The sequence below is a fragment of the Ochlerotatus camptorhynchus genome, unplaced genomic scaffold (genome assembly GCF_037179485.1).
Source record: "Ochlerotatus camptorhynchus isolate MF236.1 unplaced genomic scaffold, CSIRO-AGI_Acam_v1.1 ptg000423l, whole genome shotgun sequence".
NCBI lineage: Eukaryota > Metazoa > Arthropoda > Insecta > Diptera > Culicidae > Ochlerotatus > Ochlerotatus camptorhynchus.
Window position 1 is genome coordinate 2748009 of NW_027040909.1, and position 242036 is coordinate 2990044.

The 242036-nt window shown below is 39.4% G+C and overlaps 7 protein-coding genes, 1 long non-coding RNA gene and 3 pseudogenes across 13 annotated transcripts; 5 read left to right on the top strand and 6 right to left on the bottom strand.

Annotated features, from left to right (window-relative positions):
• Positions 1-19139: 19139 nt before the first annotated feature.
• Positions 19140-20446, bottom strand: LOC135711149 (integumentary mucin C.1-like; the record flags this gene model as incomplete). The annotated part of the gene is given in 3 exon segments (XM_065233890.1): positions 19140-19238; positions 19282-20350; positions 20352-20446. Coding segments are annotated over 3 exon segments (1263 nt in total), but the record flags the coding sequence as incomplete, so codon positions are not given.
• Positions 20447-31444: 10998 nt separating this feature from the next.
• On the bottom strand, positions 31445-73185 carry LOC135711185 (uncharacterized). Its single transcript, XM_065233970.1, has 6 exons — positions 73035-73185; positions 72824-72961; positions 72582-72756; positions 32145-33747; positions 31995-32082; positions 31445-31926 (listed from the first exon to the last, which is right to left on the bottom strand). Exons 1-6 carry the CDS (start codon positions 73100-73102, stop codon positions 31602-31604), a joined length of 2397 nt encoding a protein of 798 aa, XP_065090042.1. The 5' UTR covers positions 73103-73185; the 3' UTR covers positions 31445-31601.
• On the top strand, positions 42639-44137 carry LOC135711133 (CLIP domain-containing serine protease B4-like). The gene is made up of 4 exons (XM_065233874.1): positions 42639-42734; positions 42797-43049; positions 43112-43413; positions 43472-44137. Exons 1-4 carry the CDS (start codon positions 42674-42676, stop codon positions 43870-43872), a joined length of 1017 nt encoding a protein of 338 aa, XP_065089946.1. The 5' UTR covers positions 42639-42673; the 3' UTR covers positions 43873-44137.
• LOC135711138 (CLIP domain-containing serine protease B4-like) lies at positions 53207-54259 on the top strand (annotated as a pseudogene).
• LOC135711134 (CLIP domain-containing serine protease B4-like) lies at positions 54426-56051 on the top strand. Of its 2 annotated transcripts, none has more exons than XM_065233875.1 (3): positions 54426-54634; positions 54684-54942; positions 55006-56051. In XM_065233875.1, exons 1-3 carry the CDS (start codon positions 54577-54579, stop codon positions 55610-55612), a joined length of 924 nt encoding a protein of 307 aa, XP_065089947.1. In that variant the 5' UTR covers positions 54426-54576; the 3' UTR covers positions 55613-56051. The 2 variants fall into 2 exon arrangements, with proteins under 2 accessions (XP_065089947.1, XP_065089948.1); XM_065233876.1 differs by having other exon boundaries at positions 54427-54634; positions 54693-54942; positions 55006-56049.
• On the top strand, positions 59716-61634 carry LOC135711135 (CLIP domain-containing serine protease HP8-like). Its single transcript, XM_065233877.1, has 4 exons — positions 59716-60038; positions 60104-60356; positions 60422-60723; positions 60793-61634. The coding sequence occupies exons 1-4, from the start codon at positions 59975-59977 to the stop codon at positions 61083-61085; spliced, it is 912 nt and encodes a 303-aa protein (XP_065089949.1). The 5' UTR covers positions 59716-59974; the 3' UTR covers positions 61086-61634.
• An 87-nt stretch (positions 73186-73272) lies between the features above and the next one.
• On the bottom strand, positions 73273-74723 carry LOC135711170 (CLIP domain-containing serine protease B4-like). Its single transcript, XM_065233942.1, has 3 exons — positions 74611-74723; positions 74297-74552; positions 73273-74230 (listed from the first exon to the last, which is right to left on the bottom strand). The coding sequence occupies exons 1-3, from the start codon at positions 74669-74671 to the stop codon at positions 73636-73638; spliced, it is 912 nt and encodes a 303-aa protein (XP_065090014.1). The 5' UTR covers positions 74672-74723; the 3' UTR covers positions 73273-73635.
• Positions 74724-88303: 13580 nt separating this feature from the next.
• Positions 88304-96384, top strand: LOC135711187 (uncharacterized). The gene is made up of 2 exons (XR_010518459.1): positions 88304-89594; positions 90045-96384. It is a non-coding gene; the product is annotated as an uncharacterized LOC135711187 (long non-coding RNA).
• Positions 96385-97509: 1125 nt separating this feature from the next.
• Positions 97510-220946, bottom strand: LOC135711164 (protein slit). Of its 5 annotated transcripts, none has more exons than XM_065233931.1 (10): positions 220706-220946; positions 220282-220389; positions 189884-190308; positions 142128-142705; positions 141553-141775; positions 122743-122879; positions 122479-122631; positions 122232-122412; positions 121826-121965; positions 97510-101185 (listed from the first exon to the last, which is right to left on the bottom strand). In XM_065233931.1, exons 4-10 carry the CDS (start codon positions 142633-142635, stop codon positions 100887-100889), a joined length of 1641 nt encoding a protein of 546 aa, XP_065090003.1. In that variant the 5' UTR covers positions 142636-142705; positions 189884-190308; positions 220282-220389; positions 220706-220946; the 3' UTR covers positions 97510-100886. The 5 variants fall into 5 exon arrangements, with proteins under 5 accessions (XP_065090003.1, XP_065090002.1, XP_065090001.1 ...); XM_065233930.1 differs by having other exon boundaries at positions 220282-220427; XM_065233929.1 differs by having other exon boundaries at positions 220599-220946.
• Positions 168403-168580, bottom strand: LOC135711189 (U4 spliceosomal RNA; annotated as a pseudogene).
• Positions 189428-189552, bottom strand: LOC135711188 (U4 spliceosomal RNA; annotated as a pseudogene).
• Positions 220947-242036: the final 21090 nt, after the last annotated feature.

The window sequence follows — 242036 nt, forward strand, 5'->3', positions numbered from 1 at the left end:
CCGCTTGCAGCAATTCCCAGCCTGCCGTTTCCCGTCCCTTCAAACCACTAAACATTGGTTCGCTTTTCAGAAAATCAATTTTCACATCAATCCTGCCAACAGAGAGAAAACATGGGGGGGCGTTTGGTATTCGTTTCCTGCAGAGATCATGTGCCAGAAAATGATGCTCGATTTAAGAAAAAAAAAACTGCATTTCTAGCGCTTCCATATAAGACTATTTGATTCTCTACTCACTGGAATGCTTAAACTTGCTTATGCCTAGGCACATCGGTGACCAAAATTATCCGAAATCTATTAGCACAAATTAGGTGCCTGGTAAAACATGTCAGGGACACACACACAAATCTGTTGATTAACAGGTTGTTGATTCTGATTTCATTCAACATCTTTATTTGCCTTTACCTACCCCAAGCTGCGTGATGTGAACCGAAAACTGCCAGCTATAAACACGTTTTATCCAGCAAGTGAACCGCGACCTAGCCTACGATAAGCGAATCATGTTTGAATCACCCCAGAAGGCCAACAGTCAGAGTGTTTGCATTGGAGGACTGAAAAACCTAATCAAATTCAGAACCAAAAAAAAAATCACCAGAAACCAAATATCCAACCGAGATGGAATATGTGAACTTTTAAACAAGTTGTTGCACTCTAGCGAACTAAGAATAACAAGGCGAGACGAGAGAGGTACCGAATCGAGAAACCGGTTCAATCAACTGAGTTACCAACGTTGTTGACTGGCTCGCTCGCTGCCATGACGGATTGCCTCGCCTTTGATACGAGTCGTTTAGGATATGAAATATTGATTTCGACGGCCGGTGCCAGAAATCGAGCATTTGTACATATTAATCTGCATATGGCGGTATACCGGTACGGAGAGTAAGGGGACTTGTTCTGGTAGCATAATCAAAAATCCAATACGTGGGTTGTGGTGGTTTTCGCAGCACTTTGGGAAGTACTTGTTATGTACTTTTTTTCGACGAGGTTAGATTTTCCAGTTTTTGATTGCAAGACATCCTGTCGGCAGTGGACTCAAAAGCTGGATTGTACGATACATAATATGAAAAATAGTTTCCTTATGGAAAGTGGTATGGGCATGGACTTGTGAAAGTAACGCATGCGAAGTTACTTAAAGAATTCTAAATGCACTATTAAATAATGAGATTAACGTTATGCAATGAATACCGGACGGTTTTTAAAAACTTTATTATTGAGAATTTTAACCAGTTAGCTAGTTCATCTCATAATACCCGACGGACATTGCATTTTTATTTAATCTTCCATCTACCTTGCCATACATAAAAATTAATGAAGGTATGTACCCGAACAAACTCTCCCTTAGCTAAGGCGGAGCTATAAAGCAAAACCATGCTGGAGGCAGCTGGCTGAGCTCAAATCCCAGCATGGTTCGAGGTCTGGTCTTGGAATTTTTCAAGATGTAAAATTTCTCGATTTCCCTGGGCATAGAGTATCGTAGTAGGGGAGAGCAGTTCAAAACGCGCCAGTGGGTTAAAATGACACAGACAATAAATTAGTCTAAATCTCGCGCAACACGAGAAAAGGGCCTATCATTGTTGATCGATTATCTTCATCGGTTTTATCTGTCGCGAATAACCCGACTGCAAATCGACAGTGAGCATGCATAAGGGCGTAAACGTGATGATAGATTCTCTTCGTCGATTTTCTCTTTTGTTTATAACTCGCTAGAATTAACGTTTCTCGGTGCGTTTGCTGTTGTTTTTGGTAGCCAATAGCCAACTCGGAATTACACAAATTCTAGAAAAAAAATTTCGCTTAGCTATAGCAATGCAAAGAGAAAATCGATGAAGAGAATCGATCATCGAATGTACGCTCTTATGCATGCTCACTGTCAAAATGAATTTTCCATTGAGTGTGTTGTTTCAGACACTAGCTCACATGATATTCTGTCAAACTGTGCAGCGAGCCTAGCGAGTAATTCGTTTTTGTATCCGTGGTAAACGAAAGAGAAAGTCGATGAAGAGAATCGATTAACGAGGATAGGACCTTTTCAACTGTTACGCGAGAAATCTTTGAAACTGTTTCATAAAATGACGAATACTTTATTAACTTGCACATAAATCAGAGTAATTCAAAGTTGTGTAATACAAAAATGCACCAAATAGAAATATAATATGATGAAAATTCAAGAAATGTTACTGTGCCACACATGCAATCAACCGTGGTATTTAAATAATCATTTACCATTCGCTTATAACCATTTTTTTGTGAAAAACATACTCAATTTCTTCCGAACACAATTGAACTTTTAGATAACATCCAAAATTTATAATTACTACATACATTATCCAAACATTTAGCCAAAACTGTTCAAAATCAACAGACGAACTGTGGAGCATGGCATCAAACAATATAATTTCTGGAAATTGATCTGATAAAGGCGTATCGTACAGACTTAAATCATTTTACAGGAAGCAGTATTTATTTACAGGATTTTGGAATTGCTGAAAAAGTCTGTGAATTCTATATGGGTGTACACTTTGCGAAAACCGAAAATGGGACGTGTAGCAAAATTATGAAAGATTTTGAACGTTAATAACACAGCAGTCCCTGGACCAATTTCAATAATTTTATCAGCAATGGATCGGATATACTTCTACGCATCTGTTATTAAATTGCAGACTTTATCATTTTTCAAAATGTTACTATTGAAAATTGCACGAATGTGCAACTGTTGCTTTGATAATTAAAATTATCACCGAAATTTGAATTCAATCCGGTCATACCAAACGATATTTATTCAATCAGCGTGTGGTGAGTGATGGTGTTCTCCAGTACACAACGAAAGGGTCCTTGCAAGCAGCTGACCTCAACCGCTGATCGGATTCAGTTCCAATCACCGTGTGTGGTGGTGTCCGGTGCTTTTGGCGCGTGGCGTTGAACATTGTTCTCCAGTACACAACGAAAGGCTTCCTATAAGCATTGAGCTACAGCTCACATGAGCATCCATAGAATGAGAAAGAAGCTGCACCGCTATTGATCGGAATCAGTAGCTCTTCATGAGACCCTGTGGGTCATCTATGCTAAGCACGTCACCCTCATTCCAAACAACATACAGCTCACCAGCCTCATCTGTGTTTAACACCCTAATAGCTCAGCATTACTCAACCATCACGAGAAAACGATTCTTTTCAGGACCACCATAAATTTGTTAAAGAGTATATTTTAGACATTTGTCAAGGTAATCAATAGGAAGTCAGCTCCCATATCAAGCTGGAAGCTGCTTTTGTAAACAATGACTTCTTTCGATGATGTCTTGAAAGTCAAGGTTCGCCCACACAAATCAACAACACCATCAGGTAGGGTGAGACTTTCCCTGGTAATGTTGGTTTGCGTGGGCGTGCCTTGAATTCCTAAAAATCATCGATAGAAGTCATTTTTTACAAAAGCTGTTACGCCGAATTCCAGCTCTATCTAGATATGTTTAAATCTAACATACCATGTACTTAAGGCAACATTGGGGGTGTGATTTCAAAAACCAAAGACAATCGCGGCATGAAGGTGGTCTGATTTCGATTCAGAGATGATGAATTTTAATTCTTAATACGCCAATCGATAGGATTTAAGGCGTTACATTTGATAACGGCACAAAAGCTTTTGTAAACAAATTTTGCAAGGTCCTTTGCACGCGAACCAAAGTACACCCAAGCAAGGTAAGATTTTGTGACAAGCAATGCATTAGTTATAGGAAAAAATTGACGATATGAGGGAGGGAATATTTTTTCCTCGATTTAGCGTGACATAATTAATGCATGTCCCCTTCTGGTGGTTTCAACAAACCGATGACGGTGCTTACGATTTACAGCCCGGTTAAGACAATCTTACTAGATTGAAATTTACTCGACTACCATGAGCATAGAGTGGAAGTGCTTGAAACTGCGGTACCTGCGAAAACCGATTTAAAAAAAATCAGGTCTCTGATAAAGAAACAATGTCCTTTTGTGTACTGTGGACCCCCGTTAGCACAAACAACACTTCGTGCATACTACCGGAGAACATTTTTAATAGGAAAATCTAGTAACCCTATTACCATCAGAAAAGGTAGTTTCTGGTACCCTTATTTGCTGTTTTGTTTTGATTCTACTTTCCTTTTCACATCGTTACATTTCACTTTTCTCCATTCTCTGCTAAATGTCGTTTGACCAATAATTTGCACGGAGTGCATATTAGTGCTCAGATTAAGAACGGTCAGATTATCGGGAGTCCAGTTAAAAGTATAAACAATATTACACTAACGGCGTATAAAAAATGATAACGGCAGCGTAACAAAAAACATCACGGTGGCGCGCCGATTCAAAATCGTCGTCGGCGGCGCACAGGACTAGTTCTTACTAGATAAAAATAATCGTTGAAATTATATTTTACCACATATAAGGCCAAAGCCGGCGCCGGTGGTGAAGTGGTAAGCATGACTGCTTTCTCACCCCAATAGGTCGGTGGGATTTTTCTGAGGCATAAAAATCTCTGGTTACGTCTTCCTCCGGAAGTGAAGTAAAGCCGTTGGTCCCGGCCCATATGTGTTGATGAATGGGTGCAATATTCTACGCAGGTGTAGAAGCTGCCTTCCTGCACATTCGATTGCCGTCAATGGATGGCAATCGATGTCCGTAGGTGATTGGCACTAGATTGCGGAACAGAGACCGACGTTATATAAAGGAAATAACACATATAAGGCCTTATTATCGATGTCACTTCATGGTGAAGTGACAACTAATCATTCACGGTGAAGTGATTCCCGTTTGAAATACATGGAAATCACTTCACCGTGATTGACAAGTGGTAAATTTATTGTTTTGAGCTGTAAAATAAACGTAGTTATAATAGGTTTTACCGAATTCAGTCATGGATGGACCGCTTTATGGATGTTTCGGATCTTCCAGAGGATGGTCCTATGGCCATCCAGGTTCAGGTGTATGTCATGATCCCAAATTCTTTCTTACATCACAGTTCCTAATGTTTTTGAAAAAAAACCGCAGAGCTCTAGGATCAGTTTCATGGATGGACCACCTTTAAGGATCTTTCGGATCTTCCGGAGAACGGTCTCATGGCTATCCGGGACCATGTTTATTTCACGACCCTAAATTATTTCTTATATCACAAAAAAATGGGGCCTCATAGCCTAGTCAGTAAAGGCACGGTATTACCAAGCTGGAAGCGGCGGGTTCGATTCCCGGTCCGTTCGAGGGAATCTTTCGGGTTGGAAATTTTCTCGACTTTTCTGGGCATAGAGTATCATTGTTCTTGCCACACAATATACAAATTCATGCATCGAAAGCTCTCAATTAATAACTGTGGAAGTGCATTTAGAACACTAAGTTGAGAGCACGCAATAAGCTAATATGCGCAAAGCAATAAGCTTGAAATGCGAATAAGAAGAAGAAGAAGAATATATCACAAAAAAACCGCGGAGCTCTAGAATCATTTTCATGGATGAATCACTTTTAAGGATGTTCCGGATCTTTCGGAGGATGATCCCATGGCCATCCGGGCCCATTTTTATGTCACGACTCAAAATTATTTCTTATATCACAGTTCCACGTATTTTCGAAAAAATCGCGGAGCTATAGGATCAGTTTCATGAATGGACTACTTTTACGGATGTTTTGGATTTTCCAGAGGACGGCCCCATAGCCATCTGGGACCATGTTTATGTCACGACCCCAAAATGTTTCTTATATCACAGTTCCAAGTGTTTTAGAAAAAAAAAACCGCGGAGCTCTAGGATCAGTTTCATGGATTGACCACTTTTAAAGATGTTTCGAATCTTCCTGAGCATGCTCCCATGGCCATCCGGGTCCGTGTTTATGTCATGAACCCAAGATCTTTCATATATCACAGTTCCTAACGTTTTCAAAAAAAAAAAAAAAAAACTGTGGAACTCTAGGATCAGTTTCGTGGATTGACCAATTTTACGGATGTTACGAATCTTCCGGAGGACCGTTTCGTTGTCTCCAGGATCCATATATAGGAATCATTACTGTATGCTGGCTAATTATGAACATTTGAGCCCATTAATCTAATTTATGGATCTTAGGCCACTTGCAAAACCCACAAACACTCCTTTAAAAAAACCTGTAACCATCAAAATAATCTACAGAACCTAGAAATTCTAGAAAACCAATTTTTTTTTAATTCATCAAGAAAATGGCCGCTGTGTTTTTGTTGTGAAATTTGATTCGAGTTCTTTTTCCAGAATTAGAATAAAATATAATAATAGTAAGAAAATATGTGCGGAAAACTAGATGGCAATCTAGTCGTTATAAATGCCGTCAAATTTGGCGTATGAATCACTGCTTCTGCAAAACTTTACTGCGTTCCTAAGAGAACCTTGCTTCGATATTTGGATAAGCAAGCAGAAAATGGCCGACTGGAGCTATGCCCGATGGGCAACTTCAAGACAGTTTCCACTACAAAACAAGAAGAAGATCTAGTGAAACACATCATCAGGGTGGTGAATTCCAGATTTGGACTTACACACAAGGATATTAGAGGACTAGCAGTTCAGCCGGCACATAAACTTAAAATCAAACACCTGTTCAAACGGGCGCATAGGTAAGCTGGAGCAGATTGGCTTCGATCATTTCTAGCAAGACATCAGGAGCTCACTCTGCGGAAGGCAGAAAATACATCGCTAGCTCTGATAAAAGGATTCAATAAGGAGGCTGTAAACTCTTTCTATCAACTCCTTCGAAGGATGTACACCGAATGCAATTATTTCCTGGGCAAATTTGGAATGTTGATGAAACAGGTTTCACTACAATACGGCTACTGTGATTGCTTCTGTGCTTGTGGTACTTGAGTTAGACTTTTTTAAAGGTTCAAAATAAGTCCTGGAATGTGTTTGTCAAAAGAGGTCAGCATCAGGTTGCTGCAAATTCATCAGGTGAGAGAGGTACAAACACGACAGTATTTATGGCTATGTCCGGTTCAGGCACCTTCATACCTCCTGCTTTTGTGTTTTCGCAAGCCAGAATCAACGATAACCTCAAAGTTGGTGCTTCAGAAAACTCTCTGCTTCTGTGTCATCCAAGTGGATGGAGAAACTCATACACCAGTTCATTATGGTTTGATCACTTCATGTGGCACGTAAAACCTTCTCATGAACGTCCGAAATTATTGATCCAGAATGGCCACACAAGCCATACCAAAAATATCTGGAGCGGGCAAGTGAGAATCATGTCAAAATTATGTTAATACCACCACTTTGCATAGGCTACGGCCGTTGGACATTGCAGAGATGGGTCCATTGAAGAAGTATTGTTCTCAAGCAATCGACAACTTTATGAAGCAAAACCCGGGAAAGGCTGTGAACGTTCAAAACATAGCAAGTATGGTGCAAGAAGATTTTGTAGCAGCTGCGACAGTGAAAAATGCATTGAGTGGATTCTGTGCTACTGGTATTTTCCCGTTGACAAAAATTTATTCCGAGGCAATGATTTTGCTCCTGCTCAGGGGCTCCTCAATGTGATAGAAAAACAAGACAAGATTGATCAATTTCAATATTCGTGATAATACTGGTGTGGAACAATGAAAAGATGAACGATCTAGCCATGAAAAACTGGTTGGAATGGAACATACTGAAGCCCAAGATAATAACGAACCGATAGAGGCTGAAATAGCTACTATTGGTTACTCTTTAATTCCATCTAACGAAAATTTGGGGATGGAGCAAGTTTATGAGCTGCACCATGATCCTAATGCTTCGTGTATCGTCATTGAAATAAATAGTAGTGTGGATAATCAGCAAGTCTTGTCCATAAATTCTACTAATAAAGAAAACGGAGGAAAAATTTCCCTCGTCTAAGAACACGGTGAATATTATTCTTGGTTTTTAATCAGGAAGAAGTGGTGTTGATTATTCCATTTAATTCCATCATAATTGCTTACCTTTTGACAGATAAGCAGACTTCATCAGTGTCAAGTACTGAACACCAACTGGAAGAATTCATCTTTTATCCACGACTTATATCTTAATTACTATAAATCAGCAGGTATACAACTGTCATGTCACCAAACTGGTTAGGTACATGTGATATGATCAACAAAACAATCAGTGTATTTCAATGCAAAGTCACAATTTTTTATATAATTTTATTTTTCCTCAAAAATATTTTTAACTATCTTTCATTTAATATTTTGATATCTGACTGCTTTTTTAGATTGTCCGCAATGGTAACGTAGGCCTACGTGGTATAATAAATCTTATTTGATAACTGCAGCAGGAGGAGCTTGTGTTTTGTGTAGGAATAAGAATTTGACCGAGGTTCTCTCTGTTTATACTCTTTAGTATGGCGCACTTGACATAGATGGCACACAGCAACTCACGAAGAGCTACTGATTCTGATCAATAGCGGTGCGGCTTCTTCTTCCTTCTATGGATGCTCATGTGGGCTTCAGCTTGCTGCTTGTAGCCAGCCTTTCGTTGTGTACTAGAGAACACCACCACTCACCACGCGGTGATTGAATAAACACCGTTTGGTGAAACCAGATGGAATTCAACTTTGAAATCTGTGTTAGAGAAATCGCTTTTCGCAGGCAATCAGTGATAATTTTAATTATCATAGCAACAGTTTTTTTAACTAGTTCGTTTATTTGGAAGGCTCAATCGCGTTAGCTCTACGGAGCCGATAGTTCATTGTTCTTTGTTTGTAACAAAATTCACTTAATTCTATGTCTAGTAGGAGTTGGGCCGAATACTCGCGGCTGACTCGAGGTTAGAGAGGTACATTGTCGAAGGATAGGATCAGGGGAAGGAGCTTGGGGGTAAGGTTTCGTTGTCTCATCAGAGCTTTGTCGCCAGTATGAACGGTAGTGCGGTTCTAGTTTCGTCTGGAGTATAGCAACAATTGCACATCCGTACAATTTTCAATGGTGACATTTTGAAAAATGATAAAGTCTTAATTTTAACAGATTCATAGAAAAAATCCTATCGATTGGCGTATTAAGAATTAAAATCCATCATCTCTGGATCAAAATCAGACCACCTTCATGCAGCGGCCGACTTTGATTTTTGAAATCACAAGCCCAATGTTGCCTTAAAGTATGGTATGTTAGATTTAAACATATCTAGATAGAGCTGGAATTAGGTGTAACAGATTTTGTAAACAATGACTTCTCTCGATGATTTTTAGGAATTCAAGGCACGCCAACGCAAACCAACATTACCTTCAGGTAGGGAAAGTCTCACCCTACCTGATGGTGATGTTGATTTGCGTGGGCGAGCCTTGACTTTCAAGACATCATCGAAGAAGTCATTGTTTACAAAAGCTGTTCCGCCCTAACGCCAACTCTATCTTGATATGGGAACTGACATCCGATTGATGAATTTGACAAATATTAAAAATATACTATTTTACAAATGTATGGTGGTCCTGAAATGGACCGTTTTGTCATGATGGTTGAGTAATGCTGAGCTATTAGGGTGTTAAACACAGATGAGGCTGGTGAGCTGTATGTTGTTTGGAATGAGGGTGACGTGCTTGGCATAGATGGCCCACAGCGACCCACGAAGAGCTACTGATTCCAATCAATAGCGGTGCGGCTTCTTCCTCCTTCTATGGATGCTCATGTAGGCAGTAGCTCAATGCTTATAGGAAGCCTTTCGTTGTGTACTGGAGAATAATGTTCAACGCCAAGCGCCGAAAGCACTGCTGCTGCTGCAGCTGATACCGATGACCGGACACCACCACACACGGTGATTGAAACTGAACCCGATCAGCGGTTGAGGCCAGCCTTGGTGGCTAGCTGCTTACGGGGAGCCTTCCCGGGCAGGAGAAAATAACTAATGAATACCTAATTCTGATCCGATACCAAAATTTGGTTTTGACCAGCATGACATAAGAGGTAAAATACCAAAGAATAATACCAAAAAATTACATGCAAAATTCTTTGTGAATACCAAAAATTGATATTTTGATACCAAAAAAATACCTGGGTGGTATTGTTTTGGTATTACATTATCATTATTTGGTATTGGAATGGTATTGTAGAAACATTTTATTGGTATTATTTTTTGGTATTTTACCTCTTATGTCAGGCTCATCCATACCAATTTAAGGTATCGAGATATTCGTTCCTGCTCGGGTTTCGTTGTGTACTGGAGAACACCACCACTCAGTGAGTGGTGATTGAACACCGTTTGGTGGGACCGGATGGAATTCAACCTTAACATCTGTGCTAGGGAAATCGCTTTTCACAGGCAATCGGGGATAATTTTTATGATAAAAGCAACAGTGGTGCATTCGTGCAATTTTCAATAGTGACATTTTGTAAAATGATAAAGTCTGCAATTTAACAGATGCATAGATATATATCTGATTGATTGGTGATAAAATTATTGAAATTGGTCCAGGGGCAGCTGAGTAATTAACGTTTAAAATCTTTCATAATTTTGTTACACGTTGCATTTTCAGTTTTCGCAAAGTGTACCGCCATATAGAAATCACAGACGTACTCCTACGTCAAAAAATCGAAGAAAACCGATTTTTTTGACCACCCTTAAATGAAAATGGTCACCCTACTGACAAAAAAAATACAGGTCTAATATTTTGCGATAAAGAACAAAACTACAATTTTTACGAAAATCTGAAAACCACTTCATCGTTTTGCTATGGAATGGCGGTATTTTTAAAATTTCTGTTGAATTTCTATTGGGATTCTTAAGAATCTTCCTTGAAGTTATTTGAAGTTCCTGTTTAATTGCGAATGACACTTGGGATACTCTAGAACTCCATTTGATTTTCTACAGAATTGCACTTGAGGTTCTTGGTTGGTGATTAGCCGAACACCTTTTGAGATTGATTGGTTGGTGATGGGTAGTGATATTCGGCAATCCCTCTTGGAATCATCATAATGGAGATTCATTTCTAGAATCCCTCTTAGAATTATATGGATTTACGATTGAGGTTAAGCAAAAACATGCTTTATCAAATGGTGCTGGTGACTTGCGTGGATGAATCTTAATTTTTAAAAAAAATCTGCGATCATACCGTTCCTCCTAATTCTCACGTTGATGAAGAACTATCACTTATATTATCAGGAAATTTAAACCATAAAACATACAGTACTGGACATACAACACTAGAACACCATGATAGTCGCTTTATTTAACGGGTGTTCAATAAAAAATGAGAATTTTTGCAATCATATAGCTAGTAAAATAAAAATTGTTTTCAAAGAATTCAGTATTTAAAACGTCAGTGAATATTGGAGAAAGGGCCCTGGTCAGCCGTACTTAGTCGCGATGCTCTCACAAGAGCGCTGGACGGCACTGACGACACATTCTCATTTTTTTATTGAACACCCGCCCTGCAGCCAAACAGATGCAGGTGATGTTTTTGTCGCTTGTGTGACGGCGTTGTCGGCACTGAAACATTGGAGAAAAGACATAATTTGTGTTTTTTAGTTCGACATCAAAATATCAAAAACCTAACATAAGATTTTTTTTTTAAATTCGCAAAATTACTAAAATGGCCGAGTTTGCAACAAAAAAATATTCTCAAATGCACGTAACAAATCGAAAAGTTGGAATATCCGAACAATCCTTTTTTTGATAATCAATTTTTACAGAAGTCAGTACAATCAGCAAAATTGATCGAAAAGGGTTCGAGATCCCTGCCACGTAAGGTAAAAAAATGTGGTTTCAAGAAAATCGCGTTTATATATTAGAGCTATATTTAAGTGCGTTTAACACAAAACTAACAGTGACTTACATTCATTCTGCATCGAAATGGCATTTTGATACAATATTCTTGAAAGTATAAGGATGCTGAAAATGAAAAAAAAATCGATTTTTAACCCACCAACAGGTGCCTCCTGTCTCCCTTAATAAGCTTAATTTTTGATCATTACAAATGATGAATTATAAACTTCTGGTAGAGCTAAACCTAATTTAATCCAACGTTACAGTTCTTGAAATTGTATGTAAATTCTGTATAATGATTGATTTACCTCCATAATTTGTCTAGTCTGATTGATTCAGAAAACATCGGGCCAGTTTAAATTGAAGATTTAAACACGATGCTTCAGAATTAAATAAATGGATGAAACGTGGACATCTCGTACCGGACGTTCAGTTTTGGGCAAGAATATGATTGGCTGGTCGTTGGTGGCATCTTAGCAATATAGAAAGGTTAATTGATGCTCTATTTTCTGCTGACGGTTGGGACATAGGCATTAATTTTTGTGCTAGCATTTTATGAATCATGACCATAGCGCCATTACTCGCATTTCGAAAAGAGAAGAGGGGAAGTAAAAGGGAAAAATATTATACATACTCTATAAACATAAATAATATTTTTGTGAAGAGCTTTGAGTGTGTTGGTTTATTTCCTTTTCAATTAATTGCTTATTTTTTAAAAGATACGCGTATTTCGTCTACTACTTGCAGACTTCATCAGTGCCAATTACTCAACACCACTGATTTTTTTATTTGAAATACACAATATAAAAATTCATAACCGAAGTGGTCACTATCCGTGTCTTGTCACTATTAACAAGGCATAAAAAGTGACAAGGACTAAAATGTGTTCCTTTGATTACTGGATAATCTTGTTCCCCTAGCTTGAAATTGGCAGGACTAGGGCCCGGTGACCTAACTACTCCTACGTTAGACTCTGGAGGACGCTCCGATCGAATAAAATTCGCCGCCGCACGAAGTTAACTATCTACAAGACGCTGATTAGACCGGTGACCCTCTACGGCAACGAGACCTGGACTATGCTCGCGGAGGACCAACGCGGTGTTTTCGAATGGAAGGTGTTGCGTACCATCTACGGTGGAGTGCAGATGGATGACGGAGCGTGGAGGAGGCGAATGAATCACGAATTGAACCAGCTGCTGGGAGAACCATCCATCGTCCACATTGCAAAAATTGGGCGACTACGGTGGGCTGGGCACGTCGTAAGAATTCCGGACGACAACCCAGTGAAAAAACGTACCCAAAAGGAAGATGAAGAAGAGACGCGTAGCGTGCTATGTGGATCGACCAAGTAGAAGGCAATCTGGAGACCCTTCGCAGACTACGAGACTGGTGACGTGTGGCCATGGATCGAGGTGAGTGGAGACGACGCAGAGGACAACAAAGCCTTAGCCTGATTGGTAAGGTAAGTAGGACACAGTGATAGTTATTATACCAGTAATGAACCAAGAGAAGGTGATCTAGCAACGTTACTGGTTTGAAAAGATAGAAATGGTCAAAAAGGAACGAACTCACCAAGTTTAGCCAATCGAACCTAAATGCAGCTTGGAATGCGTTGATGTAGAAGTCCAAATTGAAGACGGTTCGCTTGACGAAGACCAACATGTAGTAGTCCGGTTTGTGATAGAGCAGGGACGGAATGTCTTCTCTTGGTTTTAGATAAAAGATGTTCGGATGTAGTCGGTTTTTGAGGTGCACTGGCAAGCCTTTTCATGACCAATAGTCAGGTTCAGCGCTGCGACTCAACGATGAAACGAATCATGGGACGTTGGGGCCCATGTGGCTTTTACTTGGATTCGGTACAGCTTGTCAGCGGCAAATAAGAGGCACGTAGAACTAAATAGAATGAGATACAACTCTGGCAGGACTTTGTCTGTCTTAGTGAACTCACTGAGGATGTATAAATCGCATCCTGGGCCTGGTTTTGACCAGATCAGTAGATGATTATAGGAAAAAAAAACTCGGAAAAAAACTTCACGTTCAATCAGACGTCAACCTGGCCTTCTGGTAGAGCTAAATATTTTGATTTACTCCGGATGCTATTTTTGATGTCCTTCCTGAATTTTCTCCTGACTTCATCAGAATTTGTTTCCCAACTTTCCCCAATTGCTTGTGCTTCCCTCAGAGGGACATGTTTTGCAGTAGTACTCAATTTTGAAATCTGTGAGAGGGAAATCACAAACCGAGTATTATTAAAATACATGGCATGTTGAGATGATGAGTTCGTGAGAGGAAATTTTCTCTATCATATTAAAATTGTTTTACTCTCTGAAGATTGGTAGTAAAGCGGTTCAAAATGTATGGAAAAAAAAAAACATTTTTATTTAATTGTAGCTTGTTAAACAATCATTTCCAGGATAACGTCAAAGTCCGTGAATGATTTCTTTAGGATATCGTCATCTTTTTTTGACATGAATATGCATCAAAAGCGTATTATTTTCACTTTTCCAAATGTCTTTATGGGGATTTTCATTACTTACTACCAATGCAACAGCGTCATCTAAGTGAAACATAGCCTTGACTTAATGGTTCATTCAAGGGTTGATGATTGAAGATTGCTGTTGTAATACAAAATTTATGAATTTTCAAGATATTATTTTCAGTTATTTACTTAAATAAGTGATTGAAAACTTTGATAACTATTTCGCTATGTTATCGTTTTGCAGAATATATTACGATTACTGGAAGTACATAAATGATAACAATGCATCATTCAGATATGTTATATTGATAGTTCATTGATTAGCCCAAAGATCCCTCAAGTGGAAATGTCTTCCGACATTGATCCACAAATGAGACGTAGATTCCTTCTGACTGCATGATGAAAGTTATCCAAGTGCGAAATCAGGAAGCTCTAACAACAAAACACTGCACACCATCAATTCCTAATTAACCGTGGCCATGCGTCACGTCTAGAAATGCTTCTGCTCATTATCTTCCAAATACAACAAACAAGTTCTCCAACCACAACACGCCTCCCCCCACCCACCAACTAACGACGCACGTGGCCAGATGATCGAAAATAAACATGCCAAATTCACTCACTGGCCGGTTGGCTGCTTTACGTCCACCGACTGTCACAGCCACGGACCACGGATTGATTGGCCAGGTCGTCTGCGAAGCGACACTTTGCCACATTGCCGCAAGTCGTGCGTCTGTCAACACTGATGCGTTATTATAGCTTTACGCTGATGTCCTACTAAAATTAAAAACGAAGCAAAACAATGGACTGGCGTTATTCCGAGATATTTTTAAACCATTTTCTTTAGACCATTAAAACCCATCAATTATGTATAGTTCATTTCTGATGCTGAATCATGCACAAAATTAGCATCACTTAAGAAATTATTATTAAAGTCTCTCTTAATTTACGCATACTCCCACGTCGTTGTACAGGTATGCTTGAATTCTCGTCATTCAAGTAAAAATTCGTATCAACACAAATGCCTACAATATAAAAGATAAATAAAAATGCCATTTCACCAGTGGATTGCGCTGAAATGTTCGTACATTGCATGATGGGGGAAAATTCTATGAAAATCCGGACGGTGCGCGAGGAAACGAACGATGGTCGAACGAAAGCAGTAGACGGCAAGTTGAAAAACACGTTTCACACGTCAGACAGATACACATTAATACGGTGGAAACCGCCGCCGCCGGCAGCAGCAGTCTGATTATGGTAGGGTGCTAAAAATATTTGTGAGACAAGGCGGTTCATCCCTCTCACTTGGGAGAAAGATTTTCCTTTTGTTTTAAGAACGATCCACAATTACTTTATAACCGGTTTGCATGCTTTGGTTCTTTTTTCGTTTGCTTTCCTTCACCAGTCGACATTTGGCTGTAGTGGAAGCGGAAAATGATGTGGTTACGTCGCAGTGATGTCGGAAGTATTCTAATTGACTTTTATTTTTCTAAATTAGTATTAGCACACACAAAAAAAAGGTGTCCAAACAAAGTATATTTACCCCTTAACTGGTACGCAACAGTTTTTTGATTGGAAAACTATTACATCAGTTTGGGTCTACATTTAAATATGGTAATACCATGTTTTTATGCATGCATCGAACATTATATCATCATGATAAAGATATCTGAATTCTTATCGCTGAACCTGTTACTGCTTATCGATCAAAATCTTGATTATTCCAGTTAATTTCACTGAATTAATGTTGGAATTCAAAGACTTATCAAAATCTATCCCTCTTAAGCACTCATCCCCTAGGTAAACATGTTAAGATCATGGTATAAAAATTAATCTACAACTAATAACCCCAGATTTAAATAAAGAAGGAAAATCTAAGCACCTATAAGGAAACCCCCATGGTAGTAATCATAATGAAGTTATGGAATCGAATACTCAAAACAGCAAAAAGGTTATTTTCCATTTAATTCCACTTCACTATTGTTTGTATCCATGACAGATACGAATTTCGACTACAAATGCATGATGGCTACCAAGCCTTTGGGGATTTCCCTTATTAAATAATTCCCAATTAAGGGGAATTGAATTTGATTATATTTATTTATTCGTCAATTAAGAACGTAGTCTATGATTTTGCAGTGTTTGGAAATATTTTTTTTTTCAGTTTTAGGGGCGACATATTAAGGTCTATCATTTCACAGTGTAGATTATAAATAGACATCATCCGATTTATCGGTCCATATTTCGCGTAGTTAGTGCGATGACGATCTACCACAAATGTCGATTACGCAATTGACGAGAAGGTACATAAAAATTAAGTCTTGATAATAAATAAACTGAGTCAATGCGTTGCGAAGCAATATTGTTCACGGAAGAGACCTAGACGCATTTCGCGCCAAATCGTATTAGGAGCTGGCAGCACCCTCTCAGATTTCGATGAAACTTTCTGGATGTGTGGACCTTGACTAAATATGCCACTTTGCATACTACGTTTTTCCAAAATTTATCTAGACTAACATTTGAGAAGGGCCAAACTTTTTCTGCCGATTTTTTTTCAAAAAAATATTATGGAAAAATGACAACTCCTACAAAAATGTGTTGTATGGATGACTTTTAGGAAATTGCCCAAGTTATCGAAAAAAATACTGGCAAAAATTTTATTTGAGACCTACACTAAAAAAGTCGATTTTTAAAATTTAAAGTCGATTTAAAAAAAATGGCCGTGTTTGATTTGGATGAAACTTTGCTTCAAGATAGCTAATTACGTTTACTACCAACCTTCCATGCATCGCAAGATGGACACTTTTAAGGAAAAGAAGTTTTTCTTACAAAAACTTTTTCATGTCTGAAAAAAAAATCAGTTAAGACATGAAAAAGTTTTTGTAAGAAAAACTTTTCTAGTCTAGACTAGACTAGACTAGAAAAGTTTTTTTTACAAAAACTTTTTCATGTCTGAACTGATTTTTTTTTTATTTGCCATTTTCAAACAAAACTAAACCAGTTCAATGAAGCTCAATTTGCGATTAAATTTTGTCTTATCAACACTTAAGTTCACTTTGATTAATCAAGAATTTCATATGAAAAGGGCTCATGATGCATTTCTCGCCAAATCGTATTTGGAATTGGCAGCATCCTCGGCAGCATCCTCTCAGAGTTCAATAACACTATTTGGACATGTAGACCTTGTCAAAAAAAATATCATTCCCTTATTCTGTTGTCTACTACTGATGCAATATTTGATAATATGTGAGAGAAAAAAGACAAAAAATTTCATATATCATTTATTTATATATTTTCAATGTTTTAAACCTACTTTCATACATGCTATTTTTTTTTTCCTTTTTCTAATCAAGTTAAATATTTTTGGTTCATCTTCTGAATTAGAATACTTTTTTGCCGCTATTTTGCCACCAGTTATAAGCACAAAACTGTGGAATTTCTGTGTGCCAGATATTGTCTTTGTGCTGTTATATAGTTCTTCGAGTTCTTCTGACATTTCGATGTACTGTTCAGTGGATATGTACTCGAAACGTAGTTTTGTGATATTTTATCTGTTTGTTCAACTGCCCAGTTATATAATTCTCGTGGAGTTGTTATGGTGTTTCCATAATCTCGAGCAAGACTAGCTCTCTTTGCCATTCGCTTGAGAGTGCCACCAATGGCATCACAGGGACCTTTTCCATGAGACGTTGCAAAAAAATGCCATTCTGCTTCTAATCCATGCTTTGACTGAAATCTACACAGACTAGCAAAGTTTTTTTTTATTTTTGTATTGTGATGCTGCCCCATCTGACATAAAAGTAATTTTAGAAAAATCTATCGATTGTTTAATAAAATCTATCATTTTTGAGATGAACAACTGAACTGCAACTGTATCGTGAGTCATTACTTCTGATATGATAATGAAGCTAACATTTTCAAGTTTATTGTCTTTCTTATAATAAACTTCAAATGGATGAATTATTGCTTGAGAATTATTCCAGTGATATCTTTGAGCAGCGTTTTGGATAATGCATGAATAATTTTCAGTCAGCTATGAAATCAGCATTCCGTTGATTGAAATCGCCATAATTCAGGAGAAAATTGAGATGCTATTTTTTGGCTATTTGGAAAATTATTTCATAAAAAGTCTTACAAGCATAATCTGGTGGAAAGTACAATGTGGCGAAGATATGACTTTCACCAGCTATATTTGTTTTCACCCACACATGCTCAAATTCTTTAGATTTCAATGACACAATGACTTCCGAATTAAATTTTGATGAGATTGCGATAAGAACTCGACCACCTGACATTCTTTGAGTTTAAACTAAATCGCGGTCATCTCAGAAAAAATTATAATCACTGCCAAAAATTTCCTCACTTTTAATGGAATCATCAGTTCCCATTATAACCAAGAAATAAGAGCTCAATATATTTCTATAAATTTCATTCATTTTTGATGTGCTCTTCATGCGATTGAAATTATGACAATAAACCAGAATTTCAGTAAAATGTGTTTCTGAGAAAATTTTTGGAAGATTTTCAGTAAAATGTGTTTCTGAGAAAATTTTTGGAAGATCATCAGATTCGATAATACTATTTAAAAAAAAAACTATGGATTCATTACCAGCCGCATCCGGTTCGTCATGGTCTCCTTGATGTAGAGAAGTTGTCAAGTCTTGGATAGTATCGAGGTCTGCCGGATCATTGTCTTCCTCCCAGAGGTGCTTAAATTTCGTACAAAACACAAATTCCTGCATACACACGCCTCGCATGATGCAGATTGCAGCCATCCCGTTATGTAAGTGCACTGGCACGTGGGTATACATCGCACGCCGGGTAGAGGTTTAAGATTTCCCTTCGTTGGAATTGCATTGTGGGTCGATAGTTAGCATGCGGTGGCCTGGAAAACCGATCTTTTGCTGCCGCAAGAAGCTCTCGATCAGGTGGGGCAGTAGGTTGTTTCTATTCTGACTAACACTGCTGTGGAAACTATTACGGTTAGTGTTGTTGTTTCGATAATCGGTAGATATGTTGTTGTTGTTGTTGTTGTTGTTGTTGTTGTTGTTGTTGTTGTTGTTGTTGTTGTTGTTGTTGTTGTTGTTGTTGTTGTTGTTGTTGTTGTTGTTGTTGTTGTTGTTGTTGTTGTTGTTGTTGTTGTTGTTGTTGTTGTTGTTGTTGTTGTTGTTGTTGTTGTTGTTGTTGTTGTTGTTGTTGTTGTTGTTGTTGTTGTTGTTGTTGTTGTTGTTGTTGTTGTTGTTGTTGTTGTTGTTGTTGTTGTTGTTGTTGTTGTTGTTGTTGTTGTTGTTGTTGTTGTTGTTGTTGTTGTTGTTGTTGTTGTTGTTGTTGTTGTTGTTGTTGTTGTTGTTGTTGTTGTTGTTGTTGTTGTTGTTGTTGTTGTTGTTGTTGTTGTTGTTGTTGTTGTTGTTGTTGTTGTTGTTGTTGTTGTTGTTGTTGTTGTTGTTGTTGTTGTTGTTGTTGTTGTTGTTGTTGTTGTTGTTGTTGTTGTTGTTGTTGTTGTTGTTGTTGTTGTTGTTGTTGTTGTTGTTGTTGTTGTTGTTGTTGTTGTTGTTGTTGTTGTTGTTGTTGTTGTTGTTGTTGTTGTTGTTGTTGTTGTTGTTGTTGTTGTTGTTGTTGTTGTTGTTGTTGTTGTTGTTGTTGTTGTTGTTGTTGTTGTTGTTGTTGTTGTTGTTGTTGTTGTTGTTGTTGTTGTTGTTGTTGTTGTTGTTGTTGTTGTTGTTGTTGTTGTTGTTGTTGTTGTTGTTGTTGTTGTTGTTGTTGTTGTTGTTGTTGTTGTTGTTGTTGTTGTTGTTGTTGTTGTTGTTGTTGTTGTTGTTGTTGTTGTTGTTGTTGTTGTTGTTGTTGTTGTTGTTGTTGTTGTTGTTGTTGTTGTTGTTGTTGTTGTTGTTGTTGTTGTTGTTGTTGTTGTTGTTGTTGTTGTTGTTGTTGTTGTTGTTGTTGTTGTTGTTGTTGTTGTTGTTGTTGTTGTTGTTGTTGTTGTTGTTGTTGTTGTTGTTGTTGTTGTTGTTGTTGTTGTTGTTGTTGTTGTTGTTGTTGTTGTTGTTGTTGTTGTTGTTGTTGTTGTTGTTGTTGTTGTTGTTGTTGTTGTTGTTGTTGTTGTTGTTGTTGTTGTTGTTGTTGTTGTTGTTGTTGTTGTTGTTGTTGTTGTTGTTGTTGTTGTTGTTGTTGTTGTTGTTGTTGTTGTTGTTGTTGTTGTTGTTGTTGTTGTTGTTGTTGTTGTTGTTGTTGTTGTTGTTGTTGTTGTTGTTGTTGTTGTTGTTGTTGTTGTTGTTGTTGTTGTTGTTGTTGTTGTTGTTGTTGTTGTTGTTGTTGTTGTTGTTGTTGTTGTTGTTGTTGTTGTTGTTGTTGTTGTTGTTGTTGTTGTTGTTGTTGTTGTTGTTGTTGTTGTTGTTGTTGTTGTTGTTGTTGTTGTTGTTGTTGTTGTTGTTGTTGTTGTTGTTGTTGTTGTTGTTGTTGTTGTTGTTGTTGTTGTTGTTGTTGTTGTTGTTGTTGTTGTTGTTGTTGTTGTTGTTGTTGTTGTTGTTGTTGTTGTTGTTGTTGTTGTTGTTGTTGTTGTTGTTGTTGTTGTTGTTGTTGTTGTTGTTGTTGTTGTTGTTGTTGTTGTTGTTGTTGTTGTTGTTGTTGTTGTTGTTGTTGTTGTTGTTGTTGTTGTTGTTGTTGTTGTTGTTGTTGCCATTGGATTTGAAAATGGCGTCAGATATTGATTTCCGATCCCTACACGTCACCCTGATTCCAAAAATACCCATTTTGTGGGGTATATGACAGAATTTCCAAGTTTTTACGTAACTGGAAACCGCCATCTTGGATTTCAAGGTGGCGTCAGACATTGATTTCCGGTCCCTACACGTCACTCCGATTCCAAAAATACCCATATTGTGGGGTATTTGACAGAATTTCGAAGTTATTATTTTACCGGAAGCTGCCATCTTGGATTTCAAAATGGCGTCAGACATCGATTTCCGGTCTCTACACGTCACCCTGATTCCAAAAATACCCATATTTTGGGGTTTTTCGCAATATATCCCAGTTTCCCAAAATCACTAAAAAAAACTCCTTATTTGGGATTTACTTCGTAAAAAGAGGGACGTAAAAAAGGACTTCGTAAACGGAGGTTTCAGTGTACCAAGTAGACGCCACCCTGAGTCATCGTTGTTGTTATTTAATTCCACCTCCAAGCTGGGGCACGAGTCAGATGGCGATTACAAAGGTGCAGCGCTCCGTGTTGAGGCTATGTTTGCTGAAGATAAGGCTGAGGCTATATTTGCTGAAGATGAATTGAAGATTACCTTCTTTTGCTGTTGGGCCTCCCTTAGCTTAGTCGGTAAAGGTGCAGCTACAAGTTGCTGGGTTAGATTCCCGGTAGCAGGTATCGACAGCTCTCAATTAATTAACTGTGGAAGTGCATCTAGAACACCAAGTTGAGAGCACACAATAAGCTAATATACGATAAGCAATAAGCTTGAAACGCGAAAAAGAAGAAGAAGAAGTTCTTTTGCTGTTTTGAGTAATCCATTAACAACCCGATTTCATAACTTCATAGTTGTTTCCATTTTCAGCTATTTCCATGAGTCCATTACTCTCTTATCGTCTCTTTAAATTCAATTCTACCTGTTATCCATTCGACCTTTCGTCCCATTAAATTTAATTTGACCGTGTTTCATTCCTAATTTTTGTCCATTCGACCATTTTTATATTCGGCCTTTTGTCCCTTTGACCTTTTGTCCATTCTACCTTTTGTCCATTCGACCTTTTTTTCCATTTTGACCTTTTCTCCATTCGACATTTTTCCAGTTCTACCTTTTGTCTCATTAAATTTAATTCCACATTTTAACCATTCGATCGTTTGTCCAATCAAACCATTTAACTCTTTAACATTGTGTCCATTTGTCCTTTTGTCTTTGGACCTTTTGTTCATTTCAACCCTTTGAGGTGATACTCTAAGGAAACCTTAGCGTGAAACTTCAAAGGCACAAATATCAGCTTCCACAAAACATACAAATTTGAAATTGCTACTCTCTGTTTGTAGTAGCACAGCAAACAAGGAGTAGCAATTTCAAATTTGTATGTTTTGTGGAAGCTGACATTTGTGCCTTTAAAGTTTCACGCTAAGGCTTCCTTAGAGTATTACCTTAAGCATTCAAATTTTGTCCCTTTTAGTTTCATTGGACATTTTGTTCATTCTACGTTTTAATAATTCGATGTTTTTTTTTCATTTTTCGACCTTTACTTCATTTTAACTCTTTTACCATTGTGACCCATTAAATTTAATTTGACCTTTTATCCATTCGACCTTTTGTCCCACTAAATTTAATTCGATTGTGTTATCAATTTGACCTTTTGTCCATTCGACCGTTTGTTTATTTGACCTTTTGTTCCTTCAACCTTTTGTCCATTCGACTTTTTTTCCATTCGACCTTTTTTTCCATTTCGACCTTTTGTGTCATTAAATTGAATTCCACTTTTTATCCATTCGACCGTTTGTCCATGTAGACCATTTAACTCTTCGACATTTTGTTCATTCGACCTTTTTTCCTTGGATCTTTTGTTTATTTCAACCTTTTGAGCATTCGAATATTTGTCTCTTCTTATTTCATTCGACTTTTTGTCCATTCTTCGTTTTATTAATACGATTTTTTTTTCATTTTTCGACGTTTACTTCATTTCTACTTTTATTCCATTTTGACCTTATTTTCATTTCCACCTTTTGTCCCATTAAATTTAATTCAACCTTTTTTTCATTCGACCTTTTGTCCCGTTAAATTGAATTCGACCGTGTGTTCATTTAGACCTTTTGTCCATTCGGCCATTTGTCTATTCGACCTTTTGTCAATCCGACCTTTTGTCCTTGGAACTTTTGTCCTTGGAACTTTAATCCTTGAAACTTTTGTCCTTGGAACTTTTGTCCTTGGGCATTTTGACCTTCGACCTTTTGTCATTCAACCATTTATTTTTTAACCTTTTTTCGTACAACCAGAAGAAGAACATCAAATACTGGCGAGGATAAAGAAGATATTGAAGAAGTAAAGGAAAGTAAAAGTTCAAAATAGAAATTCAAGTGTTATTTATTATTATTGAGAGTTAAACATTTAAGGTCAGTCGTCTCATAAAACTTAATTAGATCTGATCATACCGTATGCGTGATAATGTTTGCACCATCGTACAAATAAGGTTCCCGTTTCACCTGTGCATACAATGCCTTGGTTTTCTTTGAATGCACGTAACCTATAGCTCATACCGTAGTAGGCTGTGTATACAATAATCATTTGAGTTACTTAGTTTGACAGTTGCTCCATGACGAGGTGGAAGCGTATTCATGACTTGTCCCACGCGCAAATATCGCAAAAAGACATTTCAATCGCTGTGGGAGTGTCCCGGTGGACCGTCAAAAGGGTTTTTAGACCGAGAAAAGAAAGGACAACTATCCGCGAAGGTGGCCACAGGTCGTCCGAGGTCAGCTCGGATTCCGAGGGTTATCGCTGCTATCAAAAGGAAGATTCGGGTGAATCCAGTGCGTTCAATAAGGAAAATGGCAAAGGAACACGGGATCAGTGACTTTACGGCACGGAAGATCGTAAAGGAAGATTGCGGGGCGAAGTCGAGGGCACGGAAAAAAACTCACATGATTACCAACCGCATCCGGGAGCTACGAGTCGAACGATGCAAGAAAATCTTGAACTTCCTTAAGCGAAAAAATCCGGTAATCCTTTTCACCGACGAGAGCATATTTACCGTCGATCCCTTATCAAATTCCAGAGCCGACCGGTATATTAGTTCTCTTTCGGTAAAAGACGTGGCCAACGAGCACAAGAACGTGTATCTGACCAAGCATCCTGTTAGCGTTATGGTGTTTGGATTGGTGGAAATTTCAACAAGATGGGGCTCCGTGCCATACCTCGAACCGCACTCAGAAGTGGTTGCAGGAACATCTTCCGTTCTGGGCGAAGGATATATGGCCGCCATCCAGCCCCGATCTTAATCCGCTGGATTACTCAATATGGCGCGTCATGAAGGCCAAGGCCTGTTCTAAACGCCACCCGAGTACAGCAAGCCTCAGACAAACATTGTCCCGTTCCTGGAGAGAAATTGATCCAGACTACATTATTAGAACCTGCCGTGTATTCCGGAAGCGTGTGGAGACCGTAATTGCAGCAAGTGGAAACTCGATCGATAATTAACATAGTTTAAGACTCTGAGAAACATCCCCCCTTTAAATAAATAAAAAAACTAGAAACGATATTTTTGAGAAGCTTTTTTAATTTTGACATTGCAAACATTATCACGCATACGGCAGGTTACCAGATTTTTAGAATTTGATCAAATTCTTTTCAGTCTTTTTGCTGTTGTTTAAGTTTGTAACCATGCTTGGCATACACAGTTTTGATCACGAACTGCTCATTTGCTAATAACTTCACACACAGTTGACGTAACATAGTTATTTCTGAAGCAGTAGATAGAATAGAGTTTAAGCTTGTTATAGATACGTAAAAAAAAAGTATACTTTAATTCTAGTAATAAACTATATTTGTTTGTGCGTTGTAAAAATGAAGTGAGAAATGCTCGCTGCACATCTCGAACTTTAAGTGTAAAAAATCATTGGCGTTGATTCAAATGTTACGATTTACCTACTCTTTGCATATTTATAGTAAACTATGATACTAATCTATCAATTACTTTAAAGACAAACAAATTTCAACAACTGAGTGAAAAGTTATTAACAAATGCTGGTGTGTACAACTGTGTATGCCAAGCATGTTTGTAACATCGGTTACATCCCATCATAGGTGGATAAATTCATGTTGAAAAATAAAACCAAAATTAAGAATCATTAAACATTTCAATAATCTTCTTTGTCACTCAAAGTAAAGTACGCACCTACTAAGGAATACGTCGCCTTCACGTCATATTAAAACAATATATCTTTCTTCCACCTCTATCTAGCAACAACTCAGCAAAGGTAGAAATGGTAAGAATAATAAAAGTACAGAGAAAAATGCGCATCAATGTGTTTATTTTAAGCGGCCTCCACTAACGGCGGGTAGACATTGACCGTCAAGCAAATTCTGAAGCGGTCAAAATGCGCGCGCGCGGGCGCGGGGGATCCCAAAATTGACCGTTGAGAATCGACTATACACTCGACGTATTATTAAACATTCATCTCAGGAATGTATATGTTCGATTGTTTGGCCACGAGGGCGAAAACAGCTACTAACTTAACTGGCGGCAGCTGTTTCCTACCAACACGAGATGAAGGAAATCGAGTATACACTGTTTCCACCGGGCGAACAGCAGGGGGTGAGGCGAATGGCAGCTTTCGGTCGGAAAATGGAGAGTGATTCCTTGCTGACACGGTAGGTTAATTGGATTTGAATGGATCGCTTTGCCCCCTGTCAGAGATCACCGAGGTTTTGGGATATTTATGAGTTAAATTAAAAAAAAAACCCTTGTCGTTTGATATGATATGACTGAGTGGCAGATTATGGGTCCAACCCTGAATTCAAAATGCTGACTGCTGAGCTAACGTGGAATAAACATATTAGGAAGACAGTGCCGAAATTGCAATTTTCTCGCATCAACCAAGGCGATAATTAGCATTTAGCTAAGGTAGAAGGAAACCGCTGGTTTGCAAAGAGGTATCGAAATTATGCTAATTTAATTGGAGTGCTCCGTTTGACGCTTGTACCGCACTCGAGCATAGAATAATTACAGGTAGGAATTGGTTTTCAAACGAGACGCATAATTAAAGCTACTGTAGGATGCTGCAGAGTCCACAGTACCGCCTATCTGGTGACACAAGAGCCAGCAAAGGAGGGAATCTCGACGAGCACAAACCGCAAAACGAGAAGTTCATACAAGTTGAAATGGAGTTACCTCCTGCTTGTATCTGGTCGAACCACAGCAAACCGACGGCAAATAATTGTCCCTCGCGCGTTAAACGACTTGTTTTGACAAGCAAAGGGAATCCATTCGGACGTTGCACCGCTGCACGGTGACTAACATTGCGCAACGATTCCCCGTGGGTTACAACCTTTTGGAAGGCGGTGACCTGATACGGTACCGTTATAGTACCATTTGCACACATTCAACATCACTAACAGTAATTGGAGCCATTTACTACCTGGTCAGCGAGTGGTTTGTTGGGTAATTTGTAAGCCATACCTGTCAAAGCCACAAGCCATGCCAGACCAATAATGACCCGCAAATTGACCTTTTGCGGGACGAATCGATGATTGGCTGTCCGTGTGTCTACTCCAGATACATAAAAATGGTGAAATGGTGTCACGAAGATGTGCTACTTTTTTATTGAGAATAAATTAATGTGGGTCAGTATTTATCGGCGTTGATGGATTCAAAGTACATGTCTATTTGTGTCACTTTTAGAGCGGACATCAGTTTTTGGCCCTACTTCCCCACTAAATATTTAAATAAGTTTTCATGGTTTCAGTTGCGTAGCAATATGGCAAAAATTATGTTCTAATTTTGCATCGAAATAAATTTAGTAAAGAATGATAAAAATTTCAATTTAAGATATGGCCAATAAGAGGATCATGAGGGCCAACATCTGATACACTTACCCTAATGCAATAAAAAAATATGTTCATCAAATTTCCTGAACCAAATTGTACCTATGTGTTGCAAGAGTTGTAATTAAATGCTATTACAGTCAAAATTAGGCCACCACCTTGACTCAACTAACGAATTAGGTTCGGATGGGTCAAGTCGCAGAGGGCAAACATTTTTGACGTAGGACTATGTCTTTGATTTATATTTGGGGATACACTTTGTGAAAACCGAAAATGGAACATGTAACAAATAAAGAAATATTTTGAACGTTAATAACTCAGCTGCCCCTGGTCCAATTTCAATAATTTTATCACCAATCGATCAGAAATATGGCTACGCATCGATAACAATGCTTCTGAATGTTGATTTTCAACAAGAAACTATTGAAAAACTGGTAAATGTCCAGCATTGTCCAAAAGCTTCGAATTAACTAACAAATCCACCAATTACCTACATGCATATGCTGCTTCCCCAGCACAGTCGTCAGAGAGTAGTAAGTAGAAGAAACAAGTCGAAGTGGCATTCGCCTCCGATCCTCGGGCGCGTGCGAATAGGGAGGATGGAATTGTGTAATATTTTGCACACTCATCGCCATATTCAGAACCAAACGCAAATTCTTCGAGATAACTACCATCCGTCGTCTGGTTTATGAGGTGTGCTGAAGGTGTTCCTGAAAAATGAGATCCGTGATGCTGTCACCTACACTAAACACGCCAAACGTAAGCGGCCATGGATGTCATCAACGTTTTGAAGTGACAGAAACGCACTCTATTTGGTTTCGGAGGTTAAATCATCACCAACTTTGGCAACAAAACGGTTCTTTTCAGGGCCACCAAGCTTATTACAGTAAAGAGTAGGAATAGAATTCATCTGCCTGTTTGTCCATATTCAGAGCCAACGATCACACAAAATGCTCATGTAATCAAACTGGAAGCAGGGATACAAATTATTTTGATCAACCTTGATCAACTTTGAATCGCCACGGCCGGATATTTTCGATGGAAGAAGCAACAATCTAGCATCTAATTCGACGAAGACGGCAGGAAACATTTGTGAAGCCGAGTTATTTACGAAAGAGAGTGACGATGAAGAGAATCGATCAATGTAGATAGGACCTATTGAAAAGTGACGCGAGATTTGTTTTCCATACTGAGCTCCAATGCTACCGACGCCAGGGAGGCAGCTCCCAGAGATGTTATGCCTTAGAACATGCCGGTGGCGCCGACTGAGATTGGACCCAGGCCTGCTGGGGTGAAAGGTAATCATGCTAACCACCGGTGCCGATATCTATCACGGCGAATGAGAACGACCCAAATTTAAGTTAAGTTATCTCAAAAATAAGAAATAAAGTACAGGAACTCAGCGATGAGTAAATTTGCCTCATGTTTTCCCAGGTTTTTCCAGGATTTTCCAAGGAAAAATTCCCGAATTCGAGAAAAGTAAAGATTGGATTCACTCAGTCTATTGGTACTTCTCCGAGACTGAATTTAAATTTTCGTTAATTTCCTCATTTTCTGGCAGATTTTTGAGGTTTTCCACTGGAAACCATGAGAAAAATTTACTCATCGCTGAGTTCTTACACTTTTGGCGATTATGAGTGAAGTAAACTCAAATTTGGGTCGTTCTCATTCGCCGTGTACGCAAAAAGAAAAGAGCCAGTGTCGTTACTTGTTAGCAAACTACTCATAATGGGAGGAGTCTTTGTAGCGTTTATATCACTTGGTTGCACATCATTCTGCTTTAACCTAAAAAGATATAAAGCAGCGCTGCTGTCTGGTATCAGCTCATTTTCGCTTCGGACGGCGTGGTCAGCAATAACAGCAGTAGGAAGGTGGTTAGTCCACTTTTCTATAACCCAACAAGCAACAATTGACTGGTCATGGTAAAGGAGGTGCCAATCGTCATCGCAAATTCTTCGAGATAACCACCATCCGTCGTCTGGCTCGCCGTGGTGGTGTCTGACGTATCTCCGGTCTGATCTACGAGGTGTGCTGAAGGTGTTCCTGGAAAATGAGGTCCGTGATGCTGTCACCTACACTAAACACGCCAAGCGTAAGTGGCCATTGATGTCCTCTTCAATAAAACGGCCCTTTTCAGGGCCATCAAGCTTACATCAGTAAAGAGTTGGAATAGAATTTATCTGTGCTTGTTTGTCCATATTCAGAACCACAAGCCCCCAACAACCACACAAACTTTCGCACCCACGCAGGGGTTCAAGTTATTTTGATTGATTCTCGTAATCAACTTAACTTTCTCTTTGAAAAAGCTTACTACAAATTTGGTACGCCTACAATTCAAAAACGGAAAGAAATGAGATAATAGATAATTGATCAATTAAAAGAACTTAATGCTCTTTACATTTATTCCGTCCACTAGCGGTCCTACGTCAAGCTTCCGTTTGTGCCCCTAGGCACAGACCCTTCTACTTTTTTAAGAGTGCGTGCATCGTTTTTTGTGGTTGAGTAAATTTCAAGAAAAGCGGATTCAACCACAGATCATTGAAGGATGTTAATTGAAACTGAAAGGATAAGGCTAAACATGATAAACTATGATGTTTGAACATTTTGATTTAGTTTTCTTTGCAAATTTCAAATAAAACTTAAAGATTTGATGTAGGTACATACCAAATTATTGCATTCATAACACTTGCATAACATGTGCAGTCTAAAACGCATTTGCTCATCCCTTGGAAGAATTTATGTTTGTTTGTCAGAGCCATCCTGACATAGGATTTGACATCCATTTGCTTATTATTTGGGTTATGACCCATCTAGCGGGGACCCAACTAAAAAGCAGCCCAAGCATTGATCTGTCCGCATCGTGCTCTCTTGCCGTGTGGATAAATTTACTTTTTGCTGAAGGAAGTGTTACTGCTACATAAAGTTACAAAATATTTAAACACAATTTCTACCTTGTTCGATTATTATTCCTCTTCGATCCTTGTTTGGACCCTACCCGAGGTTATCCTGCTTGGATATCGATTTGAAAAATACTTCTTCGATCCAACGGATTCTTTTAATAATTGTTGGAAGTCGATTTGAAGGAACCTGGTTCGCCGTCATGGCACCTAAGTGCAAAAGAAAAGGACAATCTCTTGATCTTCTTCTGATGAAATTTATTTGAGCAATCAATTTGATATGCTCACGGATAATGAGAATGATCCATCATCCAGGCAAAATTCTAATAAACTTTCCCATATTAATGCCAAGAAGGAAACTGTTCCTTTCGTGATAACCACTTCCGATTTCCATTCTCATTGCACGGAACTTTTGAACTTCGTTAAAATCTTGACTGAAACCTGCAATACTTGCCTAGCAAATTCAGTTGGTTCTGTGGAGAGAAGGTCTAGCATAAGAGAGGAGCGGATTCAAAACAAACTGCCTTGGCAACCTATGCCTAGGTGATTTATAGCAACACTGCCAATACAATCAAGGCGCTGCTCGATTGGCTCTGGCTTTGACAGTTCGTTTGGTTCAAAACCAGCCAGTCCGCTCCTCTCTTACATGGTTAGAAAAAAGTACCCAACGGCCAGTTCACTTTTACTTACTTTTGACTAGTTTGTCTCCTTTTCTCCTTCTAATGTTGTCAAAAACGGAGGAGCAAAACCACCCAACAGGGGTACTAAAGTGTGGGAACTCAACGTTGAGTAGAATCATATTTACCTACTGTTGGGTACAACTAACTTACTTTTGGTTAAAAAGCCAGTGGAAAATTCCATACGAACTGCACACAAGTAAATGAAAATTACTTTGACCCGCTTTACCTACTTTTGGGTTCCTGCACTATAGTGCCGAGATGAGTGAAAAGAACTTAATTTTCGGTACTTTTTTCTAACCGTGTACACTAGACCCTTCTCTTGTGTATTAGTAGCAAAATCAACAGGGACCCTTCACATTAGATTCGTTTGCGGTTGCGTTTACGTAAATTTGACAGTTGACGAAATTCACGCCAACTCGACTATGGTAATAGCAGCACCCTCTCAGATTTCAATGATACGTTGTGGGCGTTCAGACATCTTCTATTATTGTATATCTTCTGTTATTATCTGTCTTTTTCACCTTGATTTTTTTTTTCTGTCAATCCTGTTTCTCGTGCTGAGCTTCGGATGCCAGGGAGGCAGCTTCCAAACCTGGAGCCTACCTATCGACCCATCAACTCATAGACCGGAGACCAACGGCTTTACTTCCCTTCCGAAGGTAGACGTGATCAGAGATGTAATGCCTCAGAACATCCCGGCGGTGCCGACCTGCTGGAGTGAAAGGTAAGCACACTTACTACTACACCACCGGCGTCGCTGTTATCATCTGTCGCCAACACATCCTTTAGCACACAAAATGAATATTTAACAGTTTAACTTTTTTCAATCTGAAATCAATGTTTCGATGTAGGACTCTGACTCCTCAATCTGTGAAATTCCATTCGACTTAGACTCTGACCCCATAGCCCTGGGACTATTTTATACCTGCAGCTATTTGTGATACCACTGGTACTAATTTTCCAACCATTGACCAGGAAGCGATAACAGCATATGAGGCGTAATTTTATGAATTTTAGATGCACTCAAGGGAATAGAAAATAATATTTCGAAATTGATTTGATGTTGACTTTAGCAGTAACTTATAGCATTTATTGCAATATTTCACATTAACTCACTTTATTTATATACCGATTTAACTGTACCTTAATTTCACAACAAAACCATCAACCAACCAGAATTACAACATTAATTCCAGGAACTCGACTCATCCAGTTCAACCTGATTAGATATGTCAAATTCACACCTTACGATGGAGCCGTATCTTCATTACTAGAAGTCCCACACTAAATCGAATAACCAATCCACACGTGCTGCTTTGGCTGCCAGCAACACATCCCCTACGTTCAATGATGACATTTTTTCGGCATACCGGGCGAGTAGCTGCTGCTGTTGGTCGGTTCGTCGTAAATTTCATGGAAATTGATTTTAATTTCCGACTTTTGCTTCTTCAACCGTTTGGTGGGATGCGGGGGCAGCGGTGGCGGTGGCGGATCCTTGGGGTAGTACTCCATCGGCGACTGTTGTTGGGAATGGGGTGGCGCTGACGGACGGGATCGATTATCCATCTTCCAGGAAATGTATTGAAACTGGGTCGCCGGAACGACGGCGGACACGTAGCTGCGGCAGCTTTCGATACTGGTATCGGACACACTGCGCTTGTGACGCGGTCTGCGGGGGAAAGAGTGCGACGGTGGATTAGGGTAGTTGTGGAGGACGAATTTCAATCGAAATCATACCTTTCGGGCTGTTGGGCTACCGGTGTCATGTAGCATTGATTGGTGGTACTTCTTTCGATTCGCAAATCAGTTGTAACCTTCCGGCAAGCTAGAAGATATAATGTCGGTTAGCTAATATTCATAACACGGGATTGACAGTGTTCGACTCACACTTCTGGTAGGAATCGAAGCTCTTGATGAAGCAATAGGACATGACGACGCCACTCATGATGGCTACCAGAAGCGAAGCTATCAAAATACTGATCATGGTAATCTTCTGATCCTCAATCAACCACGTCCGCTGACCGTAGGCTGGAAGCAGCTTGTGCGGAAGGCAATCGAAGGGAGATATGGTGCTCTCATACCGATAGAGAACACAAAAGATGTAATTCTTGTCCGGTGTCAAATTGCTGATTCGAACGGTTCGGCCATAGATGTGGGCACAGCTGGCACTGTCTTCGATTTGCAGCGTGAAAATGGAGTTGGTGGACAAGGTATCGTAGAACCAGAGAATCACCGCCACGCTGTACGATTGATCCAGGATGAGCTCAACTGCCCCTTCCTGGGATTCCAGTAACGTAAAGGTTTTGCTTCGTTTCTTGAGGGACAACTCTGAGTCTTGGTAATTAGTTATGTTTGATTGCGTTGGGACAGCCGTTTGAATACACTGCATAGTGAATAAATTACCCGGGAACGAAGTGGCAGCAGTTGTTGTTGAAGTAGGCAAAGAAGAAGAAGAAGAAGAAGTGGTATCTAGAGTTGTCGTTGTTGTTGAAGACGGTTGAGTAGGAGTCACAGTGGTTGATAAATTCGGTTTGTCCGTTGGCTTATTGGTGGGCATTCCAGTAGGCTTAATGGACGGAAGCGTAGGGATGGTCGTAAATTCTGTTGTTGGATCTGTCGTAACTTCTGTCGTTTCTGTCGTTTCTGCCTCAGTTGTCGTCTCAGTGGTTGATGTCACAGTTGTGGAAGGTTCTGTCACAGCATTACACATCTCAACTTGAGAGATCAACATCCCAGCATACTCTTTCGGTTCAGCACATTTAACTTCATCAAACATCGACGGATTCGACACAATCAAATTTTTAAAATAACTCAAATTACAATCGCACACCAAAGGATTACTCTTCAGATAAATTTTCACCCTTCTGTCAACCAAGCTATCAAACACTCCTTCCTCGATCGAACTTAACTCATTCCCGTTCAAGTAAATCTGCTCCACCGACTTACTGATGCTCTCGATCATTCCCACCCGCAACGTTTTGATATGCGAATGTCTCAGGTACAAACTGGACAGACTCGGAACCTTTGCAAACGAATCATCAGTCATAACGTCATCGAGAATGTTATACTCAAACGACACAATTGCCAAATTGTCCATCGTCGTCGACCCAGTAAACTCCCGAGGATTAAGCAGATTCATGCAACCCTCCACCAGCAACCTCGTCAGGGTAAACTTCACCGGGGCCAAAACGAACGGCTGCACATTCTCCAATGGCAAATTCTTCAAGTTAAGCTCTTGAAGCAGTTGGAGCCCAAGGAATACGTTCGAATGCAGTTGGGTAACCTGAAGCGAATCAAGAGTTAGAATCGACATGCCGTAAAATTGCCGAGCGTCGAAGGATCCTGCAGGAATATCAGCAATGTCGGAATTTTTCAGCTCCAGTTGATTGATACGGATGGACTCGTTCAGATCAAGCCATCTGGGGAAGAGATTTCCATCTTCGATGTAGAGGTACTCGATGGTGAGGTTGATGCCGTCGCATGATTGACCCTGTTGCGGAGGATTGCAAGATAAAGGTGTGTTAGTTTAAAAGTTATAAACTGATCGAATAAAGCTGGGCTTGGACACGGTAAGTCAATTGATCAACTGAAATTTTGATAACGATACGAATCGGATGAGCTTTAAGTTTGTCAAGCTACCATTAGATCATACGAGCATGTGGTAGACTCGATGATTGGCATGGGAAAACTTCACCATAAGCAGGCATAGCAAATCATTTACATTCATTTCGTGCATTCATTTACATTCATTTGCCTCTAACTTTTTTCATTAACAGAATTCCATGAAATGATGTATGCAGCTTTTGTAGGTTTTGATATTAGCTACAACTTTTATCGTTAACTCAAATCTGTACCTCTTATGCATGATGAACTGGGGCGAACAGAACTTACCTATGTTTTTGAGTGAATGTAAATTACATTCACTGAAAAATAGTAACAAGTTAAGTTCTAGTTCGTAAAGCATAAGAGGTACAGATTTGAGTTGGTAAAGTTGTAGTTAATATCAAAACCTACAAAAGTTTCATACATCATGTAACGGAAATCTGTTGATGGAAAAAGTTAAAGGCAAATGAATGTAAATGAATGCACGAAATTAATGTAAATGATTTGCCATGCCTGACCATAAGTTAAAATGTAATGTTCAAAATGTGCCACCTTCGCTGCACACGGTGCGGTTCTGGTTTTCGAGTACCGGTTTTTGAGTTCACAAGGGTTATGTGCTGAATTCAAGAACAGAGCCGGTGCTGTTGTGCGTGATGCGCATTATTTAGGTTTTCCAGTAATGGCAGTTAATTAAAAAGAATTTTTATTTGATAAATACATTTATGTAGTGTCAAGTCGAAATGCCGGATTTTGAAAACCGAAATCCTTGCAATTCAAAAGAAGTTCAAATTGGAGTGACGCCATGTGAATCCAAGATGGCGGCTTCCGAATATAGAAAAACTGGGAAATACTGTCAATCGAGAGACCACAAATCAATGTCCGATGCCATCTTGAAATACAAGATAACGATTGCAATCGATTTCTGGTCTCTTTACGGCACCCTGATTCCTAAAATACCTATATTTAAGGGTATTTGACAGTATTTCCTAGTTTTCATATAACCAGAAGCCACCATCTTGAATGTCAAGATGGTGACAAACATTAATTTCTGGTCTCTAGTGGTCTTCCCGATTCATAAATAGCTCATATTGTAGGGTATTTGGCAGTATTTCCCAGTTTTTCTATAATCGGGAGCCACCATATTGGATTTCAAGATGGCATCGAGCATCGATTTCCGGATTCTAGAACTCGTCACCCTTATTCCAAAAATACCCATATTGAAGTGTATTTGTGAGACTTCAAAACGATCTCGCGTTCCTTCGCTACCAATATTGTCAATCAAAATATGTGACAATTGTTCAAAATGACGTCCGACATTGGTTGTGGGTATTTTGCAGTTTTTTAGAAAACCGATGGCTTTCATTGTGGATTCAACAATTTCAACAACAATGACTCTATCTACGATGCAGGAAAAATTGTGTTTTGCTGTGGTTAGCTGCGCACACGCTGAGTAGATAGAAAGAAGATTGATGACGATTCTGAGGATTTCATGCAAAAAGATGTTGCGCGATGCAAGTAGATGCGAGAAATGAAAAAAAATCGAAGATTGATTCGCTAGTGTGTGATTTTTCGAGTATCTAGAATTGAAATTTAGATGTGTCACCCCCCTCGTATATTGTAATGTATTTGACATAATGTTTAAAACCAACGGCTGTCAGCTTCGATTCAAAAATGACGGCCAACGTCGATTTTATCGTCCCCTTTTCGAAAATACCCATATTTTAGCATTTTTGACAGTTTTCCAAAAAACCGATGGCTGCCACCTTTGATTCCAAACTGATAGCGGACATCGAATTTTGATATCTACCAGTCGTCCTTGTTCCGAAAATACTCATACTGTAGGGTATTTGACAGTTTTTTAAAACCAATGGCCGCCATCTTGGATTTTAAAATGGCATCCAACATCAATGTTTGACCTCTACACGTCGTACCTGATCCAGAAACACCATATTGTAGGTTATTAGACAGTTTTTTTAGAAATACGATGGCCGTCATCTTGGATTTCAAAATTCCGGCTGACATCGAATTTTGACATCTACACGTCATTATCGTTCTGGAAATACCCATATTATAGGGTATTTGACAGAATTTAAAAATCCGATGGTCGCCATCTTGTGTTCCAAAATGGTGTCCAACATCAATTTTTGACCACTACTGGTCGTCCCCGTTCGGAAAATACCCATATTGTAGGGTATTTGACAATATTTCATAAACAGATGGCCGCCATCTTGGATTCCAAAATGACGTCTTGCTTCGAAAAAGGCCCTGTATACGGCCCCTCGTTCTGGAAATACTCACATTGCACAGCAATATCCTAAATGGACAAGCTTTCGAGGCATGGCATATTCAGGAAGTTCACATGTACACTAGCGCCTCGTAGTGAGAGAGTTCTGAGCTAATATGAAGATCATCCGGAAGACCGTGGTCATCTGCACAACTTTGCTGTAGACAGCAAGCTTCTATATGGTCACGATCTCGAGGTACAGGTTATACAGGAAGTTCATGCACACAATAGCGACGCGTAGTGAGTGAGTTCTGAACTAATATGACCACCATCCGAAAGGACTTGGTCATCTGACCAACTTTGCTTAAGACAGAAACCTCCTATATGACCATGATCTCGACATACAGCTTATACAGGAAGTTCATATGCACACTAACACCACGAAGTATGAGAATAACTTTCTATATGATCAGGATCTTGAGAGGATCTTGAACAGTAGAGAGTTTTTAAAGCGTAGTTGTCGGTGAACTCGGAAGCGTGACGACGGATGAATCCCAGCACAGAAAAAGCTTTGGCAGTGGTAATGCTCACGTGTTCGTTGAATCTAAGCCTCGAATCGATGGTAACGCCAAGGTCACAGATGGACGACACACGTTCCAATGATGCAGTTTCCATTCTGTATTGATGAAGAACGGGGTTATTGCAGCGACCGAAGGTAATAACTTTGCACTTTATGTTATTGACCCGCATGCCGTTATCGCCACACCATACCAGTATAGTATCAATATCTTCTTGTAGGGCAATACAATCCGGAAGAGAAGGTATGACACGATACATTTTTAGGTCATCAGCGAATGAAAGCTTAAACAAGGAAAGCAGCAGACACAGGTCATTTATAAAGATGTTGAATATTAATGGTCCCAGAACGCTTCCTTGGGGTACACCAGACGTGATTTTGAAAGTGCGGGATCGAGTCGAGTTGACCGCAACATATGCAGTACGTTCGCACAAGTACGAATATATCCACTCTGTAATCCAATCTATGTGCTTCAGTTTTTCCACAGCTAGAATATGCGGTACAGTGTCGAAGGCTTTCGCAAAGTCAACATACACCGCGTCAACTTGCCGCCTCTCTTCTACTTTGCGGGACAGTGCGGTGACGTAACATATGAGGTTCGTTGTTGTAGAACGATGCATCATAAAACCATGCTGACCATCAAAGATTATGGGAAACGCTACGTTGTATAGAACGTTGTGCACCAGTCTTTCAAACACTTTGCTGAGACAGCAAAGTATAGATACGCCGCGATAATTTGTCTCCTAATTACAGTTGCCAGATTTGTGAATAGGAACGATGCAAGCAGCTTACCAAGCTGTCGGAAAGGTTCTTTCGTGAAGTGATCGGTTGAATAAGCGAGCAATTGGGTTCTCTAGTTCTCTTGAACAGTTTCTCAGCAACAGGGGTGGTATTCCGTCCGTCCCAGGTCCTTTTTTGATGTCAAGCTCATCGATGACTTTTACTACTTCATTTGCGGGAAACTAAATAACGAGTAGGTTGATGTTATGCGAAGGAAGGTGAGCAAAACAATCGCGCCTTGGCACTTTACTAAAAACGCTCTCGAAGAACATGGCAAAAAGGTTTGCAGCATCCTCATTTGTATTAGCCTGGGCATCATTGAAGGTAACGTTGCATGGGATGCGAGAAGATGCTTGCTGCTTTTTCACGAAATCCCAGAAGCACGATGGGTTTTGTTTTACGCTGTCCTGGATCCTGAGTAAGTAGTTATCGTACGTGGATAATAGATTTGTTTTGTACTGCAGCTCTACTTCGCGAAGGTAATTACGGTCGCTCTCAGACATCGAAAGGAAGAAACGGTGACGTGCTTTCCTTAGGATGTTACGAAGATTCCGTAGTTCGGAGGTCCACCATGGCTTGCTGAAAACTGAATTGATCGATCGTCTTTTCCGAGGAAAATAGTCGTTAAGCACTGCATAAAGCTTGTCATAGAATGCTGATAATGTTCTATCCAATAGCCCGGTTAGTGGTAAGGAATCCCAGTCAATGGCAGCTAGAGCCGTTTTCAACTGGCCAAAATCACACGAGCGGAAATCGTAGTAAAGATTATCATCCGACTCGTTCTGTCCTACTAAATCGTCGATACTCTCATCGAACAGCAAAACAAAAGGCACGTGGTGATTGTCTACGGGCAACAGAGGCGTGGTCAGGCTTCCAAATAGTACAGCCTTCTCGGGACAGTTGGTTTATACCTGAATTGACTGTTGCTTTGTGTGCTTTACTACCACTTGCTACCGTACGTTCAGATCTGAATTCGAAGTGTATTGGCAAAAGCGCACGCACGAAAGAATGAAAGCTTTATTAGAACAGTCGCATCTATACCCGCTTTGCAAAAATCATCGTGCTTGGAACGTAGTGACCCGTATGGGCTGTATTAACACATTTATTTATGACTAGGTTTTCAATGTTTCTGTCGTCATGACAGCCTTCACAAAACGACGACATCCCTCAGCTTACCCAAGTGGCTGTCTCGAAAAGGCTGTCACGAGACATTAATTACAATTGATAGAAGTCAGGTTGGTGTCGGGTAGGCTTATATTTTTGGCTGGAATGTCGGAATGTCTGATCTGCTCAAGACCGCGCGTTTTCAAAAAAATATCGGATGCAAATTTTGCAATGGGCAGCACGAACTTGATAGCAACCGAACGAGCTTCGGCGTCACACTGGTAGTGTAGTAGCTGCGTTACGACATACAAACAAAATTTCAAAGACAGCAGCAATGAATCGGCAGTTTGACGGACTGCTTGTTGTATGTACGAGGAACGTTACGAAAGACCATCTGAGGCTGTCATAGCCGAACGAACAAAATACATGACTAAGAACGAGCTGTCGTGTACTGCACAAGACGGCAACGTTGCATGTCGTATAACAGCCTCACTGTGGGCTGTCGCTTATAGCTCAATCTCAAGGGTGTCGTAGGAAAAAGAAAGCGACAGCCGTTGAAATACTGTCATGAGGCGGTACTTTTGGTATGCCTGGGCGTGGTGGGTTAGGTGAGGTCTAGTCGCTCTGGAAGACTGACGAAAACAAGGTCGAGAAGCCTTCCGTTCGCATTCACATATCGGTCAACTTGCTGCAAACCAGTAGCAAACATAGTTTCAGTGAGTGCAGTAAATATACAGGAAATTCAGTTTCGATTGGACGTAACTCTGGACAATCTCGTGGATATGCGGTTTTTGGTACAATATTCCCTTGATTTGCTTCATACCACTCCGCATAATGGCATGATGCCAAATCGGGCCAGAACAATGGGTTTTCTTTGTGGCCTTTGATGAAGGGGAGCAATTGCTTCTGCAGGCACTCTTTCTGGTAAATCTCCTTGTTGATTGTGCCTGTAGTGACGAAAGATTTACTCTTTCGGTCGCACGTGTAAATTGCTTGCCAAATAAGGTATTTTCTTGGGAAATTTCGATGCCGTTTTCGTTTTGAAATACTCAGCTGTAGCATTTTTGGCTATAGCAGAATGGAAAGTCAGCCCTGAAAGCTACTTGAAATCCTCCAGGAAATAAGTTTGATCGTCCACAATAACACATGAAAACTTCATCAAATATTCGCAGCACAAACATCAAGTCCGTGATTTTGCTGTCAAATCTTGTTTGTCGTTGCGATTTGGAACTGTTTTTACTTTATACGACTTCAGTCTCAAACGTTGTTTTGATTTTTGGACAAAATCAGGTGACATTCCTATATCTACCGTTCGAACAGAGAGATTCGGGTTATCCTTCAATATCCTCTTCACCTTTCGATCCATGACAGGATCAGCACGTCCAATGTTTTTATCCCTTCTCGGTTTTCTCTCAACCTTCAAACGTCCCGGAAATGATTTGAACAGTGGATTTCCCTTCTTGGCAAGTCAGGTACAAAATTTGCTCGCGCACATGTGTTTAGTTCGTCGCCATCTTAAACACTACACATGGAATGTAAACACCAATCATAGTATTTTTCATCAATGACTCCCAGCTATACCGCAGTGAAATTTTTCACTCCTACGTGCAATATTTCAAAAGTTACAATGATTTGAAGGTGCCCGGATTAATGTGGATACAGACCATAATATGAAAGTGAAGCGCATCTAGAGGCGTAGTTCCCAATTAAATCTTAATCGAATCGCACAGGTTTATTGGTCTACTCCAGAACAAAAACTTTGAAACAAATTAGATAATCGACCACAGCTCCTATTAGTGAAAATCCCGTAAGCTGTGGGTATCCTTATTCGTGGATAGCCCGGCAATATGGATCTGGCAATAAGGATTCCTGACTGTATGTCCAGTTTTGGTTTCATAGAATTAAACCATGTGCCGTGAACCATAACCAAATTTATAGCACACTAATTGTCGGTTTTCAAGCTGCGGTTATGTGATGATGATGATAATTGTCTACCACTCATTGTAGCATGGAAACTAAGCCCGATAGCAGTGGGCGCTCCTCACTGTTTGATTTGATCAAGCTCAATAACCTCTGATTGTCCTCAACATGTTACCAACAATCAATACGAAACTAACGATTTTAAATTGGCTCACTACTTGACTAGCCTATTTGGTCCCAAGCAAATCGATTAACGTACCCCATTCTAGTCGAAATTCTAGTACTACACTATGTTTGTTTTGATTCGCTATGGAAATTTGACAGATAAAATGAGGGGTTCGTGGATTTGTCTATGTTTCGAGATGGGGGCGACCCCGGCGTAGTGGTTAACATCCATAGCTCTCACGCGAAAGTCACGAGTTCAAATCTCACCCCCGGACAAGTCACGAATGACCCAAGAGTGTTAAAGTGACTATAATAAAAAAAAAAAAAAATCTATGTCTATATATCTATGCATCGAATAGCTTGGGACCGCAGAGAGTGCCATAGCTGAGCCAAAAAGTTGAGCACGTTTCTTCGATACCCCAATGAGTGTGGAGAAGAAGACGCCCTTTTTCCACGAGATGATAACAACAGGGAGTTAACAATTTCACTCTCCCCATCCAAATCGCTTCAATTGGGCATCCCTTCCCTTCCCATCATTTATTGGTTCATATAATAATGTAATGCAATATGCAATCATTTTGTTAAAGTATATACGGTGACTTACCTTTGATGATGAAGTACCTTACCTAACTGATAACCATCTTCCTTCTTGTCTTTTGTTGGACCTCTTGTAGGTGGTTGGCCTAAGGTCTACTATCCCCTGATGGGACCACCATCTTAGGTGTAGCTTCCGGGGAAGAGCATTTCTTATTCAGCAGCTGGATGCCAGTCTGACGCTTTCTGAGCCACACCTCCGTGGTTGAAAGACGTTCGAACCACCGTGCTATGGTTACCGCGCCAGTGTTCGCTTCGCACCTCCTCACTTTGCTATTGTCGATTGCCCAGGCTGTGTCCATTTTTCAGCTGGTAGTCGCTTGTAATCATATGACTCATGGAAGCGTGAGGTAGGGATTTGTTAGGACCGGATCTAGGAATCACTCTCCTTCCACGGTGTCAACTCACCATCTTGTAGCCCGTCGGTTTTCAAGCTGAGGTTATGTACATCAACTCGAAAACAGTCGGTAGGATTTGATTTAGAACACCGGGTTCACGAAAACTCAACCGAACCTGGGTACACGCTTACATAAACCCAGAAGTATTTTTCAAACCCGATCCAGCACACGGTGCGCACCGGTTGGTTCAGTTGCATATCACAGCTCCTTTGGACAACTTTGTAATCGTTGACTTCAAGCAATAATTACGTACTAGTTTTCTTTATTTTTCTTTACCAGTTCTTCCTTAGTAAGATCTTACATCGAACATCAACATGTGCTGTATTCTTCATGTATACGTTAGGTATTCCAGAGACTCCCTCCCTTCCTTGTAAGAAAATGTAAGCAAATTTTCCTTGAAATTCTTACTTAATTAATCCATGGTCCTTAAAATCTTATAAAAAAATCTTAGTTAAAGATCTGCCATATTGATTTCTTAAATGACTCTGATTCCAGAATTAGCTACATCGGTGACTACAAGAGAAGAGCTCTTGCATCTGCATCAGGGATGGTGTGCGGAGCGTTGTTGTGTCTATCCCAGAATGCTGTTATTATCTTTACAGTAAATTGTAAATAGTCGACGGAAAAAATAAAGCTTATTATTTTGCAAGGTTGTTAACATTTCTCAAAATTGTCGGAAGGATTATCCAAAACGCACCTGGATTTTTTAGACAGCATATCGCGATGACAAGAATCAATGCGCTTTACGCCAGTTTTCGTTACTTCAAATCAGTGATTAGCATAAGAGAGAAAAGGAGCGATCCTTGAGGATTATGAACATCTACTTATTCGAAGCTTATATCGAAGTGAACAACAACATGAAAGGAACGTAAATTCCATATTGATACAAATAACCTTCGACATCTATCTTCTAGAGGTAAACATTGATAATCCTTCTAATACAAGGCATTGAAAATACGTCGTCAATACTGATAGCGATCATGCAGTATAAAACAAACTGCTTGACTACTCTAGCTTCAGTTGGAAGAAAACCGCTGGTTGGAAACTTACAATGGTTTCATCCACGTTATTCGTATTGCTGCTGTGCACTACAGTTGCACTTTCCAAACCCGGTAAGAAATCCCTAATCAGCAAAGATTTCTCGTAATTATCGAAAACAAATTTTCATCTTCAGCTGCCGATGAAGCGTCACCAAACGACGACGGTGCCTCACTGCCGAAGCCTGGTGTTTGCGGAGTAAGTCTGGCCGATCGCATCGTAGGAGGAAGGAGAACGGCCATTAACGCGTATCCCTGGGCTTCTTTGCTGATGGCGGAATCCAAACAAGGCGGCCGTACAGTTCCATTCTGTGGTGCATCGTTGATTTCCGATCGTTTTGTGCTCTCTGCTGCTCACTGTTTCCCAGGTGCTTCGGAAAATTACATTATGTAAGACGTTTCTTTTTGATTAGAAGATTGATTCACAGTCATGAATGTTTCCATTTTCTTAGATCAAACATTCGTCTTGGTGAGTGGGATATTTTGAGCAAGAATGACTGCGAGGATGAGCACTGTTCGGACAACCCGATTGATGCTCCGGTAGAAAGTATCGAGATTCACAAAGAATATTCCGGCGAACCGGATTTCCACAACGACATTGCCTTGGTCAAGTTGGCTACGCCCGTCACCTTCACAGAGTTCATCTCGCCGGTGTGTCTTCCTTCGGCTGAAAAGCTTCGAACTAAATCGGAAACTGGAAGGAAGTTTACTGCCGTTGGCTGGGGTGATATCAAGTATGATGCCAAAACCAGAGGTAATTGTGAGCAAACGAGTGCACTTCAAATGGAAATAAATATAAATTTTCGACACAGATGTTTCAATCGGTAACCGATACAAGTTTGAGGTGCAGCTTCCTGGAGTAGAACCGGCAACGTGCCGCGCATCGTATCCCAACCTTTGGGACTCGGAAATGTGTGCTGGGAAGACCGGAAAGGACACCTGTCAGGGTGACTCCGGCGGGCCCCTGTCGATTGCGGAGAATGACGGATACTGGTACCAGCATGGAGTGGTTAGCTACGGTTACGGTTGCGGTTTTAGAAATTATCCTGGAGTGTATACTCGCGTAACTCACTTCATACCGTGGATTAAGGAGCACATGAAAAAGATGAGCAGAACCAGCAGTGCTCCTGTTAGTACGACGACGCAAAGAACCACGTTCTCGTCACAGTATGAATATATTATCCATATATTGAATAACATTTATGTTGACTAGGTGAGCAAAGTAGAAACTCTGTGATAAATCTGTGTGACATAAAACGTTAGAGCACAATTTAATAAATTATCAACAATCGTGTTGCACATTCTGTTTAATTGTCTACGATACTGTGATATACGAATCAAGCGTCCAGTTTCCTTTGTAAAATGTCCTGAGATTAAGCCGGATGGATGATTACGGCCTTCAGAGAAAAATAAATCGGTTAAGGCTAACGGATCGCTAGTCGTCGGATTTTAGTCATTCCTTATTGTGCGTCAACTTAGTGTTTATATAGAGGAGTGCAGTTCGAGTATATTCATAGAAATTAGTTTACTCTTATGCTAGTACATTAGCTCCTAGAAAGAAAAAGTCCAAAAGATACCCCCTCCCACCCGTCCACAACTACATCAAACAAATGTATTTTAACAATTGATTTTTTTTTTTTAATTAATTTAATTGATAAGGCTCAACCAAATTAACTTTACAGAGCCGAGGATTCTTGTTCACTATACAATACATCTTAAAACTATAGTCAAAAGGTACAACACAACAAACTTAATCCGCAAGATCTTCTAACGTTGTACCGGACAACGATTTGATCGGTTTTAGAGTACGGTAGTTTTTGCTTCCAGTCGGCGGCTAAAACACATATCATCAAACTGGAACGTATCCAGTATCGTTGTCTTCGTTTCGCGTTAGGATGCATGCACTCGACTCATACGATGAGTCTTGAAGTGTTGGCGGGCATGTTGCCTCTCTGATCGGTTTTCGTAATTGTCCCTCAGGCTTCTCACCCGATGTGAAGTTATGAACCCACTGGTAATCGAAAACTTTGAGAAGCTTCTCGAGCTAAACCCTCAAACTCGTTTTATGTCATTGTACTACGTGTACATAACACATGATGTCAACCCTTCGGCGCATAATCCCTATCGTGTTTGCTTCTCCGACTTCGGCAATTCAGTTAGTTTTGATTTACAGGGCGGACTCGATTATCCGGAGTCTTGAAAAAAATTTCACTCCGGATAGTCAAGCCCTCCGGATAATCAAGCCCTCCGGATAATCGAGCCATAAAATAAATTTTTTTTTTTGGTCTTATGTGGTCTCATTTAATGTTTTTAGTGGTCCCATTGAACGCTATTGAAGGATTATGGAATCGGACCACTGGTTTTGTAGATATGGCCGGAACAAGTTCCGGCGTTTATGGGCCATGAGGCTAAATTTGACTTGAAAGGAACAAAACCCATTAAGCGACACATCAAATTAAATCAAAATTTGATATCAAGATCAATGGTGGCAAAAATTAAGTACCTTGGACCATATTGGCCATTTCCGGACAAGTTCCGGGTGCCTCCAGAAAGTGGCCAGAACCAGACTTGAATAATAACCTATCATGCGACACATCAGATTATATCAAAATTCGATAATCAGATCAATGGTGGAAAAAATTAAGTACCTTGGACCATATTGGCCACTTCTGGACAAGTTCCAAGTGCCCCGGGAAAGTGAACAGAATCGGACTTGGATAATAACCTATCATGAGGCACATTAAAATACATCAAAATTCGATAAGAAGATCAATGGAATTGAACCCATGGACCATCCGCTTGAGAAGCGAACGTGTAGCCAACCACGCCATGGGACCCCTTAACTTGAGAAAAATCGTAGTCTCGTAACTCTCACGAGTGTGTAGAGACAAAGTTGAGCTTGGCTAAAAATCACGGCTACCGTGAAGGCACCATATTTGACGCGGTTCCTAACTTGACGCACTCGATCAATTTCGACCATTTTTCATTAATATTTTTGAAATGTTAACATTCCAAATATTAGTTCCGGTGCTCTAGGGATGATAGTGTAACAATTCAACTGATGGTTGCTGATTAAGCGGCTGCAGGCGAAAATGAAGACGATGCTGTTCTTAACCATGATTCACATTTTTATGAAGGAGAAAGCGTGACGAACACCACTCTGGATGAAACTGCAAACATTTCTACAGCAGATGACAACCAAGATGAGGAGTACGAACCAGTTCCAGATCAATCAGCGCTGAATAGTATTGACACTATCATCACATGGGCTGAGGAAAACCAATTGCCGTTGGAACGGCAGTTTTTACTTCGTGAAATCAGGGGAAATATTCTTGATAAAATAGTCAATGTGATGTATGATCAAATTTGCAATTCTCTTTGTTTTTACTGAATCACTTTACTGATGAACTACTGTTTTTACTGAAATGATGAATAAATGAATTGAACTACAAAATAAGATAAAAAATTGATATAAATTTTCAGGTATGAAGCCACCAAAAGACCAATTCTCACGAAACCCCCCTTTAAAGGCTCTTTAGTACATTTTTTTTAACGGATCTTCAAAAAAAAATTTCGGTTGCCATTCCTCCCCCCCCTGAAACGTGACGTAATTAGTGACCGGACCATCATGGGATTCAGTTTTTGTATGTTGTTGTGGCACATGATATGTTTGATTCCTTTCAGGTCAAACTTAATCCAAAACCCCTTAACGCCGGATTTTGTAACAAAGGCACACAAACACTTACATATAGTAATTTCCCGATCTTGTCAGACTGAGTCGAAAGATGTATGTTACTCGTCCTCGGATCGAAAGTCGGTTTTCCAAGCGGTTTATGAAAAATAATTTGCAAGATAGGTAAAAAAATATGACTCCGGATAATCGAGTCCGGCCTGTATTTATGACGCAAGAGATTCGCAAAATCCCAGAACATCATCGTTCCATGATTGTTCCGTCATTATACACTGCAAATTTTGGCCAAGTTGATTCCGCAAGATCATTCTTCACAGATGGATCACAAGTGCTGTGTTCCTAAAATTTGAGCTAAGTAGTCGCACTCAATATTGACCAGCGCCCTTAAAATATAAATCTGCCTAAAATAACGATGCGACCACCCCCAATGTTGATGACGTTGTTTCAAATAGTGAATTATCTAGTTTATATGGTACGTTGTAAAAAATTTGCTCTTTATCAAGCAGCACCGTACTCTACAGGTGGCGAAGGTGGCATTTGCTACACAACAAAAACCCGAGGGGTGGAAAATCGCTTTAATATTCCATGAATATCTACAAAGTCCCTTTATCCTTTCTTCTTGAAATTATGATTGGTTTCCGAAAGATCCGTCAACATTTTCGAAGCACCATAATGTGTGTTTTCTTATTTATCTCATATCATATGTGACTTTCTCCTAATTTCAGGAGAAACCTTGAACAGTTTCTAGAATATTAATAAACATTTGTGGGCAAAACAAAGTTCCCAAAACTACCAGTATGTTATCAAATCAAAACCTCCGCAGTATAAAGCCCTTACTGCGCTAACCGAAGCAATGGCGCAACGGACTTTTGTTTCTCCGAAGCCCCCTTCTTAAGTCACAAGTACTAAGCTTAAGAGTGGGAAGATTATGGATATGATGATAGTTAAAATCGAAAAACAAAAAAAATATAGATACATATACCCAAGTAACCAAAAGTTCCGCATTCAACGATTTAAATCACTTCCAAGTTCCATAAAGTTCAAATAAAGTTCCAACAAAACTTTCAAGTTCCATAAAGTTCGAATAACGTTCTGACAGAACTTTCAAGTTCCATAAAGTTCAAATAAAGTTCCGACAGAACTTTCAAGTTCCATAAAGTTCGAATAAAGTCCCGACAGAACTTTCAAGTTCCATAAAGTTCAAATAAAGTTCCGACAGAACTTTCAAGTTCCATAAAGTTCAAATAAAGTTCTGACAGAACTTTCAAGCCACATGAAGCAATCCGCACAAGTCTTTATTGGTAACAAAATTTAATGTACGTAAATATTAAATGATCAGTGGCCAGAATAAACCAGAATTCTTATATTTATGCAGTGTATTCGGCATGCAATCTACGAACGCTAACCACTGCGCCAAATGTGTTGGAATACCATGCGGGCAAACACCAATTTAAAATTCATCAAGGTGTTGTGTTTCGTATTCAAGTCAGTCAGCTGGCACTGAAAACTCCAACAGTAGGCGGGACAAAAGCTCACTTTATTATATCTCAGATGACGCAGCGGTTCGTGCTAAGGCTCTCACGCAGAAGGACTGGGTTTAATTCTTCAAACACTATTATTGCTGATTAATCAATACACTTTTATTGCTGATTAATCAATACACATTAATACCTGCCTTTAGAAATAACTTTCATAAAAGTGCGAATAAAACATAGAATTTTAGTGTAGAGGACAAAAACCTTTTTTTAAATTTATTTTCTAAAAGTTCCATTCAAGTTCCACCAGAAGCTGCTTGGAATGCTCTTTAATTATGATACCGGAACTTTCTCCTCCTTATAACGACTTAAAAATGAGGCTGCTTAGAATTCTATAGACCACCACCAACCAAGCTGCTTAAGCCACAAATAGCCTTTTATCAGAACTTTTGGTTACTTGGGATATATGGATTTGCTTTATGCATTTTACTCAGAATACCTCTGGCGTTTTTTAAATCATTACCAATTTGGTTTCTACGATGCTGTTCAAATTATGCTGGAGGTGGTGGATTTGTGATATATTGAGTAGTTATAAATTATGACTGCTGTTAAGATAGCATGAATCAATCGCCAGCATAAAAGAACAGCAATCATAAAATATATGTAGAATAATTCAAGATGGCACATCCCATGTGACTCTCGTAAAAAACCTTACTTTCGAAAAGGAAACTTTTATCTAGGAAACCTCGTGAACCCAACCTTTGCTACTGTTAATCAAAAGTGGAATTCCAATCTCCTCGAGCATGTGTGCTTGTCAATAACGCAATCGTCACTACACAAATCTTTGAAATAGGAACAAAAAATGTTTGTGCTATTACAATTGATGTTACCTTTCGAAACCTGTATAGGCAATACGTTTACTGTTTCAGTGACAGGTTGTTACGTTTATATTAGGTTCTTGATTAAGACGTTCCCAAGAACTCGTGACATTACTGCCGAAAGTGTTAAATCAGACCAAAAAATAGAACACCTTCGGAAGTGAGTCTATCTTTGAGTTGATTCAACATTTTCCCTATTGAACTCAAACTTATTCTGCACGTGCTATTTTTTTCTGAAATGGTTCAGTACTTTCCAAAGTGATCCTAAGCTTTTCTCAAGTTATTCGGTACTTTCTGAAGTGATTCCAAACTTTCCTAATGTAATGTTATGTCAGTATAGGCAGATTTCGTTTTTGGAAACGGAACTACAGTGGTCATTATGGTTATATAACTCAATATCGAGTTAGTGGACATTGAGTTGCGGAGAGCTGACTGTACTCATGTTGCCAAAATCGAGACCTTTTTCGATGTGTCACAACTAAGTGGTTTAGCGATAAGAATCAATACTTCCTTATGTAAATTCTGTTGAAAAATTATTGGCAAAATTCGTGGAAGTGAGGAGGATATCTTGGTTTTTGACGGTCTAATTGACGTACATTTGGAAGCGGCCAGCGCTGTTATCGCCTGTCGTAAAATATGAGATCACCAGTTTTTACACATTGCAGATGCATGCTAGTCCAATACATCGTTTGTCGCTTCTCTGTCAGGTAGTTTGGTAATAACAGAGCAGCAACCGCGTGCGGTTAATCATATTCATGCTCAATTATGTTTGTACTATCTGAAGTGATTCAGTTCTTTTTGAAGTTTTTCTGCAGTAATTCAGTACTTTTTAAACTGATTCTGAGTTTTTTCTAAAGTGTTTCAGTATTTTCAGAAGAGATTTTTAACTTTTTTTTAATGATTCTGTGCTCGCCAAAGTGATTCCGATTTTCCTGAAATGGTTAAAAAAAATTCTGATTCCAAACTTTTCTGAAATGCTTAAGTTATTACAAAGTGATTCAACTCTTGACGAATTGATTGTAAACTTGAGAGAGTTGATACAGTACTTTCAGAAATGTTGTGAAGTTGTCCAGTTCTTTCCGCAATTATTTAGTTTTTACGGAAGCGATTACAAACTTTCTGGAAAGATTAAGTATTTTCCAAAGGGAGTTCTTCAATACTATCCAAAGAATTTCAAAGTTTTTCTGAAGTGATTCATTACTTTCAGAATTGATTTCAAACTGTTCAAAAGTGATTCTTGGGTTGATCAATGTTGAGTTATTTTGCTATGATCAATGTACACTAAGTTTGACATCGACATCGACTACAATAGGAACTGACACTATTTCGTCACACATTTTTTGTTGATTTGCACCTCAGTATAGTACACAGAAACGCCATGCATGTTGTGGGATAAAACAATTGCCAAAAAATACATTAATTTTTTCAGCAGCTCCATCATTAGTTTTAAGTACGGTTTCTGAAGCAGAGAAGAAAGTGAAGATTGCATTTTAAGACAACGCAACAGACTGTTACCCCGTATGATCGTTATACCCCTTCCTCCCCTACTTTGTTGACATACGAACCAACATTTTGTTCAATATTTAAAGTACCGTCTTCTGACAGGTAAAAGTCAGAAGACGGTACTTTTAATATTGAATAAAATGTTGGTTCATATGTCAATGAAGTAGGGGAGGAAGGGGTATAAAGATCATACGGGGTTTAAGCACCTCTTTGTTCTCCAATTTGGAGCACAACATAAAATTACCATGCATCATCATTATGTAATTTACAGCGTGTTCGTAGAATGATTGCAAAATGGAATACTGTGACTTTTCTCAAATTAAACGTTTGGTTTCCAATAAGTAGGTGCTTAGTACAACATTAATTGAAAATTAGGGAATTCAGCTATTGAATTTCAAAGTCAGAGCAAAAGCTTGTATACCCAAGTAACATTTCTGGTTTTATGAGGGCTCTGTAGACCCCGTTTTAGACTTGTAGAATGCTTTAAAACCTCGATAAAACATGCAATGTTGCTTAAGTACAGGTTCTCCACCTGTTTAATGTTTTGATAGTAAACATCATTGGAGGCAAACCAGCCTCAGGCTGAAAGCCTTCTAAATATAGATAAATCAATCAATTAGTAAACATCATAGTTAAGGTACACCGGTGCAAGTTGAAACAGTATGTATATCTCTTTGGAAGTAAATATTCACTGTAATTATTTTTGAGAGGCATTGTGTACTAAAATATATTAGAAATAATCTCAGTAATTATTCACTTGTGCTAAGAGCTACATCTACCGTTTCAACTTCCCCACACGTTTCTACTTGCCCGGTGTAGGATAATGGATTTTGGTTGGACCTATTCATGTCATTTTCGTACTGCGTCTAAATGTATGCCATGCAAAAGCAAACTATTAACTCCACTGTTTGACACTAAACTTACAAATTGACAGCTCGCTCCAATACAAAGGGGTCGTCCGTTAATTATGTCACACATTTAGGGGGAGGGGGGGTTTTGAAAACTGTGACGAGACAGACAAAAAAAATAAGGTTCATACAAAAAATGTGACAAAGGGGGGAGGGGGGGTTGAAAATGGGCCAAATTTGCGTGACATAATTAAAGGACCATCCCAAAGTCCTACTGAGGGGCGCTAAGATGGTGATATTGGTAATGTAATCGCACTTATTTAAAATAGTTCCAGGGCTCCAATTTTGATCAAATTTCGGATTTCGGTTTCATGTTTAATGTAGATTACGAATACCCTTAAAGAACCCAATTGGAAACAGTACACAGCAAAAAAATAATTTTGATATCACATCAAAGTGGATGCACTGCAATCATGTCGAAAATTTCATGTAATTTTTATGACCAAATAAATAAACAAATGCAGTAAAAGCAGCGTAATGTCAGTTCATGCATTGTATTAACGATAATTTTGTCCTTTTTAGCAAGTAATATTACACCATATTTTCGACATGATTGTAGTGCATCCACTTTGACGTGATATCAAAATTATTTTTTTGCTGTGTAGATAGAGCTTATTTCTCTATGATGCACGGTATATGCATTTGGGTTAACATCCGACGCCCCTCCTTCTTTACATATTCTGCACAAAAAATACTTTCTAAGCCCCGCCCCTGACAGGGTTTCCCACCGTTTTTTTTATGAATGGGGTGGGGCAGAAAGTATCTTTTGTGTAGAATATGTAAAAAATGATGGACTTTGGATGTTTATCTAATTGTATATATAGAGGTACCAGATATGTTTTACAGTCAGTTGGTGGTAAATCACCCACAGAATAACATCAAAATATTGTGACCAATTTTTTTTTCTCAAATTCGAAGCTCTCTGGGCAGTAGTTGGGTAAAAAAAATTAACGGAATTAAACTTTTTTTTACTACATTGTAGTATACAGTTATTTCCCGGAAAAAAGGGATCGTTAAAGTCCATGTTTTTCAGGTTATCGTTATAGGGAAGGGGAAGGGTGGTGAGTAAATAACTTTTCCGCATTTCGTATTAGGGGCTGTTCATTAACTACGTAGACAATTTTTTTGGGATTCTTGCCCCCTCCCTTCCCCCTCGTAGTTAATGAACAGCCCTTAGTTGAACGGAACCCAAGTCACCTTTAACCATTGACTTTCTCCTGCTTACTGCAGGATCAAGCGCCACGCCGTCCGAAGCGGTAATGAGCAGAAGCGCGACAGCAGTGCTGTTTTATATCTTTTCAGGACGATGTGCAACCAAGTGGTACTCGATTAAGATGATTGGGTTTAGGAAAAACGCTTAATTCATGAAAACTGTGATAAAATTATCATTTTGTGCATTTTTCAAAAGTTTTATTACAGAAAAATTGGAAAAATATTTATTTCATCAGGTTTGTAATGGCGTATTAAGATTTTAATTTCATCTATAAATGACAAAGTTACAAGCGTTCCAAACCTAACACTACTTCACCGCACATATTTTTTTTAATTTGCACCCCAGTATAGTCGGCAAAGACGTAGTTCTACGTCGAAAAACACAATAAATATTTTATCTTCCGCTATCCAATAGGCCTCCTCCACCAGAAAGGGAGCCATTTCCAGTGGTTTCATTGTATGGCAGATTCGTCAACGGGGGTCAGAGCGCTTCTATTGCAACAATGGATGCAAAACGTGGTCGGCACTCACACACTCATCACGAAACGGTTGCTTTCCAAAGTCGACGACGCAACGACTGAAAGAACTGCTGATGAAGAACAATGGTGTAGTGGAAAGCGTGATTGACTTTCACTCCAAAGGGCCTGGGTTTCATCCCAGTCGACACCGTCGGGATTTTCGAAGGTATAAAATCTGTTATCACGCCGAAGTAAAGCCGTTGGTCCCCGGTCCGGTTAAACAGAAAAGTTGTGAAAAACCATGCATTAATCTTCGATTACAATCAATAACATCGGACCTTTCACATGTAAATGAGCAATAGTGTATTTAAATTCAGCTCAATCAGGAATGACTGATAAGGATTGAAAGGTATAAAACAAACATGGTAAAACCATCTTCTTGCAATTGCAAACAGATAACGGCGTCGGTGGTGTTGTGGTAAGCGTGATTACCCCTCACTCCAGCAGGCCTGGGTTCAATCCCAGTCGGCGCCGCCGGGATGTTCTGAGGCATAACATCTCTGATCACGCCTTCCGGGAAGTAAAGCCGTTGGTCCCCGGTTCATGAGTTGATGGGTCGATAGGTAGGGTCCAGGTGTTGGAGCTGCCTCCTTGGCGTCGGTAGCATTGATACTCATTACGGAAGACAAGATCGACGGAAAACAAATTAAGGGAAAAAAAATGTAAACATTTATTAAATGCTTCACAAAATATCTTCCCTTTGGTGTGTTTCAGTGGTTCTATTTTTAACCAATTTACCAGCTTATATTGGTTTGTACCTTAGATTCGTCTTACATGTTTTTTTGTTTAATCTATGACATTTTAGCCACCAATAATGGCGAATCTTCTCAACGAAGCTTTTCCTTTCCGGAACCTGAAGTCTGGGGGTCAGTCTAGCCGAACGGATCAGAGGAGGTGAACAAACTGCCCTCAATGCGTTTCTTTGGACCACTTTGTTGGGCGTTCGGTTCAATGGAGATACCTCCGGGCGTATCCAGTTCATTTGTGGCGGATCGCTGATCTCGGATCGAGCTGTCCTGACAGCAGCGCACTTTTCAAAAGCATTGTTGCCGATCAGCACTGGTAAGAAAGTCAATGTATATTAGACTAATGGAAAAAATGATCCTAGACTCGTAATCCACCTGAATGGTGAATGGGATATCGAAAGTGAAGAGGATTGCTTAAACGGCCTCTGCTCCGATAAGCCAATTGATTTCAACATCAAAATCTACATGAAGCACGATAATTAAACATCGGATCCGACACACAATGACGTTGCTCTAATCAATCTTCCGAGTGCGGTAAACTTCAAAGAATTCATCTCTCCTGTGAGTCTTTCTCTGGACGACAACTTTCAGGGTCAAGCGGAAACTGAGAAAGTTTTTACCGACGTCGGTTGGGGTACTACGGAGAGAGGCTCCGATAAACCAGGTTAGGAGACCTTTGGTACATTCTCATTGAAGAGTTGACCTTGTAATGTTGGATAGTGTTGAAACCTCTCAAGCTGCTATTGAAGAATAGTAGAATCGCGGTTACCTCTCTTCTTAGGCTAAGCTTCATTGCAATAAATAAATCGATCGTACTAATCAGGTCGCTAAACAGGTTCATATAAACAACAACATCTACGTCGATTTTATTTCCATATTTCGCCTAGGGAATCCCAAACGATGATAATAACTCAACGCTATAAAACGTTCATCCAAGCTTGAAGACTATCAGTGCAGTACGGTTACTGATTGGATTTGCAACAACGATGATACGGAAATTGATTTCAATTCTAGCGTGCATTGCAGGAGCACTGTCTCTCCATGGTAAGAATCTCTGCCCTTATTGCCACAACTAACGATCACTTCAGTTCAGTCATTTCAGCTACCCGAAAAAATGCATCCATATGGAACGAATACTCCCTACCCATGCCTGGTATATGCGGAGTCAGCCTGTCGGATCGCATCCGAGGAGGAGAGAAGACGGCCATCAACGGCTATCCCTGGGCTGCCGTTCTGGGGGTCAAGTATAGAAACCGTGAGCCGAACTTTATGTGCGGAGGATCGCTGATTTCGGATCGCTTTGTCCTGACTGCGGGGCACTGTCTTAGACGGTTTCTAAGCGGAGAAAGAGAGTAGGTCGATTTGAGTAATCGGATTAGCTAATTTATCTCATTGACATGGCTCGTCATCCGTAGATTAATGGTACGCCTTGGTGAGTGGGACATTGCCAGCGAGAATGATTGCGTTGATGGTCATTGCTCGGACAAGCCGATCGATTACGACGTAGACACTTTTCTACAACACGAAGATTATACATCGAATCCGACTCACAACGACATTGCACTGGTAAAGCTGGCAAGGCAGGTCAAGTTTACGGAATTCGTATCTCCGGTTTGTCTTCCAGTTACCGAAGTACTGAAGAGCAAGTCCGAAGCCGGTAGAATGTTCACCATTGTTGGATGGGGTACAACGGAGGTCGGTATTGAAGAACCCGGCTACTACGCAAGTCGGTTCAAATTGGAGGTCGATATGCCCGGTGTTGATTGGGATACGTGTTATAAGAGAAATCCTAGACTGTGGGATTCGGAGCTTTGCGCTGGAAATGACACCGAAAAGCAGACCTGCGCCGGTGATTCCGGTGGTGGATTGACGATTACTGAGAAGGACGGATACTGGTACCAGTATGGAATCATCAGCTACGGATTCGGATGTGGTACGGTTGATTTCAAAGTATTTGTGCGGGTCGTCAGTTTTTTGCCGTGGATTAAGGATAATATTAAGAAACTGAGCGGCGATGGTTGATGGCGAAAGCACGCGTAGAAAGTAGTGCCATACAAATAAATCGGGTAATGCCTATTCCTAATATTTGAGTTTAATTTCACATTCTATCGTGCGTTTGACGTGTCTTTGTATAAATGGAATCCCATTTAGTCTATTTTCCAATTTTAAAATCATGTCCAGGTATAAGTGTATTCTCACTAAGTGTTCCGAAGGTAACTTAAGGAAACCAAAAATATTTTGAGTTGAGTATTTACAGGACTTCCATAATAAGTGATTCCTGTGAGTTATCAGAAGGCAACTTAAGGATATTAAAAAAATCTTGGGGAAAAATTCACAGGATTTCCATAATAAGTGACTCTTGGTGATGAACAGAAGGTACTTACCTTACCAATCAGGCTAAGGCCTTGTTGTCCTCTGCTGTCCGAAGAAGTCGTCTCAACTCTACTCGATCCATGGCCACACTTCGCCAGCCTCGTAGTCTGCGAAGGGTCCGCAGGTCGCCTTCTACTTGGTCGATCAATCTTACCTCTTCTTCTTGTTCCTATTGGGTCGCTTTCTAGAACCATTTTCACTGGGTCGTCGTGCGGCATTCTTACGACGTGCCCAAGCCACCGTAGACGCCAAAGTTTTGCGATGGATGGTTCTCCCAGCAGCTGGTGCAATTCGTGGTTCATTTGCCTCCTCCACGTTCCGTCTTCATTCTGCATTCCACCGTAGATGGTACGCAACACCTTCTATTCGAAAACATCAAAGGCGCGTTGGTCCTCCACGAGCATAGTCCAGGTCTCATAGCCGTAGAGGATCACCGGTCTAATCAGCGTCTTGTAGACAGTCAACTTCGTGCGGTGGCGAATTTTATTCGACCAGAGCGTCCTCCGGAGTCCAAAGAAGGCACGATTCCCTGACATAATGCGTCTTTGAATTTCTCTGCTGGTATCATTTTCGCCAGTCACCAGTGAGCCCAAATACACGAACTCATTGACCACCTCGATTTCTTCACCGTCAATCTGAACTCGGGGTGGGTGGCTTACATTGCCTTCCCTAGAACCTCTTCCTTTCATATATTTTGACTTTGATGCGTTGATGGCAAGTCCAATCCGCCTAGCTTCAACTTTCAGTCTGATGTAAGTTTCCCCATCGCCTCAAAGTTCAGTGCCACGATGTCGATGGACTGGCTGAATATCGTGCGACTCGTGTCCATTCCAGCTCTTCTGATCACACCTTCTAACGCGATGTTGAATAGCAGACACGAAAGTCCATCACCTTGTCGTAGCCCCCTTCGAGATTCAAAGGGACTCGAGAGTGTCCCCGATACTCGAACAACGCACTTCACTCGATCCATCGTCGCCTTGACCAATCGCGTCAGTTTATCCGGTAAACAGAAGGCCGCATAAGGAAACTTTGAATCTGTGGAGGTGAAAATTCACATGATTTCCATAATAAGTGATTTCTGAAGGCGACCAGTCTAAAAGTCTCTTAAGGTGAAAATTCACAGGATTTTCACAATAAATGCTTCTTGATGGTAAACAGGTATCGAAAGGACTTATGAACATTTATTCGACTTGTATAACAAGTGCTTTTCTATTTAAGTGATCCATGAGATCGTCCAAAAGCAGCAGGTTACCTATGGTCTTTTTGGGGTTCAAATTACAAGGAACAAGTGCTCTTTTATTGAGTGCACAGTGGCGAAAATTTCGACAATAATATGAATAAACTACTACTGCTGTAACTACTACTACTACTGTTACCGGTGCCACCACTGCTACTGCTACTGCTGCTCCTATCACTGCTACTGCCACTACCATTAATACTGCTGCTTCCACCGCTCTTGCTGCTTCCTCTGCTCTTATTGCTTCCACCGCTCCTGCTGTTTCTGCTCGTCCTGCTCCAGTCGCTTCAACATCTGGCCTCAACAACCGCCCTTCTCCAGCCAATCCGTCGGCTGATGACAACTCTCGCGTCACTTTTCAAATAGACCAATGTAACATATCCACCATTTTGAGAAAATCGAAGTTGAAGTTCGACAGATTATTAATTTAACTGTTTAAAAACAATACATTTTGCAATACTATTTTTAATGTAGCCAGTGTATAATAAAGTTGAAAATTCAGAAGAAACGGTAAAATCACAATTTTACTTTGAATTTCATGCTACAACATAGAAAAAACCACATAGGACGTTTTGACAAGTATAGTTGTACATCGGACATGTTACATTGGACGATTTTTCTCAATGACATAATCAATGAGTGTTACATTGGACGTTTTGTCTACATGATACTAGATTCCCTTTCACAGATTTCAGAGTATAGTACCTAACTTTAGATTGGCCCCGCCTTTGAAAAATGAGCACCAATCAAGTTAGGCAGTCCGAATGACCGAAGTAACAATCATATACCCATCATTTCAAACTGTACATTGGACAATTTTTTACCTATGATTATCTTAAATAAATGAAAGTGAATTTGGATGGATGTTTTTGTATGACATACAATGATAGAAGAGCAACAGTTTGTATCGCTTAACTCGGTTTGTTTACATTTGTTACATTGGTCGATTTGAAAAGTGACGCGAGAACTGTCGCTTGAAAGTGGTTTGGCTCTATCGTCGGTGACGCTTTCTACTGGCCAGAGGGAGTAAAAGAATTCCGTCCAAAAAACGACAAAGTCCAGACCTCCACCAAACCGACATGAAAGTAATGAATACCGATGTACCTATTAACACTTGCCATTTTCCTAGTTCTACAATTCCATTTCCTGTTGATTCAATTTTTGAACCGACCGTAAAACAACACCATTTGAACTATGGGGATATCAAAACTATAGTTTCAAAACATTCAATAAACTTTATGAAGCTTGCTTTGCATAATGCTCGCCGCCTCTGTAGTAACGTAGACAATTATCGACTACTGTTCGAACAGTCAGAATTGAATGTTCTGGGTTTAGTTGAAAAATGGCTCAAACCTTCTGTCACCAACAAATCCGTTGAATTGCAGGGTTATAGAATAATACGATCCGACCGGAAGTGTACAAAACGGAATCGTGGAGGAGGCGTTGCTTTCTACTTGAAGAAAAATATCCGGTTCTCAGTTCTTGCCAAGTCTTAAGCTAATAGTGAAATCGAATACTTATTTGTTAAGTTAACAAAGGCTAACTTAGTGTGTGGAATTGTTTATCGCGATTACAATAACATTAACCACGATTCCTTTATACGGGATTTACAAGAATTAAATATGGATGCTATATCTTCTTATTTTGATGTAAATGACAAATTGAATTACCTGAATAATGCACTATTGTCACACATAAACCGTTATGCGCCTTTAACCAGAAAACTGGTAAAAGACCCTTCAACTCCATGGCTTAACCAGCATGTCCACAGGATGTTCAAAAATCGTTCAGAAGCATATGACTGTTGGAAACGCGATAAAAATAATGCTAAAAAATGGCACACTTTTGTAAAGCTACGCAACAAAACTAACCATACGGTTAAAAACACTAAACGTGAATACTTTGCTGCCCAACTTAGTGCATTTTTTCCTGCTAAAGAATCTATTTGCTAAAGTTCTGTTTATTTGTCCTACATATACTTTATTACAATGGTTACAGCTTATTTTGTATACACCTGCTTTATCTAAAACATTAACTGGGTCTTTAGTGGATTCTAACACTGATTTTTACTGGTTATATCTACGTTAAAGAGTTCAGATCCTGCGGTGAGAGTTGAAAATATTCTCCTTTGTAGAATTTTCGCTTTTTTAATCGATGATTGCCTGAATTGTGGTCTTCTTGTATTCGTTGTTTCGAAAATGTACTGGAATTTCTTTACCTTTCCTATCTCGCTGAGCGGAAGAGTCTACATTCGATGAATCAGGTGGTGGAAGGTGGCCATTTTTTGCTGGAACGAATGGTTGGAAGCATAAGGGATAACTCTCTTGGTACTTGTTGGTTTACTGTAAACCCCGTATTCAAGGTATGTCGTTCCGCAAAATGGTTTAAAGGGAAAAAAGGTATTCTGCAAAATGTGAAAGTTCTAACCTTATTTATACTATAATCCATTTCATTTACCTACATAATACCGGCGCAGCTTTTTTTTCTATATTTTTTTTTCAACCAACAGCTAGGCCCGTCTAAATATCCTTCAATAGTCGATGGAAGTTAAGGCTAGTGCGATTTCTCGTTTTATTTATTACTTATGTAACTTGATACGAATCTAGGCCACAGTTAATCGCAACGCTTATTCCTAGGGCAAACAAGCAAAAATTGAACTTCTTATCAGGACCTTCGTTCTATGTTTAAGAATACATAATATATAAATATCAATCATACTAGTATAAAACAATTCAAAAGCGTTAGCCATCTTCAGTGTAAAACACTAGCTCAAAATGTTAACAGTCAATATATTCGCAGTGCTCTTGCTCGCTGCCCCTTCGTTTGGGTTCTTTTTTGGTAAGTAACTAGCCGCGAAGCATGGATTTAACAATCAAGAACACTGACTAAGCACTCGTTGCCAGATATCTTCCAGTCAGGTTCTACCGAAACCAATTATACCTTACCCGAACCGGGAATATGTGGTGTGAGCCTGTCGGATCGTATCCTAGGTGGATCCAAAACCGCACTGAATGCTTACCCCTGGGCAGCGCTGCTGATTGCCAAACCCATCATCGGTAAAAAGGTTATGTACGCCTGTGGAGGATCGCTGATTTCCGACCGTTTCGTGCTGACGGCTGCTCACTGCTTCCGTGAGATGCCCATTTGGATTCGAGTGTAATACAAATGGCAAATTTCAATGAAGTTCTCTAATCAAATCAAATCAAATTCTATTTCCAAAGAACAAAGGTCCGCCTTGGCGAGTGGAACATCGAGACCGAGGAGGATTGTGATGATAGTGACGTTTGTGCTGATAAGGCAATCGATGTTAAAATAGGGAGTCACGTCGTTCATGAGGATTACGATGCACAGGACATTCACAACGATGTTGCGCTAATTAAGTTGGCGCAGCAGGTCACTTTCACGGAATTTATTTCACCGGTGTGTCTTCCTTTGGTCGAGGAGTTGATCAGTAAACCCGATTCCAGCAGGAAGTTCACGGTCATCGGATGGGGAACAACGGAAACTGGTCAAGAGCAACCGGGTGAGTGGAGGAAAGATTATGATTATTATTTAAGCGACTGTTGGAGTTGATTGTTGATTCCGATCCAAGGTGTCTACGGTAGTCGATACAAGCTGGAGGTCGACCTTCCTGGTGTGGACTTGGAGGACTGCCGGGAAAATTATCCTTCGGCGCTGGATTCCGAGCTGTGTGCAGGAGGTGAAGCTGGAAAGGACTCGTGCCAAGGTGATTCAGGTGGGTGTTTGGTAGCTGCTGAGACCGATGGATACTGGTACCAGTACGGAGTTGTCAGTTGGGGCTACGGTTGTGGTACCAAAGGTGTTCCAGGTGTGTATGCTCGTGTGAGCAGTTTCACCGATTGGATCCAGCGAAATATGAAATGAATTTGACCGTAGTCAGTTATCAGCAATAGGTGCAGATCATTGGATTTGAAGGGTCTCTAATTTTCAGCAAATACAATAAAAAATATATTTTTCATAGTCATAGCTAATCTGAAAGAACCCAGGAATACATCATTGAATATTCATATATTTTTACAATGATTGTAAATGAAGCATGGATCATGAAGCTCTTTTTGAAAATTAAGAACAAAGTAAACATCAAGACCAGCGCTGTTAATCGATAACTGTCGTTAAAGTCTGCAATGCATACTCACCATTGCAGACGTTAACGCTGACCTTATCGATGGTTATCTATTAACAACCCCGATTGAGACCTAAGATTTTGTTTTAAAGCTTTATGTATCGTAAAAGAAAGCAATTCAATAGCTTTTAGTAGAAAAAGGACACACCATACATTTCATTGAATACTGGAACATTGTACCATAGTTTGGCTTCCTTGATCAACCACGCATGAACAACGATTGGTATCAATACAAAAGCAGCTCTTATCAACTTTAACTAATCATGTTTGTATTACTCTACATGTTTCACACTCCAGTCACCATGGCCAGTGGTGTTGAGTACTTGGCACTGATGAAGTCTGCAAGTAGTAGGCGAAATATACGTATCTGTTCAAAAGACAAGCAATTCCCAAGTAACATTGCAAGTTTTTTTGAGGTTTAAAGCACTGTACAAATCTAAATCGTGGTCTACAGAACCCTCATAAAACCCGAATTGTTACTTTGGTTTTAACGGAATTTAAAGGAAATAAACCAACCCACTCAAAGCTCTTCATATGGTGAGTTTTGTTAGCTTGATATTCCAAGCTGCGGTGCAAATCAAAGATATGTGTGGTGAAATAGTATTAGGTTTTGAACACTTGTAACTCTGTTATTTATAGATGAAATTAAAATCCAAGAGACGCCAATCGATAGGATATTACTTAATAAAATTGTTAGATAAATGCTTCCACTGGTTTTGGAGTATTCCACGATCTTCATAGCGCCTCATACAAGCTTCAAAAGCCGTGTTCGGTATACGTTGCTGAACTAGCAGCTATATCGTACACGTTAGAGCGTATTGCCTCACTTCCACCTGACCATTATTTCATTTTTACGGATAGCTAAGCTCCCTGGAGGCTATGCGTTCAATGAGGCCGATAAAGCACTCGGCGTATTTCCTCCAGGAAATACGATCGTCATTGAGTGCTTTATCAAACAGCTCGCATATCATCACCTTGGTATGGGTCCCTTCTCATTGCTCTATCCCGGGCAATGAGAAAGCGGGCTCGCTGGCCAAGGTGGGCGCTATGGAAGGCGATAATTACGAGCGACAAATCGCCTACCACGAATTTTTCACGATTTCTCGTCAGCAAGTTCTCGCCAACTGGCAACAAAAGTGGAATGATGGTGATCTGGGAAGATGGCTACATTCTATTGTCCCACAGGTGTCGATCAAACCCTGGTTCAAAGGGTTGGATATGAGTCGTGATTTTATTCGTGTAATGTCCAGGCTCATGTCCAATCACTGTTCGTTAAACGCCCACCTCTTCCGTATTACGCTTGCCGACAGCAACTTGTGCACCTGTAGAAACGGTTATCACGACATCGAGCATGTTATTTGGTCCTGCTCCTTGCATTATGAGGCGAGATCCGTTCTGTGTGATTCCCTTATGGTCCGAGGAAAACAACCTTTTAAGCCAATTAGAGACGGCTTGGCGTGCCGTGATATCGACTTTATGAAGCTTATTTACGACTTTCTTAAAGCTGTTGATGTATATGTTTAATGTTTTGTGTTTTAGTCATCCTTTACGTTTAAGTTTTAAATTAGTTCTAAATGCTTTCCCTTGTCCTCCCTCCAAATGATCAAAAAATGTAATCCCTAATCTCGAGTAAACCGCGAGTAATCGGCCCCCGTTCTACTAACTGTAAAAAATATTCGGCTCCACAAAGCTAATGCATTTGAGCCTTGACAAATAAATGGATCATTAAAAAAAAAACAAAATTGTTTAAATTATACTTGTCTAATTTTTAATGAAAAAACTATTGCAAAAATGGGAAAATGATAATTTTATCACAGTTTTAAGAAATAAACGTTTTCCCCAAACCCAGTCATCATAAACGAGTACCACTTGGTTGCAGATCATTCTACTTGAACTTGAAAAGATATCAACCAGCGCTGCTGTCGTGCCTCTGCCAGTGATGCCACATATACAGGTTTATCGGTAAAAATACATTTTTTTTTCAATTTTTAATATGCAGACATCACTACACTAGATTACATACAGATAACAGATTTTTGAAAAATATACAGATTTTTCAAATAAAGAGAAATATTATTTTTTATATTTATTTATTTATTTATTCTGTTAAATAATGTTAATGGATTTCTGATGATCATGTGTTCTGGTTTCTCGTTGGAAGGGATATTAGTTTCCCTTTCTTTTTGTTTAATCAACCATGTCACATAGTGACCGATACGATATTTAATCTAATCGGTAAACAAGCCATTTTAGCAAACCCAGGAAATTTCCAATCGGAAACAGATTTGTCTCTCACTACCACTGGAACTTAATGTTTTGTATTGTCAAACATGTAGAAAAGATACAAATAACTATAAAAAAAAATCAAGATTGTAGAATTTCTAGATTTGATAAGACAAAGAAAGCAATATTTAGTCATTTATCAAGATTCTAAACATTGAACAAACTCCTTCTGAACCACGAAGGAGACCATAATAAATAAATTATACAGATTTTTGACGTAGGACTACGTCTGCGATTTCTACATGGAGGTACACTATGCGAAATCTAAAAATGGAACATGGAACGAAATTATGAAAGATTTTGAACGTTAATAACTCAGCTGTCCCTGAACCCATTTCAGTAACTTTATCACCAATCGATCAGAAATATTTCTTCCACTGCTTCCGACTGTTGATTTTTAAAAATAAACTATTGAAAAAGTAGTAAATTATAAGCATTGTCCAAAAGCGTTCAAATGACTAACAAATCCACCAATTACGTACCTGCATATGCTGCTTCCTCAACACAGTGATCAGAGAGTCGTTAGTAGACGAAACAAGTCGAAGTGACATTTGCCACCAATCTTCGGGTGTGTGTGAATAGGAACGATGCAATTGCGTAACATTTTGCGTACTCATCGCCATATTCAGATTGTTGATTTTGCAAGCTGTGATATCGCAGCTCGGAATATCAAGCTAACAAAACTCACCAACTGCAAATCTCACCAAACTGTGGTGAGATTGAGTTTAATGATTTTTGCTTTCCACCCGAATGCAACCGAAACTTCCATAATGGCTTGCAGCAGTCCCTTTACGTCTGCCATCGGTGAAGATTAAAAAGAGATAGCAAACTATGCTTTCTCTTTCTAAGAAAACGATGTGCAATGGAATCATTTTGTGTCGAGTCAACTCTCAGCTTGGTTTTTGCACGTTGTGAATAGTCTCGCAATATCAAAGGAGCTTGTAAAATCAATATCAAGCATGATATTTTGTTCCAATATCATGCGTGATATTGCGAGCGCATGAGAGCGGAAAAATATCAATTGATTTCTGATTTTGCCAACACTGAAGTAGTCAAATATAAGTCTGTGATTGTTGGGCGGTGCAGTTCTCGGATCCAAATTGCAGGATGTAAATTTTCATGATCCAATATTTTTTATTTTCTACATGATGTGCCATTGATTTAGTTTATGAATTGCGAACATTAGTAAGAGTTGTTAAATTTCGCTTTTTCAACCCAATAGTGTTTACTACCGTCGGCAGGTGAAATGTTTTCTGTGAGATCCAGTCATGCGTCATAAAGTTTATTTTGATTAAAGAATTATTTCATGTGACTCGCTTAACATGTTTCAAGAATCTGCAACGTGCAGAAAATCCTCCGTCGGTTTCAATGTGTTCCTTTGTCTCCTTTTTTGAAAATTAAGTAAACTTCATGTGGAATAATTAAGAAACAATACATATTTTTAGTGATAATGGGACCATCTTCGAATGCACCGTTGACTGTTTTTCAGCATATAAAAGACGTCCCAAAAACGAATAAACACAGCTTTTCCAAAACACATTTAAAGAACACATATTAAACTTAATTTAAGAATTAATCAATTCTATATAATCAACCCTTTTTATTCAAGATTAATTCTGGACATACGCGCGAGAAATTCGCAACTCCATTTTCCATTAGGAAAATCTCAATATTGCACATGAGCATGAGCTAATAAACTGAAAATCAAATCTACTGTACTTCAAACTTTCATCCCATTACGAAATACATTTTTTTTTTCAGTAATCAAAGGAAAACATCTTAGCCTTGTTATTTGTTATGCCTTGTTGAAAGTGACAAAACTCAGCTTTGTCCACCGAGGATGTTCTTGAAACAAGGAAAAAATGAGATAGTTAGTCTTCATCTATGTGATTCCTAATCTTTTATTCGTTGTTCTCTAGTTTGAAGTCGTTAAGGCTAGGGTTCTGATGCATGGTCATAATTGGTATGATTCCCTTTTTTCTCTGTTCGAGACCTTACACCACTGCGACCAGTAATTTGACCTATTGTAGTATTTCCCGTGTGCTTAGTTTAGTGCATGTAGCATTACTCCATCACTATTGAGAAATGATGAAGTATTCGATTTTTTTACAGTTGTCATTCTTGCATTCATCGCAAGGATCCGACTCTAATTAAAAGGTCCCGCTATTTATACCCTTCGGAGTGCTGGAACATCCTCTAAAGGCGCACCCCTTTGTCAGTCAAAAACGCATTCCTTCGCAACAAAATTAAGAAATTACAGTGATAATGACCATGCATCAGAATCCTAGTCTTAGCCGCTTCAAACTAGAGGACAGCGAATAAAAGATTAGGAATCACGTAGATGAACAATAACTACCTAACTCACTTTTGCTTGTTTCAAGATTATCCTCGGGGACATGGCCAAGTCATGTCTATTTGTTTATTTGTATGATGAAAAATTCAACTGACAATTATTGTCTAAATGAATAAAACTTAAACAAAAAAGTTACGGCCAATGGTACGAAAAAGGCCAAGTAACCCATGACGAAACACGTCAGCTGATACATTGAGTTGGACATATAAAAGAAGTTGTTGAATTGCCAACAGTCCCAGAGACTAACAATTTTTTTGGATTTTCGTATCGTCTACATAGAAAACGCGAAGTCGAGACGAGACGCCAAGCATCTCCAGCTTGGCAAGCAAGATATTATGGTCCACCATGTCAAATTCAGCTTTTATATCCATATACGCAGCATCGACTTACCATCCTGAATCCATGCATCGCAAACAGTCAGAAGTAAACTGCACCAGGTTCATGTACACGGAGCGCTTCGGGTAAAAGCCGTGTTGTTCTGTATCGATATAATATTTCCAGCACGCGAGCAGAGCATCATTTATGATAATCTCGAACAGTTTTGCGCAGGCACACAGGGAGGTGATTCCACGATAATTTGCGACATTTCATTTATCTTCTTTTTGTAGACTGGGAACAGCTAAGAAAGTTTCCAGCGGCAGAAGAACTCACATTGCTGTGCCGAGAGATTGAATAGCCTCGCAAGTGGTAGGCAGAGATTGGCTACACAACGTTTGAGAACTGATGTCAGAATACCATCAGGTCCGGCGGCGAACAAAAATTGCGGCCATCGGTCTTTTGAAATGCGCGGTATATTGATACTAAACACATCACGTGGCATCCCAACAGTAACATCCAGCACTTGTGTCGGCGAAACGGAGAAATCGTGGAACACTTGCTTGAAATGACGAGCAAACAAGTCGCCCTTTTCTCTTTCGCTATCAACAAGGCATAAAAAGTAACAAAGATTAAGATGAACTACTGAAAAATCCTGTTCCCCTAGTTTGAAGTAGTCAGGACTAGGAATCGCTGGTAGATCTTACATCCCGTAACGTACCACAAAAAGGTGATCTACCCACGTTGCGGGACATACGTCATTCCTTATTTTTGTTGCAATGGAATCCAAGTTTAACTGACAAAGAGGCGTGCCTTTTGAGGGTGTTTTCACTCTTCGAATGGTATAAATAGTGAGAACTTGCAATTCGAATCAATTCCTTGCAATGAAGGCAAGAATGGCAACTGTATCAGAACAGAAAACTTCACCATTTCTCAATAGTGATGGAGTAATACGACATGAAAAAAATATCATTACTGATATGTTTTGTAAAATCATAACGAATTGACGAATTCAAGACCAACAATTGAAATGGCCTTAACTCCATTTTGTAAGCAAACCTTGTAAGGCCATTTTCTCGCGAACCGAAGTCCGCAAAGGCAAACCAACATAATGTACAGGTAGGGGAAATTCTCCTCAACCCGATTGTGGTTTAGGTTTGCGAATGAAGGTTTCGGTTCGCGAGAAAATGGCATTACAAGGTTTGTTTACAAAATGGAGTTAAGGCCATTTCAATTGTTGGTCTTGAATTGGCCACTTTCCCGAGGGCACCATAACATATCCAGGGGCACCACAATATGCTCCGGAGGGCTGATGTGACCGTGGATTGTCAGTAAGGCCATTACCCCTCAGGTTTTGTATAATCATGAAGTTTGGTATGTCGCACGACGGGTTTGATTCTTGTTGAGAATTGATGTGGCCGATTCTCAACAAGAATCAAACCCGTCGTGCACCGAAACTTTTCCGGGATACTCAATGTGATCATGGAGCATCGGTATAGCCGTAAATGGTTCAATTACATTATTTGAGTGAGAAAATATTATGTTCACCGTGTGTATAGTTATTACAGAACAGTAAAGCCGAGTGCCGACCCATAGTGACCCCAACAGAAACCGAAATATTTCCGGAACCATGTATTAATCCAATTTTTGTCCTGACGGATTCAAAAATTTGAATAGATTCTCCACAAAATGCAACTTGTTGTGCAGAAAAAGATTGAGAAATTATGTTTTTAGGGCTAATCGATTTTTTTTTTAATCCATGCTATTTTTGACGTTAGGTACGCAAAGGTTAAAAACTGTTTATTTTTTAGCAAAATGTATGCGTATAAGTTGAAAATTTATTTGGTTCGTTCTCCAAAAATTCAAACTCAGTTTTTTCAACGCATTTTAAGTATGAAGGAAAAAGCGCAAGTCGATGTAATTTATACCGACTTGAAGGCGGCGTTCGATAAAATTGATCATAACATACTGCTACACAAGTTTCCTTGGTTCATTTATTTATTTCTACTTGTCAACAGATAAAATAGTTACCCTAATGACAATTTTCTATATCTAAACATCAAAATTGCTTCAAACACAAAATTAACGCAAACATCTCTTAAAGCTACGCTTATTTTTCTCGCGGGACACATTAAAATCGAACACATGATAACAACTATTGAAAACGCGGCACATACTCAACATTGGTTCGTGTACGCCATAGTTGGTCTTCGAACGCCGGTTGTTGAAGAACGCATGCAGCCGGAGGTCCCGTCGTTGAGTGTTGATGTCAAGAAGACCGAGAAGTGTGGAGCAGTCGACGTTCCCTTGCAGAAGATCCGCAACGAAACAAGCCTTCGCCACATTACGCCTTCCTTCCAAGAGCTCCAGGTCGATGAGGTTACAGCGACTTTCATAGCTCGGCAAGTTACGCGGGTCGCGCCAACGAAGGTGTCGCAACGCAAAGCGAATAAATTTTCGCTGAACAGCTTCAATTCTATGGATGACATTCTGATAGAATGGCGACCAAACAACGGCAGAGTATTCCAGTATAGGTCGAACCAGGGAACAGTATAAAGCCTTCAGGCAATACACGTCCTTGAAGCTTTTGGCGAAACGGAATAAAAATCCTAGCTGCGATGAAGCTTTAGATACAACATAAGCAATGTGATCCTTGAACGTTAATTTGCAATCGAGCATGACTCCCAAGTCCTTGACAGTCGATTCGCGTTTCAAGCTTATTCCTCTTAAGGTGTAATCGTGGAAATGCATCGCCCGTTTACGGCCAAAGGAGATGACCGAGCACTTGGACACATTTAAAGACATCCTGTTTATCCGGCACCAATGATCAAAGACTTCAAGTTCTTGGTGGAGGAAATGAGCGTCTTGAGGCCCTTTTATTACGTAGTAGAGCTTCATGTCGTCGGCGTACGAGAGTTTAAGGCATTTGAGGATCAAGTTCACGTCGTTCATATACAACAGGAAAAACAATGGCCCCAGGTGGCTGCCTTGAGGAACACCAGATGTAACAATGAAGGGTGGAGAAGCGTAGTCACCGATCTTAACAGACATAGATCTGCCAGTCAGATAGGAGCGAAGCCAGGTAAGTAGACTCCCATGAACACCCATTTTGTCATATTTAGAGATGGTAATTTCATGGTTCACTCTATCGAAAGCTGCAGAGAGGTCGGTGTATATGGCGTCAACTTGATGGCCACGTTCAATCTCACGAATAATGAACGATGTAAAAACAGTTAGATTAGTCGTCGTCGAGCGCTTAGGCATGAAGCCGTGTTGATCCTGAGAAATACTGTACGAGCAGTCTTGAACCAACTTTTCCAGGACAATTAGCTCGAATAGTTTGGAGATAGCACTCAATGCAGCTATTCCGCGGTAATTGGCGACAGTCTGCTTGCATCCTTTTTTGTGAACAGGGAAAACAAACGAATCCTTCCAACATTCTGGAAAAACTCCGGAGGTCATTGACAAGTTGAAGACCTTAGCTAAGGGCTCTGAAAGAGTGTCTAAGCAACGTTTCAGTACTAATGAGGGAATGCCATCTGGACCAGATCCTGTTGATGTTTTCATCTGTTTCCCGGCTGAAATCACCATGTCGCTGTGGATGGTGAATGGTGAACCAAACACCGACGTACGAGCGACATTACTCGTGGCAGCAGCAATTTCCTGAGCATCAAGAACTTCGTCTGAAAAAACGCTGCTGAATTGTGTGCGAAACAAATTGGCGATATCTGCGACGGAGTTGGTATCAGTAACGCCATCAGTCATATTGGACGGCAATCCCGTTTCTTTCCGTTGCTCGTTCACATATCGCCAGAATTCCTTAGGATTAGCTTTGAGACGACTCTGCAAGTGAGACTGATGTGCGTTGTACAAGCTTGCATTGAGATCTCTGTACTCGTTGTTGGCGCGGACGTAATTAGCCTTCGTAGAATCTGTGTGATATTTACTGTGTTTCCTCAGTGCAGCCCTTTTCACCTTTTTCAGATGCTTAAGATCAGAGTTCGACCAGGCGGGTTTGGCAGGTTTACACCGTAGTTTTTTAGGCACAAACTGATCGATAGCGTAGAATATGATACCACACATGGTCGAGGCAGCCAGATTCGCATCCCCGGAGTCTAGTGTCGCATTCCAATCCACATTAGCGAGAAAGTTATTCATTCGCTCGAAGTCTCCTTTGTGAAAGTTGTAGAAGACGGTTTCGGCGTGGTCTTGGAAGCGTTTCTCAGGATCGATTGCAAGCGTCAACAGTAGAGGTGAATGATGTCTGCAGTTTTTGACGAACGGTGCCGGAGCATGGGTAACAGAGCAGCTTTGTCCCAAATCCTCCCCGACAAAGCACAGATCGAGCAAACGGTTGTTTGCATTCAGAACGCCATTCACTTGCTGAAGCCTTGCGGTTGAATACGCGTCAAGCAAGGAGAGAGAAGCCGGTCTGAACGATGAACGGGAATTGTCAGGAAAGAAGAAGCCGTGAGCATCGCTAAGCCACGATACAGTGCCAAGGTTGAAATCGCCCAAGATGACGATGCTGTCCCTGGCATCCATTTGAGAGACAATCCAATTCAGCGAAAGTACATGCTTCTCAATCAGGCTGTGGTCGTTAACGCGGTCGGGAGGAACGTATATCACGCAGATATAGATTGTACCACTTAGAGTTGAAATTGCAACCCACAGATGCTCAACCGTCGAATCTTCTTGGAGTTTCTATTCAATTGTTTTTTTGGTTGGAATCCTATCTTACAGAGCGTGTACTTTGAGTGAAGGTTGAGGGTTGTGTATCTTCGCCGTTTTCAAACAAGTCTGGAGTTCCGCAAGGTAGTAATCTCGGACCGTTGCTGTTTATTCTGTTCTTCAACGATGCTGCTTTGGTTTTGGGCGAAGGATTCAAACTGGTCTATGCAGATGATTTAAAACTGTACATTGTGGTGCGCATGCAAGAGGATTGTTGGCTTCTGCAAAACTCGCTGACTTTGTTTGCCGATTGGTGCCAGAGAAACAAACTGACTATTAGTGTGGAATAATGTCAGATAATTACGTTTCACCGCATGGTACATCCAATTTTGTTTGACTATCATATCGACGGCGATACTCTTACCATAGTTACCAGTGTGACTGATCTAGGGGTTCAACTAGACACAAAAATGACTTTTGATTTACACCGTTCAGCGCTCATATCGAAAGCAACGCGACAGTTGGGCTTTATTTCCAAAGTTGCGAAGGATTTTTCGGATCCACATTGTTGGAAGTCATTGTACTGTGCACTTGTCCGTTCAATTTTGGAAAATGTGTCCGTCGTTTGGCATCCTCACCATGTCACGTGGTGCCTAAGGATCGAACGGGTTCAGAAACGGTTCATTCACGGTTCACTGAGAAACTTGCCGTGAAGTGATCCTGACAATTTGCCGCCGTATCCTGATAGATGCCGACTGTTGGGCTTAGACACACTGGAACAACGACGGAAAGTACAGCAATCGTTGCTTGTTGCTAAGCTGTTGAATGGTGAAACTGATGCCCCCGACCTGCTTGCGATGTTGAACTTTCGTGTGCCGAGCAGATCTCTTCGGAATACAACGCTACTGCAACCAAGTTTTCACCGAACCATGTTTGGGAACAACGAACCAATCTCAGCGTGTATTCGTGCGTTTACGGCTGTCGAAGAGTTTTTCGAGTTCAATGAACCAACCGAACGTTTTGCAAATCGGATTAGGTCTGTGTAAAATTAGCTCTAATTTATTCATTAGGACTAAATTGTCAGATGAATTATTTTAAATACAAATACAAATACAAATAATTTTTCCATTATGTTGAAACAGTAGACTGTAGAATTTTTTGGCCCACAGAAGAATTGATTATTTTATAAAGATTTTATAAGATCTCTAGAATTGAATTACACCCAACCCAGGTGTAACATGAAACAACATTTTCCATTGCTACGAGAATTTTTGTCTTAAACAAAAAAATAGATGGGATTTTGACGAAGATTTGTGTGATAGTCAATTCATCCAGTGACGATAGGAAATATAATTTTGTTAATACCACATTTAATTTTTCCTATTGTTTCATGACTTCCAATTATTTAGAAACTAAACATAAGTACTCTTTCTGTTCAAGCGATATATGGCAGCCCTACCCGGTGGACATGAAACCAGGAGTCAGGAGTCAGGTATCCCTGGTTAGGTACCACTGCTCCATTGTATAATCAAGAAAGGCAATGGATGTAAACGAACTTCTCACGGTCTCCTCATTATAATCAGAAATATCGAAACTCGCTCCTGATGTTACTCACCTCCAATACGCTTCCTATTTCCGTCGATATATCATTTACATTCATGCCAGTACAGACGATCTTACACCCGCTCTTGAATGAACAGCAATGGTCAGATACTGGCAGGACAAGACTTTTTCCGTTGATTTCATCGATGGTGCCAAATTCCACCGCTTCTTCTGCTGTATCATTTTCACTATGAATGTAACAGCAAATATCAAACATACTTCCATCTCTACCCAATATCACAAGCCAAATCTTACCCAGTTTCATCCATCACAATTGAATGGTTGTGAAAAATATCCCTCAGGACCCATGCGATAAGCAAGGAAAAACAAATCACGCAAAACACGACCGGAAGCCAACGCCTCTTCCTGTTGTTCATGCTCCATTTCGATTGACTGTGAAAAAAATATGATCGATTCGTCAGCTTTATCCTTTCTCATCGTCAATCATCTCGTACAAAGCACACACCTTTTCTTCAATTCACAATCCTGTGGCTCACTGATGTTGAAAGACTTTACACCAATTATTCCACGCATTTGACTTCAGAATTGCCCACCGTTTCAAAAATAGACAAAAAATCACATCCGTAAACTTCAACTCCTTCCGAATCAAGATCAAACGAACAACTGAACCACTCAATGACATATCCTTTCGCCCATATCGATTTATGATAATTACCACCGCTTATCTTTGATACGGGAAAATAAAAGCTGCACAATCGAAACGAATTTATTCTAATCAATTGTACAAATAAACTTCGTCGTCGGTCACAGCCAGCGCCACTCGAACCAATCATCCAATGTCATCCTTCCGGTCATGCCTTTCTGCTTTTGCTGGTGGTCGATGTGGAAAGTCATAAATTCGCTCGAATGTGTTTACCCAACGTATGTAAATTGGGAACGATTCGCGATAGCATCGCGTTCGGTTTGATAAATGGACTGATAAGAACTCGGAGAGCCGGTGTGAGTTATCGGTATGATTTTTCCGATTGTGATGTATGATTGGGAAAATTCTTGACTTCACACATTGATTACAATTGGTGGATTGGATTGAATTGTTGCTTATGCATTCATTTCATATGCTTTTTGATCCAATCAACAAAGCTGCTAACGCGAGCGTAAACACCCGGAACGCCTTGATTTCCACAACCGAGGCCCCAGCTCACAACTCCGTACTGATACCAATAACCATCACTTTCCGGAGCTACCAGACATCCACCGGAGTCGCCTTGGCACGAGTCCTTCCCAGCTTCTCCTCCAGCACACAGTTCCGAGTCCTTCAGTTCAGGATAGACCGCATGACAAGTTTCCGAATCTGCTCCATGAACGTCAACTTCCAACTTGTATCGACTACCATAAACACCTGGTGCTTCTTGGCCCCGCTCTGTAGTACCCCATCCAATAACCGTGAAATGTTTCCCGTCGATAGTCTGATTCTGCAATTCCTCCGTCAGAGGCAAACATACCGGCGAAATAAACTCGGAGAAGGTGACCGGCTTTGCCAGCTTAATCAGCGCAACATCGTTATGAATATTCTTTGAATCATAGCCTTCATGAACGACGTAGCTTCCGACATCGACATCAACCGGCTTGTCAGTGCAAAGGTTATCATCGTTGCAATCTTCCTCGCTCTTAAGATCCCACTCACCGAGCCGCACACGTACTCTGTAAATTGAGAAGATTTGATTCACTCACCACAACAAACACCCATCCCATGTGATGATGTCTTACACGTGAACCCAATCGGGAAGCTCCCGGAAACAGTGAGCAGCAGTCAGAACGAACCGATCGGAGATTAACGATCCACCACACGCGAACGATTCGGAACCACCGGCACGAGGCTCCACCACCAGCAAAGCAGTCCACGGATAAGCATTGATTGCAGTTTTGGTTCCTCCCAGGATGCGATCCGCTAGGTTGACACCGCAGACACCGGGTTCGGGTAGGGTGTACTGCTCCGTTGCAGCCGGTTCAGCTTCGTCGGCAGCTGGGAAGAAATGTGGAATTTAGATGATTTCTCAACAATTTTAAGTTAGGTAATTTACTCGGGAATGCTGTCGAAGCAGTGGTCAGCAGCAGTGCCACTGCAACAACGATTACGACCATTGTTTGCTTTATGAAATTGAACGATTCTAAGTGACTGCTTTGAAGGAACTGATCACGCTGCAAATTAAAATGCCATTTTATAAGCAACAACCGGCTTCGATCGGAAGGTTTCGTTTGAATCATTATCAGTTTTATGAATGCTGCATAAGGACTATACCTCAGTGTTCCTGATGTTGATGGAATAGATTACTGTTTTTGTTTATAAACATATTGATGGCCAGATCATGCCCCTCTCGGAATAGAAGTTATATGCATTCATCGGATTTGCTCGATCAAAAGGTTAGCTGTTCGAGGTTTATAAATCAATACACTGAATAATTTGACGATATTGAACTTTCTTGAAGTTGCCTTGCGTTGCGTTTGTAACGGAGTAATTCGTAGATTGCATACTAGCAACTGACATGTATCTACTTGAACGCAATTCTTCTGATTGCTTAAGGACATCTATTTGGGAGTGAATAGCTCTCCAAACAGAGTTCAGAACATGAAAAGCATGACAATTACCATTGCCGGCCACGTCCATCTTCTCCGTTACGGGGAAATGAAGGATATTGTTGGTGTATCATCTACTTAGCTAGAGGCAAGCGACTCACCGACGCCACCCATATTTGGATGGTACGGAGTTGGATAGTTTGGTAGGAGATGGGTCAGCATTTGCTTGAGTAGGCACAAACTGGGGCAGATCAGTGAATTTCTCATCAGTCCGCATCGTGCTCTCTTGCCGTGCGGATCTATTTGCTTTTTGCTGAAGGAAGTGTTACTACTACCTAAAGCTACAACAAATTTAAACAGCACTTTTCAGTGCTCAACTTTTAAAAAATTTCTACCTTGTTCAACTCTTATTCCTCTTCGATCCTTGTTTGGACCCTACCCGAGGTAATCCTTCTTGGATATCGATTTGGAAAATTCCTCTTCGATCCTTCAGATTATTATAGTAATCAGCTTGGAAGTCGATTTGGATAAAAATTTACTGCCGCCATGGCGCCTAAACGCAAAAGAAAGGGGCAAACTCTTGATCCCCCTTCTGATGAAATTAATTTGAGTAATCAATTTGCTTTACTCACGGATGATGAGAATGATCCATCATCCAAGAAAAATTCTAGTAAACTTTCCCGGCTTAATGCCAAGAAGGAAAAGCTTCCCCCTATTGTGATAACCACTTCCGATTTCCATGCTCTTCGCATGGAACTTTTGAAGTTCGTGAAAGTAAAATGTTCACTACAAATTGGAGGACGAGGTGAATGTCTTCTCAAGTATCTTACTGAGAAGCAGCACACATTTTTTACTTACGACACCAAAACTGAACGTGTGTTCAAGGTTGTCACGAAAGGACTGCCCAGTGGTGAATCCCTGGATCAGGTCAAAGATGAACTGGCAAAATTACTTGGAGTTGTGCCACTCCAAGTAATCAAAATAAAAATAAAATACCGTCCCGGCAATTCGCGCAACGGGATTTCTAATGATTTTTGACGTAGAACTACGTCTTTGTTGACTATACCGGGGTGCAAATCAAAAAAATATGTGTGGTAAAATAGTGTTAGGTTTTGAACGCTTGTAATTTTGTCATTTATAGATGAAAATAAAATCCAAATACGCCAATCGATAGTTTATTACATTACAAATCTGCTGAAATAAATTTTTTTATTTTTATTTTTTTACAAAAAATGTTTGAAAAATGTACAAATGATAATTTTATCTCTGTTTTCATGTAATAAACGATTTTCCCTAACCCAGTCGTCATAATCGAGTACCATTTGGTTGTACATGGTTCTGCTTGAACCTGAAAAGAAAGATATAAAACAGCGCTGCTGTCATGCCTATGATCATTAACGTTTCGGACGGCGTGGTACTTGGTCCTGCAGCAAGCAGTAGCAAGTCAGCGGATTAAGGTGGATCATGGCGTGACCACCTATCACAATGAGGAAATGAGGAACTTGGAAAAGTTATACATGTAAAACACCCCCTCCCCGGTGCCTTAAACGACAACTCGAAAAATACATGGACTTATAACTTTATTCCGGGAAATAAATTATAAGTAAACTACAATTATAAGTAAAAGCAAAAGTTTAATTCCGCTATTTTTTTACCCGCTTACCATAGAGCCAAAACTTTCAAATTTGAGAAAAAAATGTTACTATCTACCTTTATATATGCAATTATATTAATATCCGAAGTCCAGCCTTTTTCACATATTCTGCACAAAAGATACTTTCTGCCCCGTCCCATTTATAAAAAACGGCGGGAAATCCTATCAGGTGCGGTTGCCCATCGTTTTGCTTGAACCTGAAAAGATATACGCTGCTGTCGTGCTTTTGCTCATTACCGCTTCAGACGGCATGGCACTTGGTCCTGTAACAAGCAGGATCAAGTCAGCGGCTAAAAGTGGACGGCGTGATCACCTTTCACAATTAGAAATGAGTCTTGGGACCCGTTTCACTAAACGCGGAAAAGTTATATGTGCCAAACCGGTTCATGAGTTGATGGGTCGTTAGATAGGGTCCAGGTGAGGGAGCTGCCTCCCTGGCGTCGGTAGCATTGGTGCTCGGCACGGAAAACAAATCAAGGAAAAATAAGTGAACCATAACCGAAATATTGAAATGCTAGAACAATTTAAGATAAAGTATAATAGTCAAAAATGCATAACATACATCAATTTTGCGTAGTTCTACGTCATACTGCGGTCGTGTATAGGATAATACCCTATTATTTTTATTTAGTTCACTTCAAGTCTAGTGAACTAAACTACCTTAAGGCCTTAAAAAAAGCTAGCCTTATGCTCCATGTCCGAGTGAAGTGGGAACACTTCAGGAAGGCTGGAGGAAATTTCCAAAACCTCACTCAGTGCCGTAAGTGCCAGGGATGGGGTCTCGGAACTAAAAATTGCTACATGCCAGCTAAATGCATGAATTGTGGCGATTCCTCTCACGCAAAGGACGACTGTCCTGTGAAGGAAGATCCTAAGAAATTTAAATGTTCAAATTGTGGTGAAAACCATAAATCCAATTTTTGGGAATGTAAGACTCGCAAAGCGATCCTACAATCTCGTTCTAACCGCCAGGTAGGAAACGCTCCACGTTTCCGACCAGGTACAAATTCCTCTGCTGTTAACAACGGTCAGCGAGGAACAAATTCTACATTCGTACCCGTAGGTACAAATACCACCCCTGCTTCAAATGTTTCATATGTACCTATGTTGCTATTGCAACGGGTAGAATCCAAAATACTAACCAACGTTCTAACGGAAATTTTGACAATTTTGACTTAGGAAGCATTACTGCCCCTAAAATGGAATTTTTACAGAAATCATTAATTTACATGCTTTCTGATATGCTTAAATCTAACTCCATGTTTGATGCTATTCAAACTGGAGTAAAATTTGTAAATAATATGGATAACGTGGATTTTAAAGCATTAAATATTTTAAATTGGAATGCTCGATCTCTTAAAGATAATGAAGACGAGCTATTTAACTTTTTGAGAGTTCATAACGTGCATATTGCCGTTATAACTGAAACGTTCCTTAAACCTGACCATAAGGTTAAAAAGGACGCAAATTATTTTATTTATAGAAATGATCGTCTTGATGGTCACTATGGTGACGTTGCCATCATTTTTCATAGACGAATCAAACATAAAATTCTTTCTTCAATTGAAACCAAAGTTTTTGAAACTTTAAGGATAAATATAAAGAAACAAGAGACAGCAATGAGCGATACAGGATTTTAACCACACTTCCCAAAAGTTGGTCTACATATAGAATTATGAAGGAGTTCAATGTTTCCCAACATATGGCCAACCAAGCAAAAGCACTGCAGCAAGAGAAAGGAATAATGTCGGTGCCTGTAAAGAGGTTAAGCAGAGCTTCATTAGGAGAACCAACGATAATGCTTGTTTGTGATTTTTACAATAGTGACGATATAAGTCGTGTTTGTCCGGGGAAAAGAGATTATTTAATATCTAAAAATGATGAAGGCGAAATCTACGTACAAAGAAGATTAGTTTTGTGTAACTTGCAGGAGGCGTACTCCATCTTTAAAAATACATATCCTGATATTAAAATAGGATTTTCCATGTTCGCCAGTAACCGTCCGAAACACTGCATTTTGGCAGGGACAAGTGGCACGCATACTGTATGCGTTTGTATATATCATCAGAAAGTTAAACTTATTTTTAAAACACTATAAAGCAGACAATCACTCCCAGATGGTGTTGATTCCTATCACGATTTGTTTAAAAAAATAATTTGTCAAAATCCAAGTGAACAATGCTGGCTGCAGTGTTGCAAAAATTGTTCAGGAACGCAAATTTTGGCCACAGAACTAATGACTATTCTTAGTAACGGACATGTTGAATCAATACAATTCAAACAATGGCGTCAAGTAGAGCGATGCATTATGGACTTAGTTGAAATGGACACACAGGAATTTATTGATACTTTTTTAGAAAAATTATTCAATTTATTGCCGCATAACTTTATAGCTGAGCAACAGGCAAATTACATGAAACACGTCAAAAGCAATTTGAAAGCTACAGAATGCATCATAATCTGTGATTTTTCGGAGAATTATTCTTTCGTTGTGCAGGATGCAGTTCAAAGCTTTCATTGGGCGAACGCCCAATGTACTATTCACCCTTGTGCTATTTATTTTAAAGACGAAGAATCTAACGATTTGAAATTTACTAGGTTTATTTCAATTGCTGATTTCACTAAACATAATCATGTCGCAGTTCGTTTATTTCTTACGCATTGTCTAGCGTTCATAAAATGTAAATTGCCAAGCTTACAACAGATTTACTTTTTCTCAGATGGATCAGGAAGCCAATATAAAAATAAGATGACCGCTTTTAATTTATGCAACATGCAAAAAGATTTTGGCATTGCTGCCGAGTGGAATTTTTTCGCAACTTGTCATGGAAAGGGCCCTTGTGATGCTTTGGGAGGAGTATCAAAACGAAACGCTGCGAAAGCGAGTTTGCAAGGCCACCATATAACAACGGCCCAAGAACTTTACTCATGGGCTATTTCTAAGCCAGATTCAAAAATACACTATCAGTTTTTTTCGGAATCCGATTACAATAAAATGGAAAGAAAATTGAAAAACCGTTATATACATGTGAACCAAATTTCGGGGACACAGTCATTCCATAGTTTTAAGCCTCAAAACGAAAAGTATATTATTGTCAAACGGTATTCATTTTCAACGGAAGAAAAATGTGTGAAATTGTTATTAAAGAAAATAAATGCTTCATGTTTTACTTATTTTTCTTCGACCTCGTCATTATTTGTAGCATTTAAGTACTTCTCCCAGAATTTTGATACCAAAATTAATAATGTCAAACTGGGGCCTGTTTTAAAGCCACGAAGACTTCAATGGGGGAGGGGAGTCCAGCCACAGTATACGCTCGGTAAAAATATTTTAAAATTTTAGTAAAGTATACGAGGGGGGAGGTAGGATCTGCAATGTTTAAAAATTTGTCTACGTGGTTTATGGACAGCCTCCAGGCTGAACTGAATGTTGCACCCAGCTTGTAAGTTACTCATAGATTTCATTAGTCACAGCTGCTGTGACTCGATGGAGACGCATTGTGAACTACCTTGCGTCTTCATCGTTTCCATGCACGTGTGGTGCATATATATTATATATATATTATATATTATATATTATATATATATTATATATATATGTATAAAGAAAAAGCTAGGGTCTATCAAAAGATTTAGTCTGCTCTTCAATGATCCTTACACTATCAAAACAATGAAAAAAACGAAGAGACTTCGCCATGCCATTTATAAATGATATTATAGTTCTCTGACGATTAGGAATTTGTTTTACATTGTCAAAGAACATACTATGCTAAAAATGGGCATTTGATAGAATTATGTTCTGCTACAACGCATATTCTCAATCAATTGATGTAAAAATGATTAAAATAACACTAAAAAAGCATTATTTTCAAGGTAAGCCTGGCAATAATATACAAGACATAGTTAACACTCCGAATACGATGCCTCCGAAAACCGTGTAACGGCAAGTTTGCAATGGCACAACTTAGCCATTTCTTAATGAATTTCAAAAATTGTGGTACTTTTAGAATTCCTAGGGTTTCTAGATGATTTTGATTGCAAAAACTTGAAAATAGAGTCGTCTACTTTTTTAAAAAGCGAAAAGAGTTGTTACACGTTTTTTTGAAAGGTGTATTTGTAGGGTTTTGCAAGTGGCGCAAGATCTGTAATTTAGATTAATGGGTACAAATGTTCACAATTAGCCAGAACACAGTCATGGTTCCTATATATGGATCCTGGAGACAACGGAACGGTCCTCGAAAAATCCGGAACATCCGTAAAAATGGTCAATCCATGATCCTGATCCTAGAGTTCTGCGGTTTTTTTGAAAACATTAGGAACTGTGATATAAACAAATATTTGGGGTCATGACATAAAATGTACCTGGATGGCCATAGGACCGTCCTCCGGAAGATCCGAAACATCCGTAAAAGTGGCAATCCATGAAACTGATCCTAGAGCTCCGTGTTTTTTTTAAACATTAGGATCTGTGATATACGAATGAATTTGGACCATGGACCCAGATGACCATGGGACCGTCCTCCGGAAGATCCGGAACATCCGTAAAAGTAGTAAATCCACGATCCTGATCCTAGAACTCCGCGTTTTTTTTTTTATAAACATTAGGAACTGTGATGATAGAAAGAATTTGGGCTTGAGACATAAACATGAACCTGGATGTCCATAGGACCGTCCTCCGAAAGATCCGGAACATTCGTGAAAGTGGAAAATTAACGAAACTGATACTAGAGCTCCGTGGTTTTCTTGAAAACGTTAGGAACTGTGACATTAGAATGATTTTGGGATTGTGACATAAACATGGACCCAGATGGCCATCGGATTTTTTTTTTTTTTTTTCTTCATTAAAGAGATTTTTAGCCTTAGGCTATTTCATCTCTAAAATGGCCATCGGAACGTCCTCCGGAAGATCCGAAAAATTTCGCAGTTTTTGAAAAAAACACTAAGAACTGAGATGATAGAATGAATTTGGGGTCGTGACCTAAACATGGATCTTGATGGCCATGAGACCGTCCTCTGGAAGATCCGGAACATCCGTGAAAGTGGAAAAGGTTCTGCAGAAATGCCACAAATACAACTTGCTTACACATCATTTGTTCATCGATTTCAAATCCGCATACGACACAATCGATCGAGATCAGCTATGGCAGATTATGCACGAGTACGGATTTCCAGATAAACTGATGCGATTGGTCAAGGCAACGATGGATCGAGTGATGTGCGTTGTTCGAGTATCGGGGACACTCTCGAGTCCCTTTGAATCTCGAAGGGGGTTACGGCAATGTGATGGACTTTCGTGTCTGCTATTCAACATCGCGTTAGAAGGTGTGATCAGAAGAGTTGGGATAGACACGAGTATCAAGACAGCTTTTTGGCTTCACCGATGACATCGACATCATGGCACGGAACTTTGAGACGAAGGCGGAAACGTACATCAGACTGAAGCCTGAAGCTAGATGGATTGGACTTGCCATCAACGCATTAAACACAAAATACATGAAAGGAAGAGGTTCTAGGGAAGACAATGGTAGCCTCCCACCCCGAGTTCAGATTGACGGTGACGAAATCGAGGTGGTCGATGAGTTCGTGTATTTGGGCTCACTGGTGACCGTCGAAAATGATACCAGCAGAGAATTTCAAAGACGCATTTTGGCAGGGAATCGTGCCTACTTTAGACTCCGGAGGACGCTCCGGTCGAATAAAATTCGCCACGAAGTTGACTATCTAAAAGACGCTGATTAGATCGGTGGTCGTCTACTGCCACGAGACCGTGACTATGCTCGTGTAGGTCAAACGCGCCCTTGGATGACGGAACGTGGAGGAAGCGAATGAACCAAGAATTGCACCAGCTGTTGGGAGAACCATCCATCGTTCACATTGCAAAAATTGGGCGACTACGGTAGGCTGGGCATGTCGTAAGAATGTCGCACGACGACGCAGTGAAAATGGTTCTCGAAGCGCCCGAACAGGAACAAGAAGAAGAGGCGCGCAGCGGGCAAGGTGGATCGACCAAGTAGAAGGTGACCTGCGGACCCTTCGCAGACTACGAGGCTGGCAAAGTCTGGCCATGGATGGAGTAGAGTGGAGACGACTTCTTCGGACAGCAGAGGACAACAAGGCCTTAGCCCGATTGCAAGCCATAAAATTTATCCAAGAACGAAAAGCCGTGGAACTGTGATATTAGAATGAATCTGGAGTCTTAACATAAACATGGAACCGAATGACCATGGGACAGTCCTCCGGAAGATCCGTAAAAATGAACCTGGATGGCCATTGGAACGTCCTCCAGAAGATCTTGATCATCCGTAAAAGTGGATCATCGATGAAACTGTGAAAAACCGTGGTTTTTTATTCAAAAACTCTTGGAACTGCGATTTAAGATAGAATTTAGGGTCGTGACATAAACATGGATCCGGATGGCGATGTGACTGTCCTCCAAAAGATCCGGAACATCCGTAAATTTATCATACCGTGAAACTAATCCTAGAGCTCTGCAGTTCTTTTTTAAACACTGTGATATAAGAAACCTCTGGATCACTTTTACGGATGTTCCGTATCTTCCGGAGGACGGTCCTATGGCCATCCAGGTTCGTGTTTTTTTATCTTCATTAAGGAGACTTTCAGCCCTGGGGTGGTTCGTCTCCGGTACGTGTTTATGCCATGACCCCGAATTCTTTCTTATATCGCAATTCCACATGCTTTCGAAAAAACCGTAGAACTCTAGGATCAGTTTCAAGGATTAACCATTTTTAAAGATGTACTAGATCTTGCGGAGGATGGTCCCATGGCCTTCTAGGTACATGTTTATGACACGAACGCAAATTAATTTATATATGACAGTTCCAAGTGATTTCGAAAAAACCGTGGAGCTCTAGGGTCAGTTTCATATAATGACCACTTTTACTGAATTTTCGGATCTTGCCGAGGACGGTCCGATGGCCATCTGGGTCCATGTTTATGTCACGATCCCAAATTAATTCTAATATCGCAGTTCCTAACGTTTTCACGAAAACCACGGAGCTCTCGGATCAGTTTCGTGAATTTTCCACTTTCACGGATGTTCCGGATCTTTCGGAGGACGGTCCCATACCCATCAAGGTCCATGTTTATGTCACGACCCCAAATTCATTCTATCATCTCAGTTCTTAGTGTTTTTTTTTCAAAAACTGCGGAGCTCTAGGATCAGTTTCATGGATTGATCACTTTTACGGATGTTCCGGATCTTCCGGAGGATGGTACTATAGAGATCCAGGTTCATGTTTATGTCACAAGCCCAAATTCTTTCTATCATCACAGTTCCTAATGTTTTCAAGAAAACAACGGAGCTCTAGGATCAGGATCGTGGATTTACTACTTTTACGGATGTTCCGAATCTTCCGGAGGACGGTCCCATGGCCCAAATTCATTCTTATATCACAGATCCTAATGTTAAAAAAAACACGGAGCTCTAGGATCAGTTTCATGGATTGTCCACTTTTACGGATGTTTCGGATCTTGCGGAGGACGGTCCCATGGCCATCCAGGTACATTTTATGTCACGACCCCAAATATTTGTTTATATCACAGTTCCTAATGTTTTCAAAAAAACCGCAGAACTCTAGGATCAGGACCATGGATTGACCATTTTTACGGATGTTCCGGATTTTTCGAGGACCGTTCCGTTGTCTCCAGGATCCATATATAGGAACCATGACTGTATTCTGGCTAATTGTGAACGTTTGTGCCCATTAATCTAAATTACAGATCTTGCGCCACTTTCAAAACCCTACAAACACACCTTTCAAAAAAACGTGTAACAACTCTTTTCGCTTTTTAAAAAAGTAGACGGCTCTATTTTCAAGTTTTTTGCAATCAAAATCATCTAGAAACCCTAGGAATTCTAAAGGCACCACAATTTTTGAAATTCATTAAGAAATGGCTAAGTTGTGCCATTGCAAACTTGCCGTTACACGTTTTTCGGAGGCTTCGTAGTCGGCGTAAAGTTTTTGACCCACCGTATTCGGAGTGTTAATAAGCATTCATTGTAATTGAATATAATAAATAAATTGCATCGACTGTAAAATTCTCACGATGTTTGCTTTTTTTTGCAATAGATTTTTTTTTATATAAGCGCATAGTAATCTGTATCGGCGTCCAAAAATTTCTTTATGCATTTCCCTGGTCAGCTTTTATCAGGGGAGAACATGTAGATTGCAATTTGTACGCCCACTAAGTTTTGATTAGAAAAAAAAATCAGTTTGGAGTAATTACGAGTAACCTGGTGCAAAGGGTAATTTTTAGTGGGTAACAAGTTCCAAAATTTGTATGTATGACATCACCGTTCCCGCTATACACGCTTTCGTTGTATTCAGGCCTTAAAATAACTAAGTAGCGTGTCACACACGAACGAGCATCGAATTCGCGTTTACTTACCCGATTAGGCCTTGGCAAACTAAACATCCGCCTAGCATAATAAAAGGCGCCATCCATCACTGCACCATATTCACGTACTCCCCCCACTCTTATTCACCAGCCAACAGTAGTGCTCGCGTGTCGCGTGTTGAAGTGTGATAGGCGCACTGGAGCAGTAAAACCACTTTCGTTGTTTGTTTTTGTGACATTCACCTCTCTCAATTTCAGTTTTTATTTCGCTTATCTCGTGTTTTACATTTCTTCCATCTGACAGGTTTTAATAGCTCGTTTTTTTCACGATGCACTTCTTGCCACTCCATATATTTGTTTTGTTCCATTTGTTTTCGTCTAATCTACTTTTAGCTTTTTGATCTGATCCTAGTAGGTTTACTTGAAGATGTTTTGGATTGATTATCGATCGATTTTGTTTTTTGTATTTTTTTTTTCCATGCTAAAGATTTTGGTTGCTGTTGTTTTCGCTTACTCTCGCCAGCACATTTACTACGCCAAAGCAACTTCAATATCACGCGTGCGATGCCTGCCTGCTAGCTGCTTGCTTTCTCCTTTCGCTTTAAATACAAATATAGCTTTATTCTTTCTTGCGAATATGCACCTTTGTTTGCCACTGTGGTTGCGATTTGTTTTTGTTTTTTTGTTTTGTTCGGATTTGTCAATGGGTATCGAAAGATAGTTTCACTATTATTATTTGTGGATTGTTCTATTCGGGTGCTACTTTCATTTTTTTTTATAGTATCGGCTGTAATATGGTGGATGCAGTTTGTGTTTTGTTTGTAGTTGCTTCTATATTTGTTTCGATTGTTCGATTTAGTTTTACTCTGTGTCTTGTTTCAATATCAACTGGAGAAAAAGTTATTTTGGTAGCTGAAAAAATTCAATGCAATAATTTGTAATTTAATTTCTTTAGCTCATATTAAGCTTTATAGTTTCACACAATGACAGTTTAATTTTTTTAATGTTTCATATGCAATATTTTCTGAATCATACGATAGGCAATTTCCACACCAAGAGTTGACATCGAAAAATACTAAGTTTTTGAGTACCTCGTAGCCTTGCAGTGTTTGTTTTCTTTATTCGCTGGCAGGGACTTTGTGAAACATTGTTGATTTGTTTTTTTCTTCTGAGAATAAATTGTGGAACACATATAGAATGAAACGTAGATCACCATTTTTGGTATGCTGTCGGTATTGTGAAGGGCAAGAATTTTCTTTGAAACGAGTATTTTCTTTATGTGTGTGTGTTTAGTCTTAACCTAGCATTTTTTCTGCTTTTGTTTTTAACATTAGGATAGTGTTCAATATTCGTAAATAGCATTTTCTGTCGTTTTTTTATACAATGAATACTTTGCTTAAGAGCTAAATATATAATTTGAATATGTCTTTCATCATCACTTGTTTAGCTTAGTAAATGTATTAATCGAACGTAAGGGAATGCTCAAAAAACGATTCTGTTATCTTTTCATATATATATTTTTTTTAATGGTTCTTACAACATCAATATACTTTTGTAAGGTGCTGATAAGATTTACATGGAAACAGTGAAGGCAAATTGTGTTATGAAGAGGAAATATCCCTCTCGCAGTTGAACAGCAATTGATATTTGGATATGTATCGTGGACCTGGTTTGAATCAGTTTTCTACCGCTTTACATCGAGATTTTCTATAGGTTTTCTCCTAATCTTGTTGGTTTTAGGTTTTTCCTTGATTGCAAGTGTACACACTGTATGGATGTGAATCTTACATGCTAATGATATGGATAATGATACGTTGAGTTACATACATCATACAGATGTGCGTGTATATAATTACTCACATACGTCGATAAGGTGCAGTACATCAATGGAATCCATGTTTGATATGTTTTCCGTTTCAACGATTCGACTCCATAATCCCAGGAAGTTGGCAAGATATCTTGCCACTGAACTTCATACAAAGTATCCGGAGATGAATGCTTCATAAGGGCCTCGAGCATCACCATCCTATTCGACTGAGAGTTCATTTAGGTTCCCGTTTCATTTAGGAAAGAGCTGTCTATAATCTGTACAGTGTACACTTTTTGCACCTATTTTGCATCTCACTCATGTACGTGAGATAAAATATACATGATATGCTTTTATCATCACTTGCCCGGCGATGGCTTCCGGGTAAAAATTTCAACAAAGTGCTCCTCTGATACGTATATCGATCCCGTCGAGCTTCACATATACGCCTGCCATCGGCAACCATTACTATCATTCTGAAAAAATGGAAACCGCATTTTGAATCGTTTCTGGAGAGATGGAATTTTCCCGTTCTCTTGCACGCTAGTTGTCGATTATAACAGTTAACCTTCACAGTCGGTTACGTGCGGGATTCGACTCACGGTGCCTTTGTTCTCACGTTCACGGAAGAAGCATCACAATCAAATGTCCAAGGATTTCAACCAAACACCCACCCACCCAAAGTTCCATTTCCTTGCAGAGCATATGGGCAAGTTGAAAAGATCACACTCAACAACCCACGCTCGGCACTTTCAACTGTATTGTATTTGCAACCGGCTTGTAGAAAGGGATAAGTTTGCGCAAAAAAGAGGAAGAAAAGCTTTCACCACAAATTTGTAGGCGAGCTTTATGCCTCGTTTCCAGCGCGATGATGATGGCATCAGATGGGCAGAATGTACGGAGTATTTTTTTTTCATATCTCGTTTCGTGCCACTTTGAGTAAAATCCATTCATTTTGGAATACGTTGGGCTCAGATTGAGTTTCCTGTACGATGGAGTTGGGATGAGAGATTTAATATGATTTCATTACTAGAATGTGATCTAGAAAAGCGCGGTATTATATTTGCCTATGTTGAAAGAGTTACGGTAAAGGAATCATTAAAATTCAGAACATTTTCTTCAAGCACACAATTTCGTGATAACCTCCATCTAGATTCAAACCCTCGGCTTTAGATTTCTGAAGGCCCCTGCTGTTATTTTTAAAGGGAAAAATTACAACAACTTGGAAGATGTTTTCATGCGGGTTGTAGTTATATCAGAGGGAGTAGATGTTACAATAAGTACATACTTAATCGCGCATTCCCTGTTCAGTATTTTTTACAGTTTAAAATTGCAAATCACATTATGTACCGGGAAATCAACTCTTCTACACGTCTCTGTTACTCTGAGTACAAAATTACCATAATTCAGTAGCATAAAAGTATCGATTTCTCAGTATGTATTTTTGTTAACTGAACTGGCATGAATATAAAATGAACAATCGTTGCCCATATCAGTAAATCGGAGTTCACCAGTTCCAGATTTGAATATTATTTTTCCATTCAACATGATTTGAATGGAAAATTGAATACAGTGCTCATATTTATTCTACAACTGATTAATAATTTCTGGCATAATTATTAAACAAAAACTCTACCATGAAGCTCTGGATTTTTGGGAAAAAAATTAGACTATACGAACAAAGGTTTTGAAAACGTACTTTTCATTTTCTTCATTTATCCTTTATGTAACGTCAGTATCTGATCTGCAATCAAGCTCCAATAAACAACGAGCGGCGATTGCCAATTTACGATTAATTAATTGGGGGCGACCCCGGCGTAGTGGTTAACATCCATACCTTTCACGCCAAAGTCACGAGTTCAAATCTCACCCCCGGACAAGTCACGAATGACCCAAGTAACACTCTTGGGCTGTAATTTAAACAAGATTAATTAAGGCTTAGACACCACACGTGACCAGAGATTTTTTTTCACATCATAAAAATCCCAACGAACTCGGCTGAGATTGAACCCAGACACACTGGGATGAGAAAGTAGTAATGCTTTCTACTCATTACTCGATTACTTTTTCGAAGAGACGTATCAGCTTTTGTGAACAATGCATTTGATCGTCGATTTGGCTCGCTTGGTAGCTCGCCCTTACATGCTAACACTACCATCAGATAAGTTAAATTTTCCCCTACCTGACAGGAGTGCTAGTATGCGTGGGTGAGCTACCAGCTACGCGAAATCGACGATCAAATGCATTGTTTACAAAAGCTTATACGTCCCTTTGAAAAAGTAATCGATATATAACATAAACTAATGTTTGGTCAAATTAATCCTATCGAAATCTTCTCAAAGCTGAACACGCGAAAGAAGTATAACAGCCATAGTAGTGTGCTCAATGTCAATCCTCTTAGTGGCATCGACGAACAAATCCAGGAAATCATTTAAATTTTCAAAAAGACTCACTACTGCAGTCTTTCGTTACATTGTTGCACTTCTATATAATTAGATTTGATATTTTTCAATGTTCCTATACTTTCTAACACCGTAAACCAATTCACGCGCACAGTCAGAGTACGGCTTCTGGGTTTGTAACATTGTAACACTCCAGAGCCCAATTGTGAAATTAAGAGTTCAAAATAAAGGTGCAAAATTTGTCAAAAGGTAATAATCAATCGTATCAAGGCATTTTCAACAGTGTTCACTCGGCTGTCGACAAAAGCAGGCCACTCTCGATGTGTGCTACGCGATCGTCTGTTTTCTCGGCAGCAACCATTGTGTGGTCCTCCTCATTGTTCTTCATCAGCAGTTCTTTCGGTCGATGCGTCGTCGACTTTGGAAAGCAACGTTTTCGTGATGAGTGTGTGAGTGCTGACCACGTTTTGCGTCCATTGCTGCAATGGACGCGCTCTGACCCTCGTTGGCGTACAACAATTTGCCATACAATGAAACCACTGGAAGCGGCTCCAGTTCTGAAGGAGGAGGCTTTTTGGATAGCGGAAGATAAAGTGTTTATTGTGTTGTACCTTTTGACTATAGTTTTAAGATGTATTGTATAGTGACCTAGAATCCTCGGCTCTGTAAAGTTAATTCGGTTGAGCCTTATCAAATAAATTAATGAACAAAAAAAAAAAGGCATTTTCAACAAAAATTGAAAATCCCCATTTTGGCGGTGCCAGTGATTCGACCCCAACCAATAAAAGTGAGAATCCTATACTTGACATGAGGGGAAATTTTCAAGATGACAGATCTGATGGAGCTGTTTCCTAAAAAAAAAAAAACATCAAGATTCCCGCATAGGAAAATTGCTCCTATTGTTCCGAGTTGATCTGTAAGTTGATCATCATGTTGAAAGTGACATGTCAAACAACCGATAAGCATTAGTTGGTGTTTCTTTATCTGCTTTTTAAAGAATGCTATTAGTTTCTAATTAACCAGCAATTTTCTCAAATTTACTGGTTTTGTCGTCGATTAATGCAAATCAATTATTTAAAACCTAGCTAACAAATTAATGTATTGAGAAAACTGGAACTTTCTTACAGTTCAGAGCATCATCCATCAATTATTGGAACACCCCAGCAAACAATTTTAGCTGAAGAACGGCTTATATAGACAACAATTAGCTGCATAAGCGTGTGTTTGCCACTTTAAGCTGCTCTGCAGCTAAAATTGAATGCTGATATATGATTAATTATAATCCTTATGTGTTAAATGATATCGCGGAGAGTTTATCGGCTTTGGCTGATGGGCAATATTTAATCGTTTAATTGCTTGATGACTGCAAGGCCGATAAACTCCCGATGATAAAGTTCCTCTTTTGGTAGCATCCAGTGAAATGGAAACTGAAAAAAAAGTTCACCTAAATCAAATGATTGATACTTTTTCAACGAACTTCCTCAGAAAATCTCGAATGAATTGAATCTCCAGCGGTGCACTGCAATTATTGATTGTTACCGCTGTGTGAGTTTAGCTTTCCTCAAGTTCCTGCAAATCAAAGTTGTGTTTGAGTTCCAATGTCTTTTTCAAAATAAGCAACAAGTAAACTAGTCCATACTTTTAAGAAATAGCCCTGAATGATCTACGTAACATACTGCACAATTTAAAAGATCTGTAAACATTCTCTAATCGAAGGCATGATCCGAGAACCATGCATAATTTAATGGTCCGATCAGTTTCCTCATCCCGCAGGGTTTGTGGATGTGGTGTGTATTTTAACACTAGAAGTACGCAATATTCCAAACCCCGAACCTAAATCATTCAACTTCATACACATCAGGTTCAAACGAGGCTCCACATTTGAAAGGCTGCTTCAAATAATCAACCCTGCATATATTAGCTTCGTATACGTCATGCACGGACGTTCTAATATATTATCAGACGATGTACAGAAAGAATGCCGTTTACAGAAAGAATGCAGCATTTTGACCAATTTCAAAGACACTAAAAGCAAATGCTAATAAATTTAATTAAAATTTTTCAGCAAGTCCCAATACTTATTCGAATTGAATATGATTTGTTTTGAGTGTTGCCAAGCTAGGATGCTCATGGTGTGAATTCACCAAAATGCATAACTATAGGCGAACTTGCTCCAAACCAACTGCGTTGCTATTCGAAGATAGGGCGTCTCCATGTGCACGGATGGATGAGGTGCTGGTGAAGAGTATCCCTGCGGTTAAGGTCGAAACGTTGTCTATAGTCGAAATGACTATGTGTGACCTGAAGAACACGAGCTGCATCGACGATGAGTATTGAGGATCTAGGGTTAAACGGCAGATCTGTCGTTGTTTGTCAAAGAAGTTTCATCACCACTGTCATGAGAGAAGGACCACATTCTATGTATTTATTCACATAAATTTTGAACACGACTTCGCCGAGGATTCGAATGCAAGATTCTACTGGTGCAAAAGTTGGTGCACATGACCGGAAACAGTATCATGTTGCTAGGCGCGTTTTACTACAATCAATGCTACTCGTGTTGATTCGAGAAATTCACATCATAGATTGATCACCTGCGTACTTGATTAATTTGGCAAGGCATTTTTGACCAGCACCTTCCGGTCGTATGAAACAAGTCCAAATTTGTCAAAATCCACCTGGATTTTTGTTTGCTTAAGCACTGTTTATGGCAAAAAAGTGATTTTTTCATGAGCATTAACTTCAAATAACTTACCAACACTAGTGGACCGTGAGTATTTGACCACCTATATATACCATCATCTTGGTCAAGCTGTATGATATGGTTTTACAGTTCTGTACAATTCATGTACAAAATTTTGTATTTTACACGCAGAGCTGCTAATGACGTTACAAGGTTTGTAATTGCCGAATGCCTCGGTAGATCAGTGAGAAGAACGTTGACATCAAACAAGCTCGTAAGCTGCAGGGTTTTTTGGACAACATTCATATGCTAGTTTCCTGGTGACTTCGGTTTATAAAATATTGCAGAATTTAATCAACAACGAAGGATTTCCGCAGGACAGTACGATACTTGGGACGATCAGCTTGGGTCATGAGTGGTTCAAAAGGATTTCATGGAGCCCAAGATGGATCATTTGGTAGGTGTTGGTAGTGCTAAAATAAATCTACCACTTAATATTTCAAAGTGAGATCCATGTAGCACAGTGGGGCAGCGAATCCAATAGCCAAAAACTCTAGAGTGCCTTAAAAATGCTTGATAGAGATTTGCGATTTTCGAAAAAGTAGCTCAATTAGTTCGCATTCCCGCTGTATCGGTGGCGCTTGATTTTTTGTTTTAATTTAAGTATCCTAGGAAGATGGTTTCTGCAAGTTGTGCATTTCATAAAACTGAGAAACAATGACGAGAACATTTAAAAAATGTCACTCACTGAATGCCTGACGCACCAAAACTTGCTGCAAAAAAGGTGATTTCACAAATTTTTACGTAGGGTAGATCCAAAATTTATACTGCAGTTACACTATTTTTTTTTCCCACCACAACACTTCGCTGATTGTATTTAAAATATTCCTTAGACTTTCAGCTTCAGTTAAGGTTTTTTTGGCTGAGCAAGCGCATTTTTACAGTTTTTTCTTGAAATGAAACACACACACTACAAAATGCTGCTAATTTCGAATTGCCAATAGAAAAACAGCAGATTAACAAACAGATCAAATGGAAAGGTTGCCGAAAAAAAGGAGGTTGAAGACAACAGTCATGCCCACCTAAGAATTTCGGAGCGTTGTTAAAGTGTTTTTAAACAGTGTTGGACAATTCTAACGACTGGAATGAATAAAGCAGTAGGCAGCAGCTGAATGTAAACAACCAAACACGGCAACTGTGCTGGTTACATGGAGAAAAAACTCATAGACTTCTATGGACGCTGCTTAGATTGCCGAGAATACGTAAAATCCCCTATATTGGTCAGAAATTTATGGTTTTTTCGAACACTGAAAAAAGTTTCTGTATAGTTTCTATTAGAAACGCACGTAATATTTTTCGAATACCAAAATTAATGATTTTTATATGAATATCACATAACATAAACATTCTATGTTAGTAATCATCTAGATTTCATTAGACACATAAGGTGGTGCAATTTCCAATGATGAAATTGCATGAAAGTTATGTGAAGTTCACATGGATACTTTACGCTGGTTGAACATGTAAGGAAAGTATGATTATTTATGGAGATCCCTGATCACCTGATGGTCTTTGGAATAATTTCTGAGCAACCTTGTAGTGTGGGTGAACATCTAAGAGGTGATTTAAATTGTTGACCAGTTGAAGATCTTCAGAATTATACTAAATCAACCTGAGGACATGAGAACATCCTGAGAAGATTTTTGAGATCTGTGATCACCTGAAGGTCTTTGGAATATTTTCTGAGTCAGTCTGAGGTATCATGAGGGAATATCTGAATATATGGTTTGAATTTTTGGATAGTTTGAGATTCTGAAAATCAACCTGAAGTCTTGAAAACGTAACCAGAGGTCTTTATAGACATCTTAAACACATGAAACAATCAAAATTGATTAATGAGGGTTTTAGTAGGATAATTGTATACCTTATAATATTGTTTTTCCTTTAAATTTTACTACTGTTGTATCACTTTCACTTTCACTAGTTCACTTTCACTATCACTTTGAAAAAATAGACTCAGCCTATAACTAGACACTGAAGAAGTTTTCAAGTAGTAAACGGGATACGTATATGTTATAGTCTTTTTTAAGTGATAGTGAAAGTGAATTAGTGAAAGTGAAAGTGATACAACAGTAGTAGAATTAAAAGAGAAAAACAACGTAATAAGGAATACATGGAAAAATTTCTGAGCTGCCTGGGAGGATATTTGAGAGATCTAAGAACTCCTGAAGATCTTTCGTATAATTTCTGAGCAGAATATCTTCTTGATGTAAAAGACGCAAGCGCTTTCCTTAAATTCTGTAAGGAACCATAGATTTCCATGAAGTTCTATAATATTCTATCAAATTATTTAAACTACGATGATGATCTTTTATGAAATACCTCTCACTGCTGCTCAATCTCATGATATGAATTCACCATGAAGCATAACTTTAGGCGCACTTGCACCAAACCGATGACGGTGCTGGTGGGAGATGGTGCGTCTCCATATTGGACCCAATAAAGGACGAATTGCTGCAAGATTAAAATAACCGTAAGCCGGGGCAAATCGATCACTGTTTAACGTAAATATCGATATAACTTTCAACCTGAAACCACTAGCTATGAGGACTTTATCGTTCTGCATAGTTACTTGGCTGTTGTGTTTATTTTTAGGAAAATGTTGACATCTCATATATGCATATGTCGATTTGGGATGAAATTGATCAACCCTTCAAATCGCTACCTGGTACATTTCTAGTTAATGCGGTTCATGAATTTGGGTTCCCTGATTCCGAATAAAACGTCAGAAGTGTATTGTAAGCAAAATCTTCCAAAATAGATTCCTTGAAATACACAGCAATTGCTTTCAAAATGTTAAGTAATTTGACGAAAATCCTCTTATTTCTTGGCTAATAAATCTTGTTCTATACCTCGATATCGCCATATCTCGATGGTCCCTTTAATATCAATATATGTAGAGTTGCTAAATCTGTTCGAAATATTGTTAAAAGTTGAGTTTGACCAAACTTATAACCGGCCAAATTAGTATTAATGTCAATCGAAATCTTTCAGAAAAAAATGTTTCTAGGTGAAAAATAGGAAAACCAGACACGACCGGTACATTCCAATACCTGCCCGTAGTTTATCCCTAAAACCTCACCTACAAAAAAAGGAGCGATTATGTCTGCTCATCATACCGGTTTGCTGCTAAAAAAACAGCATTCCGGAAGTCATCAATCAACCTTCCACCAGACAGCGTATGTTAATCGTCTTTCACAACCCAACTTTAAGCTACAGCTGAAGCCTTTCCATCTTAAAGGTCCGGGGAAGGAGCTCCACCCGCAGCTAATGGTTTTATGTGCATCACTTCTTCTTCTTTTTCTTCGCATTTCAAGCTTATTTGCTTATTGCGTGCTCTCAACTTAGTGTTCCAAATGCACTTCCACAGTTATTAATTGAGAGCCAATTACCAATGCATGAATTTGTATATTGTGTGGCAAGCACAATGATACTCTATGCCCAGGGAAGTCGAGAAAACTTCCAACCCGAAAGATTCCCTCGACCGGACCGGGAGTCGAACCCGCCGCCTCTGGTTTGGTAATACCGTACCTTTACTGACTAGGCTATGAGGCCCCGCATCCCAGCACCATCATTAATTTTCCGTCCTTTTTCCAACCCGATAAAAGGCACACTCAAATCAACCAAAGCGAAAACTTTCCACCAACTCATCATCATTCCGGCCTAGTTTGGTCATCTGACTTGGCGGCCTGCAGCACGTGCTGCGGTATGATATCATTTTACACCATTTCAATTTTCATCGCCAACAATATTGCAACTTTCGGTTCTCCCAGTCCATCCCATCGGAGCCCGGGATCATTTCTGAGAAATCCACCCTGAGACCGTGACATAGTTTAGTTCCTTTTTTTTTATTTTTTTCGGGGTGGATGTGACATTTTTGTGAGTGCTTTAAAATTGAACCATTTGATTGCTCTCGCTTCCACGTGATGTAATATTCCATCTCTCCCTCTATTTCGTTCTTTCTGTTGCTCTCTATTGATCGAATCAGAATGTGATATTATTTTGCTTGGTTATAGAAAATGCTCCTCTTCTTTTTTCTCTTACTCTCGTGAGGGTGCAGGATATGTGTAAATGTATATCAAAAATGTTGCGACTTGATTGTTATTCTCTGACAATTCTGTGTGCTTACCCAATATCTTATGAGAGACCACCTTAATCCTACGGTCAAAACTGAAGGGGTTTTTTTTTCTTTTTTAGTGATATCTATGTGACTTTTGTTTTTCTTCTTTTCAATAGACACTGATCGAGACAAAAATATGAAGATATGCTCACACCTTTCTTGGTTTTTTTGATATGTCTTGGTGGTTCCCACTTATGGTTGGGACAGTTCGGGTACAAGTGATATGTTTCTTCTGATTTTAGAGAAGGTGGGTTCCACGGTGCTCATGCAAAAGGATATGTTTCTTTTCGAATCAGTTTTTTTGTTTGCATTATTTATATTGGTAGGTGTATATATATAGAGATATGTATGTTTAATGTGTGAACGGTAAAATTACCTCACGGATTTAAATTGTATATATAGCAATATCATCTTAAACGGTAAACATCTGGTTAAATATTAATTTGCTTCAAACTAACGTGAAGAACTTCCTCAGTTTTATAATAACGTCTGTTTATGTGGCATTAATCGTCTATCTGAATTCCCAGCTGCAACCAGCTAGGACCCTGGTCCCTGACACTTAGACGAAGGGTCCACGCTGGTTTACCTGTTGGAATTCGTACGTGACGTGCTCATGTCTATAAATATGCTAATCCTTTCGGTTTCCCGAATTAGTTGCCTTAGTTTTTTTTTTCAAAGCTTATATTATAGGTTTTGTATTCTTTTTTTCATTCTCCGTTTAGTATGGAACATAAACAAGTCCACAGTTGTTGCAGTACACATATTAAAAGAACATAGTTTCTATAGGAATTCCATTTAATGTTTATCATCATTAATTTCATTAACTTGATTTCAGAAAGCTACACTAGCACAACATAGTTTTTTTTTAATGCACTCTGCTTTTGCGGTTGTAATCCTAGTCCTAGAGAGTTATACAATGCTTTCGAGTAGCAATTTTCAACTTTCACAACTTGAGTCTCAACTTTCTCCTAGCGTAATGGGTTTTGCTACAAGGGGGAAAGTGTTTTACTGAGTCGAAAAACATTGGTACATACTCTGATTTGCTCGGGTTCGGTTCGTCCACCTTTTGACGGATGGAGGGTGCGCAGTTTTGGTTGGTCTGCGTCGTTGGATGGGACCAATTAACTCGCTTGTTCGCCTTTTTGATATGCACGCTAATTGCCAATATACAGTTTTATAGCCTTATAACGCAAATCGTTGGGATCACTGGTGGTTACCTGGATAGGAGTTCTATTCCGCGTTTGTTTAGTTTTAAGTTCCAATCAGTGTTTGTGTGAAGAAATCATCAGAAGAACTCATCACGACTCTTTTATGGAACTGCTCGCAAACAGATTTTTTTATAGTTAATGTAGAATTGTTTTTAAAGGTAATCGGCTCCGTAAAGCTTCATTAAGAAAGTTAAGCATTTCCACATAAACGAATTGAAAAAAATACTCTGCACGGAGACTCGAAACTGATAGCAGTTGAACGAAGCAGGTGGGGAACTGATAGAATGTGAAAAACTATGCCTGCCGAGTGCAAACCCAATCGTTGATTCGCTGCGCCGTATTGGATTCTATCGTGGAGTTAGATTTAGTTTAGTTGTGTGGCACTTTTCAAGTTTATCAACTTCAAAGTAATACTTTTTTCAATACCAATATCAATGTGGAAAGTTATGCTTCGAACTAGAAAGCAAAGGATTAATTCTTTCTACAAGACACTCACTCAGCAGTTGGAAACAAGTGCACTCGAAAGCAACTCAACGTGCGAGCGTGTAAAATGAGGTGGTTTTTCACATGCTTGTTGTTTACTACAAATCAAATTAATACTAATGTGGTGAACTTTTGCACGACTTCTCTATTGAAATTTCAGCATACGTTAAGAATATTTAAATGTGATTAAAAGATCAAACGACTGTACTTGTTAAAATCACCTAGCGATACGACCTTCGTACCTCAGCGTACTTGACCGGAGCGGGATTGGCATAAGATAAGAAACTAGTACTTGCCTCTTTCTCTTTCCAATCAAAATCCCGCCCGCGCGTGTGACAATATCACTCAGGATATCTTTTATTGTCAAAACATCCGTTCCCATTAGGAAAATAATACCATTCTATAGCTGAGCATAGAAACGGCAACTCAATTGATCTACTCAGTTGATTTCAACTGGCTTGAAAAGTTGAGCCCGGTTCAACTTTTTTACAATTCAAGTCAATTGAACATCTCACTTGAACGGCATTTCACATTCAATACGCATTCAAGTCTCTTGCCTCATCTAAACTTAGCTTAAGAAGGACTGTATGACAATATTTTCGAACCGATCAGCTAGCAACCGATCATAGAAAACAAATGCAGCTCTTCGTTATTGATAACGCCGAACAGGCATTGAGTTGCAAAAATTGGCTTACAAATATCAAATTAGGATATCAGGTTGAAGTAATGCGGTTCATTTTCCAACATAAAAAAATTTCACTAGTAGTAATCAAATTTCTGGCCATTAAGATGTAATCACTGAGTTCCACTGGGTAAATGAAATAAAATGAATATTTTGTCATGGCCAGAAGTTTGAATGCTGACGAAAAAACTGCTTCTACGATTTTGACGAAAAATCAGCATATCCTTGCACTTTGAAAGCTTCTTAAACGCCTGAAAAGCGTCAAAATAGTCACAAAAGGCCGAAATGACCACCTTAATGATCAATTTACCTTTAATATAAAGTAAATATTCACAAAACCACTGTAAAATTTAGGAGCTTTTAGAGTTAGCTTGGGGTTTTTATTCTACAATTAATTCCCCAAACTATTTTAAACAAATGTGAATTGACTTTGAATGGATATAGTATCGTTAAAATGTTGATCGACAAAATATAACATAGAACAAAAAAATTATACACATTTTCGCCTTCCTTTTTCTCACTTACGAGAGAGTGAAGCTTTGCTAAAGGAAGATGCATAAATGACGTCAAATTTGAGAGTGACCAGTCAAGTGAAAAATACACTTCAAGGGAAGGGGGCCAAACGTTTGGGCTTCATGAAACGTAAACAAACGTTAACCTCCCCCTTGTAGCGTACGTTTCTAAATGGCTGGTCAGTCTAAAATGCTACGTCTGTTATAGATCTTCCCTAACAAGCAATACAAGCTGTCAACTCTCACGTTCTCCTGTTGATTTCTGTTGATTCTTCGGTGGTGCCCATGGAGGTTCAACACAGTGACAAACAGAGATTATCTATAGCGTTTGAGAATCATGAAGGCCTAACTGCGATGATCGATTCTCTTAATCGAATTTCTCTTTGAACTACTACAATTAAGTGGATAAATTTCACGAAATTTTTCCAGTACAGTGCTAGCAAATCAAACAGCAATCGCACTGAGACATTTAGATCCTGCCAAGTTATTAATATAATCGAAAACCGATTAGAATGCCCGATTGCTAATAGTTGCTACATTCTTGAGCTGCTGAAAGCGTTTTGATTTATTAGCATAGTGTCTAACACATAGCATGCCGCTTCAACCAAGCAACCACTAGCGCCTTATCCTTTTTATGGCTATAAACGGCTTATAATTGCCAACTGGGCCTGATTTGAAGTAAGATGGACCGAAAGCTATTGATAGATCTCAAGACTGAAGAGCCAATATATAATCTCAAATATACACGGCTTATTTACGGCTATACCAATGCTTGTAAGTTCTGATATAACAAATATTAGCCAGAAAGTGACACTTATTTGAATGATTGGTAGATCCGTCTGTTTTCTCTGGAAAAAAATCTACCATAAACAACCGCACAGTCGAGCAAGAAACTGTTGTTTGAACTAGCTGAACTAAACAGTCAAACCACTCGTGAAAATGACAAACAAATGTCGGACATATCCAATATAAATCTGTAACCTATTTTCGTTCTTGAAATTAAAAACCCGTCCAACGACATTGAACCACTGATAGGGATCATCAACTGGCCAAGGCTATTAACTGTCAATAGCAATTAACCTTCAGAGCGCCAACGGCAACCAATGAATGCTGCTTCATATCGAATTTCTACTGCAGAAATTAAACTCGTTCCAGAACAACACTCGACGCACCAGTCCCTGCAGAGTCACACCTCCACCTGTTCCAGTTTCAGCGCATGAACCGTACTTCCGAAATCTGAAAAGCACATTGTTTCAGTGCATTTTACTTCGTTGAAAGACTTTTTGGTAATGTGATGCTTCATCTTGCCTCTTGGGTAGTGTTGACTTATAATTTCAAACCTCTCTTGATCAACCTCGTTCGGAGAGTTCTCAGTCGTACGTGAGACTTGTTTTCCGACTTTGTCTTATTTCTGATTTAGCCCTGCTAATGCTAATACCTACATCTGTCCTTACATTATATTAATTAAACTAACTCTGCGTGCATTTCTGTAAAGTTCTGCCAAATACCGTTCACCCTCACTCTTTTCCTCGTTCCAGTCTCCAAACTCCCACAGAAACGCCCAGAAACGAAAACGCCAACACAAAACAAACAAAAAGTCATACGGAAAAAAATAAAGCAACATTTGTATTTTCCGCCTCGCTGTCGCCTTGTTGTTTTCGGTTTCTTTTGTCTCATTCAGCATCCTTCCTGCGCCTCCCTTCCATCCTCCACCTACTGCTCCACATCCATCAAGTAAATCACGTACACTTACCTCCTATGCGTCGAGAATCCGGATCCGGTTCTCCTCCTAGTAGTAGTAGTAGGTAGTAGTATTAGTAATAGCGATGGTAATCTCGACAAACCACCCACGCCAGCATCGGCAGCAGTCCGGTCGTGGTCACGGATGCCACCAACCCGGTAGCACCGCTACCACTCAGCAGCGACGTTTCGAACTTCTTCCCGACGCAGTTCATCCGCTCCAGTGGCATATTTTGCACGTAGTACTCCCGGTGCTCGTTGGCCATCGTGCACATGGGGCGTTTCTTCTGAGTCATTTCGTCGTCGCGGTTCTTTAAGTCTCTTAGCAGGTTCGGGAACCAGGCCAACTCGCAGGAACAGATCAGCGGATTGTCTGCGGGAAATGCAAGGGGAAAAAAAAGGAGTTTTAAATCAATCCATAGTTGATTTATCTTTCGTAAATGTGCGGTCTATCATAAATAACATGTATCGTTTAATTTTTGGGAGAATACTTTCGTTATCGACATCGAAGAGCATGGTCAGTGCGAACCTCAGCGGCTCAACCCGAGGCAAACGATTAAACTGAAGTTTATCAGAAATAAGCAGACTCAATCTTGGAACCTGATCCATGTTGGAACTGACTAATAAACGATTTCGCTGTAAGTTATCCCCTTAGAAAATCCTAAACATACTATAAAATTCACATTAGTAATAAGCGATTAAAAGTTTCTAGTTTAAATTCAGCAGGGCATCTAACGTTATTTTATAAAACTTGCCACAATCACAAAGCATTCATCATAATTTGCCACAAACAGTCGGGATCCGACAGCCATACCTAGTTCCTGAAAGTTATTTCACCTCCATTGCAAAACAAACTTGCTAACGCTGTTCGCTGGGTTGCCATTTTGTCTGCTCACTTAACCGGGGAAAGCATTCGTCTTACTCAAGCAATGGAAAAGTTTTGATTACGTGACATTCACCACACAATTCCACCGCCGCAATCGGGAAGGGCCAAGGGCAAGCAGAGACTTCCATTTTGTATCGTTACAACTTTGCCGGAACTTGTCTCTCCACCACCAGCAACCAGCGTGACGACTAGCGACCGTGAAGGTCGTCAATATTGTTATTCCCGCAATGCATACCAAACAGAATCCAGATCATCGCAAATAAGCATCCAAACGAGCTTAATGATTCGTCGGTCATAATTTTCGATTCGATTCGAAAAGTTACTTTATTTCCACCTACACAGCCGATGAATCTGACCCATATTTGAAATCCGTTTACGCAAATTTGCAGAAATTTTGAACACTCTGAGCAACTGTCACTCATATATAAGCAAATGATACTTATACCCCGTTCACATTACAGCCTATATCACGTAATATAGGCTGTCTTGCAATGAGCACTCATACATAGGATTTCCAGTGAAAAGACAGCGTATATCACGTGATATACGCTGTAATGTGAACGGGGTATTAAATGTGAGTGACATTTACTCATATTTGAGTAAAATTTTACTCAGTCCATGAGTGACCTACACACTAAAAACGAGTTACCTTATATTATAAAGAAAGTAACCGAGGTTGGGGAAAACCAATGCACATGGGGGCGACCCCGGCGTAGTGGTTAGCATCCATACCTCTCACGCCAAAGTCACGAGTTCATATCTCACCCCCGGACAAGCCACGAATGACCCAAGAGCGTTAAAGTGACTATAATAAAAAAAAAAACAATGCACATACACTGATGCTAAAGCTTAAATTTTCGCTCCACAGTGCTCAAACAGTTCCAAATGTGGTAGTGATTAGCCTTTCAAAATGTGTGCACATTTAGTAAGAAACTGACTTGGCACCAGAGATGCCAGATTTACAGACATGTCTGTGAATTTACAGACTTTAATTTTTTTCACTGACATTTTTTTCGTTACAGACATTTACAGACTTTTTAGTTTTTTCACAGATAGGGTAGAGAACTACTTCGGCATAATCACTCATTTTAGGCCTATAGGGCAGAAAACTTCAAATAAATCCATGATTTTAGAGTTAACAAGTCAATTATGCGTTTGGTACGATACTTTTGTTAATAAGCTACCGAACGAAGTCAATAAGAACGCGTGGTATGAAGGTTTGCACCCATTATTCCCAAAAACAAAAGAAGTGCTCCGACCGAATCAATTTTTATCTTCGTCCGATAGGCCGAAGTGAATTCATTGGCGTTTCAATGCGTTTCAATGCGTTAGGTCGAGTTTAGAATTCGTAGGCCGAGTTTGGCGTCAAGAAGCAGTGTTAGACTTTTGACAATATCTCAACGATTGGTTTCTTTTTATCAAATCTTACGGTAAAGGGTGAACACGAAATTATTGCGACACCGAAAATGTCATGCCAATTTTCTTATAATGTTTAGAATCAAACCAAAATTTTAGGGTAGTTTTATACATATATTTACTTCAAAAATCAAAAGAAAAGTTAATCGATGGAGCCTTGAGTGTAAAATTGAACGCATTTTCGCTTGATGCCCTCCATCAAAGTCTTTACAGTGTCATCCGGTACCAGTTTCTCAGTTTTTTTTTTTTTCATTTTCTTAACATGTCCTTCTCGTCTTTGACTGTCTTCTTGCTCTTCCGAAGTTCCCGCTTCATTATTGCCCAGTACTGCTCCACCGGGCGCAGCTCCGGACAGTTTGGTGGATTCATGTCCTTTGGAACAAAATGGACAGAATTGGCCTCATACCACTCCAGGACACTTTTAGAATAGTGGCATGATGCCAAATCTGGCCAAAGTAGCGGAGCTTCGTCGTGCTGCTGCAAGAACGGCAAAAGGCGCTTCTCGAGGCACTCAGATTTGTAGATCTCGCCATTTACTGTGCCCTTTGTCACGAAAGGCTCACTCCTCAGTCCGCAAGAGCAGATGGCCTGCCAAATGAGATATTTGGAGGTGAACTTCGACATTTTCTTCTTTTTAAATTTGTCGTCCACATCGAACTTGCTCTTGCCGGTGAAAAACTCCAACCCCGGGATTTGCTTAAAATCGGCTTTTATATACGTTTCGTCGTCCATCACACAGCAGCCATATTTTGTCAGCATCTTCTCGTAGAGCTTCCGTGTTTTAGCCGTCGATTGTTGCCGCTCATCGCGGTTTGGGAAGTTCTGTACCTTGTATGTATGTAGTCCAGCTCTCTTCTTTGCATTCTGGACGTAGCTCTGCGATATGCCGATCTTTTTAGCCAAATCACGGCTTGAGACGTTGGGATTTGCTTTAATCATCCGCTTCACCTTTCCCTCCATCTTTTTGTTCTCCGGTCCCGGTTTTCTTCCAGCTCCTTTGCCGTGGTCCAACGTCAATCGCTCCTGGAACCGCTTCAACACTCTGGAGACGGTTGAATGGTGAATGTTCAACATTTTTCCCAACTGCCGGTGCGACAGGTCAGGAAATTCCAGGTGTTTGGAAAGAATTTGTTCTCTCAACTCGCGTTGGTTCACCTCCATTTTCATTGAATCGAAAAACACGACTTCGAGTTTGACAGCATGTACACAATACACATCAATGAGAAAGTGTGCAAATTTGGTTGATTTTTACCCAATGGTAAAAAAGTTATGCCCTGTTGAATGTGTCGCAATAATTTCGTGTTCGCCCTTTACGTACGGAAAGGCAAATAAATTTGGAAGCGATCAGTAATAATATCATTCCGTTTGGTGCTAAACTGCGCTAGATTAAGAAAGAGTAAGTGTGCTTATTAGGCCGGAAATGGGGTAGTTAACCCTATGTACAGACTTTTGTAATCAAGTGAGAATTTCAAAATTTGTTTGGTTACACTGTTTTACTTCTTTAATCAAATTACACGTGCGATGCATTCAAATCGTATTCATACTATTTGACGGTTTGTTTGGATACGTCAACTCACGTTGGCCGGTCTACAACTTGACTGTTTTTAGTCACTGTCTCCTAAAAAGTGAATGAAACCAAGGCGGACGAAAATCCTAGATTTATTCAAATTTTGCCAAAAATTACTTTATAGTTTGATTTATTGATTTATAGTCGGAGAAATCCATTTTATCGAATTTATCCGACATAATCGTGCTTAAATCTTTAAAAACAAATAATATCGATTTTAACCATCACATCTCTCATATCTCATCTCTCATATCGGGTCACATGCCAGATTATTTTTTTCAGTATCGGTAGCTTTTCAAAACTTTTATCGGTAGTTATCGGTAGGCCGTTTTAAGAAGGCTTCCTGAAACTTAAAACCTTTGTGAGCGGGGGAAGGATGAAAACAAATCACGCGCAATTTTGAACTTTCGAACCGAGTCATCAGTCCTTCACACATTGGATAGTCTAATCTAGAGTCGGTGTGTAATGAGTCACGCCAAGAGTGAAGCCAAGTCTACCTATTGAACTGTCAAACCGGACACCTATCTTGCAAAGTAAACAAACATTACGATGCTGTGAAGGGTCCACGAAAGGTATTGCAATAAAATATAAGATATAATTGAAGAAATGATCATACATAAACACGCAGTGAGCATTAAATTGTCATGGGATACATTTGGTAATGAGAATTTCTACTATTTTTTGTTAGAAGTACAGAGTGAAAAAATCACAGATATGATGATTTACAGCTTCTTGCTAGAAGTCATTCGAAGTTGATGTAGAAGTCCTCTGTTGCCAAGTGAAAAGAAAGGTAATCTTTCGAAAACCGTGATGCGAGTTCAACTGTTTTTTTCTTGGCGTGACTCATTATACACCGACTCTAGTCTAATCATAACAAGTAAGTGTTAGAAGGACGAACGGAATACGGAACCTAAAAGGGAGAAACAGAAAATAGCATATCCGCTAGGAGACAGACAGAGAAAGTCGATTAAACGTTAAAAAAAACTCATCCGATTGGATTGAATTGCAAAAAGCATCGCGTTCGATCAAATTTACTGACTACACGAAAAACAAAACATAGGTAATGAACATTTTTCAAGATAACTTAAAATCTGTGATTCTCGGTAGGAAAAGTGAAAAATCGGTAGTTTTGAACCTTTCGTCTGTGAATTGGTAGGCATCCCGAAAATCGGTAGGACTACCAACAATTCAAAAAGGCGGATCAGCTTTTGTAATCAAATCTTATAATGCTCTTTTCTCGCAATTCGAAGCTCGTCTTGCCAAATCAACAACACCGTCGGCTAGGGAAAATTCAATCCTATCCGATGGTGGAATTGGTTTGCATAGGCGTACTTCAGTTTGCATGATAAGGTCATTACAAGTTTACTGATTCACCCTTTAGTATTGTTGGTTGATAAATCTGTTCAAAAATCATTTATTGTGATTTTTTGAAGAGTCCACAAATTGCCTGATAATGGCTGAGATACCCTTCAAGTGTTCTAGAGCACAAATTTCGGACACAGTTGTGACATCACTCATGAAATTGGAACTCCTTGTTTGCTGTATCAAATGTGAAGTTCCAGTTTCATTGTTGTATGTTTTGAGTCAGCTGTGCTCTTGAAATTTTGAGGTGATAGTATAGCGCATTACACACATCGTAGGAAGAGCGGAAACGCATAGGTCACGAATGAGAATTCTCGGATATCTCCAAGAACTTTACTGATTTCCATCACTACCTCAACAGACTTCCCCAATCTCAAGCATCCGGTGAAGATCAGCTTCGATGGCACCCATCGTTTGGTCTTGGGTTTGGTCACGTTTGGCCATCAATTCTGTTGGCTAATCTCCGGGCAAATATCGCTGCTTCCAGAGTTTGAACATGTACAACACACTAAAAACAACATCAGCATAATGCTCGATCATTCTACCACAACCAAGATTATCGAAGAATCGTGTATGAAATCGGATAATATCAGCAGGTGCTTGTTATTATTCATTACGACTCCAATTTATCTTAAAAATTGAAATTATGAAGCAAATTTTATACAAATCCGTTATATGACATGTAAAGCGGATTACTTTTATTCCCCTTGAATGAAATGTACAGTGTGTTTCCATCCTATTCCATCTTTTTATTCGAGAACACCCCACCCATGCAGATTTAGTACTGAACGAAGCAGCCATTTTCGCTGTTTTGTACCTGAATAAAAGTCGTAAAAATGTGGAAAAAAATGAGAAGAACCAAAGGGAGCCCCAGAGGAAACCCCATAACGAACTTTTCATAGGATAGGTAAGCTATAAGTTGAGGAAAATCAATATAAATACCGTATGCGTGATAATGTTTGCACCATTGAGCAATATCAAAATTAAAAAAATCTCAAAAATTTCGTTTTCGAGTTTTTTTTTGTATTTATTCAAAGGGGGGATGTTTCTCAAAAACTATGTTTATCATCGATCGAGTTTCCACTTGCTACAATTACGGCCTCCACACGCTTCCGGAATGCACGGCAGGTTCTAATAATGTAGTCTGGATCCATTTCTCTCCAGGTACGGGTCAATGTTTGTCTGAGGCATGCTGTACTCGGGTGGTGTTTAGAACAGGCCTTGGGCTTCATGACGCGCCATATTGAGTAATCCAGTGGATTGAGATCGGGGCTGGATGGCGGCCACATATCCTTCACCCAGAACGGAAGATGTTCCTGCAACCACTTCTGAGTGCGGTTCGAGGTGTGGCACGGAGCCCCTTCTTCTTATTCTTCTTCTTCGCATTTCAAGCTTATTCCATATCGCATATTAGCTTATAGCGTGCTCTCAACTTAGTGTTCTAGATGCACTTCCACAGTTATTAATTGAGAGCTTTCGATGCCTGTACCATTTTTGCATTGGTATAATTGTGTGGCAAGTCCAATCATACTTCTATGCCCAGGGAAGTCGAGAAATTTTCCAACCCTAAAAATTCCTAGACCGGACCGGGAATTGAACCCAGCCACCTCCAGCATGGTCTTGCTTTGTAGCTGCGCCTTTACCGACTGAGCTAAGGGAGGCATACAAATAGAAATAGAAATACAACATTCGGCTTCGGACCGGACTGTTCTTTGATCCACGGAAGAACATACTTACTTAAAATCACGATGTAGACCTCCGTGTTGACCTTGTCGCCTACTGGAATGAACCGGGTCCATTTTTTTGCCATAGGAAGCCACCAATCCAAACACTATAACGCTAGCAGGATGCTTGGTCAGATACACGTTCTTGTGCTCGTTGGCCACATCTTTTACCGGAAGAGAACTAATATACCGGTTGGTTCTGGAATTTGATACGAGATCGATGGTAAACATGCTCTCGTCGGTGAACAGGATTGCCGGATTTTTTCGCTTAAGGAAGTTCAAGATTTTCTTGAATCGTTCGACTCGTAGCTCCCGGATGCGGTTGGTAATCATGTGAGTTTTTTTTTTTTCGTGCCCTCGACTTCGCCCCGCAATGTTCCTTTACGATCTACCGTGCCGTAAAGTCACTGATCCCGTGTTCCTTTGCCATTTTCCTTATTGAACGCACTGGATTCACCCGAATCTTCCTTTTGATAGCAGCGATAACCCTCGGAACCCGAGCTGACCTCGGACGACCTGTGGCCACCTTCGCGGATAGTTGTCCTTTCTTTTATCGGTCTAAGGTCCTTTTGACGGTCCACCGGGACACTCCCACGGCGATTGAAATGTCTTTTTGCGACATTTTGCGCCAACAGAACATCCATTAAATCACGAATATGCTTCCACTTCGTCATGGAGCAACTGTCAAACTAAGTAAATCATTTTCTTTTATACACAGCCTACTACGGTATGAGCTATAGGTTACGTGCATGCAAAGAAAACCAAGGCATTGTATGCACAGGTGAAACGGGAACCTTATTTGTACGATGGTGCAAACATTATCACGCATACGGTACTTGCACTAACCATTTAGTTGAGTGCCATGTGATTTGAGGTATAGCACGATGCATTTCGATGCATATCAGAATCTGTCCACTTCCCGGGAGTACCCGGTACATCTGAAAGAGCCCATTGTGATCATTAGGTCCACTATTGATCTTATAGTAAAATTCTAATGTGATTTGAGCTGTCGCATGATGAGTGTTTGATACATCAATCTTCTGCGAATTCCCCAGTGGAATATGGAATTCACATTTTTGTTCATATCTTCGGAACCATAATTCCTATCTAAAAAAAAATCAATTGCAATCTATGGAGATCTGCAACACATCTTCTGGAACCTGTTCCACTCAAATTGGTTCAGCCATCTATGCCAAAATTAAGTGAGTTACACTTATATGAGCTTACATACTTACATACATATAAACACACATACAGCAACATTTTCAAATCCCGTTGAGATGAGTCTATTGGTATATGCCATTCGTCTCTCCGGGTCTTGAAACGAAATTGTGTTTTTCAAGTGATATCATAGCTATTCGGTACACCTTGGTGTACGAGAAAGGCAAAAAGGTTGGTATAAGCAAATTGTGTCATATTTATCCAAGTTTTTCTCCCTAAGGTTTACAAAATTTTACAAAATATAATGAATATGTTGCTTGATATATAAAATTTTAAAACTGTATTTGAAAAATCGTTACAACATTGTTAGTTATTAGCGCCAATTTACCGTACTTGGCTTCGTTGTACAGTACTCTCCATTTCCCGATGATCTTTATTTATATATTCCTTTCTATCTGAATCGTTTCAGCAGCTCTGATTCTGATTCATCAACACTTTTTGAGCACGAAGTGTTTAGAACCGTATTAACAATCCTATAAATTGCTCTTTTGATTGTCGATTTCTCCACACAGCAAAAAAATAATTTTGATATCACGTCAAAGTGGATGCACTACAATCATGTCGAAAATATGGTGTAATATTACTTGCTAAAAAGGACAAAATTATCATTAATACAATGCATGAACTGATATTACGCTGCTTTTACTGCATTTGTTTATTTATGTGGTCATAAAAATTACATGAAATTTTCGACATGATTGTAGTGCATCCACTTTGATGTGATATCAAAATTATTTTTTTGCTATGCATATCTAGGTGGTGGAAAGTTGAATCTCTCACTAAGATGTGCTCGTTCCCCCACTGCTGGCGTGTAGAAGAACCAGTACTGAGTAACTAACGAATTTCCACACTACATGGCATATAAGATCGACTCAAATTTAAGTTTCAACTACCCAAACTCTAAAAAACGTAGTTTACTTGTAGACTGAGTAAAATTATCAGAGCCTCATAAATCTTTTCGAATATGACACAAATCAACGATAAATTTACACATTCTACTGTATTACCTGACTTATAATGAATAAACACACTTAGAAATACCTAATCTTACACGTGACGGAATCCATCTTTGACATAAAAGATGAGACGTAAACAAACACGTCATGTAATATTAAGTGCTTCGAGACTGAAAAGCTCGTTGCTCGACGAAAAGTACGTTTGATTAAGCTATATTTCGCGTCAGTTTTGACTCAAATTTATGTCAAAATTGACGCTCGTACATGTCAGTCTCAGAGCACCTAAATTTACATGATTACATGATTTTTTCTAAGTATGTACGTTATATACGAGTACCCCAAATACAATGTATGACTTCGAATACAACGTACAGCATCCACTTATACACTCAAAATAATCGACACGTTGAAACTACGTGAAAAATCACGTAAGCTCTCAATTTTTCCACTCCCCTCAGTTTTATGTGACTCACGTAGAATGTATGCGATATGCGATACTTAATCAATGCAATTTACGTGATTTTCACATACACTGTTTCTATGTGCGTTTCACGTAAACCTTATGTGATTTCCACGTTTGAAATAAAAAGAGTTCTACACTCAAAGTGGTGCAAAGTATGGCGACATCGTGATGTGCTAATGTCCGTTATTTTTGTAAAATAATTGCAAGATATAAGTATAATTTTTGATTATTTTAATGATTATCCTGATTTTCAAACATACATTGTCTGTTTTATTGTGTTCAATAGAAAGACGGCAAATGATCTGGCAGTGAAAAGAAAATTCGTCCTATTCCATTGCTCATATCACCAGGATTGTTTGGGATCCATATCGGATATTATTACACTTTTTCTGATGTTTTTTTTTTTTATATGCATCAATATATAAAGGAATACTATTAGATTTCTATTTATTCTATAGGAATACATAATTGATTTTATTATATAAGAAAATCTTTTGTAAACAACTATAAACAAATATGATACTGGAATCCGCCAGTGAATGCCATCGACAAATTCATGTAACTTCTATGTGATAATCCAGTGACGTTTGGGTCCAATAAAATGAGTACCCCTACATGATAATCACGTAGCTCTTACGTGAAAAGTATGATGGAAAAAATCTACGTATGTTTCCACGTAGCATTGACGTGAACATTATTTTGAGTGTAGGTAACACAGTAGAAGTATACACTCAAAGAACAAATCACATATCCAATGGAAAATATTAATTAGAATTTCACATTACTTTCATGTGATATCATAATTTGGAATTGCACCACAAAATCACATGAACCTTATATGTCAAATGAAATTTAAGTGACTTATCATATAGAAGTAATGTGATCACATGAATGTTATTTTAAATTCAGGTAGATAGCATTGGTTTTGTTAATGGAAAAATATTATGTGCATTCCCAATAGAAACTACACGAAAACTTTTTCCGTGTATTACAGGCTTTTCTGAAATTCACTGACAATTTTCGCAGGCTTCTGAAAATAAAAATCTGGCATCACTGCTTGGCACAAACCATTTGAAACTAGCTGAGTGTGCCCGACCTAGCTCGGGATTCAATATTAGCTTGAGTTTACGTGCCAATTAAAAAAAAACATGCTATATTGTATAGGCCCACCCTGCTCCCTCTAATCTAACGGACTACCCCCTATGACCTCCACATGCCAAATTTGGTTCCATTTGCTTGATTAGTTCTCAAGTTATGCAGAAATTTCTGTTTCATTTGTATGGGAGCCCCCCTGTGCATAGGGGGGAGGGGTCTCAAACCATCATAAGAACTGTTCCCTGCCCCAAAAACCCCTGCATACAAATTTTTGCGCTGATCGGTTCAGTAGTTTCCGAGTCTATGAAGGTCAGCCAGACAGACAGACAAAAATTCATTTATATATATATATATATTTATATACCTAAATAGATTACTATAGGGAAACCAAAGCACAATAAAATTTTGCTCACAAATCAGCTGCTCGATCATGCCATTATTTAGATAATCCGTCTCTTAAATAATTAATAGCTATTTAATTATACGATTGGCTAAAAAATGATCTTCAGCTAAATTGTAGCAGAGAAAATTTTCGAAATGAGTAGCTATAGAATTTTTCATCGGAGCAATATGGAAAAAGGCTATAAAACAATGAACAAATAGTTTGGATTCCCCATAGTGATTTCCATATAAACTTCAAATGGTTTTTGTCAAGCCAGTTTCTTATAAAATGAGTTCAAATTTTGGGAGCCTTCTCAGGACCCAATTTGGAACCGTTTGTGCACTGTAGAGCGAAAATTTCAAATATTGCATCAGTCTAATGCACATACTCAATAAATGGAAACAGTTTTCAATGGACAAATCATCAGCTGTTACCCATAAACACAAATATATTCGAGTAACTTTAAACTACCGTACACGAGGTAGGTGACAGCTAATAATCTTTGGGATCAAAAATGTTACTCATCGATTGAGTATGTGCACTTTCTAAATAGCTCGATGGATACTTCTCCATACCAAATTCAAAAATTGGATACCTCGTTTTTAGCGTGTACGTTTTTGCGAATTTGAGCAAACGGAACTCAAATATGAGTCAGACACCACGGCCGTGTACAGCATATTTGAGCGGAAACTGGCGAAAGCAATCAAGGGAGCGGGCGCTTCGGCACGCCCTCGGAATGAAATGAAATCACGTTTCCTTCCGTAGTGCCTAAGTTTCATTTGGCGATACGCGAATTTTCCGGACCATCAGCGAAGCTATGGCAGCGTGCGAGCAAATAGAAGGTTTTATCTACCTTCATCAGTGAGCTAATGCCACATGAGAATCAGCATCCTGCCGGGGGAGGTTCCTGGTCTAATATGTGTAAGTTTTCGATTGCATGAAATGGAGCGGCGACCGCTTGGTTAGGTCACGCTCATGAAATAAAAATGATAAATATAACGCTGATTCTAGGATACCTTCGGGAATAAACATTGACATTATAGAATTGCATGCGCGCCTGCCGAGCAAGACCTCATGCGGATACCGTAATTTCCTTTCGGATAATACATTGTTTGCTCTGATATGTTTGACCATATGCTGATATCCATATTGCACACAATGGTGGGTTCAATGTTGAATTATTTCTATCTAGATCTGAAGCACCAAATTACCGGATGGCGTGACGGAAGCATTGAGACGGGATGCACGAGCTTAGAACCTCACTTTATGAGGGTTCAGCATAGTCGAAATCAAGGTAAGACGAACACTAGGGTGCCAATGAAAATGGTCATCTTGAAATTCCAAAACCTACCATGCGCAAAATGATTATTGCCTCGAAAAAAAAAACCCTGTGCACAAATTGGGCTCCATCGGACATTATTTATAAGTGGCGCAAAATCGTCAAATTTTGAGTTTTTTTTTTTTTTTGAAAACCGAAAAATCACATATGAACAGGAAAGGTCAGGTCTCAAAATAAAAATAGTGATACCAAATGACTCAAAATGCGTGAAACTTCAAGATTTGATATGTGATATGTCAATTTTTCTTTTTTTCAAAAATCGACTTTCTGGGATTGTTTCGTGAATGGGAAGCGGGATATGGAACATTGATGAATTGACTTCTAAAACTGTTCACAACCTATCTCCAATTTACTTGTATATTATTTTAAACCATCACTAGCATCTAATACGTGATGTTTCACTTGGGTGGTTCATTTATTTTTCATTAGGTTGGTCCTTTTAATATTTGAAACTATAAATACACGCAAAAATCACAATTCTACTAAATGTAAAATGATGCCGACTCTGACTCCGGCTTTGACTAGATACCCAAGTAACATGCAAATGCACGGAATTATTTTGAGTAAACTGCTATACAACAAAACAAAGGATATATAAACTGTTATATTAGATGTATGTTGCTTGGTTGAGAAGGTTATCAACCGACGTTAAATGCTGAATACCATGGACCCCCGGTAATCTGACCGTTTTCAATCTGAACACTTTTTAATTTGAATCCCAATAATCTGCACGCTGTGCAAACTTAAAATTGTTCAATCGTCATTTAGCACACGGAAACAATTCAGAATCACAAATAAGCATACATATTGAATAAATGCTGTATAACAGTGAAAAATGCTTAATAAAATAGGATGTGCTGAAAAAAACCTCATTGAGATCGATAGATGCACCATTATTCCGCTGTTTGCTCGGATCTGATCAATTTACTAATTAAAAGCGTTATAAATTTTGACTGTCTTCCTGATTCAACACCAGAAGTTTGATCTAAAAACAAACTGAATAAGTGTAATTGGCACATACATTGACGCTTTAATTCAATGTATGAATGAGTTCAAATGAGTTGATAACATGCTTAATTAGGCGTCTAATAATTGTGTTCTAGCTCCTTTATTAGATTCCATTGAATTGCTTTAAAATATTGCTCAATAAAGGTGAATACAGTCAGCATAATAACTCTTATACCACTATGCGTCCATGTTTTAATTGCATGCTCTGTAAATGCTTTACAAACGACGTATTCATTCATTATTCCACAATACTATTTCAGGCTCACAACAAGACAAAATTGGTTGCATAGTGGTTACCGTTTCCACTTTCCAAGTAGAAGGTCGCGAGTTCAATCTCAACCTCAACCCTTTTCTTATTTATGTTCAACGCCAAATTAATTTAAATCGTAATAATAGATCGAATTACTCACGACAAACAAATCGATCTATCGGAAAGAATAGCCCAGCATCCTTTCCACGGAAGATAACATTGGTCTCATGTAAAACAACGATGAATGAATTAATCTTTCCCACAACTCCTTGAAGTAGTTAGAGTTGCGATCTGGAGTGCTGATAGGTAATAAGTTTCAAGCAAGCTTTTATTGATTATTTAGCTGCCCATATGATGTATTCTAGGATAGCTTAGATGGCAAAGCAAGCGGCTGGTGATCGGAAGGTCATGGTTGGAGTCCCATGGAACAACATTGTGTATGTATAGTATGTATGTATGTGATACATTTTCTAGTATCTGTGTGGGTTGGGTTGCGTGCGTCAGAAATAGCCACTAACGAGAAAGAGAGATACAACAACCCTGCTCCTTCTCCCGTTCTTATTTTTGGATTAATTATCCAGTAGTTGAATTATCGTTTAATAAATGTAGTGTGTAATAAAAGTTACTTCACATGATAATCAAGCGTGTATACATCTTTATACCATCGCTGTTTAAGGAAGCAATGATGTCAAATAAGCGCTGAACAAGGAATCAAAAATATCTCCAAATGACAAAATAACAAGCGATCAACGAACCGAATGATAACGCTATGTCCGAAGTGGAAAGCAATAATGATATAATCTTCTTCCTTTTTTCTCATGCCAAGCAGCCCGTGAGACACCGATCGCTCAGGGCGGTAGAAGGAAACGAGCAAATTGTTGGCAAGCTGCTTCACGAAGTAAAACCGAAGATGATACACGTGTGTTAATGGGAATTTTTTTCGTTATGTCTTTTCTCGATTCAGATCAAGCTATTTCCTCATCCATGTATATTGCAACAAAGCAGGCAAGCAACATATCATTATCCTTCTACCGCTCCGATCAAGTTGTGTTACAGAGCGAGTATGTCATGGTAGTCGTAGCAACAGTTTTGTCTGTATCGTTGGTTGCTTTATGTGTTTGGATTCGCTGGCGCTGAATAATCAAAAATTTGATCGAATAAGCTCTGCTACAATTCATGTATGTCGAATAAAAGCTTCTCGACATACCTTATACAACACCAAGTAGTTCAATGTTGTGGTTGAAGAAGATGCCCAGATTTGTGTGAACAAATCCAGAACAGAAGGTATTATTTAAAATAGTACAAGGGCTATTAAGCATGCAGTTGAATAATATGGTGAAGAAGTTGTTTCTTCAATAGGCGATTGTTTGTTGGTTTTAGAAGTTCACATTAAAAATGAACCTCGGTAATATGCACGAAGTGTCGTTCAAACTAACGGGGGTCCACGGTAAAATTTTGTTCAGCCCAAAATAACCTTCAGTAGCTAAAAATAACTAATTAAACTTTAAAACAACTTCAGATTGAAAATAACGGTGCTCTAAAATATTAATTTTATGTGTTTAAACCAGTTATGACAAATCATTAACAAAATTATATTTTTCGCTCTCGTACGCTCCCAATGTCACGCGTGATGTTGGAGCAAAATATCATGCTTTATATTGCTTTTATAAGCCTCTTTGATATTGTGACACTATTCACAACATGTAAAATTGTAGCTGAGAGTTGACTCGGCGCAAAACTAATTCCGTTGCACATCGTTTTCTTAGGAAGAGAAAGTAAAGTTTGCTATCTCTCTTTACCCTTCCCCGATGGCAGACACGACGGTGCTGCTGCTAGCAGTGAAGCAAGGTTCGGGTCGTGTTCGGGTGTAAAACAAAAATCTTGAAGCTCAACTGAAAACTAAGCGTGTTCACGGTCGTTGGTTTGATTTTTTGATATTTTTCAACACATGTTTAAACTATGAAATCGTATAAAAGACATTTAAATTTCTCTTTACCAGGAGTTTCTTGAACAATATAGGGTAGGTGTTCTAGTAATAGTAGTGTACCTATAGTTATAGTATGGGGTTTATACCAGGAAATTATCATATTATGCCTGTTTATCGGCCCCATAAAGCTAACGCGATTAAGCCTTCCAAATAAACGAAATGGATAAAAAAAAATTTATGTCTGTATTTGTGAAAGCCTTTCGACGCATAGTTAACACATGTGGATGTGTACGTGAATTCACTAGACTTCAACATACGTTTGAAACACAGTGTCTATTTTGTATACGACCAATTGGCTGTCTCACGTGTTTTGATTTTTTATTAAGTTTTACGTTCAAAATATCGACAGGAAAGTGCTAACGGAGAAAGAAAAAAGCAAATCGAAGCCTTTAACCACAGACAAACAGACGTAACTCTTAGAAAAACTTGTTCTTGAAAACATAGTATCTTAAAACATATAACTTCAGTAACGACATCTCTCTGGCTTCTCGCGGAAAACAAGCTTGCTCGCTAACTCGTAAACAATATTGCATAAAAGTTCTATAGCATATATAGAAACGTCAAAGTGATCCGATGCCAGCGCTGCGGCGAGTAGTTCGCGGAACTGATAATATTCAAATCAACCGTTAAATGCATGAACGAAGATGCACAATGAAGAGTTACGTCTGTTTGTCTGTGCTTTAACCAAGATATAGTTGAAATCAGAGAAATAGCTCGTCGTATTGGTCGATCCCATTAAGTGGTCATGAACTACTTAGCTAATCTGGAATGAGATGGGAAAGTCAAACGGAATCCAAGTAAATCAAAGCTTACCAGTCGAGATGAACGTGAAATAATTAGAATAGCGTTGAATTTCTCTTAATCATTTAATAAAAAATAAAGCAAATAAAGCAGACATTGAATTTGAACGTTTCTCAAGAGACAGTTCGTCAAGTGTTGGATAAAAGTCTTCATATTAAAAGGGTTAAAAAAATGAAAACTCCTAAAAACATTCCCATATTGAAAAACGATTGAATTTTGTGAAAACCAACCGGAACGAGCAATGGGATACGGTATGTTTGTAATCAGATTGTTATTCTTATGTCTGATGTTAGGAGGTGTTACGATTGTAAACAAATAAAACGTTCTCACACTTTAAACACTTTCAGATGATCTTAAGTGATAAAATGAAGTTCAACCTGCATGGTCCTGATGGACTCAATTGATCCTGGCGCGATTTAAGGAAGGAGGAACCACATTTCTCCACTCGGAACTTTGGTGATGATTCATGCATGGTGTGGACAGGATTTTGAGCAACCGGAAAGCTCACGTCGTTTAAAATCAATACTAAGGACTACATCTATGGGCTGGAAGGTTCTCTTATGCCTTTTTTGCGCAAATACCGTCGCAAAAAGTTCACTTTCCAATCAGGACAACACCGCTATTCACACAAGCAAAGAAACCAAACAGTGGATCAAGGACCAGAAACTAGATCTGTTGGGCTGGCCAGCTCGCTCTCCGGACTTGAATCCTGCTGATAACCTTTGGGGAATCCTCGTGCGTAGGATTTATGCTGAGGGTAAGATACTGTAGATGAGCTCAAGATAGCTATTTCAGAGGTTGGGGAAAATATCGAGAAATCTGTTCTGCACAACTTGGTTAACAGTTTGCCAGACAGCATTTTTCAGGCTATTAATAGAAATGAAAAAGTTACTAACTATTAAACATTTTTGAAGATGCTAAGTTTCAAATAACAGACTTAAAGTGGTCATTTTATACGATAGATGGGGAGATGAAAGTATAGAGTTGATAGTTCTGATAGAGTACGGCAGTATGGAAATTGTATATGCATAGATAGTAGAAAGTGCGCAAGGACAACTTTGAGGAAGGGATGGAATCGGGATGATCATCTCTCTTTACCAAACTCCACAGTTGGAGAGGGATGGTTAGGGTTATCCCCCCCAATGGTCTACTATCAATATACAATTTTAACACTGCCATACTCTAACGGAACTATCAACTTTACACTTTCATCTCCTCATCTATCGTGTAAAATGACCAAAAAATGTATGTTATTTGAAACATAGCATCTTCAACTATGTAAAATTGTTAACTTCACGCAGAAGAATTACAAACATAAATAGTTAAAGTATTAAATATTTCCATTTATTGATTTTACTGATTTTACTTGAATAAAGCCCATATAGTCCGATTTGGTCTTATAGCAACTGGACAGCATAATGTATGATGTATTTTAAGTGAATTGGTTTAAAAGAAAGCATATTCTTTGCACTCTATAATACACGGAAAGCTTGATTAAAAATTCTCAATATTTATGCTGAAATCTCCAATACTGGAGGACAAGTTTTTGATAAACCAGGCCTATGGAGTCACTGGCCTCCCTGGCCGGTTCGTTGCATAACACGTTACCTTGCAGGCCATAGAGTAGCCTGTTTTCATGGTAGAGGGGGCATGATGTTAGCGCGTGTTCTACCGTCAGCTGGACGGAGCACGAATCGCAGTGAGTGTGGAAGATGCCCGTGCTTGTGAGGTTATGCGTTATAACTTTCCGAAGTCTGGAGAAAACTCTCTAATCTCACCAGCTCTTGACATCGACCCATTTGCCTGTTTTGAAAGCCCGTGTTTCTTGGTTCCATTCAATCCACCACGCGTTCCTTACTGCTCCGTTGACTCAGCTTTTAATGTCTGGTGGTGGTATCTCGTCTGTAAGAAACAGCGAGTCCCTTCCAATTGCCGCTAGACTGTCGGCCCGTTCGTTTCCGGGGATACCGCTGTGGCTTGGTACCAAGACGAACATTGTATTTTGCTTTGCTACGTTGCGGATTTCCTGAACCCACGGATGACGAATCCTTTGCGCTTCCAAAGCCTTAAGCACGCTGGCAGAATCAGTGATGATGGCTTTCAGTGTAGAATCTACTTCCGTGATGGCCAAAAAGATCGCTGCCACTTTGGCAGAGAAGATGGAAGTTATATCTGGAAGCCTTTCCCACCGATCCCCACCTTACCGCTAGTCTTTGAGCCGTTCGTGAAGACCACTGGTAGCTTCTGAGTTTTGTAGATACTAGCTCATTGAAACGTTGTGTCAACCGAGATTGAACCAGGATCTTTCTTCCGGGTGTACTTTAGTTTCCATATAATACGTGGAGGGGCGGCGTCCCATCCTTCGTCCCCAATATAATGAATTGTTGATACATTGGGGAGTTCCTGCTGGGTCTGGGAGCGCAGCAATTTATTAGCCTCATCAAGTAGGAACACTCCCTGATCACTTCCTTAAGATCTGTTCTCTCCAAAAAAAATCAGGGCTCTGGAACAGAACGCCACGATGAAGATGTGTTTGAAAGGTAGATCGCCAGCCTCAATGCAGGCCGTGGGCGCTGGGGTGCATGGAAGGAGCCCTGAGACCGTTCGAATGCTGCGGTTGTAAGTGGCGCTCAGCTTGTCGATTGTCGTGTCAGCCGCTCGACAGATAATTTCGGCACCGTATAACAATTTACTGTTTATTATGGCCTTTGCCACCCTGAGAGCTGTTTCTAGATGCCGACTGGTGAAGGATTTAAGAGAGATTCTGGATTCGCACTCTTTTTTAGTAATGACGCAGTGTTTGTTGAAATTCAATCGCCGGTCGAGATGAACTCCAAGAACTTGAACTGTGGTGTGGTAAGGTATTGGGATACTGTTGATTTTCACAGGCTTCTTTCCTGCGTGGTAACCTCCGAAAATTGGCTTTTGCTGGACGATATCTCGAAGCCAACCGATTTTGCCCACCGGTCCACCGCATTTACCTCCTCTTGAAGCTTCCGGCGGATTATAGACGGGCGTAAGAGCCCGAAAACCCCATTCATGGCTATCAGGAAAAGAGTGACGGCCAGAACGGAGCCCTGAGGGACCCCAGTTTCCTCTCTAAACGGCCCTGATCTTGTGTTTCCGACGCTCACTTGAAAGGTTCTGTTGCTAAGGAAGTTCTGGACGAAGAAGAAAATGTTACCAGAGTCGTTCAATTTCACTAGCTGAGCCAAGATTTCCGGTGTCCAGGTTCGATTGTATGCTTTGGAGGGGTCCAACGCAGCCAAGTCTACGTGTTTGTTGTTCTCCAGAGCATCGTTGATTACCTGTCCGAGTGTGGCGAAATAAATGTTGGTGCCAAAACCCTGACGAAAGGCGTGCTGCCGGTCGTCTAGGAGATTGTTTGTACGGAGATATTCAGTCAGGCGTCGGTTCACCATTCTCTCCATTACCTTGCAGATGCAGTTAGTTAGCGATATTGGCCGATATCCTTGTAGGTCTGTGGAGGGTGTGTTCTTTTTCGGAATGGGAACGACCAGGCTGTGTCTCCATTGCGTCGGGAATATTCTCTCAGTCCATATTTTGTTGTAGATATCCAGGAGGAGCTGTTTGCCTCAAGGTAGGAGGCGTCGGAGGAGAGGGTATCCAACGTCATCTGAGTCAGCTGATTTACCTTTTCTATTTGCCAATGCTGAGCAGACAGAACGAGTCCATGCTCAAAACGTTGAAGTCCATATATGATATTTTCAAATATATTCTCTAATAAGTCTGCTTTTAAAATTGATGCACATCTTTTAACAGAAAGCACTTAATTTCAAAACGATAGTATTAATAAATGTTAACACAATTTGGTATTTAAAAAAATGAGAAGCTCCTTACGAAATCCTTCACAAGTTCAAGCAATATTGATTTGTTTAAATATTTTTTGTTTATTTAATGTTCTCAATATTTAACTTAATCGGTCACCACTTCTAAAAAAAAAATCGCTTAAAAGCTTCTTACAAAGAAATGTACTCATTTTTTAAAAGAAAATGGTCAGAAAATGGATTCAGAAAGGCTTTACAAACTTTTGTTAGCCGCTATAGGCAACGTCTTTTACATATAAAATAATTCTTACCATTCGAGAAGATATTTCAACGTTTATTGAGTAAATTAAGTTAAAACCGAATTTCTAACTATTATTCCAAAAATCTTTCTCATACTACCAAAACTCATAGGTTTGAGAGGTGTGAGCACCATACAGACATTTAAAATGATTTGATTATTAAATTTCTCTTTTTTTTCTAAGAAGAGTATAAATCAATACTAAAGAAAATTAATAAATGTAAATGTAAATAAGCGTGCTCTGCCTGTGTATCTGAGAAGAGGACTGAAAATCTGGAAAAATCCAGTTAAATTTGGAATACTGCCACTGCGCTGATACGGAATGACAGTGACGGGTTGATCCCTACCTGTCATCCATGCATAACACCCGGAAAATCCTTTCAAATTTACATTGCTCAGTCCCATAAAAGGGTGGTTTCGAAATACCACCCACACACACACACACACAAAATACAACCTTTTCTACTCACCCATAATATCGACCACACGCAGCGAGTCCATGATTGGTTCCATCACTTCCTCCGGTATGCGAGTTAGCTTGTTGTTTTGGATGCTCAGCGTCTCCAGCGAGTTGAGATTCTCAAAAACCAATGCCGGTAGCACTTTGATGCTAGTGATGGAAAAAATGAACATAAAGTTAAAGAAAAATAAGAAGTGTAAATGGAAACTTTTCTCTTTAATTAAGCTGTTTTTCAACCCCCACCCCAAGCAATCCCTTTCCTCTTTCGAATTTCAAAACGGAAAGGGGTTTACCATTAGCAAATTGCGGCATTCGCAACGGAACGAAGTAAATATTTTTCCAGTATCATCCACCGCGGAAGATCTTGATCTGGGGAGAGTAAACAACCCACACGGACAAGATAAAGGAAAACTTACTCGTTCTTCTGTAGATTCAGGAACGTAATCGAATCGCCGAACCCAACGAAAGCATCCTCGTTGATGGAGGAGATGTTGTTAGAGCGTAGGTCCAGATGCCGCAAACGGTGCAATGGTCGGAGTGCATCACTCGGAATGCGGTGCAGATTGTTATCACCGAGACGAAGGTACTGGAGATTTTCTGTGGATGAAAAAAAAAGTGGGACGAATAAAAGCTGCCGGCAAGACGAGGAGCCGCATTCCTCACCTTCCAGTCCCTCGAAGGCGTCCTTATCGATGTAGGAAATCGAATTACCCTCCAGTTCCAGGGAATTCAGCAGGATCAGATGACTGAAGACGCGTGCCGGTACCTCGGTGAGCTGATTGTGGGCCAGGATAAGGGCATCCAGATTTTGAAGCCCTGTAGAGGATAACCCCGTGGGGGAAATAAATGAAACATTAACATTTAGAACGATGGTTGAGGTTTAGCAGATCGGCAGAGGAAGAGAGCGATACTTTATTAGCCCATTACCTTCAAAGTCACCTTCCTTGATGGTTTTCAGCCGGTTCTCTTGAAGTTCCAACTTTCGCAGCATGTCCAGCTTGGAGAGAGCTTTTTGCGGCACTGAAGTTAGATCATTTCCACCGAGATTGAGACGTTTCAATTTTCTGTGGAAGAGAAACGAATGGATTGTAGAAAATGAAAAACCAAATGGTTGGCAATATGGCGTATATTTTATTAAACTAAATTAAATTTAATTGCTCGTTAGAAATTTGGTACAGAAAGCAGATCATTTTTTATTTTCTAAAATCTACATATCAAAATACTGTTTTTTTCTGATTTGCTTCCTGTCGATATTGTTTTCCGTACTGAGGACCAATGCAACCGACGCCAGGGAGGCAGCTCCCACACCTGAACCCTATCTATCGACCCATCAACTCATGAACCGGGGAAAATTGGAAAAGTATTTAATTTACCAGATTTGTAGAGTTATTTAGTATCGATTGGTGTATTTCAATTTTAATTTCATCTATAATTGACAAAGTAATAAGCATTCAAAACCTAACACCTTTTCGTGCCGGTCCCAATTTTAGATTTAAGATTTACCCCAGTACCTTCTCGTAAGACATAGGGTAGAGCACTACTTCGTCGTAATCGCCCATTTCCGTTCTATCGACCAGAAAAGATTAATAATATCAATGATTTCACCGTGCACAAATCAATTATAGGTTTGTTCCGATGCGTTAGTTCATTAGCTTCAACATAAATCCTGTTAGAGCACTTTGTATGAATATTTACGCTCATTGTTCTCAAAACAAAAGAAGCGCCCCTAGCGTATCCCCTTTTTCCACGTTTATCCGTAGGACGAAGAAAATCTAATGGCGTTTCAATGCGTTTGGACGGAATTAAAACTCTTAGAACGAATTTAGAATCAAGAAGCAGTATTAGTTTTTAAACAATATCTCAACAATTTGTGACTCATTATCAAATCTAACGAAACGTATGGAAAGGTGAATAAATTTAGAAGTCATCTTTGACAGAAATATTAATTTTTTTGTTAAAACTCGTTCAGAAAAGAGAGATAAAGCGCGGGTTGTGCTTAGTAGGACGGACATTAGATCAAAAGCCCTAATCTAAGTGAAAAAATCCAGAAGAAGTAAGAATAAAAATTTTTGCCTGCATGGGAACATTTTCCGGTGGAAGTTTTTTTTTCCTTTGATTTGTTTTCCGTCAATCTTGTTTTCCGTGCTGAGCACCAATGCTACCGACGCCAGGAAGGCAGTTTCCACAACTGAACCCTACCTATCGACCCATCAACTCATGAACCGGGGACCAACGGCTTTACTTCCCTTCCGAAGGAAGGCGTGATCAGAGATTTTTTGCCTCAGGACATCAGTACACCACCGGCGCTGCTTTTCCGTGGAAGTAAAAATATTAAAATTAAGCGGTTAAACTCTTTCCCACACTCCCAATCACAAGTTTGAGTCACCCCAAAAAAAAACATGCAAATGTGTTTTGTTCACACATCGGTCAATTAACATCCAATTTTTGTTCTCCTTATTTTAAAGGTATTGAATGATACTTACTTTGTTCATAACGTTCACCTGAAGATACAACATTTTTCAAAATTTACACTGAATAATTATGACACTTTTTTTTTCAGTATTGGGTAGGCCAAATCTTGACTTGAAAGTGGTAATAAAACCCTTATTTAATACCCAACGGGCTCCAGTTGAAAAAAAAAACGGAAGAAAAATTCAGAAAATATTTGCCGAATGAAAATGTGTATTCAAGTCATCGATCAAAATTTTGGGTGGCACCACAGTATGTTTTATGCATCGTTCAAAATATTGGGGGCATCCTCAAAACAAAAACTGAAAATGATTTTTGATCATGTCTTTGTTATTTTCCGTCCATTTTGCGTGGAGTGCGTTCTTTTGTACGTACGAGCTAGAAGAGCGTTATCAGTGATTGCGGTGGTTCAAGGAAAATTAAATAAAGCATTTCTGAAAACATGACGCTGCAAAGTCTCTAGGCCAATCGGGTGAGATCTTTCCATTTTATCTATTTAAATTTTATTTTTTGTCACTGATTTATCAAATGCTCTATATTGACGAATAGAGTTGCCAAATCATTCACCCTCCCACTAACACAACTCTTTCCTTCCTGTGACACCTATGAAGGTAGTATGGGTTCCCTGCACCTTCTTAAGTAGATGTTGGATTAACTTTCCCTCCCTTCCCCTGCGATTGTAAGGATGTGGCCAGGTGTATAATGCGATGCTTGTATTGTAGATTTTACTTTCGTGTGGGGAAAATCACTAATCCCAAGTGATATTTTCTGCGTCAACACTCGATATTTTCTGCAAAACGTATTAGTTGACCATTATATAGCCACCCACGATTTGTACAATCGCATATGCTATGCTATGCTATGTCTTTGTTATTTTCCGTCCAATTTTAGGTGTAAGGTAAGTGGCGTAATATATTTTATTTCTAAAGTAAACATACACTTTAACTTACAACACCAGACTAAAAAAAATATTCCATTAATTTTTAAATTATAAATAAAATAAGGGTTCTACCACTACGGGCATTTCAAAATTTGGCCAACCCTATTATGAGAAAATCAGTCATGATAATTCAAAGAAGTTTTTTAAAAAAGTTGTATCTTTGGATAAATTTTTATTATACAACATTTGAAAATTATATTGAGTCATTTACCTGTGAAGAAAATTAATTTCAAATGACTTAAAGAGAACGAAAATTCGACGTAAAATGACAGAGAAATGCACATAACACATATGCATGTTTGATTTTGGGGGTGACCCCAAACTTATGATCAGGAGTGTATAAAGGGTGATACGGTCAAAATTTGGTCAATATCAACTTGACGTATTTCTTTCAATTTTGCATTTAAAAAACCTGAACACCCCTCATTTTGAAGGTGTGTGTGTAGAATGTTGCTCCTATTTTGATTTTGGAATTCACTCTTCAGTTGTCAAAATGCCGTCCAAGCAAGAAGAGCAGCGTATCAAAATTTTGCTCGCGCATCGCGAAAATCCGAGCTACTCGCACGCAAAGTTGGCAAAATCGCTAAAAGTTGCCAAATCAACCGTTACAAATGTAATTAAAGTGTTTGGGGAACGTTTGTCGACAGCCAGGAAGTCTGGATCGGGGGGAAATCGAAACCGGAAGCCGCTGAGACGACAAAGAGAGTTGCCGGTAGTTTCAAGCGAAACCCTAACCTCTCTCTCCGAGATGCCGCAAATAAGCTGGGTGTATCGTCTACAACCGTGCATCGAACTAAAAAAACGAGCCGGACTATCGACTTACAAGAAGGTAGTGACTCCAAATCGCGATGATAAACAAAATACGACGGCCAAAGCGCGATCCCGGAGGCTGTACACGACGATGCTGACGAAGTTTGACTGCGTGGTAATGGACGACGAAACCTACGTCAAAGCCGACTACAAGCAGCTTCCGGGACAGGAGTTTTATACGGCAAAAGGAAGGGGAAAGGTAGCAGATGTTTTCAAGCACATGAAACTGTCAAAGTTCGCAAAGAAATATCTGGTTTGGCAAGCCATCTGTACCTGTGGCTTGAAAAGCAGCTTTTCATAGCTTCCGGGACTGTCAACCAATAAATTTACGTTAAAGATTGTTTGAATAAACGTCTGCTGCCTTTCCTGAAGAAACACGGTTGTTCCGTACTGTTTTGGCCGGATTTGGCATCTTGCCATTACGGTAAAAAGGCCATGGAGTGGTACGCCGCCAACAACGTGCAGGTGGTTCCCAAGGACAAGAACCCTCCCAACACGCCAGAGCTCCGCCCAATTGAGAAATACTGGGCTATTGTCAAGCGGAACCTAAAGAAGACCAAAAAAACTGCTAAGAGCGAGCAGCCGTTCAAGGCAAACTGGCTTTCTGCGGCGAAGAAGGTGGACAAGGTGGCTGTACAAAATCTGATGGCAGGGGTCAAGCGTAAGGCCCGGCAATTCGGATTTGGAAAAGCGGAAGCCTAACTGAATATTTTTCCTGAATTTTATACTAATTGAACTTGAAAAAGAAATTTAATTTGATTTTTTAAATAAACGATTTCACCGCGTTTTCCCTTGACCAAATTTTGACCGTATCACCCTTTATTAGACTGATGTTAAATTTGAAGTTTTCGCTCCACAGTGCTCAAACGGTTCCAAATTGAATCCTGATTAGCCTCCTAAAATTTGAACTTATTTAGTAAGAAACTGACTTGGCACAAACCATTTGAAGTTTATATAGAAATTACTATGGGAAAACTAAAATTTTGGTTCATATGTATCTCAAAATTCACCAGTTCACTCTGCTTAAGAAAATGATAGCTGCTTGTTGAAAATTTTGTCATCTACAACTTTTTGAAGACCACTTTTCGAGTAAATGTAAGGAACATAATTATTGATGATTCCAGTCACTGATGTCTTATTTTTATGCTCAATCAACTGTTCAGCAGGCAACATTGTTATTTCTGGGGCGTTAAATAGGTCACAAAAATCATGGCTACTATGTCACACTGCAGAAAACAGTGTTGCCTACAATACAGCTGCTTAATCATGCTATAAGATTATCAATTTCTTAATCAATTCATAAATATTTAGTTTGATGCTGGGCTGAAAAACGATCTTCTGCAAAGTTGTACCTGAAAAATTCTAATAAGAATAGCGATAGAACTTTTTAACAGTGCAATATGGAAAAAGGCTAGAAGCTAGAAGGGAATTTCCGGAAAGAGCTGTTTACCGTTTCCAGGGTAATGGAAAATGGCCGGCAAATGAAAACACTACTCATCACTGCTACTTGGATAAGTAAACTGGCATAAGCATCAACAAAAAAAACTCCATATGAGGATTTGCTACGAAAGCGGGAATAATTAATTTTGTAGCAGACAACGTTAGACCACCACTTCTTGTACCATCGATATTCATTCCTTCATTCCGAAAACTTCGGAAAACAGCTTTACTTCTTCGTTTCAAATATCGATGTCGAGGACAGATCAATCCTCATCCGTGCGTATTCGCTTCTGTATAAGTGCTGGAATATGCGAAGTATTTACGAAGATTACGTAGCAAGAACTTCAAGACGAACAATTGAAATGGCCTTAACTCCATTTTGTATACAAACCTTGTAAGACCATTTTCTCGCGAACTGAAGTCCGCAAGGGCAAACCAACATAATGAACAGGTAGGGAAAATTCTCCTCTACCCGATTGTGGTTTAGGTTTGCGAATGAAAATTTCGGTTCGTGAGAAAATGGCCTTACAAGGTTTGATTACAAAATGGAGTTAAGGCCATTTCAATTGTTGGTCTTGACTTGCTAAAACCCGATCCATGTCCAAAATTAACGTATCATCCGTCTACACGCAAAAAAGTCCACACGTCTGATCGATGAGTTGAACTTTCATATATGCACAAACACATTTCAAGACCAACAATTGAAATGGCCTAAACTCCATTTTGTAAACAAACCTTGTAAGGCCATTTTCTTGAAGAAGTCGCTACTATTGGATATCGCATATCTATTGGAGCTCTTCGAAATCATCGTGATGTCATGGATTCCTTTGCAACATATCGGGTGAGATCTTTCCTTTATTTTTCTCGTAATCCCATTTTATTGTTAGTCATGTTAGTTATACATCACACTTTACACTTTACATTTACATCCTTACATTATTAGTAATTAGAGATAAAAATATATATTTGCTTAATATAACCTTGAAATTTCATTGTTACATCCACTTGATATTGTGAGCTGAGGAAACCTAGAGCTGCATCTTATTATATGTAAAATAATTATTATTTTCATTGCAGAATATCAACTATGTTATCTATATAAATTTATATGCATTATTTCACATTTAATGTTTTGATATATTTCATTTCTCCATTACATATATGTTCATTATATAAATAAATACTGGGTTGGGAGGGAGCATCAGGGTATCATTTGACCTGGGACTGGACGATGGAGTGGTATGACAACCGGAGTCTAGGAGGGAATAAACACTATCATTTTCTTTATCCTACCGATTCGATTGTGGTGGTGTGAATTCTACTTCAACAGTTTCAGTGAGATTGACGCGCCCTTCTTTACAAACCATCCTGTAGGAAGCTTAATAACTATTGCGAATTATGTTATTCGATTTGTTGGAACGAATCGTTGGAAGGAAATTCTTAAATTCCCATGGATTTCGTGTAAGTGTCTCTGCTAACGGGTCCGCACCTCCGTTTTTGGCCCTTCATACAGCGATATTGTGAATTCAGATCGGTAACTCAAATTGATCTTGCTATTAAGTGGAGCTGCATACAAGACAAGGTCTTTGAAGGGATGGTGGCTACCTTACATACAAACCTTATAAGGCCATTTTCTCGCGAACCGAAGTCCGCAAAGGCAAACCAACATAATGAACAGGTAGGGGAAATTCTCCTCTATCCGATTGTGGTTTAGGTTTACAAATGAAGGTTTCGGTTCGCGAGAAAATGGCCTTAGAAGGTTTGTTCACAAAATGGAGTTAAGACCACTTCAATTGTTGGTCTTGATTTATTTTAAGTGTATACCATGGTTCAATGTGTTCTGTACGTTGATTTCTAGTGTTTGAAAGTTTGAAATGTTGATAATCTATCTCTATCAATTTAAGTGTATTGCACATTGAATCACACTACTCTTCAAAACAGATGGATGTGAATGAAATTCCAAAATCAGACCCATTAAAAAAGGCATGTGTATGCTCTGTTCTCTGGCAGCTGTGTTTATATATTTGTCGGTTCAATTTTGAAGTCGGTAAAGTAGAAGACAATAAATTTATTGCACAACGTTGAACTATGAAGTTCAAAGCTATTGATATCACCATGTGAGGCATATAGACTTCAAGTGTGTCAAAATTTGAACTAATAGTGTTGAGGTATGGTTCACAGTATAAGATTCACACATGAAATGGCTGTGTTTCACAATAAGTGCTCGATTAAATATGAGACACATGATGAAGACGTGTGGATTTTTTTTGAGTGTAGAAATATCAAATCAAACGCCCTATCATCCTTCATAAACACCACCCACCAACTCGCTTCATCACCGAGCATTATTACCAGCTCTACATGCACTCTTGCCATCGCTTGACGCTTACGGCCAAGAATTACTACATACATATGTACCTACTATGTAGAATTCTGACCATAAAATGGAAAACATGTCGCCAACTCTATGTACCGTGAGTGCTAGCAATGCTTTCCCCAAAATCCTGACCATGCCATCCAACCTATCGGTTAGCTACCAAAACCTCGTACCACATCTGCTAGAGCCTTTTCCCGCAGTAGACACTTTTAGATAGAGCTAAAATTAGCCTTTAACAGCTTTTGTAAACAAGGACTTCTCTCGATGATTTCTAGAAAGTCAAGGCTCGCCCACACAAATCAGCAATACGATCGGGTATGGGAAGTCCTCCCCTACCCGATGCAAATGTTGGTTTGCCTGGGCGTGTCTTGAATTCCTAGAAATCAGAGAGAGAAGTCATTGTTTACACAAGTTGTAACGCCTCAATTCCAGCTCTATCTAGAATTGAAATTCATCGGACAGTGGCAGAAATGTACAAGGCGCTAACCTCAATCTCTCCTCAACCGCGTTACACCGTCTTCTGTAGAACAAACGCACACGAAAAGCAATCACCAACGAATGCAAATAGAAACGGATCCAGTGGATTTTCATTCCTCCAAGCGATTTGTGGGAAGCATTGGCCCATTCTCTGGCAGCGTGCAACTATCTCTCGAGGACTTACTGTAGGGTAAACAGGTATAATACGCCTACATTAAGGAAAAGTGAAAATTACAGGTTTCCTTTTATTTAACGGAACAATCACGTGTATTGGTTGTTTGGGAGAAATAAATAAATTTTCTTCTTCAGTGGCAGTTAAAGCAAAAAGTTACATTTTTCGGCAACCCACAGCGGTTTGAAAGTGAAAATTCGGGAATTTAATTTGTAACCTGATGTTTGATGTTTGAATAGAGTAAATGTTGGCTTCGGCACCCATTGACTGTTTTCGGCAACCAAAATTTAAACGTTAATTTCACTATGTTTTCCCATCAACGCACTTCCCTGAATGTGTCCAAACGATTGTTTAGCCTTTCAGCTTCAATCTGATTATATTTGAACGATCGAGCAATCCAGTAATGCTACATTTTTCTTCAAATAAAGCATACGCACTACAAAATGAGGTTGATTTCGAGTTGCCGATAATAGAACAGCTGGTTAACACGCAGTTCTAATGGGAAGGTTGCCGAAGAAAAAGAGACTGCCAACAATAGTCACACTCACCTGAGAAGTTTGGAGCGTTCTAAAAACGCTTTCAAAACGTGTTGAAAAATTCTGTCGATTGGAATGGATAGAGAAGCAAGCAGCAGATGAATGTAAACAAACAGACACATCATATATGTGCGTGACGCTGAAAAAATGCTAGTAGAAGTGCAGACGCTGCTTAGATTGACGAGAATACGTAAATTCCCCTATTCACCATAATTTTTCTCAAGGTGTAACTGTACTTCACAAATCAAACTTTTTTATTCCAACATATAGAGAGTAGATGTTCGCCAAAAAGTCATTGATAATATTATTTCAAGAAATTTTGCTAAAGACATCAAGTTGCCATGACTTCTTTTTATAGAGATATAGTATATTATTTGAAAGTTGCTCCAAATCAGTATTTCAAGATTTTGTATATTTTGATCACGTTGTATCTTTTAGGTATGTTCTGCAAAGCTTTTTAAAATAGTTGCTTGTTTGAACTTTGCTGATGACACTAAAGTGTTATGTTTTCATTTGTAAGAGATATAGCAATTTGTGAGCCGAAAATTACCTCACCCGCTGCAATTACAACAAATTTCATTTGGAAGCTTAGAATTTGGTCTTTATTTTTTGTGAAGATCATAAGTTTCCGTTTGTATCCTGGGAATTGCGAAGATTTTCAGTAAACAAAAAAATTGAATTTGATGGAATATAAGGGTATGAAGATTGCAATCAATTCAAAGATTCATTGGTGTGTGGTAACTATTTAAATATTTGAAATGTTTCCAAAATTATGTCCACAGACTCTAAATTTGATAATCCGCAGGACGGTTACGGTTTAAGAAATTGCATGTTTATTTAATTATTATTCTTGTGTTTTAATATACCTACAGAAGCATATAGTCAACACAACAAATCGAGATCCACTAGCTCGGTTTCAAGTTATAGATCCATACTATGGGATTTTTTTTTTCAAGAAACACGATGGTCCTTTCAATATTGTCAATGCAGAGAAAAATTTGCATTTGGCGTCAGATTATCAGCTTTAATGGCATGCTGTGGCTGTCAGATGCGTCGAATTATTTTCACTGAAATGGCAATATAGAGTTGTAAAGAGTTCACTGTAGATCACTTTGTTTTAGGGAGCAATGAAGATCATAGCAACCTACATTTTTAATTTTAAAATAAAAAAAATCGTAAATCTTGTATCCGGCTATTGAATAATGGCTGTACGAAGCACAGAGAACAAGTAAGACATTTAAGTTAAGAAGATGAGATAGTAAGTGTAAGTGTCGTACAACATTGACGAGCTCATGAGTATTATGTCGAGAGGGTTCTGCTTCCGATTTGCAAATAATTTACGAAGCTGAATCACAAGTTCCAGTGAAGCGACAAAAACATGATAAATTGTCATATCCACTACTTCAGAGGACTCTTCAAACTTCCCAGTTTCCTACTCTCTAGCCTTCCTAGAACACCGATATGTTTTCGGGACCTGCTAAGCTAAGACGAGGTCATTCCGTTCGCAAGTTAGATTACGCTACGCAAATTAAACTACGTGTTAGTGGATCAGTAACTGTGGTAAAAGTGGTAAAGGAACTAACAATGACAACTCCAAGTCGAGCATCTAAAATGCATGTTTCGTGGAGGGATTCCCAGGAGAAGCAAACTTAAATAATAAAAATGTGAACCTTTATCCGTCTTATAACAAAACTGTCATTGCCAAACATTAGCGCTCTCTGGAGGATCAGTTCATTATGGTCGATGAAAAAATTGCAGAAGTAAATCTTGAAAAGCTTTCGGACCAAAGCTCCAGTAGGATTGCTTAGTGAACAAAAAGCTATTTGATGATTTCTCAGATCATGAGCATAAGAAGGTTGATTCGAGACTTCAAACAAATGATTTATTTTCATCAGGTTAAACTTTTGATAAATTGGGAATTTAATGGTAGCAGTGGATATCTGGATTACAAACAAGAATGTGTAAATGACGATGGAGAATCCAGTGATTATAATATGTTTATAACTTCCTTGGCTCTAATTATGGCAGAAGAAAATGGAAAACATCTGTTCCAAAGTCCAAGACCATCATCAACACGATTCTGTAGTTCTATGAGGATTCAGTTTGTCAATAAAACGACGGAAGTGTCAATGTGAGATTTGGATGTTTCAGATATAATCCTAAATAGGACCTAGACTGGTAGGCTGTGCGTGAGACGTTTGTTTTTTCCGTTATCTATAATGATTGCTGATCTGGCCAAAACCAGGCCCAGGAGACAATTTCTAGTTCCTCAATTAGTTCACTAAGACAGAAGAAGCCCGGCGAGAGCTGCATCCTATTGTATCTAGTTTTACGTCCCTGTTATTTCCACTCCGGTGGCAGAAACGTCATCCACGAAGATTTTGCTTGAAGCCACAGTTGTTGGTTCTTTGGCTCGATTATCTACCAATCTAAGGCTCTGAACCATTTGGTGGATTTTTTTAACTTTTGGTAAAAATTTGACGGATGGAAAGTTATCGATTAACCCTGCTATCCGAGCGTGATTATTTCTGACAGACAAGAAGTTAAATTTTGACAACCGTGGCTGAGTTCTTCTCGAAAACCGATCGATCGACAGCACAGGGATTTTCGAACATACAGAATAACTTTCGAAATATCACTTTTAACCATGAGTTAAATTTAACTCGGCAAATGGTTCACACCCTAAGACAGCTGATGCAAACTTTGAGAAATTATGCTCCGTCCACATAGATGTTTGATTTGTTGCGCGGAAAAATAATCGTGATGAATGTTCAACAAGCGCGTGCTTGTAGGAATTAAATATTTATTATATTATTTTTTAAATTAGGCAAGCTAATCATGAAAAATTCAAGTTTCATTATTGACTATTCACATAAGATTTTTTTTAACGCATACGTGTAGTCAATGCACATATAAACATAGCATAAAAACTGAAGGCTACAGTGCTGACACCACCAATGGTGGTGGTTCAGCAACCCTCTTTCTTGGCAGAGGATTGGTTTTTTTCCCGCTGATAAGCTGTTCCGAAGACAAGTAGAACCTCCATGAGGCGTTTCATCATTCATCCCATCATTAGTTTCATCATTCGTTGGGTCGCAGCGTTCAACCTGACTATTGGCCACGAAAAGGCTTGCCAATGCACATCAAAAATCGACTACATACATCGGAACGTTTGTTTATCTCAAATCGACGGAAGACATTCCGCGCAACTACCATAAACCGGACTAGTTCATGTTGATCTTCGTCAAGCTTCGTCTACAATTTGGACTTCTACATCATGTCAAGCAGCCTTAAGGTTCAATTGGCTAAACTTGGTGAGTTCGTTCCATTTTGTAAATTTTTATCTTTTCAAACCAGTAACGTTGCGAGATCACCTTTTTGTGGTGCGTTACTGGTATAAGATCTACCACCGAACCCTAGTCGTGACAACGTCAAACTAGGAAATCAGGATTTTCCAGTAATCAAAGGATCACATTCTAGTCCTTGTTACTTGATAATAGTAACAAGACTCGGGTAGTGACCACCGCCGTTATGCATTTCTATATTGTATATTTCAAATCAAAAATATTGTTTATGTTCATTGAGTTTACATAATCCTTTTCCCTTTGCCATTCTCCTTTTCCTTTCCGTCTTCTCTTTTTAGAAAGCGAGTAGTGGTGCTATAGCCATAAGCCATAAACAGCTAGGACAAGAGTTAGTACTCATGTCCAAACCGTCAGAAGAAAATGGAGCATCACTTAACCTTTCTAGCTTTGATGCTTCCAACGACCAACCAGTCATATAATTACCAAAATCGGAACGTACGGTACGAGATGTCCCCGTTTCTTTCATTTATTGGATTCTGAAGCATCGTGTTTAAATCTTCGATTTAAACAGGCCCGATGTTTTCTGAATCATCTTCCCCTTAAATGCTGCACAGTAGGCTTGGCCGTTTTGATTTGTGTGACGCATCTTCGATGTGACACATATATCAAATAGACAAAAAAAAATGATGGAGGTATATCCATCATTTTCCAGGATGTTTTAAAGAACTGGCTGTGTTGTTGTTACATTATATTAGATTAGAAACGACGGAAGTGTCAATATTATTGTGTGCTATAAGATGGTTTTGACGATGGTAGATGGAAAAGTTTGCAATTCTGTCTCAGGTAACAAATCGGCACCGACTTGCTACATTTGCATGCAACACCGAAGCAAATTAATGATATTGATTCTGTTATGCAACGCGAGTAGAACAGCGAAACTTTTTAGTTTGTACTTTCTACATTGCATGCCTGGATGCGGTGAGATTTGTTAGAATAAAGTGCAGTATGGTTTAATCCAACTTAACATATCGTCTTGACATTAGAAAGTGGCAGACAAGAGGAATACATGGTGAAGACATGAAGATTCGAAAGAAATTAACGGTTTAAGGCCGAAATCGGGTTGATTGTTTACAAGCCAAATTCGAAAGAATCTGAATAAATGGAATGATGGAAATACTGGCCACTGTTTGTTCTTCAATTAAAAAAATAGTTGCAATAGCTAGGGGGATGTTACAACACTAGAACGATGCACTATGGATCCGTTCCATACAAAAGCTGGGCAAAAATATTAGAATGGTTGAAATATGCTGTAAATATCATCTAAGGGTAAATTTGGAGTGCTGAATCCGATTTTTGCATCAAAAACACCTTAACTTATGGATACAACGTAATAGGGTGGTTCCAAAAATTATTATTTATAAAAAAATGATGTTATACGGTTTTTATTATTATTTACTTCTAATATTTTTTTAAAGGAAATATTGCTTTGAACAAATTTTATAAGGTACCACGATGATAAATTTGTTTTACCTTCTACGTAGAGAAATTCCTCCCTATTTAAATGAGTTAATGATCAATCTATATATCAATCTTGACATCAAACATGATGAAGTAAGAGTTTTTTTTTAATCAGGGTGGTATTTTAATTAAATTTGATACCCAGGGTGGTTCTCGAATATAAAACTTTCTTTACAATTTGACTGAAGTCTATTTTCGTTCATTTTATTCTTTAATCACTGTCATCATCTTCCATCTTCAAATGCATTTTAGCATTTTTTGGTAAATCGTGCTTTCGTTCTGAAATTATGGGATCCGACGAAACTAGTAAGCCGTTAAATACATCTTCCAAATTTGCCACCCGGGAACATTTACGGGCATGATTTCTCAATCGGTGTATCTCCTTATTCATGCGTTCCTGTGCTTCTTCAGACATTCGACCAATCGGAAGCATAGCATTATCGATGATTTCATGCCCATGTATCAGAACTTTATGCGGTGTTGTTGGCAATCGGTACCATCCATACAAAGACACATATAGCTGTGCTGTTTCGTGGCAATGCTTTCGAATTTATTCTTGTCGATTTCTTTACAGGATGAGATGGCAACCGTTTATCAATTCTTCGTCAATAGCTGCGGAAATATCAGCGCTCGCGAAAAACCTACGAGCAGTGTTGCCATCATTGCTGTTTCCACAACTCGCACCAGGTTTATCGACATGAAGGCCCATCTTGTCAAGAAAATCTTGCTGAATGCGCAACTTTGTTGCTGTGAATTCAGCCTCATGCCTCGTTTTGCACCAGTTCATGAAATCGAGCCTATATGCTGGCCGTCCTCGCTTGTTGGTGATACCGGATGAAGGAGAGGGTCCTTGGAAAACTACAACATCTTCGAGCCAGTCACTATTGACTAGCATGAATCGGTCCAATTTGCGTTATTTTGTCTGCCAGCGACGCTGGAATTCACGCCAGAACAGGTTGATTGTAGATTCAACATCGCATTTCACCCGATCACGAATGAACTTCCGTTTTTCTGATATTTTGTACGTAGATTCCAAGATATCTTTTCTTTTTAAGGAAATTTCTTAATGTTGGAAAATACAAATGATAAACAAAACATAACTTCATTGCATAAAATAACTCACCAGAGGATTTGAAACCCATTTCAGCTAGATGAAACTTGAACATTGATTAAAGCAACTGGAGAGTATTTAAATTCAGCTGTTATACTCTGAATACAACGTTTATGTTTCTTTATAAGTATAATAAAAAAGGCATTTTTGCTCTGAGATTTTATCTTAAAAAAAAAAGAATATTATTCAAGTAACAGCTGTCATCCACAACTGAAATTTTATATACCTGCGAAACTATCTGATGTCATTGTACTTCTAAAGCACAATGTTTTGGCTGTATACCATAGGAACGTATTTTTCACTTTTAGGACCACAATTGAGCAATTCTCTACAGATTAACGAATTTTTTAATTTTTTTTAATTTGTCTGCTTCGATTTTGATGAAAATTTGCACAGTTGTTCTTTTTTAGTAAAGATGCCAACTTGTGTTATCAGTTCTTCAAATTGAATCACGACTACTTTTCTAACAGGGCCTGTGTAAAAATAGTACTAATGAGTTTAAAAATATATATTGCTGAAACGGTTTGTTGGATTGATTTGGTGTCTTGAGCAAAGTTGTAGATATTATTTCGGCAATAATGTTAAAAATATACACTGTAAAAAATTTCGTTTGTTTCAATGAAAAAAAAAAATATTTGTTATTAAAAAAGTTAATTTCTCAAACAGTACATGAGTACATAGTTTTACACCTTATTGAAGCTTATAATGTTTGCTACAAACTGGCAAAGTTTGATGATGGTAAACTTAAAAACAAAAAAGTTATGATTTTTTGAAAATTTTACGATTTTTACATTTTCATTAAAAACACATGTTTTTCAACCGTGTATATTTTTTTAAGAATCGGATTTTAATTTTACACAACTTTTTCGATGACACCATAGCAATCAAGCAAGCCGTTTTTGCAATGTATTAAAATGTTTATTTTATAAGCGCTTTTCTACACAGGCCCTATTGGAAAAGTAGTCGGGGTTCGCTACCCCGAAAAGAAGCACCGTGAAATCAACGAAGGTATTAGAAAGAATCTTCTCAACTTCGAGTCTGATGCTGACGAAGTGAATGAACTCAAAGAAGTTTTAGAAAACACGAAGGAAAAGTTTTCCAATGCATCCACTGCAAGGAGTGAAAAATTATTAATTTTATCGTTATTGCCTTATTCATGGTCAACACAAAAAAATATGCATCAATTTAATGCTGGTAGATATATTGCAACAGAGGCTTAGTTGATAAAGGAAGGTCATTCGTCAAAAACCGCAAAATATGGCACAGCCTTAAGTGATGAAACAAAATTGGCAGTCATAATTTTATTTTAAAGATGATATAAGCCGGGCAATGCCTGGTCAAAAAGATTATGTGTCTGTGCAGAAAGAAGGAAAACGACAAGCCATTCAAAAAAGATTACTAATGATGACTTTGATAGAAGCTTATAAACGATTCAATGAAATTCACTGCAATGTAAAAATTGGATTCTCTTCATTTGCAAAACTCCGCCCTAAGCAATGTAAACTTTTAATCAGCTCTGGAACCCACAATGTTTGTGTGTGCACAACGCATGAAAACATCAATCTAATTTTACACAGTTTGAAAAAACTTAACCATTTAAATGATGTAAAACGAAAATTTTCAAAAATGTACTTTTTGAGAAATTAACTTTTTTAATAACAAATATATATTTTTTTCATTGAAACAAACGAATTTTTTTACAGTGTATATTTTAACATTATTGCCAAAATAATATCTACAACTTTGCTCAAGACACCAAATCAATCCAACAAACCGTTTCAGCAATATATATTTTTAAACTAATTAGTACTATTTTTACACAGGCCCTTTTCAAAAAGTAGTCGTGATTCAATTAGAAGAACTGATTACACAAATTGGCATCTTTACTAAAAAGGAACAACTGTGCAAAGTTTCAGCGTAATTGGAAATGATCGGTCAGGATCGATTTGCGAACCTTCGTGGAATGTCTCAATTAAATTAAAGACAGAAGTAAATAAATGAGCTAGTTATGATTTCATATAATGAGAATCCTACCCAGAACATGTGAAAAATAACATTAAAATATTATTGTGCCTAGGAATTATATAAAAAATTAAAAATATTAAATAGCATTGATTTTCCACCAGAAAAGCTAAAAACAACCTCTCACTCGTCTAGTCATACCTCAAAAGCAATTTGTCCAATTTATTTGCTCTTGGAAACGCATCAAGTAGAAGAGTTTTCCAAAGTGAAAATTTGAGCCCAAAATATTAAGAAATAAAAAATCCCGCCCATGGGTAAAATATGCCATTTTTACAATTTGGATACCTGCCGGTAATCATTATATTAACTGTATTTACTATAACGAAAACAAAATGTGGGTACACCTATGTGCAGGAACTTTAAAAAAAAACCTTTCAATTGACGTTCTAAGATCACGAATAGGTTTATTTTGTTGTGGAGTAATCTCGTTTGAAAGGTGAATTTAAAAAAAAAAAATATCGAAAATCCATGGTTGTCGCCCAGAAGCATCTAGGCACTTAAGAGTAAAATCAAAAAAGGCGTTTGTTCAGAATGCCAAAATAAGCGTTTTGCCCAAGTTTGGCTCAAATCGGTGACATCGACCACAACTTTTTTTTTCAAATTCTGTACCCACTTGAGTTGGAATGACCCATATGTGAACTGTAGCTTAACTTAGCTTATTTTAACTTAATGCCCCATTCAACTTACTAACCTTTTCAGGATTATTTAATTCGGCCTGATAGTATTTGGCCTAATGGCCCCGTAACGTGGGTAGATCACCTTTTCGTGGTACGTTACGGGATGTAAGATCTACCACCGATTCCTAGTCTTGACTACTTCAAACTAGGGGAACAGGATTTTTCAGTAATCAAAGGAACACATCTTAGTCCTTGTTACTTTTTATGCCTTGTTGATAGTGATAAGTCCTCGGGTTGCCTGGACCGAGGATGATCTTGAAACAAGGGAAAAATGAGTTAGTTAGTCTTCATCTATGTGATTCCTAATCTTCTATTCGTTGTTTCCTAGTTTGAAGTGGTTAAGACTAGGGTTCAGATGCATGGTCACTATCGGTGTCGTTCCTTAATTTTGTTGCTAAGGAATCCAATTTTGACTGACAAAGGGGCGCGCCTTTGAAGGGTGTTCCAACACTCCGAAGGGTATAAATAGCGGAACCTATCAATTAGAATCGATTCCTTGCGATGAAGGCAAGAATGACAACTGTATCAAAACCGAATACTTCATCATTTTTCAATAGTGATGAAGTAATACGACATGCACTAAACTAAGGACACGGGATATACTACAATAGATCAAATTACTGGTCGCAGTAGTTTTATGTCCCGAACAGAGGCTTGAAATCGTCCCTTCCAGAGGAAGCTTATGAAAGTAAATACGGAATGAACTATAGTTGCTTTAGACCACTTTACATTAGACGATTAAACACAGGAAGAGACGAACCAGCTAAGGGCTCAAAGTCTTTATAATAAAGCAAAAGAAGAAGGCAAATTAAACACAGGATTTCCATTAGCTCCCTAAGGTTCTTCAGCCAGACTATAACTTCAGCAGGGTCGATTCCCGGTCTAGTCTATACATGTTTTTGGGCTTAGAGAATTTTTCGACATCTTCGTATCGACAGTATCAATAAACGAATTTACCCTCTTCAATACTAGTTTTTACAGAAAAGTATACAAAAAATGCACCCCCTTATATTTCAGCTGCTAGTTGATATGATGGTGAAAAATTGCTTCCATACGTAGCACTTTGAACCTACTATGTGAATGGAAGAAAAAATCTGTTTAGTGAAAGTCAACACTACTGAAATTAACGACTTGATGCAAGTTGTTAGATACATCCTTCGTCTTTCGGCGTCATAGCTCAACCGGTATATTGGGTGGGCAAAATGCACCCCTCGAATTGTAGTGTGGAATGCATAACCATCAGGCGCGAACCATTGAAATTCAGTTGAGGAAGAACATAGTTACATCACAGACAAACAGACGTAACTCTTCATTGTGTATCTTCGTTCATGCATTTAACGGTTGATTTGAATATTATCAGTTTCGCGAACTACTCGCCGCAGCGCTGGCATCGGATCACTTTGACGTTTCTATATATTCTATAGAAATTTCATGCAATATTGTTTACGAGTTAGCGAGCAAGCTTGTTTTCCGCGAGAAGCCAGATAGATGTCGCTACTGAGGTTATATGTTTTGAGATACTATGTTTTCAAGAACAAGTTTTTCAAAGAGTTACGTCTGTTTGTCTGTGGTTACATCCTTCATGCATGCTTCTTTGGTATGAAATCACTATGCGCATTTTACCCCGCAGTATTTCGAAAACAAATTTTAGAAATTTTCGTTAAGCATATCAATTGCAACATCTAACCAATAGCCTAATACAATATTTAGATGGCATTGCACTTCAATATAGAATAGATTCACTTAGAGGAATAAACGGGGATCGACCTTAGCATGGACATTTTACCCCCATCTATTTTTTTTTGAGTGAAGGTTGTTAACTTTTTTTTTCATTCATATTTTTCAAATTAATTAACCTTTAAAGCATTGTATTGCATACTTACTTGTCCAATCCGCGGAAGGCATCCGGCTCCACCGACGTAATTTTGTTCTCGTAGATGGTCAGAATCTCCAACGTGTCCAGTCCCTCAAATGCCCGGTTGTGCATGACCGAAATTCGATTGTGATTCAAGTTCAGTATCAGCAAGTGATGTAGGTTCTTGAGTGCGCTCGAGGGAACCGTCAGCAGCTGGTTCTGGGACACGTCCAGCTGCGTCAAGCCACGACCTGTCGTCAAGTGGGATCAAACAGAGGGAAACAAAATCGTTAGATCAGAGATTGAAGTTTTTTTTCCGTCGTTTTTCTTATGTAATACGATATATTTCAAGCAACACGAGGGGTGAAAAGTTGAACGGCTACACTGACACTGTTATGGGAGTTTGCTTTCCGTTTTGCTTACAGCCTCCAGGGTGTGAAACATTTTACCACCCACGGTCAGTTCACGTTATCGTAAATCTGACGTGAAGCCCTTATAAAAAGCATAACAAGGTGCGATATAAGAGGATTATCCAATGTGTTCCATGAGGGAATCCAAAGCTTTTCACGCGCCGAAAAATAATCGTAATTTAATATCACTTACCCAACGAACTTAACGATGTTTCCTCGATGGCAGCTAAACTGCTGTTATGGATGGTCAGATGCCGGATGTCGAGCGAGAGGAACACAAAGCCTTGCAGTTTAGGCAGATTGTTATGTCGCAGTTTCAGATAGAAGATAATGGGATTCTTCCCTTTCAACGCGCTCATTGCCTTGGTAATGTGTTGCACGTCGGTCGCTTCGCACAGGATGTCCAGACCGTTCTTCTTCACCTGACACTGACATGGGCTGATTTCGCCTACCTGAGGACATGTTTGCGGTGGATTGGACTGGGCCGTGACCGGAGTTAATAACACTAGCACCAACAGCACCAGTAAGGGCCCCACCGTCACCGTCCTCAGTCCAAACGGTAGCCGTTGCTGGCATTGCAGTTGACAGCGGGACCGTCGTTGTCTTGACGACGTCGTGTTCTCGGTGCTGGTGACGGTGTTTAGGGTGTTGATGGTGGTCCTTGCAGTCCTCGTACTCCGGTGGACATTCCCTGACAGCATCTTCCCGCGGAAGCCGTCTAGTGTAGTTTTTTCTTCTTCTTTCGAGACAACACGTTGATTACGTCAACATCTGCAAACCAGAGGAGAAATTGTATAAAACTATTAGATCAAAGCTGTGGTATAATAAGGATTGTATTCAACAATTAAATTCAAATTAACCCAATTGTTTTAAAATAACCAACGGTTGAATCAGCAAACTGCTACCCCACCGCCAAACCATCGCCAAGAGCTGCATTAATATTCATGCTACATTCCACGAAATTTAACAAATTGTTTTCATTCGCTTCTCTGAATGGAATTTTCATTCCATTCACATCACAACGCTGCAACATTTCCACGCTTTGTACCTCATCCAATTTCGTTCCTATTCACAGCAAACCGAATGGCTTTCGGTTATATTCCAGATCCAGCTGTTTTAACCCTCCTTCTGAAGCAAAACATAGAGTATAGCCAGGCCAACGAAGCTTACCGGTAAAAATCCGTTCGCAGTTGTTGAATTCTGACATAGCACTTTGTTTCAGAGCTACGAGCCGTTTCGTAGAAGGATGCAAACAGAGTTGACCAAAGCTTCCGCATTCACAAAATCACTGAATCATAAATATGGGGCCTTTTTTTCGCCGAAATAAAGAACATTGTTGCTCCGGATGTTTTTTTTTTTTTTTCCTTTGGTTTGTTTTTTCCGTCGATCTTGTTTTCCGTGCTGAGCACCAATGCTACCGACATGCCAGGAAGGCAGCTCCCACACCTGGACCCTACCTATCGACCCATCAATTCATGAACCGGGGACCAACGGCTTTACTTCCCATCCGAAGGAAGGCGTGATCAGAGATGTTATTGCCCCAGAACATCCCGGCGGCGCCGACTGGGATTGAACCCAGGCCTGCTGGGGTGAGAGGTAAGCACGCTTACCACTACACCACCGGCGCCGTTATGCTCCGGATGTGATTGCTTGCATTTTTCGACGGTGTATTATAAAATCAATTATGCTGGATTCTGGATTTTTTTTATTTGAAGCAACTAAGGTGAAGTCATCACCCTTCTTCTTGACTTAAACGTTCCAGAAGAAACATTGCATCTGTCTGTTATATAGTAAGCATTAAGCACATCCGCATTTATATATTGTGAGCTAACTAAGCTTTGTATAGCAGCAATCTATTTATATAGTAGCATACCGTATCAAGCTCACTAGTGCATTATGCTTCAATATCAAGTGACATGCACATTAGAGTGATGCAAAATTTGAAATTTTCGCTCCACAATACTTAAACGATTCCAAATCGGATCCTGACTAACCTCTCAAAATTTGAACCCATTTGGTGAGAAACTGAGATGGCACAAACCATTTGAAGTTTGTATGGGAATTACTATGGTAAAACCAAGATTTTTGTGCATGTCTATCTTATAATTCACCATATCAGTCTGCTCCAAAAACATTCAACTGTACTTGTAGGAAATTTTTCCAGCTACAACTTTGCTCCAGACCACTTTTTGATTAAATGTAAGGATAGAAAGTTATCAATGGTTCAATGCGCTGATGTCTTATGATCATGCTCAATCAACTGCTCAACAGGCAACATTGGTGTTTCTGGGGCGTTGAATAGGACACAAAAATCATGGCTACTATGCCACACTGCAAAATACAGTGTTGCCTACAGAGCAGCTGCTTGATCATGTCATAAGTTTACCAATCTCTTAAATAATCAATAACTTTTTCCTGTCTCGTTTTACATAGAAACAATGTTAAGCAAAGTTGTAGCTGAAAAAATTTTCTATAAGAATAGTTATCGAACTGTTTCGCAGCTTAATATGGAAAAAGACTAGAAGGCAATGAACAAAAAGTTGAGATTTTCCCATAGTAATTTACACGTAAACTTCAAATGGCTTGTGCGAAGTCTGTTTCTAACCAAATGAGTTGTAACTGTGGGAGGCTAATCAGGACCCGATTTGAAAACATCTAAGCACTGTGGAGCGAAAAAGTCAAATTTTGCATCAGTCTAATGCACATGCAACACCACAAGACTTTCACAACTTAAAAATTAAATAATTAAAACGCCAAAATTAATGCCCTGCTTATTCAACCAGTGACCAGTGACCAGGGTGTTACAATATCAGCTTCAATACACAAAATCGATGTAACGAAGAGACTGTTAGCTATATTTTCTATTGAAGCCGAGTAGCTTCGCAGCATTCTAGCATCTTATTCGGTGTCTACAAACAAATTTTCAATCGTTTCTCTTTCTTTCTCCCTTCGTTTCATTCGTGTTTCTTCCAGGCTCCGGTGAAGCGTACGAGTAGAAAGAGCGATCGACTTTGATAGTTTCGTGTTTCAAGAAACGCACATCAACCGAGTTTTCATGACGTATATGACGGAACATGAAAATGTATATTTAAGGCATTTCTCAAGTGAAAACACTTCCCTAATAAAAAATGTTTGGTTATCTTGCTCGGGGTATCATCCTAACCATTTGTGAAAAATTTCGACTATTTGGGTTATCGTTCATTTATGGTATTTGTTTATTCGGGTTGACGATTACACGGAATTTGAATAATTTATCATCCATTCATATATGTATCTAGGAAATGGAAATAAAATAGGATATAACGCATGCAAAACAAATTAACAAAGCAGGTGACAGTGTCATTGAAAGGGATTGAAAGCCATAATGAGGTTTCGTTTCAACTCAAAAATCGACGTTACTTTCATTGAAAAGGATGAGCAAAGCAACGACGAGAAAATCCACATCGTTCTAAGCGTGCTTCTTTTTCATTTTCCTTTCGTGCTGATACTGTAGCTAGGCGATATATAAATAAATGCGTTAAACACGTTCTGAACATACCCCCATTTTGTGGGATTTGACAGATTTTTTTTTTAAACCCTATGGCCACGATCTTTAATTCCAGATCCCATACCCATATTGTTGGGTATTTGACAGTATTTAAACAACCAATGACCGACATCTTGAATTCAAAAATGGCGTCCAGCATTGATGTTTTGATCTTTGTACGTCATCCTCCTTCAGAAAATACCCATATTGTAGGATTTGACAGACTTTTCTCTTTCAAAAACCGATGGTAACGATCTTGGATTCCAAAATTGCGGTGGACGTCGATATTTGACCACTACACGTTGTCCCCATTCTTGAAATATTCTTATTGTTGGGTATTTGACAGTATCTATAAACCCAATGACTGCCATCTCAGTGGACTAAAAGCTCCAAAACATGCATTTTTTTAGTTTCTGCAAAAACGGTCCATTTAAGCCATACAGTGTCTTCGGAGAAGTTTGTTCACTGAAAAATTCCCTTCTTATGGGCTTAGCAATTTCATGAATAATCTACCTAGCAGGGAGATAAAGAAATTACTTTTTTTTGTATGTCGGGATAGCAAATTGGTATCTTTAGCAAAGTTTTAGAAATACTAAATCAAACATTTTTGCTCAAGACGTCAATCCGCTATCTCTTATGTTTACCGAGATATGTCATTTTTTTATAAGAGCCTTCAGAAAATCAATGTTTTGCAAAAAAAACCAAGAAAGCTAATCAAACCATGCGTTTTGCATTGAGCCGATACCGATTCAATGTGGTTTTACCAGTTTTATAGAATAGTCTCTCGGACGGAACGCTTCTTACCATTCTTGATAAATAGTCTCGAGCAATGGGGTATACATGGGGATTAGGGTGTTTCATTTTGAAAAAAGTGATGAATTTTTGATAGGCCACCCTCCAGTTCGATTCATAGCCCCAAAATATGAACCTGTGCAAAAAATGGTAAAGATTGATGAAGGTTTAGAGGTCGCGCCAATGATTTGGATTTTGTATGGAGATTTTGGTGAATTAGTATGGGAAATTATTGATTTTCGTTTACATTGCTCTAACTTTGGTTGTAGTTGTCCAAACGTTGAAAAAAAAAATATGTGGTTGTCATGACAATGATCAACAAGCCTGTTGTTGTTGCGATGAAATTGGCGTTGTTGCCTTGTACATATTCATCTGTCAATTTACCCTATTTTGCCATTTTTTCACATTTTTATAATTCTTGATACGCTGCAAAACTGAGCGTAGCAACTGTAGGCTTTTTGTTTATTGCCATAGCAATAACATACTAAATTTTTTCGACATTTGGACAAGTAGAAGCAAAGTTATAGCGATATAAGCGATTTTTTAAATTCTTCCATAGTAATTCCCATACAAATTTCAAATCATTGGCGCGACCTCTAAACCTTCATCAATCTTTACCAATTTTTGCACAGGTTCATATTTTGGGGCTATGAATCGAACTGGAGGGTGGCCCATCAGAAATTCATCACTTTTTTCAGAATGAAGCACCCTAATGGGGATATTCACTACGGATTTTCTCCCATGCTTGAAAAGGATCGACTGAACGTGGGAAAACAGGCTGATGCAAGACATTTTGTAATTCAGCCGATATGTCCCCATGGCGATTCAGTTCTGACATAACAGAGGACTGATGAACCTGAAATATGTCATAAGAAGTGAATATTTCTACTGAATTGTCACATTGGTTGTTTGCAGAATGTTCAAGACAAGTGATGTGCAAAGGTGATGACAAAAAATCAATATTAAATTGCAAATGCCAATGCACAGAACATTTTTTTTTGGATCGAAACAAAAATCGAATGAAAAGGATCGATCCAGTCGATTTTTGACGTGTGCTTGAGAACGATTCAAAATAAAGATTAATCGAACCAAAATAATCGATCTTTTGTGTTTCGATCCAAGATCGCCCATTGCTAGTTAGCTCTATAGCTAGCTTGCTGGTTTTATTAGGTACAGCTAGAGTCGGTGTATAATGAGTCACGCCAAGAGTGAAGCCAAGTCTACCTATTGAACTGTCAAACCGGCTACCTATCGTGCAAAGTAAACAAGCATTACGATGCTATGAAAGGTCCACAAAAGGTATTGCAATTAAATATTAAATATAACCGAAGAAATGATCATATACACGCAGTGAGCATTACATTTGTCATGCGATACGTTTTGTAATGATCAGTAATGACAATTTCTACTATTTTTCCTTAAGATAATTCGACAAATCACTGATATAATGATTTACTACAGCCGTTAATTTTTTCCTCGCTAGAAGTCATTTGAAGTTGATGCAGAAGTCCTCTGTTGCCAAGTTAAAAGAAAGGGAATCTTTCGAAAACTGTGATGCGAGTTCAACTGTTTTTCTCTTGGCGTGACTCATTATACACCGACTCTAGGTACAGCGAATTAAAACAAAACAAAAACCTTGGTAACCTGTCAAAAAGTCAACATTCCAAGCGATCCTCCTATTTTCTCTTGCAATCAAGATGTGTTGATAGAGCTGGAATTAGGGCGTAACAGCTTTTGTAAACAATTACTTCTCTCGATGATTTCTCCAAACTCAAGGCACGCCCACGCAAACTAACATAACCAACGGGAAGGGTAAGTCTTCTCCTACCCGATGGTGACGTTGATTTTAGTGAGCGAGTCTTGGCTTTCTAGAAATCATCGAGAGAATTCATTGTTTACAAAAGCTGTCACGTCCTAATTCCAGCTCTATCTAGATGTAAGAAATGCTATTTGACTTCACTTAAAGCTTTTACAATACAAGGTGTAAAGCAGTGATGCAAATAATGGCCATCTCCAACCGGATTTAGTGAAACTGTCTGCATTATTTTAAGAAGGTTCGGAAGTGTATCGGAAAACCGCTTGTTCAATATTTTTAAGAGCTCCTTCACCGCACTGTGCCTTATGTTAAATAAGGGAGCCCATAATTGTAGATGCTCCAGGAGATTGATTTTGGCGATCGTCTCATCTGCATCGTGTTCAAAAGCACTGAAGGCACACGATTTATTCAATTTCCACGCACTCATTTTCGACGTTTTTTTTTTTTAATATTGGTAACAGTTTGATATTATTTTTGTTATTGTCTACGAATCTTGAGCTTCAGATAAAGATGATGAGTGCTTCAAGTTTTATTTCGGTCATGAAAAGTATGCCATAAAACATAATTGCATGTTTTGTGCTGGTTTTATTCTTCAGTTATAAGTAGTGAACCACCTTACAGCTACCGTTGAAACTATGAACCTCGAGTTTAAATTTAGTGATCATAAAACAGTTTTTTAGACGACTTGACGGCCTGATTTTATGACAACCACAGGCTGCAAGAGATGCTATGATAAAACAATGATAAAATAAGAATAAATCTTCCGAGCATTTAGATTGTTACTTGGGATACGCTTCTGTAGACACTCCTTGAGTTAGATCGCCCCGTTTACAGTCCCGGTAGTCACGAACGGCACACTTTGTTTGCCACAAGAGCAGATCACTTGCCAAATCATGCATTTCTTGGCAAACTTTGAAAGTTTCTGCTTCCTTACTTCCTCCGGAACATCAAACTTCTGCTGAGCGGTAAAGTACAGTAGCCCGGAAGCTGCCGGAAGTCCACCTGACGTAACCCTCATGATCCATGATGAGACAATGATGCTTCGTCAGCATCTGGGTGTACAGTTTCCGGGCCCGTGACTTTCCCACCGTATGTTGCCGTTCGTCACGATTTGGAGCCTTCTGCACTTTGTACGTTTGCAGTCCCTCCAGGTCCTTGGCTCTCTGAACGAAAGACTTGGACAGATTCAAATTTTTGGCCACATCCCTGACCGAAGCACTGGGATTCCGCTTAAACGCTTTCTTGACACGTTTGTAATCCTGATTACTAATAGAACATCCATTCTGACCGCATTTATCCTTCCGTTCGATGCTCAGGGTTTCGTAGTAACGTTTAATCACACGACTCACAGTTGACTGCACGATTCCGAGTTGTTTTCCGATGTCCCGATGAGAGAGTTGAAGATTTTTCAGGTGATTGCGCAAAATCAATTCGCGACGTTTCGGGTGACGCCGTTTTTTCAACTTTCGAAAAACTGACAGCGATAAAAATACAGTGTAAACAATACAATCTAAACTACTTTTACCCAAATTTTCATGACATAATTTTCCGTGATGCAATTTGATGTGGGCACCCTTTAATATAAAAAAATGGGATAAGTCAAGAGGTGTGTGAAAAAAATTTATATTAAACATCTGACATGTATCTCATAGAAACAATAATTTGTTAATACAATGTCTGTAAACTTCTGCTGGATATACCGCACATAAAATTAACGCTAGATTTGGCATAAATTTACGCGATATTTCGTGTAAATTTAAGCGTAATATCACATAAATTGGCAATATTGTATGCAAGCTTGTAAACGATTTCGCTGTTTATGCCAAGTAAAGCTCAACATTAAACGAAGGGAGATTTTACGCGATAGTTAAAATTGAGAATTTTTTTCTGTGTAGGGCTCTTAGGGGTTACAATTTGTATGGGAATTACCACATGTTAACCACATCCTTCAACCTACACGCTTGTAAATTCTCATCGACCTCGGTATTTTTTATCGAAATCATTTAATTGTTTTAAAGCTATACAAAAAAAAAAATATCTACTTCAGTGACATCATATGATCATATGATTAAGGTTGTACGTGTTCTAAATTTTTGTTTCGAAAAATAGGCTTTAAAATGAAAATTAAAGTTTGTTCAAACGTTTAGCTGTTAAGATTTCGGTAAAAATTAACCAAAAACTCCAATGTGCAGCTGTATTTTAAGCAATTTAATGCTATCTGCGCTAGGGCATCACGATATCAGTTTCAATCCTCAAAATCGATGTGACAAAGAGACTGCTAGTTTTCTTTTTTCGGTTGAAGTCAGGCAGCTTTGCATCATTCCAGCTGTGGAATTATTCACGCGCAGGCAGTGATGCCACATTTTTCGATTTTCAATCTGTATTTTCATCGCAAAAAATCTTTTTAATCTGTATCTGACTGACAAAAATCTGTAAACAAATCTGTAAGTTCCAGTTGTGGCAAATCTATTTCCAGCTGAAGATTTTCTTAAAGAAGCAACTATCACAATTTCTAGAATTTTATTTTTTGTATGTCTGTAATTACGAAAACCTTTATCTGGACATTTGTTTTTTTTTCAACTCCGTAATTTTTCAATAATTTTTAACACAAACCTTTTATTGAAAGTTTAGTCGAATTGTATGCAATATTCCTAGGGGTGTTCAACTCTGCACACTTTAATTCGTGCCGAGTTATTAGTTGTGTCAAAAGTTGTGCCAAGTGCTCTGCCGAATGTACCTATCAAGGACAATTGAAGTATGCTTATCAAGGTGTTTGGCAACCCTGAAAGTTATGACTTTTGTAATTTTGTTTACATTCTCAATTTATCTGATGGATCATGATAGACATTCACATCCATTCTCATTAGATCGTTAGCGGGTCGGGAGGTGGAAGTTGAACTGCAAACCATCAAACCAAGCATAGTTCAATCCCACGCTTGGAGCAACATCGTCGAATCAGTTTTAAATCATCTGATCGACTCAGAAGTGCGTGTCCTCAAAGATATAATCCAAGTCTATCGTATCGCTGACTATGATGCCGTCCCCTGAAGAACTGTTATACGTTGAAAATAGGATTGTCAGCCACCGCAGATTTCAGCGGAAGCACTTTATCAGGCGCTTTAGATCTGTATAGAACTTGAGAAGATACCGCCCAATCCAATCAGCTCCACACATATGACAAACGTGGGCGATTCGTGATTTAAGAGCATATAGCATTACAGATACACCTTTCAATATTCTATGGACACCGCTTTAAAGTCCTGTGGTTGTCCTATCAATTAAGACTAATGACTGACAAGAATATCCGAGAAATGTGAAAATTTCCGTCCCGAAGATACTCGGCAAGACCGGGAGCCAAATCTGGCCGCCCCTAGGATAAGCTTGTTTTCTTCTTTATTGTTCATTATGCATAACAAAATTGTTGATGTACCTCAACTCTCGCAAAAGATATTGCTCTGATCCTTCGTTGTACGCTTCGAGATTGGATACACACGACAGTATCAAATGTTATGTTCAAAAATAAGAAGTGTGTTCTGGAATAAAGCCTCCAGTGGGACAGCATGTGGACTAGAATGTGAGCAGCATTAGAAAAATTTTCACGATATTTCACGAAGTTCATCAAGGAAAAAGTTGGTGAGTCCTAGTGCGTTTTGGTGAACTTTTCCAATAGTGAATATGAAGATTCATCAAACTATAGATGCCCGAAGCTCATCGTTCCACAATTAAATCCGATCTGCGCCGGATGCATGGTACTCTTATTTTCATACGAATAACAGCATAGTGTAGGTGTTCTGCCATCCCTGTTGTATAGTTGGGATCCATTTGCTTGATATTGATAAAATTGTTGGTGTGGCCGTTCGAATTTATCATCAAAGGCAACCATCGGGCATTATTCACAATGATTTCATCCTCAATCGAAAACGAATCGTTTCTAGAGGAAACCCGTTTTAACCGTCTTGACTGCCGTATCGACAAGACGCTCTGGACCGGCCATGGTGTACATAGCTGAACTCGACTGAAGTGAGGCTCTGATAGAAGCTGTTCTAGATGGAAACACGATCCGCTGTGATTTTTGCTTATTTGTGTCTTCCTTGTCAAAGTGTGCCTTAATGTGCCGAACAATGTGTCATGCTGTGTTTCGGCACAGTGTGCAGATTTGATTGCCCCTTGCAATATTCTTTATTTCTTAAATTTTGTTAATCAAACATCAATATACCCAGTTGACTCTTCGACAAATAGAAAGGGAATCTACTATTTCTTTCAACGAGAAATCAAAACATCTGATCATCAGAAGTCCATTCAAAAGATTCCAAGTCCATTCGAAGCTAAAATAATGATAATTTATTTAGTGAAAAAAACGATTTATGTTTGATGCTCGGATTGAATTCAAGCTGTTAATAAGAAAAGATTATTATTCGGAATTAAAAAATATAAAAAATAGTATAACATATTTTCCCCTTTATTTGAAAAATCTGAAAAATCTGTATATTTTTGAAAAATCTGTAATCTGTATATACAGATAACTGTATCAAAATATTGACAAAAATCTGTATGATTACAGATAAATCTGTATATGTGGCATCACTGCGCGCGGGGCGAAATTTGCGAAGATACGAGAGGAACAAAAATACTAGTTGTTTCTCTCTCATGCCAACGCAAATTTTGCTCCGCTCCGCTAGAGCACACTCAGGTCTGAATACACCATTAAGCTTGGGAGAGCGAGATGGACCGTGAGCGGTCTTAGCCGTCCAAAATAAGGACAACACAAAGAAAAAAAGCTTGGGTGAACCGGATGAGTGAAAGAGCGCTCGACTTTGATCAGTTCGTCTGTCATGAAGCACATCAACTGACCTTTCATGACGTATATGACGGGACATGAGCGGCGCATTGGAACTCAGTACGCAAAACAGCTCGACGGAAATCAAATCAAAGGAAAACAAATCCGGAAAACGAAAATATATATTCGAAGCGTCATTTCGTACATGAAAACACTAAATATATGACATTTATCTTCCATCCACAAATTTATCTATAAAAACTAAACGAAAACGAAAAATTAAATAAATTGACAGAGGAAGTGACTGAGTGCCGGTGAAAAGAACTGAAAGAATTGAGGCTGCGTTTCAGCTCAAAAATCAACGATTCATTCATTGAAAAGAAGTGAACAAAGCAAGACGAGAAAACGCACAGCCAGCCTTTCGTTCATCTTTTTTCATTTCGTTTAGCGTTGTTAGGCTAGACAGGCGTTATTTATTTATTATTATTATTATTATTATTATTATTATTATAGTCCATCTGACTTGATGGTCTCAATGAAACACTTAAATCTAAATGTAGTCACTAATTAAAAATTAAAAATTGGCCAACAGCAAACGATGACGAAACATCGAGGCATTGATGTCAAAGTCAAATAGGTCAGAGGCTTCGTTGAATTGATGAATCATGGCGACAAAGGAACTGTTTACAGCATAGTTGGTTGCATGTACTACTTCATGTAGCAAGGTTCTCGGACGGAGTGTTCGGGCAGGAGCATACAGATTAATTTTGGCCAGTAACTCGGGAACATCATATTCTGCGAGTAAAACTTTAGCAACGAAGACGACTTGCGATATGTTTCGTCGCTTAGCAAGAGTATCCAAACCCAGTAAACGATAGCGGTCAGCATACGGTGGTAAATTCAGCGGGTCACTCCATGGAAGATAGCGCAGTGCGTATCTGACGAATTTGCGTTGAACAGCTTCGAATCGTCCACTCCATACGGCTTGGTAGGGATTCCAGACTACACTCGCGAATTCCAGTAGTGAGCGTACCAATGAACAGTAAAGGGATTTAAAACACAGAGGATCATGAAATTCCTTAGATATCTTGAACATGAATCCAAGTTGTCGATAAGCTTTGTCGATCGTGGTTGAGAAGTGGCGAGTGTATGTGGCCTTTTCATCCAACATGACACCGAGGTCTTTAACGTGTCGAACTGCAGTTCCAGCAACGTTATAATCAAACAAAATGGCAGTCCTAGTTCGACGGAAACTAATTACGCAGCACTTTGAGACGCACAGGACCATAAAATTACGTTCACACCAATCATTAAAGATTTCAAGAAGGTTTTGTAGTTCTAAACAGTCGGCATAGCCTCGAACGACTAGATAAATCTTCAAGTCATCGGCAAAAAACAATTTACCTCCTCGTAGTAGAATAAACGTTACATCGTTCACAAATAAAGAGAAGAGCATTGGTCCCAAAGTGCTACCCTGTGGAACTCCTGATCTGTTCGAGAAACAGTACGATGAGTAGTTTCCAATGCATACAGTAACTTCACGTTGCACGAGGTACGATCTAAGCCAGCTGCAGAAGGAAACAGAACATCCAATTTTTTCAAGCTTTGCTAGCAGAACGTCGTGCACAACTCTATCAAACGCAGCTTTAAGATCAGTGTAGATGGCATCCACTTGAAGTTTCTTGCATACATTTTCCATACAGAACGACGTAAAGCTGACGAGATTAGTTTCCACGGAGCGGCCAGGAAAGAAACCATGTTGACATGTACTTATGTAATGCTTGCAGGAAGCAAACAATCTCTCATTTATCAGCGACTCAAACACCTTAGATTCAACCCCAAGCGAGGTAATCCCACGGTAGTTTTCCACATTGCGTTTGTCTCCTTTCTTGAAAACAGGGAACATAGTAGACCGTTTCCATAGTGCGGGAAATTTCTGTTGACGAAGTGACAGGTTGAAGAGCAAGGACAACGGAGCAGCTAAGATATCGGAGCGTTTTTTTAGGACTGCAGATGGAATAACACTCGGACCTGGTGAAAATGATGATTTGGTTTTACTCATCACAGAGAGAACCATTTGTACATCTACGACAAAAACATCCATGTTTACGACGTCAGTTGGCACATCACGAGCCGCCGCTCAATTTCTGCTTGCGATGGGGAGTCATTCGAGAAGACGCTTAAGAAGTGCCTAGCAAATAGGCTGCATTTGTCCTCAGTTGTCAATGCTACGTCATTGCCGAGAAACATTTTTGACGGCAGTCCAGTTTCCTTCCTCTTAGTATTCACAAACGACCAGAATCCCTTGGGGTGGCATTGCAGATTATGTTGAGTACGAATTACATACCTCTTGTAAAGAAGCTTGTTGTAGTGGCGATAATCATTGCTGGCAATTGAAAAATTTCGCTTGGTAAGGGTACATCGTCGATGAGTGAGAGCACGGAGAGCTCTAGATCGCACTCGTTTCAGGTTGCGGAGAGTAGCGTTAGACAGAGGCGGTTTTCTTGGAGGTTGGCACTTCGGTACTGAAGCACAAACACAGTCGCGTAAAAGGCTATTATATCGAGCGGCTGCTGTATCGATATCAAGGTCATTCAACACGTTCCAGTTGATCCGGGACAAGGAACGTCTCAGCAAACGGAAATCGGTCTTCCGGAAATTGAGCCGAGTGGCAGTCATGGTTTCATCAAAACGAATTTGAGATCCGTTCGCGATGGATATATCCAAAGCAGGGTGGAAATTGTCAAGAGGAACGATGACATCAGGCGCTTCAACGACGACACAGTCCAGAAGTGCACTTTCGCTAACAAAAACCAAGTCAAGAAAACGAGACTGGAAATTGGGAACAAGGTTTATCTGGCTCAGTCCATGAAAAGCCGTGCCGTCAACAAGCAAGCGGCTGGCAGGAGTAGTTGAAGATGCAATCGGATCTGGAAACGCATAACCCTGGCCTGAGGGTGACCAGCTAAGCCCAGGCTGATTAAAATCACCAAGCAGAAGAAGCACATCCGTTATATCAGCCATGGACGATGCAAATTCTGTAGCATCCAGATGAAGCTGCATTGTGGTGCAGTCATGTCGACGTTCAGGGGGAATATACACCGCTCCAATGAGGATGTCCCGCGAAGTGAGGCTGACCTTAACCCAAACCGCTTCAATTGTAGTAAATAGTTCGTTGGAGATTACGCAGGAGGCGAATTCGTTGGAAACAGCGATGAGCACACCACCACCGCGAGTACGAATGCTGTTGGATGAATTACGGTCTAATCTGTAGACAGTAAAAGAGTCACCAAACAGTTACACTGAATTGATCCTCCCATCGAGCCAAGTTTCCGTGAATACATAAACGTCATATTCCCCGTCAAGCGCAGCCAGATAAACATCGTCCAATTTAGTCATGAGCCCCCTGGTGTTCTGATAGTAGGCACGTAAACCGCTAGAGGGTTCGGTGCGAGCCGTGTCAATGATAACTTGTCCAGGATCCGCACGAGAGAACGGTGAACTATCAGGCAGCGAAAGATCACCTGACGTAGAAAGGCTCGAAGTGGTGGCCATAAGCGAAGATGAACTGAAACGAAGTGGCGGATCAACAGTTGAATTCACATGGACGAGTTCATACTTGCCGTAAACGAGTGGTTGGAAGACCCCTTCACCAGGCCCACACACAGGGCCGGGACGGCTGCAGGTCGCTGGCGGGAATGGCTCGACTGTGGCGGGGGGCTCGAGGGCTTCCATGATGCCAACGGCAGTGCGTCCCAGTAAACAAACAGAAGTTGATTCATCATAATGGTGTAAGTCGTCAATCTTCGGCAGGACTAGATCATAGGATCTGAATGCTTCTTCCGGTGAATTTTCTGTGGAGCGTCTCGGCTTCTGGTATGGTGGGGCTGGTATACTGTTAATGTTATCTTCAGACCACAATTGTCGAGGAGCAGACATATACAATGGCACTCTGGAAACCAAGAATTTTTCAGACAGAGCAGTTGTGGCTTGCTGATTACACTTGCCTACAGTTGGAGTTTGGAAGACCCCCTCTCCTAACACAAACGCAGGGCTAGGACGACTGTTGAACGCTGGCAGCATAGGCTCGACTGCGATGATAGGATCAGGGGCTTCCACAAGGCTAGTTGCAAGTGGAAGGGATGTGTTAAACACACTGCATGAAAGAAGAAAAATCTCGAGCTCTTTTAGGAGCTTTGAAATTGTAGAGCTCTGAACTTTGTGGCAGACATTTTAATTTAACTTATGAAAAATCAGCAATTAATTTGATACGACCTGATGATCTCCTACCATGCTTCATCAACTGCTGAGCAGGAAACATTGTAAATGGTCCCAAATGGTCAGCTAGTTTTCTTCGAATATATAGTTCTACATCTTTGTCAAACAAATTGGTAATCCGTGTTGAATACAAAACACTTTGTTGTTTTTGTTAAATTTGGAAATTTTTATCAAAAGTTTGGATCAGTTTTGAAAAAAAAATATAATGCTTAGTTGCGACCAATTATTTTTACACTGTGTTTATATTTCTGTGAAATGTGGTTTAAAGCAGTGAAAATTTTCTTTCAGATTTTTGTACAATTATTTTGGAAATTGTAATCAACTTCAAAGAAATATGTGAGTTTTGTCAAACTTTTTGATAAATTTCATTCAAAGCTGCGACCAATATATTTTGCATTACTGAGCAATTTTTTAAAAGCTTGGCATTCCAATGCAGTCTGTGACCAATTTTGGATTTTATGTTATCAACAGTTATGGCCAATTTCATAGTAGAATGACATTACATATTTAGACATTGGAGCAAAATTGTGATCAGTATCGTTAAATGTTGTCAAGGGTTCAAAATCATGGGGCTGTTATAAATGGCTATGGATTTTGTTAAATATTTCTTAAATGTGCTTGAAATTTTTATGAAATGTTATTTTTTTCAGATTTTTTATATAGCCAGTTAAATTCAAAACAGAGGAGACAGAGTCGATCGATTTCCATCCGACACCACAGTCCTGATTTTTTTTATAGTTCCTTAACACATTTAAGGTAATTCGTGACATGTCCGGAGATAAGATTTGAACTCATGACCTATTGCATGTGACGCATCGATGGTCACCACTACACCGGGTCCATACCCAGGCTACTTTGTCATGGTGACAAATGCAGTGATGCCCTGAATTCCTTATGATATCGGCTTTTTTTTTCATCTTTCTCCGATTTTTTTTGCACCTTTCCTCGATTTCCTCTAACTTCTTTCAGGAATTTACTCCATATTACCTCCGACTTCAGACATCTCTTAGATTTGTTTTTATTCTTCCATCTTTAACCTGATTTTTGTTTTGTATTCCCCTGCAAGTATCATAAGACTACTCCCGGAATTTTATTTTGAGTTTTCTTGCTTGCGGGGATGCTTGCTTCGGACTTATTACCCAAGTAACCAAAAGCACTGATAAAAGGCTATTTGTGGCTTAAGCAGCTTGGTTGAAGGTGGTCTATAGAGTTCTAAGCAGCCTCATTTTAAGTTGTTATAAGAACTCGAAAGTTCCGGTACCATAATTAAAGAGCATTCTAAGCAGGTTCTGGTGGAACTTGAACGGATCTTTTAGAAAATAAATTAAAAAAGGTTTTGCCCTCTACACCAATTCTTTATTTAGTTCGCACTTTTATAAAAGTTATTTCTTAAGGCAGGTATTTATGTGTATTAACTTATCAGCATTAGTAGTAGAATTGGAGTCCTTCAGCGTGAGAGCCCTAGCACGAACCGCTACGTCATCTGAGATATATTAAAGTGAGCTGTTGTCCCGCCTACGGTTGCAGTTTTCAGTGCCAGCTGACTGACTTGAATACGAATCACAACACCTTGATGAATTTCAAATTGGTGTTTGTCCGCATGGCATTCGAACACACTTGTGGTTAGCAATCGTAGATCGCATGCCGAATACACAGGTTCGAATCCAAAAAAATACTCTTTAATTTTTTTATGTTTGGATAGAAAGTTGATGCACTGCATAAATATAAGAATTATTATTTATTTAGGCCACTGATCATTTCATATTTACGTCAATTAAATTTTGTTACTAATAAAGACTTGTGCGGATTGCTTCTGTCGGAACTTTATTTGAACTTTATTGAACTTGAAGTTTCTGTCGGAACTTTATTTGAACTTGAAAGTTCTGTGGGAACTTTAGTTGAACTTTATGGAACTTGGTAGTGATTTAAATCGTTGAATGCGGAACTTTTGGTTACTTGGGTGGGCTTCTACCGGTAGATTCCTGCAACTTCTTCTGGAAGTTTCTTCCAGCTTGGATGAATATCTCGCGACAGAATCGGTCTGCTTTCTTTGAAAGTTTCTGCCAACTTTTTCCGGATTTTTTTTCCAGACTGCCCTGGTAGCTCTTTTTAACTACTCAAAAAGAAATGTCATCAGTTTCTACTGGACATTTATTTTAATTAATTAATATCTCTTCACAGAGTGAATCTCGCGGGAATGGTAAACATATTTTAAAAAATCTGGAAAAATGTTTATTTACTATCCCTTTTTTAGCTGCTTCCCATTTAAACGAACTAGCTTCCATAGAAACGGGAAACGTGTGTTTTTTTTATATTAATGGAATTTTATTCCCATGATGTCACTGATTTTCCATTATATTTTTTTTTAATCATACCTTTTCCCCTTAGTCCTTCAGCTGCGCCTCTGATTCACGCTATTTAAAGAGATCCGTGTCGTTAAATATTTTTAAATATTCACAAAACCCAGCAAATCACGCTACTTCCTAGTAAACCGGTTGTTTATATACACATAGCATGGATTCAATCGAATTGAAGCAAAGCAAAACAACATTGTCGACGAGGTATTACTTTACGTAATGCTTTCGTCAGGACTATAAATCGTACTACTATGGGTACTACACGGTCGCCCCTTGATTCCCAGGAGTGAACCCTAGTCTAAGTTTGCGTGATTTTATAAATTAACGTCCCCATCCCCATGATTTTAGTGCTGCTATATGTTTGAATGAGGAGACTAGCTACTGCCCTACTAGGAATTGAAATCGTTTACACAAGTTTGCAGCGGAGAACATAAATAAATACTGAATTCAAGTTAATCATTATTGCCTGGTTGTTTCCTCGAAATGGTTTGATGATAAGGAACGATCGTTGATTCGATTGAAAACATAAGAAAATTGCAATTCAGAGTACATTTTCGAGGGAAGCATTTGAAATTGCAAATTATTATTATTATTATTATTATTTATTCATCCTTGCCTTAAAATGTTAAAAAAGAACCTGTGGGGGACGTGGGGAATGACCCCAGCGTAGTGGTTAACAGTCATACCTCTCACGCCCAAGTCACGAGTTCAAATATCAACTCTGAACAGGTCACAAAGGACACAATAGTGTTTAAGTGAATATAATAAAAAAAATAAGGTATACCAAAGTTTGATGTTAGAGCTATCACATCGAACGCCATTAGGTCGAATGGGTCATTAGGTCGCCTTTTGAAACGAATAAAAGATTTATTGGAACAATTTTCAACACTCTGGACATCGAAAATGTTCCAATATCTATGTGTGATAAGGTTAATACATACACTACCCGTCATAAGTATGGACTTGCACACTCATTTGAATATAGTATCCCTTTGAAAAGTTTAGCATCAATCAAAGAAAATGTGTCCAAGTTTTTGAAATTTCTTCGGAAAACACTAACTTACTTCAGAAGTGTTTTGAATCACTTTAGAAAAGTTTGGACTCACTACGCTCGAAATCACTTTAAAGGCTGTTCATAAACTACGTAGACCGATTTTAGAGAGTTTTTAGACCCCCTTCCCCCGCGTAGATAATCATCCATACATCCGAATCACTTCGAAAAGTTCTGAATAATTTTAGAAAATAATTGATTAACTTTTGAAAAGTTCCAAATGAATTCAGAAAGTACTGAATCATTTAAGAAAAGTTTTTTATAAATTTCACTGAATCACTTCAGAAACGTATCCAATCACTTCTGAATGTGCTGTATCACTTTAGAAATATGCGGAATCCCTTCTGAAAGTACTGCATTGACTCAGAACAGTTTGTAATCACTTCAGAAAGTAGTGAAAGTGACAGTGTAGTCACTTCGGAAATGTTTGAAAATTCTTCAGAATTAACTGAATCACTTCAGAAGAGTTAAGAATCTCTTTGTAAAGCACTGCATCATTACGAAAAGTTTGGAAGCATTCCGAAAGAAACTTCAGAAATAATTGAATCAATAAGGAATGCACTAAATCACTTCAGAAATTTTCTGAATCACTTGGGAAAATACTGAATAACGTCAAAAATGGTCGGAATTACTTCGGAAGTAATCAATGGATCACTTTAAAAAAGTTTATATCACATCAGAGTACTGAAACATTTCATAAACTACTGAATCACTTCAGAAAAATGCGGAATCACACCTGAAAGTGCTAAATCACTTCAAAAAAGCTTGGAATCACTCCGGAAATCACTGAATCAATCCAGAAAGTTTGTAGTCACTTCCGCAAGAACTTAATCACTTCAAAAATAATGTATTCACTTAAGAATGTTCTGAATCACTTCATAAATGTTCGGAATTACTTCGGAAGAACTCAATTGCTTCAGAAAAAGCTCAATCATTTCTGACAGCACCAAAGCTGGTAAATATCACGGCCGTCATGTGACAATTAGAAAATATGTCCTCTCACTATCACGAACGAAACTGCATATCATTAGCTTTCTTGTCATTTTCCAATGATCAAGCACTCATGAGAATAATTCTAATGCGGTTCTGACACCAACATTTCTAACTGATTTAGATGCATTTAGGCAAGCAACCATATGAAATCGGTGAAGTGAATATGTTTTTAAGATTTCCTCGGTACAAGTAATTGTAAAGGGCGAACACGAAATTATTGCGACACATTCAACAGGGCATAACTTTTTTACCATTGGGTAAAAATCAATTAAATTTTGCACACTTTCTCATTGATGTGTATTGTGTACATGCTGTCAAACTCGAAGTCGTGTTTTTCGATTCAACGAAAATGGAGATGAACCAACGCGAGTTGAGAGAACAAAATCTTTCCAAACACCTGGAATTTCCTGACCTGTCGCACCGGCAGTTGGGAAAAATGTTGAACATTCACCATTCAACCGTCTCCAGAGTGTTGAAGCGGTTCCAGGAGCGGTTGACGTTGGACCACGGCAAAGGAGCTGGAAAAAAACCGGGACCGGAGAACAAAAAGACGGAGGGAAAGGTGAAGCGGATGATTAAAGCAAATCCCAACGTCTCAAGCCGTGATTTGGCTAAAAAGATCGGCATGTCGCAGAGCTACGTCCAGAATGCAAAGAAGAGAGCTGGACTACATACATACAAGGTACAGAACTTCCCAAACCACGATGAGCGGCAACAATCGACGGCTAAAACTCGGGCACGGAAGCTCTACGAGAAGATGCTGACAAAATATGGCTGCTATGTGATGGACGACGAAACGTATATAAAAGCCGATTTTAAGCAAATTCCGGGGTTGGAGTTTTTCACCGGCAAGAGCAAGTTCGATGTGGACGACAAATTTAAGAAGAAGAAAATGTCGAAGTTCGCCTCCAAATATCTCATTTGGCAGGCCATCTGCTCTTGCGGACTGAGGACTGAGCGTTTTGTAACAAAGGGCACAGTAAATGGCGAGATCTACAAATCTGAGTGCCTCGAGAAGCGCCTTTTGCCGTTCTTGCAGCAGCACGACGAAGCTCCGCTATTTTGGCCAGATTTGGCATCATGCCACTATTCTAAAAGTGTCCTGGAGTGGTATGAGGCCAATTCTGTCCATTTTGTTCCAAAGGACATGAATCCGCCAAACTGTCCGGAGCTGCGCCCGGTGGAGCAGTACTGGGCAATAATGAAGCGGGAACTTCGGAAGAGCAAGAAGACAGTCAAAGACGAGAAGGACATGTTAAGAAAATGGAAAAAAAACTGAGAAACTGGTACCGGATGACACTGTAAAGACTTTGATGGAGGGCATCAAGCGAAAATGCGTTCACTTTTACACTCAAGGCTCCATCGATTAACTTTTCTTTTGATTTTTGAAGTAAATATATGTATAAAACTACCCTAAAATTTTGGTTTGATTCTAAACATTCTAAGAAAATTGGCATGACATTTTCGGTGTCGCAATAATTTTGTGTTCGCCCTTTAATAGCAATAAATAAGCTAGAAATCATGATGATCACAACACTTTCACGTTCTGTCATGACAAAAAAATCGATGAGATTTTGAAGAAAATCTCTATTATCGTTTTCTCATCCGATGATAGTGACAGAAGTATCTCTGTAAGTATCGCGTGAGATCTTACATTGAAAACATGTGCCAGCCCTGGACAGCACTGAATCATTTCACATCACACAAATGCAAATTTGGATTAAAGAGCCTCGAACTACTAACAAAAGTATGTTGATTACGATTTTAAACACAAACATTTATTACGACCGGTTTTTGTATGGAGTCACCCCACTGTGTCATGTGGCCTAATGACGTTCGGCTTATAGAATCCAGCTTAATGACCTATAACTAGCCATACCTTCCATACTTCTTAGCTGGAATGGAATGGAAACTGATTCTTGCTAAAAACCATAAGAATCCATCAACTATGATCATAAGAATCCCCCATCGTCACTAGGAGTCAAACAAGTTGATTATCGTAAACAAAAATCAATAATGCCTCACTTGTGACTGTTCACTAATTTCCCGATGCGGTTTTCATAACGTCGCATCATGACAGAAAAATGTCTGCTTTATGATTGGATCACAGCTCAGGTAAACCAATGACGAATGTGTCTCATACACTCCGGCCATGAATAATTCATCTGTGAGACATGCGACAAACAGTCCATCATGTATCACCCTACTCCCGCAACCCCCCTCTCTGAAATAGGTCTGCGAAAGAGTCGGATGAGGGAGTTAAACCAGATTGAGCACAACACACAAAAGAATCAACAGACCGGAAGAGTCTTCGGGACGAAAGAATAACGAACACCGCAAATAGATCCCGGTCTAATCCCTGTTCTGTCTCATACCTGTCAGTCAAGATTAGGAAGAATCTCTAAAGGCGAAGTGGTTCGTTTCCATTTGTGTGCCATTTCCTCGCTTCCACCCGAGGAGACGAAAAAAAAAACACGCGCATAATGAGTGTGATAGCGAGCTTTTCCGACGAGTGACAAGTGACGGAACTTCAGTATCACAGCCTTTCCGAGCAGGACAAATGTCAACAGGGATTACGGAAGGGTATTCTTTAGCCTAGACAGCAAAGGCTCCGTTATAAAGCATATCCGGTAGGAGGTGGTGGGCTCGGTTGAAGATTTTTTTTCGAGAAGAAAACATTCTCAACTTTTGTGGATCAGAATACTGTTGAACTTGCCACTCAACATACGAATGCAAAAATGACTTTAGACTTCAAGAGTTCACAATAACTCGATGTGGAAGTGGGCAAAGCACACTGAGTTAAGAACAGACGTAAAGTTTCAGTTGGGACGAAGCAGTCAAGCAATCAGTCTGAATATAGATATAACACAATGCATTATGCCACTTATATCCACTTATCCGATGATGTTGAGATTCGTACACCTTGACGTGATGACAGCCGCTCTGATGATGACACCAGAGGAGATGAGGAATATTTCATATTTATTCGATGTAAATGTTAATGAAATTATTTTCTACCTTTCTTGTTTAGCATGAATAGGTATATGAATATTGGAGGTTGTAGTTAAGACGCTAGGTGAGGTATTCTGAAAGGCTATGCTTTCACCTAGCGTTGCAATTTCCCAGCCATTTGACGCTATCCGAGAAACGGGAAACAGCAGATGGCCCTTCCCGGGAAAGTTCAGAAAAGTATTAGGTTGAATTCATGGGACTTATTCATCAGAATGTTTAATTCTTAACTTCTGTATAGCAATTTATGGTATGAAAAATAGTGGGACCAGTTAATTTTATTATTATTACTACTACTACTACTACTTGTTTGCTCCAGTGGCGACGGTGGTGTAGTGGTAAGCGTGATTGCCTCTCACCCCAGCAGGCCTCAGTTCAATCCCAGTCGGCGCCACCGGGATGTTCTGAGGCATACCATCTCTGATCACGGGAGGTAAAGCCGTTGGTCCCGGTTCATGAGTTGATTGGTCGATAGGTAGGGATGTCCGGATATAGCCAATGTGATCAAGGGTACCTGAAATGTCTTTCATTGAACCTTGTTTTTGAATTATCATGTGATTTGAGATGACGCATGATGGGTTTTGATCCAAGCCAGAAATTGGCCACATCCACGGAGGCACCTTGAACATATCCGGAAGTGGCCAATGTGGTCCAGGGTACGTGGTATGGCTTCCGCAGAACTTTATATTGAAACCTCATGTGCTTTGATGTACCGATGGATTTTAATTCAAGCCAGTAAATGACAACTTCTCCGGGGGTACCTGGAACATATCCGGGTGTAGCCAATGTGGTCCTGGGCACTTTATATGACCACCATTAATCTTGTTTTTGTATTCCCATGTGTATTTGACTCATGATGTATTTGACTCATTTCAAGTCAGTTTCTGTCGCTTGGCCCATACTCAAAGAATTATGTTCCGGTGAAATTTCCAGAGAAAGTTTACCGATTCCAAAAAATTCAATAGTGTACCATAAGACCATGGTACCCTTTATTTGGCGGTTGTTGCGTCCAATTTGGTTTAGCGGCTTGCTTTATACCGTCACAGACACACATACACACATGCACAGAAATTTATCGATCCCGTCGAGCTAAGTCGGGTCTCGGGTCGAAAGTTGATTTCCCAAGTGGTATGTATACTCTTCTTTGTAAGAAGGAAAAATCTGCTTCAAGGAAACATCTTAAAGTTTATTCAATATTTTGAACGTAGACACACAGTAAGGGTCCGATTTTGACAGCATGCAGCTTTTGACTTTAAAGCATTAAACAATTTTCAATAACTATGAACTTGATTATCTGATTACGGCCAAAGCTTCAAAGGTATTTATATAGAGTAAATGCACCAGTATTAGCTATAGGTTTCAATTTGGCCATGACTCAGAAAAACGATCGCATCACAATCTTCGTGCGTTTTATGGGCGATACGTATGTGTACTCCGATGAATATTAATTGAATCAACAATCTTAACAGAACTCAAGACTCGTAAAAAACAATAAATATCACCAAAACATGGCCAAAAGAGGACCGTGGCCTCTAGTCTAAGAATAAATATCAATAGGGTTTGAGGTTTAAAACTCCAGCAAATTAAAGACATTAGAGACATGTTTTTTTTTTTATTAATTACTTTATTTGTACAGGCTCAATCGAATAAACTTTACAGAGCCGAGTTATCATTTTTGTTATACATTATTGATTTCTTATATTTAAAGTTAAAGGAGCTGGACCGGATACTCGCGGTTGTCTCGAGGTTAGTGGGGATTTACAATTTTTTTTTGATGGGAAAAGGGAGAGGGAGGTTTGAAATGTGGTTTACGATACAAATATTTAATTAATCCTAAAACATGAACTAATTTCTATTCATCTTGAAAACAAACATAAAAAAAAACCCACACGTACAAAATACAAACTAAACACAAGGTTAATAAAACTTACAATCTAATGTTAATATTCTTAAAGTAAACATATATGAGTTTCATAAACTCCAGATCGCGTCTAGCCAAAATATCCCGAACTGGAACATTAGGTTGTCTACCTCGAGCCCGAAGGGAATCGTACAGTTCAGATCTGACTCCGCGATGCTCAGCACAAAACCAAATAATGTGATCTGCGTCCTGGTAACCTTGTCCACATTCACAGAGATTGCTGTCCTTCAGCCCAACACGGAACAAGTGAGCGTTTAGCGAATAGTGATTGGACATGAGGCGAGACATCATACGAATGAAGTCTCGACCCACATCCAACCCCTTGAACCAAGAACTCTTCGACACCTTAGGGATGATCGAATATAGCCATCGTCCCAAACTCCCTTCACTCCACTTATTCTGCCAGCTGACGAGTGACTGTTGACGATAAATGAAGAAAAATTCATCGTAGGCGATTTGTCGATCGTAAATATCGCCTTCCATAGCGCCCACCTTAGCAAGTGAGTCAGCCATCTCATTGCCCGGAATCGAGCAATGAGATGGGACCCATGCAAAAGTGATGACAAAAGATCTTAAAGATAAAGCACTTAGAAGCTCATGAGAAAATACGAGGAGTGCTTTACCGGCCTCATGGAGCGAATAGCCTCGACAGAACTGAGACTATCCGTAAAAATAAAATAATGATCTGGTGCAAGTGAGGCGATCGTTTCTAGCGTATAATGTATTGCCGCCAGCTCAGCAACATATACGGAACAAGGAGCTTGAAGCATTCGAGAGGCGCTATGAAATTCGTTAAAAATACCAAAACCAGCGGACGACTCTATTAGTGATCCATCTGTGAAGAACGATCTTGCGGAATCAACTTGGCCAAACTTTGCAGCGTAAATTGACGGAACAATCATGGAACGATGATGTTCTGGGATCCCACGAATCTCCCGCGTCATAGATAAATCAAAACTAACTGAATTGCCGAAGTCGGAGAAGCATACACGATGAGGATTATGCTGTGAAGGGCTGACATCCTGTGTTATGTACACGTAGTACAATGACATAAAACGAGCATTACATTCAAAGGTTTCTTTTTGGGCTGAAAGTAAACAACCCATGGGCCAGTCGAGTCTTCTGGGTAGGCTCGCGATCGGGGGCTTATCTGTCCCTGCCCATTACCAGACTGAGATGACGAACCAGGGATGACATCATCTGATTTCTGGGATGACAGACGTTTTCGACCCTTCTTGCTATCGCGTGGCAAAGTGGTGTCATCTTCCGACAAAACGTCCATTTCGTCTTCCGACAAAATGTCCATTTTGCCGTACTAGTGGGAGCGAAAAACGCTCTACCACTGAAACGATAATCACTCGGACACAATACACAAAAAAAAAACTACAAACACAGAACACAAACTTAAAATTTAACTGGTGGGCGAAAGAGAGAAACAAGAATAAAAACTTATCTGATAATCCTATACTACTACCACCGAGCGTTTAAACAGCAGCAGCGGAGCGACGCGTAGCGTGGATGATCTTCGATCCGCGTGTGCGGGCGGTCTTCGTTGGTGTGTGCTTATGTGAGGGTCGGCACTCAGCTGAACACACGATGATAGATGAGCGGTGTAAATGCGGAGGCAGATGCTGACACTCGATGACGATGATCCGTGTGCAGGTATGCGTTACCACGCACCGATGGTGCGCAAAATGGTTGGCGAATTGGCAATCGTAAAAACAATTTTCCTTCCGATGATGCCGAAAACACACTTTCTTCTCAGAAAAAAACTCACTTTTAGTTAATTATTTAGCTGGGAACTCTAAGCGAGAAAAAACTGACAATTTAAATCAAGCGAATAGCGAGAAAACTTCCAAAAATAGCGGAGCACGAACTAAGTCGACCGTACTTCTTGCTAGGACGCAGTGGAATGATTAGAGACATGTTGTCTACATCAGTATGGGTCCATGCGTTCATTAAGATAAAAATGATAAATAGAAGATTTTTAGCGATGGGTCCAATCTAAGATCCATTTGCCAACATTAGAGCCATTTTCATTATTATGAAATCTTTCAGTTTTCAACTAGCAATCATCGCACCTCGGTTGTACCTAATTGGTTACGATATCGCCACTGCACAAAGTTAGGAAATCTTTCATTAAAATAGATTTTTTTCCAGTATTGCTCGGATTAATTAAGAGAAAGATGCATGATCCCGCAATCAGAGCTGTAAGCGGTCACCGTAGCCAACGATCGACGGAAAACAAATCCAAGGAAAAAAAATAACTAGAGAAAGTTCTGAAGAGAATAGGTTGATAGTTCCGCTTGCTTCGGCAGTGTGAAAATTGATTAGAAGTATGAAAATGAGCGAAGGGCCACTAATGCGGCAGTAATAGTCTAACGCACACTCCTTTAACTAGATCATACGTTATTGAACTATCTATTCTTCAAATCCACAGGACAATCACATGCTAATTTTATTACTGTTAGCGAAAATCATTAATTTCCCATACTAATTCACCGAAATCTGCATACAAACTTCAAAGAATTTGCGCGTCCTCTAGAACTTCAAACATCTTTACCATTTTATGCACAGGCTCATGTTTTGGGGTTATGTATCGAACTGGTGGGTGGCCTATCACAATTTAATCACTTTTATAGCGAATATAAAAGTTTGTATCGAGTCCGCATCGTGCTCTCTTGCCGTGCGGATCTATTTGCCTTTTCCTGAAGGAAGTGTTTCTACTACCTAAAGTTACAACAAATTTAAACAGCACTTTTCAGTGCTCAACCTGTAAAATTGCTATCTTGTTCAACTCTTATTCCTCTTCGATCCTTGTTTGGATATCGACATGGAAAATTCCTCTTCCATCCTTCAGATTCTTATAGTAATCTGCTTGAAAGTCGATTTGGATAAAAATTGACTGCCGCCATGGCGCCTAAGCGCAAAAGAAAAGGGGCAAACTCTTGATCCCCCTTCTGATGAAATTAATTTGAGTAATCAATTTGATTTGCTCACGGATGATGAAAATGATCGATCAAAAATTCTAGTAAACTTTCCCGGCTTAATGCCAAGAAGGAAAAGATTCCCCCTATTGTGATAACCACTTCCGATTTCCATGCTCTTCGCATGGAACTTTTGAACTTCGTGAAAGTTGAGTTTTCACTACAAATTGGAGGACGGGGTGAATGCCGTGCATTGGCTGAAATCTTGTACAGATTTAAATGTCTTCTCAAGTATCTTAGTTGTGCCACTCCAAGTTATCAAAATGAAAATGCTCCATGTCCGAGTGAAGTGGGAACACTTCAGGAAGACTGGAGGAAATTTCCAAAACCTTACTCAGTGCCGTAAGTGCCAGGGATGGGGTCACGGAATTCAAAATTGCTATATGCCAGCTAAATGCATGAATTGTGGTGATTCCTCTCACGCAAAGGACGACTGTCATGTGAAGGAAGATCCTAAGAAATTTAAATGTTCAAATTGTGGTGAAAACCACAAATCCAATTTTTGGGAATGTAAGACTCGCAAAGCGATCCTACAATCTCGTTCTAACCGTCAGGTAGGAAACGCTCCACGTTTCCGACCAGGTACAAATTCCTCTGCTGTTAACAACGATTAGCGAGGAACAAATTCTACATTCGTACCCATAGGTAAAAATATCACCCCTGATTCAAATTTTTCATCTATTCCTACTCCCATCGATGCTAACAATGTTCAGCGAGTTAATGGAGCTACCTGTGCTGCTATTGCACCGCTTAGAAATCAAAATACTAACCAACGTTCTAACGGAAATTTTGGCAATTTTGACTTAGGAAGCATTAGTGCCCCTAAAATGGAACTTTTACAGAATTCATTAATTGACATGATTTCTGATATGCTTAAATCTAACTCCATGTTTGATGCTATTCAAACTGGAGTAAAATTTGCAAACAATATTGTCATGACTTTAAAATTCAGTAATGGATTTTAAAGCATTAAATGTTTTAAATTGGAATGCTCGATCTCTTAAAGATAATGAAGACGAGCTATTTAACTTTTTGAGAGTTCATAACGTGCATAATGCCGTTATAACTGAAACGTTCCTTAAACCTGGCCATAAGGTTAAGAAGGACTCAAATTATTTAATTTATAGAAATGATCGTCTTGATGGACCCTGTGGTGGCGTTGCCATCATTATTCAAAGACGAATCAAACATTAAATACTTTCTTCATTTGAAACCAAAGTTTTTGAAACTTTGGGAGTTTCTGTTGAAACAAAATTTGGACAACTTACGTTTATAGCTGCCTATTTGCCATTCCAATGCGTAGGCCAGCAAAAGAATTTTCTCAAGGGTGACCTCCAGAAACTTACCCGTCATAGGTCTAAATTCTTCATAATTGGTGATTTTAATGCAAAACACCGCTCATGGAATAATGCTCAAAGCAATTCCAATGGTAATATTCTGTTTGATGATTGTTCTGCAGGTTATTACACTATTCAATATCCAAACAGCCCAACATGCTTTTCTTTTGTAAGAAATCTCTCAATTATTGATTTGGTCTTAACTGATTCATGTCAACTTTGTAGCCCATTGGTTACCCATGCTGACTTCGGTTCTGATCACCTTACAGTAACTTTTGAAATATCCCAAGAAATAATTTGTAATCCCAACAGCTCTACTTTCAATTACCATATAGCTGATTGGGAGCAGTATCGAACATTCATGGAATATAACTTCGATCCAAACATTCCTTTGCAATCCAAAGATGAAATTAATTATGCTCTTGAATCTCTGACTACTTCTATAGTTGAAGCAAGAGCTGCCTCAATACCAAAATGCGAGGTTAAATTCGATTCAATTATAATAGACGATGATCTTCAGCTATTAATCCGTCTTAAAAATGTCCGTAGGAGACAATTTCAAAGAACACGCGATCCTGCCATGAAGTTATCTGGCGGGATTTGCAAAAACAAATTAAAAAACGATTCTCTGCCCTGAGGAACAAAACTTTTTAAAATAATGTTTCTAAATTAGACCCGAGTTCCAAACCCTTTTGGAAACTCACAAAAATTAAAAAAAAAAACTCAAAGGTGGTAAAATTTTGATCACAAATTTGGAAAACGGTCAGAAACTTGCTAAGCAATTCGAGAGTTCCTACATTTCAGTTTGGGTCTTACTAGTCCTATTCAAAATCAGGTTGCTCGGGATTAAGACCTGTACTCGAAAAAAAAAATGCACAAGGACAAAAGTGTTCGCCAAAAATTTATTTTATGTCGGATTTTCTTGAAACTTTCAAGGAATGAACTAATACATATGGATTATGTTTTGGCATGATTACTTTATTCAATTTCGTTTCCATTGCTGAAAGCCCGCACCTTTCCCTTAAAATCCCTTATTACCCCTCTGAACGAACCAGGCGGAACACTTTGCCTTCAGAGTCGCGTCGCGAATCGAAAGGTGCGGATTACGCTTGAGATAATCCAACACCTTCCGGGACTTCACAGGGTCAGCTGTCTTCGATTTTCTTCCTCTTCCAGCCCGCCGCTCGGTTGTCTGGGACTCCTTAAACGATTTTACCACCCGAGATATAGTTGTATGGGTGATTGCCAGTTGTTTTCCGATCCATTTTATTATCGCAGTCGGATTTTCCATGACGGCGCGCAAAATTCTCCGGCAATTTTCTTCTTGCTTCGATGACATCTCACTAACCACTGAACCGAAATGCTCTCGCAACGTGGGGCTTTAGGTAGTTATGAAAATGTCGCTAAAACTATTCCACAGCCGCAGTCAGTTTATGAGCAAAAAGAGGGACGCACATTTTTTGCCTGTGGACTTGGAGACATACTTCAAGTCCCCGCGTACATCGTACGGGTTAGGCAAAAATGTGCGTCTATCTTGAAAAAAAAAAACTGTCGCATTAATGGCCCTTCGCTCATTTTCAACTTCTATTCAATTTTCATACTGCCGTGTTCTAACGGAACTATCCACCTCCCCTCTTCTAAAGATCATTCTCTAGCTAATAAATCATCACACTAAAGCTTCATGTTAGCATTTCCAACCAACTCTGAAAATCGTTAACTTCGCGTATGAAGTAACATATCAACACTTTGAATGTAACTCACAAAAATTTTGAAAAAACCTCAAAAGCCAATTCCAGCGCTTAAAGAAGGTGGTAAAATTTTGATCACAAATTTGGAAAAAGCTCAGAAACTTGCTAAGCAATTCGAGAGTTCCCATAATTTCAGTTTGGGTCTTACTAGTCCTATTGAAAATCAGGTTGCTCGTAATTTTGTGAATATTTTCTCTCGGTAAAATATTTTTGATGATTCCTGGGGGACTGATTTGGATGAAGTAAGATTTATAACTAAAAAGTTTCATAATATGAAAGCTCCAGATGATGATGAAATTTTCTATACCCTCATCAAAAAACTCCCAGAGGGTACCTTGTCTTTCTTGGTAAAATTATTTAACAGATTTTTCCATTTGGCATACTTTCCTGATAAATGGAAGTATGCAAAAGTTGTTCCAATTTTGAAGGCGGATAAATATCCAGCTGAAGCTTCTAGCTACCGTCCAATAAGTTTGCTTTCTTCAATAAGTAAACTTTTTCAAAAGATTATTTTTAATAGAATGATGCTTCACATCAATACAAACTCAATTTTTGCAGATGAGCAGTTTGGATTGGGCATTCAACTACTCATCAACTCTTAAGAGTTACCAATTTAATTCGTTCAAACAAATGTGAAGGCCACTCAACTGGTGTTGCTCTTCTAGACATAGAAAAAGCATTTGACAGTGTTTGGCATGAAGGTTTGATGGCTAAATTGAAAAAGTTTAATTTTCCACTTTATATTATGAAATTAGTTCAAAATTATTTAACTGACAGAACTCTGCAGGCAAAATTATCAACATTCCAAATCTAATTGACTACCTGTTAGAGCAGGAGTTCCTCAGGGTAGCATGCTTGGGCCTATATTGTATAACATTTTCACTTCGATTTGCTCAGGGTTGCCACAAATCTTTGTTCGCTGATGGCACAGGCATTTCCGGAAAAGGAAGAAATCTTCGTGATATTTGCAGCAGACTGCAAAGATGTTTTCTCTTCTTATTAACAAAAATGGAAGATTTCTCCCAACGCTTCCAAAACTCAACTTATATTATTTCCACATAAGCATAGAGTTTCGTTTTTGAAACCTAGTAGTAGTCACATATTCACTATGAACGGAGTTCCAATTTCCTGGTCAAACCAAGTGAAATATCTTGGATTAATACTTGACCAAAAATTAACTTTTCAAGATCACATTGAAGGCATTCAAGCCGAATGTAACAAATATTTAAAATGTCTGTATCCTCTTATAAACATCAAATCCAAACTTTGCCTGACGAATAAACTTCTAATATTTATAAAAGTTTTTAGACCGGCCATGCTTTACGCTGTGCCAATATGGTCTAGTTGTTGCACTATCAGGAAAAAATCACTTCAAAGGATTCAGAACAAAGTTCTGAAGATGATTTTGAAGTTGCCTCCCTGGTACAGTACTAACGAAGTACATAGAATTTCGAATGTTGAGACTTTAGAACAAATGTCCAACAAAATAATTAATAATTTCAGGCAAAAACCGTTTCAATCCTCAATTGCAACGATCAATTCCCTTTATACTTAGATAAGTATTAGTTTTTAGTTTTAAGATTTCAATTGTTATATTGACATGCAGGCTTAAAAAACCTGTTTAAAATACTGAATTGCCAAGGCAGGAACAATGTAAAAACACTTTGATATATATCATAACAATAAAGGCTGGTAAGTTACTTTAGTAACTGGAGCACCTAGGTTAAAATGCAATGATATATATTTTGAATTTTAAACAAATAAAGAGTTAAAAAAGGAAAGTTTGTATGCATATGCTTCTTGGCTTTGAGGATGAATCCGATTTAATTTGAAATCACCATAGACCAGTAAAACTATATTCTTGCCCTTTCAAGTGAGACAGATTTCAGAACCACCTGAAGCCCCGTAGCTTGTAGACGAAAACTATATATTCGCATTGTATGCGATACCTCCAAAAGCGCTTTACGGCAATGAAAGCTGTCGAGAGAGCTTTTCGAGCCATCGATCGAAAAGTGCTGCAAACAATGGTATTTGACACAGGCAACGGTACTCTACCGACAAAGCATCTGGACAAGGTCATTGACTTCGGATATGACCTCGACTTTTTTATAGTTTCATCAAACAATAGATTTCGCAATCACGATACTGAAGGTAAAGAACATGTACTTAGAAAGAATATTTTTTAACGAAAACGGTGGAAAAAATCCGCTGATTATAAAAGGATTCTAATCATCCATAAATCATTTGGCTGATAATTGCATCGAATAGAAAAGAATTCTACGTTATGCGAAGATTCAACGAAGGTTCGCTAACGTAAATCAATTAATTATCTGTTCGCTTTGCCTGATCACCATAATCAATCTAAGAAGAGACAGCCGATGCGTTTATATTCTGTAAGTGAGCCATCTATTACCATTCACAATACCTGACCTCTATAATTACTGTTGAATTATCCTTGTAATTCAGAAAAGTTTGCTGCTTGAATAAAAAACGAAGCTTTCTATGTATATTGAATTACCCGCTATTAACCGTTACTACTACAAGAAGAAAAAACACCTGATCCGCCATAACATCGTTGTTCCAAGCGTACCAAGCCCGTGCCGGTACATAAAACCATCTTACACATTTATCAACTTGACTCGGTTCACCCTTTGTTGCACCACCCCACCACTGACGACCACATGTATCGTATCGCAGAAGTGAACTCGATCCGGGAAAATTGTATGTCAGACGGCGACCTATCCCGAAGCAACAGAGTTTCCCTTTCCACAGCCAGCCATCCGCCGACGATCGCTACCCCAACTCGTTCGTGTTAAAAACCATAATATGTCTGGGGGAAGACAGTCCAAAATGCACCCCGGGGTAAAACAGCCGATGTGCTTTTTCATAGTTTTCCCGTTTTTAATTAATTAATCTTAGAATTAGGAATTGAAATGCTATGAAAAATCACATCGGGCGTTTTGCCTCGAGGTGTACTTTGGTCTATTCTACCCTACCCATAGCGAGGATGGTTCGTACACATTGAAGCACATCCTCCGACCGGCCAACCGGAGAGGCGGGAATGTGATGGAATGGGAAAATGAAAGTTTCATATCCTTCATACCGCGCGTGTACCTGGAACCATATCCCGCTGCGATGCTAGAAAATGTACATGAATTACACACCGTGCCCATATTGGTAGAGCAATGGCTTCGGCACCCCCCACAATTCTGTTCTTTTTTTTTTCATACACACCCACATTCGTCTCTCTACATCAAGCAACCACTTCAGATCTAACCGCATTCAGGAGAAGGAAGACGACGACGAGGAGGAGCAGGACGGGTCGCAATTTGTGCTATTCGTACCAACATACGGTGGGATGTCTTTTGGCATTGAACCAAGTTTTCACACGTGTACGCTCCAGGAGGTTGGGTTGCTCAAAATGGACGCTACACGTGTAATCATATTTGTTTTTAATGGCTTTAAGTGGGAAGTTTATTGCAGAAAACAAACTTTTTGGCACTCAGTTCTGAAAAGTGTCACTTTTCGACACTTTTTTGAATAACATAATGGCATAACTAAAATAACAGCGTCAAAAATTACTACTTGAAAAGGCACCAAGGCTCCATTTGGTGAATTTTTATTTAAATTTGAGACTTCGAAAATAAATTGTAATGCTCGAAAATCCCTCTGTTCGATTGACGAGAAGGTGTTTGTCAAAATGGATTGCTGGTCTGTCAAAAATTAGTCTGCTACAATAGCAGATTTAGTTGAAAATGTTCCATCTGTCAAATTAAAGTGAAAATTCAACAAATGGAACACAGCCCAAGTGCTGAAAAGTTCTTCAAAAAATTTTGTATGCATTTCAAACTACGACTCGTGGTGAAAAAAATCTCCTTTTTACAACTTGCATAAATCTAGATAGAGCTGGAATTAGGGCGTAGCAGCTTTTGTAAACAATTGCTTCTCTCGAAGATTCCTCGAAAAGCAAGACTCTCCCTGGCAAATCAACATGACCATCGAAAAAGGGAAGACTTCCCCTACCCGATGGATATGTTGGTTTGTGTAGGCGTGCCTTGAGTTGCTAGAAATCAACGAGAGAAGTCATTGTTTACAAAAGCTGTTACGTCCTAATTCCAGTTATATCTAGAAATAGCATTTTTTTTTTAGGCACGTTTTTAAGTTTCTAAGAATATTGGAAGAGGTAACTCTGAAAGAAAATCTATGACCATCTGTTTTTCCATAGATTCTTGTGAAAATGTACATGTAAAAACAGTTTTCTGTCTCATAATTAGAAAAAGATGAACTCTCAACAAAACCGGGCGGCCAATTTGTGTTGCCCATCCATCCAAATTCATGTAAAATTTCTTAATATGTTTGTTCCTTACTACGACTAAAAATGAGCAAAATTTCAAGAAGGTACGATCATTTTAACTCAAGAAAATAAGGTTTTTCAAGAAAAAGGCGGTTCCGACTTCGGCAATTCAGTTAGTTTTGATTTATCTATGACGCAAGAGATTCGCGGAATCTTAGAACATCATCGTTCCATGATTGTTCCGTCATTATACACTGCAAAGTTTGGCCAAGTTGATTCCGCAAGATCGTTCTTCACAGATGGATCACTAATAGTGGCGTCCGCTGGTTTTGGTATTTATAACGAATTTCATAGCGCCTCTCGAATGCTTCATGCTCCTTGTTCCGTATATGTTGCTGAACTTGCGGCAATACATTAAACGCTAGAAACGATCGCCTCACTTGCACCAGATCATTATTTTATTTTTACGGATAGTCTCAGTTCTGTCGAGGCTATTCGCTCCATGAGGCCGGTAAAGCACTCCTCGTATTTTCTCATGAAAATTCGAGAGCCTCTAAATGCTTTATCTTTAAGATCTTTTGTCATCACCTTTGAATGGGTCCCATCTCATTGCTCGATTCCGGGCAATGAGAAGGCGGACTCACTTGCTAAGGTGGGCGTTGTAGAAGGCGATATTTACAATCGACAAATCACCTACAATGAATTTTTCTCCATTTATCTCAACAGTCACTCGCCAGCTGGCAGAATAAATGGAGCGAAGGGAGTTTGGGACGATGGCTATATTCGATCATTCCTAAGGTGTCGAAGTGTCCTTGGTTCAAAGGTTTGGAGGTGGGTCGATACTTCATTCGTGTGATGTCTCGCCTTATGTCCAATCACTATTCGCTAAGCGCTCACTTGTTCCGTGTTGGGCTGGGGGACAGTAATCTTTGTGAATGTGGACAAGGTTACCAGGACGCCGATCATATTATTTGGTCATGTGCTGAGCATCGTGGAGTCAGATCTGAGCTGTGCGATTCCCTTCGGGCTCGAGGTAGACAACCTAATGTTCCAGTTCGGGATATTTTGGCTAGACGCGATCTGGAGTTTATGAAACTCACAAATGTTTTCTTTAAAACTAATAACCTTAGATTGTAAATTTGATTAACCTTGTGTTTAGTTTGTATTTTGTACGTGTGGGTTTTTTATGTTTGTTTTCAAGATGAATAGAAATAAGTTCACGTTTTAGGATTAATTAAATACTGTATCGTAAATCACATTTCAACAACTGCGAGTATTCGGTCCAGTTTCTTTAACTTTAAATATAAGACAGTAATAATGTATAACAAAAATGATAACTCGGCTCTGTAAAGTTTATTCGATTGAGTCTATACAAATAAAGTAATTGTTTAAAAATAAAGAAAATGGCGTTTTCCTTAAATTTCTCTAACTTTTTGAAGTAATGAAATTGGGTTGTTAGCGGAATGTTTTAATAAAACAGCAAAAAAGGGTTATCTTCCATTTAATTCCACTTAATTAATTTTGGTATCCATGACAGATACGTATTTCGACTACAATGTGCAGTCTTCATCAGTGTCATTCCCACTAAAGAACTTATCAAAATCTAACCCCCTTAAGTACTCATCCCCTATGTAGTCGAAATACGTATCTGTCATGGATACCAAAATTAATTAAGTGGAATTAAATGGAAGATAACCCTTTTTTGCTGTTTTATTAAAACATTCCGCTAACAACCCAATTTCATTACTTCATTATGATGGCTACCAAGCCTTTGGGATTTTCCTTATTAGAGAGTTGAATAGATTTTTCTCCTTTAGCTTACTTAAATCTTTGGTTTTAATTAGTTAGGTAGGTTCCGATTCAACACATTGTAGTTTCATTTATATACCTGTGATCTTGACTTTTATACCTAGGGGATGAGTACTTAAGGGGGTTAGATTTTGATAAGTTCTTTAGTGGGAATGACACTGATGAAGACTGCACATTGTAGTCGAAATACGTATCTGTCATGGATACCAAAATTAATTAAGTGGAATTAAATGGAAGATAACCCTTTTTTGCTGTTTTATCTAACTTTTTGTAAAATCAACCAAAAATGCCTACTCGGAAAAAAATCCGTTCCCGAAAACGGGAACGGACCGTGAACTAAAAATCACGGCCAGCTATCCAGAACAAAATTGTCTCAAATATACACCGTGAACTATGGTTCACGACTGTGGTTCACGAATATGGGAACTCTTTTTTTTTTCCCGTGTAATACTGAGACAATAATTGATAAATGTATGCTAAGTCAGCTGCCAACAAATCAGAGGCGTATCTTTTTAACTTGTGCTCGTGCTCGTAATCGGGAAATTTTTGAGAAAATCACGCATGACAAAAAATTATAAAAAGCCTAGCTAGTTTCTCTGTTATTTGTTTTTGAATGTAGCCTAAGCTAAAAATTTGATAGAAAATTTTCTAATATAAAAACGGTGAAACTCAATCAGTTGCAAGACAAAAGTTTTGTAGTCAAAACCTCTCAAAGATGAAGTTTAACAATTACTTAAGTTTACTAAGTACACAGCTAAAAAAAAGTAGCGTAAATTTCCGTTACTATGATGCACATAAATGGAGCGTCATAAATCATACAAATTTACATTATCGTGTAAATTTATGAGGCATGTCATGCAATAATCCATATATTGTATGCAACTTTCCACCTTTGTTTGCAACATTTCTTGCAAGCTGCTAGTTTACGTGAAAAGGAAGTTTACATGCATGAATGTTTGCATGCATGGATGTTTACATCACCAGTAAAATTCTGATTTTTTAGTGTGTATAATAACTTATTTAAATCAAAGCCTTATAGTCCTAGAATACAAATGTTACAAGAATGAAGTCTAAGTGCGAAATCTTAAACACATTTGTTTGAACATCCCCAACAATTTAAAGTTATTGTTAAAAAAACAATGTTGGGTTAGCAATCGCATACTCAGAGTACTACAGAGTAACTCAATAATTTATCAATCAATTATAGATTTTTAAACGGTTTTGGAAAGAAAAATCATAATTTTCAAATTAATACACATTTTTTGTAATTTTAATGAAATTCGTGTTGTTAATTATTCTTGAATTTTCTGCGAAAAAAAAACACTTTAATAAGACTAAATCATGATCCTCCCCCTTCACCATAATACCGCTTGTGAACTTTCCAATCTTAAGGCTTTGTTCAAAAAATTAACCAAATCGGTCAACATTTTCCCATTCGAAGCTTTTTTTCCGAGTTGAAGTTTAAAATGTAAAAAGAAACACCTAGTTCAAAGGTTTAAATGATATGCTTAACTACTATGTCCAAGACAGGAAGACGGTCCGAGTTGATCCTGAAAGATTACATTTTTTTCCTTGATTTTTGTTTTTTCCGTCGATCTTGTTTTCCCCGTGCTGAGCAACAATGCTGCCAACGCCAGGGAAGCAGCTTCCACACCTGGATCCTACCTATCGACCCATCAACCCATGAACCGGGGACCAACGGCTTTACTTCCCTTCCAAAGGAAAGCGTGATCAGAGATGTTATGCCTCAGAACATCTCGGTGGCGCCGACTGGGGTTGAACAGAGGCCTGCTGGGGTGAGAGGTAACCACGCCTACCACTACACCAACGACGCCGCTGAAAGATTACATAGTTGAAGATGCTAAGTTCAAAATAACATACTTAAAGTGGTCATTTTATACGATAGATGAGGTGATGAAAGTAAAGAATTGATAGTTCCGTTAGAGTACGGGAGTGTGAAAATTGTACAGGGGAAACAGTCCTATTGTTGCGGTACTTTAGAAGCATTAGAAGCCTTCATACACATAAATTGGCTCCTAACGTTTCTAACGTATCGCAACAATAGGACTGTTTCCCCTATAGAAAGTAGAAAGCGAGCAAGGACATCTTCTGAGGAAGGCACGAATCGGGTTGATAATCTTCCTTTACCAAACTCCCCAGTTGAAGAGGGAAGGTGAGGGAAATTCCCATGTTCCGAGCGTGATAATTTGATTTGGAATGGTTTGTGCTGGTGTTTTCCCCCTGTTGCTTAGATGCTTGGTGTGCTCTCGCTTCCCTTTGTTGCCGATGTGACTCGACCGCGCTGATCTATTGCTAGGTTTTTGCGATGTGCATTGCTTTTGTGCACAGAGTGACTTTAAAAAGACAAGTGATATTTAGTTATTGTGTGGTTAGAATCGCTGGAGGAGAAATTGTTTTAAATGACTAGAGAAAAATATGCGTAGAAGTATCGGGAATTCGTTCCCGGGTGTAATGATTTGGTGAGTAAGTTCCAGTTGAAGATTGTTGAAAAGTGTATTTGTGGTGATGCAAATTATGGTTTTGATTACGCATGACTTCAAACATGTTGTACATATATCCAAATAAACATATAACATACTAAGTATGCAAGGGCATCGTCTCCTGACCATTTCCGCAGGTATATCGTGGGAGTCCCAGGTCTTCTTGCTCTTCTACCCCCTGAGTAGTAAGTGTGAATAAGGGCGTCTATGTGATGTTTTTCTGTACCTATCTAGTGCATCATGTTCCCTTTACTTGTTGAAGACACCCTGTCTTGCCCTAAAAGTTACCCTTTTTAAAGTACTAGTATTTCAAAAGAAAAAGGGCACCATTAAGGAGCATGAGACTTGATCAAATCATTCGCAGTTCTACTTGTTCAACGTCACCGGCTGGGTGAGGGATAGAGTATGGCACACACACACACTATCATTGTTAAAAAAAAAAACTATTACAGATACGTATTTCGTTTACTACTTGCAAACTTCTTCAGTGTCTTGAAATTATCCTCAGAATTCTCATGCATTTCTCCATTAAATTTCCTAGAAGCAGTGCTGCTAACTTTCATATCATTCGATTGGCAGATGAATCAAAACAACCATTCAATCAATTCTGCGAAAACAAATTATCATGGCCATTATTTTAAGAGCCACTATCTCAAACGAACCTCATCGTCACTGTCAATTAAGTCACTCACTATCAATTGATATACGGCAGTGGAGTATGGAAGAAACTCAGAAAAATGGTCCCGAATCAATTTAAAGCCTATTTAATATCGATATAGTGGCGCCGGTGGTATGGTGGTAAGCGTGATTGCCTTTCACCCCAGCAGGCTTGGGTTCAATCCCAGTCGGTGCCGCCGGGATGTTCTGAGGCATAACATCTCTGATCACGCCTTCCTTCGGAAAGTAAAGCCGTTGGTCCCCGGTTCATGAGTTGATGGGTCGATAGGTAGGGTCCAGGTGTGGTTGGCGTGTTGGTAGCATTGGTGCTCAGCACGGAAAACAAGATCGACGGAAAAAATTATGTCGGCGTCGCCCCAATGTTGTGTAAATTTTGAGTTTCTATCGGGTCATTGTCGGGTCAACACTGGGTTGGGGTCTGGTAGAAGTCAGGTGGTTTCAGGCTGGCTTAGCTTTTTCTCCGAAATGTCGACCAGAGCTCCGGTTGGGTGTAAGCTACACTCAATTGAATGATATCAAGCGTTTCTCAAATGAGAATGATCCATGCCTTCGTAAAATGACTAAGCAAACTGATATCACTCATTCGGAGGAGGTTCCTTCGATAGCGGATCGCTGTTTTTCTCATTTTCATCAAATATGTTCAATTTATTTTGAGAAATTTCAACACTGCCTAAAAGATCTCCTCAGAACTATTTTAAAAAAATATCAAAATTCCTTAGGAAAAACCTCGGTTAATATTTTTTATAAAGTTTTTATTGAACCCTATTCATGATTTATATGGAATTCTACTCAGAACTACCTTGGTATTCTTCTTGGGTTTCACATAGAATCTGGAGTTCCTCAGAACTACCTTGAAAGAAGATTTCACTAGATGTTTTCTTACGTTTGTCCCCGGACTCCCTTGGAATGAGTTACTAAGAAATTCGTAACGTGGGTAGATCATCTTTTCGTGGTACGTTACGGGATGTAAGATCTATCACCGATTCCTAGTCCTGACTACTTCAAACTAGGGGAACAGGATTTTTCAGTAATCCAAGGAACACATCTTAGTCCTTGTTACTTTTTATGTCTTGTTGATAGTGACAAGACTCGGCTTTGTCCACCGAGAATGATCTAGAAACAAGGAAAAAATTAGTTAGTTAGTATTTATCTATGTGATTCCTGATCTTCTATTCGTTGTTCACTAGTTTGAAGTGGTTAAGACTAGGGTTCTGATGCATGGTCTTATCGGTGTCATTGCTTAATTTTGTTGCCAAGGAATCCAGTTTTGACTGACAAAGGGGCGTGCCTTTGGAGGGTGTTTCTATTTATAGCGGAACCTTTCAATTCGAGTCAGATCCTTGCAATAAATGCGAGAATGACAACTGTAAAAAAAAATCGAATACTTTATCATTTCTCAATAGTGATGGCCCCGAGTGGGTGACATGAGATTCATCGAGATGAGGAGACAAGACAAACAAAAACTATTTAAGTTCTTCTAATATACATTTGCAGAAACACAACATCACACAAATCAACTGCATATATCAGAGATCACGAGTCCCCAACACGTCTCTGATTGGGACAAATGGTTGTCTTCTTTGGGCCTTAAGAGTATTCAAAAGGCGTTCTCTGGCGGCATCACAATCCGTACATTGCAAAGCTGCGTGATCAGTGTCATCGTAACCGTTTACACATCGACAGATGCTGTTGAGGCTTACCAATTCCATGAGCCTTGAAAAACGTTCGTGATTGGTTGATTTTTGTTTTCAAATCTGAAATCTTGGTAAATGTTCAATGCCCAACATCATGAATATTTATCTTCGGTTCAGATACTTGAAAATGTCTCCCAGTATAATTGTTATTAAGGCCAAAATTCAAATTGAAAATTGTTCAGGTATTAAATTTGTGAAAAATGTACTTGTTCCAGAACCTGAAAAACATTAGTCCAGATAAAATGTAGTAGTTACTAATGCAAATCCTTAGTACGAGAATTTTAAAATTCCCTGAGTTTTGAGAAAATTTCCATAGACTTCCATGAAATTTAAAAAAAAAAACTTCAAATATTAAATAAACAATTTTAAAACTATCCCTTTTAAATTCCTTCGTAGATTGTTCAGTAATAATTGAGTAAAATAGATCCAAGAGTACATATTCAAAGGATTACGTTGATAAAAGCTTAAATAACAAAAAAAAAGTGGATTTGTTATGTAGATTTGTTATGTATATTTGCCATATAGGTTTGTTACCAATCACAAATCTACATTAACAAGCTACAAATAACAAATTTTCCAGCAAAATCGAGATGATCCAATTAATAATTGATCTTACTACTAGTATAAGGCTGCTTGAGTCTAAGCCAAAAAAGTTCCTGCCTTTAACGGGCCTCATCAAAACTTACAAAATCTGGTATACTGCTACTCATCGCAAATCGGTCCCATTTACGTTTTTGTCATAACTGATTTTTCAATGGGAATGGCAGAAAATCACCCATATTTTCATAATACTGGATGAACTCAACAACTTTGTTCTGGAAAAGTTAGAAAAAATACCAAAACGGGTTGCCTCAATAAATAAGAAGCTACCCAAGTAACAATTCAAGCTGAACATTAAGAACAGAAGCTGATTATTGGTTGATTAAAAGTGTACAAAGCTGATTAACATCAGGCTGAATATATAGTTGATTAGTAGTGCATGAAATGAATTGTACCCCCATAATCCAACCTCAATAAGTTAGCTGATCTAAAGATTGAACAAGCCTTTTTGAAGCTTAACACAACTCCACAAATCAGCAATACGTTACACATATTTTGGTAGCTTGATTTGTTAAATGTCGTCAGTGTCTGTGCATGTCCGACATTTTAGTTCTTCTAAATGCACTGCCTACCTTTCTAATTACAAGCAGTGGCAGCAGAGAGGTGGAAGCAGTACTATGACGAGCACCTCAACGGTGAAGCAGCAGAAAACGAAGGTGGCACGGCAACAGACCTTGGAGCACGCGCAGAAGACGACAGGCTACCGGCCCCTGATCTTCAAGAAGTTGAGGAGGAGATCGGTCGGCTGAAGAACAACAAAGCAACTGGTGTAGATCAACTACCAAGTGAGCTATTGAAATACGGTGGTGAAGCACTGGCTAGAGCGCTGCACTGGGTAATTGCCAAGATTTGGGAGGAGGAGATATTACCGGAGGAGTGGATGGAAGGTGTCGTATGCCCAATCTACAAAAAGGGCGACAAGTTGGATTGCTGCAACTACCGCGCGATCACACTGCTGAGCGCCGCCTACAAGGTACTCTCCCAAATTCTATGCCGCCGTCTGTCACCATATGCAAGAGAGTTCGTGGGGCAATACCAGGCGGGATTCATGGGTGCCCGCGCTACCACGGACCAAATTTTCGCGATTCGGCAGGTTCTGCAGAAATGCCGCGAATACAACGTGCCCACACATCATTTGTTCATCGATTTCAAATCCGCATACGACACAATCGATCGAGATCAGCTATGGCAGATTATGCACGAGTACGGACTTCCGGATAAACTGACGCAATTGGTCAAGGCGACGATGGATCGAGTGATGTGCGTTGTTCGAGTATCGGGGACACTCTCGAGTCCCTTTGAATCTCGAAGGGGGTTACGGCAGGGTGATGGACTTTCGTGTCTGCTGTTCAACATCGCGTTAGAAGGTGTGATCAGAAGAGCTGGGATAGACACGAGTGGCACGATATTCAGGAAGTCCATCCAGCTCCTTGGTTTCGCCGATGACATTGACATTATGGCACGGAACTTTGAGATGATGGCGGAAACGTACATCAGACTGAAGGCTGAAGCTAGACGGATTGGACTTGCCATCAACGCATCAAAGACAAAATATATGAAAGCAAGAGGTTCTAGGGAAGACAATGTTAGCCTCCCACCCCGAGTTCAGATTGACGGTGACGAAATCGAGGTGGTCGATGAGTTCGTGTATTTGGGCTCACTGGTGACCGCCGAAAATGATACCAGCAGAGAAATTCAAAGACGCATTATGGCAGGGAATCGTGCCTACTTTGGACTCCGGAGGACGCTCCGGTCGAATAAAATTCGCCGCCGCACGAAGTTGACTGTCTACAAGACGCTGATTAGACCGGTGGTCCTTTACGGCCACGAGACCTGGACTATGCTCGTGGAGGACCAACGCGCCCTTGGTGTTTTCGAACGGAAGGTGTTGCGTACCATCTACGGTGGAGTGCAGATGGATGACGGAACGTGGAGGAGGCGAATGAACCACGAATTGCACCAGCTGCTGGGAGAACCATCCATCGTCCACATTGCAAAAATTGGGCGACTACGGTGGGCTGGGCACGTCGTAAGAATGCCGCACGACGACCCAGTGAAAATGGTTCTAGAAAGCAACCCAACAGGAACAAGAAGAAGAGGCGCGCAGCGGGCAAGGTGGATCGACCAAGTAGAAGGTGACCTGCGGACCCTTCGCAGACTACGAGGCTGGCGAACTGTGGCCATGGATCGAGTAGAGTGGAGACGACTTCTTCGGACAGCAGAGGACAACAAGGCCTTAGCCTGATTGGTAAGGTAAGGTAAGGCAGCAGTAGAGACAAGGAAAAGGAGATTTTTAGGAATAGCTGGTAGATGTGGGCTGCGACAACGTCGGAAGTATACATTTGTATTCCTGTGCCCTAGCAGCACACTTGTCACTTAACAGTTGTGGTTACTTGTATGCACCTTATTTCAGTCACAATCAAGTTGCAGCAACCTATTTTGATAGATGTGTGTTGCTTGGATGTTTTGTCTGTTATATTGCACTGAAGTGTCAGACCGCATTTCAAAAATATTAGTTGTTGTTTACAATTCTGCATTGCTGTATAATACTCTTCCGGTTGCTGTTATTCAACTTAAATTTGACGTGCTTCAAGTTAATGGTCATACCTTTTGCCACACATATGCTTAAATGGTCCAGCAGGTATGGTTGATGCCTGTGATTCAGCGACTGCGCCGCTTTGGAACAAACCACTTTCAATCAATTATTTATCTATCACCGAGCGAACTGGTTCGAATCCCAAAATCCAAAGGTAATTTTTAAACAACATAAATATGTAAATTCAATTAGTCAGCAACAATTTAAAGCAGTTCCATATAAATTCATAAGATATGAAGCAGTCTTCCATTATTATTTTTGAAATAAAACTAGAAGGCTGAACAAGGGTTGGAAGAGACTGTTATGTAATGCCTTAAAAAGCTTAAAATGTACATTACTGTTCAGCTTTTGGCTGATTAAAATCACCAGATTTAGATGTTTAAAAGCTGAACAAAAGTTAACGTGGTCTATGTACAGCAATTGTTCAATCTAAGGCTGAATTAAAATCGATTAAACAACACTTGTTAAGCATCAAATTGTTACCTGAGTATGGTGCGATGCAATCTTAAAAAACGTTTTTCTCGGCTTGCTGATTTGTGCTATGGGTGGATTTGCCATGAGCGCCAAAACTCGAAATAAATTTCCCATGCTTACTTTCGGTGTTGGTAACTGATGAAAGTTATCAAATGACATTGTTAATTATATTCAAAATTTAAAGCAACTTTTCGTTACTGAGAAGAAGATTTAGAGCTTACTCACAAGCTCCTCCTAAACAAACAATTACTATGCTCGCATCGCCTGCTTGAACGAATCCTGACCCAGCTTCTTCCCAGCTATCCAACTCCGTAGCACCTAGAGAGCGTCGGTGGGTCGCTGGCCTCCAGTTAAGTAGGTGCTACAACAACAATATCCTTCCTTTCCACGTAACGGAGAAGATGGTCATGACCGGTAATAGTAATTGTCATGCATTTCCTGTTGTGAACTCTGATTGGAGATCTATTCACTCCCAAATAGTTTTGCCTTAAGCAGTTAGAATAAGAGCGTTAAAGTATATGCAGGACAGTTTCCACTACAATATATGAATTACTACGTTCAAATGCAATGCAATAAAAACGGCTCTGATTGAGGATAAGGTGAAGGTTTGGGAGGATCCAAACCTTCACCTTATCCGGAAAAAAGTGATCTTGCTAAAGAGATTTGAAGTTCACGTCAAAATTAAAGTTTTCGATCATGTCCTTTTAGTTTTTGACCTCACTGTTCTGTATAAGATCATGTTGATTGTACATTCTTAAAAGTAAAAATCACAAAACCTGGACACCACTCGTTTCGACGGCCATCCGATCCGGTTTGAGGCCAACATGCATAATTCATCCGCAAAACTCTTGCCGTTTTGCTGGAGGCACTCCTCAAATTGTGTCTTCCTTTTGCGTCAAGCTATCATTACTCCTTAGTCCTTACGATGCACAATGTTGTTTCCATATTCAGGTGCTCGCTGCTGGCAGGCCTGAAAGTGACGTTATGCTAAGGTTCATTTCTCATTTTCGTTAAACTGAGCCAACCGACGAACGACGACGACGACGTTTTCAAACGACCGATAAAGGTGAGCTGCCGGCTGTTTGTTCACTGAAGGTGGCGACATGGGGATGACGGGATTTGTCGGGTGTTGTGCTTTACCAAAGCCATCACCGCCAGTAGTGGAGGCCGGATGGTGGAGTGGTGCTAAATTTAGATCCGGTAGCGGAATGATGATATCGATTTTTCGCATCCGCGGATTCTCATGTGTTTCGCATTCATATCTTGATTTCGGTTGAGTTCAATATGATAGGTGGGTAACGTTGGGATACGTAGAATGTTAAGGAAGGGGAGGGGTGTTGGTCCTAATAAAGTTACTTAGTAATCTGAAGCTGCCGGTGTCCGACGAAGTTCTTACGCAATCAACTGCCACAGAGATGTGTCAATTCGTTAGAATTCAGAGAGCATGTATATGCCAATTACCTAAGCAATATTGTTCCAACAAAGTTGTCACACTGACTTCCTGAAAGTTGTATGTTCGGGATGTGGTACGAGTATCATTTACATTTTAAGCTCTGTTGGATTCCGTTTCCTTTTTCTGGGATAACATGACTTTTCAGCAGGCTATTAAAATCATGCAAATGGTGAAATATGCTTCTCGGATCCGGAGTGCAATTCGAAAGCGACACAGTTTTCACATCGTAGTAATAGTAGGACACCGCTCAGAGCTCCAAGAGCAAGGGTTTTGTCAACGCATCTAAACTGCTATACAAACATGGTGCAGATGTCCTTGACTGGGAAAGTTTCTCGTCGGTGCATGCAGGAAGTGTTTCTGCGAGTGGGACATGTAGGAATGTGTGGTTGAGAAATTTGCATGGTTTCATTTCCCTTGCGATAAGTTGGTACAGTACCTAAATGTGGATACAAAGCAATACTGATGTGAAGTCCCGGTGGATGTGCTTTCATAAATAAAATAACTTTTCCTAAAGTGAGAACGTGGAACAGAAAGGTTATTTAGTGGAGGGGGAAGATTTTCCTACAGTAGATTGTGTTGTCGTTATTGTGAACTGTGAACAGAGTGTCAGAGTGAATTAAACACTGAACAAAAAATCTTAATATTCTGGTGATGTAAACATCCTTGCGTGTAAACTGGTATTTTTGTTCACACAAATTAGACTCATAACTAACGATCATTAGTGTAACCTCATGTGATATATGACGCTTCATTCATGTGCATCATTTTGAGCAGAAATTTGCACTCTGACACATGTATTTCGAGATTATAATTTTCTTCATCAAACAGCCATGCAGACTGTTTGAAGTGAATTAATTAGTTTTCAACTAGCAATAATCACACCTCGGTTGTACCTTATTGGTTACGATATCGCCACTGCGCAAAGTTGAAGTGAATTAATGTCATGCATATAATTTTACCTACGAAAATTTGCATCCAAAAATTATATACACACGTAAAGAACATTCCGTATTGTTTTGATATTCATTAAATACTTGATCAAATATATGCAACCAAATAAAATTACAGAACAGCCACCCACTGCCATTGCTTACACAATTCAATGCCAAGTATCATAGATCAACTTTCTTTATGTGGCCAAATCCACCACACGTCACCCCAATGATAACGGTGATACATCGGTGAAATAGTTGATCTCCTATAAGCTAAATTAATTATCCCGAACCCACCCGAAAATCAAAAAGGCCATCACACTTACCAATACATAAAAGGAACTTCATAAACTGCCGGCTGTCCCATATCCTCACAGCATGACCGTCTAAATTTCCGCGGGCACTGGCCCCTTGTATCAATATTTATATACAACCACTTCACTTCCACTTGCTCTTTTCCCCTTCTGGTTTCAGCTGATTCTGGCACTTCTCGCTGATGACTTTCACGCACAGCAAAATAACACACAACTTTATTCTTTTCGGCTTTCGCCCCACCGCGCGCCGCTTTGGAACAAACCACTTTCAATCAATTATTTATCTATCACCGAGCGAACCAGCGGGCGTATTCACTCCAGGATATGGTGGCGACAACGCAGGATAGACAGCTGGATCAGCAACGGAAAAATATAGGCATGTATAAAATTTCTTCAGCCACAACAAAAATACCAAAATTCACTCAGCATTCACCGAACTAGAAATGGATAAATAAAATACGAGAGAAAATATGAGTCAGTGGGGAGTGCAAAGGACACGGATGGAGTGAAATACGATTCATTTATGACTTGCGTCACATGAAGTTTCCAATTTCCATTCCAAATGGGAAACTCACTCGTTGTCCGTCGTACGTATGTAAAAATAACAAAAAATATCAAGTCATCCTTAGAGGAAAAAATCAAGTTTATTGTTCAAATCTATTACAAAAGAGATAATGTGACGGGTATGCCTTCTGGAACGGAAATCAGGCCAAAATCCTTGAATTCGCATTGTGCTCTCTTGCCGTGCGGATCTATTTGCTTTTAGCTGAAGGAAGTGTTACTACTACCTAAAGCTACAACAAATATAAACAGCACTTTTCAGTGCTCAGCGTGTGAAATTTCTACCTTGTTCAACTCTTATTCCTCTTCGATCCTTGTTTGGACCCTACCCGAGGTAATCCTTCTTGGATATCGATTTGTAAAATTCCTCTTCGATCCTGTAGTTTCTTATAGTAATCTGCTTGGAAGTCGATTTGGATAAAAATTTGCTGCGCCATGGCGTCTAAACGCAAAAGAAAGGGGCAAACTCTTGATCCCTCTTCTGATGAAATTAATTTGAGTAATCAATTGAATTTTCTCAAGGATGATGAGAATGATCCATCATCCAAGAAAAATTGTGGTAAACTTTCCCGGCTTAATGCCAAGAAGGAAAAGATTCCCCTTATTGTGATAACCACTTCCGATTTCCATGCTCATCGCATGAAACTTTTGAACTTCGTGAAAGTTAAGTTTTCACTACAAATTGGACGTCGGGGTGAATGCCGTGTATTGGCTGAAACCTTGGACGGATTTAAATGTCTTCTCAAGTATCTTACTGAGAAGCAGCGCTATTTTTTTACTTACGACACCAAAACTGAACGTGTGTTCAAGGTTGTCATGAAAAGACAGCCCAGTGGTGAATTCCTGGATCAGATCAAAGATAAACTGGCAAAATTACTTGGAGTTAAAATGAAAATTATATCCCGTCCTGGTGATTGCGCAATGGGATTTCTAATGATTTTTATTTAGTTCACTTCAAGTCTAGTGAACTAAACAACCTTAGGGCCTTGGAAAAACCTAACCTTATGCTCCATGTCTAAGTGAAGTGGGAACACTTCAGGAAAACTGGAGGAAATTTCCAAAACCTCACTCAATGCCGTAAGTGCCAGGGAAGGGGTCTCGGAACTAAAAATTTCTACATGCCCGCTAAATGTATGAATTGTGGTGATTCCTCTCACGCAAAGGACGACTGTCCTGTGAAGAAAGATCCTAAGAAATTTAAATGTTCAAATTATGGTGAAAACCACAAATCCAATTTTTGGGAATGTAAGACTCGCAAAGCGATCCTACAATCTCGTTCTAAGCGCGGGTAGGAAACACTTAACATTTCCAACCAGGTACAACTTCATCTGCTGTTAACAACAGTCAGTGAGGCTAGAGATGAACTAGCCTAAGGCTAAAAATCTCTTAAATAAAGAATTAAATAAAAAAAACAGTAAGTGAGGAACAAATTCTACATTCTTACAAATATCACCCCTGCTTCAAATTTTTCATCTATACCTACTCACCTCGCTGCTAAAAATGTGCATCGAGTTAATGGAGCTACCTATGCTGCTATTGCAGCGGGTAGAAATCAAAATACTAACCAACGTAATTCTAACGGAAATTTTGACAATTTTGACTTTGGAAGCATTACTGCCCCTAAAATGACATTTTTACAGAAATCATTAATTGCCATGATTTCTGATATGCTTAAATCTAACTTCGTGTTTGATGCTATTCAAACTGGAGTAAAATTTGCAAACAATATTGTCATTACTTTAAAATTCAGCAATGGATTTTTAAGCATTAAATATTTAAAATTGGAATGCTCGATCTCTTAAAGATAATGGAGACGGGCTATTTAACTTTTTGAGAGTTCATAACGTGCATATTGCCGTTATAAATGAAATGTCCTTAAAGCTGACCATAAGGTTAAGAGGGACGCAAATTATTTAATTTAAAGAAATGATTGTCTTGATGGATCCTGTGGTGGCGTTGCCATCATTGTTCATAGACAAACATAGAATTCTTTCTTTATTTGAAACCAAATTTTTTGAAACTTTGGAAGTTTCTGTTGAAACAAAATTTGGACAACTTACGGTTATAGCGTTATAGGTTACAAATGGTGAGTCGACAAACTGGAAGGAGTGTTGTCCCAACAGCTCTGGTCCTCACAAGTTCCTACCTCACGCTTTCACGGGTCAGCCGATGACAAAGACGTCCAGCAAAAGATGCTGGTAGCGTAGCCTGGGCAATGTCACCATGATAAAAATACATGGATCCGGATCGTGGTGATAGCAAAGTGAGGAGGTGCGACCCTCGAGCGTCTGTTCACCATGGAGGTGCGGCTCAAACAGCGTCTGTCTCGGAGCGAGCGGCTGAATAAGAAATGCTGTATCACGTCAGCTACACCTAAGGTGGCAGCCCCACCAACATGATGTAGGTATCGCGACCCCGGTAAGGTAGCATACTGAAACCCCCAACATTACTCAGAAAAACGAAGAAAGAGAAAACAACGAACGGAATTTTCGGCAACCGACCCGGCAACGAAATAAGGACAATGAATGGAAACTCGGTACTTGGAATGTCAGAACCTTAAATGAACCTGGACGAGCGGGCCTTTTGGCTCGTGAACTGCAAAAAGTGAATGTGAGCGTAGCTGCTATTCAGGAAGTACGGTGGCCTAGATCCGGAGAACGTGAATTCCGGGCGGTGGATCCCATCGCCAACACTTCCTTCAAGTATCATATCTATCACAGCGGTGGCAATAGGGCAGAACATGGAGTAGGGTTCATAGTGATCGGGAAGCAGATGAAGCGTGTTATGCGGTGGAGACCGGTAAGCGACCGCATCTGTGTATTAAGGATTCGGGGCAAATTCTTCAACTACAGCCTGATCAACATCTATGCGCCAACCAACGATAAATCCGATGACGTGAAGGACGCGTTTTATGACAGTCTCGATAAAACTTATGATGAGTGCCCAAAACACGACGTGAAGATTGTAATCGGAGATGCAAATGCGCAGGTCGGGAGGGAAGATTTCTTTCGTCCAATCATTGGTACAGAGAGCCTACATACAGTAACCAATGATAACGGCCTGAAACTGATAAACTTCGCCGCTGCTAGAGGTATGGCCATCAGTAGCACCTACTTTGCACGCAAGAATATCCGAAAGCACACCTGGAGACACCCAAATGGCGAAACTTGCACCGAGATCGATCACATGTTGGTGGATGGCCGGCACTTCTCAGATGTCATTAATGTAAGGACTTTTAGGGGGCCTAACATTGACTCAGATCATTATCTTGTTGTCTGCAAAATTCGGGCGCGTCTATCGACCGTTACGAATTCAACGAACCGGAGATCGATGCGTTTCAATATCCATCGCTTGTCAGTAGAAGGTGTTGCTGCAGAGTACCGCCAGAAGCTTGATGAGCGGATTAGCGAAATCAACGTGAACGAGGACCTCAACAATCTGTGGAACACAATCCACGGAGCGGTGAACACAACAGCACAAGAAGTGATAGGTACAGCTCAAAGACGACCACGTAATGGCTGGTTTGATGAGGAGTGCCAGAGGTTGACGGATGAGAAGAACGTTGCCAGAAGCCGGATGTTAGTGTCTGGTACCCGGCTGAACAGAGAGCGGTACAAGGTAGCAAGGGCAGCTGAGAAACGAACCCACCGCAGAAAGAAAAGGCAATACGAAGAACGCGTGATTGCTGAGGCGCAAGAAAGTATGGAACAGAACGATATGCGAAGGTTCTACGCGACTGTCAATGGTGTGCGGAGTAAAACAGCGCCATCTCCCGCCATGTGCAATGACCTTGAGGGGAATTTGCTGACAGATAAAACAATGGTGGCTGCCAGGTGGAAAGAACATTTTGAGACATTGTTGAATGGAGAGAGTGAGGGAGTATCGAAGAAACAGAGTAAACATCGCAGACGACGATCAAGCTGTGGAGCCTCCAACGCTAGACGAGGTTAAAAAGGCAATACGTGAGCTGAAAAACATTAAGGCTGCTGGGAAGGACGAGCTCCCGGCCGAACTTTTCAAACACGGAAGTGAGCAGCTGCATCAAGCAATCCACCGTATTCTAACGAAGATATGGGAGGACGAAGAACTGCCTGCTAGCTGGTTGGATGGCCTCATTTGCCCATTATTCAAAAAAGGGCACAGACTCGATTGCGCCAATTATCGAGGAATAACTCTTCTGAATTCGGCGTACAAAATACTGTCACGCGTTCTGTTTAACAGATTGAGACCGCTTGAGGAGTCCTTCGTCGGTGAATACCAGGCTGGTTTTCGTGAGGGCCGATCAACGACGGATCAAATGTTTACCCTGCGTCAAATCCTTGATAAATTCCGGGAGTACAACTTGCAGACTCACCATCTGTTTATTGATTTCAAAGCAGCATACGATTCAGTGAAGAGAAATGAGCTTTGGCAGATTATGCTAGAACATGGTTTTCCGGCGAAACTAATTAGACTCATTCGCGCAACGCTAGATGGATCGAAATCAAGTGTAAGGGTTGCAGATGAGATTTCGACCTCGTTCGTGACCTTAGATGGATTGAAGCAGGGTGATGCACTTTCAAACTTACTGTTCAACATTGCTCTTGAAGGAGCGATTAGGAGAGCTGGTGTGCAGAGGAACGGTACCATCATCACACGATCGTACATGCTCCTTGCCTTTGCGGACGACATCGATATCATCGGAATTGACCGTAGAGCAGTGGAAGAGGCGTTTGTGCCTTTTAAGAGGGAGACAGCGAGGATTGGGCTCACGATAAGTTCTACCAAAACGAAGTACATGGTAGCCGGTAGACAGCGTGGGAGCAATAGTGGTGTTGGTAGTGTAGTGTTGTTAGATGGTGGACAATTTGAGGTAGTGGAAGAATTTGTGTATCTTGGAACACTAGTGACATGCGATAATGATGTTACCCGCGAGATGAAGAGACGTATTGCAGCTGCAAACAGGGCCTTTTACGGATTACGTAGCCAGCTGAAGTCTCGTAGCCTGCAAACGAAAACGAAATTCGCTCTGTATAAGACGCTGATACTTCCGGTAGCCCTCTACGGCCACGAATCGTGGACGTTAAAAGAGTCTGACCGGAGAGCATTTGGTGTCTTCGAGCGTAAGGTGCTGCGAACAATACTCGGCGGTAAACAGGAGAATGGCATCTGGCGGCGTCGCATGAATCACGAGTTGTACCAAGTGTATAACGGTACAGATATAGTGAAGCTTATAAAACACGGCAGACTACGGTGGGCTGGGCATGTAGTGCGGATGCCGGAAGAACGACAAGCAAATATTATATTCAGCAGAGAACCCGGTAGAGGTCGTCGACTCCGGGGTAGACCTCGGACACGTTGGCTATTTGCAGTTGAGGAGGACATCAGGTCGCTAAACGTTCATGGCGACTGAAAGCGATTGGCTCAGGACCGAGTCCAATGGAGAAGAGTACTTCGTTCGGCGTTGAATCAACCTGGCGATTCGTAGCCCATCAAGTATCAAGTAAGTACGGTTATAGCTGCCTATTTGCTATTCCAATGCGTAGGCCAGCAAAAGAATTTTCTCAAGGTGACCTTCAGAAACTTACACGTCTAAATTCTTCATAATTGGTGATTTTAATGCAAAATACCGCTCATGGAATAATGTTCTGCAGGTTATTACACTAATCAACATCCAAACTGCTCAACATGCTTTTCTTTTGTAAGAAATCGCTCAACTATTGATTTGGTCTTAACTGATTCATGTCAACTTTGTAGCCAATTGGTTACTCATGCTGACTTCGGTTCTGATCACCTTCCACTAACTTTTGGAATATCCCAAGAAATAATTTGCTATCCCAACAGCTCTACTTTCAATTACCATAGAGCTGATTGGGAGCAATATCGAACATTTATGGAATACAGCTTCAATCCAAACATTCCTTTGCAAACCAAAGAAGAAATTAGTTATGCTCTTGAATCTTTGACAACTTCTATAGTTGAAGCAAGAGCTGCCTCAGTACCAAAATGCGAGGTAGGAGACAATATCAAAGAACACGCGATCCTGCCATGAAAATTATCTGACGGGATTTGCAAAAACAAATTAAAGAGCGATTCTCTGCGGTGAGGAACAAAACTTTTGAAAATAACGTTTCTAAATTAGACCCGAGTTCCAAACCCTTTTGGATACTCACAAAAATTAAAAAAAAAACTCAAAGGTGGTAAAATTTTGATCACAAATGTGGAAAATGGTCAGAAACTTGCTAAGCAATTCGAGAGTTCCTATATTTCAGTTTGGGTCTTACTAGTCCTATTCAGAATCAGGTTGCTCGGGATTAAGGCGTGTACTCGTAAAAAATGCACAAGGACAAAAGTGTTTTTCTTGAAACTTTCAGGGAATGAACTAATACATATGGATTATGTTTCGGCATGATTACTTTATTCAATTTCGTTTCCATCGCTGAAAACCCCTCTGAACGAACCAGGCGGAACACTTTGCCTTCAGAGCCGCGTCGTGAATCGAAAGGTGCGGATTACGCTTGAAATAATCCAACACCTTCCGGGACTTCACAGGGCCAGCTGTCTTCGATTTTCTTCCTCTTCCAGCCCGCCGCTCGGTTGTCTGGGACTCCTTAAACGATTTTACCACCCAAGATATAGTTGTATGGGTAATTGCCAGTTGTCTTCCGATCCATTTTATTATCGCAGTCGGATTTTCCATGACGGCGCGCAAAATTCTCCGGCAATTTTCTTCTTGCTTCGATGACATCTCACTAACCACTGAACCGATTGTTATGAAATTTTGCACATGTAAACAATTTACTCCAAACTAGGTATATACTCATCAATTTTTACCCACGGATAAAAATGGTGCATTTTTTTTCGAATACAAGCCTTACCTGAATATTTTCTCTCGGGAAAATATTTTTGATGATTCCTGGGGGACTGATTTGGACGAACTAAGGTCTATAACTAAAAAGTTTCAAAATATGAAAGCTCCAGGTGATGATGGAATTTTTTATATCCTCATCAAAAAACTCCCAGAGAGTACCTTGTCTTTCTTGGTTAAATTATTTAACAGATATTTCCATTGGGCATACTTTCCTGATAAATGGAAAAATGCAAAAGTTGTTCCAATTTTGAAACCGGATAAAAATCGAGCCGAAGCTTCTAGCTACCAACCAATAAGTTTGCTGTCTTCAAATAGTAATCATTTTGAATAAATAATTTTAAATAGAATGATGCATCAATACGAATTCAATTTTTGCAGATGACCAGTTTGGATTTCGCCATGGGCATTCAACTACTCATCAACTCTTAAGAGTTACCAATTTAATTCGTTCAAACAAATCTGAACACCACTCAACTGGAGTTGCTCTTCTAGACATAGAAAAAGCATTCGACAGTGTTTGGCATAAAGGTTTGATTGCTTAATTGAAAAAGTTTAATTTTCCACTTTATATTATGAAATTAGTTCAAAATTATTTAACTGACAGAACTCTGCAGGTGAATTATCAAAATTCCAAATCTAATCGACTACCTGTTAGAGCAGGTGTTCCTCAGGGTAGCATTACTGGGCCTATATTGTATAACATTTTCACTTCGGACCTCCCTGATTTGCCTCAGGGTTGCCACAAATCTTTGTTCGCTGATGACACAGGCATTTCCGCTAAAGGAAGAAGTCTTCGTGTTATTTGCAGCAGACTGCAGAAAAGTTTAGATATTTTCTCTTCTTATTTACAAAAATGGAAGATTTCTCCCAACGCTTCCAAAACTCAACTTATAATATTTCCACATAAGTCTAGAGCTTCCTTTTTGAAACTAAGTAGTGGTGACATAGTCACTATGCACAGAGTTCCAATTTCCTGGTCGAACCAAGTGAAATATCTTGGATCAGTACTTGACCAAAAATTAACTTTTAAAGATCACATTAAGGGCATTCAAGCCAAATGTAACAAATATATAAAATGTGTGTATCCTCTTATAAACAGGAAATCCAAACACGTTGTTTTCAAGATATGATTATGGAAATTGTCTTGAAGTTTTTGCAACATATTTTACTTTTGGGTGTTCCAGGAGCACTACCCGAGCAAGAACCAATAACATATGAAAATCCATATATGATATGATATGATATGATATCTTATTTTGGTATGCTTGTGGTATTAAATCTAGTTTTGATATTATTCAGGTATCGATTTTTTTTTGTCAATATCTCATAAATACAAAAACAACAAAACCTGATTTTTCAGGTTTAAGACAAAAACACCTAAAAGAGATATTGAAATGGTATTAGAAGACCGTTTAAATAACAAATTATGGTATTCTGGCATCTAAAACAGGTGTTTGTTATCCGTCAGTTATTATAATAACTAAATTATGTGGTTCGTTATTTGCAGAACATTTTTAAGGTATAATTTTTGGAATTTTGTTGTTTTCATACCTGAGTTTAGTATAATTTAGCTATTCTCTCCAGCTCGGGTAGCCATCCCGAGCATGAACCGATAACTTACCGATAACATATGAGTATCTCAATGTGGTATGATACCTTATGTTGGTATGCTTGCGGTAGAACACTTTGCTTTGATATTTTTAGTTATCGAAATATTGCATATAATATCAAATAAATACCAAAACAACAAACCGTGACTTTCAGTTTTTAGACAATAAGATCTTGAAGGGTTATTGGATTGGTATTAGAAGACCTTATAAATAACAAATTATGATATTCTGGCATCAAAAAAATCGACTGTTATCCATCAGTTATTATAATAACTAAATTATTTATTAGTTCGTTATTCGTAGAACTATTTTGAGGTATTATTTTTGGTATTTTACCTCTTATGTCAGGTTCGTCAATACCATATTCAGGTTGCCAGTTATGCTTTTATCATACTTGCATTTGGTTTTCGAAAGTTATTTTCTCCTGCTCGGGATTTCAAGTTAAGTATTTTTATCAATTTTTTCCTGAGCTTGGAGGCCATAAGCAATGTTCAATAGAACATCAAATTTACTCACAAAGAAGAGAGAGATGGAAAGCTCCCTTTCTTAGTTCTTGTTATCATCAGGGAAACGTCTTCATTCAATTTCGAAATCTATAGGAAACCAACAAATACAAAGAGAGTAATACCAAGCTCTTCAAACCATTCCCATCAACACAAATTGGCCACTTTTCATCACATGGTACACAAAATGCAAACTATTCCTCTTAGCGATACAGGCAAATCAAAGGAAATAGCTCACATTTTTGAAATCGCTAGACTTAAGGGGGTATTCCCAATCTTTTGCCTTTTTTCGGCCTGTTTTTCAATTAATTTTTTTTTTTTCAAGGAAAATGAATAGTAATGCGCCTAACTCTTTGGGATTCTTGTTTATTGAACATTAAAGTTTACAAATAAATTTTTTTCGACATAAAAAAGACATTATTGACGTCACAAAATGGCGGCAAACAGACCCCTGTTCGCCGCAAACGCCTGGACGGGCGAAGACTTTTCTCTGGAACGGCTTCATCTGAAACAGATTTCGTGATGAAATTAATAATCTGCATAAGATTCTCTGGAGCTTCTCCCGTTGGCAACAAAAAATCTTGCAAATTAACAAAATGGCGGCCATATGAAAAAACAGGCGATTTTTAGCCCGCTTTTTTGCAGCTTTAAGGTGCTTTAAACAATGTTAAATGTTAATATTTTTGGCTGAAAGTGGGAGAAGCTCCAAAGAATTTAATAAGAAACAAAATGCGCAAAGATTCAAGTCAATATCTCTTATAGTTTCTGAGAAAAATCTTCGCCCGATAAAAAAAATGTGGTTTCGAGAAAAACGCGTTTAAAGTTTTGACTTTAGTTAAAACCATTTTGGGGGTTCTTACCATTAGTCAGCTATGCCTGGACACCGAATTCGCTGATCGGAAAACGGCTTGGGGGATGAAAGTATATAGTCTAAAGTACAAAAAAACGTGAAAAAAAAATTTGATTTTTTGAAAAAAAAAAAAAGATCGGGAATACCCCCTTAATGGGTATCAAGAGAAAAAAAAAACAGTTCAGTCAGGAATCGATAAAAGAACGAGGGTCCATTTAAGGCGTTTGCCCCATAGCGTTGGTAGATCACCTTTTCGTGGAACGTTATGGGATGTTAGATTTACCACCGATTCCTAGTCCTGACTACTTCAAACTAGGGGAACAGGATTTTTCAGTAATCAAAGGAACACATCTTGGTTCTTGTTACTTTTTATGCCTTGTTAATAGTGATAAGTCCTTGGGTTGCCTGGACCAAGGATGATCATGAAATAAGGGAAAAATGAGTTAGTTAGTCTTCATCTATGTGATTCCTTATCTTCTATTCGTTATTCCCTAGTTTAACGTGGTTAAGACTAGGGTTCTGATGCATGGTCAGTATCGGTGTCATTGCTTAATTTTGTTGTTAAGGAATCCAATTTTGACCGGCAAAGGGGCGCACCAATGGAAGGTGTTCTCATTCTTCGAAGGGTATAAATAGCGGGACCTTTCAATTAGAATCGATTCCTTGCGTTGAAGGCAAGAATGACAACTGTATCAAAACCGAATACTTCTTCATTTCTCAGTAGTGATGGAGTAATACGACATGCACTAAACTAAGGACACGGGATAAACATACAACAATAGATCAAAATATTGGCCGCTACCATTACTTTGATCAATTGTGGTGTATCTTTTTTTTATTCATGCCATAACGTAGTGGGAAGCCACTATTGTTTGAGTAACTACCACTACTGTTGTAAGCAATTATCCCAACCGGGTATTATATTCCTTTTGAAATTTATTACCTGATTGGAAGCAGCAGCCCAGATTTTCCAATGTCTCATCAGACCCTTATCAAGATATCTGCATCGTTTATGAAATATTGCAACACAGTCACACAGCAAATGTTCAGAGCTTTCACTCTTTAAGATACAAAAGCAACATTTATCTTCATGAAGTTTAACAATGATTTTCAGGTGATATTTACAAGGGGGGGGGGGGGGTTATCAAACTAGCGTATGCACTCAAATCTTTTTTAGAAATATTAAGTAATTTTTGTGTATGAAAAGCGATCGGCTTTAGAACTGATCCGTGAAAGAGGCAGGAGTGGCCCAAAGTAGTGGTGCTGTTCAAAAGTTTTTCGTAGCGTAGAAGTGAGAAGTGTGTGCCATTGTCTCAGCTGGTAAGTTATCGTGTTGTGCTTTGGTGAATATTCAGATTTGTGGCAGTGGCCGATAGACGCCTAACACACCACACCAAACCATCCGTGGCCATTTTTTAACCCCACCGTCAGCTTCAAAGTCCCCGGAGTACACCGGAAGAGGGAAGCGAACATCAACGACGCACCCCAGACAAGGCGATCGTCCATTCAACAGCTCAGCAGTTAGCAACACGTTTTTCCTTCCCCGTTAGTGACTACTAAAGGGATACCGACGCTCGTACCGCGTCGTGTATGAACACGAGTCGGTGAATAAGACGTACCGGTTCATCCGATGCACGTAGCACGCATCGAGACTTCCTGCGGTTTCCGCCGTCAAACAATGCAGAAGTGGCAGAGTTCACCGCCACTCCGTCCGTTCATTCGTCGAATGAGCGTCGTCCATCACCAGCATATATAAATTTAAATAAAATATCATAAAAAGGTCGTGAGTGCATGAACTATACGTTGTGAGTGTCCATGCGCATTACTATGCACGGTTACGAGGCGAACGAGCATAAACCGTACTTGCCCTAAATCGATTTTGCGCCAAATTCGATACGTTGCAAAGCAGCGAACAAATGCACCTGATTTAAATTCAACGAAGAGCACCAGAAACTGAGCACACACACGATAGAAATAGGGAAATATGGAAAGGTATAATTAGAGTTGGTAGGAGACGAGTATGAAGAATAAATTAACCCTCTGTATTGCAGAAGACAACGAACAATATAAATGGATGAAAGCTCCACTGTTTTTACGAACCTTACAAACGATTAGAATAAAGCTCTTTGAAATTCAAACTTATGGTCGTAGTTGTCACTGAGAGTAGATCCCGATGAAGTGAAACTGTTTTAATAGGTATTCATGTTTTACTTGTTAATTTATTTACTGAGGAGGGTGGCTCCGAATCCAACCGAACAACTCTCTTATTTCATACGTTTTTAGTCCGAGGGAAAATGAGACGGTTTACTTGTGATGAGAATCGCCGTGCTAATCAAACTTGTTACTGACCGACAGTTGCTCCCACGCTTCTAGTATGTAGTTACATTTTGGGGTTCGTTGCATGTTCTAGCACTCGAACCATTTCAGTCAGCCAACTTTCTTCCCTTCCAAAATTTGAGAAAATCAGAGCCTTCCCCTGAAAGGTCTTATACGGTCAGGCAACCCTATCCCTGGTAGGTGGTCTCCTTCGGGAGTGGCGCTTAAGCCATCTTTACTTTAAAAAATATAGGAAACTGCATGGCTGACCCGTTACGTTTGACTAAATTTTGGTACCAACCAAATTGGTTAGGTAAATATGGCATGGCTGTTGGATACCTGCTGATTTTTAGTACCTATTGATTAGTATATAAGTCGTAGATGAAAGATGAAGTGTTCAGCCTGAAAAACAAGCTGAAGAAAATAATCATTCACGTCATAGAGTAAGGTAGTAAAAAAATTAGGTAATTAAAAGGGCACTTGGCATTGATGAAGTCTGCAAGTAGTAGATAAATTACGCGTATCTATCAAAAGGTAAGCAATTATAACGAAATTAAAAGGAAATAAATCAACACACTCAAAAGCTCTTCATAAAGGGATTCCGTAAAGAGGTTCGACAAAATTAAAAGATTGAAGTTAGGGAGGTAAAAATACATAGGGGACGTGAATCAAATCACATCAAGTTAGGGACATATCAAGTAAGGGAGGTAGCAAGGCTTTTAAAATTGAAGGGGTTCAAAAATCCTAATCTACATAACTTTGTTGAAGGTGACCTCTTATCTTATAGGTTTTTAAATTAATCTTATATGCATGCTTAAGCAATTGTTCGACATTCCTGTAGAAAAAAAAGCTTGAAAATCTAGCTTTAAAGTCTCCAGCTCAATAAAACATTTTTTTTTATATTTAAAATAAATTATAAGCTTATCTTATTAAACTATCTGACCATATTAAAATATTTAGTATATGACTCGCCATGCAGTTAAAAAAATGTGTACCGTACTATAACTCGTGAACGGCATTCAGGACTAGAGCCTCCACATGTATAAACAAACGATTGTGGAAATAAAAACGAAAAGGTGTTTAGAACAAAAAGCTATGAATATATCAAAACTCAATTCCAGAAACCTGAATAAAGCACCGCAAAGCACAGCTGAAGCAGTTTGAAAAATGTATGAATTTACGACCTCGTCCCCAAAATGACTTTTTCCAACCAATCCACCTTTCGTTCAACCAGCAAACATTCGCTTCAACAGCCGAAAAATACAATTATCCTGGATCATTTATCATGGCAAATTGCTCCACGGGGAAACACCACAACGACAACAACGACCGAGGTAGCGAGGCTCCCTCCGCTTTCAATGCATCTTTATGTGCGGGTATTTATGTCGGTTGGTGCGTAGCTATAGCGCTTATTTGGATGTAAAGCCCAGGGAGACATCAGTCTAGAACAGCCGTCATCGTCGTCGTCGTCGTCGTATTGGTTAGAACATAACGCAACGCATGAAACGACTTTGACCTCTACCGAGTCACTAACGACGAATAAATAAAATACGACTCCCGGAGCAATCATCCGTGGGCACAAAAGTAAATCCCATTCCATAATCTACCTTGTTTTGGATTCCACTCTCTACACTCTCTTGTATTAGTTTGCGTTGGTCATTACCATTGTTACTGCCTGCTGTCCCATTGCAAATTCCCCACTCAACCATAGCATTGCCACCCTCCTGTCCCGGTCGATACATAGTGCTTAATGCTCGAGTAGGTGTCTAGCTGACTGAACAGCAATAAATTTGCATTCGACTTCGACAAAAGTATTTCCACGAAATAACTTCAGAAAATAAGAGGGTTTTTTTTTGGAATTGTACATCCCCAAGCGGAAACCTACATACGCCACTGATTCGTTCGCAGAAACAGACATGACTGAGCCGCCGGGATCAAAATCGTTGATCCAAATACAACACAATTCCAAACAGCACTCATACCGTACCACCCGACGGTTGTGACTATGTTGGTCTCTGCTCAATATGTGTGGGTCGTTTATTGTACAACAAATTCATCACTTAAATCGAATTAAATCCCCACTCGGTAGAAAAGCGAGCAGCACAGATTCGTTACGATTACGGTATGAGATTGAATCCGACCAGCAGCGACAGTTGCAGCTCCGTACATATCTTCGGCACAAAAACGATATTATAGCAACGGACGTTCAAAGATTCTTCCCCCTTCGGCAACCGCCATCCAAGCTCTTCACCATAGCAGAAGACAATACATTTCTCTGGTGAGATTTAGTATCGGGATCACAATCAGATTGTGGTGGATTCAACAGCAGAGTCTTTAGCCCGAGTTGATACGATACTTCCTGTGCTTGAATGTATTCTTCTGTTCTTCTGTTTGTAGGGTTAAGATCTAATTTCCGTCATGCTAAGCACAACCCACACTTTAACTCTCTCTAAAGATTGGGTTTTGAAAAATAATGAAATGTTTCTATCAAAAATGACTTTTACATTTATAGCATTTTATATCGTTAGATTTGAAAAAGAGTAACGAATTGTTGAGATATTTATAAAATCTAGCATCGCTTCTTGATTCCAATTCCTTCATACGAGTTTCAATTTCATCAATACACTTTGAAACGTCAATGAATTTACTCCGGCATAATAATGAAGGGCGAAAAAATTGATATGCTAGGAGCGTTTCTTTTGTTTTCGCGAAAAAATAGATGTAGGGTTTTTGATCTATTTTACGTTATACTAAGCACAACCCGCGTTTCACATCTCTTTTTTGAACGGGTTTGAACAAAAATGGAATATTTCTGTCACAGATGGCTTCTAAATTTATTCACCTTTTCATACAAACCGTTGGATTTGATAAAGAGTCACAAATTGTTGAGATATTGTTTAAAATCTAATACTGCTTCTTGAGTCTAAATTCGTCCTACGAGTTTCAATTCCGTCCAAACGCATTGAAACGCCTTTAGATTTTTTTTTATCGTCCTACGGATAAACGTAGAAAAAGGGGATTCGCTAGGAGTGCTTCTTTTGCTTTGAGAACAATTAGTGTAAATATTAATATAATGCGCTCTAACAGGATTTATGTTGTAGCTAATAAACTAACGCATCGGAACAAACCTATAATTGATATGTGCACGGTGAAGTCATTGATATTATTGATCTTTTCTGATCGATAGAACGGAATTGGGCGATTACAACTCAGCAGCGCTCTACCATAAATATTAATATTATGCGTTCTTATACACAGCTAAAAAAAAGTAGTGTAAACTTCCGTTACTATGATGCACATAAATGGAGCGTCATATATCATACAAGTTTAGATTATAGATAATGTAAATTTATGAGACATGTCATGCAATATCCTATATATTGTATGCAACTGTCCACTTTTGTTTGCAACATTTCTTGCAAGCTGCTAGTTTACGTGAAAAGAAAGTTTACATGTTTGAATGTTTGCGGGCATGGATGTTTACATCGCCATTAAACTTCAGAATTTTTTGGTGTGTAGCTTATAGCTTTTGACCTACACTATCCTACTGAACCTTTGATTGATTCGTTGACGACAAAATTTGATGTTTCTGTTCGATATGACGGAAATTGGCGCTTATGCCGAAGTAGTGCTCTACCCTACTCTCTGTCCTTACTTGTGAAGTGGAAGTCATCCTTTTTTTTTTTCTTGCAGTTGGATTTGTACCTGTGTGGATATGAGACTAGTCGAACAGAAGAGGATTTCATTCCATTCGACGTGATGACGGATTGTGTGTATTTCTAGGGTATCTAATCAGAACGTCGTCTTTGTTTAGTCAGCTATGAGAGTTACGCTTATATTATATTTGAGGTATATTTACGCGGTAGACTTTTTGGTTTTATTTGGAGTGCAAGAAGTACAAAGATAAATTAAATATAATGTTGCAATGACACTGTTCAATATCCAAGCAGTCCCTCTCTCCAAGTAACCAGTATGTACTTTAAAACTGCACTCATTCAGCATTATATGCGCATATACTTTCATGTAAATGAATTATCCTTTGGCTAAAAATCTCGTTACTTAATACATATGGGTCATTCCAGCTCAAGTGGTGCAGAATTTAAAAAAAGTTGTGCTCTATGTCACCGATTTGAGCCAAACCTGGGCAAAACGCTTATTTTGGAATTCTGTACAAAAGCCTTTTTTTATTTTGCTTTAAAGTTCCTAGATCCTTCTTAGCTACAACCCTTGATTTTCGAGATTTTTAAAAATTTAAACTTTCAGAAGAGATTACTCCACAACCAAATAAGCCGCTGCAAATGTATAGTATAACAATTTAATTCGTTTGTCTTTTGTATCTCTTTATTAGTTTTTGTTTGTCTTGTCCCCCGTCTCGATGAGTCTCATCGTCGCCCACTGGTCACCATAGCCGGTCGAACTCCAGACGAATCTAGAACCACACTACCGTTCATACTGGCGACATCACTCTGATGAGACAACGAAACCCTACCCAAGCTCCTCCCCTTTTCCTATCCTTCGACAATGTACCCCTCTAACCTCGAGTAAGCCGCGAGTAATCGGCCCAACTCCTACTAGACATAGAATTAAGTGAATTTTGTTACAAACAAAGAACAATGAACTATCGGCTCCGTAAAGCTAACGCGATTGAGCCTTACAAATAAACGAACTAGATAAAAAAAAAACCAAATAAGCTATTCGTGATCTTAGAACGTCAACTTGAAGGGTTTTATGTAGATTTTTATGAGTACAAGCATTTTGTTTTTGTTATAGTGTAACCTTCGCAGAACGTCGAAAAAGTTCTAAACAAAAAATGTTAGAAATAATAGAAAAATATAATACAAACTAACGGAGAACGTTTTAATAGTTACTACAGTTAACAGACTGATTACCGGCAGGTATCCAAATTGTAAAAAGATGTCATATTTTCACCATGGGCGGGATTTTTTGTTTCCTAATATTTTGGGCTCAAATTTTCACCACACTTCGGAAAACTCTTCAACTTTACGTATTTTCAAGGGCAAATGATTTGGACAAATAGTTTTTGAGATATGGTCAGATGAGTGAGAGGTAGTTTTGAGCTTTTCTGGTGAAAAATCAATGTTTTTTAATATATTTTTATTTTTTTACCCTTGGAAACACATCAAGTACAAGAGTTTTCCAAAGTGTGGTGAAAATTTGAGCCCAAAATATTAAAAAATAAAACATCCCACCCATGGTGAAAATAGGCCATTTTTGACAATTTTAATACCTGCCAGTAATCAGCCTGTTTACTATTCTTACTATAACAAAAACAAAATTTGGGAATACTTATAGGAATTAACATTAAAAACCTTCAAATTGACGAATAGCTTATTTGGTTGTGGAGTTATCTTTTCTGAAAGTTTAGAATTTTAAAAATCTCGAAAATCCAGGGTTGTAGCCCAGAACGAACTCGTCACTTTAGAGTAAAATCAAAAAAGGCGTTTGTCCAGAATTCCAAAATAAGCATTTTTGCCAAGTTTGGCTCAAATCGGTGACATAAACCACATGTGGTGTACTCACTTGAACTGGAATGACCCATATATAGTATGTCTCTTTTCACTCTTCACAACTCGATATTTTACATACATACTTTTGCATAAATAAATGAATAAATTATCCATACGAAGCCAATAAAAATCGATCGCCAAAACGTGCTTGTTCGTGGAAGGAAATACATGGGACTTCCCAGACTAATTCACTTGCTAAAAATATGCCTATATCAGAGGGTTTAATGTTAGCATCAATGTGGAACACGCAGTCTAGGGCCTCGGATAGCCTAGTCAGTTAAGGCACGGTATTACCAATCCGGAGGTGGTGGGTTCGTTTCACGGTTTGGTCCGGTTTCGAGCACAGTTTCGAAGGATTTCATGATTATACAATTGAATGACCCTTGGATGGACAATGTGTTTAAAATATAGTTTGTTGCAACATAAATTAATTCTGAAGCTTCTAACCTTAACTTTGTTTCAATTATTAACGTTCATCCTTATCTGCATAAAATTAATTCATTAATCCACATTCTACCTGTGGGCTACAAACCATCCTATAATAACATTAAACACATTAAAGCACTCTTTGTTGTGCTCTACTGTATATCGTCGTATCATTGGTTCACACACACAAGCACATCGTTTGGCTATATAACTGTTGAGCCACGTTTCATGTTTTATGCAAATATAATCCTACCCACCGAGAGTCGCCTCCACAGGGACAGTTCATTAAAAGTTTATTAAATTCAACCACCTGTATTTACCTACCCCTGTATGAAAGTGTTGAATGAAAACTGAAAATGTGAACAAAAGCAACAAAATGGTGCCGTTGGACGAAGCGAAAAGCAATTCGCGCCAGACAAGTTTATCGTCAATGAGGTTTATTTGGTAATGAGAATGGCTGGTTTGAGACCAATAAAGATTACTCGGGCGATTTTTTTTTTCCGACGTCGTCTTTGAAACAACGAGAGTGGAGATACACATTGGGACCTCCTGATAGCCTATGTATGTAAAGAGGACTTGTTGTTGTTCTTAAATCGATATCCAGTTCTGCCCAAATGTGTTTACCTTTTGGTTTTTTAATCCAAACCCGCATAGTTGGAAAAGTAGTTCTTTCTTTTTCCCAACAAACCATGGAGCCGAACCAGCACAACTAAGGCCAACTTGTCTAATTACCATCCATCAAACATCACCAGAACTTTTCCCGAAAATTTCAAACTTCTTGTCCGTCATTTTTGACGGTAAAGCTAATTAATTATCACCATGATATTATGTGCCATTTGTCAGTTTACTTAACTCCCAATTGCTTTTATTCTCAGAACGCAACAAAACTCCCGCCCTGGTCATCAATTAACCACCTCCGGTTCATGCGGAAATCATAACAACCAAAGAAAACATGGTGGTGGTCAGGTTGCGTGAAATCACTATTCCATACGCCCACGCACACATGCTGGTGTCGGCCTTAAACTTGGCAGTCAGTTTTCCCAGCCAGTTTCCTTTTTTCTTTTACCGGCTGACCCTCGTCATTTCGGTCCTGGGTGGGTTTGGTCCCTTTTATTTGTCCATGTCGTTCGCGCTGCCCGTGACCCAAACTGTCATTAAATTAGATCCTGACTATGACAGGTTGCACAATCTGCGTCCGGTTTCCCATCACATCTTCGAAGGGGTGCGTGTGTGTGTGTGTGTGTGTGTTTGAGCGCTGTTAGTCGGTCTTCCGCTTCCCGTTGTCGACAACGACCGACGGCCACGTTGACGATGAAGATGGTGATGGTGAAAGGGATACTCCAAGGTGAGAGAAGATGGGGCGATAGGAGTCATCATTTGTCGTTACTTTATTGTGTCAGTCGAGCTTTTAATGCTGGAGCCCAGACCGGTCGATGGCACTTGGGCGGGTCAGCAAGCTGAAGGGTATTCCCCAGGATTTTGATAGGATTGGGAAACGGGGGGATGTGCGCTAGTGGGAAAGTTTCGGGAAGAGGCAGATGATGGCGGTGTAATGGATAAACATGGCTTCTTTTATATGTTTTAGGATCCTCACACACTGGCTAGTCCACAGCTGCCTGTAACGTGTTGGGAATGAACAACTTTTAAAAGCGAACGTTTTTATCTGACAAGGTAGATAAAATATGCCTATACCTCTGAGTCATTACACGTGAGTTAAACATAAACGTTCTCACATCGCTTGGTATCTTCAGAGGCGAGCCAGCCCGAGGTTGAAAATCTCTTTTATAAAGTATAATCTCTCTATCTCTCACTTGCAATCGATAAACGTAATGCGATTTTTTTCTTTTTTTTTTTTGTCACATTATACGGGTTTGATTCGTACTTCAGTAAGGGGCTGTTCATTAATGTTTTTTTTTGATTCTTTACCCCCCTCGCCCTGCGCAGACAATTGTCCATACAATTTTTGACGTAGGACTACTTCTGTGATTTCTATATGGGGATACACTTTGTGAAAACCGAAAATGGAACATGTCACAAAATTATGAAAGATTTTGAACGTTAATAACTCAGCTGGCCCTGGACCGATTTATATAATTGTATCACCAATCGATCAGAAATATTTCTACGCATGCTTAATTTAAGACTTTATCATTTTCTTAAATGTCACTTTTAACGGCACCGGTGGTGTAGTGGTAAGCGTGATTACCTCTCACCCCAGCAGGCCTGGGTTCAATCCCAGTCGGCGCCGCCGAGATGTTCTGAGGCATAACATCTCTGATCACGCCTTCCTTCGGATGGGAAGTAAAGCCGTTGGTCCCCGGTTCATGAGTTGATGGGTCGATAGGTAGGGTCCAGATGTGGGAGCTGCCTTCCTGGCACGTCGGTAGCATTGGTGCTCAGCATGGGAAAACAAGATCGACGGAAAAAACAAACCAAAGGAAAAAAAAATGTCACTTTTGAAATTGCACGAATGTGCAACTGTTGCTATGATCATTAAAATTATCACCGATTGCCTGCGAAAATCGATTTCCCTAACACAGATTTCAAAGTCGAATCCCATCCGATCTCACCAAACGGTGTTTATTCAATCACCGTGTGGTGAGTGGTGGTGTTTTTCAGTACACAACAAAAGGTTCCCCACAAGCAGCTAGCTATCAAGGCTGCCCACAAGCCACAACCACTAATCGGATGCAGTTCCAATCACCGTGTGTGGTGGTGTTCGGTCGTCGGTAACAGCAGCAGCAGTGCTTTAGGCGCGTGGCGTTGAACATTGTACTCTTGTACACAACGAAAGGCTGCCTGCAACTAGCGAGTTGCAGCCCACAAAAGCATCCATAGAAGGAGGAAGAAGCCGCAGTAGCTCTTCGTGAATCGCTGTGGGCCATCTATGCCAAGCGCGTCACCCTTGCTCCAAACAACATACAGCTCACACCAATTGTTTTTTCTAGAATTTTATCTAATTACGAAACCCGAGCAGGAACCGATAACTAACCGATAACATATGAAAATCTTAATGTGGTATGATACCTTATTTTGGTATCCTTCTGGTATAAAACCATGTTTTGATATTATTCAGTTATCGAAATATATTGTAAAATATCAAATAAATAATAAAATAACAAAATGTGATCTTTCAGTTTTAAGACAATAATACCTCAATGAGTTATTGTATTGATATTAGAAGACCTTTCAGATAGCAAGTTATGATATTCTGGCATTTAAAAAAACGTCTGTTATCTGTCAGTTATTATAATAACTAAATTATTTATTAGTTCGTTATTAGTAAAACATTTTTGAGGTATTATTTTTGGTATTTTACTTCTTATGTCAGCCTCGTAAACACCATATTTAGGTTGCCAGTTATGGTATTTTCATACCTGAATTGGTATCTATAACGTATTTTCTCCTGCTCGGGAAGTGTTAGATCGTAGAAATCAATTTATCGAAGCAACCATTGACTGCGATGAACCAAGCCTGTGTCCCGTTTAGTGAATTTACACTTAACCCTTATGTGTGTGTCGATTTTTCTACCCGTAAAAGGGTGACGGGGTACCCAGGTACCCAAGCTTATAGCGAAGCTCAGACAATAAGATAGAACCAAACAATGTTGTGAAAAATTGTTGGTTTAGATAAGAACTAAAGTATGGCCTACATAAATTTTAGAATGGACCGCTTATTGTCACCCAGAACAGGTTTCGGAAGCCCCGAGGAGTAGTCAAACGCTGATTTTAACAAAAACTAGTCATGTGGCATATCAAAATTTTCAGAACTTCATGGACATGCCATTAGAGATCGTGTGAACTGACAAGAGTGACAAAGGCCATCTGATGGCCCGGTTGCCCGGGGAAGTGGCCAGTCTTATTGCAACAGAAAACAGTCGTACGACATATCAAAACCAGGGACATAGGGTGGGCATTGTCACTCTTGTCATTTGGTATACAGGGTAGGGCCAAATAAGTATCGCATGAATAAAGGATCGGATCTGCCATGGAAAGACAAATGATTTTAATGGCTCTCTTCTACTCTCTTTATTACATTTCAAGAGCCACATGTGAAAAGGGCATACAAGCTTTTTGTAAACAAACCTTTGTAGGTCCTTTTTTCACCAACCGAGGGTCACTCACGCAAACTAACAACATCATCGGGAAGGAGAAAGCTTCCCCTTACCGGTGATGTTGATGGTTTGCGTTGGTGACATATGAGTGGCGAGAAAAGGGCATTAAAAGGTTTGTTTACAACAAGCTTGTATGCCCTTTTCACATGTTGTTCTTGATTTTATAGTTTAAATGTACATACTTACATTTCGATTAAATCGCCTTTTGCTATAATTATTGCCCTTAGCCGCTTCGGAAAGGCATTACAAGCGGCACGCACCTGATTTTCGGGAATTCTGAAAACTTGCCTTAAATTTTTTTCATACCATTGGTTTAAGATCCCAAAAATGTGCTTCCATGATTCCCCAAATAGGGAATTCCAGAGGGTTTGCATCTGGCGAAGAAGCTGGCCATAACTCCTTAGGAATTAAACCTGGAAAATTTTCGGTGCACCATGCTTGGGTAATTTTTGCTCCATGGGACGGGGCAGAATCCTGCTGGAACTCCCATTTGCGGTTGCGGAACACCGTTGAAGCATCGAATGGTTTTCCTGAACCTCTCTTACATCCCAACAAACAATTCAGAGTCACAAATAAGCAAATATATCGAATAGATGCTTTGTAACAGTGTACAATGCTGAATAAAATGGGCTTCCAAATTATGTGCTAAAAAATCCTCATTGAGATCTATAGATGCACCTTTATTCTGCTGTTTGCTCTGATTTGATTAATATACTTAGTAAAAGCTATACAAACGATGACTGTCTTCCTGATTCAACACCAGAAGTTTGATCTAATAACATATTGAATAAGTGTAATTTGCACTGTTTGCGACTGTTTTCAATTGATTTAATAAGATGCTATATTATACGTCTATTAATTGTTTTCTAGCTCCATTATTAGATTCCATTGCATTGCTTAACAATATTGCTGAATAAAGGTGAATACATTCAGCATAATACCTCTTATACCACTATGCGTCCATGATTTAATTGCATGCTTTGCAAATGCTTTACAAACGGCGTAATCATTCATTATTCCACAAGACTGTTTCAGGTTAACAACAAAACGAAATTGGTAGCATAGCGGTTACCGTTTCCGCTTTCCAAGTAGAAGGTCGCGAGTTCAATCCCAAGCTCAACCCTTTTTTATTTATTTTCTACGCTTAATTAATTTAAATCGTAATCACAGATCGTATCACTCACGACAACCAATTCATCGATCTATCGAAAAGAGTAGCCCAGCGTCCTTTCCATCGAAATTAGAGAGATGAAGTAACATTGGTCTCATGTAAAACAACTATGAATGCATTAATCATTCTCACATCTCCTTGAACTAGCTAGAGTTACGGCTGAGAGTGCTGATAGGTAGTCAGATTCAAGCTTTTATTGCTTATTTAGCTGCCCATAGGATGTATTCTAGGATAGCCCAGATGGCAAGGCAAGGGGCTGTGGGTGCGTGCTTCGACAGAAATAAAGACACAACAATCACTAAACGAGAACAAGCCTGCTTAGTCCCGCTCTTATTTTCAGATTAATTTTCCCGTTTAATAAATGTTTAATAGTGTCTAATTAAACATTATTTCACATGATAATCAAGCATCTTTAATACACCTTTACACCATCGCTATTTAAGTTAAGGAAGTATGATGGCTAATAAACGCTGAATAATCAAAAAATTGATCGAATAAGCTCTGTTGCAACTTTTGTAAGTCTAATAAAACTTCTCGACATACCTTATTCAACACCAAATATTTCGATGTTGTGGTTGAATTAACTCTCCAGATTTGTGTGAACAAAGCCTGAACAGAAGTTATTATTCAAAATAGTACAAGTATTATTAAGCATGCAGATGAGTAAAATTATCAAAAATTCGTTTCTACAATAAGCAATTGTTTGTTGGCATAGTAAGCCGCACTCTTTTGTCAATAAAAGCATTGATAGACGACCTTCTGCAGAAATCACTCACCAAACCATGACCGAAGTATGATTTTGGAATCGTTGAACTGCGCGAATTGAAGAAGGGATATTCTGAATTGTCGGTGCATAGACCCTGTCGTTTTGAGCGTTGAAACTTTGCTGCAATATGAATTTTTTTTTTCATCTGAAAACACGATCAAGAAATCACCGTGCTTGCGAATCAGTTCACGACAGCGAATAATTGGGTTCTTCTTGTTGTCTTCTGAAAGTCCATGAATTCTTCTTTTCTTGTACGGCACCAATCCCAAATCATCTTTGAGAACTGATTTGATAGTTTTCCTGGAATCCACCAGATCCTGAACAAGTTTATATGACGAAATCCAAGGATTTAGTCAAATCCGTTTTAGTACTACCTTCACAAGCTGTTTAGTGCGTACGCTGCACGGACGACCAGATTTTTCTTCGCAACGATGTTCCCCTCCGTCCTCCATCTTCTCAACGTCCGGTCGATTAATGTGCAACATATTCCTTCCTTTCTGGTCTCAGTCAATATCTGGTAAGGACGCTTACCCTCCAAATACACTACACAGCCACTTTCTGCTAATGTAATATAGCGTACAGTAGTTTGTTTACCGTAAAACGGGGTATCTTTGATAATGCGGGTAACTTTGATACTATAATGTAAAGATTAAATTTACCCGCTGCTTTTTGCAAATAAGAAACATTGGTTCCATATTGTAGCTTAGGGTATTTCCGTTGATAGCGTATATAGTTTTAATTCAGTATGTGTTACATTTTTTACAAACATATTAAAAACAATTTTCGTGTTTTTCGCCTGTTTGAAAAAGCACTCAAACCATTACTAATTTAATGTGTTTTCAATATAGCCATCACAAATGCATTGTTGTATTCTTATTGTTTATGATGTTTTCTGATTATATACTCATTCGAAGTTTCAAATTTAAAGAACTAAATTGTTTGAGTTTCACCCATTTTTGTCTACATTCATCGAGCATTATCAAAGTAACCACAAATCAAAAAACTGAAGTTCGGTCACAAAACTAAAAAGATAGTGCAAATGCTTTAATTTTCGTTAAACTTATTACTAACGAATTGTATCGTCAGTGCTTGTTTTAAAAATATAAATTTGAAAAACATTCATTTCTGTAAAAATTATTTAGAATAAACTTTAAAAAACTATCAATGTTACCCCGTTTTACGGTTCATTTTAATCAGTCACTCTTTCATTTGTTTGCCACCAGATAGTTCTCGCATAACCTAGAAGAACTTTACACTGAAGCAAAAAAGTGCGTCAGTTATTTGGGCCTACCCTGTAGTCTCTAATGACATGTCCATAAAAGTCTGAAAATGTTGATATGTCGAATGGCTAGTTTTTGTTGAAATTAGAGGATGGCCCCTTCATCCGGGGCTTCCGGAACCTGTGCCAGGGACATTGGGTGGCCATTGTAGTTCTAGTCGATTAGCATGTTGTTTAATGGCATGTTCGTTGATTTTTGAAAATAATGATCTGGTCTGGTTCTGTTGAAATCAATACTTTACGGACGACCAGACCAGTGAAGGTGTAGGACAGTAGATTACAGTGCTAATGTATGACTTAAGGGGAGAGATGTTAAATCGTAGAAATCAATTATTTATCAAAGGAGCCATTGACTGCGAGTAACAACAAATCAAGACCAACCTTTGAAATGGCCTCAACTCCATTTTGTAAACAAACCTTGTAAGGCCATTTTGTCGTTATTTAATAATAATTTACTGAATTCTGTTCTGCTATCCTTTAATAATTTCATTATCTTTATCATGACTTTATCTAAAGTCTGGAACGCGAATAAATTGGTCAACTTCAAATTGGTGTTTTTCTTTTTAAAATGCCTAAAAAACCTTAAATGCTACATTTGGAAGCTGAGTGTATATAAAATGGTTGTTATGATGAGTTTCCACCGTCTGCTCTCGAGTTTTCATAATGACGTCCAAGCAAGAGGAGCAGTGTGTCAAAATTTTGCGCGTTCTCACACGCCAAGTTGGCAAAATTGCTGGAATTGCCGTGACAAACGTTTTTAAAGTTTTCGGGGAGCGTCTGTCGACCGCCAGGAAGTCTGGAAGTAACGGCAATAATAGCCGGACGTGGCAGCGACGACGAGAAGGTGGCGGCAAGCGAGGGGCTGTCAACTTGAGTATTTTCGATTCATCTCCCCGAATTGAAAAGTTGTATTTCGTATTTTTCCGTATTTGTGTATTTATAAGCTTTGTGTATTTTTGTATTACAATGTATTGAATTAATTATGAAATGTATTTTTCGTGCACAAAGTATTTTTGTGTATATCATTTAAGGTATTTTAGTTCTAAAGTGTGCACATCAACGTATTTTTATTTTTGTGTATTTTTTTATGTGTGTATTTACAATTCAGCAGAATTATGAAGTTGATCGACGCTTGGCGGCAAGCTCAATGTCTCCCATACTACTGTTCTGTGGGCCAAGAAACGAGCCGGCTTGTCGACGTTTAAGAAGGTGAAGGTGCCGAACCGAGATTACAAACGAAACACGTCGGCAAATCAGCGGTCCCAAAATCTGTATACGAATCTGTTCACAAAGCTCTACCATAGAGGTAACTCTAAGACCAGAAGGTCCCGAAGAAACGAGCTCAACTTTTTGGCTCAGCTCTGGTACTATCTTCGGTCCCAAGCTAATCTATTCACCCCTCGAAACATAGGAAAATCCACTAACCCCTCATTTTATCTGTCAAACTTTCATAGCTAATCAAAACAAACATAGTGTAGTACTGGAATTTATGCTAGAATGGGGTACGGTAGTCGATTTGCTTGGGACCAATAGGCTAGTCAAGTAGTGAGCCAATTTAAAATCGATACTTTCGTATTGATTGTTGGCTCTACTGTGTCGTCATGGACGACGAAATGTGAAGGCGGATTTCAAGCAGCTTCCGGGAGAGGAATTTTATACCGCATCAAGAAAAGGGAAGGTGGCTGAAATTTTCAAAACCATCAAACTATCGAAGTTCCCGTAAAAATATCTCGTCTGGCAGGCCATATGCACGTGTGGTCTAAAAAGCGACATTTTCATTACTACGGGAACCATCAATCAAGAGATCTACGTCCAGGAGTGCCTGGAAAAGCGGCTGCTACCATTCCTAAAGCAACATAATAGACCTGTGCTGTTCTGGCCGGACTTGGAGAGCTGCCACTATGGGAAAAAGGCAATCGAGTGGTACGATACGAACAACGTGGTTGTGGTACCCAAAGACCACAACTCTCCCAACAGCCCAGAACTCTGCCCTATCGAACGGTATTGGGCCTTGGTCAAACGGAATCTCAAAAATAAATCCATGGAAAACGAGCAGCAGTTTAAATCTAACTGGCGTTCGGCAGCCAATAAGGTCAATGAGACCACTGTGCAAAATTTAATGGAAGGGGTTAAGCGGAAGGCACGGCAGTTCGGATTTGGCAAACCAAAAGAATAAACGAACATTTTTTCTTTAAATATATGAATTGAACTACCAAAATTAAAATAAGAAGATTTTTGTGATATGAATTTTGACTAAAAGAAACGATTTTGTGTCACCAATTTTTGCGCGTTCCAGTCTTTATATCTTAACTGGAACTTTGCACCTGCCCGAAATAATTTAATAAGTTCTTGTTTTAATTTCATGTTTATCCATTTAATACGACCCTACCGAGATGAGCCAGCATCTGGCAGAAAGTCCCTTTCAAAGGTGTAGCCTGGATTTCTGTTTGGGGTGAGAGAGTGGTTGTAAAACTTGTGTGGCTTGAAATAGATGCTGATATAAACTATTACAACAACTTCCAGAGATTTTCCAGAAAAAAAAACTTTACGCAAAAGTTGGTTTAATCCGGTGAAAGCTGACAGCTACCGGGAGATCAACACCCAGGATAAGTAAAAGTGCTTTTGGAACTGATTGGATGAAACTTTTAGATAATGTTTAGAGAAACAGTAGGACTCCTGATGGGAGTCAGTTCGAGTTTCTATAGTAAATTGAAAGAATCTCCAGGGAGCAGTCAGAGGAAACTTCTAGAGGAAGTCTGAAAAAACTCACCGATGATGTCACAAGATGCTTCCGGAGGAAACTACGAGCCTCAGAAGTGTAAATCGAAAGAAACCTCCAGTAGAAGGTGGAAGAATATGCCGGTGGAAGTCGTAAGAATCATCCAAATAAAACTGGAACTAGCTTTTGTGGACAGATGTAGTAAACTTTTGGGAAACATTGGAAGAGCTTACCTGGGATAAGCCAACATAAATGTCAGGAATACTCGGATGTCAAAAGAAACTTCCAAGATTAGTCGGATAAATGTTTCAAATGGAATAAAAAGATACTTTCGTAGGTAGTTTGAATAAGCTCATGAAGGCAGCCAGAAGAACCAGGCATTTAAAAGAATAAAAGACTTTTTTTCTACTTTTTGAGTCTACTACAAACAATTGAACACATAATTTGTGATTCGACATTTTTCATACAAAATAAATTAGTGAATATCTCAGGGAGCAGTTTGAACCCGGAACTCCCCTGCGTTGCACTCGTGGTCTCGTTAGTAAAAACAATCAACCAACCATTTTTGGGATGAAAATTTCCAGCCTAAAACTTTTCTCGACCGGCTTGGGAATCAGACCCGCTAATCAGACTAACTAATCGTTAACATTATAAATCATTTTCTACTTAACATCAATTAGGTCCACCAACGTAAATCCACACAATGCTACCTTGTGAAGAAAACAAAAAATCAGTGTCCGGCATGCTTTTATTAGGTCCAAAAACTTCCCAGTCTCAAATTTTCAGATCATCACTTGAGCAACGTCTTCAAATTCAGATCCACCGGGATCGACTGCTTCCTGCCGTTGTTGTCATCTTGTTAAAGTAAATGATTCCCACAACACACCAATTCTGTGCACTGAAAGACGACGCAAAATATCCTGCACCAACCGACAGTCAGTGTCCATCACCCCAACAAAAGCCAGCCAATTCAGTCAAATTGTTCTCCATTCATTTTTTATCAGCCGTTTCCATACACTGACGGTTCCGTTTAATTTTTTTGTATCGTCTCATATACCAGTCTCACAGAAATGTGTGAAGCCAGGTTTCCCCCTGGTGCTGTTCAGTTGTCATAGACTATAATAATACTCGCTAATGTGCACCAACACTAGGGGGTGTTTATCACATAATAGGTTTAAGTAATTCGTTCTAATCCAGAACCACTTTAATTCAATTCACGCCAAAGAACGACGAAGAATCTCACTACAGACACTCAAACCATCATCATCACCGTCGCCGTATCGGTTCCATCCGTGTGTAGACCGTAACGAATCAAATTTGCTCCAAAAAAGAAAAACAGGCGAACGTCACGTAATCCCGTTATCAGCATTTCGGATCGCTACCTTCACCCTTGAGCACTGCTTCTCACCACCAGCGGTAGTGGGTCGTAAATTTCTTCCTGTGACGGAACCACTAAATGACAAGGACACATTTCTACACTTTCACTTTATTCCAGTATTAATGGCTTTTGGAACTTGGTCACGGATATGGACTTTTTTGTTTTGCTCTAGGGAGGATAGGAAATTCCATCGAAAGGGAACGGGTTTTTAATCCGAGAAGTAACAAACTTAAGCAGAAGGAAAACGGAAACAAAATCGTTCGCAGCAATCTGATTATCTGGTTTTGATTTCCTTCGTTCCTTTCCTTAAAGAAGTAAATGATTGGAAAATATCTTCACCTTTTTTCACGATGCGTACATCCAGCAGTACTTTCTCTGTTGCTTTTTCCGCCACGAACTCTGCTTTCAATACACGGTGCAAAAAAACAAATCACTAAACTTCCGCTCCTTGAACAAAAGAATTCAATTATCCGTAAGCTGTATTGCTTCTTCCCGAGAAGGACACAAAAAAAATCAAGATCCCGAAACACAATTCTTCGCACCGAATATGGAGGGAAAACTGAGACAATCACTACTACCAACACGTAGGACGCCCTTCCTTCCACACTGAGCAATTCTTCTTCGCGTGAAGAGGAGCAAAAGGAGGAATCGCTCACCAGTAGCAACCACCGAAAGTAACTGCTATTCTTCACGATTCTTCCAAAAAGCACATTTCGCGCGGAACAAAGAGAATCACTATGTGCTGTTGCAGCGCGGAACACACCTTTAACTGAGTCCGGAAAAAAAAAATTTCCTCGAAAAAATCAAGAGAACAACGAGGGGGTATGAGAACACTAGAGCTCTGCCTCCACAACAGCGCTGTTGGACACACACTGAAACTTCACAAAACACCTTCTTCCGGTAATAAGAGGAACGAACGAACGAACGAAAATCCACGTCCACCCAGCAGCGAGCGCTTTTCTCTACTGAAACTATGGAAAGAAAACCGAACCAAACTGACTGAATGAGCGACCCCACCACACCAGCTCGGGCAAGGCTGCGTTCATTCATTATATATATGGGTGTCTTCTCCTGCAGGCCTCTGCTAACCGCCTCACGGCGCGGCAGCACGTAAAAACCACCCTTCTAACGATCCACCAGTTGCGAAATGCGAGGGATGAGACAGACAGAGAGAGTGAGAGAGAGAGCATGGTGAGCGTGAGAAAAAGGAGAAGCCCCCTTCAGAAGAGATTATTGCTCTCGTGCGATGAGAAAAAGGACACCTCCGCACAGGGTGAGCCATGGAGTTTTCAAATGTTGTCGAGTTCGAAAATGGCGTCCGGCGGAGTAGAGCAGGCTACCGTGCGTCTCCATGTTAAATCGTTGTGAATGTGGGTGGAACGCAAGTTAAAACTTTTTATTTAGCTGATTTTGAAAAAAGAGCATGCTTCTTATCATAATGGAGCACTGCAAACACTAATGCACGACCAGTTTGAAAATCAATTGTAATCGTTAAAGCCCATAGTGATCCACCGGGCACTTTATTACAATTCACCAACCGAATAAAATATATTCCATTTTTCTCAAATTTGAAAGTTTTGGATCTATGGTAGGCGGGTAAAAAATAAATGTAATTTAACTTTTGGTTTTACTTATAATTGTAGTTTAATAAGTAATAATAAATGGAATAAAGTGATAAGTCCATGTATTTTTCGGGTTGTCGTTTAAGGTGGGGGGAGGCGATGCTTTGCAAGTATAACCTTTCCAAGTTCCTCATTGTGGTAGGTGGTCACGCCATGATCCACCTTAATCCGCTGACTTGCTCCTGCTTGCTGCAGGACCAAGTGCCACGCCGTCCGAAGCGATAATGAGCAGAGGCATGACAGCAGCGCTGTTTTATATCTTTTAAGGTTCAAGCAGAACGATGTACAACCAAATGGTACTCGATTATGGCGACTGGGTTAGGAAAAATCGTTTATTTCATGAAAACAGAGATAAAATTATCATTTGTACATTTTTGGAAAATTGAAAAAAAATTATTTATTTCAGCAGATTTGTAATGTAATATCCTATCCATTGGCATATTTGGATTTTATTTTCATCTATAAATGAAAAAGTTACAAGCGTTCAAAACCTAACACTATTTCACCACACATATTTTTTGATTTGCACCCCAGTATAGTCGACAAAGACGTAGTTCTACGTCAAAAAAAATTAGACGTTTTGTTTTTATTTGTCTCTGTTCCTTCCAGGGCTCCTAGAATATGACCATTAGAGTGGTCCTGGGTACTTCGAATGACTACCATGGACCATTGATGGAAAACTTTTCGATAACTCACTATTGTCGTTTTCGTTTTTGCGGTGTAGCACCAGTGTAGTATAAGCAGGAATAAGCTCAACATCATTTGTTTGTAAAGCCTATTCTAAAATCAATTGAGATTTCTAAATAAACATTTCAAAATGGCCTATCGGCATTGATTGGTTCTCTTCACAGATTTTTTTTTGCGTTTATCACTCAGCTGCAAAAATTTTCCCTGTTGTATTTGACGTTTTGGTCGCTAAATATGAACCTCCTTTATCAAACTAGGGGAAATATATGTAATGTCGGCCTAAGTGTTCCTAATTTGGGTCCATACATAAATTCAGCAATCGACTAAATTTTCAATAGTAACCAAAAATGTTCATTAGTGCAGTCCCAATGACGCGTTCGTCTAGATACAATTGATAATTAGCAGATTTTTAGCGATGGGCCCAATCTTAGATCCATAGGCCAACATTAGAGCCATTTCTCCTATGTGGTAAAAATAGAGAAAAATCTGTTTGCATAGCAGTGGTTATCAATAGAAAAAGTCGATGAAAAGAATTGATCAAAGCAGATAGGACCTTTCGAAATATTCATTGAGATTTTCAGCTTGGGATTCATCCATGCTCAACCTTCCTATATTTTTGGATTTTCACGTTTTATTGATGTTGTTATTATTACTGTCAATCTCCATATATTGAATAAATTGAAGGTCACGATTATTGTGAATATATTCACATTTCAAACATCCGCTTTATAAGTATAGACCAAGGTTATGCGAATTTCTCAGTTTTTAGGCAAAAGTAGCCCGAGGTTCACGCTATTTCTAAACAACTCAAATTGAATAGGATCTATTCGTCAAAATGAGGGCCACCCAAAATTGAATAAACAAGTTTTTTTTTTCTTCCCTTTATTTAACGTCGGTCTCTGTTCCGCAATCTAGTGCCAATCACCGACGAACATCGATTGCCATCCATTGACGGCAATCGAATGTGCAGGAAGGCAGCTTCCACACCTGCGTAGGATATCGTACCCATTCAACACACATGGGCCGGGACCAACGGCTTTACTTCCCTTCCGAAGGAAGACGTGACCAGAGATTTTTATGCCTCAGAAAAATCCCACCGACGGAATAAACAAGTTGGGACTGACAAGATGACGAATGGACAACATCGACCTGAATCCGAATGTTTAAGTCAAAGTCGGATATCAAAATACTATCAAAATTATATCAAATTATGTTTTGGAAATCATGTTGATAACACATTTTTTTTTCCTTGATTTGTTTTCCGTCGATCTTATTTTCCGTGCTGAGCACCAATGCTATCGACGCCAGGGCAGCTCCCACACCTGAGCCCTACCTATCGACCCATCAACTCATGAACCGGGGACCAACGGCTTTACCCCCCGTGATCAGAGATGTTATGCCTCAGAACATCCCGGTGGCGCCGACAGGGATTAAACCCAGGCCTGCTGGGGTGAGAGGTGATCACGCTTACTACTACCCCACTGGCGCCGCTTAACACATTTTGATGTGCTGTTTTTTTTTAATTTCGTTTGAATTCATATTTGGATATTTTTTTGATATTTCTAAAATACATGATCAAAAACTAAATTTGATATTTTAAGAAAAGAGTCTCCAGATTTATCACTGAAATCTACATTTTTTTACTAGTCAATCAAGATGCTTGCTGTTTTATTTATGACCATCATAATGACAATTAAAGGCTGACTAAAAGTGAATTGGCCCGTTGCACCCAGCACGCTTCTAGTGTTCGAAATCGAATGTTTGACAGAGGTTTGTTTACACTTCTATAGAGAACAATTGGCGCAAGTTTGATCAAAGTAGTCGATCGCGTTTAGAAATAACGTCAAATGGAACTCGAAAGAAGGAAAAATATCGTACACAAACACCTGGGAAATCCGGAGTGGTCCGGTTCCAAGCTGGCTAAAGTGCTGAAGATTGTCAAGTGCTCAAAACCTACAAGAAAATCCTGAGTGTGGAAAGGAATCAGTGGACCTACGAAAAAACTGGAACCATCGTCAGCAAGCAAGGTTTTGAGGTGCGTTGAAGCCAACCCTGGTCTTTCGATCCGAGATGTGGCCAGAAGGTACAAAGCCAACTTTTAAACGGTGCGGAACATCCTTGCCAGGGAAAGATACAAGCCGTTCAAAGCCAGTAAACATCCGAACCGGCACATGAAGCAGAATTCCGTGGCCAAAAAGCGTGCAAGGCTCTTGTACGACTGTGTTTTGATAAAACACAAGGGCTGCACTTTGATCGATGACGAAACATACGTCAAACTCGATTTAACCAGCTTTCCGGTCAAAGGTTTTACATCGTGACTGGACGTGGGGATGTGCAGAGAAGATTAAAGTGTTTGCCGACAAGTTCGTGAAAAAGGCCATGATTTGGCAAGCGATTTGCAGTTGTGGCCTGAAAACTATCCTCAACGATGACATCCCAAGTTTACATCGAATAATGCCTGAAAAAACGTGTATTGCCGTTCATCCGCAAGCAAGTCATCCTTTGGCCCGATTTGGCCAGCTGCAACTACTCCAGGGTGGTTCTGGAGTGGTATGCTGCCAAAAAGATCGATGTTATCCCCAAACTAATGAATCCTCTGTATTGCCCGGAATTTGACCAATCGAAAAATACTGGGCAATTTCAAAGCAGCGACTTCTACAAAGCGGTGGGGCTGTCAAGCCCAAGTAACAAATCTAGAGCTGCTGGGCTATATTCAAAATTTATAAAGGTTTTATTGCAGATGCAACCATAACCTACAGCTTTATGACGGTCATATACAATGCAAGTCTTACTTACCTACTTACCAATCAGGCTAAGGCCTTGTTGTCCTCTGCTGTCCGAAGAAGTCGTCTCCACTCTACTCGATCCATGGCCACAGTTCGCCAGCCTCGTAGTCTGCGAAGGGTCCGCAGGTCACCTTCTACTTGGTCGATCCACCTTGCCCGCTGCGCGCCTCTTCTTCTTGTTCCTGTTGGGTCGCTTTCTAGAACCATTTTCACTGGGTCGTCGTGTGGCATTCTTACGACGTGCCCAGCCCACCGTAGTCGCCCAATTTTTGCAATGTGGACGATGGATGGTTCTCCCAGCAGCTGGTGCAATTCGTGGTTCATTCGCCTCCTCCACGTTCCGTCATCCATCTGCACTCCACCGTAGATGGTACGCAACACCTTCCGTTCGAAAACACCAAGGGCGCGTTGGTCCTCCACGAGCATAGTCCAGGTCTCGTGGCCGTAAAGGACCACCGGTCTAATCAGCGTCTTGTAGACAGTCAACTTCGTGCGGCGGCGAATTTTATTCGACCGGAGCGTCCTCCGGAGTCCAAACTAGGCACGATTCCCTGCCATAATGCGTCTTTGAATTTCTCTGCTGGTATCATTTTCGGCGGTCACCAGTGAGCCCAAATACACGAACTCATCGACCACCTCGATTTCGTCACCGTCAATCTGAACTCGGGGTGGGAGGCTAACATTGTCTTCCCTAGAACCTCTTGCTTTCATATATTTTGTCTTTGATGCGTTGATGGCAAGTCCAATCCGTCTAGCTTCAGCCTTCAGTCTGATGTACGTTTCCGCCATCATCTCAAAGTTCCGTGCCATAATGTCAATGTCATCGGCGAAACCAAGGAGCTGGATGGACTTCCTGAATATCGTGCCACTCGTGTCTATCCCAGCTCTTCTGATCACACCTTCTAACGCGATGTTGAACAGCAGACACGAAAGTCCATCACCCTGCCGTAACCCCCTTCGAGATTTAAAGGGACTCGAGAGTGTCCCCGATACTCGAACAACGCACGTCACTCGATCCATCGTCGCCTTGACCAATCGCGTCAGTTTATCCGGAAATCCGTACTCGTGCATAATCTGCCATAGCTTATCTCGATCGATTGTGTCGTATGCGGATTTGAAATCGATGAACAAATGATGTGTGGGCACGTTGTATTCGCGGCATTTCTGCAGAACCTGCCGAATCGCGAAAATTTGGTCCGTGGTAGCGCGGGCACCCATGAATCCCGCCTGGTATTGCCCCACGAACTCTCTTGCATATGGTGACAGACGGCGGCATAGAATTTGGGAGAGTACCTTGTAGGCGGCGCTCAGCAGTGTGATCGCGCGGTAGTTGCAGCAATCCAACTTGTCGCCCTTTTTGTAGATTGGGCATACGACACCTTCCATCCACTCCTCCGGTAATATCTCCTCCTCCCAAATCTTGGCAATTACCCAGTGCAGCGCTCTAGCCAGTGCTTCACCACCGTATTTCAATAGCTCACTTGGTAGTTGATCTACACCAGTTGCTTTGTTGTTCTTCAGCCGACCGATCTCCTCCTCAACTTCTTGAAGATCAGGGGCCGGTAGCCTGTCGTCTTCTGCGCGTGCTCCAAGGTCTGTTGCCGTGCCACCTTCGTTTTCTGCTGCTTCACCGTTGAGGTGCTCGTCATAGTACTGCTTCCACCTCTCAATCACCTCACACTCGTTCGTGAGAAGGTTACCGTCCAAGTCCTTGCACATATCGGCTTGCGGCACGTAGCCTTTGCGCGAACTATTTAGCTTCTCGTAGAACTTCCGTGTGTCGTTTACGCGGTACAGATTTTCCATCGCCTCGCGATCTCGATTCTCCTGCTGACGCTTCTTCCTTCGGAAAACTGAGTTTTGTCTGTTCCGCGCTTGTCTGTATCGCTCCACATTCAATCTCGTGCGGTGTTGCAGCATTCTCGCCCGTGCTGCATTCTTCTCCTCTACTAACAGTTTGCATTCGCCGTCAAACCAGTCATTTCTTCGGTCCGGGATTGCAGTACCTAGTGCCGCTACAGCAGTACTACCTATGGCTGAACGGATGTCCCTCCAGCCATCTTCAAGAGAAGCTGCGCCAAGCTGCTCTTCCGTGGGTAGTGCAACTTCCAGCTGCTGCGCGTAGTCCTGGGCAACTCCGGTGTCCCGTAGTTGCTCAATGTTGGGTCGCGGCGTTCGACTTCGACGTGTGTTATGCACCGTCGAGAGTTTTGAGCGCATGCATACTGCAACTAGGTAGTGGTCCGAATCTATGTTCGCACTGCGGTACGTACGGACGTTGATAATGTCGGAGAAGAATTTCCCATCGATTAGAACGTGATCGATTTGGTTTTCTGTGTGTTGGTCAGGTGATCTCCAGGTGGCTTTGTGGATATCCTTGCGGGGGAAAAAGGTACTTCGAACTACCATACCCCGGGAGGCTGCAAAGTTCACGCATCGTTGGCCGTTGTCGTTCGATACGGCATGCAGACTGTTTGGCCCGATTGCCGGTCTATACATTGCCTCCCGTCCTACCTGAGCGTTCATGTCGCCGATGACGATTTTGACGTCCCGTTGCGAACAGCCGTCGTACACCTGCTCCAGCTGCGCATAGAACGCTTCTTTCTCGTCGTCGGGTCTCCCTTCGTGTGGGCAGTGCACGTTGATGATGCTGTAGTTGAAGAAACGGCCCTTAATCCTCAACTTGCACATCCTCGCGTTGATCGGCTGCCAACCAATCACGCGTTGGTGCATCTTACCCAGCACTACAAAGCCGGTTCCCAGCTCGTTGGTGGTGCCACAGCTCTGGTAGAAAGTAGCCGCTCGATGCCCGCTTTTCCATACCTTTTGTCCCGTCCAGCAAAGTTCCTGCAGTGCTACGACTTCGAAGTTGCGTGGTTGAAGTTCATCATAGATTAACCTATCGCAACCCGGGAAGCCGAGCGATTTGCAGTTCCATGTTCCGAGTTTCCAATCGTAGTCCTTATTTCGTCGCGTAGGTCTGTGCCGATTGTTCCGATCCGTATTTCTTTCTTCGGTATTTGCAACTTTGTTTTTTTCCAGGGCGGCTTGTTGGGCCTGCCCCAACCCCCTGTCTCGCCGGGGGACCATCGTGCACAGCTCTGTTTAGAGTCCCACGCTGGCACTAGGACGGTGATCAGCCGCTCCTAACATGGAGAACAGACGCCGTTTTGAGCCGCACCTCCATGGTGAGCAGACGCTCAGGTTTGGTGAAGCATTTCCTCTATCACCGTACTATGGTTACCGCGCCAGTGTTCGCGTCGCACCTCTTCACTTTGCTATTGCCGGACTGGCAACATTGCCCAGGCTACGCCAACCAGCTGTGTCCATGTTTCAGCTGGTAGTCTTTTGTTATCATATGACTCGAGGAGGCGTGAAGTAGGAACTTGTGAGGACCAGGGCTAGGTATTCCGCTCCTTCCAGGTTGTCAACTCACCATTTTGTAGCCCAACAATGCAAGTCGTGGAACATTATTATAGCTATCTACAAAACCCCTATAAAGCTTATAAAAAAAACCAACTAATGCTTATGCTATTTTCATTTATGAAAGGTTTTATGATTACCTTGAAGTATAAAAAAAAACAATATGAATTGCCCTTATAAAACCCAAAAATAAATCCTTATATTGCTATATCAGAAAGTGCAATAAAACTAGTTGGCCATGAAACAGTTAATTTAAAACAATTCATTCAGTTGCAACTTGTCAGAAATGTAAATATTCAACAAAAAAGTTGAATTCACGCATAATTTTTCATAAAGGTTAATGTACAATTCAAAACTTTTCCAAATGTTTGTAAAATTCATCGGTTGCACCCGTAGAATAGGAACATACATTTGCCATCAAATAAAAAAAAAATGAATTGCTCTTGTAAAAAGAAAATAGTGCTCGAAATAAAATCATGCATTATGCTTTTCTGTTCTGCTTTCATCCAATGTAAGCATTAGACATTTTAAGAAATTGAGCTTGGTGTTTTCTTGCCTGCTGTCCTCCGTCGCCATATTGTCATTATGAAAATTCCATTAGCCTTGGAATAAAATCCAATAAATTTCAATGAAATAATGGCTAAATTAGAGATTCGAAATGATTTCCAGTGTGCATTGGTATGCGTTTATTTAATGAAAGCTATATTCTGTAAAATTAAGATGATTCCATCAAATGCATTTGATTTCAGAAACAATCTTTTTTGTTGACTTGAATTATTTTGAAGGCGCATTTATTTAACGCTCATATTATCCCAATATACACGATAAAATTTCAAGCGCATATGTTTTGGAACTTCTAAAAAGTAACGGCAATTCTCGGTCTGAAGAAGTCTCGTTCTCTAGGAGTACCAGTACCATCGATGCCTGGATTTATTATCAAAACGTGAGAGGTTTGAGGACTAAACTGGACGACATTTTTTTGGCATATCTCGACAGTACCTACGATGTCATTCTGCCAACGGAGACAGGATTAGACGACAGCATCAATTCCCTGCAGATTTTTCGAAATTCATTCAACGTTTTCCGTTGTAATCGTTCCCCTTTGAATAACGACAAGCGCTGCCTTGGTGGTACGATCATAGCCGTTGCCGAACGACATGGCCGCTCATGCATTGATACGAACAATGGCAGGAGGCTGGAGCAGGTGTGTGTTTCTGCCAATATTCGTGGTCGTCGATTCCTGATATGCAATATTTACATTCCACTGGACAAAAGCCGCAATGTCGATATGATTGTACCTTTGGTCACAAGTGCAAGCTTGTATATGCTGATGATCTAAAAATCTATGTAGTGGTACGCTGCATTGAGGACTGCTTTCTCCTGCAAAGGTTGCTTAACATGTTCGTTCACTGTTGCCGCTCGAACAAGCTTGTCATCAGCGTTGCGAAATGTCATGTAATGTTCTATCGGTCCAAAGACCCGATAATTTATGAATACCACATCGATGATACTCGTTATTTGATTTTGGTATGTCAACACCTCAATTTGTGAATAGAGTTAGAAGATTGAACCATATTTAAGATAACGAATAGTTTATTCATCCAGACAACAAGATGAATTATTAAATAAATAAATAAAACATACTCAGAAACTATACTCGATCTCAACAAACTCTACCGAAAGCAGAACAGTTGAACTACTCGGTAAGATTTTGGCATTTCTATTTAATCGCATTAAGCTACTTTATACATAACGAGCTCTTATCAAGAATTGTAACATGTGAATAATGCAGAACAAGTTTGAAATTGTTCTAAAGCCGAATTGGTTTTGAAAGGAAGGTCAAACTACACACTTAAAAAAATTCATGTAAATTTAGGTGCTCTGAGACTGACATATGCGAGCGTCATTTTTGACATAAAATTGAGTCGTAATAGACGCAAAACTCATCTCAATCAAACGTACTTTTCGTCGAGTACCGAACTTTTCAGTCTCGGAGCACTTAATTTTACATCACATGTTTGTTTACGTCTCATCCTTTATGTCAAAGATGGATTCCGTCACGTGTAAAATTAGGTATTTCTAAGTGTGTACCACCGAAGAGCTCAACCGCTTTGAATCCTTCAAGTGTGAACATAATGCTTTCCCTAAGCGGTCTCTCTCCGTGTTCTGCCTCTGTTAACCCAAAAACCTTAAACTGATTCAAAAAGTATAACATAGATATTATAAAATAAAATTTCCACCTGCACTGCATTGTCCATTCAGACATCATAAGACCCTAACCGACTTACTTGGCCAGACTTCAGCATCAACCGGTGGGCAGTGCACTCTATACCCCAAGTTCTCTTTGTTTCAAATTATTCCCAAACATAGTTTACCCATTAAGTGTCGATTGATCACAATACAAATTGTGACCGAGCGCGGGTAGCGGTGCCGGTGATGTAGTGATAAGCGTGATTACTTCTCACCGCAGCAGGCCTGAGTTCAATCCCAGTCGGCGCCGCCGGGATGTTCTGAGGCATAACATCTCTGATCACGCCTTCCTTCGGAAGGGAAGTAAAGCCGTTGGTCCCCGGTTCATGAGTTGATGGGTCGATAGGTAGAGTCCAGATGTGGGAGCTGCCTCCCTGGCGTCGGTAGCATTGGTACTCAGCACGGAAAACAAGATCGACGGAAAACAAACCAAAGAAAAAAAAAAAGGTGACCGAGCGCGGACTTGAGGTTACTAGACTGTTAAATAATCTAGGTGGGGTCAGGGTCTGAAGCCAAATATGATACACTGGATATACGCGGTTATAGATAAACCCAGGATTACCTACGCGTCACTTATATGGTGGCCGAAAACTAAGCAACAAACGGCAAAAGTCAAACGAAACAAGCTACAAAGGCTTGCTACTATTTCCATAACTGAAGCAATGCGTAGTACTCCATCTACAGCCTTAGATGCTTTAGTCAATATCCTCCTTTTCATCAATTTATTCATCTGGATGCAGTGAAAAGTACTCAAAGGCTCAAACGGTCCATGAATTTCTTCGGTGGAGATCTTATTGGACATTTGAGCATTCTGATAAGTCAATGTTTCCAGATAAGTCAATGAATATTGATGAACGAAGATTGTTTGCTAAAGCAACATTATTTCAACCACAATTTCCAAGTTCCTGATGTGACTAGCGTTGACTGGGATGCAGGAAGACTTAATATTAGTCCTGGATCATTTTTTTTTTCTATACAGATGGCTCAAAACAAGATAATATGGTCGGGACTGGTATTACCGGCCCTGGGGTTAACTTCTCTGTGCCCATGGGAAAATGGTCGACAGTATTTCAAGCTTAAATATATGCCATCTTAGAATGTGCAGCCATTTGCATAAAAAGGAACTATAAAAATGTGGTTCAAAAATTTACACGTCAAAACTAGTGTTGGAATGAGGTAATTGTTTACAACAGTAGTGGTAGTTACTCAAACAATAGTGGCTTACCACTACGTTAAGGCAAAAAAAAAGATACACCACAATAGATCAAAGTAATGGTCGCGGTGGTATTATGTCCCCAACATAGAAAAAAAATATATTTTATATATGAAAAATCCAAATTTAACCAATGTCCACCGTTTAAGTATCCTGTATTCAATAAAGTTGTAAAAACATAAATAGCAAGAAATGCCCTTGTTCCTTAGTTACAGTCTTCGAGTTTATTTTCAAATCTCTAAAATAATCGACTTATTTTAAAATAAAAATAAATTGGTGTGTTACTTTTTTGCATTTGATTCCCGCTGGAGAAGCATCCATGTGAACCCTTTGCTAAGAAATAATGTAAAATTGTTGAAGTATACTTTTACGTTTTAGTTTAAATCCTGATTTCAAGATTTTTAATGTGTGTCATATGCGTCCCCCCGCCCTGCCAGATTCGAATGTAATGTGACAAAAGTAAATTTTTTAATTTCTTCAATTAATTGCCATTGCATGTTTTAAATATGAATATGCCTACTAGCAACACTGTTTCGAACATAACCTGTTCTCTCTCTCTTTCTCGTACTTCCGAGATGCAAGAGCGTTCAATCTCCAGCAAAACTCACCATTTTTGCTCATTCATTTGAATGAAATGTAACTTGCAAAGAGGTCATAGTGACATTGCTACTCATTTCTCTCCTCATAATACAAGATAAGTCCGACGGGCAACAGTTACCATTGAGAATCATAATATTTCACTTACGAAGAGAGCAAACTTACTCACAAGCGTCCCATCAATAAAGAAGAATTCAGAGGGTCACACAGAAAACGTGCCACACAGGAGTAAAAATCAAACAAGTGGCGATTGTGCGCAACTTGTTGTTTCGAAATATAGTTTATCCTTCCTTCCTCTTATCCGCTTTCACACGTATTTTTTTTTATAAAAGTGCGGCACCAGTGAGCATTTCCTATTTAACTACTCCCAACACTGTGGAAATGGGTGGACGCAGTGGGATAATGGTGGTGATTAACCTCCTGAAGCGGAGAGCGAGAACGTAAACTGTCGTTTCTCTAATCGTAATAGAGATCTTTGGTTCTGTTTCCGTTTCTTTTCGTTCTGTTGTACCATATCCATGACCTCGACCAGATGGGCGAGTGAGGGGGAGGGAGGTTGTAAAGATGACGACATCCACTGTCGAGGTACTCGTGATGTTTTCCGGAAACAGTGATGAGATGGTGATTTTATAGCACCTCATGCCACACAAGTTATGATGGGAAAAGTTTCCCTCCGCTTGGCCGGAATCACCTCTGCTTTTGCAGATGGCCATGCGAAGGGCGAAAATGAAACGCTGTACCCATAACTTGAGGGGAGTTGTTTCGCTATAAAATAAAAGCGTATAGACAGACGGCGTTTGGTCGTCCGTATGGCAGTGTGGTGGGATGGGTTACGGCATGCGATGACGACGGTTTGCTCTCAGCAATGGAAAACTGTAAGAGGAGGAATGATGGAAAAGAAAACTTTTTAATATTTATGAATTGCCACATTGAAAAATCATAACAACATGGAGCATTGATGACACCTTTTGCTTCTTTGAGATTGTGCGAGTGGTAGAAGTGTCTGAGTATATGGTGTGACAAAATGGATGGAGTGTGATTTCAATGGAACAGATGCATTGGACAGGAACGATATAGCTTTGATATTGAACGATGGTTTTACTGTAAATGATAAATTTTGTTTCTACATGTTTGATTTTTATTTTTATTTTGCTAGAAGTGAATCATATTAATCATATAATTACAATTATACTTAAATTTCTGATTCATTGATATGATGATTGTTTAACATTCAAACTGAACTATCTATCTATTTGAAATTTTGATTCGACGAACTTACCAACCAATAAAGATAGACTCTAAGATTTCATGAATAAGTAAACCTTAAACTTAAAGAAGCTCGCGGAGCTAAAACTCAATAAAATATCAAAAAAGGCCTCGATAGCCTTTAATGTCAACGGAAAACGTGTTTAGCATTATAACAAAAAGGAAGACAAAATTAATTAACAACAAATTCTCTTAAAATTCTCTGGACTAACTCCAAATAATCAATCGTCAAAATTTGACGTACAGTCAGGAATCGTTATTGCCGGATTCCTTATTACAGGTACCGTAAAACGGGGTACATTTGATAATGCGGGAAACTTTGATAGTATAATATAAAATTTAAATTTACTCGCTGCGCTTTTTCCAAATTAGAAACATTGGTTCCATATTGTAGCTTAGGGTATTTCCGATGATATCGTATAAAGTTTTTATTTAGTATGTGTCCCATTTAATACAAACATATTAAAAACAATTTTTTTTATGTTTTTCGCCTGTTTGAAAATGTACTTAAACCATCACTCATGAAATGTATTTCCGATATAGTCATCACAAATTCAATGTTCAATTCTTATTGCTTATGATGTTTTCTGATTATATACTCATTCAAATTTTCATATTTCAAAGACTAAATGGTTTGATTTTTTGTTCCTTGATTTTGTTTTCCGTCGATCTTGTTTTCAGTACTAAGCACCAATGCTACCGACGCCAGGGAGGCAGCTCCCACACCTGGACCCTACCTATCGATCCATCAACTCATGAACCGGGGACCAACGGCTTTACTTCGTTTAATTGGGAACTACGCCACTAGATGTGCTTCACTTTCATATTACTTATATATGCGCTATATATCATGGAATTTGGGTCCAAAATAGAATATCTCTTGATCCTGATCATGTTAAAAGTTGCTGTTTTCAGCCAAGTTTTTCAGGTGACCAAGTACTTCCGTTTAGAACACTCACACTACGCAGGGCTCAAACGGTTTCAAATCAGGTCCTGATTAGCCTCCCAAAATTTAAACTCATTTGGCAAGAAACTGACTTGGCACAAACTATTCGAAGTTTATATGGAAATTAAATTAAATCTGCTTTGTAAGCAACACTGTATTCTGCAGTGTGCCATAGTAGCCATGATATTTGTGCTCTATTCTTCGCACCAGAAACACCAATGTTGGCTGCTGAACAGTTGAATGAGCATAATTATAGGACATTAGTGACTTCCCAAGAAACATTGCAAGTTTTATGGAGGTTTTAAAGCCTGCTACAAGTCTAAATGATGGTCTACAGATCCCTTATAAAACCAAAATTGTTACTTGGGTTGAATCATTAATAACTTTTGTTCCTTCCATTTGATTGAAAAGTAATTTTCAACAAAGTTGTAGTCTAGAAAATTTGCTACAATCACTGCTATCATTTTTGAAAGCACAGTGATATCGTGAATTGTGTCCCATATAAACTTGAAATTGTTTGTGCCAAGTCAGTTTCTTACTAAAGTAGTTCAAATTTTGGAAGGCTAAGCAGGACCCACTTTGGAACATTGGCACTGTGGAGCGAAAATTTTAAATTTTGCATCAGTCTAGTGCACATGAACTTCCTGTATAAGCTGTATCTTGAGATCATGCTCATATAGAAAGTTACTGTCTTCAACAATGTTTTCCAGATGACCACGGTCTTCCGTATGGTGTTTATAGTAGTTCAGAACTCTCTCACTACTAAGCGTTATGTGATCTTCCTGTTTTTTGCTATGTTTTGAAAGCCTGTCCATATAGGATGTTGCTGTGCAATGTGAGTATTTTCGGAACAGGGGGTCGTGTAGAGGTCGGATATCGATGCAAGACGACATTTTGGAATCCGAGATGGCGGCCATATATTTTAGATATACTTTCAATTACCTTACAATATAGGTATTTTCCGAACGGGTACGAAGAGTATTGTTCGAAAATTGTTGTTGGACGCCATTTTGGAATCTAATATAATGGCCATTGGTTTTAGAAATACTGTCAAATACCCTACAATATGGGTATTTTCAGAACAAGAACGACGTGAAGATGTCGGAATTCAATATCCGCCGCCATTTTGGAATCCAGCCAGCCATCGGTTTTCTAAAACTGCCAAATTCCATACAATATGGGTATTTTCGGAACGAGGACGACGTGTATACTCAATCTTTATCCGAGGTTTTATCAAAATTGAGCTACTTTTGAATTTTTAACAAGTGAACAGTTTTGTTCTATTTCCCATACAAACTATAGAACTCTCCCGCAAAGCCAAATCTTAACCAAATTCGATCAAATTTTGTACAGCTGTGGGGAGCAGGGGCTTGTTAAGTTGACCCACCCTAGTGCTATGGATTCACTCAAAATTATGGGGGGCTTCAAAGCATCATATAAACGTATAGAGTGTTCATGGATTCTATCAAAATTGTGGGTAGCTTCCATAGACGTGTACAGGCCTCTTCATGAGGGCCAATAAGCCAACCAATATAGGGCCGTTTCATATTCTAGGCGGTATTGGTGAGTTCAGTTATGGACATCGTAGATTTTGAGTAACATACTGAATAGTACATCAAAAGTGAATGCTGAATGATACTGAAATCTTTAAAAAAAAAACCTGCACATGATTTTACAGCGATAGGTGTTTAACTAAATATTTTAAATAATTTCTGAGCAACAGCATATACAAACAACCAAACGACTTAACAGAGATCTTTCATCACCTGAAGATCATTTAAAAATTACTGGAGATCTACAGTTTTGCTAGGTATTATAAAAAATACCAGAAAGATGTTATTTGGATTCCTTCATAAAAATATATGGTAAAGCAGAAGCCTTTAACAAATAGCTATAGGGCTTAATGTAAATTTTATTCAAAGAATTATTCAGTCACTTCTTCCTAAATCGATAATTACGGGACCATGAAGTTAGTGAGGTAAGTTTGGGAAATTTCTAAGGGAGAATGGACCAAGAAGCGAATTATGGAGAAATCGAGTAAATGAGAGTTCCATCCAGGGGATTTTATTGAGATGTTTGATTACTGATTTGGACAATTTATGATCTTTAGAATAAAAAAAACTCTTCAGAAAAAATCCTAGCCAACCCGAAGTCTTGAACAACTATCTAGACCTCTTAGGAATTGCCAGGTTATTCGTTCAAGATTTCAGCTTGATCATGTATTATTCTGAAAATCTTCAACTGCCCAACAACTAGCGGCGCCGGTGGTGTAGTAGTAAGCGTGATTACTTCTCACCCCAGCAGGCCTGGGTTCAATCCCAGTAGGCGCCGCCGGGATGTTCTGAGGCATAACATCTCTGATCACGCCTTCCTTCGGAAGAGAAGTAAAGCCGTTGGTCCCCGGTTCATGAGTTGATGGGTCGATAGGTAGGGTCCAGGTGTGGGAGCTGCCTCCCTGGCGTCGGTAGCATTTATGCTCAGCACGGAAAACAAGATCGACGGAAAACAAATCAAAGGAAAAAAAACTGCCCAACAATTCAAATAACATTTCCCAGTTATTCTCTCAAGCACCAGGTTGCTCAGAAATTATTCCAAAGATCTCTAGGTGATCATAGACTCCAAAAATCCTTCAAAATATTTGCTCAGAAATTATTTCAAAGACTACCAAGTGATTAGTCATGCATGATTTTGAAGATCTTCATCTGCCCAACATTTCAAATAACATCTCTCAGATAGCAGGTTTCTCAACAATTATTCCAAAGACCTCCAGGTGATCAGATATCTTCAAAAATGCTTCAATTTCCTCAAATATTTGTTAAAGGCCTCCGGATCATAAGGTATCATTCTGAAGATCTTCAACTGCACAACAATTCAAATAATAATTCCCAGATATCCTCTCAAGATACCAGGTTTCACAGAAATTATTGCATAGACCTCCAGGTGATCATAGATCTTCAAAATATCCTCATGATATATGAAACACGGCAGATTAGAAATTATTCCAAACTCCTTCATGTATTTTAAGATCTCCATATGTTTCTAGACTTCAGGTTGATTGTACTGAAGATCTCAAACTGTGCATCAATTCAAATCACATCTTTTGGATGTCCTCTCATGATATATATATATATATAATATTTTCGAAGCCACCTTCCAAAGACTAAGGTGGTCAGAAATCTTTGTTTCCTATGCTTCTGATAGATTAAGTTTTGTTATGAAAATCTTCAACTAAGAAACAATTCAAATCAAATGTTCAACTATGCAATGAGTTATCAGGTATGGTCCCTAAGGATGGTATGGCATGGTCACCTAAGGATGCTTTCATCATCTTAACTTTCTATATCAATTTGTTTATCTCCACCAAGCACAAATTGGCTCAAAATGGTTTAAATGCATTAATAGTTGTTCGGGAAATACTCAAATTGTGGGTGTTTTACAGTTTTTTTTTAACCGGTGTCCGTCATGTTTGATTCTAAAATGGCGGTGGACATTGAATTATGACATCTACACGTAGTCTTCGTTCCGCAAATACCCATATTGCTGGGTATTTGACAATATTTCTGAAACCAATATCCACCATCTTGGATTTCAAAATGGCGTCCAACATCAATTTTCGACCTCTGCATGTCATCCCCGTTCAGAAAATACCCATATTGTAGGGAATTTGACAGTATTTCTTATACCGATGGCCACCATCTTGGGGTCCAAAATGACTACGGGCATCGAATTTTGACATCTAGACACGTGGTTTTCGTTCCGGAAATACGATTTTTTTTTTAGGAATTTAACTGAATTACTAAAACCAATGGCCACCATCTTGGATTCTAAAATAATGTCCATTGTAGCGTATTTGACAGTTTTTTTCAAAAACCGACAGTTTTTTAAAATAGCAACGGACATCTAATTTTGATATCTACAAGTCGTCCTTGTTCCGAAAATATCCATATTCTTGGGAATTTTACAGTTTTCATAAAATCGATGGCCACCATCTTGGATTTGAAGATGGCGGTGGATATTGAGTTTCAACGTCTACATTTCATCCTCGCTCCGAAAAAAAACCCATATGTTGGGCATTTTACAATATTTCTAACACTGATTGCCGCCATCTTGGATTTCAAAATGGCATCCAACATCGATTTTCGACCACTCTACGTCATCCCCGTTCCAGAAATACTAATATTGTAGGGCATTTGAAAGTATTTACTATCCAAGATGGCCGCCATCTTAGATTCCAAAATGGCGTCATGCATCGATATCCGGCCTCCACACGGCCCCCTGTACCGGGAATACAAACATTACACAGTAACATCCTATATGGGCAAGCTTTCGAGACATACCGTATTGAGGAAGTTCGCCTGCATACTAGCGCCACGTAGTGAATGAGTTCTGAACGAATATGAAAATTTAACAATCCTTTCTCATCAATAATTAAATAACGATCAACAATTGGCATATACTCTCCTCGGCAAAGTTGTTTTTCATAAAATTTTGCATATTTAGATGTTTTTAATCAACTATAGGTCTAATTTAAATCCCCAATTTTGATGATTGTATGACATAAATCACCTAAAAAATCTTGATTTCTGAGAGTTGAAATTGTGTTCATGATACAATGGAGCATCTAGCAGGCCATAAAATTTGTTTATCTTATAGTAGGGACCTCAAAGGAAGTGTAAAAAAACAAAAGAGTTGGGTTGCACTGAATTTTTATGCTTCAGAAATATTTGTTCAGCTCTGACTATGAATAATCGACTTTTTTTTTCAAAAATCCTATCGGGGCTACATTTAAATCACATTCTTCATAGTTGCCGGCGTACAAAAATGTTTTTGTAACATGCTTGGCTATCTTTTGTAGGATGATCTCCAAATTTTTCAGACAAGGTGCTATTTTGGGACACCCTACTGCACATGTTTGTCAATGACTACATTCTCACTGACAATTGACATGATTTCCCTTAAAGGTAAGCTGTTTTGTGAATATGCCGTGTATGGTCGATATTTTTTTTTGCAGCACTGTAATTATTTAAAAATGATTACCCAAGTAGCACCTGTAACATCTTTTTATAAAAGAGAAAGAGGAACATGTTACACAATGATTACATAAAGGTAGCCATGAAATATATTACGTCATGACCTTCTAAGTAACAGGACACATTAATGTCACACAATGGTCATTGGTAATTACATAATCTGATTGTCACGGTGTTTCTGGTCTCAATGATGACACAGTGTAACCTTTTTGTGTCGATCTAATGTTATCAATTGGTTGAACTGTAACTGAGTTGCCACACAATAGTGACCGAAAAGCTATGAATATTTTGATTTATCAAATTTTTATGACGAGTATGTAACCTGGCAACTAGTGTATGCCGCATTACAGTTACATTTTCGTTTCAGCGTGACCTTAAGAGTCATATGTCTCCAGATGGAAACTCAAATGTAATATCTATGATCTGGAAAAATGAAAGCTACACTGCAGCTTAGTAATGTTTCACCAGTCACAATCTAATTGTTTGTTAATAGTGATTTTTTTTATAAAATACAAATGCTAAAGTATTTAATTAATGGTGATGCTATTGTTAATACTGAACCTTAAGCACAAATTCAAAGAAACGTGTTTTAATTCTAATCTCTAAGAAATTGTTCATATCATGAAACTTTTGGTTAGAAGTGTACCTCTCAATCTGAGTGTAAACCATTTCTTATTTCGTATAATATATGACCACAAATATGATAATAATTCAACTAATTTATATGAAGGCTCATTTATTTTATGAATATAAAACTCCCAACGTCACCGTAAATATGAAACTGCATATTTTTTTTTCTGATACGTGTTTTCGTTACAAATATCCCTTATGATTATTATAATTTTATAAACATTGAGTTGGTTACATATCAACTCGCATCTTGCGATTTTTTGGTTGCATTGCTGTTGCCTTCATGGTAATGATTTTACGACACATAATTTGGTCACAATATAGTAGCAGCAACTTTTATGTGACAACATGCCCCGTAACGTGGGTAGATCACCTTTTCGTGGTACGTTACGGGATGTAAGATCTACCACCGATTCCTAGTCCTGACTACTTCAAACTAGGGGAACAGGATTTTTCAGTAATCCAAGGAACACATCTTAGTCCTTGTTACTTTGTATGCCTTGTTGATAGTGACAAGACTCGGCTTTGTCTACTGAGGATGATCTTGAAACAAGGAAAAACAAATGAGTTAGTTGTCTTCATCTATGTGATTACTAATCTTCTATTCGTTGTTCCCTAGTTTGAAGTGGTTGAGACTAGGGTTCTGATGCATGGTCATTATCGGTGTCATACCTTAATTTTGTTGCTAAGGAATCCAATTTTCACTGACTAAGGGGCGCGCCTTTGGAGGGTGTTTCAACACTCCGAAGGGTATAAATAGCGGGACCTTTCAATTAGAGTCGGATCCTTGCGATAAATGCAAGAGTGGCAACTGTAAAAAAAATCGAATACTTCATCATTTCTCAATAGTGATGGAGTAATACGACATGCACTAAACTAAGGACACGAGATATACTACAATAGATCAATTAACTGGTCGTAGTAGTGTCAGGTTCCGAACAGAAAAAAAAATGTGACAACATGTGCTACTTGAGTAACTTTGCAAAGAGTTGAACTGCGGAGTGAATTCCATAAGCGTGCAGTAAATAATTTTTATAAAATTACAGAAATAATTGAAGGAGAATAACAGAAAAGTCCCTATATGAACTTTAAGATAATTCTTAGGAAATTCTAGAGAAAACTAAAAACAATCCATCCCGGGAGAAGATTTTAACTCGTAACCTTTAGCATAAGAGGCATGGATGCTAACGATTAGCCGAGCCGACCCTTCTAATGATTTTTTTTTTGCGATTAACAAATACCATCACACATGCCCCCTTGATTCATCTCTGTGTCTGCTACATCGCGTATGACATCATCACAGTGTAGCGTGTGCCCCGAGTCACAACATCGCACCCAAAACATTCCGCCGAAAAAATAACATAAAAAAGTAATAACAACCACGCATTTCTGTCACGAACCATTCCTATAAGCCCGTGGCGCCACATTTACATACCATACAATCCAAACAGTGATATACAGTGATCCCACTAGAACACACATCCATCTCGCTGCGTCTGTAGGGTATGACAGGCCAAAATGCATTTTACTAGGGTAAAATTACCCTACGCGGTTTTTCTTAGCTTTCCCGTTCAGTACTTAAACTAGCATTTCGGCACATTAAATCCCAAAATTAGTAATGGAAAAGCAACGGAAAATGCGAGG

Excerpts from the sequence above, each read along its gene's own strand:
- LOC135711133 (XM_065233874.1), top strand. The coding sequence starts at position 42,674 with ATGGTTTCATCCACGTTATTCGTATTGCTGCTGTGCACTACAGTTGCA. Across the intron at positions 42,735-42,796 it reads AGTTGCACTTTCCAAACCCG|CTGCCGATGAAGCGTCACCA; the intron begins GTAAGAAATCCC and ends TTTCATCTTCAG. Across the intron at positions 43,414-43,471 it reads GTATGATGCCAAAACCAGAG|ATGTTTCAATCGGTAACCGA; the intron begins GTAATTGTGAGC and ends TTTTCGACACAG.
- LOC135711134 (XM_065233875.1), top strand. The coding sequence starts at position 54,577 with ATGATACGGAAATTGATTTCAATTCTAGCGTGCATTGCAGGAGCACTG. Across the intron at positions 54,635-54,683 it reads AGGAGCACTGTCTCTCCATG|TCATTTCAGCTACCCGAAAA; the intron begins GTAAGAATCTCT and ends ACTTCAGTTCAG. Across the intron at positions 54,943-55,005 it reads TTTCTAAGCGGAGAAAGAGA|ATTAATGGTACGCCTTGGTG; the intron begins GTAGGTCGATTT and ends CGTCATCCGTAG.
- LOC135711135 (XM_065233877.1), top strand. The coding sequence starts at position 59,975 with ATGTTAACAGTCAATATATTCGCAGTGCTCTTGCTCGCTGCCCCTTCG. Across the intron at positions 60,039-60,103 it reads TTCGTTTGGGTTCTTTTTTG|ATATCTTCCAGTCAGGTTCT; the intron begins GTAAGTAACTAG and ends ACTCGTTGCCAG. Across the intron at positions 60,357-60,421 it reads ATGCCCATTTGGATTCGAGT|AACAAAGGTCCGCCTTGGCG; the intron begins GTAATACAAATG and ends CTATTTCCAAAG.
- LOC135711185 (XM_065233970.1), bottom strand. The coding sequence starts at position 73,102 with ATGCGTGGAATAATTGGTGTAAAGTCTTTCAACATCAGTGAGCCACAG. Across the intron at positions 72,757-72,823 it reads ATTGTGATGGATGAAACTGG|TGAAAATGATACAGCAGAAG; the intron begins GTAAGATTTGGC and ends TTACATTCATAG. Across the intron at positions 31,927-31,994 it reads GTAGCCCAACAGCCCGAAAG|ACCGCGTCACAAGCGCAGTG; the intron begins GTATGATTTCGA and ends TTTCCCCCGCAG.
- LOC135711170 (XM_065233942.1), bottom strand. The coding sequence starts at position 74,671 with ATGGTCGTAATCGTTGTTGCAGTGGCACTGCTGCTGACCACTGCTTCG. Across the intron at positions 74,553-74,610 it reads TGCTTCGACAGCATTCCCGA|CTGCCGACGAAGCTGAACCG; the intron begins GTAAATTACCTA and ends ATTTCTTCCCAG. Across the intron at positions 74,231-74,296 it reads CTTCCCGATTGGGTTCACGT|AGTACGTGTGCGGCTCGGTG; the intron begins GTAAGACATCAT and ends CTCAATTTACAG.
- LOC135711164 (XM_065233931.1), bottom strand. The coding sequence starts at position 142,635 with ATGCTGTCAGGGAATGTCCACCGGAGTACGAGGACTGCAAGGACCACC. Across the intron at positions 122,632-122,742 it reads CAAGGAAGGTGACTTTGAAG|GGCTTCAAAATCTGGATGCC; the intron begins GTAATGGGCTAA and ends TATCCTCTACAG. Across the intron at positions 122,413-122,478 it reads CGCCTTCGAGGGACTGGAAG|AAAATCTCCAGTACCTTCGT; the intron begins GTGAGGAATGCG and ends TTTCATCCACAG.